Below are 288,358 nucleotides of genomic sequence, written 5' to 3'. Positions count from 1 at the left end.
TGGTCATTCAATTAGTTAACCTTTTCCTTATGATTTCCCAGATGTTTAATGCATTGCTGTGTGACAGCCAACATTGTTGTTATCTTTATTTTTCATTTAAATCTTAAGTTTCAGTTATACAACCTAATTTAGGGGAAGTTTTAAACGTCTTAGTTGATTAGAGAATATACTCCTGCCAAGTATAAAATGATTCCTAAAATTTCAGATTTTCATGGAACCAACAAAGACATTTCACAGAAGAGCCTGTTAATTTATTTGTTGTCAGTTTTGAGAGCAGCAGAATATTGCAAAACACATTGCACAATGGAATTGTCCAAGGCAATGAACATTTGATCTGTAGCCAGTCTTGACGCAGCCAGTGTGACAGCATATATGCGTCAGAGTGACCTTACTTGCACATTCCAGTTCAGAAAAATAGCAAGAAACACAAAGACACTTTGATGCATTTTAGATAAACAAATGCCATCACATTTTCAGCAAAAAATGTATATAATACAGTTGACCCTGACCGTTTCTGAAGTTCAAGGATACCAGGTTTTAATGGTTCCAGGCACACTGCCATCAACCATAAACCTCAGAAATGCCCTCTTTTGTAATACTGAATTCAATTTCTTTTGTACAGTTTCTTTTACCATATTTTTTAACCGAAACCATGTGCTCAACTAGTGAATACAATGCATTTTGTTCTCAAACTTGTATCAGCATCAATAGTTCTTCCTCTCTCTCCCCCCCCCTGCAAAAGTCTGCACTCATAGGCAGTTGGCAATTTTCAAGGCAGTTCTAAATTGTGCTTTTAACTTTAAATAACAAATATTGAGGTAATTTGGCAGTTAAAATATTTACCCTGGATTTGACTGATTCTGCGTTGCATTGCATACTTGCATATTGTTTAAGTTGTAAATTTTCCACATATGCTGAGTTGAACCACCTGAGCCAGAGTTTCTATGTCATCCTCTCCACTGTTCACCCCCAACGTAACATATTTGTGCAGACTCCATGGGCCACCACAACCGCAATCCAGCTCATTCTACTCCTGTATAAAACTGGCATGAGATCGGAGATGAGCATGCTAAGCTGTGTGTCCTTGTCACTGTCTCCATCACCCTCCATGAGTTGGAGAGTGAACTTTTGAAGTGGGGGCACCTCCACAAGAACAGGAGATTCCCTGCTTCAGAGAGGGTTGGTAACCAGTTTGTGGAGGACTATGGGAGTCATGTGCTCATTCTTACTCTCTCCACTGATGTGTTGGTTTTGCATGCAAGTAGGATACAGTGACTTTAGTATGAGGTATGTGTTTTGGCATGGATGTAGCATTGCTCCTCATTTATTAAAGAGTATTTGAAGTAGTTCATAGCATCTCTAGTGAGCTAGAGACCACAATATAGAAAACAGAATGGATATCATTAGAATTGTGGCAAAACTCTGGTTTCTTCTCCTGTCAGAAATGTCAACCGTGAAACTGTTTAAAAAAGAGAATAATCCTGCTGATGAGGCGCTCAACACCAAAGCTCTATTTGTTTGCAGAATAAAGGGCATCTTTGAATTGTTTCTTCACATGCATTTCTAACTTTCCATCCATTCTTAGAATAACACCAGATCAATATGCATCCAGTGCCCTTGATTGTGCCTCAAAAGGCACAAGCTAATGATGCCGACAGCTATTGAAAAGCTTTCCATTTGGCCCAATGTTGGATAAATTATCCTGAAGAAAATTGTACAACCTTTTCCAGTAATGCTATTAATGCAAGGCATGCCATCAGCAATATATCTCAGTACTTAATAATACATTATAGGATTTGTTTAAAAAAAGGGGGGGATAATGGAGGAGCAATCTTTTTAACTACTGAAAAAAGTATTCCTGATATTTGTTTTGTACTTTCTTCAATTTTTCCTCTCAAAGAAAAGTTAAATTGTTTTTTTTGGGGGGGGGAGAGAAAGACTGTCTTTTCTGTGTAGCATTTTAAGAAAAGAGATAGATGCAGAATATCATTTTACTCTTTTTGGAATGTTAAATAACAACTGATCCTTCTGAAATAGTTATGCTAAAGTAGCCTAAGAAACAGTGCTTTGGATGAGATGGGATGGGAGACACGAAGTATAATAGAAATAATACATTCCGGCTGCAGTCCTATACAGCAACTGTACCTGGTAGTAATTCTATTGAACTCAGTGGGGCTTGTCATTAACTTAAGCAAAAAAGGCAAATTTCCAATTATATGTAGGCATCTCATCAGCCTTTCCTTGTGTCTTGTTTGACTATTGTCAATAAACCCTGAATAAGATACAGTGGTCTGGTCTAGCAGAAATTTTAAGTTCTCTGAAGCAAGTGACTTCTGCTATGCTGATAACTTTTGTTGACAATCTACACTTTTTCTTGGGTTGCTGTATAATTTCTCTATCATTTTTACTAAAAGTTAACCAGCAGACTTTATAGGATAATTATTAGTTGGCAGGTTGCTAAAGTACATATGAGATCCTAGCACACTGACTCCAGCAACAAATAATAAAACTAATGTTATTTTAACAACGGCAGTAAGTGCAGCGCTATGCCGTTTTGACACCATATCCTCAGGGCATCAGCTTATCTAGCAAAACCATCAGATAACACTTTGTTTTATCAAGGAAGGTGCAGGCTTAAAGCGAGGTGTAGGCAAATGAATGGTCCGTCTCTTACAACAACACTTAGAGGAAAGCAGTCATTATTATTATTTTATCAACCAGTTTGAATTAATATATTAAACTACTTTTCTTCTTGGTCTTGAGGTGGTGAAAACACTGTTTAGAAAGTATACCATTTCAACCATTTGTATGAGTCATTCACTTCAGGGCTTATTCACACAAAAGGCGAACCGGAGAGCTGGTAAACACAAGAAACTCAATGTGGAAATGCCCCTATGAAATAACTTCCTGGTGGTGGGTGGGCCCATTGGGCCATCTTTTTAAAAATATATATCACACTTACTAAGTAATTGCTATAATCAACAGCCAGTACTGATCATACTCACTAGATTGATTTCAATTCCAAATATGGGATAAATAAGTGAATGTAATGAACGTCTGTTTTCATCTTTGGTGTTTTTCTCCAATATCTCTAGTGGGAAAGGGCAGGTTATCCAGGACCAAGGGCAACAACTACCTAACAATACTCCTGTTGGTGGCACCTGGTGAGGGACTATGAATAAGAGTATAAGAAGCTCTGTTGGATCAGGCCATCTCGTCCAGCATCCTGTTCTCACAGTGGCAAACCAGCTACCTATGGGATATAATACTTTCTGTGTGAAGTATTATGCTAAGCCAAGGACAGGGAACCTGTGGCCCTCCGGATATCCATGGACACAATGTTTCTACATAGAATTCTACAATTCTATGATTCTATGCGACATTTTCAAGGCACAAGCAATGCATACATTGGCCTTGAAGTGATCCCTGGGTTTCATGGCTTTGGATCATTCATACATTGCAGTTTTAGTGGATACATATTACAAATTTTGCATCTACCCACAATGTAATATGGCATGTTGATTTAATACGGTATACACCACAAAACATGCTGTAGGGAAAGGGACACATTCACTTGCCAAGAATTGTCTGTAATCTGAAGGAATCTTAGTGCCAATATTACATTTCAGCAGTTTCTCTCCTCTCCCCCTCCACATCTTCCTTCCCCCTCCTGTAAACTCATTTTAATATTTTCTAGACTATTATAGCTACATCATGGCATTGTTCTTTGAATAGCACTTGCACTTAACTATGTGTGTATATTGTGAATTTGTAATGTCTCCCTAATTTGACAGTCATTAATATCCTTTTATTTGAACAGTCATTAGTTTGCCTCTGCTTTTGTGAGCTGAGCACACAATAAGCTAGCGTTTGGATTTATATGCTCTTTTACTTCTCCCCATCTCTGAACAGCTTGCTCATACACACACACAAATCACAGCAGGGCAGGGTTGTGAGTCAGTAGGAAGGGTGAAAATATTGGACAATGCAGTGGTCCACGCCTATGGGAGCTGTTGCAGTGAGGAGATAATAAGGGCGGAAATGGGTCAAGGAGCATGGGATGGTCATGACTTCTGTCCTGGAAGAGGAAGGAAGAAACAAGGGAGAGTGCAGTTTGACAGAGGAGGGGGAATGAGAACTGGGCAAGCCACATGTGACCAGTCCCCAGTCCTCCTAACCTGAGAAAGACAATGAAATTGCTTCAAAAGTGCCTGGGGCCTGGGAAAATGTAGAAAAGAAAAGAGAAACAAATAAGAGGGGGACTCAGTACAGAAAAAGGGAAGAAAATGAGACTACAGCACAGTGAAGGGAATCCTCTGGATAATGAATAATTTACTCATTATTTGTTCAAAAAGAGAATTATCCAGTTCTTCAGTAAAAAAAAAAAGGCGCCCAGCCCACAAATCATTTAAAAAAGGAAGAGACACTCCCTGCTCTCAGGATTACAATATAAAAATACATGACACCAAAGGAGAATGGATTGGGAGGGAGGAGGAAATAAGCAAACTCCGGTCCAAGTTCTTAAGTGCAAATCATTCTAATGACCAACCAAGTTGAACAATAAAAAGGCGCTCACATTGCTGATCTCACAGGTGTGCTGAGAGAGTGGCCCTTCATCCCTTTTATCCTGTGCTACAGCCTGATACAGTGACTGATCCCATGTGAAAGTTGATGGAGGGAGGAGTTTGGCTTCGATCAAAGCTACTGGTGCCACCACATCCCTCCCTCCCTCCCTCCCTCCCTCCCTCCCTTCCTTCTGATACAGCCTGCTGTAATTGCAGGACTTTTTTCAGCCAAAACTCACCAGAACTCAGTTCTGGCACCTCTCAGGTGGGCTCCATTGCCATTATAAGAGAACAAGGGAGGTGTTCATGGTGAGTTCCGGCACCTCTTTTTCTAGAAAGAATAGCACTGTGTAATTGGATAAATAAGATTGCTTTGGATCCATTAAAAACAATCCAGGTGGTATGTCTCCCTCAGAGGCCACTTGCAAAATATATCCCTCTGCCTCTCACCCACTTCCTCCTGCCGCCCCCTTTGCCCAATAAAGAGCAGCGATTGGAAACTATTACAATACTAGCATTTCAAGCTAGTAACACTTATGGATAGCTAAGTCAGCACGGACAAAAGCCTGTGAATATGTTAGAGTTGCAGTGTTGCAAAAATGGTGTTATTCATCTTGGGTTGTTTTCTTCTGCAACATACTCCCTAATTTGTAGTACAGAAGGAAACAGAAAGCTAAGGAGTCTGTATTCAGAGTTTGTCTCAGACACTGGAAGAGTGAGTCATACGCAACTAAGTCTTGCAGGAAAAGTCTTGACACATCAGACTGGGATTGGAAAATAAATATTTGATTACAAACCCCTGCAATATTATTATTTTTTTGAAAGAAAAACCTGAGTAATGTTAAAGGTCAGAAGTTAATGTTTGTTTTTTTCCGGGTAAAAATTTAGTTACGGAAACGTTGAGACATGTTCTGTGAATAACAGAGCTTTAGATTGCATCAAATTATAGTTTCAATGCACTACGGAGATTTATGAAAAGTTTTGCAAAGTGTCACTAGCCTGAGTTTGAAGAGAAAGGCAGACAGAGTGAAGGCCGCACTAAATAACATACAATTATATTAGATAGGTAACTCGCCCTTGAGTGCTGCCTCTTGTCTTCTGCTGTCTTGCCTACATCAAACAGCTAGTTACCTCTAGAAACTCATAAACAAGGTATAATGAACACAATTCCTTTTTGTGACTGCATGCCCAGGCACATGAGGCCCTCAGCACAGTGAGGGGTCAACCATAGAAATAAAATGTGGGACATTTTGAATTGGGTTGAAAATCCGCCACAGCTTTATTGATTACAGGTGTAAGTAAGACGGTTTTGGCAAAGGCATTGGGTATGTATCCATCATAAAGCAGCCCGATTGCCGGTTGATAAGCAAGTGGAGGTTGACCCAGGGTTTGGGGGTCCTCCCTGACATTCCCCAGGTGATACAATCCCACTGGAGCCACCATTGGGAAGGGTGCTATGGCCCATCAGCTCCCACATGGACTACCGGACAGACATCCCTTCCTGGAATCCTTTAACAGAATGTCAGCTAAGGCTCCAACCTAATGCCTTATCTGCCAAAGTTGGGACTTTTTTTTTCATGAAAGCAGTGTTATGTGTAAAGATGTATTTGTCTCTGCCTTGTACGCTTAAATTCAAGTCATTCCGGTTACTAAACATGTTTGTGAAGTATGCTAACTTCGCTAGCCAATCTGTGTGAGCTAAATAATTTGCAACTCAAGCTTTTAGTTCAAAAGAAATGCATGTAATCCTTCTCTTAACTCAAATAGTCTCTGCAGCACATGGCCCCAGAGGCAACGATTATTTGTGTGAGGTGGAGGTTGTCACAGTCGATTTCTGAACATAAGATATCAAACACTAATTGGAATATATAAAAAAATAAAAAAAATTGTCCAGCAGCACCTTAGAGACCAGCTAAGTTTGTTCTTGGTATAAGCTGTCATGTGCATGCACACTTCTTCAGGTATTTGAAGAAGTGTGCATGCACACGAAAGCTTATACCAATAATTTTTTTGAAAAAATTATATATTTTGACTGCATCAGACCAACACGGCTACCTACCTGAATCTAAAACACTAATTGGCTTTGAGAATCATAAAAGAGCTATCATTTTGTCCATCCCTTTTGCTGTATTAGATAAGCACTTCGTGGAATACTTCAGCTAGCTCTAGCCAAAGGCAGCACCTGTGTATCAGGTGAGCTGTAATAGTCACTCAAAACAAATCCCTGTATGAGCATCTTGTGGTGAACTATTGCCGTATCTTCCGCTAGCCACCAGAGAGTAGTGTGGTTACAAATGTCAACACTGGATTATACTTGTTGTTGACACCCATCTATCTCATAAGACAATGGAGCACGCTTCTGGGGGCTGAAGTTGAACTGCAGCATTAGGAGCACTGAAGTGACCTCCCCGGGGCTGCCCAGACAAGACCCTTCTCTCGGCCACACTGATGTGGTCCATAGAAAAGCGAGAGCAATACGTGTGGCACCAGCTTGGCTGCAGGAGTTGCCGGAAGGAGGCGTACGAGGCTGGCAAAAGAAAGAAGTTGTCAGAGGTATTCATCGTGCCAGTTAAGGATTACATGCAATAATTATTTGGAGTTTACTTATAAACCTAGCAACCCACTTGCACAGGCTTCATAACCTGCTTCTGGATCACGAGCCACTGGCTGGGAAATACTGATTCAGTGGACAAACCTTTGTAGCCTCCTGTATTGTGGAGGCTAACTGTCTAATTCAGACCCCTGGAAGTACACCTTTGAGAATTTTGTTGATGGTGATGAGTGCAGTGGAAGACACTTGTCCCCATTCTAACTGCTCACATATTTGTTTTAAAGACAAGTAGAATACCCAAGTAGGATACCCAAGGAGGGACTCTCTCTCTACTTCAGAGGTGGCGGACTTATGTGGCTCCACTGGCCAGATCCTTATCTGGATCAGCCTCAAGGACCAAATTTCAAAGGTGGATGGGACCATCCTCCTGTCAATCATCTAACAACACAATGACATCGGGTGAGTGGTGCTTGGAATCCACAAAATCATGGTTTGGGGGAAATGGCCACCACTCCTCTATACTCATTTCTATAGTCAAAGACTCCTAAAAGTTTGGTGACATAATACTGTCCTTTGTAAAAACTAGCATGGCCTGCCCATCTATGTGTTTAATAATTCTGTGTTGAATTATGAATGTTACATGGCCCAGGCAAAAATTGGGACAGAAATAAGGCTTATGAACACCCAGATAGAGCAAAATGTGGCTAGCAGACAGGAGTTTCATATATTAAGTGGTTTGGGTACAATATTCAATGTATTGAATGTCTGTGAAACAACCCATCCTATCATAGCCTACAACAGCTTGTCAAAGCCCAATTTGTTCTGTAGATGCCTTGTTGCTACACAGCTTGGACTCTTTTGCATGTCTAAACACTGCCGTCCTGGCAAGCTGAGATCTGAACTTGTCTCTGTTAAACATCTGTGCTTGAATTACCAGTGTTGTGTTCCTTTGACCTGGTTCATTTGAACTGCACTGGAAGTAAGCATTGCAACCACTAAATCTAACTTCAGGGTGTGAACTGTTGCTGGGTGATGATAGCAAATTGGATAATGAGCTCTCCAAGGGGCCATGAGAGCACCGGAGATCCCATGTTCTCAAAGGAAAAAGCAAAACCCAAACTCTTCAAATCAGATTGGAAGGGAAAACAGAGAGCAGGGTGTACATTGTGTTTTCGGGCAGCTCTTTTTGTTTTTTTGTTTTTAATGACTCAGTGTGTATCTAATGACCAGTTCAGAACTGTCAGGATAGTTCCCCAGTTCCCGGTTCAAAGGTACTACTCTGTCCACATGTAATGGGAGAAGGAGTGAGGCAGAATAGCCTTCCTTCTGGGATGGGAGCCATGCTGTTTTCATCTCTTCCCCCTTGCTTTCATCAGCTGTCCTAACCACTTGCTATCTATCTTTAGCTGTGTACATATGTGGCCTTTGAAGCACACAGAGGTCACTTTTTCACAGTGCTCTTCTGTACATAGTGGCTCGCAGTTTGCACACCTTTGTGCAATAACCTCATCTAAAGCAGCAGCTACTACCCATGTTGTCTGTGGGCATTTTTCAAGCCAATGTTTTTGCCATAGACTCACTCACTCACTCACTCACTCACTCACTCACTCACTCTACCTATCTACCTATCTACCTATCTACCTATCTACCTATCTACCTATCTACCTATCTACCTATCATCTACACACACACACATCACAGTGTTTTGAAAGAGAAGGGCTGGAAATTGGTGTGTTTATGTATTGATGTAAAAAGCTATATACTGGTATACAGAGGGGGCTGAGTTAGTGCTTCCTGTCTTGCCTATTTCATTCATAGACAAGTTAAACATGGCAAGGCAGAGTGGCAGCATCTGTAGATCTGCCCCCACAGGAGATGAGCTGAGAGAGCCCTCTCTGTGTACACATGTATTCAGCAAGTGCACGAGAAGTGCATTTTGGGACCTAATCAGATTATAACCGTTCCAGCAGAATGCACTTTAGAAAGACAAATAGTGTAAGACAGAGATGACATCATGTATACAGCACCTCCAAAAGGTGCCAGCATCCAGCACTGAATGCACATTATCATGCAGCGTGTACGCGCCCTAGGTCTTTTCCCTTGCTGGTCTCACTGTTCCGCCCCCCCTCCTTTCTCTATTCTCTGTCCAAGGGAGTTCTTCTCAACAGACACTCCCCACCTGTTCCTCCACCCACCATTCCATCATGCTCCCCTGATGCTATTCATCCTCCCATTCATTCTTTCTTTTATGTTGAGGTTATCATTATTTCCTGTTTGATGCCATTCCTAATGGATTGCTCTATGGGGAGAAGGATAGAGGAGGAGGAGAAGGTGGATCTTATTTTCATAATGAACGCATGCTAATAAGACTTAAGATGTAGGGGAGAAGGGTCACTCTGGGATTTATTCAACAGCATTTGTAACCCTGGCATTGATCCCAGAGCACCAGCAGCAAACTGAATAAAATAAACATCGGATTGCTGAATGGGGCTTTCTGAGGAAATTCACATGTGTTTCTCTGTTCCATAGTAAATATTTATGGATCTGTTCTTAGTTAATATTATTGACTCAGACTTAGGAGGAAAAAAGAGACTCAACCCGCACAAAAATTCAGAAGCTTTCCTAAACTATTAGATTATCCCATCTAATGCTCAATAATATCACTTCCCTGTGTATATATTTCTGGAGAAACACCAAGGAGTGTTTGATGTGCTTTCATTAATCCTTGTACATATAATATTACTCATATAAGAAGGGAATACAATTTAACTAACGCCATATTGTAGTCAAACGTCAGAGTTAAAAAAGCAAACAAATGGACCCAACCCTGTAGGGCCTTGGCCAATCATCTTTTGCTGGAGACTTGCAACAAAGGATTGGCTGCTGAAGCCGTATATTAATTTCCCACACACGCACAGACACCCTTGATCTTTGTCCCATTTTCTGTCTACTTATCAGGAGTCCATTGGACAAGCCACCCTCGCAGGATGCTAACTGTGTGAAGGGGAGAAGTGGGGTGGCAGTCACCGGCCTCGCCACCCACAGATTGGAGGTGGTGGTGGGGTCTGAAACAGGGAGCCTGCTCTATGTAGGATCCCCACATAGTTAAGAAACCTGCATGATCCAGTGTAGAACATTGTAGAACAGCTTCTCTGCATCAGGATTTCCCCCCCTACTATGTGACTACGTAGGGTGTGGTGATGCGGGAGGGCAGACCCAGTCCCAGCAGACCCAGAACCCACATGTGATTCTAGTTGCATCTGAAGGGAGCACTGTGTAGGGAAGTTTTAAATGTTTGATTGTGTTTTTAATATTTTGTTGTGATCTGGCCACAGTGGCTGGGGCTACCCCATATAAATATATATAAATAATGAAAGTATAAATAATAAATATAAATAATAAAAGTATTATTAGTATTAGCTTTATAAGCTGCCTATTTTGTTTCCAGGCTTGGTTTAAATGTGCTGGTATTGGCCTTCAAAGTTGCAAATCAGGGGTGGGAAACCTGTGTCCCTCCAGATGTTGCTTGACTACAGCTTCCATCATACCTGACCATTGGACAAAGTGGCTGAGGCTGATGGGAGTTGTAGGCCCCCGTGTCGGAAGGGCTGCAGGTTCCCCAGTATTGCTTTAAGTGGCTTTGGTGCTCAGAGGTCTGCACTGGTGGCCAATCTGCTACTGGTTCAATGTTTGTTTGCTATTAGTATGTAAAGCCCTTAACAAATTGGGAGCAGTTTACCTATGAGATTGCCTTACCCAGTACTTTTCTTCTAGAAAAACAGGGGCCGGTACTACATGCCCTTGAGTACCCCCAGAAGAAAATAAGCACTGGCCTTACCCCATATGTGCCCATTCGACTGCTTTAATTGGTGGAATGGGCACATAATACCCAAACCGCATCTGTAAGAGCTCAACCATTTAGTGTGGCAGCACCAACACTCCTTGCCTATTGATATCAGGCAAGGACATTCTTAATTAGACAAGCCTACTCAGATGTTTAGAAAGTTTGTATGAGTTTTAATCTATTTTAGTCTAATCTATTGCAGTTTCAATCTTACGCATGCTTTAAATTAAGGCTGTAATTATTTTAGTGATATTTTTATTATTTTAGCTTTTTTTGTAAACTGTTTTGAAGTCCCCCTACCTCCGTGCAATTTTATGAAATAAAATCAATCAATCAATCTGGAGGAGACATGTGAGGATCTTGGCTTTCACATGGAAGGGTGCATATGGATTGAAATCTTCTTTTAGTTACTTGGAACATTGAAGAGAAGGAGAGACAGCTGTGTCTTCCTCCATGTCAGGGACTGGCTAGATGAGGAGGAATGGTGGGAGGCTACAGCGGGGAAACTGCCCCCCCCCCGGCCCAGGGAAGCATCAGAGTGGGAAACCCCAGAGCCAGGAGAGTGATGGTGGGATGCTGGAGAAAGGTCAGAGGATGAAGGGGGTGCAGATGGGTTAGAGGCTGAGCAAGCAACAAGATTAAGTGAAACTGAGGCAGCTGAGGAGGAGGAGGAGACTGAGGCTGTGAGATTCCCAGCCACCTGCCAGTTCCACTGTTTCCTTATCCCTTCCTCCTCTGTCCCCAAGAATGAGGAGGGTGTTACCTGTAGCAGAACAAAAGGCACAAGGAGCCCCTCCTCAAAGGAGTTTGAGAGGGTTGAGAAGACGGCTACCTGGGGAAGAGCCTTGGGAGGAAGTGGGAGGTTCAGATCCTCAGTTCTGGCAACTGCCACACCAGGCTCCACATGCCCGTGGAGTTCTCTGTTGTGTTTTGTCTCTCTGAATAAAGAATCGACCTTCCTGCTCATCTCTGAGTTCATGGGCTAAACTGCAGCTGAACTAGCCCTGCCACTCCAACATTCAGAATAGTTTGTAAGGCAGGACAGAGAATGACATCACGGTTTGCCTTGTCCTGTGGTCTTAAGAAGAAGAAGAAGCCTAAGTGATGTCCCCAACCACACACCAAGTCAACCTTCTTAAGGGAAGTATCTCGAAAGCATTAGTTTTTTGTTTGATCCAGCAGCACCTTCCTTTGCTAGGGGTTAGCTAGGTAGCCAGGTGAAAAAGAGGATGTGGCTCATGCATCTTCCTGCAGAAGAGCTACAGCTTGTCAGTCTCTCCCCTCCCCCCAAAACCCCACCATTCTAAATTACCTCTAATGAGGTTTCAGCCTGCATTGGCTCTCCTATTTCCGGGGGAGCTGTTTGAGAATTCCCCAGTCATTTGTATTCAATGCCAAGACACCAGTTGTTAAGTTGTGGGCGAACATAGCAGACAACACAGCGATTTCTCCAGAGCAGCTCTTTACTTGTAAGCTGGACAGAACTGAACAGCAAACAGCTCAGCCGGCCTGCTTTTATAGGCAGCCGGCTGTCAACATTGTAGCAACAACAACCCAGGGTTTCCCGCCTAAAATAACTGACGTGGACCTGAGTGAAAACTATCTACAGTATCCCCCTGCTGGCCCAGGGTGAGAACTTCAGTACATAACACCCCTCCCCACCGAGATAAGGCGTTAGTTACAATCGTAATGGTTTCCTTATATACAGCACTACACGTAATGGTTCAATTAGGCACAAAAGCATATCGGTTACATTTCCCATACTTAGACCAACAGTGATACATGTCCAACAACATAGTCCTTTAAATAAGTTGGTGCATAGTGGTTGCGGAGCTTCTCTTGGATCGTGTCCCACGGTGTTGCCTGGACTGCTTCAGGCACAACCAATGCTCGGGCCGTCTCAAACACCTCAGGCCCATAGAGGCTGAGGAATAGGCCCCGCTTACGCTCCTGTGATACTTGCGTCAGCTCGTTGGCTTGGAGGTAGCAGTCGAACCGAGCGAGGTAGGAGTCCCATGATTCAGAGGCTGGCGCAAACGGCGGTAGAGGCACAAGTGAAGCCATGATTCCGATGCTGGCGTGAAGGGTGATGGATGGAACACCGTGCTCTAGCCAGAACAGTCAGCTCTGAATTGGTTCTGTTCAGTGATTTCGCTCAGTGATTCAGCTCAGTGATTAAGCTCTGCTCAGAGGTGGCTGCATCTGGCTGTGCTCTGATGTCCATCGATCCCATCCTCGTTGCCAGTGTTAAGTTGTGGGCGAACATAGCAGACGACACAGCGATTTCTCCAGAGCAGCTCTTTACTTGTAAGCTGGACAGAACTGAACAACAAACAGCTCAGCCGGCCTGCTTTTATAGGCAGCCTGCTGTCAACATTGTAGCAACAACAACCCAGGGTTTCCCGCCTAAAATAACTGACGTGGACCTGAGTGAAAACTATCTACAGTATCCCCCTGCTGGCCCAGGGTGAGAACTTCAGTACATAACACCAGTGGAAAGGCAACTCTGCCTCCAGACATGGAGCTTTTATAATAGTAAATTTGGGGAAAGGTGGGAAGCCCACTGCTGTCAGTACTGCTTCTCCTAGACCCAAATGTGTGTGTGTGTTTGCGGGGGGAGCTCAGAAAATCTAACTCATTGAGACAAGTCTGACCAACTGTGCAATCTCCCAGATGTAATGAGTCATCACGCAGAAGTTAAAGCCTAAATTGTTCTAAAAATCTGCAAATCCTTATGTGACAGAAATAGCCCCTGCCTTCTGGGAGTTCCACTCTCCCTGCATGCAATGACAGGCCTCAGACATCCACTACTGGGAGAGGGGAAGGGTCAGCGATGAATGGTAACTGACGGTAGCTGAATAAGGTGAAGAGGGAAGCACACTTCCTCATTTTGACAAGCATAGAAATCATGATCTCATAAATGGCCAAGCTTTGCCTTTCCCAAGTCATTTTTTCACATTATTGCTCTCCCCAATTGTACTATTAAACTGTTTTCCTGATTATAATGCTAGTGCTTCTATCCCTGATTCTAATGTTCCTTTAGCACTGTATATTACATGTTGCATCATGGATCTGTGGCTTTTTAAATTGAAAAATGTCACATTAACTTTTAAATGATGTGAAAGAACTATATGCTAGAAGACCACCACAAATTTTATCATGGAAATTGCATCAGAAAACTGATGCAACCATTATTTTCTGGTTTAAAAAGGTTGCAAAAGAATGGGGTTTTTTTTGAAAACAATTAGCCTGGAAATTAGTGCTAAACATCCACTACATTCCATTAGTTTTATGCTGTGTGAAAGATCACATGAAATGTGGAAATTAACAAGTAAGGAAATGTTGGGTAAACAAAATAAAGTATTTTCTGAATGCAGCCATATACAAAAAGGCACTGCATCTAAGAAGCTTCTTTCTAGGGCCTGCCAGCTGTACAGTGGGAACTTGATCTTTATGAAATTGTATATTTGTTAAAGTGTAAACCACTTAGAGGGATTTTACAATCCTGAGGTATATAAATGTTGACAAGTAAATTATATATTGAGAACTACATTCTCTCCAGGCAGATACATTAAAATGTGAACATTTTGGTCTTTTTACAGTCTATGTAAAGATCCAAGTTATGCATTGTGTTTTCATTTGGTATTTTAATGTTGTGAAAAGCCCGGTGATCTTCAGAAGAAGGGTGGTATACAAATAAATAATAAATAATAAACTGTTTGCATACCAAGAAGGCATTGGCGGGTGTGGGTTTATGTACACACATGTGTGTGTGTGTGTATAATGCATGCAAACACAATAACCTTTCCAGAAGGGATATATCTTTGTAACATCAGTGACTATTTTGCATAGGGATTCCATTCCTGACCCCTGAGTACATCGGTGGAGTGTGCATAAGCCCACCCAATTCTGCTCCTGCCCCTTTTCAGACACCTTACATGCACCAATCGGACACATGTAAAATGTTCGCTGTGGTGAGCATCTCTCATGTGATTTATGTGTGTCTAAGTAATATCACTCTTTTATGGCAAACAATTAATGAAATCAAGCAAGCAAGCAAAGAAACAAACAAACAAATAAAATGAGTACTAGCACCCATGATTTTATATCTTCTCCCTTCCCCCTTTTGAAATTTAAACTTTGCTTTCCACAAATAAGAAATCCCACTGTGATTTTTACAGGAGTTAAACTGAAAAGTAGGAGAGTTTGGTCTAGCCGCCCTTGCATTGTAGTCAGTTCACTCCTCTCAATCCCCATCTGAAAGCAATTGAATAATTGCATAATGGGTTTAGGCTTTCAGCCGCTGAAATAATGCCATTATGAGTAACAGACGGAATGTCCAGGACGAGAGGACAACTTCTAACCCTACTGAAACATCCACATTTGACTGTTATTTTCAGTTGAAAATCCAAGTATATGTACATGTTGAAAGAAGATCAAGTAAGGTAGAAAAAAATGTCATGAATGAGAGAGACTGTTGCAAAATATTAGCAATCCTTTATGTCATTTTGAAATTCTCTTTGTCTTATCTCACAATCAGTGCACTTTGAACACTCTAAGCAAAGTTTAGGAAAGTACTGTTTTCTCGAAAATACTACATGTTAGGGCCACTGCTTCTCAGTGCTATTTTTCTCAGAAAAGAGGTGTGAGAACTCAGCATTAACACCTCCCTTGTTCTTACAATGGCAATGCCACCCACCTGAGAGGTGCCAGAACTGAGTTCCGGTGAATTCCAGCCGAAGAAAAGCCCTGCTACTTCTATTTTTTTCTACCAATACCCTTCAGTCACTATATATGGTCATATATATGTCATATTTCAGTGAACAAAGGGCTGCTGTAACAACCATGTGTGACATAGCTACAGATTTTATAAAAGCGGCAGATCAGGTACAATGCTTCAGAAACTCGCATAACATCTGAGTAGACAGTTGGGGCACAGAGGAGCAAAGGATAATGTCTCTGTTCCTGGATCCTTGAAACATCAAGAACAATGTCAAGCCGAAGAGGTAGTACATATGCCAGCAGGAGGATCACTCGTAGAGGTTCTACCAGAGGGAGGAGCAGAAGATGCAAGTCAGGTGCAGAAATGCCAATTAAAAAAAGGAAAGGTAAATTTCAACTTTGACACGCAATTACAATCCATTAGGTGGGGATCTTAAACTTGCCAATCTTTTGAATTTTGAACACCAATTTAATTTGATTGAGTGTTGTGCAGTATATTTCAAAGAACCATACTTTAATGCTTAATCATTGGATTTTGTTTTTATGTTGCAGGGTATGTCCGCGTCTGTGCAGTATACTATTACTGGAAAGGAAGAAAATGATTTCCAGTGATTCCCTTTCCATTGCTTAGAACTTCCATCTTCTGCATTGGTGAATCACAGTGACATCTCCCATAACATGGAAACCCATCAGATAAGTCATCAATGAGCCAAGGAACGACCGCAGGATTCAGGAGTGCTCCTATTACAGTGCTAGGCCTGTCAGTAAACTCATTAACAAAAACCGTTGTCTTTGGTGTCATCCTAAATATTCCATCACTTTGATCTCTGATGTTTCATTCCACTTTTTTGTTTTTGTTTTAATGGATCTATTAAAAACGATGGTGAGATTTGCTGAAAAGGAAAAGCAGAGTAATCAAATTATGCAAGCCGTCTAAGCAAGCAAGATTAGACGACCACAAATTTACATTCCCCATATGCATCACTTTGGAGGCAAAACGGGAGGTGAAACACATGCAATTATTTCCTGACCTCATAAGAAAGAGTACAGTCTAAAGACCTGCACACGTTTTGCTTGATGCTCATATAAAATCACATTGGATGTGATTCAAGGGATAAACACCGGTGTGATGGACAGAAAGGGGGTGGAATGGAAGCCCTTCCATGTAGGACAACTATGTCAAACAAAAGAAAGTTGGAGGTCCAACAGCTCACCCATCTGGATGCCCAGATTTTTTTTTATCAAAACATCACCAAGTTTGAGGAGAAGTAACCAGAACTAGGATCAGTGCTTATCTTTTAAAAATATTGCCTGCAGTCCAAGTCAAATGTGCCCCCCAACTATGTGTTGCCTCTCAAAATCTATTCCCCAGAGCCACTGCTGCTCCCCTGTCTCAACCCTGCCCTACACAAGCCTCTAAAATCCAAAAGTGTAGTTTGAATACTGACTGTTGTGATGTGGACCCTGCAGATCCTATTTCCATGCCTTGTCCTGATATTTATTAACTTATTCAAGTTATTTATTGGTTTCTTTGAGGACACATTTATTGATGCGCACATTTCTGCAAGTGTTTCACCCTAATATGATGCATTTTTATATATATATATATATATATATATATATATATATATATAGATATATAGATATATATATATAGATATTTATTGGAATTTTCAAAAAATAAAGAAAAAACATAAAAAACCAATTAAAAACACATAAAATTTACATTTCTTACTGTCAATAACCAATTTCCTTGACTTCCCCACACCTCCCCTTCTTGTATTCCAGTTCCAATTTTTAGCTCAGCAAGTTCTTGTCCCCAAACTTTACCTTATTTTCTCTAATTCATTTTAGTTAACCAATTTTAACTTATAAATCTCAATCTTTATGCACCAATACTTATTCTTAAAAATCTTTTTCTAAGGTCAGCCCCATCATTTTAGTTAACCAATTTTAACTTATAAACCTCAATCTTTATACGTCAATACTTATTCTTAAAGGTCTTTTTCTAAGGTCGGCCCCAATTCCCTTCCCCGAAATCCCCATTTTTATGTTAGTGGCAAAACCAAATTAAATGAAACAGAATATAGTTATACACCCTTTGGATTCCCAAAGCCCCACCACCCCCTTTCCCGGTTTTGAACCCCAACAAAAGTCCATCAGTCCATCTGCAGTCAGCCTGGCGACCTCACGTCCGAGGCTCTCAATTCTCTCTCAATTCCTCTCTGCCGGTTTTTCTGATAGTCCTTTATATTAAACTCCAAATCTCGAAGGAGCTCTGTCCCAGTAAGGTCCATGTTTCTTCCAGCCAGGCCTCCATATTTAAAAATGGAGCCAAAATCTTGTTTCTTACTTCTCTTAAGTCCAAATGTCCCAAAAGCTCCAGTTTCCACTTTAGTCAGGTTTGTATTCCATAGGTCTTCAGATCTCCACATAGAGAGATCTCTCCATTCTCCCTTCTTCAATTCAAACCAAATTTTCATCATCCTGATCTTATTTTCCTTTATATCCATCTTAACCGGCCTCTGGCTCTCCTCAATCATCTGTGGCATTATAGCTCCTCCTCCTTTTTCCTTCAAATCATCATGTTCCTCTTTCATCACATTCTCAGATTTCTCAAATTTCTTTTCTTGTTCAGCTGCAAAAAATTTTAAGTTCAGCTGCAAAAACTTGAGTCAAATCCCTCCCAGGCTCAGCAACTTTATTTACTGTTCCATTCAGTATTGTAACATTTGTAGCCAAAACATCACTCTGTTCCTGCAACTTTCCCAAGAGAAAAAAAGTCCTCTCCTGTTCAGCCAGTGTTTTTCCACTTACAGCCATTTTTGTAATGTCCTAAACCCCTTCTAGAGGGATTCTAGTTTCTTAGTATCTTCCAGTTCCAACCCAAAAGTCAAGTTAGCCTTTTCTTCTTTATTTTTAACAATTTGTTACCAAATTGTAACGAATATAGCCAGCAAAGACAGCAGAAACAAAGTTCTCCTTTTTTCCCAACTTTGACAGCTAGTTTGACAGCTGTCAAAGTCTTTATGTCTTTATGTCTCTTCCGCAGGCTCTCTCACCGATCGCTCCCGGGTCTTGGGGGAGGGGTGAATTCCGTTCTCAATGTTAGCTCTTATCCTCCAGCACAATCACTTAAATTGCCAAAACGTGGAGTTAATTGCTTTTATCCACAAAGAAGAAAGGTATTCTCACAACCTTAGTTGTAAAATCCTTGCTTTACGATGTTTACAAGGCGGGTAGGCGGACTTCCTCTTTACACCTTACCCGGTCGTGCCTAATTCCCAAAGAAAAGTTCCCTTTTAAGTCCAATTTCCGTATTACTCACGGGTTGTTGCTTTTAATCCAAATGTTCAGAGAAAGAAGTCAGCGCTCTCCGTCCATGGCATGCGGCTTCACTCAGCAGGGGAAGCAGTCGACTCACAGCACCACGCCGCTCTCCGTCCCCCGTTCCGGAGCCTTTAAAAAGGCTCCTTCGCGGGTCGGGGGGGCGCAAATGGTGCCCGCCGAGTCACCAGGTCCACAGGCTTCAGCGCCTGTGGTTTCTGAGGGTCCCCGCGTCGCCGCCGCGGCAGGACCCGACCCCTGCTGAGCCGATTCCCTCCGGAGCTCGGAGGGAATCCGCCATTAGGCGATGGCGCTAACCCTAATTGTTACTTTCCCTAATTGTAATGCACACACTACTCCTGCATGCAAATTTAGGTAGACATTTTTTGGTTGAGAAATTGCATCTAGAGAAGCACAAATGCTTAAGAAGAGCTGCTTTTTGGTTAATGTATCATTTTGGGAAGTGCAAAGTAATGAGGCTTGCATTAAATTTTCTCTCCCATCCATATTACCAAATAAAGTACAGTATTTGAGGGATGGGAAATAAACATCACCCCCTAAAACTGGTGTCCATAAACATGTTTTTTTAAAAAAAATAAAATGGGTGAGGGTACAATATTTTAGATTTGTCATTAAAGATTGTTTTCATTTCTCTGTTTTCAAACCTTTCACCCAAACATGCATCTGGGGACACATTTATTTACCTTTTACTATATATTTGCATGGTGGTAGTGCTCCTGTTGTGACCCCCCCCCAACCGCCCTGAGGTTCATCTGTTACTCCGTTTTATGCAACAAGTTATAAGACCTTTTGATTTGCCCGGGCCTATTTAAAGTTTTTAGCCAACTTCCCCCCCGCCCCCCGTTCCTCAGTTATTTTTTTACTGTCGGTGCCATTATTATTTCTGTCTGGTTTTATTTCATTTCTTACATTATTTGGGAAATGGCTTTAAATTGGAGCACATATTTGAAACCCATGCGTATGTAAATGTTTGAGGTGCAACCCTGCTTGCCTGCCTGCCCTTTCTTTTGCCCTCCCTTGAGATGAGCATACTGTTACACGGCAGTAAGGGTCACACACTGCGTTTCATCACAAAGGAGGGCATGACATCACAAGCCTTTGTGAGGTGCTGCGCTTGGTTTAATAAATGGACAGAGACGCCCCCAGCAAATCACCAGCTCTGAAAGGCCCATCAAGGACAGGTGGTGCTCCAGCTGCCAAGAGCTCGGGAGGACAAGATCACCATCAGAATGGCCAGATTCAGACGCAGCCGGAGCCGGAGCCTAACTCGCCGAAGGAGGCGAAAGGCCAGCCAAGCGAGTGGATCTGGAAGGAGGCGGGGAAGGCGACGTGGGAGGAGGAGAGGTAAGAAAAAATCCCAAAACCCTACATACCCATTTAGGACATTTAACATTATCACTATATACCACAGGTCTAATGGGTTACATTAAATAACTGGTGCTTGTTATGTTTATTTCCAGGAAGGGGGAAAGGTCGTCGCAGAAGAGGGAGAGGAAGAAGACATTAAATGACTCCCTTTGCTGTGTCCTCTGCCCTTGATTCCGGGTCATTCACCTCAGCAAAGCCACCAGTGAAAAACAAAGTCAAACGAAACCACCCCTTGAAACAAAAACCAAAAAAAGGAAGAATGTCCAAGAACCAGGGAGCCTGAAACAATTTGAAACTTGCCACCTGTCAATAAATGCTGACATTTCATTTTTTTGTGTCCGTACTTTTTGTGGGGAAAGTTGTACGCAGCAAAGCAAAGTTATAGATGTTGATGGCAAGACAGCTGTGGGCAACTCAGGTTTTTCCATCCTGGGTGATCTGAAAGCTGTCAGCTTGGCTCCCAGTACACATTTCAAATTCCAGTGGTATAAATCAGAAAGAGGGTGGGAGGTTTATCTTGTCGTTTTCTTATTTACAAATATAAAAGCACTTGGAAATAACTCAAAAGCGTTATCAACATCAGTTACTTACCCCCTCAGGGCACACATTCAAGGTATAAGGTGTACAGAAAACTGAAGCAACAACAAGCCAAGCCCAAAGATGATGGGCATTGTGAATAATTTTGGCAAACAAAGTGATCGGTGCCAGATTCTGCACAACAGAAGGGAGTTGCGAAGTCATTTATTTTGATTTCAATAAATTCTCAAATTTATTAATAGATAGGACCCTTACAAACCTTTCAAAGTTTGCATGAGTTTTAGTGGTATGAATTAATGTTCTTAGCTCTATTCATTTAGAGAACATGTGCTACTCAGATGACAAAGGCTCATAATAGAACCAATTTTACAAAAGATAATGAGCTAAGGATCCTTGGTAGTGCCTAACCGAAAAGACGCTGGGAACAAATGGAACAAGCTGAGGTTTTGGATGGGTTAGCGTGGTATGATGGGGCAAATTGACCCAAGATAATACCACAACAGCTTGTGATTATTACCTTTAAAATATTAGATAAATGGAGGCATAGTCTCATTCCTGGTTTTTCATTATTAAGCTTAACCAAATATTACCTAGCATTCAGAACCAATCCATGGGCTTAAAAATGGAGAGGGTGTGTTAATTAGTGCAGCTTCACTAATTCATGTATAGTTAAGACAATTTTTTAAAAAACAACATCCCAAACATAAATAATCTTGGAAGCAATCCCAAACAGTCAAACAATTCCACACATTCATCTACTTTGAGAAATCAGCTTTGACTAATAAAAATGGCCAAACATGGTTTGACACCCCACATTCTTTTCATATGTGGCTGTTATGTAAGTGATAACACATTTCAAGTTATCTCCGATACATACTCATGGTGCCAGTAGGATTTCCTTTGCTGATGGAAAATGTACCTCAAGTGAAGCTTAAAAATGTTTGAACCTCCAGGCTAGAACATAAGTCTTGTGAATATTCTGGGACTCAAATCTCAAGCTTCAGTATTACAATGCCATGGATTATTATGTTTGCTGAAAAGGAAAGAATAGAGTTTGAGATTACCTATTTCAGTAAAAGTGAAAACTGATGCTCTTAGCCACTATCCTACAGCAGACTGCATGATACAGATATCTTAGCAAGTAAAGCATTAAAGCAAGGATGAGGAACATGTGGACCTCCATACATATATTTTTGGACCACAACTCCCATCTCTGACCACTCGTCACGTTAGCTGGAGCAGCTGGGAGTTAGAGCCGAATAGCATCTCTACATTAAATAAACACCTCTCCAAGGCTCCAGACAGGGTTGTTCCCAGTCCTACCTTGAGATTCTAGGAATTAGATAATCTACAATTGAGCTGAGGTCCTTCCCCCAAGAGATTGCCTTGGCTCATTTTTTAATCCTCCAAAGCATGGATTGGAGGGTTGCCTTAACTACCCATAAGAAGACACCCTAGAATATATATGAATAAAAACATTTCTGAGCTACAAGTCTGTTCCATGTTAGTCCTAAGGTACTCACATGTAAAACTGTATTATATTAGAGCAATAAAGATGGAATTTGTAAGATTACAAAATGTAACAGGTATGGTAACGTTTAAACTGAGTTCCACAAGTAAAGTTTATGAACATTTATTTTTTGTGTTGCGATTCGAGGACCCGATCCCCGCTTGGGGAATAAAGACACGTGGACACAGAATGTAAGGTTAATGGGTAAGATAAAGGAAACAACTTTATTGATTACAGCATGTGAGAAGGTATTGGCTTAGGCATTGGACCACGGAACATTAGACTCCACCCACTCGTAGAGAGGTGAGTCTGAGGAGGGGTTAACCACCAGTAGGGGAAGCCTGTTGATGCTAATCCAACTATAGGCTCTCTTTCTGATGTCACCGAGGGTCGTGCCATGGCTCCCCGCCACACGGGCATCGGACAGGATCCACGACCGCCGGATTCCTTTAGCGGAATACCCAAAATTGCCGGGGAAGGCGATGGCCACACCTTGCCCCCCGAAACACCAACAACACATTCCAATGCCTAACCGCCAAATACCACAAAAGTTGTGGCGGTTGCTACGAGTTAGGCGAAAAAAACCAAGAGGCCGGGCCAATTTAGCCAATTGGAAAAAACTCCTACCAGGCTCCCTGGTTAAACAGGGCGACCAACCAGAGGTCCATAGCAAAGTCTCAGGAACAGCTAATCTAAAGGGAGTGGAGGGTGGGTGACTCGGAGAAAATGTGTGTGCAATGGTGGGGATGGCTGGCGGGGCTGCGTTTGAGCAGCAAGCCACACCACTGCCGAGCTTCCCTATTGGGTGCCCAACCGGGGAGGGGCGTGGCACGCCAGCCCTGGAGTTGAAGCAGGGGGCGGAGCGCCCTCTGCATGATGCAGAAATCGTCTCCCGATCACAACCCCTTCCCTTCCTGGGAGGAGGAAAGGCTTTGGCAAAGTTTTCTTCCTACACAAATGGTCAGATCAGAGAGAAGTCTTCTGCTCGCAACATCTATTCATCAATCACTGCATGGTTTTTGATGATTGGTCAAGGCATCTCATACTTTTAAATTAAAACATTTTGTTCCCTAATCAGTGAATATAATTTGGGTGTATGCAGAGGTTTTAGTGGGCAACTGTAGAAAATAAGGATGAATTAATCTGTCAGTGTTGGTTCCTCTCCATTTCTTATTTTTCCAGTTCTAAGTTCAATTCTCCACATGTCTGCATCAGTTTGTGATTTTTTTCTTAAACTGCTCTCATAAAAATTCACCAGCATTTTAGAGAAAATGTCTCCTAATATACACACATGTATATGCACTTTTCTTTAATGGACACTTTTTTGCAATGTCCCTTAGTATAATTCAGTTTTACATGTTATTTTCAATTAGTATATGGATTTCTGTATGGAGTTTTTTGGCTGAAGAACTGCACTGCAAAATTTGGAGAAGTGATCATTTCAAAATATGCTTGTGCTTTGGTTCACACATTGTGAAGTGTGTGTTTGATAAGTCCACTTTCAAATGAGAACAGCACTGAATTTCTCTATCATCCCTAGAAAGTAGCATGTAATAAGGCATGCAGATCCTTTTGGGGATCAAGGAATGGGATCAAGGACAGGTGAGTGAATGCTGAAACTGCCTTGCTGGATAAATTGGCCATATATACAAACCTGGTTATTGGCTGGCTGCATGCAAAGGTCACCCATTGTATTACATCACAGTTGGGTAACGTGTCATTGGCCATTGTCTTCTGGCTATAAAAAAGCCAGCGATGGCCAGCTCAAGCCTTAAGCTCTCAAAGGCCCATCAAGAGCAGGTGGTGCTCCAGCTGCAAAGAGCTTGAAAGACAAAAGACACCATCTGAAATGGCAAGATTCAGACGCAGCCGGAGCAGAAGCCTCAGTCGCCGTCGCCGTCGGCGGCGACATGGTGGCAAAGGTGGAAAGAAACGTGGACGGCGACGTGGCAGGAAAGGGAAAGGTAGGGAGCTGTTAAGTACCCGTTTGGGAAAAAAATGTAATAATGGCTGTGTGATAATGGCTGCTTTGTACCATAACTGAGGCATAGGAAGTGACAGTGTTTTTATTTTCTGTCTCTGTCTAGGTAAAAAGGGAGGTCACAGGAGGAGGAGAAGACGACACAAGAAGGACTAAATAAAAGTCCCTCTTCATCGTCTCTGGCATCCCCTGATTCCCCACACTGCTTGCCTCTGGAGCACCTGCGAAACAGAACAAAAAAGACACAAACCTTCTCAGAAACACCCAGGATGACTTCCCCACCATCAAGGAGGCTGAAACAATTTGAACAAACCACCTGTCAATAAAACATTGGACATTTTATTTGCCTCTTTGTTTCATTCATTAGGGCATACTGTGGGAAGGAATAGGGAAGGTAACAAAAATAAGATGTTGCTCTATTTTAAGAGAGATGTTGCTCTATTTTAAAACGTGATCTTCAGCACAGAGGTCCAGTGGCGCAGTAGGTCTGCAATGCTCCCGAATACTGAATAAACAAGGTTGTATCCTAAGGCCACAATTCTACACCTACTTGGCAGTAAGCTCCCATTGAACACTCTGGAATGTGACTACTGATTGGACACACATAGGATAAGGTCAGGTTCTTTAATACTTTTATACCTCAAGGTATGGGCAAACTCACAACTGTCAAAACTTTGCTACACTCCCCCCCATTTTTTTTTATCAGTAATATAATGCAGGTAATACTTTTAAACTTTAGCACTGCCAATATCCTATGGAGCACAGGAGAGGTCACCACAGCAGTTGAGATTGATGTGGGTGGAATCTACACACATATAAAAGAACACTGTAAAAATGCCTTTTTAAAAAAGCTTAAAAAAATAACATTGAATTTGCCATAGCTTACTGTCACAATCTAGTGTCACATTTGTATATTGTATTTTACAACACACTTAAAGCGTTTCATTTGCAGCTGTATAGCTGAGTCTGTGGACTGTTGACTGGTAGGGATGAGCTATGGCATAGAGAGGTTCCATTTGTATCCTGCATTCTGAAATGGAGTGATTTCAAGTTATTGAAGGAAGAGGCAGAAAGATAGAAAAATGAAATCACAATCTTGGAGAAAGGACACATTGCTAATGAACAGCCAGAACATGGAAATCTCACCGAAAAAGAAAGTTCAGTTTTATTTTCATCATTGTCTTTGGATTTTGTCACTGGTGTATTTTAAGGTGGTGGTGATGGTGGGAAATATAAGCACAAAACCTGGGTGGCACTAGAACAAACGTGCACATATTATTTGGGGGACCAGGACATTTAGAATATGCATCTTGTCCATCAGTCGCTTTAGACATCTTGAAAAGACATGTTTTTACCCAAGCTTTCCCTGACCCATAAGATCAGACAGTCTTCATTTCTCCAAATTCCCCTAAATTCTTGCTTTTATATGCTTCTAGGCCACTGTTTTACTGGTTTTTGTGTTGTAATTTTGTTTTAATGACCTTCTTTTAATGCTGTAGACATTTTTATTTTTTATTTTTAAAAATGTGGTTTGTAAATGCTTTTAAATATGGGAGACAATTCACATAGTAAGTAAGCCCCCTTAGATAAAGAAATTCACTTTGCTGAGGTTTCTGGAGTTTTGGTACAATAGGAATTAAAATTGGTAAATATATCTGGTGTCTGGCTACACTGTTTTCATAAAACTGTAACTCCAATTTCTTACTATGTTAAAACATTTTTATCCTGCTTTCTATACAAGATACCCCGAGCATAATATTTTAGCTGAACCCCCACTGCATTGGGATAATACCAGGACAATGTATTAACATATGACTTTTTCTGCTGTTGTGTGTAGCAAAAGCCATTACAAAGCAAGACACACATAAAACAAAATACAATTTAAACTGGGTATTGGGTGAAATAAATATTTGCTCCTCTGAAGAAATTAACTTGTCATTCCCACAAACCTTTCTCTAGGTGCAACTCTAAAGGCAAAACATCAGGAAAGGAGGGGTTGGAAGTCAAGAAGAAATTTTGGGAAAGAAATTGTAAAGGACGATAAATGTTTTGGAACATTTTTGGAGATTTAATAACAAATGACACAAGGGCAAAACAAGCTACCTTTTCAGAAATGTTAAGGTAACCTGTCCCATAATAAAAAATTATTCAGGTACCCCATTGATCTGTCACCTGAGAGATTTAAATATTTGGACAAGGCTGTTCATAAGTCCTCATAAATTGGGCAAACAAGTAAATAGTTGGGTAAATCTTCAGGCACATATGCCCGCATGGGCAGACTCTCTCTTCAGGTGGAATCTGGCAATCAATGGATCCCCCTTTTTCTAATACTGGCACATAAAAGACAGATAAATTTTACTCCATGGCTTTGCACATAGTTTTTATATAAAATTCGTGCTGTATTCTGTCACCCATGGGATGGCATTTTAAACAAAATCTCAACATTATTTTTACATCACCACCTTACTGTACAATTCACATAAATTCACCACCTATAAATAGGTTTTCCCACCTATAAATGTTTCAGGGATGCCATACTTGAGAGTCTCAATTACCTTTTGTATTAATATCCTTTCAAAACTCCAAAATACAGGTGGAAATTTCCCTATTTTATGTCAGCTATTAAAATAAGTTATTTGTCCTTTCTATGATTTTCCTGGTGGTAGACAAAAACATATGGAAGGGGCAATATGAGGATTTCAAACCTTTGTGGGTTTTAATAAAACATTTAGGATTTTTCCTAGAGGTTTTTGCGAAATCTACTGAGTTAATGACTCTTAAGTCAATGATAGTGCTACTGTAATTTCCCTTATATGGTCAATCATGTGGGCAGAATACAGATCTCCATATAAGGGTTCACCCATTGTATTTCATCACAACTGAGTTGACCTGATACATCATCAGCCTTTGTTAGACTTGGTCACTAGTTTCCAGGGGTGGGGCGTGGAAAGCCAAGTGGTGCCACTACAGTTCACAACCTCTGAAAGGCCCATCAAGGCGGGTGGTGCTCCAGTTGCTAAGAGCTCAAAGGGGAAGCACAGTAACAGACATGGCAAAATTCAGACCAATCAGGAGCATGACCCGTTGCCACCGCAGAAAGCCACAAAAGAGACGTCATGGAGGTGGATCTGGAGGAAAAAGGAGACAGCCTGGGAAAACAAAGAGAGGTGAAGACTTTTGTGCATCACTTAAACTAGAGGGGTGCTACAGCTTTGTAACACATCTGGCAGTTGGCAGCCTCCACTCATAAAAATGTGATTTATTTCTGAAGGAGCATTCAGGTTATTAAGCGTACTAAGTATTGATGGTGTTTTCTGTCTCTTTTCCAGGTCACAGGTCCCATGGTCTCAAGAGGCAGAGGAAGAGGAGACACGACTAAATTCCCTCTTCATGGTCTTCTCTGTTCTTGATCTGAAAATCTGACCTTTCTAAAACTTCCACCAAACATGAAATTGAAGCAAATTTTCCATCAAGAGACCCAGGATGTCTTCCCAGGAATCAAGGAACAGAAAAACATTTGAGCAAGGCCACCTGTCAATAAATGCTAGCATTTAATTCCTGTTTCATGTCTCATTCAACTGTAGGAGGGTGATGGCTTGATGGAAAGATATTTACACAACTTTACACAACTGTTGGTTTTTGACATTCACACTAATAGGTCAACATTCAGTTATCACTTCACGCCCAATAAAAATGCTCATGTTCTCTTGTATGTTCTGCTCATGTAGAAATATATCTACCATATGACAGTATATTGCAACTGAAGCATTAGTGACCAGGATGCACCATATATTTTACACTGCAACTTATCTGGGGACTATCTGGACAATAAATAAATAAGTGAATGTGACAAGTATCAGAGGATTTTGGGATGAACTTTCTTTCCTTTTCAGTATTGACTGTTCACTATCTATAAAACAGCAGCTTTTCTCCTTTGCTTGATTCCCCTAACAGTCTCTAAGGAATATGAACATTCTTTTTGGGTGAATCTCAGAACACTGAGACGTTACTAGGATAACCAACTGCCACTGGCTATTTCCCAACAAAAGGAGAGAGAAACCTTACACTGCAATTCCCATCTCAAAGCCACATTTCTGATCCTTCAAATATATCTTGTTTGTTGGGAGAGGAGGGACTTGGGGACAATGTGGGCGGGACAGGTGTATGCCCCTGCCTCCACAGCCACTTTGAGCCCCCAGATATTCTTTTGAAGGTATTTTCTATCTACCCTCCTGTTCTCCAGTATTTTCTTTTGGAGCCAATTTGAAATCAGCACAAGCGTATTTTCTTACAAGGGGGATTTTCTCATATTAGCCTCTTTATTTTCTTCTCAAGTTCATCTCTTTCCTGCCCATTTGTTTCTGACTAATATTCCTGCCTTCCTGCCTTATTCTGTGCAGCTCTTCATGCATGGAGTAACTCTCTCCACCCATATATATATATATATATATATATATATATATATACACACACACACACACACACACACACACACACACATCAAAATATGCACAAATAATACTTTGCACAAATAAATGTCTTTCGGGTCTTACCTTTCAAAAATTTGCATTACAATAATTCGCAAATGCCCACCTCCCAACAAATTATAAAACATACCATTCCTCTTGTAAATCAAACCAGCCAATTGGTCCATTTCTGTTAATTGAAGACATTTCCATAGCCTTTCTCATCCAGCTGGAACCAGAGACTCTTTCCACTTCTTGAGCCCAAACTACTCTGGCTGCGATCAGCAAGATCTTAACCAAAGACTCTTGTTCTTCAGATACTTCTGCCTTGATTCAGTTGAAAATAATCAACATAGTAACTCTCACTTTAATTGTGCGTGAGTACTTTTATTCCTTCTATAAATTTGTAGTACAGTGTCAGTTCAGGCCATCTGAATTAAATTACAGGCACTAATTTGGTTACATACTTTAAAACTTTTGCAACTGTCTTCTCCAACTGTTAACAAAGCAAGTTATATTCTGTGACACCATTTTAATTACTGAAATGAAGTGCAGATGGCCTGGGCTTCAGTAGTGGCTGGTAGGTGGTGTACAAATCTGGAAGAACCAGAAGCTCCAGTCACCACCAGCCCACCAGCTCCATCATCGATTATTAGTGGTTACAATTAGGGTTGGAGGAGAAATTTGATTTGTATCACATGTAAAGGTGAATTTACCCAAATCACAGTTTCTCGAACAATCTGAGAACAGAAACACAGCCATCCTTCCAAAATGACACTCCTCTGAATTTATCAATGCACTTCTCAAACGATGCATACAGATAAACATTTGATGGAGTAAAGTGAGCATAAAAATGGATTGGTGAAAATTACGTGCAAAATTACATTATATTAGGGGAAACTGTATACAAAAATGTATATATTAGGAGCAGCTCACACTAAAATGCTGATCGAGTCCAGACTCCAGAAACAACGGAGGAAAGCTTTCATGTATCCAACAGAGGAGAAAAAGAACTCTATTGAGATATATACAGTCTAGAGACTATTGAGATACATACAGTCTATGGACTTGGTTACATCAACATGGACAATAGTAGAGCAAATGTGCAAATGACTAACTGGGCATTCTAATTAAAAAGTGATGCTAAAAGGATCAGATTAGGTAAGGAAACCAAGTGACATTCATTGAGTGTCACAAACAACAAGGAAAATTAAGAATGCCCACTAGCATACATGTATGTAAATCCAGGTTGAGAGGTATCTGTGGCCCTTCAGATGTGAACATGAACTCCCATAAGGCCCAGTCAGCATAGCCAGTGGTTGGTGCTGATGGGAGGTGGAGTCCAACTACGTCTGGAGAACCAGAAGTTCCCCATGCCTAATGTAAAGAAATGATCAAGCTGCAGATTTGTATATGTCAAAAAGGAACATCTGCGCTCATTTCTGAAGTCAGGATTTGTTTCTGCTCTAAAATTATCTGGGTACATTTTATTTACACAAGTCTATGGCAAGTTTTGAACTCGGAGTGCTTTGTGCTTTTCAAAAGCTCTGGGTTATTTTCAAACAGACAGTTTGTACAGATTAAAATGAATTTATCAGCCCAATAAATTATGAATAAATCACCGCTCCCTCGCAATAACCAACAATACCAGCTTGTCATCTCTTGGTATAAATGAAAAAAATCCAGAATATTGAAGGCAGAGGGAGAAAAGGAACGTTGTGTTTTTTAAAAATGCTTAACAATAAAAAGTAGAAAACTGTGTCCTGTTTTTGAAAGGATATCCCTTGTGCTGACAGTCTTCCATGGCTTGATCTTGCTGGTGTCAAGTCAAGAGAGAGGCAGACAGGCCAAAGAAAACTCTGCCGAGATTGTATTTTAAGCAGGTCACCAAGTTTTTTGATTAAAAGAAAAGCTGTGAAACTTATCCAGATGAGATACCGAATCTTTGTTTATGTTCCACAAAGATAAAACTAAAATCTAACTCTCAGCAATAAGAAAAAGCCAGGAAGGTAAAAACTTCTTTATATTTTTTTTAAAAAGTTTCTTGTGACAGCTCCCCCCTTTTTTTTCTTTTTGACAGTTGCCTGTGGAAAGCTGACGGAAGTGATCCTAACCTTGAGGTAAACTCCCTGGGCAGGGTAGGATTGCTTTTAAAGCCTCTTGTCCTGTTGGGGCACCATGCTGCCAGTGAGGTAATAACCATGCGCCCATGGGAGGTCTGGACTCTGCTTGCCTAAGGAGGAACATGAAATGGTACTGGAGGGCCTGGGGGGAAGGTTAAGCCAGAATTCTGGGCTCTCTCAGGGTTCTGCCCGACACCTGATAGTGGTGGAACATTTTGCTACTAAAATAAGTGGTATTAGTAAAAACTGAGTTCAAAGGAAGTCCCAGACAACTGCTGTGCCCTTCCCATAGGAGACACAGCCCCTAGGGGCCGTGGAGGCTTCGGCCCCCATAATAAAATATTTGAGGGGGTCAGGCCCATACAAAGTTGATGGGCATTCCCATTCAAATGGTGTGTGTGTGCATTGTGTCATGTGATCGATTATGCAGGGCTGGTCTTACCTGGACCCTCTTGAAATATTTTATTCAATATTGCACCTGTGCTCCTTACTCTCTATTCCCACTGGTGAAATAAATAATCACATCCTGACCAGCTCTGCAGCCAGTTATAACACACCTTGAAAGGTATATAATGGCATCTTCCCTATTGACTTTGGGGCATCTCTTAAAGACTTTTATGCCCCTAGGCCTATGCAGCTGCTTTAAGTTAATGCTTAGCCAATCATTTTAGTGATTATTATGTATTGTTCTTACAATGTTGCATGTCTTACATTATATCTTGCTGTGTACTGCCTTACTGTTTTATATGAATTAGTGGTATAGACACATTTTTAAAAAACAAGCAAGCAAGCAAGCAAGCAAGCAAATTCCTTGGCCCAGGAAGTGTGCAGGGTTAGCTGTTGACATTTTCTGAGGCAAAGGACAAGATGGTGTCCCCTCCCCTCCCATGTACAGAAGTCAGTTCAACAGGTAGTTGACTCTTAGGGCTTGTCCGCACCAGAACAAAATGTGGACCCCCCTCCCCAGTCCAATGATGTCTAGGACCTTTCCCAGTTTATATGTGTGGTTTTCCAAATTTGAAATTTCCAACCATGGGGGGGGCACATTTAAATGGGAGTAAGTCCAGGGTAATGCTCAGATGGGAAGGGGCCTCATGTGGACCTGACTACGTGAATGGGGAAACAGTCCACAATCACACATTTGTGCCAAGCCATGGTTTGTCTTAGTGTGATGTATAAGCCAGGCCAAAGTTTCTGTAACATGAGTGGCGGTCCCCAAAAACTGCTTTACATTTTCTTAGATTTCTAATGATCATTGCAGGACCAAATTCACCGATCGGTTTAGAGATAATGCCAAACACAGCTGGAAAGAATTCTCTGCACAATTGGCTTCAGATGAACTCCAAACAGGAGGACTGCAAACAAGCAGTCTTGTGGGTAACACTCTGTCTACCAGGAAACTATAATTTTATGAGAGGAAGCAGTTTCCTTTTGGCTTAGCGTCAAATGACTTGTTCCATTCAAGATGCTAATGATGCCGCTTCCAAGGAAGAGTGTCGCCCGCCTGCCCTCCACCACAACACACCCATTCCTAAAAATTCCAGTACTCCGGACACTTCAATTGATCTAAGATACATAAGCCACACATACGGCACACAAAGGGCAAATCTGAGACTTCTGTGGGGCCTAGTGCAAGCAAGAAGGAGGAACTTCCCAGTGTAGACATCTAGGCTCCTAGAAACCTGTGGCACCTATCACCTGGAAGGCTGGGCAGGCTCTCGCCTCCTTTGGTTTGGAGTTATGTGAGGGTGGTGTGTGTGTGTGTGTACAGAGGCTAATATGGTGGTGTGGCTGGTTGTTTGCTGCCTGGCAAGTTGCCAGTGGGAAGTGATATCTGTGTCTGTGGGTGGTCCGCCTGAGCAGAGCATTCAGCTTGGGGAAGAGCTGCGAAAGGTACAAAGGAGCTTATGGGAGCTCCCCTGGATCCTCACTTGTCATTGCAATTGACAAGATGAGAGATAAGGAGACTGTGAGCCCAGTAGGAGCATACTTAAGGAGCGTATCTCCCTAAAAGCACCTCTGAATAAACATCTCTGCAAGTCTCCCTCTGCTTTATGTTAAATGATATGCTGATTGCTTCTGTATACTTGCCAACCGTGATGGAAAAATATTTGGCAGGGCACCTGAGATTGGAATTATGTGTAAGATTTTCTAGCATTCACATTGGCCTAGTTCTCTGGTAAGGTCAGGCGGCATGCTTGGAGTTCAGGTGACTGCACACCACACACACAGTCACACTGTACATAGCAAACGTGTGAGGGGGCAATGAGAACAACCCTAATTCAGACAGCACCACTTGTTTTTCTCTTCAACCTCCATAGATTGGAGGGTGATTGAAGGTGTGTTCACACATTACTCTGAACACAAGCACAAGCTGTCTCTTCACAGGTAGAAGTGTTTGTGTGGAAAAGTGTACACTTGTTGCTTTGTACAGCTCAGCTACTACCTACAGAGACTGTACCCTGATTGAATGCTACATGTGAGTTACTGTATGAGTGTACAGATCTACAACTTGTTTACACAGACGCCTTGATTGTACTCTCATGGAATGTAACATGTGAACACCCTTTATGTGAAGCACGGAGCCTCCTGTAGGCACCTTTTTGAATCTTTTTCAAGAGAGATTTTACCTGGGAATGGCCACTTTCCGCCACTCTTATTTTATAGCCCTGTTCAAGCATGAAACCCCCTTGCAGTTTCAATTGTGTGCAGGAGAGACTGAGAGTGCATTCTCTGGCCCCTCCCTTTCTGTTGGATCCACCTGGTCCCACCTTTCACCTCCTTAGATCTCTATACAATTTAGATTGTGCTGGATACTGAAATGGCTTTTACTCTTGGGTGAATAAACTTTAGGGATTTCGAAGCCATTGTGTACTGATTCGTTTCCACAGCCTTGCCTGCCAAGTTAAAAAAAAATAAAAATGAACAGAACTACGAGGAAAGGGTGTTGTTGAATTGCAATTATTAGGTCATGGTGGTTCGGGCTGGTTAGCACCTTCATAAAAAGAAGCTATGGGCAATTAAACAATTGCAAGACACAGCTGCAACACACGACTTTTAAAAAGGAGAGAGCGCTGCCTCAGATTCAGGAAGTCAGGCAGGCAGCTCAGAGAACTAAAGCCTAAATAGTAAAACATATATTGCCTATACAGATTATGTACAAAAACATTACAGAGATATCCATGATGTACAAACTCTGATAAGAAAATCAGCCTAGAAAAAGGTTGCACAAAACGAAAATGAAAATGCATGGAGAAGATTTATTGCTCTTTTGCAAATGGGTAGCTGATCACTTTCCCCATTTCTTTTGTAGGATTTCATTAAATGCCAAATGTCCTGTGCAACCTCAGCAATTGACATCAAATGCCATATGAAGCCTGGGGATCTATCTATGAAACTGCATGCGCCAATGTGCATCAGTGTTCACCCTGCTCTTTCCTGGTACAGTACAGAACAAGTACTTCTTGCTCAGGAAGAATTTGTGTAGCACATTCTCTCTTGAACAAGATTATGATGCTATTACCCTGTTTATAAGCAGAGTTGATAGCTAGCAAATTAAGATACTTGAATCATCAGTAGGAAAGCTACAGTATTGGGCAGCTATGTACTCAAATGCGCATATTCACTGTGATCCAACTGAGGCCATATGGATAGCTATAAGGATTCACTGTGTGCAGAATTCCTGATTCCAGAAAGGTTTCTCCAGCAACCACAGCCTGGGTATGCACAACAGGCAGATTACTGGCAATAACACAAACCATATATTCAGAGGTAGGAGGGTAGAATGTGGGGAGAGAAGATTGGATTAAAGTTATTTTCCTCCACCCAAACAATGGATTTATGTTTCCAATAACTTGCCTTGCACTGCTAGACATCACTGCTGCTCAGGCATATGGTTGTAGTAGGACCATTATCCATCTTTCTGTTAAATAAAGTAGGCCCAAATTCCAGTAACTTCAAGTAATAAATGGCTACAGTCATTCTACATGTCTTATCTGGCCAGCTAAGCGGTGAACAGATGATCATGAGACAGTAAGACTAGAAATTATGACTTTTTAGTTCAATCAATAAAATATTCACTTTGACAGAGACCTATTTTGATTTAATAAATGATTGCTGTGAGGCTATATAAACTAGATATTTTGATGATGATGATGGTACAGGGGGAATGTGACATAGTGTGAGGAGAACACTAGATTGGAATGCTCCATACACAGTTCGGCAAGGCTTTCAAAAGAGATTTATTTAAATTCAAATTAAATTCTGTTGGCATGCCTTCAGATATTAGACAACATTTGAATGTACTTGGCTTCCATGTCAGTGCACTATACTAGGCGGTCTTATTCTGCATATTCTATTCTGCACATTAAAACCAAGACAGATATTGTTAAAAAGTATTTCAGTAGTTGTTCTTAATAGAAGTTCTTCCAGTCATTTTAGAAAGCAGCACACAGAAAGAGAAAGTTGTCATTCTTATTTTTCCTATTATTATTATTATTATTATTATTATTATTATTATTATTACTAAAACCATTATCTTTGCAATCCATGAGTGAAGATTAAGCAGCGAGAGGACTGACCCTGATCTTCACTGTATGTTCATTGCTTAAAGGACATTGGCAGGAAATGGTCAGCCTGAGGACACAATGAAAGGAAACAAACGCAGCAGAAAAAGTTTCACTGATAACATGTGATCGGAGCTGGTGAGCAGCTTCAGCCGGTCATCCAGCTATTCAGGCCAAAGTCTCAAAAGCACAGTGCTGACTCCAACAAGAATGTGTCAGAAAAGCATGTGCAGGGCTGGTGAATGACACCTGACACACGGCAGGTGGGCGGGGAGGGAGGGAAAATGCTTTTTGCAAATTACCATATTGTGCAATGCACTTCTTGTTTAATCAGTCAACGTCCATTTGAGAATGCTTCTTTTGGAATGAATTGAAAGGTGGCCGTGTGTCAACAGTAATAATATATGCTCTGTGAAAGATGGAATCATAGATATAGTGGGTGCTCAGCAAAAACAACCATTCATTCCATCTTTTTGTATCTTAGCAGTTGAAAATACACTATGCTAGGAATCAGCTGCTTGCTTGAAGATATCCATACAGACTTTTCACCCTGTATAGGGTGTCCAGTTCTTGTAAGGCTTGCTGAGCCAATCGGAAGAGGTATTAGAATAGAACAAGCAATATTCTCTGTAGCATGCTCAACCTGAGTCCTTTTCAACAGTAGAGGCTTCACAAAGAGAGCGGGGAGGGGGAGAGAGAGAAAGGAAGAGAGTGCACGATTGTATAGGGACCTCCAGACTAAGCATGAGGAAACTAAGTGGCTTTCTGGATGTTCTTTGACTTCCATCAGGCCCAGCCATCAGCCAATGGTCAGAGATGATGGGTTCAAAAACATCGGAAAGGCCACACCCCTGATGTCCGACTTGTGGTTCAACAGACAGAATTGCACCACCACCTATGACCTACTCGTAAGTCCCATATTTCTACTGGTGGTATTTTCTTAGCATAAGCAGAAGAGGCCAACATTAGTTTAAAGTATTTATACCCCTCTCTTTAGCTGAAGAGACTCCTACAAACATCAGTCATGGTCTAAGAGTGCATAAAAGACTCACACTAGATCCCAGGGAAAGCACTGAAAAGCATTCGTGACTTGTATAATTACTATACAGTCATTCCTCGGGTTGCGAACGTGATCCGTGCAGGAGACAGCCTGAAGCAGCCTGAAGCGCTGCGTCTGCACACACGCATGATGCGATTCGGTGCTTCTGCGCATGCACATTATGTCATTTTGTGTTTCTGCGCATGTGCAAGCGCCGAAACCCGGAAGTGACCTGTTCCAGTACTTCCGGGTTCGGCGCAGTCTGCAACCTGAAAACGTGCAACCCGTAGCGTTCGTAACCCGAGGTATGACTGTATAAAGAGCCATGTCAGGATATATGTACACAAATCAGGGAGCCAAAATATAAAGACTTTAAACAATGGGAACCAAAGAAGCATGAATCTTCAAATTTTTCATAACAGACAGGGCCTATAAGGGGTATGGAAAGGGACCTGTGTTACAATTTTTACCTGGCACAGATAAATGATGCTTTGCTAATGGGTATCTGGTTCGCCACTGAGACTAATAAGATGCTCAATGAAATGGATCCGACATCTGATCCAGCTTCCTATTCTTAGGCATGTTCATACATTACATTCAACTGGGTTAGGGGAGAAATTCAATTCACATTTAAAGGTGAACTTACTAATTTGCATTTTACAAAACAACACAGAAACTGAAAGATGCGAAAAATTGTGCTGCTCTGAAGTTTGCAATGCACTTCTCCAGCCAAGTATTATTTACCAAAAAAAATCATACAGTGTGGCTGTAGATTCATATATTAGTGAAAATAACACACAAACTCCCATTGTATTATGGGGAAATGCTTTTCAAAAATGTATATATCAGGATAAATTCCATACGAGAATGTGTAAGGAGATTTGCACTAAAATGCTGATGAACAAAGCTTTAAAAAATGGATTGCAAATTAATGTGGAGAACCTCAGATTGGAAAAATGAGAAACTGTGAGAAGGCAAAATTGACTCCAACATATTCACTCAATCCTACATTCAAAGAATGTACAACACAGTAGATGAGCTATACAAATTAACAAGTGTAATAATAATAATAATAATAATTATACCCCGCCCAGCCACTCTGGGCAGTTTACAGCTTACACATAAAAACATAGTAAAATGTCAAACTTTAAAAACTTCCCAATACACCACTGCCTTCAGATGCCTTCTAAAAGTTGCACAGTTCTTTATCTCCTTGATATCTAATGGGAGGGCGTTCTACAGGGAGGGTGCAACATCCTGTTTGGCTTTCCAGCCACCTGGAGCTCGCTTCTGCATTGCTCCTTTTTCGTAACAGGTGCCACTACTGAGAAGGCCCTCTGCCTAGTGTAAACTCTTTCAAACACCTTCACATGTGCAAAGACACTCTGTGTTCAGAGTAATGTGTGAAGAAGCAATTTAAGAGACATTACATGAGTGAAAAGCACCTTTTACATGTGGAAGAGCACTTTGGGGTCCAACAAATAGTTTTTTTTTCTCTCATTGAGAGCGAGGGCGTCCAGTATTGATGTGAAATCACTACATATTATTCTTTTGAAGAGCTCTAACTTTTTCTGTTGTTTTTTCCCCACCTTTCAAAATGCTGCCAGGGATAACATGCTTTCTAGTTAATACGTAATAAAAAGTACAATGCCTTTCATATAATCATCCAGGAAAAACAGGATTTGGGTCAGTTAATTTCAAACAGGCTTCAGTGGCCTTTCCAGCTGGCAATGGCACCAGTATCAAAATGCCTGGCAGAGCTATCAGTCTTCAGATGTGATGGTACGATCAAATTATGAAGGAATGAGAGACAATACAGAGGAGAAGTCAATACTTTATTGCATCCTTGTCATGGTTTGAAAGCTGGATTCGCACCAAAATGATTTCCGTATCTTGATCACAGTTCTGGCACTGCTCTTTTTGACTGCCAAACACTCAGGACTCCTCTGTCCTAAAATGTTGGAATCATGGAAGGCTGAGCTTTCAAATATAAACTTGATGGGGCTTAGCCATCATCCTACATTGGGGGTACTAAAAAGCAGTGGGCAGTAGCTAGGATCCTCCCAAATTGAAGTAATGAATCTGGTCACTGCATTAGTGGATCTAAAATCTACCTTTCCCTATGTGGTTGTGGCTGGTGTGTGTGTGTTTATTTGAAAGAACCCTGCATTTGCAAAACGCCACCTAAATATATTATGAGTAAAGTGTTTTGCAAAATTTTGGCAAGGTCTGAAGCGTTAAAAGGGAAATCTGGCTTTGGAATTGTGTAGCACAGGGATAGATAATGTGATGCCCTGCAGAGGCTGTTTGGCTCCAACTCCCATCAGCCCCAGTCAGCATGGCCAGCAGCTAGGAATGCTGGGAGCTGGAGTCTACCAACACCTGCAGCACAGCTACCTTTGGCTTAGCAAAAGAAAAAGAAGGAAACAACACAAAAAGCAACGGAAATACTTCATTTTGGCTGTCAGACTTCGCAAGGAGGAGCGGATTTCCAAAACTGAGTCGACATTGGCGTTATAAAATTGGAGATGAAGCTCAAAGTTTATGTTCTAAGTGCGATAACTCTCAACATATCGAATGCCAGTTGCTTCTGCTTGGAGGCCAGCATGGGAGACTATAGCCGTATAAGGGCACCTCACATCTCCTGGCAACCACGTTGTTAAGGACAGATTACTTTTGTACAGTATGAAATTATGAAAGGAGAAAGAGTGAGAAAGCATATTTTTAAAAGGCAATTATAAATAAACTAACAAGGACACCATGGGCGTAGCTAGGATTTTTGTTATGGGGGGCAGGCCTTTTGTTGGAGGGGCAGAACCTCAGTTAGCTATGTATTTTTATTGATTTTTATTGATTTAGGGGGGCAGCTGCCCCTCTCTGCCCCCCTCGCGGCTATGCCCAAGAAGGACACTGCATCGACCCACTTGTGGATGGGCTCTAGCTCAGTGGCAGAGCATTGATTTGCATGCTAGAAGGTCCTAGGGAAGAGAGGGTGCCCTGCACCACCTTTATATTTTAAAGAAGAACCATAGTTCAGTGGTAGGGTATTGGCTTTGCATGCAGAAGGTCCCAGGAGGTTCGATTCCTACTATATCCAGGTAGGACTGGGAATATCCCCATCCTGAATCCTGAAGATTCGGTGCCAGTCCATGTGGACAATACTGAACTAGATTCACCAGTGGGCCTGACTCAGTTTAATGCAGTTTCCTATGTTCCCATGTTTCCTCTCAAAAGGATTTCTAGGAGACACTCAACTGTGTTGAAAGATGGGCTTAGTCATCTAGGACATGTTTCATAGGCTCTAAACAGTCCATCTGTGTTTATTGAAAGTTTGTTGGGTGGGCAAGCTGCCTCTTCATGTTGAGGCAAACTCCTCTGCTTTCAACCCAGTATTCCCATTTACTCCGAAACCTACAAGTTACAACTGAGTAACTGGCTACTTTTCGATGAAGAATGAAGGGAAAGAGCTTCCAGGCCGAGTGTGACTTTGCCAGCCCAGCTCCCTTCTGGAATATTCATTTTCTGTAAGGAATGAAGTGCCGTGGCACTGAAATTCACTCTTTCTCTCCCCCCTCTGTTGTAATTTTGGCTTTTTAAAAATAATGCAGAAAATAATATACATTTCAAGAGAGTTAACCTTTGGTCCTCACCCTTTTTCTGCCAAGTTGACCAACCATTGGTAGTTTAGTTGGACTGACATGTGGAAAAAGAATGAAAAAGCTTTGAATTCCAAGCTTTGAGACACTCAAACACTGATTTATCAGTACTTCATGTACTGGATGAAGCCATACTGGACAAGGTGAATGAGGAAATAAGTAGTGATGGGTGAACTCCCTTTCTTACAGTATTGACTTTGTCAGTATGAGCTTTTTTAGAACATGTCGTGTGTGTGCACCTTTTCATCTTGCCGTCTTGCCTCTCTTCCCAAAACAACCATATCCAGGAACAAAAACCACATCGAACATTTGTATGAAATAGACAGAAGTGACTCAAATAGAGTAGACATTTGCCAAAGAAAAGGCTTTAGTTGGGTGGTCTGGACATGTCAATAACAGCAATCAGTGAACGTTCCACTGAGAAGAATATTAAAGAAATTCTGCAAGCGCACTTACTGGCATTGTAGTTCATATTTCATTTCACAACAATCAGTGAGATTATCAGTGAGGTTAAGGGGTTTAAACTTTTGCACATATGCCTACAAAGCAGCTGGCTTTGGGTGCCGATTGGCTGTATGCCAACTGCACATGCGCAGAATTGCATCCTGCTTTCTTTGCTGACGAAGAAACCTTGTAATTAAAAACATTCGCAGCATTGTTACAAATGAGTGCTAGAAATAGTTATGAGTATACTTCATTTGCACTGCAATTGAATATACCCACGCACCAGGAATAAGCCCTATTGAATTTAACAGGACTCCTGATTAATATGTAGGATTGCTATGTTAATACTTAAATTAGGTGTTCATCTTATAAGACCCAGAGTCTTATAAGTTTAAGCTACAGGTTTGATGAACAATGGGTTGGATCCAGTGCAGACCTTTTGTAAGTGGATTCCCACGTAAGTGGAAAGGCAGTTTTTGCTGATTTTCCTTCCTGAGATCTCCTCCTTCCCCTCCCATGCTATTCCGCAGAATCCCTGAGCTAGAGCAGAGGGCTGCAGAGAGAAATGGCATCAGAAACTCCCACCTCCACCTGCCCATCCTTCCATGAGTAGATCTTTGGTCCATCAGTAGATCTAGCCCAAGTGCGTTTGATATAAAAACATCTAGTATGATAGACAATCCATGGAGGTCAAAATGCATTGCATTTCTTTCTCTTCTCAAATTGCCTATTTTCTGGTTTTACATCTGAAATTCAGATTTTCCTTTAATTCTTTAAGTTATAGCCACTGTCTCAGATCTTATGGGGTATGAGATCTTACTCAGCCCTCAGTGGAATAGAAGCAGACATTGACTTTATAACTTTTTACAAATGTTTAAAATCCTGTTGTCTTCCATACAATTCCCCCAAAACTAGTCAATTTCAAAGAAAGAGGAAGAGACATCATCTTCCTATGAGCAAAGGTTTGGATCAGAGGACTTCCTTTTAATTTCTGACTATTGTCCTCATATTTCATTCCTTTTTGTCATGAAAACAACATCTTCCTAGATCCTTCTTTAGACAGAAAGGAAACATGTTGGAAACATTATTAATGTGACCTAACATAAACTCCTTATTTAAACAGAAAATCCAAATAAGATTTTACCATAGGGGAGAATTTTCTGATTTAATGTGTTTTTACAAGCACTTGAGAGGAAGAAAAAATAAAAATGATCAAGTAAACAAGATAAAAAGGCTGAGCTTTGGGACATTATCTAAAGGCAGCAAGCAATGTAGAAGAAATGTTTGGAAAAATGATCAGAATTATGTTTTCTTTCTTTACTGGGGGGAGGGGGAATGCAGGGAAAATGAAAATGAAAAAGCACAACCCAGTAAAATGTACAGCCAAAATGAAGAATAGTTTAGGACTTGAAAGGAAAAGAAAATGAGATACAAAAATATATAACTATGTTCCATATGGTAAAATTAGGGTAGCATATGTAGTACCGGGTGGCGCTGTGGGTAAAAGCCTCAGCGCCTAGGGCTTGCCGATCGAAAGGTCGGCGGTTCGAATCCCTGTGGCGGGGTGCGCTCCCGCTGCTCGGTCCCAGCGCCTGCCAACCTAGCAGTTCGAAAGCACCCCTGGGTGCAAGTAGATAAATAGGGACCGCTTACTGGCGGGAAGGTAAACGGCGTTTCCGTGTGCGGCTATGGCTCGCCAGAGCAGCGATGTCACGCTGGCCACGTGACCCGGAAGTGTCTCCGGACAGCGCTGGCCCCCGGCCTCTTGAGTGAGATGGGCGCACAACCCCAGAGTCTGTCAAGACTGGCCCGTACGGGCAGGGGTACCTTTACCTTTACCTTTTATGTAGTACCGTACTACTACAGCCTCCCTTCACTCAAAACGTATGCTATCTCAAGCAGTTTACAGTAAATAGGCCAGTTATAGATTAGGGCTAATTTGAACCAGAATCCCCAAAATTATCTGTATTATGGAGAAGTTAAACAAACGGCATATATATTTGTGTATGTATGTATTAAAAGCCGTGTCTACTGTAGATTCTGCTTAACAGTTTTCCATCACCTCCCAGGATTCTCCTGCCCCATATCTTATTTTTATTGTCAAAGTACAGGTCAGTCAAAATATAGTTAAAGATAATTAAATACAAAAGGGGAGGAGATAATGTATACTGTAAATAGTCATTCTCATGATTTGTGAATCATAGCTAATTCATTCATATATGAATATATATATAAGCACTTGGCTGTTAATGAAACTTGTGGAATAGATTTATTTATATTATAGAATGTGATCCTGTTGAGATGGCCATTCTATAATGTTTATGGATTACTTCTGCAAATATAATCATATACACAAGAAGTGTACTATATGATGGAAGGATTTTTTTTTAGAAGTGCCAATCCCAAAGAGTCCATAGGAGATGTTGTCTCATGCATGTTGGCAAGATGACAAGCCACACATGTGTGGAAATGACTAATTAGCAAAGGGACATGGGAATCTGATATTGCCCCCATGGGTAGAGACATGTCATGGAAAGGCCTGGGTGTTCTTAATTACAGAGGAAATAGTGCCACCCGCCTGACCCAGCGGTCAAGGGTCATGAAAAAATGAAGACAGTTCCTCAGGTACACCTTTATTTCACACATTGGTGGCAGTCCCGACAAAAAGAATTAAAAGACCCAAATCTAGAAGCATCTGTTGTTCAAATTCTCACTTCTAAATAAACCAGTCAGTCCAGAGAGTGCTTGTTCTATTGCTTTACAAGGCAGAGAACTGCTCAGCCGGAATGATTTTTGCTTTTGCATTTTTGTTGCCATGGTGGGAAGGAAGAGGCAGATACCAATAAATGAGATTTAAACAGGCAGCAGTAAATGGGATTCAAACAGGCTTCATTGAAGGGACACAGCATATATCAGGGGTCAGCAAACTTTTTCAGCAGGGGGCCAGTCCACTGTCCCTCAGACCTTGTGGGGGCCTCAACTATATTTTGGGGGGGGGAAATAATGAACGAATTCCTGTGCCCCACAAATAACCCAGAGATGCATTTTAAATAAAATTACACATTCTGCTCATGTAAAAACACACTGATTCCTAGACCGTCCATGGGCCAGATTTAGAAGGCGATTGGGCTGGATCCGGCCCCTGGGCCTTAGTTTGCCTACCCATGGCATATATGCATGGGCGTATGAGCATGAGCATGGGCGTATGAGCATGAGCATGAGCACATTGTTCTCACACTGACACTGATTCACAAAGCTTGACATTAATAAGAACACTGCAGTGAAAACTGCTTATTCAAGTATGTGATCCATGCTATCTCTTCATTGAAGCTGAGTCCAGATTAAGACCCCAGTCCTGTACTTTACTTAGCTGGGAACAGTGCTGTTAAACTAAACAAAATTTGAATGAGATCGCACTGTCAGTCTGTTGAAATGAGTGGGACGAGCTATTCATGCCTCAAGTCCCATTGGTTTCAGTATAAACTGGGTTCCACTAAGAGGCTGCAGGCCTAACCCTATTTACGTGTAACCTAGCCACAATGGCTATGTTCTGCCTCTACTGTCAGAGGCAATAGCAGTTGCTGGGAACCACAGGAAGAGGGAATGCTATTGCAGTCAGCTTCTGCTTGTGATAGCTATGTGAACAGTGTGGGGGGCTAGATGGAACCTATTCTATTTTTTTACCATTCCAATCACTTCTGGAGCAGATCTGGAAATCATTGGGGATTGAGGGTGTGTGTGTGTGCTTGAAGAGAGAAAGCCTTCCGCTCAAAGAGCCACTGCTCTTGTTGTGCTTTCTTTATCCAAGGTCAGACAACCTGCTTGGAAACTTGAGCTTCCCCGCATTTATCTGACTCCTGCACATGTCAGCTTTATTTACATGTGTTATGGTTATAGCTGCCAAGCAGTGTAATTTTAATCATCCTTTACACTTGACAGAGAGCAGAAACATTATTCAAATATTCAGATAGAATATCATTTCATATAAATAAATGGCCTACAGATTCAGAAGGAATATATAGTTAACATATCCTAGAATGTAACAAAACAAAAAAAGCTGTATGTTTATTTTGAATTCTTGATCTTGATCTCTGGCTTTAGCCATTGCTTTTGGGGGAAAACCACCATAATATTACCTATCAAAAGTTTCAGTGCAATGTGATGTTACAGAAAATGCAACTATATTGGCCACCTTCAGGCCACGGGAAAAGTGAAATGCTAATTATTTGACTTTTCCTTTAACAAAACAGAAAGAGTCAAACTATGTGATCAATATAATTCTTTCTCTTCAAGCTTCTCTCTCCTGCAATATTACTTAATAGTGTATTCATTTCACACTTATATTTCCCCCACTAGCGTAAAAATTAGGAGTAAGTCTGAACTACACACCATTTTCAGGGAACATTTTATTCAGAGTTAACAAACTGTTGTTGCTGTTTTAGTTTTTGTTGTGATCGTTTCTTTGTCATCATCGTCTTCATCTCCTTATGCCTCACCCTTCCTCTCACGAGAGACCAGGATGACTAACCATGAAAATGCAGCTTTAAAAATGAAAGTGGAAAATGCCGTCCCCACTTTTTTTGATAATTTTTATTATGGCTGTAGAAACAGACCTGTTCCTTTAAAGGTATACGGGTGTTTCAAGCTCTTTTAAACTATTTCATTTGCTGTTGGTGAACTATCTCACAGTCAGATATGATTGGTTGGCATTGTGATGTCTCCTAGATCGGTCCAAAAGCCTTGAATAGTTCAGACCACCCTTATGACTAATCCAATAAGGATTGTCCTCATTTGCAGTTGTCCATTTGCCCTCAGGGATGTGCCTAAATGGCAGGTGTTGGGGAAACAATGGCACTAAATAGGCTTTAAAAAGTTTGTTATTGAGGCAATAGGGGAAATTGTCAGTTATCTTTTCTCCCTGACATAAAAAGTATCCTAAACAGATTCAGAAGGGTAGAGTACTGACATAAATTCATAATTAAATACCAGAATCTATATTCAGAAAAAACAAAAAATAGAGTTCTGAAGGTAGCATAATCTTAACAACACTTACATAAATATATGTTTAATCTAAACTGCATTACTTTTTTCTTAAGTAGCAGTCTGAAACAGCAGCAGACATTTCAATCCACCTGCCACTGCGAGGTTAACAGTGTATTTCGATTTACTAATAGGAAGAGCAGCTTTTCATTTTCTGGATCAAAACCAAATTTTGCGTTTCAGCAAAGAAGATTTTCCCCATGAGAAATGAACTAATACCATATATATTACAATCACTTTCAAGGATACCTATCCTCAATTACAGTGCTGCAGAGAAGTAAGTCTCTCAGAATAAAACAGGAATAGAAATCCATCACATTGCTCTTTATAATCTCACAGAAATGAACATCCCTGCTTGCTTCTACAATAAGTAAAGCACACAAGATTACTGAGATGCATCACAGCGTAAAGGGTGATATATTTTATTTCAAGGGGTTGGAGTTGTGCCTGCCCAAATGTCTGCCGTGGGGCTTCAATAGGCAGCTCTATGTGTGGAACTGTGAGCCAACAATATGTGTAGAATTACACAAAGCGGAGCTTGAATTGAGCTTTGAATTTAGAGTCCTCCAGCCCCATTTTCCTCCCCAACCCGATCATCATGTTGGCACGTAATCTACCATGAATCAGGACAGTACAATCTGAGTCTATTCAGATAGGGCATAAGAACCAGGATAGAGCAGGAACCAACAAAGTTAGTAGGAATTGATTGGACCAACAAAACATATAACACAGATTCAACTCTTTATGCTCCCCCCCCCTTTCTCACACACACACTCATGAAACACACAATATAGTCAACCACAGAAGCATAAAATAACATTCTAGCTAATAACTTTCCCTATAGCAGATTTAAACAGGAGTGTCTACAAAAACTTGCAGAAGTATTTCTCAGCAAAATTATTTTATTCCAAGGCTAGGCACAAATTCAGGAAGAAAGTAAGAGGCACTTCTGTTCATAGAAAATAATATTCAGCAAACACCCAGCTGAAAACATCCAGCCAGTTGAAACTATTCCTTATGAAAATGTGATTTTTTTACCCAGTGATGTCATAATCCTATGTGAGTGGACCTCTGCATCATAGAAACAACTAATACACGAGGGGGAGGCCTACAGCAAATGGGTGAATGTGTGCAAAATCAGGGTAATTTTGGTAAAGAAATGAAAGAATGCTTTTATAACGTTGGAAGACTAAGTAATGATGGGGAAGGGGAGCTTCATATGAGATTTGCCCAGGCTCACTCTGGGAAAAGTCTTGTCTCTTTTTAATAAGAACTTGATCCCTTTTTCAAAAAAAGAAAGAAAGCAGCGGGTGGCAGAATAATTTCTTTGCCTGAAACAAGTCTTGCCCCCAAGGTTCTTACGAATTTCTTCACCCCACTGAAGATTGTGTTTCTCGCCACTTCTCACAATCACACACCCAGCTCTGATGAATATGCTGGGAAAGTTTTTATGGAACATACGACATAGCACAACCTCCAGACCTTGAGCATGTTGGTGGTTTGTGCACCCATTCCAGCTCCACAATATTGTTGAAATGCAGCAGCCAGAAATGTGCATAATATTTTAAATGTGGTTTCTCACCATAGATTTGTATACAGGCATTTCAATAATGGCAATTTCATTTGTGATCCCTTTCCTAGCGATCCTTAGCTTTTCCACAGCTGCTGCTGCACACTGAGACTGCATTTCATTGATTTCACCGCCCTGACCTCAATATCTCTTTCCTAGTAAGTCACCGCTAGCTTAGTAGTTTGTTTCCCTTGATGTGCATCACTTTACACTGAAATATGGATGAAATTTTGTGAAAATCTCTGTATTGAGTCCATCCACGTATATTTTCTTGTTCCCATCTTGTTCCATGATCATGAGAAAGTTTTTCCTAACAAGTTTTGCTAAGAGGATTATTAATTCTTGCATATCATGGGCATTATAATACTACAACATAATATTATACACATGTACACTCCATATTTCTTATGGTAACCAGCACATAAACAAATAGATACTACAACAATGGATATAATTGTATAAAAATACTTATGTATCGATGCTGATAGAATTATGCTGCACAAATATAGTACAGTATGGGGCTTGACTCTTTTCCATGCATTGTCTATATAATGTTGTAACCCGCCCTGGGACCTTGGGATGAAGGGTAGGTAAATAATAACTATTATTATTATTATTATTCTACCCGTTTTTGCATCTTAAGTGGTCAGACCAGCAAAAATAGCAATGCACAATTAGCTTGGACATACTGTAAGTGAAAGTTCAACACAAGAGACTTTCTGATGCGAGCAAAGCTTGATCGGGTCAGAAGCATCAAATTCTGTCTCTAAATCACTTTAAAATTGATTCCTCCTCTTTCCTTTTTGGTTTCCATTCCCTACCACATCTTCTATTTTGTTGCCTTATCACCCATTTGGGAGAGAACCTTTCAAAGTTATTTGCAGTTGATTTTCATTGCCTTGAATAATTTGGAATCATCTGAAAGCTTGGCCACCTCACTGCTCTGCTCTTATAATCTACTAGTGTTGGTACACAAAGCTAGGTAGGGAAGTACTAGATATGATCAGTCAAGAGAGGAGTAGATGTTGGATGGCCATCTGTCATGGATGCTTTAGCTGAGATTCCTGCATTGCAGGGGGTTGGACTAGATGAACCTTGGGTCCCTTCCAACTTCCAACCATTCTATGAGTAAGCAGTATGAGGCCTGAGCTACGTACTATTTCTAGGAGACAATTGCAAAAACAAGCTAGAGAAAACTTGCTGCCGTTGTATTTTTTAAGACAACTGTTTGATGTGAGGCAGGCAGCCAGGGACTTGGTCCTCTGGTGTAGAGAGGAACCCAGTGGTTAGAGTCCTGCTTGCTTAATGGGAAAGAGGAGGCAGGTTGAAGTTGAACTGTGGGTCTGATCCCAGGCAGCAGAGACCTTTGCCCATCCTGCGGGGATGACCAAGCTTCATGTGGTCCAAAGTTGTCCAAAATGAAAACAAAGGGTTGAAGGAAAACAAGGTGGAAAAGAGGACCCCACAACAGAAAACAGTTCACTGGAAAGAGAGGGACTACTTAAGGACTTTCATCATATTGAGGCTGGCAGGCCCGTCTCCTGGATATTCCTTGAGCTTTGCTTTCGCCAGCTTTGCTATTCCTTCCTGGCCCAGACTTGCAACATTTTCTATGGGAAGGGTAGAGAGAAGCGCCTTCCCCTTGGCCATGGCTTGAGCCTTCCGGACTCTCATCCACTCAACTCTTCCTTCTTCTGCTCCTGTTCCTGCTCCTCCCTCTGCAGTGATTTCTGGTGTTTCCCCTTCTGCTCCAGTAGCTGATTCTGGTGTCTTGCTAATTCTTCTCCTGTCAGGGGAAAGGGAAGATCTATCAAAGAAAGAGATACTCACCATTGCGGACGTCACATCCACACCACATATTGAAAGCACATTCACCACACATTTGAAGCACATAGCTTCACCCTTGCCCAATAACTCTGTAATATCCCCTCACAGAGCTTTAATTCCAAGCTCCCTTACCAAATTATGGCTCTCGGGATTCTTTGGTAGACGCTGAGTGCTTTAAATGTGTGGTGAATTTTGCTTTCAGCGTATTGTGTGGGTGAATACTAAACTCTCACAAGAAGACACAACTTACGCAAGCTTCAGACAGCAGTTGCTCAGTAATCTCATGAGCAGCTTTATGAAAAAAATCTTCAATCTCAAACACATCCTTTCTGCTGTCGGAAAGCAGCTCTCCTCAAAATACCAAAAGCAGAGGGAAAATAATGCCTCCCCACCCCTCAGCTCGTCAGGTCAGGCAGCCATTTTCCAGGCAGATCCTCCTCATAAGTGTCCTAGGCAGGGGAAGTGGGTGGACAGAGCAGGTGGACAAGCTCTTGCCCCCTCCTCTGGTTCTTTCCAAAGGCAGTCTCTCCCCTTGCCTCTCCCCTGCAGCATCTCCTTATAAGGGTCTCAGACAGTGGGGTGGATTGGGAAGAGAAGGGGTCAAAACTCAGCCCTGAGGGTTTCAAAACATAGGCTCTCCTTTGGAACCTTGGCTTTGGCATGAGCATGGAGAGCAGGGCTTTGCCAAGATGCCCCTGCTCTTTAGGAGAACAGGGAGCTTATCTACGCTTGTATCAGATCCTGGATTTAGCACTGATGTGCTGATTCATTAGCTCAGCACTCACTAACAATGCTGCTGCCTGAGCAGAAATCTCTCTCTCTCTCTCTGGAGGTTGAACCACATGAGATGTGGCCAGTTCCTTAGTTTTTGAGGGCCATCTTACATATGTACAGGGCTTTTTTACAGCTGGAACTCACCAGAACTCAGTTCCGGCACCTCTCAGCTGGGTGCCAATGCCATTCTAAGAGAACAAGGGAGTTCATGGTGTGCACCTCTTTCTCTAGAAAAATAGCACTCCATATCTAGTGAGTAGAACGTACACACTGTTACTTCTAGAGTGCAGCATGAGTGTTCTGAATTTTCTGTGAATAGATAGGCTGGGAGGATGCGGCTGCTGAGGTACCTTAATCCACAGCACCGTAAAACATACACATACATGCACCAACTTTCCCCACTGTTTCTCTAAAATATATTTAAAAATCCTTTTTATTATTGTATATAAAAAAGAAAAGGATCTTTCAATTTAAATGAGTAATCTAGTCTATTTATATCTGGTAACCTTATAATACTGGAAAGCCTTTTGCTGAGTCACCAACAATGTACAGACACAAGGCTTCCTCAATTAATAATTTAATAAGCAACTTAATTAGTGTTTTTTTTAAATCCAAATTGTTTTTAAAAATTCCAGAGAAGGATAATTTAATCATTTAACAACTGCTCCCATGAACCTATTTCTTTACTCTTGTTCTTCCTACATTAACAGCAAATAACGATTTTAGGGCACAATCCCATACACATTTTCGTGAGAGTCAGCCCCATTGAACTCAGCAGAACTTATTTCTGAATAGACACGTATAGGATGGTGTTGTTAGAATCCTAAGTGTTATTGTACACAGTGTTCAAACCATAATATCATCTTATTACCTAGGATGCAAAGCATTGTCTTTGCTTGATTTGGCTTTGTGACATCATTATGTAAGTCAAATCTGATTGGCCACAGGGTGGTGGTATCATAATGCCTGTGTGACCCAGTTGACTGGGATTGCTTCAGAAAGAAGTGCATGTTTATTTGGTTATGCTTACTTACATGAGTGTAAATGCAATCCTATGCATGCTTATCAGTTGCTTTTTACTTCTGAGTGGGTTCTTAGGTGCATCCTTACTTGAGAGTAAGCCCCACTGGACTCAGTGGGAATTTCATCTGAATAAACATGTATTGGATTGGGCTGCATGACTGCAATCCTACATATGCTGATCCTGGAATCAGCCCCATTGAATTCAGTGAGACTTATTTTACCATAAACATGCATAGCCGCAAGATGAGATATCTACATTTCTGCAGGAAATGTTAAATATTCCACTCAGTGGATTATATAATGTATTATGCAGCAAGAGGAAAATCAAGGATCAATAATATAATTTCCCACAGATTTATAAGGATTTAAAAGTAATAGCTCTTTTAGAGCTGAACTGGACAAACAGCTCAAAGGGAAAGGTTACCAGTTATTAGAAACCTCATATTGATTCTGCGCAAGTTTTGATATGTGCTGTTATGAATAATGTATATGTTACTATAGCTGAGAGCCACATCTTCTCATAAGTGAAAATAAATACACTTGTGAAATATGTTTAAAACATGGACATACTCAAGTCTAAGTGAACCCTCAGTGGCATGAAATGCCAAAGGCATCCAACAAAACATTTTGTTGCAGGCAACAGCACAGAATCATAGAAGAGTTGGAAGGGACCTCAAGGATCATCAAGTCCAACCCCCTTCAAATGCCGGAATCTTTCGCCCAACGTAGGACTCAAACCCACAGCCCTGAGATTAAGAGTCTCATGCTCTACTGACCGAGCAATCTGAGCTAAACTGGACAGAAAGTTTAGCTGTACAAACCCGAGGGATGAATAGAAAATGGGAGGAAAAAAGCATGGAAAGGTTCTTGTGCAAAGAGTGTGTGTGGAGTCAACAAGAAGGCAAGTCCAGCTTTGCTAAATGGCCACATCATTTATAATACCACACTCTAACCAACTGAGCTAACCATATAACCAAATACTCCCCAATGTTCATGTATTAAATCCTGAAGTATTGGATAGTGCTTTTTGAAATTTAATTCTAATGTGATATGAATTTGGATTCTATTATTTTAACCCCTCCCTCAAACTTCTGGTTTTTAAACTAGGTCTTAGTACTATGTGGAGTGTTTTTGCATTCACCGTGGAATTATTGCTGGCTTGAGACATACTTATTAGGGGAATTTACACAGTTTCATTGGTTGCGACGTCACTTCTTTTAAAAATTTGTAAAAGGTATGAGCAGAATTTCTAAATAGATCTTCTGGCATGAAAATAATAAAAAAAACCTTATTTGTAAACTGTGAAATAAATTGTGAAATGTACTTAAAAGGCTTTCTGTTTCAATCCTGTATATACACAGTGTGCATAATGGAAAATCAAGATTAAAGACAATCCGTTATGTCATTAAATGTTATCCAATTTTAAATACCCTCAAGCACCTTGTGTGAGTAGTCTCAGTTCAGAAAAACATTTTAAGACCAATGTATAAACCCCTCACAAATACTTTGCAATGGAAACTCTGAGAGATTGCCATGTCCTCACCAATGAACTTTTCTCTGTGTACCACATACTAGTTACGCCCATTGGCTGGAGCCATTACTGGCTTATTGCTGAAATTTCAGGCTGATTGAAGAAGGTGCCAATCATAACAGAATGGAGTGAAGGGGGAACACAGGAGGAAGGACTGCGTTTGTAACAATGGCCCATGTGTATATGAAACATTCAGAGAACAACACGAGAGCTTAAATCTCTTTGAAATCAATGGAAATGAAATCTATCCTGCGTACATAGTCAACACTTATTTCAGTTAAACCTATCATACATTTCAAAGGCAGGCACACTCGTCTTTGACTTCCTTTACACATAACCATGCATCTGCAGATGGATTCATATATTCCTTACGTGAACTCCTCTTTGCACAGTGTGATGTTTTACAAAATGCTCGATGTTATCAGGAATGAATGACAAATCCAAAATATTTTGCCTTCAACCATTTTGCAAATGCTCCTATACTGCCTATACTTGGCAGTGGCTGGCATTTCCTATATCTCAGATATGGTACTACAAAATTGTTTTTATATGTCCTTTAGGTTAGTGCTTTTAGCTCACTTCGTTTGCCTGCTTATCTTCACCACAGCTCAGCAAATTAGGGGTCACTTGACTGTGAGAAGACAGTGCAAAAGATGACAGAGGTGAAGTTTGAACAAAACTGCATATCCAACATTGTATATACTGGAAGACATGTTGGAAAACCAGAGCGTTGCCAGAATCCATGGTGAAGTGAGATGCAAATCCTCATTTTCACATGATGCATTAGGGAAATGTGAATGTGTGTTTCTTGTAGCCTTCCTTGCTTACATGGCTGGCACACTTTTATTCCTCTACTTTTCCGTTTAAGCACATTTCATAATAATGTTTAATGGAGCCATTAAACCAAACATATAGAACGATACATCAGAGATCAAAGAGAGTGAAACCGAAGTGAACTGCATGTTCATGAGTTTACTGACAAACAGGCAGGTCTAGCATTGCTGCTGTAATAGGCCGGCTCCTGAATCTTGAAGTCTTCCCTGAGCTCATTGGTGGCTCCTTTGAAGGACTTCCTTATCATGGAAGATGTCTGGTGGTTGAGTCACTGGTACCAAACATGGGTTTTCTGAACAGGACAGTTGGGGAAGCACTAGAAATTACTTTTTCCCTCCTTTCCAGTAGTAGTATGTGGCACAGACCCGTACGTAACCTGTCCAAAATAAAACAAAAACCCATTACTCTTGTTTTTTAAAGCTTTTTATTGAGTTTTACAATTTAACAATCAAGCCAACAACATAATGTGACAATTATCATATAAAGGGGGGGGACCCTCCCCATGACTCCCCTCAGTTTCCCCTTCTGGTTCTTTAAATATTTACTACTTCTGCTTAAATTATTATCTTTTGTGATCTTATGCCTAAATGCTCTTTTCAAAAAACAACCCATTACTCTTGTAAAGCCTAGTTCTTTCCAGTGGCGTAGCGTGGGTTGTCAGCACCCGGGGCAAGGCAAGTAATTTGTGCCCCCTAACCCGTGGATTTGCACCCCCTAACCCGTGGATTTGTGCCCCCAACCCGTGGATTTGCACCCCCTAACCCTAACCCCCAGATGTTGCGCCCGGTGCGGCCGGCCCCCCCTTCACCCCCCACGCTACGCCACTGGTTCTTTCATAAGGAGAGAATAACCTACTTTTATCCTCCAACCATGTGGATGATTTGACAAACCTTAGATGCCCAGCCATACTAATATAAAACATAGTAAATGTTATGTTTACCTTTCTTCTTCTTTAGTGGAACATCATAGAGAACCCTGCACCTTTTGTTCCTTCTGCTTGGAGGAACTTTTGGTTGAGCCCCCTTGCAAGAAGAAGATGAGCTTCTGCATCTTGACATCTTAATCGTTCTTTCAAGATTCCAGGAGCACAGGCATTATCTCTTGGCTTGTACAGCCGAGATAATTGCTCTGATGTTTTGTGAGTTTCTGAAGCAATTGTGCCTGAGCTACTCCTTTTATAACATCTGTAACAATATCACATAGTGACCCTTTGTCTGCTGAAATGTAACCATATATAGTAACTGCCAGGTAGTCATGGGGAAACAATTGTAACTAGCTTTATTTTGTAGTTTTTCAATGGAACAGGCCTCCTGTCTCCATAGAGGAGGTGGGGAAACTAATTGCCCAACTGAAAAACAACAAAGCCCCGGGCATAGACCACATTCCAGCAGAGCTCATGAAGAACAATATCAGTTGGTGGGCTCCTATAATGGCATCAATATTTACATACATCGATTCAACAGGCATAATACCTGGTTGCTGGACAGAGGCAGTAATTATTCCAATCTATAAAAAGGGCCCTATGGCAGATCCAGCGAGCTATAGACCCATTAGCCTCCTTACTATCCCCAGCAAACTGTATGCCAAACACCTCCACATCAAACTAATTGACTGGATGGAAACTGAGGCAGTTCTGGCAGAGGAGCAAGCCGGTTTCAGACAGGGCAGAATAACAATAGACCATTGCTTCGTATTAGCACACCTCATTGACAAATACATCAATAAAACACGTGGGATTCTATACGCAGCATTTATTGACCTGAAGGCGGCCTTTGACTCGATCTCACGAGTCAAACTTTGGGCTAAACTCAATGCTACCAACATTGACAAAAGATTACTTTTCTTGATAAAAAGCCTATATAAAGACTCCAAGTTATATGTAAGAACCTCAGTAAATGGGCAACTAATTGGCCCTGTACCAGCCACCAAAGGAGTCAAGCAGGGCTGTATTTTAGCCCCGGCCCTATTCAACTTATATATAAATGACATGGTCAAATACCTAACATCCCCGGAGTTTCATGCCCCCAAATTGGCCGAAAAATCAATTTCAGCGCCCCTCTATGTGGACGACGTGGTTCTCTTATCACGAACTAAAGTAGGCCTCAAAAGGCTACTAAGAGAATTCTCAGCCTACTGCAGGAGAGATCAACTGGTGGTTAATCACCAAAAAACCAAAGTCATGGTCTTCGCTAGGAGACACAGATATCACAGATGGGAGATGGACAATCAGCCAATAGAACAGGTCAAAATTTTCAAATACCTCGGAGTAGTTTTCCAGTCAACAGGAGCCTGGGAGGCCCATCATAAATATGCTAGGGAAAAAGCATCTCAAAGCGCCAAAATACTGTCTCGCTTTTACTTTACGAAGGGGGGCAGACATATCCCAGCAGCTCTGGAGGTCTTTCAAGCAAAACCCTTGGCGCAATTACTCTACGGGGCCCAAATCTGGACGGGAAATCATTGCCGCACACTTGAAACGGTCCAGTCTAAATTTTTAAGACAGATTCTTGCCGTTCCACCATGCGTACCAAATGCGGCCCTACGGCTGGAGACTGGCCTCCTCTCCGTCGAAACCCGGACCTGGCTAAGAACATTCAACTATTGGCTTCGCTTAAACTTAAACCCATCTGGACTACTACCTCTAGTAGCACAAGATGCTCATAGAAGTCGGTGGTCCAAAGTAGTGCATCAAAAACTACTTACATGTGGCCTCCAAGCACAGCATCTCCTGAAAATGGGTCTACCCAAGGCAAAAACCGTTATTGACCAGCGCATGAAGGATATTGAGCAACAGAATAATCTGGCCTATATTAAGAAATTTAGTGCTTGGTACACTTATCTGCCCCCCTCCCACTTTGATTTTTGGGCACCTTATTTGTCTACCTTAACTATTCCAAAACTTAGGCGGGCCTTTACACTGGCCAGACTAAATATGTTACCATCAGCTGTTCTTGAAGGTAGATATCAAAAAATTTCATTCGAGAACCGGCTCTGCCCCTGTGGAGCTGGTTACGTAGAGACCGTGTCACACGTTCTCTTGTCCTGCTCCCTATATAAAGATCTCAGGGACGAGACCATCACGCCGCTACTATCTGCCATCCCGGGCCGCTCTTGTGAAGCCAAATTGTTCTCACTCCTAGCCGACCAGAACAGCTCGACAACAGAGAAGGTTGCCAAATTTATCGAGAGAGCAATGAGACTGAGAGCTGCTATCTGAATGACATCAGTGCCGTCACCTGGATTCCTCGCCTAGGATCTTATTATTATTATCATTACCCCTGCCAAGTTTTAAGTACTGAGATTATTTTATGATAACTATTTCCGTAATGTATTTTTGTTTTTGTCTGTCCTTTGATGCTATGGCCTGTTGGCTATGCAAATAAAGTCTATTCTATTGTTCTATTCTATTCAATGAAACAGCATTTCATCAATTTTTGTTTCAACAGTTCAAAGTCCAGTAATTATTAAATAGGGCAAAGATCAGTATGTGGAATTAGGATGGCAAACTAAAATTTTAAATTTTGACAGATGGTGCTGGAGAGTTTGTATTTAAGAGGCAAATACATTATTTTTCAAGGACAAAGATACTTGTGAGCCTATCAGCATCTGATTTCTTGAATGGTCAATTGAATGGCAAATTCAAAAAGAGTGTTGTGAATATGGTCGTTCTACTAAGGCTTTCGACACTGTAAATCATAATGCCCTGTGGACTGTCTACTTTATTTACTAAAATGTATTCCATATTCCGTTCCATAAATTCCATACAAAACATGCTCATTCATACTGAAAACAGTGGCAGTGCTGTTTATGTTATGTAGTTGCAGAACCTATATCTGTGGCATTGACAGGTAGGCAATAGGCTGCAACAATAAATGACTTCCCTTGTTATGAAAATCCATTCCCCTCCCACCCTTTCTCAGTGATCGAGATTATTTTTGAAATTGGGACTAGAGGTTAAACTACCTAGGATTTCTTTTAGGCTATATGTTAAAAATCTGCTTTGGGAATTCCTGAAATACTGGATATCAGTATGATGATGCTACAACTGAAATACATTTTCATTTTTGAAATACTACTTGATTTTTGAAACATTTCATAATTCTATTATTTCATTAAATTCATTTTAGAAACCCTCAACGTTGTTACAATGTATATACTCTTGCCTGAGAGTAAGCCCCACTGAATTCAGTAGAACTTCTAAGTACACATGTGTAGCATGGCATTTCTGGACTGCAATCTTAGACACATGTAGAGAACTATAGAGTGCAATCCTCCTAAGCATGTTACTTGGAAGTAATTCCCAATGAATTCAGTGTGACTTACCCTCCTGTACGTGGCTTTAGGATTGCAGTCTGTCCCCCAAACTACTGTTTCTTCACATGCACATGTATTCTGTTATACACCCCCCCTCCTTAACTTGGGGATGTGTATTCCCGTCCAAATAGCCTTTCTTCTTCAAAACACTTAAGAGTGATCTCAGATGACTTCCTAATAAAACAAAGGGGGCAACCATTCTCCACCTTCTTCATCCCACTCTTCAGGAATATTAACATTGTTTTGTTAAATTCCAGACTGCGATCAAACTTGGTTAAGGCAAAACTCATATTAAGAAGAATTTAAGAAGTGCTATGCGGAATCAGACCAGAGATCAGTCTAGCATTCTGTCCCCAGTGGGCAGTCAGATGCCTACGGAAAGCTCATGAGCACAATGGCACCATCCCATTCATGTTCCCCAGAAATTGCCATTTAGGAGGACACTGTCTCTGATACTGCAAGGCGTGTATAACCATAATGACTAGAAGCCATTGTTAGCCTTATCCTTCATGACTTGGTCACTAATCTCCTTTCAAAGCCACCCACATTGGTGGTCATCACCATCTTGTAGTAGAAAATTCCATATTTAAACGGTGTGTTGTGCAAAGAAGTGTTTCCTTTTGTCCATCTGGAATTTCCCACCCTTCGGTTTAAGTGAACAACACCCAGTTTATAATCTGAGATGGGGGGGAATCTCTCTGTCCAGTTTCTCCACACACCATGCGTAATTTTATTATCCTGTCTCCCCGTTCCTTGCCCATATTTATAAACTCAGAAACCCCAGAAACAGTAGTCTTTCCTCATGGAAAAAATTGATCCAGCACCCTTTTCTGCAGTGGCGTAGCATGGGGGGTGCAGGGGGGGCCGGCCGCACCGGGTGCAAAATCTGGGGTTAGGGCAAATCCACGGGTTAGGGGGCGCAAATCCATGGGTTAGGGGGTGCAAATCCACGGGTTAGGGGGCGCAAATTACTTGCCTTGCCCCGGGTGCTGACAACCCACGCTACGCCACTGCTTTTCTGCACCTTTCTCAACATCCCTTTGGATAGTCCCACCTGCATCTCACAATAGTATGGTTCATAAGAAGACAAAAAGAAGCCCAAGTGCCATTCAAATGGTTTATTGAGTGCAGCGCATGCTTCCAGCAGCCTGGTGCTTCATCCTGGTTTCTGGCACGGTCTTTTCCTTCGTTTGCAGCAGTTATCTCACTACAGAAAGTGACCCAGGCTAGACTGCAGCTGAGGCTCTCCGGTAATGGGACTGGCGTCTGCCTGTAGACAGAAAGAGGGAAAATAGAAATAAATGTGGGCAAAGGGATCGAACAAAGCTCCAGATTATCTTTATTTCTCCCCATAAAAGACTTGTGCCACCACACCGCCAGTTCATTTGATTTCATAATGATGATATTGTTGCTCCTCAAGTAGTGCCAGCTCAAGAATTGTGGGACTTGCTATGGCTTACAATGTGTGCAATAGAAAACTTCAGCAAATGATATGCTGTGAGTTGAATCACATGACCATTCACCAGCTAATGAAGAAGAGATCTATGTGGGTCTCATATTCTTACATAAGGACTCACCTGTCCTGTCACATGGTGCCAGGTCTGGAACGGAGCACCTCTTGTTTCCTCCTCGGATGATTAATCCTTAGAGGTTTAGCAAGTCGTATAAAATACCTTTGGAACGTTACATTGTGAGCGGTTTTTACGCGGAGGATATTTTAGGGTTCAGTAGAGGCATGATGGGTGCAGGGAGAGAAACTTCATGGCGGTCAAAAGCCTGTTCTTGGCAAAACTTAAGCCCTATTTGGGTATTCAGTCTCCTCACATGTAAGAAGACATATGAGGACAAGTGGTGTGTGTTTGTGTGTGTGTGTTTGTAACCCTCAAAGAAGAGGGAAGCCTCTCTATTCATGGAGCCACCCCACACAATTTAAAACTCTGAGTGTGCAGTAGGGAAGCTTGGATGCTCAAATAGAATTTAATTTGTAAGAAAACTGGCATCCTTTCCAAGTGTTTCTAATGGATACTGTTCATTCATATATACATCAATGACCTGTCATAACTAAAGTAGCTGGTTAATTTCAAAGGAGAGAAATTCAACTAACTTAGCTGAATTTGTTCTTTTTATTATATAGTGTTTTGTGCATAACTTGTAAGAAAAGGGTCTCTAAGGTGAATTTTTTTGGGGGGGATGTCGGCATCAGATGAATAAAACAAATAAGTGACATGCTTCTGAGAAATAATTGTGTTTAATGCAAAGTGGCCTAATTGCTTCCTCACTCTCAATGCTACCTCTGGAGATTTTTAACCCTCAATGTTAATCTTACTGGATGCTTCAGAAACCCCCAGTTTAGTAATGTTTTAAAAACCTGCTCTCATCTGCCTCGGGAGTCTTCGAGCAGCCAGTTTCCTGCTACGCTGTTGTCTCCTAAGGCGAATCATTCTTCGCCTATTTCTGCTCTGCTGTTGCCGCGACATCATGTCTTTTCAGGTTTTCAGCCTCAGGCAGAGCTGCGAATTCAGTTGGTCATCCTCTGTTATGGTGGTTGATGTCACTCTGGCCAAGCAAATGAAATTAATTTCAACAGGCCCTTGGGTGGGTGGTCATTCTGCCTTTACAGTATTACTATAATGAATCACAATATATCGCAATTTGATCATTGACATGTTCCAGGTAAAATACAGGTAATGGAATCAAGAACTCCCAATTAACTGCTGTGCTATAAAGAGTGCCTTATAATTTGATATCAGTGATATCCATCGCAGGATTCAGAACCATTTTCCATTAAGTACAAAAATACAATCCAAACTGCCTGACACAGCAGGAAATGGGGGTTGTTTAATGCTTGCTCACTGCATCGTTGTTCTGATATTCATTTTATTTCTATTTGAAGCATTTATAAACCACTTATTAATAAGAAAAATATCTAAGCAGTGATATAAATTACCTATACAAACTGTTATTTACAGGGGCGGGGGAGGCACATAAGAAGCTGTTTTGCCTGGAAAACAAATGATTACATTCAACTAAAGTCCTACTAAAGTAGACCCACTGAATTTAATAAACCTGTCAGTAATGTCGCTTAACTTCAGTAGGTCTACTCTGAGTAGGACTAGCACTGAATGCCAATCAAACAAAATGGCAGGACAGCTGATCATACCTTTCTCAGTGTCTGTTTTGACCCTCAGATATCTTTCAAAGATATTTGATACTTAAAGCGAGGTGTTATTTGATAGAGCTTACCTGGACACCAGGTACTGCACAAATGATAGTTGTGTGAGCATCCTGGTGACTGGTTATGCCAGGAAACCAGTGACATCACAAAAGATGTACATTGTGACTTCGGTAATCCAGATACAAACCAATTCTCCTAAGAGTGATTTTTTTAAAAATTTTGCATTAACTTTGTTTTTTTGCGTGGGCGAAATGTGCTGTTACAACTGAGTTATTTTAGCATTTCGAGACTGTATCCTCTAGCTCTCTCACAACACCCCAAGGGCAGTTCAGGAAATAAAAAAAGAAATTATGTATGTATGTATGTATGTATGTATGTATGTATGTATTATTTAATTTCTACACCACCCTATACCCAAAGGTCTCAGGGTGGTTCACATAAAATATCAAATACATAAAATTAAAACAAAACCTACAACCCAATAAAAAACCCCAAAAGAGCCAGCATTTTTAAAAAGGGTATAGGATGTAAATCAAGTCCGACAAAGGCCTGGTTGAAAAGGAACATTTTTGCCCGGTGCCAAAGGTGTATAGTGAAGGCGCCAGGCAAACTTCCCTGGGGAGAGCATTCCACAGGTGGGGAGCCACTGCAGAGAAGCCCATTCTTGTGTTTCCACCCTCCTGACCTCTTGCAGAATGTAAACTGCCACAATGAAACAAGGCTTTAACAATTTAGATGACAACTCACAACTGCACATAAAAACCCAACTATGTAAAGATACCCTAAATGACAGCTGTGGAAGGTAAATACCAAAATCCAAACTCCTTCAACCAGCATTGAATGCTTTTCTAATGGCTGTCACAATGGGAGAAAAACAGAGAGATGGAATATGAAGCCAGTGAAACCACTTTCCAGAGCATGGGTATCACAGCAAAAAAGAGATTGTCTTCTCCTCTGTAGCAGGTAGGACTCGGGGCAACATCCCCCCTGCAGATGGAGCAAATGAAATAAAGATATGGAAGAAGGCACCCTTAAAAATCCAGGAGCATAGTGAACCTGTGGCCATTCAGATGTTGTTGGACTCCCCTCATGCTGAACCTTTAGCGGTGTTGCATGGGGCTGTTGGGAGCTGGGGTCCAGCAGCATCAGAAGGGCCAAAGGTTTCCAATCTCTAGCCTATTCTTATAAGTAGCCTGTGTGATTGAGCCAAAAGTACAAATAATATTTTCCCTATAGTGCTCTTTTGCTGGAAGGCAAGCTTCTGAATTGCCTTTGAAGGCTACCCAGTGCTCTTTTTTAAAAGGGGGTACTCAAGGGTACACAGTACCGGCACCTGAGGCCACCCCATATAGTAGTACATATACAAGCTTAGCTAAGCATGAATAACCGAGGCCAATTCCCTACTGGAGAACAACAGGAGCAGTTGACTCACCATCCTAAACGAAGAAGAGGCATCCCTAGCTGCTGCTACCACCTGAGAATTCAGCAGCAAAGCAGGAACCAGGAGAATCCCAGAATGGCATACCTTGTCCCTTATGCAGAGCATAAACCCCACCCAGTACAGGTAATGCCAACAGCTTGCCAGATCTAGACTGGCCTAACATCTTAACCTCCATCTTGTCTAGATTAAACTTCAGCTACTGTGAATTAAACTTCAACCCACAACAAGGCATTCATTCAAGGCATGAAGGACACATCTCACAGCCCTTCAGATTTGTTGAAAATGAAAATAGGACTTGTATCATCAGCGTATTGATGATACCACACTCCAAAGTGATGGCTCGTATTTTCCAGTAGTAGGGTCAAGTGAGTGAGGGAGCAGGAAGGGAAGAGGCTAACATATTGGACAATTTTCTGGTAAACTACTGACAGACGATATAAAAGGAAGGAGGTATGCAAACACAAATAATGAAGGATTCTTGGTGGAAAAAGCCAGCTTTCTGTGGTTGGCTCCCACTCATCTCTCCCCCCCCCCCACTTCCTGTTAACAATTCAGTTCTGGTCTGTATGTCAAAGCTTCTAGTAATGTCACATCCCCAAGGTGCTGATGTAAGAGATCAGGCCTGCTCTTCTTTGCTTCTGACCTTTGCAGTCCAAACAGGTGAGGTGTTTCATCCAAGCCAGGAGGATTATAAAGAATATGTAGTCTACACAGCTGGCTTATATTGTGAAACAGCATATTCTCTCAGGGCAGGGGGTGATTTTGCTGTAAGCACTTCCCATGCTTGAAGTTTTTCCATATAGCAGCAAACCAGGAGTTGAGGAAGTTGTTTTCTAAGCATGATTTAGAACTCCTCCAGATGACCTGTTTTATTAAGAATTTGTCCTGATTTGCTTGCTCAAAGCTAACGCTGTGGCAAGTCTTTGAAACAAAATTCTGATTGGTTTGTGGGGCAGTCATGTGCCCAGACACTGCACCACCAACCACCCCATCACACATATAATAACTAGACAAAACAGGCTTTGACACAATCCACAACTCTCAAACTAAGAGTTCCTAAACTTTTTATTAAGTTCCTTTTACTGAGCTTCTCCCACTCACGATATCCACTTATGGCAACCTAGCAATTCACCCGCCAACTTCATTGAGGAGTTGCCACCTATCCCCAGTTAAGAAATCACATGAGAAACCACAGAAATGAAATTTTAGCATTTTATTGACAGGTGGCATTGTTCAATTTGTTGCAGGCTCCTTGAATCTCAGGAAGTTATCCTGGGTATTTCTCATGAAAGATTGTTGTGTTCATTTTGTTAGACAAAGGTTTTGGTGAGTCAGATGGTTGAAATCAAGGGCACAGAACACCATGAAGATGAAAAGAGTTTAGTGTCTTCTTCTTCGCCCCTTCTTGCGACCACGACCTGTACCGGAAAAGAACAAACACCACCACCAGTTATTAAATGTAACCAAGTTGAGCTGTAGTAAATAGCGATAAAATACATTTACTTCCTACCAAACTCAAGAGCGCAATCTTATGTGAGTATACATAGGAGCCATATGGCATAGAAGTCTTAAATTTAAGCATCTTACCTTTCCTTTTGCCCTGGCGTCTTTTTCGTCTCTTTCCAGAGCCACCCGCATGGCTGGCCTTTTGCCTCATTTGACGGAAGCGGGTCAGGCTCCGGCTCCGGCTGCGTTTGATTCGGGCCATTTGATGTTTCTTTCTTCTCTCAAGCTCTTAGCAGTGGTGGCATAACCTGCACTTGGGAGCCTGAGGTTCAGGGTGGCGGGCTTTGCCTTTTTATAGGCAGCCTCAAAGCCACAACAAATGATGATCCTGCCTAACTCATCTGTGATGAAATACAGTGGGCAGGAGCCTTGCGCGACAAGGCTGCTATGCCTCAGTTTGTTAATTTAAAACAATTTTAACTCAGCTTCCCAAGCTGGAGAAGAACCCCTAAGCCAATACTGTACAATGACAATGATATCCAAGGGTGGAAGGGGAAAACATCCCATAAAATCCGGAGTCAAGCAGCTAACCGCAAAAGTGTCATTGAAAAACACAACAGACCAGAAAGTGATTTTGAATAACTTCAAAATCAAGTAGCAAGAGGGTCACAATTAGAGCCCAAAGAGCTTCCTGAGAAGCAAGGTGCTAACACTCCGATAAAAGACCTCCAGAGAGGGACTAAGGTCAGACACCCTAAGCACAGTCACTGAGAAGGATGCTTCCCTGGTCCAAGGATACATGCTTCAGATATGAGTAGAACAGACAAGAGAGTGTGCACGGATTATCTTAATGAGCCGGTGGACTTAAGTAGGAGGAGGTCCTAAAGCACAGAAGGCTTCAAAGGTCATAACCAGCACTTGAAATTGGGCCCAGAAGCAAAGCATAAGCCAGTGAAGAGGAGTCACATGTTCCCAATGTACAACTCCAGGTAACAATCTGTCCACCTCTTCTGAATCACCTGAAATTTCCCAGTGTTCTTCAAAGACTGAGTGAATCCAAGCATATGATATTCTTGGAGGGAAGGTAATGCCCCACATTATAGCTCAATACTATTTTTCAAATCCGGCAGAAAAAGAGTTTTCACCTTTTATAAATGATGGCTTTGTGAAATATAGAATATGAGTTTGCTTCTCCCCGTGGAATGAATTTTGCTAGGCTTCTCAGCTGGCTTACTAACATAAGTAGCTTTCTTCAGAAAACATTACTTGTCTCACAAACTTTAAGCCTTGTTACGTCAAAAGCTAATGGCTGGCGGTGCTCCTATAAATTAGTGCACATGTAGAGTCTTCCATGATTTGACAAGAGGCTCATCCAATGCCATTATGCAAAGAAGGATATTTGTTGAACTAAAACTGGAGATGAACTTTAAGGGCACAGGGTGATAGGAATTGGTCTAAATTTCCCCCCTCCTAATAGGGTGTGTGCACACAGAGTACACTAGCTTCCCTTCACACACCCACACACCCCATGCATGGCATGATTACCACGATTAATATTCTGTGCAGAAATGTGTGGTGAAATGTTTTTTATCAGTTATGCCGGTGAAGTCTGCAAAGAATGGGCCTGCGCTGTGAATTTTCACTGCTTGTAGTACTCATTTGTATTCAAAGCGAGACACCCTACCTTGAAATACTTGCTTGAGTTGCAATTAAAAATGAGACATATTTTGCCCTGCTGATAAGCATGTTTCCCCATTCTTCAGACTAGGCTGCTGCTGGTGCATACTCAGAACCTGAGTACTTAAACTTCTGTGGTTGCTTTCCTGGTAGCTGAATTTTAGTTTATGGGGGTCCACTAACAGTGATTCCCACAAAGTCCACTGGGCAGTGATATGAGGGATTAGGCGGTCCTTGAGGGATCCTGGACCCCAATTCTCAAGGCCTTGTAAGTTAATATAAGAACCTTGAATCTGGCTGTGTGTGTTGGCATCGCCAGGCAAGTAGAGCAGGTGTAACTCACATTTTCTGGTTATGCCCTAAAATAAAAATATTTTGGAAAAAGGTGGTTATCTTTCAGCCAGAGGGCCAGATCCAGAAGTGGCCAGCCCTCTGTGGATCACACTGGGCAGTCAATTACCTGAGATCATATGATTTCACGCACAGGAAAGGTAAAGCTGCAGCTGTAAAGAAACATTTGCAGAGTGTGCTGTTTGCACTTGGCAGCTTTCTCTGCTGTGCTATTTTCAGGAGGGATCAGATCAAAAGGATCAGGAGCTCCTGTATCTGGTCCCTGCCAAAAGCAGCATGGTGGGTTAAGGTGCCAGATTCAAGAAGTGCCAAAGGTACAGCCGTGGATGCAAATGAACCATCAGGAGTGCTCCTGACTACTCAGGACACAGAAAAAGAACAAGTGGAAGTTTGACAAAAGCAGTGGCCCAAGGTAAGTCGTCAAATTCAAACAGTGCAAAATTCTAGCTGCGGCTGAATTCATCATTATTTGCACATGTAGCTTTATCAGTCTTGCACCTGACATCCTATAGACATCAGGTGTTGGTCAGGTGAGCGTGGCTTGGCCTACCACAGACATCGAAGAAATGAACGGTTAGAGGCTTCCATTGGATTTCTCGGTGATCTTGTTTGGAAGTATGAAAGATAAAACCTTGAGGAACGACCAAGATATTATTGTTTATTATCAGTTGCAACAACCAGTGTTAGTAATAACTGGAAGAAAAAGGGAAACACAAAAATGTTTCAATGGTTACTAAGCACATGGGTTATATTCAGCATAATAAAACACTGGTTTTGTTATGATATGGAAGAACATACTAAATTTTTGAAGAACTGAATTTCTCGTGTTCTGGAAAGTGAAACTTCATGCTAGAATGCCAAGCTTACGAGGTGTTGGGTGCAATTTAAGTACAATAAGATGGGTGTTTGGGATGAGAGAATGAATGCATGAGGTAAGGTGATGAACCAATTAATAATAATAATAATGATAATAATAATAATACATGCTGAAGTTTGTTATTAGATGCTGAATTGTGTTATATGCTAGTTTTAAAGTTAGTTTATTAGCCTGTCCCATATATGGTGATTTCTTAAGACACAGAGGTTGCCATATCAACTATATGAGCTCATAATCACCAGATCCTATAAGTAAAAGTGCAGCAGGTAGCATCATTTCACAAATTCAAGTACCATCTTTGGAGACAGATTGTGCTGGCTTCGCGGAATGACATGCTCCTCTTGATCCTCTACTAGACTTTTAACATCACCAAAACCCCAGAAAATGACGCGATGTGGCTGCAGGCCTCCCTATCGCAGAAGACGTAAAAGAGGGGGGTTGGCAGGTCAGAGAGGAGGAAGAAGGGGAAAGAAAGGGAGACGAGGTAAAGCAATGATCCTCATGGCATTGTTAACAAATGAACCAAAAAAAGCAGCAATTCTTTGTGGTCTAGGGAAACATGCATTAGAATGAGGGCAGAGTGGCCAGTTTTGGGTCCCGCCAATGCCTTGCTTGAGTGCATGATGTAGATGTTTAAAAAGAAGTGTTTGCAGGTGGGGGGGAGAAACTCAAACAATATTTTGCACTTTTGTTTCCGCAGTGTCGGTAGCGCACACAGTGTACTACTACAGGAAAGTCAGATAGAGCTCCGAAGCCCTTCCTTTCTATCATCCAGCATTTCCAGAAATGTCAGGCAACATCACCAAGATTTCTGCCTCATGAATGAACCACAGTTCCAGCAAAGCCAGGCCGACTGATGTTCTGAGATGCTGATGCCCTCCAAAGAGGAGCAATGTGTCATTAAACCTGAAGCTGCAACATCTTTCCTGACTGGCCTGGTTCCTTTGCCCTTCTTGATGAATCTTTTCTTGGTGGGAGGGGGCGGGGGGCGCAGAGGGGAACTGGAAAGAGTGTGAATTTCAAAACGACTAATCCTTGGGGAAAGGGTCTGCTGTGGTTTTTCAAATAGCCTCCCAAAATTCGATGTCAGTGTTTATGGTAGCTGGTTAAAATTTACTCAGAGCAGACCTATTGAAATCAATGGATCTGCTCTGAGTATAACTACCATTGAATGCAACTATGTATTAATGTTTTAATAAGATCTCTATTTTTGTAATGGCAACTGGTATACATGATGGCTTGTCTAAACTATTAAATTTGAGAAGGGTCAGCTCAGTATGAGAAAACAGGAGGAACACATGGCATTTTCTCTTTTACCTGTATATTATTTAATTATGAACAATAGGAATAACTCTTAGTACTGAAAATATGACTGAATGTGACACTGGGCACCTAACAAGCAACTTCCCCACCCCCCGCCATAGCCTCTGAAGTGGCAACTTAAATTTACAAGACCCTGAGGTCCATTGTTGGTGACCAAATGCTTCAAGAAAATGCCCTAGTGCTGTGATTTCATTAAGCTATTGTGTGACACAATGGGAGGTCGTCTGACCTGAGTGAGGGTCAAAATAACCATAATTTTTCTGCTGAAAATAATCACCTTCGGTAGGCAACTTTGGTAGACATTTCCCACAAGAAAATTGCGTGTGGTCGGGCTGGGGGAGGGGGTAGTAAATGGACTACACCATAGATTTGTAGTCCCCTGTGGCTGCTCTTCAAAAACAGATGTGGCTAGTTTTGCACAAAATATTTAAAATGTGATTAAAGTCACATCTTGTTTGATCCTTGGCCCTTTCTTAGTATTGTTTCCATGCTGCTTTATTGTTGTAATACAAATTAATCTATTATCATTGCACTTGGTTTGCAGAGCAATGAAATACTCTCTCAGTCTGTGCTGACAATACTGGTCTACATAGACCAATACGTAAGGTACTGCTGTGGCGGGAAGGTAAACGGTGTTTCCATGCGCTCTGGTTTCTGTCGTGGTGTTCCATTGTGCCAGAAGTGGTTTAGTCATGCTGGCACATGACCCAGAAAGCTGTTTGTGGACAAACACCGGCTCCCTTGGCCTGAAAGAAAGATGAGCGCCACAACCCCAGAGTCGCTTTTGACTGGACTTAACCGTCCAGGGGTCCTTTACCCTTTTCCTTTTTACCCTTTACATAGATCAATGTCTGACTTTGGTTTTAGGCACTTTTCTATGCTTATGGATTCAGGAGGGGGAAATGCACTTCATTGCCTGCCTTTTCAGTGACCAGTTTTATTTTGTATGGGTTTGGCTATAAATATTCACTGGTTTTTTCCCCCCTACAGCCCAAGGGCAAGTCTGCGGTGCAGCCGCAGAGTTCGAGAAAGCTCAGCGTTCTCTTGTACCATTAATAGTCCCGAGTACTTTAGACACAACCTAAAAATAAATCCATACAGATCTCAAAATGTTACAGATACTACATTTGTCGGTGAGAGAGGAGAGGAAGAAAGGTTTTAAAAAAGCACCATCATTTCAGATGAATTCAGATTTCCCCCAAACCAGTCATCATTTCAAGATGTTATTTTGGGGGATATCCACGTGCTCAGCATCACAATCACATCAAAGTCAAGTGTGAATTGAAATAGAGCTCACTTGAATATATTGGTCTACAGCCAGAATCAGTGGATTCTCCCTAGCATTACAACTGCAGAATAAAGGCTAACTCCAATGCAATCTTAGGGGACGCGGGTGGCGCTGTGGGTAAAACCTCAGCGCCTAGGACTTGCCGATCGCATGGTCGGCGGTTCGAATCCCCGCAGCGGGGTGCGCTCCCGTCGTTCGGTCCCAGCGCCTGCCAACCTAGCAGTTCGAAAGCACCTCCGGGTGCAAGTAGATAAATAGGGACCGCTTACTGGCGGGAAGGTAAACGGCGTTCCGTGTGCTGCGCTGGCTCACCAGATGCAGCTTTGTCACACTGGCCACGTGACCCGGAAGTGTCTCCAGACAGCGCTGGCTCCCGGCCTATAGAGTGAGATGAGCGCACAACCCTAGAGTCTGTCAAGACTGGCCCGTACGGGCAGGGGTACCTTTACCTTTACCTTACCAATGCAATCTTAGATCAGCACTGTGACGGATGCTTCAAATGCCTCCCTAGGAGTCTTGCTTCATTCTTTTTACGTACTCTCCTCTGCCACTATGAGATAAAGGCAGGACAGGGTCTATCCTTGTTTCTTTGTAACCTCACAATGACCTTTGTTACATTTGGCTGCTTTTTACAGTGCTACCCAATGACCTTCATGGGATCTGGAGCTTTGTCTCCTAGATCCATACCATTCTGTCCACTGCGTGTCATTGCCTCTCAGTGCGTAGATCTCATTAATGCAGTTGCATCCCCACCACCACCACAAATGCTGCACTGAATAATTCTAGGCATGAATTATGAACCTGCCTTCAAGCTGTTAAGTTCAAATGTGGTCTATTACAAATCTTGCCTGGTGCTACCAGGGACATTTGATGAATAATAATAATAATAATAAAAGTAAAGGACCCCTAGATATTCAGGTCCAGTCAAAGGTGACTATGGGGTGCGGCGTTCATCTCGCTTTCAGGCCAAGGGAGCAGGCATTTGTTCACAGACAGGTTTCTGGGTCATGTGGCCAGCATGACTAAACCGCTTCTGGTGCAATAGAACACCATGATGGAAGCCAGAGTGCACAGAAATGCCGTTTACCTTCCTGCCACAGTGGTACCTATTTATCCCCACATTTATCCCCACATTTCATGTACTATCATGTACTAGCTTGGAAAAGAGGAGACTGAGAGGAGATAAGATAGCCATCTTCAAATATCTAAAGGGCTGCCACATGGAAGATGGAGTAAGCTTGTTTTCTCCTGCTCCAGAGGGTAGGGCTCAATCCAATTCAAGTTACAAGAAAGGAGAATGTGGCCAAACATCCAGGAAGAACTTTCTGATAGTAAGAGCTGTTTGACAGTGGAATGGACTCCTTCAGGTGGTTATGGACTCTCCTTCCTATAGTTTTTTAAGCAGAGGTTGGATGGCCACTTGCCATGGATTCTTTAGTTGAGAATCCCTCATTGCAGGGGGCTGGACTAGATGACCCTCAGGATCCCTTCCAACTCTACTAATTCTATTATTCTATGTTACACAAGGAATTGGATAGCCGTAATGTGCCCTGTATGCAAAGTCTGGCCTCTTCTTTGAATTGAACTACACTGAAATAGAAATACAGCAATATATCTGGCCATATAAACATCCCAACAAAGAGCTTCTCAAGAAAGGTTTATACAACAGGGAGTGTAGGCAGTTACCAGTCACTTAGGGGAGAAATAGCAGGCTTTTGTCTGAAAATCACCACCTATGCAGCTTAGACATAACAGGGAAGGGTCATATTAAACAGGTGGAAGGAGATAATTGTAGGCTTGGTAGGTAAGCTAAGCAGCCATCATCAAGCCTTCCATAGTTCTATAACACAAACAGCTAAGCTGTCAGAAGGCCAAGTCATAAGCACTCGGGTTTCTATTTCATGGAGGGGATGGATGGAGAACAGGCAAGAGTCAAGTTCTATGAAGCAGCCATCAAAGATCAGAATGACCAGCAACCAGTAGTGTAATCCAAGGCAGACAGGAGGTCTGGTTTCAAAGGCAGCAACACAGGAGAAGGGAACAACAATGAGAGTGATTTAGAGCAAAATACGTGTGACAAATCCAACTGAGGACAGGCCAGAGAACATTCTACAACCCAATCCTTAGTGATGATGCTGAGTAGTGACCAGGAAATCTTTCTTCTCCACCATCATTGCATCTGCTGAGTGATGGCCCATGGAGCATTTATGAAGGACGAAGAGCCTTTCACAGCAGGACAACCCTGAAAAGCCTGCTGTGATTAGTTTTCAATGCACTTTGCATTTGCCCCTGTCCAGTTGTGGACAGTGCTGGCTTAAAATATCTTACGTTATCTTTTGCTCCCCCTTATCAGTTTTTTATGGGTGACTTTCAGCTTGTTCAGCCTAAGGATGTGGACAGGATTCTTGGGGTGGCTGTGGCTGATCATGTGCTTGCTTGAGCATTGCTGTTTCTGGCTGATTATGTACCCATCCCACAGAGCTGGTACAAAAGGAGACCACGGTCAATGGTATCAAAAGCCTCCAAGAAATCAAGACCCATTAGCATAGTCACACATTCCCTGTCCTGCTCTCAGTACAGGTCAACCAACAGGGTGACCAAGGCTGATTCATTGCCAAAAATCTACTTGATTTTTGCGAATGTTCTCAAACACCCGTGAACCTTCTTGTGCTAAGCTAACAGGGATTGTGTGTAACATTTTATTTTTGGTGAATAAAGACTGGCTTGCAAGTCTCCTTTTCTTAAGCCTGAATCCTATAAAACAAACCACAACTTGTTTCATACTGTTACTTTCAAAATGACCATTACGTATTTTTATGTACGTATTCCAAATAGTAGCCACATGTATAAAAATAACCAGGGATATGTGTCTTCTAGGCAAGCATCTTTTGACATTGCTTGTTATGAAGGGGATTTTTTTAGTTCTTTCCACTTTTCCCTACTGATTTACTTTCATTCTCAGATTATCCCTATCCCCTCCCTTTCCCTCTCAGTTACTAGAAATGATAATTTTCCTCTCTTTAACATGATGAATTATTTCTATGCATGCCTGAAACCTGAAGTCCTAACTCATGAAAATCAATATGTTAGAACCTCAAAGTATGGCTGTTTCTTCTTAAGATTACTGATGAACACAGCGAAATGATTTTCCGCATATCATCTACTGTGAATATTTCAAAACACCATTCATCCCAATAATTGCAATGCAAAAAACCCCCCTATTAGTAAAAATTAGAGAATGCATATCAGTGACATGCCTTGTTGATGGAAAAGTGAAATCCAATTTATTGTTTTGACCTGGAAAAAATACGCACTGCTTAGCATTTTACTGTGTGTCTAAGAACTCACTGAAAAGTCTACAGGAAGGTCTAAGAAGAGCAAGTCTGAACGGGAAGGGGTGCTGCTGCTTTGCTGGCAATTTCTGTTGCTCACTAGGGGTCGCAGGATGTCAAAAAATCAATCAGCTAGAATGAAGCTGCCAAACCCAATACATGAACCATTTGCGAACTCAAGAACACTTCCTCAATAAAGCACATGCATTGAGACAACAACTCTCATAAATATTACACCCATTCATTCATGTTTTAATGCCAGCATCTTATTATGAAAAGGAAAGACCACACTCCCTAATTTCCTCACACTGAAAGTGAACTATAATTCACTTTCGTTGAGAAAAATCAGATGGTCTTTGATGAACTTCCAAGATAGCATGAGAGATGAAGAGTAGATGTTGATTATGATTCAGAGGTCTGTGCATAAAAGCTTAGGACTGATTCATGACTCACTACTTTCCTATGTTTATGCATCAGATAAAAAAAGCTACATCACTGAAACCAGAGATTTCAAAGAATACTCTTCCATTTACTATTAATTAACTAAAATGCATTCATGGAGTAATTTGCAAAGAAAGTATCGTATTATATTTTTCAGAAACCTTCATCAATTTCACACCATATAATTAAAATCAGGCTTATTTGTAAGTGTATAGCTAGCAAAAGGGAAAATATTGGCATCTGGAAACTAAAAAGCAACCACTGAGAGGTGGTCTTTGTTGACTGTTTGCCTATGTGTTTCACTTTTGCTAATGTACTTATGAGACAATTCAGGCATTCATAAGTGGTTTAAATGACTGTGTGAGGTGAAGAGAGTTTGCATGAGTGCATTAGCACTGTCCCCTGTCCCTGTCACCTTTCATGAGTTGGAGGACAACTGACTGAAACATGGAGCCCTCTGTACTTGTGGAAGCTCCATGTACACTCTAGAAGTCTGATTTCCCTGGTTTCTTTTTCTTTTATTAAATTAAAACATTCAAAAGTTGCAATACAGCTTTGTCCACAGAATGATCACTCCAATCCTCAATCCCAGATCACTGTCATGTTGGCTCACCAAATATCCTCAATAGGAACCAAATCTGGTGGGCTAGACATTTCCCCGGTTTCTAAAGTGCACTGGGAATCTCTCCAAGTGCAGGAGACTCCAAGCAATTGCCGTCCAAGCCAAAGAGGCTGATGAGAACCTGACAAGGGATAGAGCTAGCACACTTGCGCTAAATAAGCACCTGAATAGGGCTAGTGCTACAATGAAATTAAATATTTTAAATGAGCTATGTGACAGAGCTAGGCACTGTTATCTGCAGACACAGGGCAGATCGAGACAAAGGATGAACTATGCAAATAGTGTTTGTTTGTTTTTTGCACCATGTCCGTCCTTCTTCCAACCTTGGAACCAGCCTACCTAAATGTGTGACCACTGAGTTTTCAACACCATGGTCAGAGGTGCCACATTGCCTCCAGGACTGAGGGGGCCTAGCGTGTGGTGCACAGTCTGCTGTCTGGAGGATGTTGTGTTGTCTGGAAGAGGTCGAGCGCTCTGGAAGAGCTGCCCACTGAAGCTGAACTATGTTCAGCTCTGTGCCTGGCCTCCTCTGCCCCCTCAACCTTGAGAAGGTTCAGCCCCCTTCCAACAAATACCGAGGGGCCAAAGACACCTTGGCCCCCTGGAGTTGGTGCACCTGATCATGGTTTTGTGCTCAACCCAGCTTTGCAAGGACTCCGCATTATTCTTTTTGTAAAAAGCAACAATATGATGGAGGCAAAAATCCTCACTTGGTCATTTCCTCAGAGAGCCAACTCTGAGAATGTAGGTTGCTGTTCTGCAAAATATGCAGTCAGAAGATAATTAATTAGCCCACATCTCGTCTGCATTGGAATCAAAGGGAACAGATATACAAAGAATTACACAAAAGTGCAAGGTGGGAAGAAATGGAAATAATAATAAGAACGTAAGAAGAGCCCTGGTGGATTAGACAAAAGGTCCATCTAGTCCAGCATCCTGTTCTCACAGAAACCAACTAGATGCCTATGGGAAACAGGACCTGAGCACAACAGCACTTGCTCCTCTTGTTATTACCAGGAACTGGTATTCAGAACGATATTGCCTCTGAAATGGAGGCAGAGTACAGCCATTGATATCCTTATCCTCCATGAAATCCCATTAAGGGTGACCTTAGTTAGGACTTGTGAGATGTTACTCATGTGAAGATGGTGTGACACAATTACTGGGAGACAGTCTACTCCTGGCCCTGCCCATCCAGCAGACATTGACGCTGGCTCTGCCTATAGACACATCCATTCATTGGATTGGTTGTCTGGAGAGAAGATGCTTTGATCCCTGCTCCCTCATAGAATCATAGATTTGTAAAGTTGGAAGGGACCATGAGGGGCATTAGCCCTGCAATGGAGGAATCTTTCACCCAACATGAGGCTCAAACCCACAACCTTGAGAGTCTCATGCTTTGCCTACAGAGCTATCCCGCGGGTCTCAGAAAACCTAGCTATAAAAATTGGTCTAGTACACCAGACAGAACTGTTGTAAAGCCGAAATCCCCTTGCCAGCTAGTGTTCTGTGAGTCGTTAAAACAAGAACAAAGGCTAGAACTGAAAATAATGTGAAACTCACCTGTGTTTGATGGAGAAGGACTATAGCTCTGCTTTGCAAACAGTCCAGGTAGGGCTGGGAGAAGTCTGGAATCCTAGGTAGTCACTGCTGGTCAGTATAGATGACACAGAGCTAGGTGGATCACTGGTCTGGTTCAGTATAAGACAGCTCCTAACAGTCCCAGTCAGCATGACCAATAGTCAGGGGTGAGGGGAGTTGCAGTTTAGTAACATCTGGTCTCCATCCGTGCAGAATCAAGAGAACTTTCATTTTGGAATTTTTTAAAAAAGCAGCATTGGGAACTAAGAGAAGCAGAGGAAACATATGGGCCCAGAAGCAGGGGACTGCAGAGAGCAGGGAGTGCATGCAAAAATGAAGGGGAAGGAAACACACTCATAGTGCAAGTATGAGTCCTATCCAAGAGAATGCTGCTAAACTAGACCATGAGTGCTGTATTGGCAGATATATTTTACGACTCCTTCCTACAGATCGGTCCAATTATACTCCAATTTATCCATGGTGTTTAGACTGAGAATAAACACATCGCAAGTTGTTGGTCGGGGAGAGAACATATGACACTTTCATGTGCTCACCACAATGACTCACAGCACTTAGAAGCAGCATCCTTAGCACCTCTTTAGACCCAAGAGTAGAATTATTTCTGACATTCTCATCATGATGCATTTAGCTTCTGCCAACTGTGTAGGATTTGGGCTTTCACATTTGATTCTAATCTTCCTTTGGTGATGAGATGATGTCCCTTCCATTTCTGTCTGGTAAAGAGCTGCCAGCAACTCATGCCATTCACCGTGATAAAAACAGTATCCATGGATACATGAGTTGACTTTGAGCTGGATGGATCGGACATGAAGCAAGGTTTTTCCTCCTCTAAACGCTAACAAGTAAAGACAGGAATTTAAAAAATAATGATCTGCTTCCATAAAGAATATATTTTTCTGCCATATGGACAAGATAAATAAAGAACTTTTTTTTTTGTATTGGTAAGACCTCACAAAATGACAAAATCTGCACATTGGAATTATGCCCTTTGGTGCAAATTCTCAGCTGTAAATGCTAAATACGTTGAGAGATGCGTGACTGTGGCACTTATGGTGGTAGTAACAACCAGTAGCTGCTGAAGGAGTGTGTGGGTTGCATTGCTCTCCTGTCTTCCCAACACTTTGCACTGCTGTTGCTTTCTGGAAGAGGAGGGGCAAGGCAGTGGGGAGCTCGACAGTGTCCAGGGTTGGCAGCAGCAGTGTTGGACTGGATCTGCTGAGCTACCTGTTGCCTTCTTCCTGCTCCTGGTCAGCAAGAGCGTTGTGTGGTGTTGGGAAGCCAGGAGAGCAATGCAGCCCCACTCATGGCACCCTGCTGGCCACTACTGGTAACAAACAGCAGAACGGATTCTAACTGGGACCGAAGGTCTGTCTAGTCCACCATGCATTTATAAGATGATTCGGTCAAGTGCCTTTGGAAAACTCATATGCAGACCATGAAGGCAAAAGCCTTCATCTATTATACATTTTGAGAAGTTGTTTGTTCACTGTGCATTTGGAAACCTCTTTTGATATCTTAACCAAATTTTGCATGCTAGTTCCTGATATCAAGGAGCAGAGTCTCTCTCTCTCTCTCTCTCTCTCTCTCTCTCTCTCTCTCTCTCTGTGTGTGTGTGTGTGTCTATGTTTAGACACCATTTTGAATCAAGATGGGAGGCTAAAACTTTCCAAACTGCACTGATTTTTTTGGTTTCTCAAGCAATGCTGAGGACAAGGCTGCTTGCATTCTTCTATTAGAACAGCACACATTTCACACCGATTATTTCCAGAAACATTATAGTCGTCTTGATTCCTGCAAAAGAGTCCTGAATCTCTGTCAGTCCCAGGAGACCTGATGCTGACAGCCCACACCCCCTCTCCAAACTTCGCACCACACGTATTCATAGAAACAGCTTCGGGGAATCCATCCTGTCAATGTTATTCAACATAAATAAGGCTTGAAGAATGTCTCCTAGTAAAGCAATGCAATCTTCTGCTTGCTATAAATCAATGATTCTTAAACTTTTTTGAGTTACAGAAAGGTAGCCGTGTTGGTCTGCCATACTCAAAACAAACAAACAAACAAATTTCTTTCCAGTAGCACCTTAAAGACCAACTAAGTTAGTTCTTGGTATGAGCTTTCGTGTGCATGCACACTTCTTCAGATACACTTGAAACAGAAGTTGCCAGATCCCTTTATATAGTGAGAAGGTGGGGAGGGGTATTACTCAGAAGGGTGGTGGGAATGGGTGATTGGCAGATAGCTGTGATGAGCCTGTTGACGACTCTTAACGACTGCAATAGGTCTTACAGGAAAAAGCAAGGGGTGAGGTGAGAAGGTGAAAAATAGCTTTGTCATTTATAATGAGATAAGAATCCAATGTCTTTGTTCAGACCAGGTCTCTCCATGGTTTTAAGTTTGGTAATGAGTTGCAATTCAGCAGCTTCTCTTTCCAGTCTATTTCTGAAATTCCTTTAGAGTAGAGAACGCTGATCAGATGTTTGAGCAGCTTCTTAGAGAAACTTTTTTGAGTCATGGACTCCTGTGAGACTTTGATGAAAGCTATGGACCCTCCTTCCCCTCGCCTCAATGCACATAAAACACATAACACACAAAATTTTGCCAATAATTTATTGTTATTATTGCATTGGGGAAAATATATGTCCATCCATGGAATTTGTAGGAGTCTGTGGACCACAGGTTAAGAACCCTTGCTATAAATCAATATTTTTTATGACAAATATTGTCTTGAGATCTTTTGATGAAGAGGAGTATAAATATATAACAACAATAACAACAACAACTGTTGTAATCTGTCTGTCTTGAGAGACAATGGAGTGCACCTCCAGGGGAGAAGTCAAAACACTGCATTGCAGCACCTAAGTGACCTCCCTGGGGCACAAGCCTGGGCAGTGTGTAGGGAGGTCCTGGCTGCCAAGATGACAAGACCGCTCCTCTCAGCCTTGCTGATGTGGTCCAAAGGAAAGCAGAGCAACACGCTTGGCACCAGCTTGCCTGCAGAAGTTGCCAGAAAGAGGTATACAAGGCACCATCCAACCGTTTTAGGGATTCCACACACGATTTGTGTAGGGTTTACTCCTCAGCCTTTTCTTCTCCCGAAGATATCCCTCAAGGCAATGGAGGTTTAGGATCGGAGTTTTCCTTCTCTGAGATGGGCTACCTTCCCAGGTTGATGAGCCCCATATGGCCCTCATTTCCCTCTACAACACGTGCAGAAACCAACTTCTTGACCATTGGACCCACTATTGGTTTCATCTACTCAATTCACCACAGCCTGTCTTCTCATGTGGGGGTGGTCCCTAGCTCACTGAGGATTTGGGACCCATCGGCTACCCTCACCTAGTTTAGCCAGCCAGTCGAAGCCATTTCCTGGGGTATGGCTGCTGTCACATGCTGGCAGCTTCTAGGAGTCACGGGGAGAGCTGAGTACTCTCTGCTTCTTATTTCTGAAGCATCTGTTCCCAGCCCATTCATAGAAACTGGTGCTATTTATAATAGCTTAATTATGGCAGTAAAACATAATTCCATGGGCTTCAGGGGGAATAAAAGATCTCAGAGTAGCACTTCAGAATATCGCATTTTGAAACACATTATTTTTTTATTTACATCTTGCCTTTCTGCAAGATGGTACCCAAGGAAGCATTTTATTGATTTGGGTGTGCATGCTAATGCAAGGACTTTTGTGTTACTGCATACATTGACAGGCCAATGGCAAATGTCAGAGCAATGTCACATAGCATGATGCGATGTTGGCATTGCTATGGCATTATGCTAAAGTCACCGGCAGACACATTGGCACAAATATTTCAGATTAGATTGTCAGGGATGAACATATTACCCAGTAATAACTTGTTTGCGAATTGTAGTGACAACCCTCTTTTAAAGTACTACTTAGACTAGGGCTGTAAAAGCAGGCAATGAAAATAACTTCACTGTCACACACTGTCTATGGGAGAAATAGCTGAGATAACCCTGAGTCCACATTCTATCCACCCCAATAGCTGGGGGTGGGGTGGGGGGTTCATGGAAATATTAGTCTTCTGCCCACTGGCATTAATATGGGTGTTGTTGTTTTCTTCTTAAGTATAGTCAATATCTCTAATCCAGGGATCCACTGGGTAATTATGCACTGAAACCATCATGCTTTCAGTTGAACTTCTAAGGCTCCTTCTTCAGAGAGCATCCTCCTTCCATTAGCAGACAAGTTGCTTCCCAAACTCAGGGGAACTTCATGGGTGGTCTTCAATGCAACAAGAAGAGTTGTGGTGTGACAAAAAGAGAAAGAAAAGAAAATGAGAAACCAAAACAGGGAAAGGATGCTTTGAAAGTGCCTCTATGTGCAAGACATCCTTGGGTCCCTAACTATGGAAGGCTGATGACCAGAGCATACCTCACTTTATTTGGAAAGTTCACTTATGATCTCTCCCACTCAATAAATTCTATTAATGGGGACTTAACTTTGGGTTTATTTGTGTTCTTAATGGTAAGAAAAAGCAAAAAATGGAAGGCGTGTTAGTGATCAAGTTACTGTGTTTAAAACTAGCCACTGTTGTTAAACTCTTTTAATCCATTTAGCAAATATTTAGTTTTGAAGATTGGATGCTGTCCTGGTTTCTGGCAATCAGGCTCCTCTTTGTAAGGCAGAAAACACAAATGAAACCAATATCTTTCAACAGAGATCAGGGGTTTATGCACCCTGTTTATTAACTAGAAGATGGCAAAATCTTGGTAGGAAGTAATGTGAATGTATAATTAACAGCATGATCTGACCTCTTTAACTTTGAATGAGGCTTCCCCAATTAAATTTTCCTGGCCCTCATTTTAAATAGCTATTCACAGCTGTGGACATTTGATTTATTCCCTGATGAGAGGCAGGGATGCTGACCAGCACTAGAAAACAACCGTTTTTAATTTAGATGTCTGTGCTAGATTCTAACCATTGCATCTTTTTAATCATACGTTTTAGTGATCATTTTTCTTTGCCTTTGCATTATTAAAAAAGTCTATTAAAGGATTGCGAGAGAGACTATCTGCGCATGGGAACAATATTTCACATTTGTTTATATTGTTTCAGACAAGGCATAAAATTTTCATGGGGACCAGAGGAACTGTTGGGTGCCCAACTCCCATATACCCTCAGCTGGAAGTAGGAAGCCTAAGGGCACATCTGCGTCTTCTGGTTCATCCCAGCAGGGATCAGGAGACAGTGTGGTGCATGAGAAATTGTAGCAGCACCAGCGGGAACGTTAGGAGTGCAGCACACAGGCATTACAGTGGTATCTTGGTTTAAGAACAGCTTAGTTTATGAACAACTTGGATTAAGAATGCTGCAAACCCAGAAGTAGGCGTTTAGGTTTGTGAACTTTGCCTTGGAAGCAGAACATGTTCTGCTTCCTGTTGAGTGTGTTCCAGTTGTAAATTGAGTCCCCCACTGCTATGGGAAAGTACGCCTTGGTTTAAGAACGCTTTGGTTTAAGAACGGACTTCCGGAACAGATTAAGTTCGTAAACCAAGGTACCACTGTATTCCTATACTTCTGCAAGGTTTACAGTGATAATGCATGTACCTCTGTTGCTTTTATCTGCATTGCTAACAAAGTGGCCAATGATGGCACCAATACAGATTTAGGAGCAGACTCGGTAAAGCATGGACTGGTATCGTTACTTGCACTTCTTGTCATTTCTTACCATTTTGCGTCCTTTTAGGAACCAGCCTTTTGCCAAACTGATGACCTCCAGATGTGTTGGACTACAACTCCCATCAACCTCAGCTGGCAGGGCCATGCTGGCTGTGGCTGATGGGAGTTGTAGTCTGTAACATCTGGAAACAACCAGGTTGGTGAAGGAAGGTTGGTCTTTCTTTGTCCCTCGTCACGCAGGAGTGCTTTGTTCTTTGCACATGCTTCGGTTTCAGCTGTTCTATGCATTGAAAGCATGTGGCTTCCCCTGAAGAATCCTGGGAACTGTAGTTTGTTAAGGGTGCCAGGAACTGTAGCTCTGTGAGGTCCCAAGAATTCTTTGAAGTTTATGTAAAGTTTTAAATGTGCTTTAAATGTATGATGTGAGTGTGGTATTTCTCTTTGGAATTAGTAGGGTAGTGGCTGGATCCAGACTTTAGATGTAATATTATACACACCGAATAGACGGTACCTATGAGCTCTTGCTTGATACCTGTTTCTGTTACATGATGAACTAGCCAGAGTTTCTTTCTCCAAAGGGAGGGAGGTCTTGGTGAAACAAGGGACTGGTTAATAAATATAAAATCAGATTCATGTATTTTTTTTATTTGGGGGGGGTTATAAATAAGAATGGGACGCAGGTGGCGCTGTGGGTCAAACCACAGAGCCTAGGGCTTGCTGATCAGAAGGTCGGTGGTTTGAATCCCCACGATGGAGTGAGCTCCCATTGCTCAGTCCCAGCTCCTGCCAACCTCGCAGTTCGAAAGCACGTCAAAGTGCAAGTAGATAAATAGGTACCGCTCTGGCGGGAAGGTAAACGGTGTTTCCGTGCGCTGCTCTGGTTTGCCAGAAGCAGCTTCATCATGCTGGCCACATGACCCGGAAGCTGTACGCCAGCTCCCTCGGCCAATAAAGTGAGATTGGCGCCACAACCCCAGAGTTGGCCATGACTGGACCTAGTGGTCAGGGGTCCCTTTACCTTTACCTATACACAAGAATAATGTTATACAAACAAGTATACCAAGTTTTCTCATGTCATTTGCATATCACAAAAATAGCATAATAAATGTGGAAAAATATCTACAACATATGTTTCATTATTAGTGGTCAATTTTTTAAAAAGGTAGAGGGCTCAGATTTAATAGAAAGCAGGAGGTGACAAAGGCAGAAATGAGAGGGACTGAAAGATGTATATCCATGCAAAGCCATGAAAGGAATATCCCAGGAAGGCTCAAGCTACCACTTTCACACTGAGAAAGCCATAAAAGGAAATGCTAATTGGGACAGGTGAGGTGTGAACTGCTCAAGCTAACCTCTGGTATTTTCTTGGAGAAATCAGGGCAAAATTGGCCTTGTAAACAGAGGACTGAAAGGACTGGGTGTGAATCTGAGCACAAGTGAGGAAGATATTGCACCCTTCCTCCAATTAAGCATTTATAAGAGATCAATTCCTAAAACACCTATGGCTAAGTTCAGTTTTGCCAGGCGAGAGGCAACTGTAACACAAAGTAAGACAATGGATCAAAAAATAAGCTGCTGAACTGGAGGATTCACACACATATTTTTTAAAGTTCCAGGTGGACTTCAGTTTTAAAGGTAGGATTCTTCTGCTTCTTTTATGTCTTAAGAAGGACAATATGGACTGTGTTCCTGCTACCCAGTTGCTCAACCCCCACGAACATCCTCATCAGTGAGAGGGTAGGAGCTGCGCCTGTCTGCATGTTGCACACTCAAAAGGCCAGGAAGACAATGCCTTGTAGCCAAACAGACCACTGATCCATCTGGCTCAGTATTCTCTACATGGACTGGCTGTGTTATTCAGAGTTTCAGCAGGGGGTATTCCCAATCCTGCCTGGAGATACTGGGGACAACCAGAGACCTTATGCATGCCGAGCAGGTATGGGCGTAGCCAAGGAGGGACAGCTGCCCCCCCCAATCAATAAAAATACATAGCTAACTGAGGTTCTGCACACACACACACAACAAAAGTCCCGTCCCACCTAGAAAAATCCTGGCTACTCCCATGAGAGCAGGCGTTCTCCCACCAAGCTATTGGGAGTCTGCCATTTTGGGAGTGGAGTTGGAAAAGGGACAGAGACTGGACTTGCTCCTTGTGAGAATCCAAAGCAATGGCTTTGGTGTCCCCTCCCAGAGCAGCAGGATCTACTGGAGTGGTGAAATGGACTGTTAATAATCCTGTGAGCCTTTCATTTTATGCTCAACCTATAGATCTGTTTTTTTAATCTCTTCAGTGCTGGGGGAAGAAGGCTACAGAGAAAGAAAATGAAATATTTGATTCATACCACAAATTATTTCTTTGATTGCATTGGGGTTTTATTTTTATTCCACCCCCACATATTCAGCAGCAGTGCAAACATTTAGATGACGATGTAAATGTAATGAAGATGAGTTTCCCCCTCTTGTTGCCAGGTTGTTGTTGTTTTTCAAGGGGGGGGGTGTCCTTCCAGTTATGCAGCCCGTCTCACTGTCTTTGTGTCTGTTACTTGGAAATGGCTGTAGGACAGACTTTGGATGTCTGTGCTGACAGATGGGTCCTCAGCATTATATAGAGCAGGTTGGTAGTAGACATTTATGTGTGAAGCAAGAAATCATAATTTAAAAAAACAACCCTCCTTGTCAGTATAGCAGCCTGCACTGAATCATGGGATTGCTCTGCTTTTCATGTAGTATTTACTAAGAAATGGAAACTGGGTGTGCAGATTTCATTTGTTTGTTTAAGGCATAAGAATAATATTATTCTACACTCCTTCTACACGCGATTCTTCCTTGACTTAGTTGGGCAGCCTTTCCATTGTAGGCCAGCGCTGTTGACCTGCTTCTGTATAGCAGCTAGAGCTGTGTCTGAGTCTTTATCTTTGTTAGGGTTCTTCAAGGCCAGCTGTCCTCAAGTCCGCTGCCAGCCAGCACCGCTCTGCTCTGCTGCCACTGGAGAAGCTGAGGTCAGGGGCAGATTGCCGTCTGGAGGCTAAGGGGTGACGTCAGTGAGTAACTTGCTGGGATGGTTAATCTCCTGCTGGAAGGATAGAGTTTAATAATGAACTTACTAGGGAAACCAGCACACACTTGAGACTGCATGCTGCATGCTTTCCTTTGGGGAGCGTGACTGGGACAAGCCAGTGATCAATACCCTCCTTGCCTGCATGTATGATTCCAATATGTGTATTTTATAGATCCAGGACAAGATCTGTTGTACACTTGTGATCTGCAGCAACTGAAAAACCAGCTACTAATTCTGAGGTAGGTATGCTTCTGCGTAGAGCTAATGATGGAAAATGGGATTTTGTGGTCAGGATTGCCTTCATTTCAGAACTAAGCGAGTAACAGGCGAGATATCTCTCCGTGTGTGCCAGATTAATCCCTTCCTTGTTTTCACAAACATCCGAAGGAGTAAGCCTTGGGAGTGCATCTTCATATTTTTATGTTTGATGTTATATTATGTTTTTATGTGTGTTGGAAGCTGCCCAGGGTGGCTGGGGAGACCCAGCTGGATGGGCAGGGCATAAATAATAAAATTATTATAACTATTATTATTAGATAAGGCATTCCAATTGATACGGAAAGTAACACTAGAAGCTCTTGGATAACAGCGGATTCTGATACCTCTCTGATTCTCGTCTGGGAAGTTCTGTAGACATTTGTGAAAATAAAAAAAGCCCACCTCTACTGTGGTGAAACAGTAGAGTGCATGCTTTGTACACAGGTTAAATCTCCCATGTCTCCAAGTAAGGCTGGGAATGTTCCCTTGCTAAACACTGGAGAGCTTCTGTGGTTTAACTTGATACATGTAACACAGCTTCCTTTGCTCCCAACGTATCAAAACTGGCAGCTGAATCACTGTAAGGAAGGTTTCAGCCAATTTTGGGTAAATGCTATCTAAGTGAATACTAGCTATGGGACAAATCACGAGGCTTCTTAGGTTGTGCACCATAAACTGAAGTGCACCAATGTGGTGGACCTTTTCTTTCCTGTTTTTCTGCCTTTAGCCACAGAAGTAATTCCTACGAGGGCAATACAATCTTTAAAAAATATGCATGTTTTGTAGGCAAAAGGCCATTCTGTGAGCAAGCTCAGCTAAGGAGGGCAATGGAAGGGTTTTCCAATAAGGGCAGCATGTGAGTGGCAGGCCTGCATGTTCCACCCTCCTATTTACAAACCAAGGCTGTTCATGCCTACCAGGAAGTTTAATCAACGCTCCGGACAAAGCCCTCTTTCCCTCTCTCTCAACCTTTCCAGGTTTTTGTTCTAATCATCACATCTACCAGGCTCCTATTGTGCCTGGGTATCTTCTTTTCCAAACATCCCACCATCCTTCCAGGGCCCTGTAGTCAGCAGCAATTCTAACTGTAGATGTGATGATGAAGCAGTTTCATTGTAGATGTGATGATGAAGCTCACACATACTTTAACCTCTGGAAGGAAACTCTGTGGCTGGAGATTCCCGGAAGGCCAGCATCCCAAGTCCTGATCCGAGAGGCCTTTGGAGCTGCCTGTTTCTTTTCTTTGCTGCCCTCCTGGGAAGGGAAGCCAGGGTCAGTCTGCATGGCATTTGTTACCATCTTGCCGCTCTGTTTGTTGCTGGTGTTGTTTGTGTGTTTTGGTGGGCCGGAAGCACCCTGTGAGCATGTCCACTTGTAGGGAGATGAGGCCGTTTTCCTCTCCATCTTTCGCCCAGAAGGGGAATAATTCTGAGAAGCTATTAAGATAGAGAGGAGCCTTTGGAGAGCTCTGTTGTATAACAAAGCCAAGAGCAACTTCGCAGCGGCCCTTTCAAATGCCTGTTAAATGTGACACCACAATGTCAGCAGCAGCGAAACCTGCCAGTTAACTTGCGCCTCTTCCCTCCTCTCCGCCTTCGGAGGAGACTTGTAAAAAAAAGAGGCGGGGAAGTGTTGTTGCTGTTTTCTGCCTCCTTTCTACAGTAAAACTCTCACCTTTTGACAGATTTACACAACTCCAATGTGTCGCTTTGGCGATCCACCCCCTCCATCCCAGACTCAACGGTGTCATTTCTATCTGGATGTGTTGCTTAGGGTGGATGTTTGATTCGATATATATATATATATTTATTTATTTTTAACCATTTAGGAGAGCTATGCCTTTTTTTCTCCTAGGCTTGATCTGAAACTTGCCTCGGGGGAAAGAAGAAAAATCCAGCTCTCTCTTGCACCGACTCCGTTTTCCATCTGAACGCCCCGTTTCCAAGGGAAGGAGCTGTGTAGCTGCGACGGAAACTTTGCTGCTGGAAGAAAACAAAAAAAAACCCTCTCTTAACCTTTCGCATCCGCTGGTAAACCAGAGCCGAGCTGTCTGCAAAAATAGATAAATAAATGAATAAATTTCTACCGCGCTGTTGGTGCACAACCTGCTTTTCCTCATTTATTTATTTTTGTTAATTTTGCATCTGCCTTCACGTGTGTGCATACTTTTTTTTTAATGTACAGCTGAAACGGCTTTCCTTGGCTGAACTTTGCTGATCTAAGGTCCTCTTATACCCTTTTATTTAAACAAACTGTGCTGGGAAAAGAGAGAGAGAGAAACTTTCCTTCCTTCCCTCTCGCCTTTGCACGCTGGCAGCGGAAAGTGAGCGGCGGCAGAAGCAGCAGCAGCAGCAGCAGCTCTCCTCCTCGAGCGAGCGCGGAAGGCGCAGCACTTCTCCTTCACCGCCGTTCTTGTCGCCGCCGCCGCCGCGCGCGCTTCCCTTCTGCCCGCGCCCGGATGCCGGCGACCCCTGGACGGAGCATGGCTTCGCTCTGATCGCCGCCGCCGCCCTCCGCCCGCCACGCCAAGCCCTGCTATGCCTTGCTTCTCCGGGCAGACAGCAGCCCTATGGCGAGGGAGGCGCCCCGGGCAGGCGCGCGTGGTGTTTCCCTAAGGCCGTCGAGGGAGCCGAGCAGCAGCAGCCCGGATCCTGACCCGGATTGTATGAATAAGTAAGCAGGATGCTGGCGGCCAGGACGAGAATTAAGAGGAGTGGAGGGGAGGAGTGGGGTAGGGGTGGGGGTGGAGGGAAGCCCAGAGAAGAACAAAAAAAAAAAAAAAAAAAGAAGGGGGGGGGGAGAGAAGCCTTGGCACTTTTCCTGGCTCCCTCCAGTGCAAGCGCTTTGCCATCACTGCAGGGCTACGGTGGTGGGAACAGACTTGTGACCCCCCCCCTTTCTCTCTTCTTCTTCCCTCTTTCTCCTCTCGGCAGCTCGCCGATGTGCAGCCCGACTCCGCCGCCCAGTAGCAGGCGAGCAGGGAGCAGCGACGGGATCCGGAGCGGCGCGAGGCGATCGGCGGACCGGAGGATCCCCCGCGCTTGCCTCCGCCGCTGGACAGCCCAGGCGACCAGAGCCCCCGCGCGCAGCCCCGCGACGCCGCCGCTGCTGCTGTCGCTGCTGTGGCGGGAGAATTTGCAAGAACAGCGGCGGAGGCGGCGGCAGAAGCAGCGCGGAGGAGAAGGGGAACCCGGGAAAGTTTGCTTGGCCTTTGACAGAGGCGAGAAGGGCAGTCAGACGTGGTGAGAGGAGCGGGCGAGCGAGCGCCTCTCCGCCGGGCTCGGCGGAACAGAGAAGCCTTTCCCGCCCCGCGCGCGTTTTCCTTCGCGAGTGGGGAAGCGCCAGGTCCGGATCGGACACCCCCAGAGAGGAGCGCGGACGGCCAAGCGAGCCCAACACACAAACACACACACACCACTCTCTCTCACACAAATACACACGCGCGCGCGCGCTCCCCCCTCTCTTGCTGACACTCGGCGGCGCCTTGGCTCTCTCTCTCCCCGTCTGGGCTGGGGAGGAGCGTGACCATGCTGGCTTGGAGGGTGGCTCTGTGGCTGGCCGGCGTGACCCTGTGCGGCAAGCTCGCCCGCGGCTCCGGGATCGACTACGACGACTACGCGTACGAGCTCGACGGAGGGGACGAGGCGGAAGCGATCGATTATAAGGATCCCTGCAAAGCCGGTGAGTTCAGGGGACCTAGTTGGGCTCGCCGCCCAGACCCCGGTGCTTTCCCGTGCGCTCTTTTCCCAAAGTAGGGGCTGTCTGGTTTCCCTTGCCTGGGGGGTTGTGTCTGTGTGCGTGGAGGGGGAGAGAGGAGAGGAACGGGGGCAGCTCACCTGCTTCCTCCTCCTCCTCCTCCGGATCGGCGCGGGACACTCCAAACAGGCATGGCCAAGAGGAAGCGTGAGAAGCCGGGGCAGGCGCAGTGGGGCTCGCGCTAGTCTTCCTTTTTTGCAATAATGCCGCTGGGGGCAGATTTCGAAGAACCTGCTTTCCTCGGGCTTGCGAGCCTGTGTCCCCAAGAGTGCACACACTTTTCCTTTGCAGCTGTGCCTGGAAGACAAACGTGCTTTCCAGGCTCAGCAACCACAACAGAGAGAAATCTGGAGTTTGTTTCCCGTGCCCCTTGATGACGGCAGGAATCCCAACTTTCTCCGGGACGATTTCATCCTCTCTCTCTGTGTGTGTGTGTGTCTTTCCCCACATCTCCGTCTCTCCACATTGAGGCGCTAGTCAAAACAGGTTTCTTCTGCTTGGGGCTACAGAGGAGAGAGAGGATGGGGGAGGGGGGACCGGCAGGGAGCAGAGCAGTCCTATGGGCCTTTCAAGATTTTTAATTCTGAATTGAGAAGGTCAAGGTTGTCAGGAAATCACTCTTCCACCTTCTGCCCCCACTTCATCTCTTAGCTTTGCAGCACAGCAGCAGTTTAATGGGCAGGGTAAGGTAATCTATGAACACATTTCTATTTGGATTGGATCCTGCCTGAACCATGCTCAGAGCAGACCCTTGAAATCAAAAGGATTTAAGCTAGTCATTATTATTAACACAAGTCTCATTGATTTCAATGGGTTTGCCAACTCAAATCCTCTTGATTTCAGTGGGTCTAAGCATAGCTAAGTCTGGATCCAACCCTTTGTTAGTACAGCTCATGCGCCAAGATTGAGAACTTGCATTGAAATGGGTCCTGGGGAGTCAGACTCAGTGAACCCTGACTCAGATTGACATACAGCCAGGAGGGGGGGGGGAGCTGGACTAGATGACACATGAGGTCCCTTCCAACTATACATGATAGGCATTGGTGGGCTCCTCCTGCCACCAACTGCAGAATGGCCAATGGTCAGGAATGACAGAAGCTGGAGAGCCACACAGGTGCTCCATCCCTCATGCAGAGGCTGCTACTCATGTTGAATCAATACTTGCTTGGCGAGGGATAGAATCAACTCAGTTGATCTGAGAATCAAATCGTTTCCACCACAGTACATAATCCAAGAGCTCCGCAATATGCAACTGCCTTGCCTATGCATCTTTACTCAAAGCAAACTCCTACTGAAGTCCGTAACTTCCAGGCAGAGCTTTAGATAGTTTTCCACATGCACCGCTAAACCTAACAAGTGTCCCACGTTCTCTGTGTGTTAACTTCTTGGTTTTAGAACACAGGAAATGGAGTTGATTGTTCATAATCTTTCCCATGTGGTTTTTGCATTCATACTATATAGACAAAATGTAATCCTAGTGTGAACAAAGATAGATTGCAAACAAGGCTCTGTCCAGAGCTCTCTTTCCTTTATTTACAGCACAAGGCGATCTTTGGATCACCTATGGCAGACACTTCTTCTGAGGGTAGAAAACCCATTCTCTGGCAGGCTTTGCTGAGTCAGTGATTTTCTTAATGGGAATGAGAGGGGGGTGAGTGGGATTGCTGGCCCGTAATCACCCTCTGGAACCGGCAGGTTTATGGCTCCAGCGAAAATGCATGGAGAGAGAGAGAAATGCAGTTCAGTAGCTGGAGTCTTTGTGTGCTTTTCACTTAGGAAGCGGTAGCAACAGTAGCAGCAGCAGCAGCAGCAGCAGCAGATGATTCAGTCTTCAGCTTCCCATTTAGTGTACTGGAGATGGGAGGGTACTGCCCTTGTGGTCAGAGATGGGGGAAAAGTGCCCTTGATGTCAGGGATGGGGAACGTGTGGCTTTCCAGATGCTGCTCCCATCAACCCTGGCCACTGGGCATGCTGGCTGTGGCTGATGGGATATCTTCAGGGTTCCCCATCCCTGCTCTAGGTAAGCCCTTCTTTTGCATTAAGGAAGAATCCCTGCAAACTATGTCCATTCTGCATGGGAAGTGGCTTTCCCATGGCAATATCTTACTTCTCCAGACTTTATCATCTCCAGCTGCAAAACAGATAGGAGCTTTCCAGTGCAGTGGAGTTTGGGATCAAGTCCAAGGTGCCAATTCAGTTATAGCATAATTCCTCCACAGAGGAAAACACTTAAAGAGGCATACATGTGGAAGACATTATAGAGGAAGATAAAATGCAGGTGGATCTTGGGGGAAATACTCAGGAGTAGTAACCAGAAAGACTCAAGTCTCCTGTTCATGTATCATTGCTATGTATTCACTGGATCCCTGCCCCACAACACACACACATTCCACATACAGTGGTACCTTGGTTTACAACCATAATCCGTTCTGGAGGTCCATTTGTAAACCAAAACAGGTTGTAACCCAAGGCGCGCTTTCACCAATGGGGCCTCCAAAAAAAATGGGTTGTAATCCCAAAAAAGTTTGCAAACCAGGACACGCACTTCTGGGTTTGACGTGTTTGTAATCCAGAACGTATGCAAACCAGACTGTTTGTAAACCAAGGTACCACTGTATCACTGTAAGAAAAGTGTTACATCAGAGTTGATCCCACAAAAATATATTTTCACAGCAGAAGCCTGTGGAGGTTTACTCTTAAGTAAATCCTGCTGAATTCAGTTGCGCTTTCCCCAGAGAGAGTGTGCATAGGTTTGCAGCCTGAACCAGACTGTTCACTGAACAGTTACTGAATGGCAGATCTAAAGAGATTAAGGGCACTCTGGATTAGGAAACATGGCAAATTTTGCCTTTCAAATCATGGAACAAGTTTTTTTGAGTCTCCTAAAGTCACTTTGACTGACAGTTAATTTTTGATCCAGGCAAATCAGCAGCAGTGGGTAGGATCAGAACTATGCCACTGGACTTTAGGAAAGCAGTTTTATTTTTTAAATAACCAAAACTGTTTTTAAAAGGATTAAAAAAAAAACCCTGCAAAAAGCAAAAAATAAAATAAAATAAAAAATGTATGCTGTAAAAGTTTCTACCAAGGCTGGTCAATAAATAATCACTGACATAGCAACTTAAGTGTCACTGGTTGGAATAAGAAAGAGGAAAGATCAATTCAGGGCAGATGATTTTACCACCTTTGGACAAGCAAAGTGGATCAGATTCCAACGTATGGGCGGTGGCGATGCTCAATCCTCCAACCAAGCTTTTGAATATTTCTCATTTGGGCTAGAAACCAAATATTCAAATGCTTGGCTGGAGTGCATGGAAGAGCCTTATGCCTCCCACGTGAATTGCTTCCATGCTTAAGGTGAAAACCCTGGATCTATCCAACTGTCTCGCCTTGAGGCAAGGTACTCTAAACTGAATCGCATCTAAGAGAGGCTTGCCTCACATGTTGGATGAACATGTAAGGCCCTGCCCACTAGCCCTGCCCCTGGCTTCTGCTCAATGAACAACGGTAGGGAGGCCAATTTTGCATGCGTGGATTGCAGGCATGAAGGATCCTCCCTTCAGACTTTCCGTCTGTACATGGGGATGCCAGGAGGCAGAGCTAGTTGGTGCTGATGGGACTGGTCAGTGCAGCCCTGCTCAAGTGCAGATCTAGTGTGCGAGAGAGACTTCTGCATAGGGCAATATCAGTCTGTGGTTCTTTCGGAAAGCTTTTAGTAGTAGTAATTGTGTGCTGTATGCTCTAGGTGTAGGTAGGAAATCTTAGCAAAGTTTGCTTCCACCCTGTGAATAGTACTTTATATTATTAATTCTGGTGCTTGGGTTTGTTGTGGTCGACAGTTATGATGAAATTGAATGTGCCTTAGGATAACCTCAAATTCAGTTTTCATTACAGATGAGTTAATATGTCAACGTTCTCAATAAATGGAAGATCTGCTTTTCCAGATTTCCATGAAACATCAGCTTGATCGTGTGACATGCATGTTAGATTTAAAGGCTATTTAAGTGGCTTGAGTGAGTTCATATTGGATCCATTAGATCCCACTCAGTGACTTTCCTGGCATTGGGGTTATGGTTTTTGAGTCATGGCTTTTGAGCTCAAAATGACATATTTTTGTAGTGTGTGTATATACCAAATTCATTTTGAAAGAGTATTATAAACAACATTGGTCCATGTGCTGCAGCTGGAGAATAAAACAAGTGCTTGAGCTTTGTGGTCACTTCTTTTGCATTACTTACTTTGTTCCATGAGACTTAGTTCAGCCAAAGTTAGTGTTCCTTTTGGCCACAATCCTCAATTATTTATTCTTTTCGCAAAGAATGGGATCAAGTGGTTTGAGGTTGGAGGAGTGGTGGGTGCACTCCAGAGTAAGCGATTTGAGTAATGGCTGTGTTACTTGGTTGCTTTTAGTCATAATTATTGAGGAGTATGTGTTGACAGTGCCAGATATGCTCTCTATCGCATGATTCCTTTTCTAATCATAGAAATATGTATCACCTTGGTATAAATTGTTAAACATTCTTTGCTTGTAGATGAGGAATGTACAACAGCAGAAGTCAAATGAATTTGCATCTGCTCAGCTCACACACAAAAATTAGAGACATTTTGAGCACAGCTATTTCAAGCTTCTGAGCTCTCCAGTTTTATCTATGTTTACTTAGAAGTAAACCCTGCTGAATTCAGTGTGGCTTGTTCCCAGCTAGGTATTCCAGCTATTGAACTTTCGGAACCTGCCCCTGACTGGGTTTACTCAGACGTAAGTCCTATTGATGTTGATAGGGCTTACTTCCAAGTTTTGCAGCCAGGTTTGCAGGCTAAGGCTCTGTCAGTTACCTGGCTATGTTCACATACCTGGTAATAAGTCCCATGGAACTCAGCACTTCTGAATCAATTTGTGCGGGATTGCATTGTCAGTGTTAAATGGGAAAAATTAATTTGTGTCATATTTTTGTAAGATTTTGAAATAGTTAGCACAATGAAATGCTTAAAGTTCTGCTGAATCCCAAGGCACATGTTCTAAAATGTTAGTGGCATGGATATTCTGGAGTAAACAAGAAAGGAAAAGAATGAAAACATATTGGTGATGTCAGATGTTATTATATATATATATATATATATATATATATATATATATATATATATCAGATGCTGAGAACGAATACATTTGATTTAATATTTCATGCAGAATAAACAGTTTATATAAACAAATATATATTATTTATGATATTGAGAACTTTAAGCAATGCCCTTGCTTCGAGCTGAGTTGTTTACAGATGCCTTTGGTGGAGACACAGAAAGAAAAACACTCAGCCTGGGAGAGATGTGAATTGTGCACTCTGCAACCATTGATATGATCTTGACTTCCACTGGAGCTGCCTATCTCCTGTATGTGCGAAGATGGATTAACCCATTTCCAGGCTTACATTTCTGGATGCCACAACAAATGGCCTCCCTGCCCTACAGAGAGTGGTTTCAAATCCCTACAACTTTTGGTCTTACCTTATGTCGTGGCTCGCTAGGTTCAGGAAGGCTGATCTGTGCTCAGAGTTCAGTGCTATTTTTTCTAGAAAAAGAGGTGCCAGAACTCCCCATGAACACCTCCCTTGTTCTCTTATAATGGCAATGGAGCCCACCTGAGAGGTGCCAGAACTGAGTTCCAGTGAGTTCCGGCTGAAAAAAAACCCTGCCAGAGTTTTGAGGGAGAGGAGCAACATGTCACGTTTTTAGATTTTTCTAGAAATCAGAATGTTGAAGAATACGAGTGGCAAAGTTTAGCTTTCTTTGAGCTGTGGAGCTATTTTGAGATGAAGCAGAATTTCACATTTTCTGGCTTTCGGGTAGTGGTGCTGACTGGGACTCAGATGACTTGAGGTGGGTGCGTTTGACTAAAGAAACTGGCCTTTCTACAGCATTATAGAGGCCCCATTATAGATCCCCCAAGCGGATGTCTTCAAACTAGGTGTACTGGTGAAATGCAAGAGTTACACAGCTTTAGCTTTCTGGGCAAGGAAGTGACCAAGGACATAGCAAGCCCAACTAGACATAGATGGCTCTTCCTGTCCTATCTGTGTTGCAACTATAGCAACTATCATGCTCTTATTTTTAGCTTTCTTTTATGGTTATACCCCCCATCCTTTGTGAGGAAAGTTAGTCACACTGTCTACATTTACACTTCATTTTGTCTCAACCTCCCATCTGTTCAGTAGTTCTTCAACTGTTGCTCTCAGCAAATTTCCTTGCTGGCTGTGGCAAGCAACCCCATTTGCTTGTCCTTGTCATCTTCTTCTTTGCTTGTGGCATCTGGTTACTTAAGGCTCACCTCCTCACATCTGCCACAGCCTTTCTGTCGGGCTGACCTCTTCCACTGCTTCACCAGCAGCATTTGTGGCACCCGGTGCTTGTCTCCTGTACATGTGCTTCCTCCTATGTTGCAGAATATGAGGAGTGTGGAGAGCTAGTTTGCTCATCCCGTCTCGAGACATAAGGGTTCTCCCAACTCTGCAAAGCTTCTCAGAAATAAGACAGTGGGAGGGGGGAAGAACTGGGTAAGGTGAAATGAAGATGGCTTTGCTAGAGAGACAGAGGGAATAGCGGGCAGGACTTTGGGGCAGTGGTACCAAGTGAGAGAGCAAGCAAAACTGATTTGCTTCAACCAGTGTTTTGATTCACCAGCATCGTGGTCTGTTAGTTGGAAAGATGCCTTTTGCAGCACAGCTGAAGAATATGCTGTGAACCCTGGACCTTGATGAAGTCAGTCTTCAGCAGACTACAATTCCCATCATCCCTGACCACTGGTCCTGTTAAATAGGGATGATGGGAATTGTAGTCCCAAATGTCTGGAGGCCCAGAGTTTGCCTATGCCTAGTCTTTGAAAGCACGTCAAAGTGCAAGTAGATAAATAGGTACTGCTCTGGTGGGAAGGTAAACGGTGTTTCCGTGCGCTACTCTGTTTGCCAGAAGCGGCTTAGTCATGCTGGCCACATGACCCGGAAGCTGTACGCCGGCTCCCTCGGCCAATAAAGCGAGATGAGCACCGCAACCCCAGAGTCATCCAGCGACTGGACCTAATGGTCAGGGGTCCCTTTACCTTTACCCAGGTAATAACTTCATCCATTTATTACAAGTGGGCAATGTGCAGCTTCTAGGTCAGGAGCAGGGCTCCTTTTTCACCCCTAGGGCATTTCCTTCTGCATAACTGTCCAGGGGCCATGTATCAATAGTGAGCAATGCCAGAGGCAAAAGAGGGCAGAGCAATCTATGTAATTTTTACTTTTGTACAGTAAGCCAGTTTCTCTCGCATCCTCACTCTATCCTCCTCCAGCCAGTCAAGTCAGAGGCAATATAAGAGTTCAAGGATATATTCCATACAGGCAAAAACACTTGAGGAGGATTGTGTGAAGCAGAGCTGATGAGAGGTGTGGCTTGGAAGAATCCCAAGGGCCAGAGGGAGAGGCATGGAGGCTAGATTTGGCCACCGGGCTTCAGATTCCCACCCCCAATCTGCAGGGTATATGCAACAATTTTGTTTTTGTTTTAATCCTGAAAACTCTATATATACACATAACAATGTAACCTTTGAGTCATTGTAGTATGAGAGAGTAAACTGAATATGTTGTTGGCATCCGTCTGTCTTGAGAAACAATGGGGTGCGCCTCTGGAGAATCACAGCAGCTGCTGTGGCTGCAGAGACCAGTAACTCCTAACTGCTGCCTCCCACATTGTTTTTGTTGCATTAGTAGCACCAAAGTGACCTCTCCGGGGTGCAAGCCTTGGCAGCATATATGGAGGTCCTGGGCTGCCCAGATGACAAAACTCCTACTCTCGGCCTGCAGAACAATATTTTTGGCACCAGTTTGGTTGCAGGAGTTTCCAGAAGGAGGCATGCAAGCCACCACCCAACCACCTTAGGGTCTCCACTCTGGATTTGTGTAGGGTTTACTCCTTAGCCTTTTCTTTTCCCAAAGATTTTGTGGTTTAAAAAAGCAAGTGGTATAGTTTTCAGTATCTGACAGATTATTGCATGCCTTCATTGCCTCATTTAGCCTCACAAACTTAATTCTGAAGAAGAAAGCCTCTGTTTCTGCTGCTAGACAGATGGCAGTCTGAGGAGGTCCTCTTGACAAAGGCCAAGCGGTGAGTTGGGATATTCAACCCCAAAGGCTCACATTCAGCACTCTGTCCGCTGGGCAGCACTAGCTTCTACGGACATTAGAATGTGAGTCTGTGGTTTTTCCCTTCAATATTTAAAAGTAGAGATTGTAATGATTCAAAGAGGAAGAGATCAATTTTGGTCTAAAATAGCTCCTGGGCTCTTGTTTTATCGAAGTATGTGAAAGATGATGCCTGAGGGGAGGCAGTCTTGGTAATTAGCCACCTGCTCTGAATACTTAGCATTGCTAAGGTGATGTTTGCCTGAGAAGAGGACCAATAAAGGAATAGGTTGACAGATCTTAGGCTGTTTTTATTGGCAAGAACACACATTGTATTTGTTGTGGGATTTCATAGAATCATAAAATTGTAGAGGGCACAACCCCCTGCAATGCAGGAATCTCAACTCTGCTTAAAAACCTCCAAGGAAGGAGAATCCACCACCTTCTGGGGGAATTCGTTCCACTGTCAAACAGCTGCTACCATCAGAAAATGCTTCAGAAGTTTAGTCAGAATATCATTTCATGTAACTTGAAGTACAAGACATCCTTTTCGCATGTACCACTGGCAATCCAGGTGTCCCCATTTTATATTTGTACAGCTGGTTCTTCCTGCCTAAGTGCAGAACCTTACATTTGTCCATACTGAAATTCATTTTGTTAGTTTGGGTCCAGTTCTCCAATCCATTAAGTTCTTCTTGAATCTTGGTTCCTGTCTTCTGCAGCATTGGCTACCCCTCCCAGTTTGGTATCATATGCAAATTTGATGAGCATCCCCTCATTTCCTTCATGCAAGTCATTTTTTAAAGACTTCAGGCAACAACGGGCCCAAGGCAAGAATCGCTTGTTACTTTTTTCCAGGATGATGAGGAACCATTGGTGAGCACTCTTTGGGTTTGGTCAGTCAACCAACCAGATACAAATCCACCTAACAGTTACCTCATCCAGCCAACATTTAACCAGTTTCCCCACAATAATATCATGGGGGACTATGTCAAAAGCTTTACTGAAATCAAGATACCCTACATCCATAGCATACCCCTGATCCACCAAGCTGGTAACTCTATCCAAAAAAGAAAATGAGATTCATCTGGCATGAGTTATATTTGAGAAACTGATGTTGTGTCTTAGTAATTGTAAAATCCTTTTCTAAGTGCTCACAGACTGATTGTTTAATTATCTGTTCTAGCACCTTTCCTGGTATTGAAGTCAAGTTCAGCAGTTGGCAGTTACCTGGGTTTTCTCCCTGCCCCCGCCCCCCATTTTTGAAGATGGGGACATCATTTGCCCACCTCCAGTCCACAGAGACCTCACTTGTTCTCCAAGAATTCTCAAATATTATAGATAGAGTCCCTGAAATTATATCTGCAAGCTACTTTAGTACCCTTGGTTTATTTTGCAGGGCAGCTTTGAGTTGCTCTCTGAAGCAGTTAGCTAGGTAAATAAACTCTTATTTATACTTTGTGTTACAACAGTTGCATAAATGTTAGAAAGCAGTTGCAAAACTCCAGAATGGAAACTTTTTCCACAGCAAAGCCCACACTTATCATGAGCTGGCATATTTACTGGCTAGTCAGAAAGAGGATTTCCATATATTTGAATAAACATGGTGGGATTCTGACATCTAATGGACCAATTGACCTCATTCTGTGAACTCCACATATAATTCTGAAAACAGTGATGTGACAGGCATAATTCCTTGACCTATTTCAGCCTGGCTTCTGGCCTGGATAAAGAACAGAAAGGATTTTAGTTGCCCTGGTGAACAATCTTTGCCTAGAGATAGAGGCCAGAAGCTTTAGGAGCCTGGGAGTTACCTGCTATTGGTGCTGTGCATGTTAACACTGGGAGAGCAGGCATAGCATTGAGGTCTGCTTCTGAACCTGATGCTACTATAGGAGGATCAAGGTCATTAATTAGGTACATCTGATATGCTGACTGCTTCACTTCCCACATCATCAGGACCTTGTAACAGATACCCATGCTTTTGCAGCCTCGGAAGTGCTAACTACTGTAATGTACCCTATGGAGGGATGCCCTGGACAGCAGTCCAGAAACTGAATTCAGTGCACATCACTGCAGCCAACCTTCTGGAAGTCACTGCCACTGGAGCAATCTAGGTCTGAGGGAGGGAGGTCTTTACCTCTGCCATACTTGCCCACTACCACTACTGTATTGCGCTGTCATTGCAACTGGGGAGTGATGGATTGGCAGGGTTTGGGAGAATTGCAGGGAAGTTGAAGGGGAGGTATCTGAACCCAGTCTGAAACATAACACCGGACCATAGAAATCGGCCATTGGTCTACCTGACTCAGTATTGACTATAATGACTTGCGGTGGCTTTCCAGGGTAATCAGATACTGTAAGAGTCTTTTCCAGCTTTTTTCTGGAGGTGCCATAGAATGAATCTGGAAGCTTTTATATTCAAAGCTTGTGTTCCACCATTTCCCTGTGGTCATCAAGACCGTAACAGTTTTCAAATTTGGGATTCAGCTGAGAAAAAGAAGTATATTTTCTAATTTTGAATTGAATGGAGGGGAGCTTGTCTATCTCTATCCTTCACTTTTATTGCAGGAAGTTTGGAGAAAAAAACACCCAAAAGGCTTTCAAAGCTGTCCCATCCAGTGTGATAGATGGGGATTATTGAAATATTCCACACCTTTCAGTTCATGGAGATTGCTGATTTATTATGTACAGCAGTTATAATTAATTTGGGAGAATTCTTTCCTTGTTTTCCCTGTTTGGACCTATTATGAGAACTCAAACGTTCTGCTAATAATACATTACAAGTAGTTCATACAGAAATCTGAGTCATCACATTTTGCACAACAATGCCATGTAGCCAACCTTTTGTTATGACCAGCATCATACCATCAAATAAATGATGAGTGGAATTTTAGATATACCTCTTACATAATATCAGTGTTTATTTCAGCATTTTGCATACACAAGCCAATTTTATTTGGTTTCATGAGAGATAGTTTTAGAACAACTCAGTGGGTGTGAGAACATGATGGTGATGAATATCTGAGGTGAATTGCCCAATTTCACCATCTGGCAAAATTTGCTTTTCTGCATTTATATAAATAAATGGCACGTTCTGTAATTTTATCCCACGTATTGAAAGTGTAATTTCCCCCCTTTCTAATGTTTGAAAAATGTAGCCTATAAGTATTGGAATTAATGAGTAACCAAATATTGCACTATAGATGAATATTTCCTGAGTCAGCAATAAGCTATATAACTATTTTTTTTAAAAAAGACTTTATATTAGAGACCAAGACCTGGTAGAAAGTTAGGCATGTTTAAGTTCACTTAGGTATGCTTGAGGATGCACCTGTGATACTTCCACTGGCTGCTGAATCACATAGCTACTGTTTACCAGCCTTCCCCAACCCGGTGCCCTCCAGGTGTTTTGTATTACAACTCTGATCACCTCATCCAGCATGACCAATGGTAAAGAATGATGGGAGCTCTAGTCTTAGCAAATCTGGAGGATACCTGGTTGGGGAAGACTGTTACATATGGTCCTCAAATGACCTTGGCAGATAAATTGCACTCTTCTCATTTGGCTGTACAAGAATCAACTGACATTGCCACTATTTCATAACCTGTCAGGTCCTGCATCCTCCACTCTCCAACAAATCACTCTCTTGTCAAGTGGTTCTTACCAAAAGAGTTTTGACAGACGTATGGCCAACATTCGCTACCTGAAACTTAACTCTGTGTTTTCAGCCAAATAGTTGCCATGATGACGTAGAATGAGTTTACACCAATGAGTTTTGCCATGCTTTCAAGTACAGAAGGAAAAAGTGAGTGTGTTAAGGGACATCCTTTCAGCTAGTATTCATCTCTGTGATCACATCTTGCCAGAGAAGCATGCCTGTGATCAAAGAGATGACTGCTGTCTTACATGACTGCATGGGAAAATTTGGTAGAGACTAGGCTCCAATTGAAACTTTTGTGTATGGCTCATTTGTATTCCTGTTCCAAAAATATATGTGTGTGTGTGTGACTAAATATTGATGGAAATATCAGCATTCATAGTTCATTGCAAAAAATAATAATGGAAACTTACATATATGGTCTTGTGAATCAGGAGTCACTCCTGCTGGTGGAAATGCAATTCAGTTTCTTGTAGGAGTGTCAACTTTTGTTCCAAAGAAGTCAGAATTTAAATTACTGTAGCTGTGCTTGCATGATTAGCGATCTGTCTTTCCATATATTTTTAATTGTTAAAATCACAGGTGGAAACCATTACGATAGTCCTGCTAGTATTGAGACACATGTTACTTGAAAGTAATACAAAGAAGTAAGTATTAATAAGAATAGCTTAGCTAGAATCAGACCCTTATAATCTATTATTATTAATTAAATTTCTGTACTGCCCTTCATCCGAGGATCACAGATACATACCATAGAAACAAACAAAAACAATAATCCTGCCCCTCACAGTTTAAAAGGCCATAGATTGTTTAATGGACCAAAGACCTGGGAAAAGAGAAATGTTTTTGCCTGGCACCTAAAGGTATGTAATGAAGGCACCAGGCAAGCCTCCCTGAGGAGAGCATTCCATAAGTGGGGAGCCACCACAGAAAAGGCCCATTCTCATGTTGTTGCCCACTGGATGTCTTGTGGAGGAGTCACACAAAGAAGGGCCTCAGATGATGATTGCAGGGTCCAGGTTGGTTCATATGGGGAGAGACAGTCCTTGAGGTATTGCGGGTCTGTGCTGTTTAAGGCTTTATAGTCAACACCAGCCCTTTGAATTTGGCCGGGAAACAAATTGGCAGCCAGTGCAGTCAAGCCAGGATTAGTGTTATATGCTCAAGCTGTCTTGCCTTGGTGAGCAACCTAGCCACTGAATTCTATACCAGCTGAAGTTTCCTAACAGTCCTCAGAGGCAGGCCCAGGTATTATGCGTTGCAGTAGTCTAACCTGCAGTAGGTTACCAGAGCATAGACAACAGACATGTCATTCTCTTATATTCTTTAGTCAAGAATTTTCTGATCAGTGATAAATAGGAATAGGAATCAACTTATTTGTCCTGATTCCCCCCTGAAAAGGTATATGGATTGTCATAGCTTTGTCCTCTTCTTATAGTTTAAATGAGAGAGCTGAAAATGTAAAATCCATGATTTTTTTAGAAGGAAAAACAAAGCTGATAGTAATAATCTAGAACCCTCAGTCAGACTTCATCTTGGAGTAAGGTATTCAGTAGTTCCTCTTGATATCAACCCAGTTGTAGAATCAGTTGTGATTATTGTATTCAGCTTATGATTTATGGAATGTGAGTGATCTGGAGACATTGAAACATCAGATAGTGTGTTGTTCACCCAGTACTAGAAGCCTCCCAGAGGGATGATAAAGACAATGAGTGATCAAAATGTCTTTCTGTGACTCAGACATCTAGAGAAGACAAACTGTCGAAGGATTTGGGTGCAATTTGCCTCATCAGCACTTTAAACTGGACTTCATCAGTGAATCATTCTGCCTGAAATAAAGAGCTCTTGGTCTCCAGAAGGTTTGTGGGTGTTAGAGATTTTGGAAGAACAGCAGGAGTTCAGAGAAAATCTGAGTATCCCAAGGAACACGGCTTTCTTTTTCATTTCTTGTTATTGTTTTTAGGCCACAGTGAATAGTTTCATCTGTTGCATACTCTTAGCAGAGTGTGCCTGTTTGCGCTTGCCTTATTGTATAATGGTGGTGGGTTGTTGTCATGTAAGATTTACAGATACAAACATATTCTCACTCCAGGTGTATCGTTTGCCCTGCCCCTAAGGCTAAGTCATGGCTAAGTTGGGCATGCTGGTTTTTTAGTTCATTTTATTGTATCTATTAGCAAATTGGAAAAGAATGACAAGGACCGTATGTTTTCAAATTATTATTCTAAACAAGTGACTGTGCTCTGTCTCAAATTGTACTTTGGGATAGATGGTACTTCTTCTTACTGCTTATTCATCATGCAATTGCTTGGTGAGCAAATTCATTTCCACTGGGAAATGTTCTTTGTTATGCCTTTTCCCATTTCTTTTTAAGTTTGTTTTTAGTTTTCTAAGTTTGCATGTTCTCTAGGTTTTCCCTCCATCTCTTTTTATTTTGGTGATGTGGTGATTGTTTGCCCCCTAGTTCAGGAAGATTAACTGTATGCATGGTTCTCTCAAATATTTCTTTACAAGAAAGTTGTTTTATTCTAAAAAGGGCTATGTGTGTTTTAAACCTTTGAAGTATTGTACTATGAAAAACGTTGAAACTTGGGTAGTTGAAAAAAGTAGTTAAATCTATTTGAAGCAAGGGTCTCTCTCTGCAAAAGTCTCTCAGTGCAAGCTGCATTAAATTATTCAAATGCTATGTTTGGAGTTCTTTATTCTGCTGGAGCACTGAATGCATTCATAATAACTATAAAATATGTAATAAAAACTTCCTAAATTCACTGTAAAAATACATTAGAATTTTGTGGCAGGTAACCTGTTTATTCAGCCCAGGTTTTATAAGCTATATAATTTGGGAACAGATAAGGGTTTTATTTGCATTAGTGCAAATGTTAACACTGATTCAGCTGCACACAGGAATGTAACTTTGTAGGACTGATAAGATAAGGGGAAGGCTTATAATCCAAAATAGTCAAAACATTGGAAAAGTCCAGAGTTATTTAGTGGGTTTTGCTTATATACAAAAAAGTGGACTTGCATTTGACTTGTTGAGCTTGAGGATCAAGGAAGATTAAAGCAGTGGTAAATCCATGGGGCCTCAGGGTAGATCAGGTCTTCTATTTGGCCAACAGAACAAAGTTAGTGCAAAATGATGCACACGGGGATAACATGTCCCAGCTTGATATGTGAACCAGCAGGGCAATTGCTAGCAACTTTCCCCTGGTGGACATGAATTCATCTCCAACTTGTTTTGACCTTAGCACAGCCCCAATTTGTGGGTGAAATCAGCAGACATGGGGCTCCAAAATGTCTGAGCTCACCCTGGAGGGTTACTGCCCTTCCTCTGTGGGCATACCCAAAGAAAAGATGCAGATTCATCAGCGTGTGTGAGATAGACTGTACAGTGGTACCTTGGGTTACATATGCTTCAGGTTACAAACGCTTCAGATTACACACTCTGTTAACCCAGAAATAGTGCTTCAGGTTAAGAACTTTGCTTCAGGATAAGAACAAAAATCGGCCTCCAGCGGCACGGCAGCAGCAGGAGGCCCCACTAGCTAAAGTGGTGCTTCAGGTTAAGAATAGTTTCAGGTTAAGAACGGACCTCCGGAACGAATTAAGTACTTAACCAGAGGTACCACTGTATTCGTTGATGTCTCATGTGCAGGGAGTGGAGAGAACCATGCCTATATAACTTCTTAGGAAGTATTAACACATACCCTCCAAAATTTCTCCAATGAAAATAGGGACGTCCCATTCCATAATGATAATTTTACTATTTATACCCAAAACATCTTACTGGGTTGCCCTAGCTACTCTGGGCAGCTTCCGACATATATAAAAACATAATAAAACCCTTCCCTATATAGGAGTGCCTTCAGATGGCTAGGGAGTCGGATAACTCCATACCCTCCAACATTTATCCAATGAAAATAGGGACATCCTAAGGAAAAGTGGGACATTCTGGGATCAAATCAGAAACCGGGACGACTTCTCTAAATTAGGGATGTCCCTGGAAAATAGAGACACTTGGAGGGTCTGTTAGCATTTTTTTAATTATTATTTAAAAACGTGTCCTTCACTCATATTGTTGAATAGAGTAACACATTTTATTACAGACAGTGTCTTCGTTCTGTTGTATAAATCCCATTAGAGCTATAATTTTGGTCAGGGGCAGTTTTATAGAGAGACTGTCAGGGCTTGTAGTACAGCACACGGAGATATCAGGACAGTTAATAAATAAATCAAACACATGAAGTGCATTAACGTGACTGTGTTCATTGTGTTGGTTTTTCCGAATCTGGTAGTATAAATGAAAAATGAGTACTTGGTGCCACTATATGCTCTCAGTAAAATCATGCTGACGTGTTCACCAAAAATTTCATTGCTGTGTGAATTTTTTTTTTAAGTTAAATACTTTTTAATAAGTTTCCAAATTGGCCTTGGCAAATGTTATGCCATGCACAGGAAAACATGGAAATACCTCAAGACCCATATTCTGAATATACTATCATGCTACATCAGACATAGATAGCTGTGCCTGCTTTTATCCTCAAGTACTTGCCATGATGTGAACATGACACAAAGAAAGGGTAGGATTTGCTGATTAAAGTAGATGTGATTTTGCATTTTTGATCCTTCGCAATCAAATATGAATAATGAACATGTGCCATCTTAAGTGTACATATATTTAGAAGGTTCAGTAGTAGTGGCATGGGCATAGCCAGGATTTTTGTTACGGGGGGCAGGCCTTTTGTTAGGGGGAGCAGAACCTCAGTTTGCTATGTATTTTTATTAATTTTTCTTGATGGGGGGCAGCTGCCCCCTGTCCCCTCTTGGCTACGCCCATGAATAGTGCCTAGGAAAGGCTAGGGCAATGTGTCTGCGGTTTCACACTAGATAGGGTGTTTTCTGTACTTTGGATATGAGGACTGCTTAAGAAAGATTCAGGGCTTGTCTGACTAAGGTGGGAGCTCTCTAAGGCACACTGAACTGAAGCAGCAAACTCCAAAATGATCCAAGGTGCCCTGGATGTGGAAACCCCCCCACAGACACAGCATTTCTGCCCCAAATGAAACTTTTCTCCCCAGCCTTGCCCTGTATGGAAAGCACCAAGGTAGGAAGAGGGCGGGGGGAGTTCTTTTGTGACTGACAGGTCTAGCTTCTAATCAGGGATTGATTCCACTCTAATCACAGTACTCTGAGAAGGGATGCTGACATATCACCTTGTTCTGTACTTTTTCTAGTTCTGCCAGTGGTGCTTGCTTGGAAGAGGCTGGGAATATCTGCTCACCTGGGGCTTTGGGGGAGTGGCATTTGCTGCACGGCCTGGCCAGTTCTGGGAGAAATCAATTTCCCGAATGGCCAGGGAGGGGATGGCCACTGGGTGCCGCCCTCCCCCGACTGTGCCAGACCCACCATCCAGGGCGAGCTTCACCCGCAAGCCAACTGGGGCAGGGGCACTGGGACTTTGCCCTGCCCACACCTGGCATATTCAGGAGGGCGACCTTGCCACCCACCCAGCCAGACTGCTTAGGGGCCTGCTCAGCAGGGGAGCAGGCAAGTTGGTGTAAGGACCTTGCTATGGTTTATGTGTTCAGGACCAGGGAGGAATTATCTCCATAAAGCATATTGGCTGGCTTCAGGCTTCTGTCTGCATCAAAGCAACTTTGGCGGATAACGCATTGGGCTGTACCCTTAGTCATGCAGGTTCCCCACTAAAGGGGTCCAGGAGGGTGACTCTGTCCAGGAGTCCACACAGGGACCAATGAGCCAATGCATCTCTCCCAGTGGCAGCTGTGAGGGATGTGTGTGTCAGCCAATCCATGTTGGGAGTGACTCCCACTGGGTTCCTATCCAGTAGCAGGTGGGCTTTCTGATGCTGGATTCATGCCCAGTGCCTTAGCCAAGCCTACTCTTACCTGTAATTAATAAAGTTGTGGCCTAATTCAACCCAATATCAATCTCCTGTGTTCATTTCCTTGGTCTTCCCCCACACCGGCCACAGACATCATGCATCTGTGGCAGCAACAGGGATATATGGATGTGCCTCAATCCATCCTGACATTCATTTGCGGTCATGTTCATTTCATATTTCATTTTCTGTTCCTCTGCAATTGGCTTATTTGGCACAACTCTATTTTAAAGGTTTATTTTCCCTCTGCCAGGCTTGTAGCTCTGGTCCTGAATGGAGTTTTGGAATAGTGGGAAATTAAACCAGCATGACTTATCCTGGAGTAAATCACTCAGGTTTCCTTATAGTTTGGATTATTCTGTCCAATGTACATTTTGAGATGTTGGATACGTCTGCCATTTTGTCGAGAGATCCACTGGGGATGGGCGAATCTCTGTATTTCCCCTCTTTGACACTTCCGTATGTTTTAAGTCATAATCCCATTCCATTTCATCTCTACGTTAATGTGTGATTTAATTAAAAACATAAAAAGTAGGAGTTTGAAAATATTGCATTCTTCAGGCATTCCTAGATGTGATGGTTATTTCCCTGTGGTGCAATCCTATAGCAATGAAGAATGTGCATGCAATCATTTCTGTGAGCCAACTCCATGGGTGGTGCTTTCCACCTGATTGGCACTGAGAAGAGAGATGTCAGCTGAGCAGAATTTCTCTGGATATTTAAAAGTACTGTATATACTTGAGTATAAGCCTACCCGAATATAAGCCGAGGCACCTAATTTTACCACAAAAAACTGGGAAAACTTATTAACTCAAGTATAAGGTGGTTCACCACACCACAAACCTCCTGGTGGGCCGGAGTGTGTGTGTGCACACGAACATGCACACAGGGCAGAGGGGGCTTCTCTCTCCCCCCAGTCCCTCCCGCCCCCCTGCCTACCTAGGGTGCTGCCGAGAGGCAGAGACTGGTGGCGGCAGCAGTGGAGGAAGAACAAGCAGCCCAAAAGCTTGTTCCTCCTCCGCCACTGCCGACAGCAGCAAAGCCAGCGGAGGAGGAAGGAGCAGCCCGAAAGGGCTGCTTTCAGACTGCTTGTTCCTCCTCTTCCGCCAACAACAGCCTCCGCCACTCGCAAGGGCAAGCACAGGAGCCGCGCTTGGCAGAGCGGTGGCGGCACGAGCAGCGGCAGCAAACAGTTTGCTCTGATGAGGGGCTGCTGGAAATGTGCTCAGGTGGGACCCTCACTCGAGTATAAGCTGAGGGGGGCTTTTTCAGCATAAAAAATGTCCTGAAAAAATCGGCTTATACACGGTAATAAGAATTTCCTCAAATATTTAGAAGGGAACATCTCTTCAGTAGTTTAACATTTTACGTCATAACCAGTGATTTTATGTAAAACACTTGCAATTGGCAACTATGTTAGCCTGGGATTTCAGGTAGTAGCTGTACAGAAGATATGGAGTTATGGGCATGCCCGTTGACAAAGTTTAGCAAAGAAAAGGAAGCTATTTAACGTGAGGAAATATTACTGATGCTGTTAAGCTGGGAATGTGAAATGTTGTATGTGAATCCATAAAATGAAAATAAACATTCTGCTTGTTTCTGTGAATGCCTACTCAGAAGTAAGTTCTGTTTAATGGGACTTACTCCTAAAACAAGGGTGTTTGGATTGCACCCTTTGTTTTACAAGTAGTTGTTGCAGCACCAGTTGGAATGAACTACTGATTTCAAGCCCTCTGGTGTGCATATATGTTTGGTACTCAGGAACAGAAGGATGTGAAGGGAACATAGAAGACTTGGTGCGAGAGAGCTAACATAAACACTACAGCATCAGGGTACTTCAGTAGTAGGGTTGCCATATTTCAAATGGTGAAGTTTTTGGCAATGTTGTTGAGCTTTTCTTGACCAATTTTTAGGGGGGAAATCACCTGGACACTGCTGCCAGCTGCAGTATTCTGGATATGTCTGGCAAGATCTGGATGTTTGGCAATTCTGTTCAATAGCAATTGCAAGCCTGCAAAGAAAACTTATTGGAGCAGAGAGTCCTGGCTCACACATAATTCTACACCAAACTGTGGCTTCTTAGTATGAATAAGCAAATGTACAGGAAGAGTACAGGTGCTTAGTTTCTCCCTGGTTGTTTTGCTGCTGCACTGAGCTGAACGAAACTGATTTGGCTTAGTGTGTAAGCTGAACCTGACCTCATGGTTTAGCTCACTTCAGAAAAAAAAAATCACAAGCTCTAACCAAGGTGTTTGAGATATTAGAATGCCTAAAACCTGTACAATAATTCAGCCAGCAATGTGAATATGAGGGGGGGGGAATGGTGATTTCCTCTGTGCTGTCCCCTTCCTTTTTCATTGAATGAAGTGAACTTTTTTGGGTGAAGTTATTATGAATCATTTTCCTTTTGAGAATGACAAAATGCTTTTTAAGAATCTGAAAATGTTGTTTTGTCTACTGTTTACTTCCACAAAATGCTTTCTTCTGTGTATGTGTGTAATATATGTGCATGACAACGTCCTGTGTTAGGTGACTACACTTCCTGTACACTGTAAATATGTACAGCTTTCATCTTGCTTGCTTCAGTTTCCTCCATCTTCGGTGGAATAGGCCAGTCAAAAAAACTGATTTATGTCTGGAAATATGCACACCAAATCAGGAATAAAAAAGTTGATAGGCTTGTTTCAATCTGGGGAAACCTTTAGTTCTGTGAAAGTCTGTGGAGGTTTGCAAAAATGACATTTTAGAAGCGGAAGCCATCAGAAGAGTTTTCATAATCTCATTTTTATGAAAGAAGAATGGAAATGGTAGTATTTTCAAGGAAATATGCTTTGGTGATACAGAAAACCTTACAAGATGGAAATCCATGGCAGTAAACATTAGAGCACAATCCTATGCATGTGAATTCAGAAGTGAGTTCAGTGGATACAGAATTGCAGCTTTAAGCAATGAAATAGATGCAAAAGAGCAGTATGACTGGATGATACTATCCCACCTGCTAGCTTCTGAAGATAAAAACAAACAAACCCTTGGGTTGAAAATGTTATACTGTAGGCAACAGATTTCCAGAATAACAGGTGACATTTGAAAAGAAAAGAGCTGCTGTTTGACGTATTAGCATATGATGTGTTCTGCTTGGTTATGTTGTAAATCTGTTCTGAGGTGGATACCATTTTTGGATTTTGTGCTTGACCTTGTTCTGTAGCACAGTAAACAGGAGGTTAGCAGAATATATTTCTCACGCCATTTAGCAACCAACATTCATACTTAATGACACAACAGGGTGATGTCACCCTTCAAATAAATTCTTGGTCATTTGAGGGCAGTTGGTGGGCTTTCTTTGCTGTCAGACTAATTAATCAGTCATCAGGACTCTGGATATGGAAAGCAGAAGAATGTAAAGCCTTTTTTTGCCATAATTGAAATTTCTCATTCCTGCACTGAACATATAATTTTAAAGGGCCATCTTTAACTTCTATTGCATGTACCAAAATCTTAAAGAGGCAGTGGAAGGCAAGAAAAAGTTTCTACTGTAAAAAGCTGAGTCACTGTTAACAAGTTGGTTGGCACTATAAATGGCTTGCCCTTTCTGAATAGCACTTATGGAGCACAATAGGGCAGAGAAAGACATTTATTGTATCCAAAGACATTCGCTTTCTGCTTACAACAACATGCCAATAGGGTTTCTACACTAGAGACCATTTCTAAGAAATAAGGAAGACTTTAAGATGCTGGAAGCAATTTGGAAAGAACTCACTTGCAAAACATAAACATATTTTATTAATAAATTATGCAATGAAAAAGAAACATTTTTAAAATGTTAGTGAAACTTAACATGCAAATAAAAGAGCAACCCATTCAGAGTGAGAATCATATGTGAAGTGTTTATAGTGGTTGCAAGGATTGAGTGAACTCTTTCTTCTAAGGAGACAAGGAAAATACAGCACCATCATTTCCATCCAGAAGCCGGAAGGCACCTGTTAACGAGCCAATGACTGAGACCTAGACTTTAATGAATTGTGTTTTCCCTTCAAAATATTGTAAAAGGAAAAGCCAAGAAACTTTTCTAATTTGTGGGGAAACAGCAATGGAAATGGAGACAGCATTGAACTTAGACTACATACCCAAAGATAACCCTTTATTTATTTTGTTTAAAGAAACATACAAAGAAAAGCCTTGCACTTGAGCTCTCATTTTCAGATTTTGGATTCAGTGGTATAGCCTGGGCGCTGACGTCCAGCACTCGACAGTTTAAGGGGCCCCAAATGACTACTCAGAAAGTTGTAGGCTGCTGCTGGTTACTGTGGCATCTTTTATTTCTATTTGACTGGCCATGCATGTACATAATTGTGGGTGATTTTATTATTTCTACTTCAAAAACATAACCTTTTCTGCAACAAAATGATGATTATTCTCAAGTAAATGTTTTTAGAATCTGGGCAGCAGAAGCAAACTCCATTTTACTCTTATATTTGTGATGGTGCTATGATGTGAAGTTGCACATGCTCAGAGTATTTATTTTTCTTGAGCATATTAGGAATGTAGAGCAGTGGTGATGGTCAGGGAAGGACAGAAATGTTAACTGTGCTTCACAACTAAATGAATGAACATGGCTTTCTAAAGCACCACTCCGGGAAGGTGTCCTGGATGTAAAATTACTTTGGGGGGTTTCTGAAGTTTTGTTTTTATATTTTTAAAAATCTGAACAGAAAACCTCAGCTTCCTAGCTGAGGGATACCTGTCTTTCCATGTATGCTTAGTTTCAAAATCTGTACACAAATCCTGAAAATTCTGTTCATTCTTAACAAATGAGAGATGCACATTTAAAAGATAAAGGTAAAGGACCCCAGACTTTAAGTCCAGTCAAAGGCAACTATGGGGCTGCAGCGCTCATCTTGCTCTCAGGCCAAGGGAGCCAGCGTTTGTTCACAGACAACTTTCCGGGTCATGTGGCCAGCATGACTAAACTGCTTCTGGCGCAACGGAACACCGTCACGAGTGCCAGAGTGCATGGAAACACCGTTTACCTTCCCACCACAGCGGTACCTATTCATCTACTTGCACTGGTGTGCTTTCAAACTGCTAGGTGGGCAGGAGCTGAGACACAGCAACGAGAGCTCACCCCGTCATGGGGATTCAAACCACCAACCTTCCGATCGGCAAGCCCAAAAGGCTCAGTGGTTGAGACCACAGCTGAAAAGCTGATCTACACGTCCCTTTCTCCACATACATCATATGCAGATAACATTCATGATCTGATCTTGTGGAGAGTTCTGCAGCACGGTCGGACGTTCCTGGTGATGGGTACTGTTGTGAAAACTCTCCATGTGGATTGGGAGGATGCTCATAGGAAGCCAAGCAAGCCATTAGAGCAGCAGTGATGCACGAATTCTCCCCGGTTTGATTTGGAAACAAGTTATTTTCAAAAAATTGGTAAATAGGTTGTTGGAGCCCAGTTCTGAAATTTGAAAACCCTGTTATGTGGCTGCTGACACCATTGGGAGCACAATAGAATCTCATTTCCTTTTCCTTTGAAAACCCTCCAAATGGCCCACCTTTGAGCCCTTATGCAATCCCTGCTCCTTCCCCTTCATCCCAGAGTTGGTGGTATTCCTTTCACTTAGATCGCTGCTGAGCACGCTCATTGTCCCTTAAGAGCATCAGTGAGCACGTAAATGTAATATATTATGTGCTTGAACTGGTAAAGCTTTTGACAAGCCTACTCTTTGCCATGATAGACTGAATGCACCAGATACAGTGGGGTTAGCAACCCAATGACATAACAGGAGAGGACAACATTGCAGTGAGACCTGCCAAAAACCAGGGCTGGGCTTTCAGAGACTGAAAGTAGTCCAAGTGCAGAGAAATCTGTGACTTTTTCAGGTACAATAAATCACAGTAGAATTTCAGCATAGTTTTAAGAGTGGAGGGGGGGGAGCAAATAATAGTTTGCTTTCCTTTTAAAAAAAATCAGATTAGGTCCATCTGCAGTAGTTAACAAACACACAATCAATTATGTTAATAAGTGAAAGGCAATTGGAGTGCTTCAACAACAGATTCATAGCTATCTTGAGCAATCCTAGGCAGGTTTACTGAATTCAGTTGGACCTACTTTCTGGTAAGTGCTTAGACTTGCAAGTCTTGGTGCAGAAATGCTGATCACCTCATAGCTGTAGTACATCATATTCAGCATTGTTGAATTTCCCTTACCCACAATTGCTGGAAGTAATATGGTGTATTGAATATGAAGAAAATGTGTATATTAAATAGGTGCCTTAAAGGGGAGCGTGATTGCACCCTTATTACTTCTACTGGAAGTGCCTAATAGCATGGTTGGGTTTTTAATGAGTCCCTGTTGATTTGAATCACATGTAATACATGTCTGATGTGTATTTCCTGCACTATTTACGTCAGAAAATCTTTGAGGAGTCGCACATTCCCTGCGTTGGTTGACTGTCCTTCAAAACATGGGTGGGTGCAATTCGCACACAAGGAATGTTGCAACTGATGACTGGCCAGAGTATGTCATGACCTTGCTATCTCCCTTGTCATCTGCAGCTTTGTCCTCAACTCATGAGGGTTGTGGTTTTAATTATTTTTTCTTGTATATACATTACACAACTGATTACACAACCCCACAAATGGGTTGCGTAATCATATGACGTTCAGTCACCAAGATGGGGTTTAAGAAAGAAAATGAAAAGGATGTTTATTGAGAAGCAGATTTTGGTGTGATGGCTAATGTCCTATTGCAGAATTCCCCCAAAATATTCTTTTTAAAGGGTGGAAGACCTAGGATAACTGCTGAAAGAGAACCACACCTATACATCTCTAGTGGCAATACATGCCAGATTTGCTCCCAGTAAGAGTGCCTGATATGTGATTGAACACACAGTAAGCAAGGCAAACCTACTGCGTTTTCACCAGGATTAGGATAGTTAAGTGCCAGTTCACATTATAGATTGAAGAATGTCATAAAAATTAAAATTCCAATATTATTACAAAGCAAGTTTAAATTTAGACAGTTGGACAGAATGCATTTTGTCTAGCGTAAAAGGGAGCTGTGACAAGGTAAAACAAAGCAGTTCAGTATGTTTATGGATGTGTTATACTACACTGAGATGATTTTTTTGGGCAGCTTGTTCCGTTTATTCACATATACTAAAATGTGTTCCATTTGGCTAGAGATTGATCATTCTTAAATGTTTACTTTTCCTGAGCTGCCTCTTTTTCCTTTCTAATTTGGTGTATGTTTGCACCAAAGATTAACCCACATGAAAAGGCAGAGTGCCCCCCCAGCAAACATTTTACACCTGAAATATTTTTTATTGTTCTTAGAGCTGTTCAATATATTTCCATTGAACTACATACTTTTTTGTTCTTGTTTCTGTCATCTGTCACCGGAAATGTAGTGTAACTATGATCCTACCTGGCATGTTATGATTTGACTAAAACAATTTCCAGTTTTTCTTACTGTAGGTCTCCTTAAGAGAGGGATATTAAAGACATGCTTTCTCATGAAAATGTTTATATTTTATATTTATATATTTTTATTTCAACCATACATCTAGAAATGTGTATGTTGTGTGCATGCTTTAAACTAAAAAGCTGTTAAAAAGTTAAAATACAACAATATATAGTCTTCTTATATTTCTGTATTTCAAATCTTCAGTGTACAATGTTTTATACATTTTAGTTATGGATGAATCAGTCCAGTTCCACCCCATGTCGCACTTGTTCACTCACAAGACTGTTCTGCCCATTTTTTGCTGGAAGGTAACAAACCTACATTTCCCCAATGACAGGAAAATGCACCGGGAAGTTTGCAATACCTTGACTCAGGTTGTAGAACCTCCCCACAAACAAATCAAAATGAATGGCTTCTAAGTAGCTGATGCCTGCGAACTTCACGAAATTTGTGCAAACAAATGAGGGTGAATACTCTCTAAACAGGTCATCTGGAAGCAACCAGTAATATAAACAGGTTCTCATTGTAAAAAAAGGGCAGTGTACTTATAGCAATTAACTCCTTGAAGTGGCCGTTTTATTACAGATTTCAAGCTCTTCATCCTCATAAATAACGTTTCTGATATCCTGTATATGGATGGGCCTGCCATGCCGCCACACTGTTTTTAAAATGTCCACAGCTAGCTGTGACATTTTCTGTTAACTATATACTTTGAGCTGTATGGAACATCCTCTCTCGTGGCCTCCCTTTGATATGTGAGATTAAATCCCACTGACATGGCGAGCTTTGCTCTTGTCAGTTTTCCCTGACAAATGTCTATGACGTGTTTCTCAACTCTGTTCTCTCCCACAGCTGTGGCCTCTGTTTGAAGCACTTGCCTGCTAATTGTCTTGGCAATAGGGGCCCCATTGACAGTTATCTTTACGGGGCTGTTTTATCCTTAATGTATGTGCCTAAGTCCCTGTTGACGTTAATTGGACTTAATCACACATATCAAAGGGATAATAAACCACTTATAAGAGTCTACAGCCACCACTTGGGAAATGCACCTAATTACCATTAGTTCGGCAACAGGATTGCTTCAAAATATGTTTCTTATTGCCCTGCGATGAAACATACTGCCCACTTTGCTAATTCGAAACACTTTGGTTCCACTTTAGTGTGCCTGAGAAAGGGGTTCTGTTTCTTTGATTTGGTTTGAGTTCCTGCAATTAAAGTGCATCTCTTCCTGTTTTAAATCCCTGTCTCTTTGGCTCTGTAGTGCGACGGATCACAGAATGGTTCTTCCGAGTCTTACACTGCAATCCTACGCATGTTTACCCAGAAGTAAATCCTGCTGTGTTCAACTGAGCTTTCTTCCTAGCAAGTGTGTTTAATGAATGATGCCTGAGGCTGAAATCCTATACATACACGCATACTGGGGAGTAAGGGCTATCGAAAACAATAATTACTTTTGAGCAGACATACTTTCAACCCTAGTATATACTTTCTAAAATGAAAGGTTCCGGAAGCTGTCTGAATGTCACAGTCGTCTACCCTCATGCCAGCTCTCTGTTTGCTGTTGCTCAGGCTGCTTCGTAGATGACGTTTTTTACAAGTACTATCTAAACATAATGGGCAGGCGCCAGTTACAATTAAGCAACTTTTAATCCTGATTGCTTTTAACTGGAAAACTAAGAATTTGCTTAAAGCTCTTCCACTGAAATCAGTGGGATTTAAGACTATGTGATTTGGTTGGGTGATATCTGTGTACCCCTAAAATTGAGATTTAGTGTGATGCAGTGGTCCGAATGTTAGACTGGGACCCAGGAGACTTGGATTCAAATTCTCATTCAGCCATGAAGCTCCCTAGATGACCTACCTCAAAAATTTGGGGGGTGGAAGAGAGAGATAATGGCACTCCTTAGAGGCAAAGGTCTGATAAAAATGCAATTGTTAATTATTATTAATAATAATGATTTATAATAATGTGAAAATCTGTGTTTCTAGTTTCATGGATCATTCATGCATTAGGGGTCTTTGTCCTGCATTTGAAGTTGGCTAATAGATGCAGTATCAGTTAGTGTTGAGGGTAAGACAATATTCTTTAGTTACTTTCCACGCCTTAGGATTCGGACTTTGCACTATGAATAGTTTCTGGCATGAGCCCTGGTTCAAATTAAGGCATGCTATGGATTAGTTTTATTTGCAGTTTCTTGTTACTCATTCTTTTTCTGTGTGGTATAAAATTCTGCTAAATTAGTTTTCCCACAATACTGTAAAGGCAGGTGTTGTGGTGGAACATGGCCGTAGTAACATTTACTTAATTAATAATGTTAAACTTCCTTATCTTTCAAGATGGTGCTTAAAGTAGATTTCACTTTTCTCCAGACCAAAAATGAGTCTGTAGTACGGTTACTTCATGTTTTGGCACCTTATTTAGACAAGCCTGACCAGATGTTTGGAAAGTTTGCAGAAGTTTTAATTTGTTTTAACTTTCTGTATGCTTTAAATTGTTCATATTAGATTTTTTTAAATGATAACTGTATTGTTTTATCCTTTTTTCTAAAATCAAGCAGTATATAAATTTTATGAAACAGATTAACAAATAAATGTTTATATAACACTAGAAGTTTTGACTGAAAGGATTAGCTAAGTGCAACCTCATTGTTCTAAATAAAAGATATAATAGGATTAGGTGTTTCAGTTCCTGTTTTTACACCCAATTGAGGCATGTTGTTTTAGAAGTAACATATATTAAATGAAAAATTACTTACCACACACTGAATTACTCTAATTTTTTTATTCCTGGAAAAATTATCAGTAAAATATTGACAAGCTGGAATGTGTGCAGAGGAAGGTGACCAAGATGATCAGTGGTCTGCAAACCAATCCTTATGAAGAATGGTTGAGGGAGCTGGGTATGTTTGGCCTGGAAAAGGGAAGACTGGGAGGAGATATGAAAGTCATCTTCAAATATCTAAAGGGCTGTCACTTGGAAGTATGGAGGAAGCTTGTTTTCTCCTGTTTTGGAATCCAAACCAGTGGATTTAAGTTCCAAGAAAGACGATTCTGACTAAATATCAGGAAGAACTTTCTGACAATAAGAGCTGTTCAACAGTGGAATGGACTCCCTTGGGAGGTTGTGGGCTCTTCTTCCTTGGAGGTTTTTAAGCAGAGGTTGGGTGGCCATCTGTCATGGATGCTTTAATTGAGATTCCTGCAGTACAGAGGGTTGGACCTTCTAACTCTATAATTTTACAACTCTATGATTCTTCCCCCATCTTGTCGTTCTCATCAAGTCCTCAGGGAAGGCCATGACATCTTTCCTCAAGGTAATGCACATGATTACAGCCCTACCAATTTTAGCCTTACAACAACCCTGTGGAATAGACTGAAAAATTGTGACTTCCCCAATGTCACTCAGTGAGCTTCCTGGCTAAGCAGACGTTCAAATCCTGGTCTCCCCAATTTGAGCCCAAGTACTCCACACTGACTCTGCATCTGGATTTGTGGAAGGTGTCTATGGAGTTGTACATCATGCTGCTTTTTCGAAAGCTGAAATAGTTGCCTTTTTATCCTAGAATTCCAGTCAGCGCGACTGGGGGCCTTGAAGAAGTGGCTTGTTGGTTAGGTGCCATGCTTAGGTTGGTTAGGTGGCATGGCAGGATGTAGGCCCCTTGAGATGTGGATGGCTGCAACATGATCAAGCCTCTAACACCTGGTGAAAACATACCTTTTCCCTCAGGTCTTTGTAGGAATCTAAGCTATTCTGTTGTGGCTCTTAGGGCCTCAGTTTGATCTGCTGCTGTTTACTTGAAATGGTCTTATGCTGAACTTTATTTCATGGGAATCGTATGCTTTTTTATTTTATTTTATTTTTAATTTTTATTTTATTTTTATTTTAGTTACTATGTGGAAAACCACCCTGTGGTTACTTAGTGACAAAGGGTGGTTATAAGTTTTGTTAATTCATTGTTAATTAATTAAATAAATAAATGGCCCTCTTGTTTCAAGCTAGACTGACTGTTCCACTGTATTAGCATTTTCCCTCCAAGAGCTGGCAACCCTAACAAAATGCCATAGAACAGATGTCCTCTCTGAACTTATTCCATCTATTTAATAAATTCCCATACTAGAGTGGTTATGTGCTGGCACAGTTAAGGATTGGGCTGTTAGTCAAGTATTTAAATCAATTAGCTGTTAAAGAAACTAAATATACAGTCTGGAAAGACTGGAACTACAAAACCTATTCAGCCAGAAATGATGGTTAAGGCCGGCACATGCATTGATAGGTAGCAGATAGAAGGAATTTTGCAAATGCAGAGCAATTGCTAATCCTCATTGTCAATTCAGATTTTATTACTTTCATGTTCTTTGTCCACTTACGCTAATATAAAGCCTTTTATAAATTTTGAAGAGCCACTTTAGATGAGAGATTTTCAGATCTTGTACAAACAGAAGAATGTTGCAGTGCCAGCTGTTGAGTACTGTGTGGAATTCAGTAAAGAAAGCATGTGAGGAGGACTGGAGTTGTAGTCTGACATGTGTACTTCATGGTATTCAGGACCATATACCATCAGAGTGTCATTGCACCTGCATTTTATCCCACCCCCTTAATTTCAATTTAAAATCTTAATTCAATTTAATTTGTTAAACATTCCCTTGTATTTATTAGCAACATGAAATCTGATACATTTTTGCAAATGTTGTACATCGGAAGACTTTCTGCCTTATGAGTGATAATACCGTGTCCCTGAAAATGCATTTTATGCAATTATGTATTATGCGTTGATAAGAAAAAGGCAGTTTCAGTCTGGTGATGTCTTGCAACACAATTCAGGGATTATGAATGGAATCAGAACTTTGGATCAATGTAACTAATGGTCTGATCTTACCGCTTTCTGGGTATGGAAGATGCATGTGGAAAAGACAAATGATTTAATTCCTTCTCAGGCTAGCATAACCCTTCAGGTTGACTGAACCTAATCCAGGCATAAGCAAACTCCCGCCCTCCAGATGTTTGGGACTACAATTCCCATCATCCCTGACCACGGGTCCTGTTAGCTAGGGATGATGGGCATTGTAGTCCCAAACATCTGGAGGGCCGGAGTTTGCCTATGCCTGACTAATCATCCTGGCCATGTGGTTCTTTCATAACTTACCTAGATTGAAGACTGAATAATGAGGAAGCTTTCACAGTAATGTATGCTGAATTAGGTCTTATTTTGCCAGTGTCACAAGGATTGTCAAGCCAAATTTAGGATACCTGTAGCCTTGAGTCTAGACCCCTGAGAAAATCACATTTGAAGCCACATTGAATAGTATTGGAAACAGCGGATGAGCCATGAAATATATCGTGTTTATCCTCTTTGGTTGACATGGTGACAGGTATATATGGGATGGTATAATTAATCAGCGCTATGGTTAACAAATTTGCACTTTTTAGCTAACAAACACACAAGCTAAAACTAGGCACAACCACAAAAAGCCTCATAGATTTTAACAGAGAAGTGCAGAAAAATACATGCCTCAAAACCTAAAGTCTACTCCAGGTTTAAAAAAAAATCTCACTTTCTTTCCTTTCAACTTTCATCCAAGAAGTGTGGGATTTTCTTACCAGAAGACAATTTTACCCACAACTTTGCCATTTGGAATGCTTTGTCAGTTTTCAGGTGAATAGGAAAAGAAGAATAGATCATGTCCTTAAACACTCAGGCATTGTGTAAGCAACTGTGTTAAATTCATCTGTACAATATGCAGGAAGTTTTTTTGTAAAGGGGAATGCTAGTTTTATAAGTTTGCATAAACTAACAAACAAAAAAGCAATTTTAGTGGACAAATGTTCAAAGTAACGTTTTCTTCCAACCAAAATATTACCATTTTTTATCACTGCTAGGTGTTCCTGTTTATGTTATTGTTAGGAAAGGCATGATGTGAGTATTTGGCTGTTCACTTATCTGATATAATCTGTTCTCTTCAAGAGCAAAATACACATTGCCAACCTTTTGTTATCTAATTTCCCGACTGCAGTACAGTATTGAGTCCTGCCAAACTTGCTTACATATTAGAAGTGCTCACTATTGCCTTAGTTATCTCTTCCTGGTAGCCTGCATCCTGCCACTTAGCTGGAAGTCTCCCTCACAAACAAACACCCCACATACACACACACTCATTTATGCTTCCTACTTACAATTTTTTAAAAACTGGAGTCACGTGCAGAAACAATAAACGAGCACATGCAGGGGGAAATCAGACATATCCTCAATGTTGGGGTCCCCCCTCCAAAATCATATTTCTTAGTGTTAAAAATTTCTAATAAAATAGAAGAATCTGTGAAAATGTGGGGAAAGTGTCAGATTCTTAGTTTCCGGTGTTGTTTTTCTAGAGTCAGGTCTTTAGATATTGGCCATACGAAGAGCTGAAGAAACCTTTTCAGTTTATTAGCATCAGCATCAGTTTGTTTTAGTACCTATAGAAGTAAGTCCCTGGGGTTTAGCTGGTCCTGATGTTGTGGAATGGTTATACTCTGAGTCAGGGGTCAGCAAACTTTTTCAGCAGGGTGCTGGTCCACTGTCCCTCAGACCTTGTGGGGGGCCGGACTATATTTTGAAAAATAAAATAAAATAAAAAAATAAAAAAAGAATTCCTATGTCCCGCAGATAACCCAGAGATGCATTTTAAATAAAAGCACACATTCTACTCATATAAAAACACCAGGCACGTCCCACAAATAACCCAGAGATGCATTTTAAATAAAAGCACACATACTACTCTTGTAAAAGCATGCTGATTTCTGGACTGTCCATGGGCTGGATTTAAAAGGTGACTGGGCCGGCTCTGGCTCCCGGGCCTTAGTTTGCCTACCCATGCTCTGAGTAGTGACTAAGAGTTGAAACAGGTAAGTTGAGCTTTTTTTTGGAGGGAGGGAATCCTAGAAGAGAATAGATGTCCATAATTCAGCATCTCTGTAGTTGGGAAAACACTAATGTGTCCTGAGTAACTTTATGGGCTTGTTCCTTCCACCTCAGCACTAGGAAATTCTTTGCATGCGCCATGGAATCGTGCAGCTGGAATGTTACTGGCCTTTGTAGTGAATGGGTTGGCTGTTGCTTGGCCAAAGTTTCATGTACACAGCAGAGCTCTGTGGACTTTTGGGCCACAGCCAGATTATTTGTTTTGATGAGGTTTTTAAATTTAATAACCTGATAGCTATGTCTGGTTTTTTTTTGGGGGGGGGGTTGCAGCTGAGTTTGTACAACAAAATAAGAAATTGTTGCTTTACTCCTAGCTTGCCTCCAGATGTTTTAGTTCATACTGAATTTGTCTTTATTTGTTGTTTCCTGAGAATTATTGCTGTATATTTAAAAAATCTGAAATCAATACAGTATAGCAAATTATAGAAGTGAAAACATTGTGTATTATCATGAAATGTCTAAATGAAGATGCAGATTAGAATTTTATATGCTTAAGCACACTTAAAACAAAATCTTGGTTTTATGGAGGTTAAATAAAATTGATTTGATCTTTGATTGATCCAGATCACTGCCTGTGTAGTTAAATTAGTTTGGGGTAAATAATGTTGGGATAATATCCCCTTCAGCGCCAGATTGCTACATTTTTTTTGGGGGGGGGGGGAAATGAACCAATTCCTATGCCCCACAAATAACCCAGAGATGCATTTTAAATAAAAGCATATATTCTACTCATGTAAAAACACGCTGATTCCCAGACCGTCTGTGGGCCGGACTGAGAAGGCGATTGGGCCACATTCGGTCCCCCGGCCTTAGGTTGCCTACCCCTGTTCTAGTTGGTTAATTGGTTTGGCAACTTCCATGCATATGACGTGTGATGCTAATTATTGTCCCCAAGAGTTAAATGATAACTAATCAGAGGCAGCTACAGTTGCAAATGGCAACAAAATATCTGTGAAAGGAAGAGGAGCAGGTTTGCTGAAGTGTGTTGCAGGTAGAAATACTGTTTGTAATGAAGTGAGAGCAGTAGTTTACTTGCTCGACTTAACAAATAAGAAAGTTTTGAGAATTTAAATTCTAGATTAAAATTGACTACTTAATTGAGAAGCGGATCGTAACAAAAACACTGGGGTCTAATTTGAATAGTAGAGTGCCTGATACCTGGTGGGCGATCTCATCCTTTATTTCCACACTGTGGCTGCAGACCAAATCACCTGTCAGGAGAGTTATGAGATTCAGGTGAGGGTGAGATGCCTTGTCAATCCCAGCAGGTGTATAAGAGGCCTTCGCCCAGGCCCCGCAATCTACCAGGATCAGCTGGGGATCTGCCGGTAGATAATGATCTACTGGTTGGACATCCCTTTATAGAGTATTGAAATGTGCCATTTTTCATATAAAAATATTACTATACATCATCCATATATCAACAAATGTTGCTGCCATAAGACAGGTAGTGATTCATAATTGTTTAAACAGTTTCCCCATCATATTCCCCTTCATTCCTCTCTGGTGTTATGATAGCGGATTGCATGCAGTATTAACAAAAGGGGCTAAGTATCAGAGAAAAATTGACATAATGCTCCTCTAAAGAATGTCTAGCTCCGAAGGCATTTCTGTAATGTAGGAGTGGTGTGAATCCGACTGCTAAAAGAGCAGAAAGAGGAGATGCTTTTAAAAAGTATGTTTGGGGGAAGATTACGAGGATAAAATAAAGTTGCCTAATGTGCACTTTAATCTTGTATCATTTTACAATATTTAAGGGGTATTGCTGGCATCCATCGGTCTCAAGCGACAATGGAGTGTGCTTCTGGGATTAAAGTCAAAATGCTGTTTTTTGTTACCAAAGTGTGCAAGCCTGAGCAGTGTGTATAAGGGTTCTGGGCTGACTCCATTGCCTATCCACAGCTGGTTTCGCCGTCCAGTTGAAGCTGTTTCCCAGAGCATAGCCACTGTTGGATGCTGACAGCTTCTAGGAGCCACAGGTGAGAGCTGGGTGCGCAGTGGGGACCAATGGTGGACAAACTACACCAGAAGATGTATCGGAGCATCATTATTTATTGCTGCTGTAGCAAGAAAACACTAGACTGATGGCCATTTTATTTATTTTTAAGAAAGAGATGTACCAAGGGCAGTTTGTACAACCTTAGCTTTCATTTAGATAGACTTGTTTAGACATCTTTTAGTAAAAAAAAAAGTTGTGGTGGGTAAAGTTTCAAAACAAAAGCCAAAAGATTAGATTGTACCAGTTAATCATTGGGATCAGCAGTTTCTGAGCTTCAATAAATCGTAGTGATGGAAGGGAGCCAAATAAAGCAATGCGCTGCCTTAAGACGGGATATCCTACAGAAAAGCTTGGCTGACAAAGTCTTGGAAACCTTCAGCAAAGGTGATGCCTCCTCGAATCCTCAAAGCATTATTGCCAGCATACACTTATAACTAGGAAGTTTAAAAGCATTCTGTCACACGGGTTTCAGTGGGTAGAGGGTGAGAGTATTATTATTGTTGTTTATTTTTGCACACCCTGTTTCTCTATCATTTTTCTTTAGAAAAAAGCATTTTCAGTTACCCTATCCTTTCCAGATGATTTATCTCATTCATCGCTGTTATTTGTAGCTCTGGTCTGAATCCTTTGCATCTTCTTAAGCTCTGGTTCCCAGAACTGAATACATTATTCTTAAATTTAGCTTGATGTGCAAACTTACACTGCAGGAGCATTCATTTCAACAGGACTGGCTTCTGAGTAAACATGCTTTGGCACGGATCACAGATGTCTTATCACAACTTCCTTTCTTTTTGAAGGTTTCATAACTTTACCAAAAACCAAGCTGAACCCACCCCCCGTCCCCCACTTCTAACAGGGCAGAGGCAATCAGAGCTGTGTGCTTTCCTTATTCTCTTCCTTTGACGATGCCATAAGGATTTCTCTCTGGCTGCATGCCCCCCCCCCCATTGAGGCAAATCAAGACTTTGGGGAGTTGCATTTTTGTGCAGTGACGCATTAAATATATCGGTGAGCATTGCTGTGTGCTCCTGGTCATCTTAATTGATTATGATAATACCAGATGACCCTAAAAACAGTCTCTGCTAATGCAGACATACCAAAGATGCCATTCTTGAAAAGCTCCATTAACTTTATGGGAAAACTACTTTTGACAGAGCCAGTAGGAAGACTGCTAAAACAGGTGAACAGATTAGATTAGACACGATGTCTTTTCCGAAGGATGAAAACCAGGTAATATTTTTCACCTGATTTTGCTTTGTAAAGAAATTCTTCACAGCTCAGACCTTGTTTAGTATGGTTTTCCTTTTGAGATAGTTATTTATTCAGCATTAGAATTACAGGTGTTGCAGGAAATGCAAAGTTTTCTGTTCACAACTCATTAAAATCATGGAATGGATGTAATAAAGAAACTTATTCTGTAGTTTTTATTATATTTAAAAACATACATGCTGCCTTTCAAAGCATTTTCCCCCCCTAGGCATCTTATGGTCAATGTAATTGAAACTTCTTAGCGCCTCATGCTTTATAAACAGAACAGGATAGTTTCCCACATAGCATATGTAGCATATAATTCATTGGCATAGGGTACAGAGATGACCATTGGTTAATATGGCTTTAAAAGGGGATTACCGTATTTTTTGCTCTATAAGACACACTTTTTCCCTCCTAAAAAGTAAGGGGAAATGTGTGTGCGTCTTATGGAGTGAATGCAGGCTGCGCAGCTATCCCAGAAGCCAGAACAGGAAGAGGGATCGCTGCTTTCACTGCGCAGTGATCCGTCTTGCTGTTCTGGCTTCTGAGATTCAGAATATTTTTTTTCTTGTTTTCCTCCTCCAAAAACTAGGTGCGTCTTGTGGTCTGGTGCGTCTTATAGAGAGAAAAATACGGTATATACATTCCTATAAGGCTCTTAAAAGATACAGGTTCTGGTAACTAAATGTCCTGTAAAAATAATAAAGTTATGTATTTCAAAAGTTTTGCTAATCACTGGCAGGGAGATGGCTATTTGAACCTGCTAATCTATAGCAAAATAAATTTTAATCTGAAAAATTATGGGTATGGGAATCTTGCTGCAACAGACACATTATGTTTCCTGTATCTTCAGGAAGGCAACCTTAGCAAGAAGGTTGAACTTTTCCCTGTGTTGAGTGTGAAGCAAAAGGCTACAGGAAGCTAATTTGTAGACTCACCCCCAGTTTAGCAATGGATTTTGTTTGGTCCTACGTCTTTATTTATTGGATGCAATCTTTTCACCTTAATAAGCATCCTGCTTGGGGGGGGGGAAGCTTTAACGTTTTCTTGCCAGTTTTCTTTCCAGATACCCTGTCTTTGTAAAAGAGTGTTCACATATAGCAGGAGTTTACAAATAGCTCCCCTGAGATCATGGGGAAATTTTTTAAAATGTGAAATAAACCTGCCATGACATTATCGTGCTGATGGAAAACAAACTTGTGGAAATTAACATTCAGGTGTATTCATGGAATAATATTCCTTAGTGTTTGAATTTCCACTTTCCTTTTCCTGTACATGATGGGGTGGCCAGGGGTGAGTGGAAGAATTATTGCCCTGCTCATTTAGCTTGTCTATATCAGCTTCCAGCTCCTCTTCCTTGCCTTAGGCTTTCTTCTACGGTTCTCTTCCAGACTGGAGAAGGGTCACAAATGCTCACAGGAACTTGCACATTTACAGGAAGCTTTCTCTTTTTCCTGAGGAACATTCCCTCCTGCTCTGTGCCACATTGCAAGTTGCTTTTTCCGTTCCGGAGCAGCCTGTGAAATAGTATAAAGGAGCTGTTGAATGGAGGAGCAAGATGAGGGAAGCACACTATTAATGCATGCTTCCCTGGGTCGCAGCCAATATCTCTTGCTCCCTTCCTCTTATTTGCCTTCTTGCATCCTCTACTCCGTGAGCACTCCCAAGACTGTGCTGTTCCCAAAGTTATTCCTCCCAGTTCCATCTTCCTATGTGATGTTCCTTATTAATTTCTTCAGTTTCCACAGCCTTCAAATAATAGCAGTTTTTGTTCCCACACATTTGATCAGAATTTACTGCTACATTTTTTTTACAATATAGCACCATTGTTAAAGACAGTGCAAAGCTCTATGAATCTACATATTCTCCAGGTCAACTCTGTACATCTGACATGCCACTTTAACATTTAGGCACTGCTTAATTTATTCTACATTACTGAAAAAACACCAGGAATCTGGCATCCCAAATCAGTAGAATCCTTTTATTAATTTCTTAGATTTTTACATGCATTTAAACATCATTTGACACACACTTCTTAATATATTATTAGTTTTCTAGGCAGCATAATTCTTAGATCTGCCAGAAATGTGAGCAGTAGCTAGCAATTTGGAAAGCCTTTCAGCCCTTCAATTCTCTTAGAAATGCTGCTTAGTTTATCTCTTAAGTATAATGTTGCCTGATTAGCACTGATAAGTTAAATTCTTGTTACCAAGTTGCCAAGATAGAATTCACTTCCTTTCAACATTTACCCAAGGAGTTTTAGCATTAACTGAATCTGTCTTTCTGTAAATTTGGTTTTCCTCTTCCTGAATTAACACACATGCTGTTTACTGATGGTAACATGACATGAAACACTGCTATCAGTTAAATACCTTCAGCAAACACTTTGGAACAATACACATGGCCTTTTCACAAGGCAGCACTTTTAACTTAATGAATTAAGATGATGCTGTCCATCCACACAAGTACCATCCAGACTAATCTGTTTTTCTTAATTATATTGTTACTGAACCCTTCCCTCGAAATAATGTAAGTGAACATTTTTTAAAAACCCTAAACCTGAAGTAGACAAAAAATTGCAATACATTCATCTAGAACCATAACTGAACACTGTCATCAGTTAAGATAGACCTTCATAGAGTTAATGGTCATATAAAAAGATCTGTATCCACTTGAGAAACACTATTCAAAAGAATTATTGTTTATCAATTATTGTACATTTTTAAAATCAACACTACTCTTGAGCTACTCCTGTTCAGTGTAACTGGCTTGATTGAAAGATTTTTTGGGTGGATTATGTATTCACATTTTTTGTTAATACATTGAACTGCTATGCCATGATAGGAAGATTCCCCCTTTTCCAAGGAACATATCTGTGTACTGAAAAGCAAGTTATATTTTGTTTTATGTGGGAAAAGAAAAAGCAGAGGCAAAGCCAGAATCTCTTCCTCATCACAAACTCCTGTTGACAGAGGTTGTGGCCCACATCTGTTATTCTTGTAAGGTGGTTTAAGTCTACTGCTGGTATGTTTTTTTAAAATGTCTTCTTTTTCACTTCTTCAATAATTTACCAAAAATAAACACTTTCTCCTCACAATAATGCATCATATATTTCACAGTCGTGAAGTCGAAAAGCTGAGAGGAACTTCAGTGAGTGTGTGAAAATTGTGTGGCACAGTGAGCTGTGCAGGCAAGGACAGCTGTTATATAGCATCTATAGTGCAACTTAAGAGGTTGAAAGGAACCTTGAAAAGTGAACATTCTTGGAAGGTAGATGGGAGTAATGAGAGTTCAGACACATGGAGGTATATAGTTGAATACTTAATGTCAGTGCTGTTTATAGAAATTTTATTTTTAGAGAAAATATTTCAGAAATAAATATTTAAATGTAAAGCTCCACCCTTCCCTAGATAAATAAAAAAACAGGATGGAATGAATTTATGGATTACTTCATGTTAACCTATAGCATGGGTAGGCAAACTAAGGCCGGGGGCCAGATCCGCCCAATCACCTTCTAAATCTGGCCCGTGGATGGTCCGGGAATCAGCGTGTTTTTACATGAGTAGCATGTGTCCTTTTATTTAAAATGCATCTCTGGGTTATTTGTGGGGCCTGCCTGGTATTTTTACATGAGTAGAATGTGTGCTTTTATTTAAAATGCATCTCTGGGTTATTTGTGGGGCATAGGAATTCGTTCATTTTCCCCCTTCAGAATATAGTCCGGCCTCCTACAAGGTCTGAGGGACAGTGGACCGGCCCCCTGCTGAAAAAGTTTGCTGACCCCCCCGACCTACAGGGTTGTGTGGATAGTTTCTGGTGGGGTAAAAGACACCATTGTTTAGCAGCTTCTGTGGACCACATTGATGTCCTTGGAAATGTTAATTGCAATCCGTTGTTCTTTGTTTTTCCTGAGTAGCCATGAAGCACATCTTATGATCTTTTTAACACATTGGAAACATAATGTCTCTCCCAAACGTCCCTAGCCCATCTTTTCTCTCTTGCCCAGGGCCAGAACTGAGAGAGTTTTCAACCTGGAGGCTGTCACTGCCAGTAAAAAAAATAGCTCTTTATGAACTAGGTGGTCTGGAAACCTTGTGGGAGGCGAATACACAGCAAATTACTGGCTTCATAAAAGCCCCAGTAACTTTTCATAAAAGCTCCAGTAACTTTCCATACAAATCCAAACAAATAAAGCTCTATATGAGAATTATTTGCCAGTGAGCAATTCATAGAGAAATAAAATACATGAATTTTAGGTTTTGTTTTGTTTTGGGGTGGTTTTTTGTTTACATTTACAGCCAGATTTATTTTAATACATGCATTTTTCTGAATTGCCACTGTCCTCCTTCAGCAGAGCAGGATTTCCCCTTTCCCTTTTTGGAAGTCTTTGAAAGATTTCACATCTATATATACTGTTTCTGATTGTTCTTTTTTTAGAGGTGCAGAAAAGCAGTGCCTCCAATACAAAGATCTTATGTTACATTAGCAAAAGTGTTTTCTGTTATATTATTTATACACTTATAAATTCTTTAGGCACTGCAGCATTCTGTGTGGAATGGGCTGCAGGAAGGAAGACGGGATAAGGTGGCATCATGTTCAGACCATAATAAGGAGGAGGAGAACATGAAAAGCATCTGGTAAAAAGTAGCACAAGGCATCATATGCTAATATTGGGTTGTATAGCAGACCCACTGAACTGAATGGGCATTGAATTCAATGGATGTATCCGGAGTGTAGAATTAGCCAGATACAATCCATTGGAGAACTCTTAATAGCCTCTTAATTTATTAGAATTCTTAATTAATAATTTCAAGGCTACTTCCCTCCCCAACTTCTTAGATCTAGGGATGAAACGCTACTAAATAAGCCCCACTTAAAGACAAGTTCCATTTGAGTTTGGAGCAGGCGATTCTCACAGAGTACATCCATTGTGGAATAATCCCAGCTAAGATACCCCATCCTTGTTTTTGTGTTTTACTGGAGGGTCTCCCTGGTTCGCTGTATCCAAACCTGCAGCAGGATGTTTGGATTTTTGTTGAAAAGTAAGGAATATAAAATATAGGGAATGCGTAACTGAGAATTAAATACGGATGATTGGCAAAGAAGCTGAAGGAAGTCCAAAAAGAAATAATTTGTGAAAATTTGGATAAGAAATTATTGTATATTTGTGTTGAAAATTAATAAAAAATATTATAAAAAAAGAAAAGTAAGGAAGAAATGGCTGAGTTTCTTCCTTGTATAGGACAGCAGTAGGGCTCTGTTTAACGAACTCTCACTAGAGCTATGCAAGCATGGCAGACTTTGTGACAAGTGATCTCAGCAGCATGGAAGATACCAATACCGTCACAGAGGTTTTAATATTTCAATTTTGTTACTGTTCAAACTGATTTTTTTTGGGGGGGGATATTTTATTTTCTTGTAAATTGCTTTGGGGGCACTTGTTAGGGCCAAAAGGTGATATAAAATGCTTTACCATGTAAAATAAAGATATAGAAACTATATTGCTGTAAATTTAAGCACAATCAAAGCACAATTAAGACTTACTTCCTCCTAGTCAGCCTGCATAGGACCATACTGCTTGATTACTGGTAGTAAATTCTCTCTATTCCAGCATGATTCTAACCCTGTGGTGGAATTTGGCAGTTTCCTTGCCATATTTGTGTGTGCTGTTTTTCATGTGTGCTGTTACTAATACATGTAAGTTTTGGCTGCTCTCAACCTCCCGTTTACTGTGCACTGTGTTTCCAAAGCTGGGTTTTTCATCCATGTTCACACAGCAGCATGTTATCTAAAATGCATATGTATCCAGTACTTTGATACTACAGTGGTACCTCGGGTTACATATGCTTCAGGTTACAGACTCTGCTAACCCAGAAATATTACCTTGGGTTAATAACTTTGCTTCAGGATGAGAACAGAAATTGTGCGGCGGCGCGGCAGCAGCAGCGGGAGGCCCCATTAGCTAAAGTGGTGCTTCAGGTTAAGAACAGTTTCAGGTTAAGAACAGACCTCCGGAATGAATTAAGTACGTAACCAGAGGTACCACTGTACTGTTTGATGCGTGTTTCTCAAACCAGCTTCACACCCCCTTGGAGACCTTAAGCTGTTCCTAATTTGTCTCTAGGCAAAATGTGAACATCTTTTCATGGGGTAAATACATCCCCAACCCCATCAATGTCCTTGGTGTGTACACAAACAAAAACTAATCTGCCACTAATGTAGCTGTGCTGATGTGAACAGCTGGGGATGGGGACGCAAAGTTGCGAAACACACTAAAAAAACCCAGCTGTACTGTGTTCTAAGGTGGTAATGTGAACACGCCCTTAGAATTAGGATGTTTGACTGTACATGTGCTGCTTTAGCTAACCTTGTAAGATAGTTGGCCTATAGTGTATATTAAAATTATATGTTTTACAGCAAGGGTGAAAGTGCAAAAGGTGCCTATGGTTGCAACCTGCTCACTAAAAAGGATGTTGCTTAGGACACTTGGTATTTATCACGATTTTGGTTCAGAGGCCTATGCAGCTACTGAGCAAAGATCACCAGTCCATTGTACCTATTGAATGCTTTTTGCAACTTGATGGCAATTTGTACGGCTGGCCATCTCTGTGGTTATCTATGTTAACTGTATTATAGTCTGGGCTACCTGAGAAACTAGAAACAGGTTTGATAAAAATAGGCAACTTAGTTTGGGAGTTTCAGTTATTATGAACAACAATTCATGTTTCATGTTTGTACCTGCTTGGCATTTATAGTTGGGAGTTGTATGAAAGGAAAAATCAATAAGATAATTTTAACAAAGTCCCTGCCCTGTTAATATGATATGTTGTTCTAAAAACACATAAGAGGCGAATGTCAATTTACAAATGGAAAGTGATTCAGTTATCAGGAGAAAATTATATTTTTGTGCTTCTGTGATGGAATTAATAACAATGAGGCAAAGAAAAATCAATAGACTATTCAGTTATGTTTCACAATAAACAGTTACATAATTCTAGGGGGTATTTCTCATGTTTCTGATGTACATCTCATTTTTCCCAGGGCAAGCAGAAAATCAGTACCTCTAGGCTTGTATGAACCTGGTGAACTTCCCCCAAACTTTTTTTAATCAGCTGACATACATGGAGTATTACAAAATATTTTTAAGCTCCCTTCTCTTTTCATAACAGGTAGCAATAGAGAGCATTTTTTTAAAAAAATGATAAAGTTAAAATGAGGTCAAGACAGCCATACAGAAATAGAGAAGTGCTAAGGACTAATTTAAGATCTTCTGTGGGTTTAAAAAAGAAAACCCCTAGGGAAAATGTATATCTACATATGCATCTCCCATATAACTAGCTTGTGTAGATGGCCCAATGGATGGGGCTCAAACAACATCTTCCAACCTGTGGGTCATGAGCCACAAGTGGGTTGTGAAGCCTGTGCAAATTGGTTGTGGGCTTTATAAGCAATCCCAAAGTAATTATTGATTGTAACCCTTAATGAGAGTCCCATGGACTGCAAGAAGATCAAAGCTATCTATTCTTAAGGAAATCAGCCCTGAGTGCTCACTGGAAGGACAGATCCTGAAGCTGAGGCTACAATACTTTGGCCACCTCATGAGAAGAGAAGACTCCCTGGAAAAGACCCTGATGTTGGGAAAGATTGAGGTCTCAAGGAGAAGGGGACGACAGAGGATGAGATGGCTGGACAGTGTTCTTGAAGCTACCAGCATGAGTTTGACCAAACTGCGGGAGGCAGTGGAAGACAGGAGTGCCTGGCGTGCTCTGGTCCATGGGGTCACAAAGAGTCGGATACGACTAAACAACTAAACAACAACAACAACAATCCTTAATGATGAATATCTCTTACACCTTTTTGTTTTGTTTCTTATTATAATGCCATGTTGACATTTGTAACCAAACACCAGGAAGGCTGAATCTTGGGAACTCCTCTCTGGGGCAGATCCAGTGATCGTTCGCCCCAAGCTGCTCATACAGACAGTTGTTTTAGTAACTCAGCTCACCTCCAATGCACAGGATCTGCCTTTGGTTGGGCTAGATGAAGTACTTCATGAAGTATTCACCAATGCCGTGAAAATTGTAAACTTTCTCAACACCAGTTTGCTCAGTGCATGTGTGTCTGAAATCTTATGTTTGGAGATGGATTCTGAACATGTACACTTACAACTTCACACAGATGATTGTTGGCTATCAAGGGGCCTTGTGCTGCAGAGACTCTTTGAGTTACACAAGTACATGTGTTTCTTTTGATCAAGAAGTCCTGACTTGCAAATAATTTAGCCAAGACAATTGGCTAGCAAAGTTAGCATACCACACTGACATGTTTTGTAATCTGAATGACTTGAACTTAAGCCTACAAGGTTGAGACAAAAAGATCTTTGTACACGCCACAACTTTCATGAGAAAAATTGAGTTCTGGGCAGTTTGGGTTTGGCAGAGGACAATGGATTCTTTTACATGCTTGATAGAATTTCTTGTTTCACTTGACGATAAAGAAAGTGAGATTAAAACTAACATTAAGCAAACAATCACGAGCCATTTGAATTTGCCGCATGGAAAATTTATCAGCTGAAGAAACAGGAGTACGTGCAAAGCACACTTGCAACTGATGCTGCAATTTGTCTTTGTGAAAAAAGAACTACGGATTGGAACTGTCTTGTGATAGGGTCTTCACAGATAATATTTCGGAAGTGAGGTTATCTAAATGCTAGATTCATGTTACCATTGAGTATCTTGAGCTTGGTGATGAAGCAGTATCTGTACTGCTGTCATTTGGTAATACCATATTTTCCCGTCTATAGGACGCTCCCGTGTATAAGACCCCTCCCCTATTTTAGGGGACTCAATTTTAGGAAAATGAGGGGAGATGGCCCAGAGTTGTTGAGCCTCTTCCCCTATGCAGCTGGGGGCAGGAAACACTTCCTAGATTGTTTCCCGCACTCAGCGGCATCGGGGGAATTTGCTCTCCCGCCAGCCATTATGCTCCGATGCTACCGCGCGCAGGAAAAAACCCAGGGAGCACCTGCCGTACGCAGTGGCTTCGGGGGGAGTTGCACTCCCACCAATGAGCTGGCTGGTGGTGCACCGCTTCTCCCCCCCCCATACCACTACCCGTGTATTGGACGACCCCAGTTTTTTACGTAAATTTCGAGTCAAAAACCATGTCCCATACACAGAAAAATATGGTATACAGTGGTACCTCAGGTTAAGTACTTAATTCGTTCCGGTTTCGTACTTAACCTGAAACTGTTCTTAACGTGAAGCACCACTTTAGCTTATGGGGCCTCCTGCTGCCGCCGCACCGCTGGAGCACGATTTCTGTTCTCATCCTGAAGCAAAGTACTTAACCTGAAGCACTATTTCTGGGTTAGCAGAGTCTGTAACCTGAAGCGTATGTAACCCGAGGTACCACTGTATATCTTTGCGAGACAGGTTTTTCAGCAGTGGCTGCTATAAAGATGAAATACAGAAGCAGGGTGTGTACCACTAATGATCCGAGACAGTTTGACAACCATCAAACCCCATACTGACCTAAAAAAATGCAGGCCCAGCCATCCTACTTATAGTTGCCAAAATAGACTTCATGGTTAATAAAGTTTTTCTTTCTTTCATTGTTTGTTGTATCTAACACTGCTTTTGTAACCTTACGTTTTAAGGATAATTTTTATAGCTTATGAAGTGGTATCCTGCAGTCAAATGGTTGGTGTACTTACATTCTCATGAACGAAACTGGGAATAGCTTTGTAAGTGCTATAAGTATTTCAATAAATCCCACTGCCCTTCTGCGGATCCCTCTGATATCTCGGGAAGCAAGTGGTGTTCAAGGTTTTTTTCTGGCATATTTCATCTCTGGAACACTCTCACTGTAAGGCTTGCTAAGAGGCAACTGTGTTCTCCTTTCAGTGCGTAAGTGAATACATTTTTAGTGTTTCTGCTAGTTTTTATCTGCTTCTGCTAGTTTTTATCTGCTTCTGTTGCTCATCTTTGCTGCTTTATTTTATACATGTTTATCAACACTTGGTTATTTTATGATCATAAATTTCCCTCTGTGTGGAAATCTCTAGTAAAAGGTGAAAGATTAATGCAAACTGAACAGAAACCAGAGTACAGCTTATTAAATTTTAGGTTACTGCTTTTATTGGTGAAATTCACCTATAACATATAGAAAGAAAATCTGCCTCAATTATCATGGGGTGGGGGTAAGAATAGGAAATGAAGAATCCCCAAGGCTCACAGCTGCAGTCCATTAAATCCCCATTCTGATGTTCTCAAAAAAGGATGTCAAGAATTTAGTATAAAGTACTCTTTTTGTCTCATATATCCTTTAAATCTCAGATTAATGGAGTTAAAGCATCTCACTTCAGACTGAATGTCATGTCCTTGCATAGTATTCTATGTTACAAAGCAGATTAGAAAACCCAGTGCTCAGTGAACAAAGGGCAGCCACCTATGTGACAGTGAGTGAGCTCACTTTAATGGGGAAACATTTGCTTAAAAGGAAAAATATATTAAAATCAGATTTTAACAAATCTTGTTCCCTTAATGAATGTGTAAGTTATCCTCCCATATCAAATTTGATTTGCTCATCTGTGGGCCAGGCTGGTAGTTAATTAATAATTGTACTTCTTGGTACCACATTATTATTTTAATTTTATTCCAGAGCATAAGGAGGGGAGGTTTAACCTTACCCTTCTGTTTCTAGCAACAAGCCTGATGAAAATCTGCCCTCTAATGTACTGAAATTAGCATGTGGGGACAATCTCCCATTGATGTAAAGGGGAGCCCTTTCTTTGCTAATGTTATATAATGCCTTGATGTCAGACAGGGGCTTTATGTACATTTGTAGATTTACAGGTGATACATTAACTATGTTATAGAAACACACATTTAATAACGTAAATGAAAACAGGAAATACTTTTAGACATAGTAGCTATTGGCTTCACAGCCAACTTGGTCGATTTATTCAAGTTAGGGGTTGTTGCTTTTTACGGAAATTGTATAAAATGCCTGCAACGTGAATGAACGCTTAAGTACGAAGCATCTGCTATGTCTGTTTCCTAGTTCTAGCAGCTGTTTCACGTAGGTGGCAACTTAAACACAATGGTTTATTTCTGCTGCGGCTTTTGTTCATTCTTTTGCTCACAGCTTGTTAAAGCCATGAAATGGGTTTTTGTTTTGCTTTGTTTGTTTCTGTGTGCAAGGAGCAATCATAAACCGGTGAAACTTTTCTGACTATATCTTTGCCCAGAGGTCACCTAGTAAGGTTACCAGCTCACTGGTAGCAAGTGTACATGGAATTCTGGTGATTAACAGAATTAGGAACTTCCATTTGGGGAAATGGGTGTTGGATTTTACCCCAAGGTAGCCAAACACTGTTAGATCTTTTCCCGCCCCTTTTACATTGGGTATTGGTTTGATTTTATACCTGCTCTCCCTTCCAAAGGATCCCAGGAAGGAAGGATCTCTCCCTCTTATTGACAAGAAGAGTTATTGGGGGGGGCAGGATCCTATGGTTAAGGCATCTCTTCCCTCACCACTGATTTTTAAAGATTATTGCCTTTCCTAGAGCAATACAGTAGTCAAGGAAGCCACACTGGAATGGCTACTATTGCTCATAGTTTTGGAAAATGTCACAGCGTTAAAGCAGGGAGAGCATAGATTGTGTCTTGGTATGAATGTGGTGCTGAATGGGACAGTGTTTCCAGCTTATATTACCACATCGGTGCTTGATGTGACTTTCGACGGGTTATACCAGGCACAATGTTGTTGTCTTTGACAGATGCAATTTGAGATCACGTGTGCCAGGTCGTCAAGAACTAACTTTGCAACTCTGGGCTACTCCAAAATGATGAGGAAAAATACTTAATGTTTGCCAATCATCTTGTTCAACGAAACCTTCTGCTCCGTTATATCAGGCAGGCAACAGAAAGAGGGTGTTAGTTGAGTCCCCGGCTAGGTTGCATTGGGTTGAGTGGGGCCCTAGTTTGCACACCTGTCTTATTCATGGACATCTGTGTTAGCTTTCCAGGTTCTTGGCAGTTTTAAAATGCTCTTTCAAACAGAAGCATGTCAGTGAACCCTGTTGAAGGTGGTCCTTTAATGCAGCAGTTACCTTTTGGGAGACCTGAGCTTCCTCAGTTGTTGTAGAAGAGGAGTTATGTGTATCTTAAATATTGTATCCACTCATAAACTGCTGAGGTAATATAATATGAGGTAGGTCAAAGTTTTATTTTTTCCACAAATTATGATTTTATCAGCATTTCCTAGACTAAATTGTGAACTTGACATGATCCAACATACACAAAAGGTGTTGGCAATTTCCCATAATTATAAAAATAATAATTAAAAAGGCCATTTATTTTCAGACCAACTTCTGATATGTAACAACTCTGGTGATGTCTGAATGTTTAAGTTAGCAATTGTATGGTGCCAGGCATCTGCGTTTTTCTTTCTTTAAAGGTGAACTGGGTTTGAATAGTATGCATGGCTAAAAGCTAGTATTTGAGAATGGCAGTACTTTGTATCACAAAAATACTGAAGATCTGTGTTAATAGATTTTACCATGAATTGCTCTTTTGAAAGAAAGATTACTTATGAGGTGGTGAATCTTATAATTTTCTGAACTAAAGATAGCATGGATTCAACTTCAGTTTATTATAAGCTGTATTAATAGCCTTTGCCAATATACAGAGCTCAGCTTACTGAACACTGTCCTAGAAGACCTTTATTATGAAATTATAAATTTCCTGGCCTAAGTTAAACTTCCAAGCACTTATCTGTAGTTAGTAGATATGTAAGCATTTACAATTTTGGTGCAAAAGTCCTATAATTATTTTGACTTCTAGGGCACTTCTCATCTCAGTGACTTCTCATCTTAATTATTGTCTGTTTACACTATGCCATTTTCCTATCAGAAAAGACTATTCTACCTTAATAATGGCACAAGATTAGTCTTCCAGCTTCATTTAATGAACTCATACCCTTTAACATTTCTCCATTGAAAATAGAGATGTCTCATTCCATACAGATAACTTTACTATATTTATACCCCACACATCTTACTGGGTTGCCCCAGCCACCCTGGGCAGCTTTTTATTATATATAAAAACATAATAAAACATTAAACATTAAAAAAATCTTCCCTATACAGGATTGCCTTCAGACAGCTCAGGAGCCAAATAACTCCATACCCTCCAACATTTCTCCAATGTAAATAGGGACATCCTAAGGAAAAGTGGAACATTCCAGGATCAAATCAGAAACCGGGACCGCTTCTCTAAATCAGGGATGTCCCTGGAAAACAGGGGCACTTGGAGGGTTTATGAACTCCTTGCTTTACTGTTCACCCTTTAGCATGTTAAACCTGTTATATGACTTCTTATGTTCAAGAAAGGCCTGAAAGACCATTCAGTTATTAATTAGACCTGCTATATAGAGGCTTCCAGTTACGCTATGCTCCTTCCTCCATACTTCTTCTTAAATAGTTTTCATAAATGAGGCCAAATTGCCCTTCAGCCTCTCATTCTGGCAAATGGCATTTCCATTTACAAAACCACAAGCTGCAGCCTGCTCTATAAGAGGGAAGGGCAAAGGGAGACAAGCAAACCTGGCAACCCAGCCCCACTTTCTTCTTAACTCAATCACCACCATCTTGTGAATTTTTCCACTCTCCCCACCGCTGCCCTCATCCCCACCCTCACCCCGGCTGCCTTCCCTAACAGCCCTTTTAGCTGAGGAACTGAATCTGAATTGGAAAAAATAATAATAACGATAGCTTTGTTTTAAGCTAGAATTTGGGCAAAGCCTTCAAGAGTGTGTGTCTGGTAAAGAGGGTTGGTTGTGGAATCACAGTTAGAGGAGGCTCAGTGCACTACAGAGAGGGACAGGGAGTCTGAGGGGGAAATGAGGCGAGGGTGATATTGAACGTTATATTTAAAACAGAATAGCTGTTACCAGTGCTTTATTTCTGGGGGTACACAGGGGTACACATACCCCATAGCATTTGTACTTTTGAATCTTTGTACTTTTGTCCACTTACTGTATTTATTTTCCCCGATTTGAACTATAAAATGGTGATTTTCTTGAGTCAAAATGAGAGAACCCCTAAACATTTTTTTAAGAAAGAAAGCACTGGCTGCTATGGAACTTTAAATAGACAGTTATGTTAGATCAGGAAAGGAGAAAGATAAGATCCCTATACAGTCATGCTTTGGGTTGCGCGGTTTCGGGTTGCACACCGTGCTGAACCTGGAAGTACCGGAAAGGTTACTTCCAAGTTTCGGCGCTTGCGCATGCTCAGAAGTGCTAAATCATGCTTTGCACATGCGCAGAAGTGCCAAATCGCAACCCGCGTGTGTGCAGATGCGCGGGTCATGGGTTGAAACACTGTGGGTTGACAACGTGCCTCCCGCATGGATCACGTTCACAACCTGAGCGTCCACTGTATATAAAGACTACCGGTTGAAGATGCGTTGTCCCTTAATTAAAGATAAGTTTGTGGTTGAACTGTTGGTGTTCTGGGTAGATTCTTCAGTAAATATGGCTCATTCCATGTCTAAAGTGTAGGTGCACTTGATTAATGTTGTACAAAGGGATTCCTGCTGATCTCCATAAGTCAAACAGATGGCGGCACTAGGTGTTTTCAGGAAAGTCTGTGCTCAGTAGAGTACCTTAGTGATCACTTGAACTTAGGCCTCTGTGAGGAACCCTTGGTTCATTAATATGTAACCCTGAAATTTTGAATCCCCTCCAAAATTTTGGGGTTACACGCTAATGAAGCTCCTTGTCTTTAGGTTACGTTTTCTCCTTAACTACCAAACTGAACTTTTAACCTCCTGTGCAGTACGGATAAATGTTCTTATTGAAATATCTACAAGGGGTCACAATGTATGTATGGCATTGACCACATAGCTGGAATGTATGTGTGCATGCAAGAAAGATAAAACTGAGAAAGCTTAAAAGGACTCCCTTCCTAACTGTGAAAACATTAGGAGAAATATGAATTTATTTCTTTATATCTCAGTACCCCTGCAGTGTAGGTATTCTGGCACTTTCCCAAAAGAATAAAGAAAATAAAGAAAAGCAATTCGCTCTCCCTGGGGAGCGGACAAGACTGGGCACGTGCTTGATCTCTTAATTTCAAACGTACTCACTACAAATGAAAATAGTTAAATTACTGTAGATTTGCTTTCACCTCCAAGTCAGTATTATCTGGCTTCTTGCCCTTTCTGTGCTTTTAGCTATTTTAGAATATCAAGTTTTTATACTTCGTGGAATATGTCAATCAAACTGGGATGCCGAACTGTATCTCATTTCAAGAATGTAAGTGAGGCTGGAGACATATTGAGCATGATTTGTTCTTCTTAGTTACCTTCCTCTGTGAAATAAGGGATGATGGGCAAATGTTGCAGACATTCCTAAACAAGAGCAAACATAATTATCAGCAAATGAAAGAAAGTCTAACCCAGTACAGCCAGCTCTTATTATAATTACTTGATGAGAGAGATTGATAAACAGCAAGATTGTAGGTAAATTAAAACTGTAGGCATTCTGCTTTATGTAATATGAATGTCTAAAAGTTTTAATTTGCCTACGGTCCTGCTCTTTATCGATCTTACTCATCAAGTAATAAAAAGTTATATATTCTATTGTTTTCTGCATTTTTATTGCACAATCAGAATTGATTTTGCAATGGGGTAAATAAAGTTTGAGTTTTAGAAAGTTAAAAGCTTTTTCAGTATGCTTGATGAGGACATTAAATTACGAAATGTTTCTTAAAAGTTGGGGTAGTGTTTGGCTGAATCTAGACATGTATAAATAATCCTGTGATAATTCTTTTTTAAAAAAAAACATGTTTACAAATATATATGGAATTTCTCATTAGCTCACCATTGCCATCTAGCGTCACTTTTGTATAACGTACTTAAAACACATTTAAAATGTTATATTTGCAGCTGTATAACTGAGTCTTTGGTCTGTTGCTAAGTTCCCAATGTGGCATCTGTGGCCATCATTGCATCCCCAGACATTTCTCTGATGCTAGTCAAGGCTCCCAGTCCCTCCCATTACTTTTTTTTGTACTGTTGTTTTTGTTGTCTGCTTGAGAGGGTTTCTTCTTTGTGGGGGTATTGCCAGCTTTTTCTGTGCTTTATTTGTTTTTTTGGGTGCAGATGTTTTGCCTGTGGTTGGTTGTTCTAAGCATCACTAGTTTCTATGAAAACTGTATTTCGAGATGTCCACTATAGTTTCTTAGACTTCTAAAGACCTCCCAGGGCCAAAATGTTGTTTGTGGCACCAGTCTATTGAGTTTTTAAGATGTGAGAAAGTTGAGTCTGAAGGGCACACTCTTTGGGAAGTGTACTTGAATTACTTTGCTCAAGAGGTAAAAGGCATTAAACTAGTAGTTACAGTTAGAAAGCAACATTGGGAGTGAAAATAAGAAAGGTTGGACTTTGCAATAAAATTTTCAAAAAGGACGGAGTGATAAGAAAACAGTATAATTGTGTCAGCTATGAAATTTACTGTGTGAGGAAATGTACAGCAATACTTCGCTCAGCTCCAGCCTATTTTGCCCTTCTGGTCGACTCTGAATTTCACCATAGCTTCTCAAAAGTCCTCTGTTAAAGAATTCTCTTCTTCTTACCTCTTTGGTAAGTGGTTATTAGGCATGAGAGGTGAATCAGATACTCTTAATGGGTTTCTTTAAAAAGAAACAGTTTCTCCCTAAGTGGAGAAAACAAGCAAAAACAAAGCATCCAAAATCTTTTTTGACAATGTCAGCTTTGTGATTAAAGTAATTAATTAAAATACTTCCTTTCCCCCTCTGTCACAACCTCTTCAAACTGTTACTTATGTTAAATATTAAAAAGACTTTTCAGTAACACACACAAACACACGTGTGTGTGTGTGTGCATGTAATACTGTTGATATGCCGTATGTATATGTTTCCCAGATATTTATTTACAGGTCATACAATCCAAAACAGAACTAAATTCACATAAGACAATTGATTTAAATGGGCTGCAGTATACTTAATTCTGTGCTGGAATATGGCCATAGTGTTTAGTCAATGTTTGTGCAATTCTGCTCTTAATATATTTAAAGTAAGCTCTCTTTTTGTATTTAAAGCTGTCTTTTGGGGAGATATTGCCTTAGATGATGAAGACTTAAAAATGTTTCATATTGACAGAACAATTGATCTTACGCAACATTCAAATGAAAGACTTGGACATAATACAGGTAAGTTGCTAAATATTTTGGTTTATTAGAATGTAACCAGTGTTCCGTCATGAGCACTTGCAATAGATTTGTTTTCTTATGGAGCAAAAAATCCCATATGAATAAAGATATTTATTCAAAACTTGTACGCCCCACCTTCATGTTGCATATAGTGATTGCCTACAATAAACACAACTATAATCACAGTACAGTATCGTAAAGCACAATTCAAAATGAGAGATTGAGAAAGATTGAAAATGAGAGATTGAGTTTGAGTGATCACTATGATAAAGTCAAACAAGCACATAAGCTTGTTGGTATAAAATACTGTTTACCCATCATGGAAAGTCATCAGGGGTGCGGGAGGTTGATCTCTTGCAGCAGGAACTTGCAGAATCTAAGTGCTGTAGAGAAGGCTATCCTGTTCCATACCTGCTAGCTGAATTTCTGGTAGTGACCTTCCTCCTGTGACTTGAAGATATGGGGAAGCTAATGAAGGTAGGAATGATCTTTTAGGTATTCTGATCCTACCCACTTCCCCAAAAATTCAGTCTTTAAAGAAAATAATCAGCACTTTGACAGTGATGTTGCTGTAACAATTCATTCTGATTAGCTGGCTCCAAGTAACTTTCCATCACAGGAACATTTGATGTAAATGGTTCAACCTTTACCTGACCATCGGCCTCTTTGTTTTGTTAATTCTGTGCTCCCTAGGTGTCCTAGAGATACAAAGACTAGGAGTAAATCAGCAGTTCTCCCAATGCAGTGGTGTAAAAAGCAGAGTTCTCCAAGGTTCAATATCAGGACCTGATCTTTTTAATTTCTTCATAAATGGCTGGAAGTTAGGGGTGAGCAATAAGGTAACCAAGTTTGCTGGACTCACCAAAGTTCATACAAAACATTCTCCTTCTGAGTGTGTTGTCTGGCGATTGAGTGGAGACAAAAATGACCTTATATACCATGCCTACCATGTGCATAAGGACCAGGGAAAACATTATAGATACCTACAGGGCTTTCCATGGGAAGAAATGCTGAGAACAGTTTGTTAATGCATGGTACAGCTGTGTAAATATCCAGCTTATGTTAACAAGCCTGGGAAGTACAGTGTGATGATGAGGAAACTGCAGGCCATCCTTATTAGTGAGTGTCGACTGTAATGGAGAGGATCTGATCTATGCTGCACCCCAGATCTATGCAGAAGGAAGCAGAGAGCAGCTTGGATGAAATTCATATCCTCATTCCACTTTCCCATGACCTGGCGACAAAATCTGTTTGGTGTGTGTGAAACAGAAACCAATTCTATTTGAAGCCAACCCCATACCTGATGGTTGACGAGGATATATGCACTATGCAATCCCTGGCTTTTTGTCCATACTTCAGATATGGGCAGGAGAATATATTTCAGTGTTTCTGCTTTGGAGAAGCTGTTGGGTGCAGCATACCTACTTGAATCAGCCTGACAGCCTTTTAAGCACCAGTAATAACCTCTGCATATGGATAAATTTCCTTGGATAGAAACAGCGAAGGAAAATAATCTCAACTACGGTTCCATTCTACTTAACTGTTTATAACTAAGGCAGAGCCCAAATTTTAAATGTTCAAACAATTGACTTGAATTAAATGAAAGAAATGAAAATGGATGGGCAAAACTGGGAGCTTATTTCTGTGGTGGTGTCCTGCAGATCATAACCTAGAGCAGGGGAGGACCAGAGAAGCTCAACAGATGAGCAGGACCACGGATAGCTCCCTGTGGAGCTGTGTGCTTTCTGGCCAGATATAGCACACCCAAAGCCAGGGCGGCACTCCAGACAGGATTTGGAAGGAAATTGCAGTCTTAAGTAGTCATGCTGCACCTCTTGGTAGTTATTCCTCTGCCCCTATAAAGAATGGCTAGTAAGGAGGCTGCACACCCTATTATTCAGGTGCTGGCTGCAGTGGAGGAGGTGAGCCTCCTGCTGCTCTTAGAGATGGCATGGAGGCCAAAAGGGGTCTTCTTGCACTGTCAAGCATTCTCAGATTGGGAGGAGTAAGACAGAATTACCACCTTTTACAAGCAAAGACTGCTTGCTCTTGGGGCTCTTTTCTGCGGGAACTGTTGGTAAGATGAAATCGTTTGTACACTTTCCGGGGATGATTCTACCCCCAAACTTCCCAGTCCTTGATGTCCTGTGCCCCTCCTTGAATAATGGGCGAGATAAATGGATTGACAAATTGGTAAAAACTGGTAAGAGACTGTGGGTTGTTATTTTTTGGTTAGGTGCTTTTCTCTCTGTCTCTTTCTCTATTTTCCTTTCACATCTGTGTCAGCAGTAGCACTTCTTTCAGATACCACCAGCTGCAAGTTGCTGTCTCCCATCCCCTGAATGTAGTGTTGACCAAAGCATGGATGCCACCATATCCCATGCCTTTGAATGATAGGGACATTCTGGGTGGAAATGTCAGCCAATAAGAGCAGATTTTACTTACTTACTCACTTGCCAGCTTACATGCTATCGCTCCCTTCCTTCAAAGGAGCCCAGGGCAGCAAACACATTAAAACTAAAACAATGCAATTGAAACATTTAAAAACAACCTTCTAAAAGCAATAATCTGCTCTCAAATAATAACATCTGAGTTGCTAGGGACAGGCCTTTCAGCCATCAAATGCTTGGGATTTGGCATTGGGGGTAAGTTTGCTGTTCACCCCCAAAATTTGTCCCATGCCTGAAAAGCAGCGCCGTAATTTCCTATTAAAACCAATTCAGCCTCAAGTTTCTTCCCTCCTTTGCGAGCTTTTTGCTTTACACCGTGGCTGGCTGGACAGTTCTGCATCACAACTGCCGTGTACGCAATGTTCTTCCCTGCCATACAGCCTTGAAACAAGTTACCTTTCATCTCAAGAGAACTGTGTAGGAGCAGTGCAACAAAGCACAGTCTTCGCCTTAAGATCTGAAGGTGTTTTTGTGCAATTCATAATAGATAGAGATTTGTTTCATCAGTTAAGTAATGCCAGAATGAGTTTTTAATAGAAAAAAATGCCCCGAGACAAATTCTTTAGAACTTCCATAATTATATCCCTGATTTATTAACATGAAATCTGCGTACAGCATGCAAACAATTATAAAGCACTAATCTGTGCTAACATGTTTACATTGGAGTCTAATTCAAAGAAAATACATCTGTTTACTTCTCTGGGAAACATTTCCAACTACTGCTGTGATTTCTTTTTATACTAATAACCATGTAACTGTTGACTCAGGGCCGGACTTTGGGTCCCATTTAGAAGTGAGTCCCAAAATGCAGCAGGTCAGCTGCATATTCCTACACTGGAGGGGGTCAGACTAGATTTCCCTCAGGGTCACTTCCAGATCTATAAATCTATTATCTATGATCTGTATTTTGAAGTAAGTGCAGTAGTACATATAATCATATAAAGAGGATGTAAAACTATTCATCATCATCATCATCATCATTATCATCATCATATATTACTTATACCCTGCACATCTGGCTGGGTTTCCCCAGCCACTCTGGGCGGCTTCCAACAGGAGATTAAAAATACATTAAAACATCAATCATTTAAAAACTTCCCTAAACAGGGCTGCCTTCATAGGTCTTCTAAATGTCATATAGTTGTTTATTTCTTTGACATCTGATGGGAGAGCGTTCCACAGGGCGGGCGCCACCACTGAGAAAGCCCTCTGCCTGCTTCCCTGTAACTTTGCTTCTCACACTGAGGGAACTGCCAGAAGGCCCTCGGCGCTGGACCTCAGTGCCCGGGCAGAACGAAGTAAGTGAAGTAGTGCACTTTCATATCTAAAGAGAGCCCACCTCCATCCCCCAATAAGACCAGTTGTAGTATAAGATCACATAACTATTCTGCTTCTCTCAGTTGCGATTCACCTGGAAGATGCTTCTGGTGGGGAGAAAGCACTTCATTTTCTTCTCCTCCGGCCAAATGAATTGCCAAATGACCAGGATTAAATGGCCTGACCTGCTCTTCCTTCTTTATCAGCACCGTGATATTCAGAGATCAGAAAGTTTAGCTTTCTCCAGCATGGGAGAGAAATATTATCACCTCAGAATATCTGCAACCTGCTGTTCAAAGCATAGCTAGAATTGCCAGTTCAATCCCTTTCCCCAGTCCATGGGCATTTTTTTTACAAAAGTAATTTTTAGAGTTCTGCCTTCTGGTCAATTAAAAATAATAATGAATGTACTATTTTTAGTACATTCTACTTTCTCGTCATTTTTTTGCTTATCTTTTCTTAAAATCACCTGTTTGTTCTAAGTAGTAGAATCTTTTGATCTTTTTAAAGATCTGGATTTAAATGTTAATTGATTCAGTTAATTGCACCCACCCTCACCACAACAAGTAGTTTTAATTAGCTTTGAACTGTTTCACAGCCTAATTTTGCTGACAGATAAACACAGCAAGGTGAATCACTTCTCAGACTTGAACATAAGTGATTATTTTGTTTAGCCTGCATTCTTGCTTTGGATTCACAAACATCTGAAAAACCATTATACACACACACACACACCACCTCTTAGATTAATATTCTTCATGTCTTTCTTGGGAAACATGAATGCTCACTGCCAGAAAAAGCAGAATATTATTCTTTAGGCAAAGTTATGTTATTTCAGGAAATGTTACTTTCTATAGCTGCATTGCTATGACACATTGTAAAAAAGTGGAAATATTTAGAATCAGGGAGTTTTTCATTCTAATTCTTGAAGTAGAACTATTATATATTTTTAAATATGAACAATAGTGCAGTTTATCTGTACATTAATCTAACATTTCTTATAGAATCAAAAATTCATTTTTGGAATCTATGGGACTATTAATAAATTTGAACAATGAACAACAAATGAAAATTATTGTTTTTAAGGCAGCAGTACTACTTACTTGGGAGCAAGCCCCATTGAACTCTATGGCACTTACATCTGAGTAGACCTGTATGGAATTCCACTGTTTAACACTTGAAGACAACTGCAGACAGACCGTTCAGAGGCAAAAGAAGTCAAACATAAATGCTATCAGAAGAGATCTGATTTTTGTGGCACGGTGAATATTTAGATAAAGGATCTGGCTGTTCCTGTAATTCGTTTTTAGGACTCTATCCATCAGTTCCTCAGCTATTAGTACTCAAGTTACTGATAACTTAGCATCCTTATATGCCTTCCAGTCTTAGTAAAAACTACATGTATGTCAATAACTTTAAGTGTATCATAGTTTGACGTCACACCTGGAGGTACACACTCTATTGTGAATTGCATCCAATGTGAATTCGACTATCTTGTATTTTTTAAATCGTATGTTTTATATGTCTCCTCAATACTCTTGGATACCCATGCTTTATCCAAGTCTGTAGAATTGTGTATCTCTGAAATAAGAATAAAGTTTGCCATTCATAGTACTGAGACTTGTCAAGGCCCTGGGGGAAATTGGCAAATTGTAATTAGATGATGTAACTGTTGTAAATTGTTGAAATGCCAGAGTTATGCTGGCTGGCATTTTGGAATGCACGCTAAAAAAAACAACAACTTATGACAACAACTTTGTTTTTGTTTCATTCTCAATAGAATGTTAATGGCCAAAAGAATGTTAAAGACACATTTCTTTAGCATCTCCTCACATTCAGAAAAATTGTTTTCCCCCCACCTCAGTTTTTTGTAAACTCATGTGCTCAATGTATGCGTGCAGTTTCTTATTGAATTTTCTTCTTTTAAAAGGTGGTTTTGGAGAGCGTGCAGTGTCAAAAAAAAGCGATGCCCTGTTTCAGCTTATAGACAGCATAAGAAGATTTGGCTCAGGTATTGTACTATTCCAGTGGGTAGATGTCCAGATTTTACAATGCCACTGAGTACTGTAATATTTGTCTCCATCACAATCCACAGAGGTGTGCACACTTTGATTTGCTAGCTCTTGCATGTACCAGCTTCCCTGAGATCAGTGGAGGCACACAGACTGCGTACAGACGGGGTTTCTCTATTGAGATCAATGGACAAGCTCTGGTGGATTAGGGAATTCTATATATGCTGTGAGTAAAAGAGACCCTAAAAAAAATAAAAATGATTGGGCTGAACTGCTTAAGCCTGGTTTATGAGAAATGGGAAACTCTGAAAAGTGACTAAATTTATCCCAAAGTTCAAGTTTGACAGATTCTGTTTTATATTTAATTTCTGGAATCTAAATATGGAAGGCAAATCAAAATTACAATTACCGCTTGGTGCCTCTCAGTATATGACTTACTGTTCATTCATTGGGAAATGCAATAATATAGGTTGGTGATATGGTCACTGATACATTAGTTACAATGGCTGAGATAAATTTGCATCCACTGTTGAGGGAAAAAGTGGTGGTGTGTCAAGGCTCAGAGAATACTATCCCTCCCCAAAGAAAAGTCCTTACCATGTAATTTATTCAGTATTCACAGAGAGAGAGAGGAAGGGGCATAGGCTCTATGCAATGATGCTGTTGCTCCAAGTAAAGCCCCACCCCCATTCGTCTCCCCAATCTACGTTATAATCTGAGCCTTCTGCCACTGAGCTCTCTGTTCTACTACTCTCAACGCCCATCTGGTCCTGGGAGAAGGGGGGGTCAGGAATGCTTTCCAAGGACATTGAGTCTGTCAGCTGTCTCTCCCCTCTTCCTCCTCCTCCTTGCTGTTCCTCTTCCAATATTTCCCAGCTTCTGCTCTCTGCAGCCTCTGAACTATGCCCTTCTGCAAACCACTGATCTAAATCTATACTGTCCTCCTGTTCTCAGGAAGGGTCAGGAGAAGGGGGGAGCGGTGGTCCCCACCATTCCTCCTCAGTCCAGTTTCTGACATTGAGGGAAGTAGCTGCAGAAGGAATGAGGTGTCTACAGGAGAAGAGTTAGGATCCTCTTTCTGCCTACCGCCCACCGCCATCTCTCTTGCAAATTTTCCTTCAACAGGGGCACCCAGGTTTTGGAAAACTGACTTGGCTGTGTAACATCATGCAGCCCTGGTAGTCTTAATTTGCCTGCTTCTTTTTAATGTTTAAGTGCTTTTTATATAACAACGTGTGTGAATCCTTATAAATAAAGATTCAGTTATACAACTGTATCTGACTAACCACTGCATTAAGGCAAAGTTTCATAGGACTGGCAACAGGATCCTGTGTGCCAGTTCAAGGAAGCTGTTCTGCTGTCTCAGGACTTCAACCCAGTTCCAAGTCTGGTACTATGGCACCAGCATGCCTGTTTTCCAGGGATTTTTCAAGCAGGTGCAAACATGGCAACGAAGACATGAGCTGCATGGTTGCATGGATTTGGCATCGGTGCACGATAAATAGCTCCATAGTATTGAGCTGTTAGTTCAATTCATTTTAAGCATTTGTTAATTCATGTTTGTCCATTGCATTGCAAGTCTGGGTATATATAGATGGGGGGAAATCCTTCTATCTTTGAAGAAGATATTTTCATTAATGAAATTTTAAGCATTTTGTTCCATTTTCTATTATAAATATCATTGCAGGTTTTCAGCAAAATAATATAACAAAGGGAAGAGCAGCTCTAACATTCTCAGGGAGCTATGAGAAGAAACGGTTTCCACGAGCAGCTACGTCACGCACAGAACGGATATGGCCTGGGGGTGTCATTCCATATGTTATAGGAGGAAATTTCACTGGTAAGAAAGACAAAAGATACACTTTTATCCTTGAAGGAATTGACCCTTAGAATTAGTAGAATTTTTTAAAAATGAAACAGAGGTCTTGAAATGGATTCTCTCTTTCTTGTTTTCTAGGTGTCTGGCTATATATTACAATAACAAACTCTGAAATAAACGCATATTTTATAGTACAAGTGTCTTTATACAATTGTAGCTCCTTTAAAGCTTTCTATACAAATGCTTTAATTCCTAAAAATTAAATGTAACTTGAAAATGCTGTGAATTAAGTAGCACTCAAGTGACTAAGGTGCAGTGTGTGTAGCAAACTAACTCAACTTTTCCTTTTATCATAATATCTTGAGATTCAGGTCAACTTAAATACACATACAGTTTAGCTTATACGAAAATGTTGCAGTTCCTGTGCTCAACGACTCCAAGATGCTTCTTTTCCACTGAAATAAATTCAATGTAAATTTCACATGGTTGGCTAAAAGAAATAGCGATACATCACAATTAAATATTAGGAGAGCTTTCTAATATATTTAAAAGCATGTGTAACATGATAAAACAACACACAGGTTCTTATCCAGCAAGGGTTATGCTCACAGAAACCTGCATCAACATGCATTTGCCCTCCAGGTGGATAGGAGTATGTGATTGTGGAAGGAGATAGGGAGAGAGAGGAATAAGGGCGATTTTCTTGCCAAAAAAGTATACTGGAAAACAGATATACCGATTATCTATCTCTGCTTCCCAATTAAAATGAATAGTCTTTCTTGGTCAGAAATTTCTAATTTAAATGATACGGAATGGGAGCTAATTGTTTAGAACAAGTGATTGGGACCAGTCTTACTGCAAAATTATTGTATGCCAAAGGCAATGTACATCAGATTTGGCAAAAAAAAAGACTCAGAAAAGGGAGAGAGACTCCTATTAGTTGCCAAGCAAATGAAAAGTCCAGTCACTGTGTCAGCTCATCATTCACTCCTCTCTCATCTACTGCTCATTATCTCCTGGAATATTGTGTTGAAATTTGTCCTGCATGGAATCATGCAGATGTGCTTGGCAAACCTGCATAGATTAGAGAGCTCTGAGCATTGTGTGTTCTGTAGCCCACTCTCCTATCTGTTGGTATAGGTGGTTTTTGATACCAGACTGCCAAAGCAATGATCAGGTCCATGTATGCAAGAAATTCTGTTGCAGCTTGTGTTATGCTTTTGTCGGGTCAGCTGTTTTTTTCACACAAGCTATGCGTGGACACCATTAGGAAGAGAGGTCTGCACATGGCATGCCTATCGCACAAACCAACAGATGAAACAGTTGTGTGAGTCTGCACTCTCTGAAGTTACACTCTGCTCATTCCTGTTTCTGGAATGCACGCACATTTTAGAGGCAGCTGAAGAAATATGAAAACACACGCAGGAGTGACCAGTCAGTAATGTCTCTGCATTCAAAGCATCCTGCAGATATTTCATTCTGCTGCCTATAGCTTAGTTCAGTGCTGTATTTTCACATTGCTTTTAGCCTGTCAGTCTGACATTTCTGTCAATGTAAATTTTTGTCTCTTGCATGCACAAAGAAGACGACACAATGGTAGACTGTTTTTGTATCAGTAGCATCTAATGCAGGAGCTTTTAAACCTCCAGATGTTGCTGGTCTCCACCTCCCGTGAGACTTAACTAACATGGCCTTGGATAATGGGAGTTGTACTTCAGCCACCATCTGGAGGACCCCAAGTTCTCTTCCCCTGACCCAATGGACTAATAGTGAAGTCCCAGTACAACAATAAAGAAACCAAACGGCATGGCTTCTCAACATGCAGCACACCTGCACCAGTTGGAACTCACTAACCTAAGCCATTCCAGGTGTGATGTTCCAACAGTGGCTCAATAAACCTCTTCTGCTGCTTGCCTTGCACTGTAAAATGGGGTGGGGTGGGCAGGGCGCTGCTATTATTTACCACAAATTAAAACACATTACAACAGATTAAAGTAACTTAAAATCACAAAAAATGGGATAGATCATAAAACATACATCAAGAACTCTACCATCAGCATTCTCTAAGAAGTCTGTAGTGAAGGAGCTAGATATTTTGTGGTTTTATATTTTGATTTTGTTCTGTGAACCGCCTTGAGACTTTCAGGTATATGGCAGTATATAAATTCTAATAATAATAATAATGATGATGATAATGATAATGATAATGATAATAATACCTTTGTGGAGAGTGAGTTCCACAACTTAGGGGCTTGCATAGACAATATGTTATCAAACGTTTGACAAGATGTGGGTGATGGACTGTGCCTTTGCATTTCTGGGTCACAGGATGTTCAAACCTGGGGTGAAGAGTTGATCTGACATTTCACCATTTCTTTCTGAACACAGGGTTGTATCTACTGGTGGCTTTGTGCTAAAGGAAGCACTTCCACTCGTGTAACTTAACACACCCATTTTTATCAGTCCCTCCTACCAGTTGTAGCCCTCTATGCCATATCCTCCCTCTATGCCATATCCTCCCTCTATGCCATATCCTGTGCTGTTCTGGAGGATCCCCCAGCTGTCAAGCGTAGCTTTTGAATAGGATAGGATGACAAGAAAATCACTTCTGCTAGCACAAAGCCACTGTTGGATATAACTTAGAAGTAATGAAAAAGTGTAGTGTTATGAATTCAACTTGTAGGATTTGTGTGCATATTGGGGTGCATTTTGGAAAATGTTGCCCTTGCTATGCGAAGTTTATACTATTTGCCCATCACTGTTTTCATTGCTTATTTCCCAAAACCTGCATTCAGTATTACTTTGCACTTGAAGCACTCTTGCTTGTTTCAAGTGCAAGTGTTTTTCAAAACCATCAAATTTACTTGAATGCTGTTGGCGTGAAACAGGATACATTTTCTCTCTCTAAAAATCATTTGTGTATTTCATTGCAAACATTGATTCCAGGCAGTCAACGAGCAATGTTCAAGCAGGCAATGCGGCATTGGGAAAAATATACCTGCGTTACATTCATTGAGCGAAGTGACGAAGAAAGTTACATTGTGTTTACATACAGGCCTTGTGGGTAAGTTGGTGTGAAAGTATGCTTAATGTACTCATGTGGTATGCTTAGAAGCACACAACTGGAACGGATGAGAAGATCGTCCATCCTCTTGCTGCAAGGCACACAGATCTACACTCTCTGCCTTGATCACAGTGCGCCAGTTGAGATGGTACACTGCAGAAAGTTAAGCATAGAGCAAATTGCTTCAGTTGACTCAAGCAAGTGAGATGACTTAGGGGAAAGCCAAGTCCTTTCAAAAAGTATGTGTACGTGCATGTGTGTATTTTAAATTTAAAAGATACTTACAATGATCCCCTCTTTGTGTATTGAATATTCATTTGCAGCATCGCCTTCTTTGCAAATGTGCATCATACATGCATGTGGTACATGAGAAGAGTTTTATTACTATTTATCTGAAGCCAAATATAAAAAATATAATGTAAATTCAAGTCCCGTGTCTGAGGTTTTTCAAGTATGCAAATGCTCCAGATGTTTGTGGAGCTTCCATGTGTAGAATGACTTTACCATTCATTGCAACACTTGAAACAGTTTTCTACATGTATCCTGTTGTATGTACAAAGCTACCTCAGAATTTGAAGAAATTGAAGTTTCTATGTCGTTTGAAAGTTTTATAGACACCAACTGGTAAACACACAAAGCTCTGAATAAGGTTCACAGTAGTCATTTCATGTATGTAATCAGCTTTCCGTAATTAAATATGCCTTTATAGTGGGCGGGGAAATCAGTTAGTGAATCTGAGACACATTTATCAGTATTGTAAGCATACATACACTTTGAAGTCAGTTCTGTTGAAAATGAAACTTTGTCATCCCCCATGTGGTCTACACTTAGCTCTCCTACATATTTTTGTAGGAAATCTTTAAACCTTGTCAAAGTCAGTGTTATTGTTGTATTACACATAAAGGTAAAGGAAGCTGTCTGCGTTTGTCCGCAGACAGCTTCCGGGTCATGTGGCCAGCATGACTAAGCCACTTCTGACGAACCAGAGCAGCACACGGAAACGCCGTTTACCTTCCCACCGGAGCGGTGCCTATTTATCTACTTGCACTTGACGTGCTTTTGAACTGCTAGGTGGGCAGAAGCTGGGACTGAGCAACGGGAGCTCACCCCATCGCGGGGATTCAAGACTGCCATCCTTCCAATTGGCAAGCCCTAGGCTCTGTGGTTTAGACCACAGCTCCACCCACGTCCCCTTGTATTACACATATTGCAGCATATAATGCTGGTTACAAAAGAATGGATGTGTGATGGCACCCTGTGTTGTAATGAGAATTTGTGTCAAAACTAGTTCAAGACTGTGGTACTCATAGTTGTTATTAGGGCAACTACCCTGCAATGTATACCACATGTGAATTAGATATCCTGCTCACTGCAAGGGTATAAAGAGCTAGTCCCTTGCAACCCTATCTGGTGGGCATACCCAGTGGGATTTTAGTTTTTCTCTCCCATTTGAATGGCAAACCTTGTGTCATATCACAATGGCTTTGAACCCTTCCTTGCTTTCAGGAGGTTTGCCATGTAACATGCAGGGCTGGCTGTTTGAAAAAGCTCTTTGCTTTGCAGAACTAGTTGCATAGTTCTTAGTATCCAGATCCCTTGTTCAGTGGAATCTAAGATATGGTGCACTCTCCGAGTCCTCTCCTAGGTAAATAGGAATTCTAGTGCCACCTTTGAATAATTTTGATTTAGAAGTTGAAACCATGGGGTGTGTTTCATTAATAGTCTCCGCCTACCGATGATAATTACTTAGAGTAACCTCTTTGACAGAGGAACAGGGGAACTGTGATCCTGTTGTTTCTTCTCAATCTCTCATTGACTTTCAGTATCATGGACCACAGTATCATCTGGACTATCTTTTTGTATTGGGAGGGGGACACTGTTTTATAGTGGCTCTACTGCTACTTGTGGGGCCAGGTTCAGTGAGTTGCACTGGGTGACTATGAATCGTAGCCGGTTTAGTTTTACTCAGAGTAGACCCAATGAAATTCATTGACCTAAATTAGTCATGTCATTAATTTCAATAAGTCTCCTCTGGCTGTGACAAATATTAGATATAACCCTATGTGCCTGCCCCCTGGCAATTATGTTGTGTGATGCCTCAGGGCACTATTTTGTCTCCAGTGCTTTTCAACATCTATATGGAACTCTTGAGAGCCTTTATTAGGAGATTTGGGTTGCAGTGTCATCAGTTAATACTTACAAACCCTCCAAAGGTCAGATTCATGTGCTTTCCCATACAGTAACAAGAAAACACAGGCAGCAAAACTTAGTTTCAAAAAGTGGTAAAATGTTTCTAAATTATTTATATAGAAACACAAAGATGACTTGCTAAAGCCACACGGTCTGGGCTTAGAGCGATTATCTCAGACGTCCTTTCTGGTTGGATTCACATGGTGGAAGAGAGAGGAAACAAGGTTTTTGGTAAACTTTCATCCCAAGGTGAGGGGGTGTGACTTAGTTAAGTCTGACAGAACTGTGTACTCTATGGCCTTAACCCCTTCATCCATTAAGTAGAGCTAAGCATGCTGGTTATACGAGACTATTTATCCCACATATTTGTCACTAGAGGCTCAAATCACCTTGATGGAGGGAGTTCCTATAACCAACTTCAGGTGATGTTTTTATCAGGACAAGGATACCCTAGCCACTGTGGTTCATGTGTTGGTGACCTCACATCTGGATTATTGTAATGTGTTTGGGATTAGTTCGGAAGCTGTAGCTAGTACAGAATCTGGCAGCAATGCTTGCTCTTGCACATACTGTATCTATTTTAAAAGTGGTGCACTATCTGCCTGTTAGGTACAGAGCCATTTTCAAAGTTTTGTTGGTGGCATAGAATGCCCTAAATAACTCAGGACCACGATACCTGAATGGTCACCTCCCCCTGCTGAGAGCCTGGGGGCCCTGCTCCTGCCTCAATCCACCTGGCCCAGGGCAGGGCCTGGCAAGTTTTATAAGGACTGATGCTGCTGCTCAGCAGAGTGGGCTTCTTCTTTTAAATTGTTTTTTATATTCTTTAAAATTCCTTTTTTTAGTGTAAGGGCATTTTGTGGGATGTGCCTGGGAGGAAAGGAGTGGGGGAGAGCAGTGGGAGGCCCAGTTACAGTGGTTCTGGGTAGAAGGAGGTATGGTGTGGGAAGAGGGGGAGGCCAGGTAGGGGGCAGCTGGCACAGGCTGTTAGTGACTGTGCCATGTGCCATGTGCCAGCCCCTCCAGTCTGCAACTGCTGCTGTTGAAGGCCAGGTCGGCCCACAATAAAATCTCCCTCATCTACGATCTGATTATACAGTGATTTTGACGGCAAAGTCTGTATTTCACAAACAATTTTAAGACTTACTTATTCAAAACAAAGTTAGTTCTGAATTTTCATATGCAGAGTAATAGTTCTGCTTTCTGGCTTAAAGGCAAACTGCAAACTGTCATTAACGACATGACTAGCTAGATGATCTCATAAACTGACTTTTGCATTGTGAATAGTCTTGCAACTAGAGACGGAAGGGTTTTCGAGTCATCATGCTCATGCCAGGGGGTTTCAGTTCATATAATGTTAGCCTTCTGCTGTCATTGTATAAGATGCTTTAGACTATCACACCTTTTACAGTCCAGCTGCCTAAATAAACACTAAGCACTTGACCTGGTTCTGTTTCCAAATTCCTCTAATCAGCTTAAAGCCCATCTTTAGGCTTTTAACTCTCAGGAGCATGAAAAAAAATATATTACTCAAACAGCAAGTTTAATGTCATCTTTAGAATGTTTTGCGCTCTCTCAGACTGTCAGTTATTGCACTTTACTTGCCATTATTGATCAGCTAGAATGATTAAATGGAATTAGAGATTCATAAATAGTTAGTGCCTTTAACTACTGTCTGGTGCAATAAAGATTAAAGAAATCAAGATCTGGAAAGTCAGGCTTTTGGCATGGTTTGCAGAGGATTCCTGGGCTGTGTGCCAAGCACACCTAGCAGAAGCGGCCACAATAGTGATACAGACCACAGTGTTCTTTTCGAGCATCACTCTTTTGTATTCCTAACCCTTTGACTCAGTACTGTTGCCTTAGTGGTAGTCTAGGCACTTAATTGGATGAATCAGATATGTTCTTGGCAGGCCGCTTCAAGCAGTGAGTCCCAATGACCCTGTTGTAGTCTATAGTAAGGCAGTTATTTTAAGACTCTGTTGCTGATGATGGCTGCTTTCTTTTGAAGTACAACTAATTATCGGCATGAAACACCTAAAATGCCCTAAGTGTGATGAGCATTAAGAAACTGCTGATTTTGAAAATACGGTGGTACCTTGGGTTACAGACGCTTCAGGTTACAGACTCCGCTAACCCAGAAATAGTACTTTGGGTTAAGAACTTTACCTCAGGATGAGAACAGAAATTGTGTGGCAGCGACACGGCGGTAGTGGGAGGCCCCATTAGCTAAAGTGGTACCTCAGGTTAAAAACAGTTTCAGGTTAAGAACGGACCGAATTAAGTTCTTAACCTGAGGTACCACTGTATTCTAATATTTAGTTCTTTTTCAGTAATGTAACTGCATATGTACATAGCAAGCTGCCTTATACTGAGTTAGACCATTGATCTAGCCAGCTCAGCGTTGGCTACACTAGCTAGAAGCGGCTCTCTGTGGTTTCAGGCAATGAGTCTTTCCCAGCCCTGGCCTTACTTGTTTTCTCCTGCCTGGACAGCTCAGTTGGTTAGAGCGTGGTGCTAATAACGCCAAGGTTGCAGGTTAACTAGCTTTTTATGAATTAGGATCTACAGGGCTATTAGAAGGTAACAAATGTATTCATTGGTGATCTACAGAGAGCAGTAAGACACTTGTGGGGGAGCAGGTGGGGATATTGGGGCTGAACAGATGGGAAGAAGAGATTATATGTAGCACAGACTTAGAATGATTAACTTTTGTTTTTCAAAAAGGAAAAAAAGGAAAAAGGAAAAATAATTTTCCTCAGATGTGGTGCTTATCACTAAAATACTTTACACCCCCCCCCACTCCAACATGACGTACATGACCTTAAAAAGCAGTGGATTGCTGAAATGGGTCAGAAGCTGATCATAAGTTACTATCTTCAGAGGATTTAAATCCCCTGTCTTAAACAGAGAGCTCTATTTCACTAACCCATTAGCTTTAAAAGAGTATTGTTTTGCGAAGTGGGTTTTCATAAAGCTTGTTTTTATGCAGACCTATGCCTACTCTGGGCTAAAAATATTCAGTTTATACATAAAGGATCCTGCTTGCATAATAAATTATATAAACACATAATATATGTATTTAATTCATTCAATTTAAGCTGTGAGTCAAACTCTATTTTTTTAAAACGGTCCATTGACACCAAGAGGACTTTAAATTGACTGAATCATCGTATTTTAGACAAAATTATATTCTATAGCAGTTTGTAGTGTGGTGGAGGTGAGCTCAGGCAAGGGCATTTCCTAGGCATCTTTCAAAAATCATGTGAACTAGTAGCCTCTTTCAGAACATTTTATCCAAAATGTGATTCTAATGGAATCTTTTTGCCACATAATCCGGCTATCACATTTTTGCTCATGTTCCAAGTTTTATTTCTGTGATGTTTAGGATTAGTTTGCTCTAAGCCAATACAGAAGGTTGTCATTCATCATTTCTGTGAGCATTGCCACATCAATATGATTCCCAGTCAGGAGAACCCTTGAGGGAAGAATTTAAGGGAACGCACGTGTGTAGATACTTAAGCATTGTGATTTTATTGCGGAGGAGTTCAGAAGCAAAGAAAACTGGGGAGTGTGAACTAGGAGGCTACAGACCAGCAGCTCAACCACTGTAAGATTGTCCTGTACACTGCAGAGTTCAGAGAATGTGTTATGGGCATTGACTTCCTGGGGCCCAAAGTTATTCCATGGGACTGCTATTCTTTTTAACTGAGTCCTCCAAACTTGAGCAAGCCCTGTGCTTGCAGTGGCCACAACAGATGATGTGGGCCCTTCTTCTTCTTCTTCTTCTTCTTCTTCTTCTTCTTCTTCGGATGAGGGTTCTGAATTGTGTCACTCTCAGCATGAGGGATCAGTTTTGGATCTGGTAGATCCATGGGCAGCTTTGCTCTGCCTTCCACCAGTTCAAGGCCCTATGGTTTATGCCACTGGTGGGAACACAATGGTCTGTAGTTTCATAATGGCAACACTTTCCCTGGGGGCCTCCGGAGCACCCACAACCAGCAGATGTTGGCAGATGACCACCTCTGCCATATCCTAAACCCCTCCAGCAGCAAAGATCAGGGGATTAGGACTTCCTACCCTTCAACCTCAACATGTATTTGGGGACACATTTCTTAATTTTGTAATATTTATTTGTAGTGTTGCTGTTGTAGCCCATCACCCATTAGTGTCTCCCAAATTGCCAGATGAAGTCCATTGCTTTAAAAGTTGTATTCTGCTGCATCACATTCGTAGCAGATCCACTGAAATCAATGAACGAGTGAGTCATAAGTCACAAGTCCATTGGATTCAGTGGGTTTACTCTGAGTTGGACTTAATTGGATACAACCCTTCTTATAGCCTCTGTGGCAAATAATTGTTTCAGTCTCATTAGTCATGTCTCTGTGCTCCTAAATTGCTTAGAGATTTTATCAAGGGGTATAAAAAATATAAGTAAAGGGGAAAAAAATGGCTAAATCTACTACCATCCAGAATTCCCAGGGCCTTTATGCTTTAAAAAAAGATATTTGGCAAAAGGTGCATATAAACATCATAGATGATACCTGGAAATTGAAGAGGAATTCTAGTTGGTGAACTGGCACAGGAATAAATGATTAGCCCCTCTCCCAGAGAGCCACAGAGACAAAAAAATCATTCAGGCTACCATCAATGGTAGCTACTATTAAAGCTTTTAAGTGACACCAGAATCTCCTGTCATCATGTCTGGTTTGTGTTAGAACTGACTAGAAAAAATAATAATTAATGGCTTTCTTTTTATAAATATGTTTTATATCACAGTTTGGAATACTCCACAACTTGAAAGCATATTTAATGACTTTCAAATCACTAGGTGTTAAAAATATTTAAATGTATCTGCAGCCCCACATTAAACAAAGAATTTGAGGGGGAAGTGACGCTACACCGTTTTTTCCTCAGAAAGGCTTTCCTTTGTCAGTCTTTTACTTTTGCTGGTGATGGAATTAATTTTGGCTGACCTCCTCAAGGACCATATGATTTTAAGCGTTCTTGCTGTAAAAACAAATGCTTCTTATACCTCCCCCCTATCTCCAAGAAGAAAATTGTACAATTAAACGTTTACTTTTTTATATATAAAAAAAGAGAGAGAGCCAAAGTTTAATCTTCTTGACAAACCACAGAAAAACTAATGATTTTCAGAAGATTAAAATGCAAATTGCAGCACCTTTTTGGCAACGAGCAATATTCACGTAAGTTTTCATCCGTGTTCTTCTTCTAAATTACAGGTGCTGTTCTTATGTAGGCCGAAGGGGTAATGGCCCTCAGGCAATTTCTATTGGCAAGAACTGTGATAAATTTGGAATTGTTGTTCATGAGCTGGGACATGTGATAGGATTTTGGCATGAACACACAAGACCAGACAGAGATGATCATGTAACCATCATCAGAGAAAACATCCAGCCAGGTGAGACCATTTTAGTGTGCTTTCTTATATTTTAGTGTTGTGTTTTATATTTTAAAATGCTGCCCCATTTTATTCGCTTGCGGCTCTTGAGGTTCTTGCACATTGGTTTAACTGGATAGTGCTAAAACAGCAAAATTCAGCTGTGCTGTTCAGAGTGGGTGTTTATATGAGACATTCGCATTATGCAAGGTAAAGGTAAAGGACCCCTGACAGTTAAGTCCAGTCGCAAACAACTCTGGGGTTGCAGCGCTCATCTCGCTTTACTGGCCGAGGGAGCCGACATTTGTCTGCAGACAGTTTTTTCAGGTCATGTGGCCAGCATGACTAAGCCGCTTCTGGCGAAACCAGAGCAGTGCACGGAAACGCCGTTTACCTTCCTGCCAGAGTGGTACCTATTTATCTACTTGCACTTTGATGTGCTTTTGAACTGCTAGGTTGGCAGGAGCAGGGACCGAGCAACAGGAGCTCACCCTGTTGCGGGGATTCGAACCGCCGACCTTCTGATCGGCAAGCCCTAGGCTCTGTGGTTTAGACCACAGCACCACCCACATCCCAACAGCGCCACCTGCGTCCCTATTATGCAAGGTACTTTGTGTTAATACGGTGAATACTTAGTAAAAGCAATTGATAGCTTATGCAGTCTCCATAGCCTCAAGCTGCCTCCTTGGCAGTTTACCCTTGTTTGAAGAAGCTGTTGTTGTTGTTAATTGGTTATATTGAAGGTATGTGCCCCTAGGCATCTTTGCAGATGATTTATTTCTCTCTAACACTTGAGTGAGTGAACCACATCTTTAAACCCTCTAAGAAACCATTTGAATGTCCTGGGTGCATAGAGGGAAATGTCTCTATATTTGGAAATAGGAGCAGCCAGTAGAATATGGAAAAGGGTTGGTTGTGAGCAGAAACTATGTGATGGTTGAAATTATGTTCATACATGGTCGTACAAGGCTCCAATGAAGATGCTAAAGCCCTTTGAAAATTAAAAATATGCTGTAGATAATAAATAATAATGAGTGTAGGAATGGGTTACAAAATCAGTTCCACATTATGTTAACAGCATCAAAAAACCTTGATTTTTATGTTCCCACAGCAACAGTCAGAGTAGCAAACATGACATTAAGAATATATAATGAATGAGTCAGATAAGGACAGAAAGTAGTCCCAGAATATTTGTCTCCATTTGGCTTTCTTCCTATTCAGCATAGCACGTAGCACAGTAAGATGGGGTTTCATAGGACTGTTAAAAGAATAATTTGATTCATGAGGAAAAATTGATATTTAAGAATGATTGCATTAAGAATGAATCAAAAAGCTGTTGATAGTTGTGCAGAAACGTTTGGCTTCATCAGTATTGATTTTCTCTGACTGAATGAGGAATGGCTAAGGCGAACTTGCCAGGTTATGAACAGGTGATACCTGAGAGTCTGACATATAAATGTAATATTTGTTCCTGAGGGGCATAGCATCAAAACCTTAAAAAACACTATACCACCAGTACTCTGCAATAGTTGTAAGATGTGAAAACTCACCGTTGGATCCCAATGTTGTGGCAGGAGTTGGTCAAGGTTGCCCAGAAACACCATTGAGTGCTCCAAACAAATGGATAGAGGAAAAGTTAGAATAGAGGGTAAAACTCCTCTCCTGCCTCCCCTTCGCTCTGCCTAATGTGTCCAGTTATAGAGAGGCTAGATGTGCTTGCAGAAGATACTAAAATGCATTGTATTGGGCCAGAAAAATAAAACATCCTACAAAAGTCCTGAGGTGGTTCCAAAGTCTCAAGATCAGCCCATTCCATCTCAGACCACTTTGGGTTGTCTCAAATTCTGAGGAGGTCTAAATATCTCCAAAGTGGATATATTCACTCATGCATTGTCAGAGGTGAATGCGCAGCAGTACTGTATGTAAGTAGAAGGGCTGGGACTTCTGTTTTCTTCTGTTTTTCTCTTTCTTTTTAGGAAAGGCTTACATGAGATCTTGCTTATGAATTATAGGTCAGGAGTACAACTTTTTGAAGATGGAGCCTGGAGAAGTGAATTCTCTGGGGGAGCCATATGATTTTGATAGCATTATGCACTATGCCAGGAACACCTTCTCAAGGTTGGAGTCTCAGGTTATACCTTTTGACTTTTAATTCCATTCTTCTTTGTGTATATATTTTATAGATGTAGTTTTGATTCAGGCAATTGACCAAAGAGGTTTATCATGTTGTAGCTCCTCAAGCTAATAGTTGTGAAAATGGTTCTCTTAGATATGTCTGATTATTTTATAAGTATGTTCTCATAATGATCATTGATAGACTTTTCTTACACTTGTCTTACAGTAATCCCCACTTTAAAAGAAAAAGAAAAAAAGAAAACTGCTCCCTTGCTCTCAGAGTTTTCTTGTTCATAGTAGACAATGGGGAACTTCCTGTGCTAGGTTGCTAGATCATAGCCATTACCTTCAATGGGAACAAGTCCTATTTTGTCACTAGGAGGGAGCAAAATAGAATAAGGCTTCTCAGAACACAAGGGGTAAAGGTGCCAAGGTGAAAAAAGGTTATTCCAGGCTACTATCTAAAACATTTTGCCAGTAACAGGAACAATGTGGAATGTTCCCAGCCATTATATATTAGAAATTCTGTTACTCGTGGAGATTAGATCTTTTCTTAATTGTGAGTGACACTAATTTGATCATTTTTAGATTACTGTGATGGAAAATGAAACCTTCAGAAAGCACTCATGGTGCTTGGTAACAGGATGAATCAATCTGACTTTGTTCTTTTATGCATGTCTTTTGAATGTGGTCCCCCCCCCCACATAGACAGGCAGGCTTTTTATGTATTGAGTTCCCCCCATAATAAATTCCACCAGAGTTCAAAAGATTGCATCTACCGTTGACTATGATTATAAAAGTAAGAGTTTTCTGATAGACCTATGACCCTTTTCAAAGATTGCATTGACAAATAAATGCTTAGAATAAAGTATGCTAGCATGGTGAACAGCACCTGATCGAAGCAGTCTATAAGCATAATCTACCTTGCATATATTCAAGCAGTTGTGGAAATGATTGGGAACAAGAAAATGATTATGGTTCCTCAAAAGCAAAAGCAGCATTTGAAGGAGATTTCATTGTACTAATTATATGAAAACTAACAGTTTAGTGTGGTATATGTTGCTCTTCATATTAATTTAATTTCATTGCACAATATCAATTGATGTTCGGAATTGTTGACAGTTTGCTAAGGAACAGGGACTTGAGCAGAACAGTTTCCCAAACTGTTGTTGCATGGTTGTCAACAACAAACCAATTTAATCAAACAAGCCACTCTCGAGTTTTCCATTATGCCTGCTATTTATTTATTATATTTTTTTAGATCTAATTTGGCTAAGAACATTGCAATATACATAAGCAAAAGTTAGATTTTGATAGCTTAGTTTGATATGAAACCTGATTGGGTTTCTTGTTTTTTTAATTTTTTTTTAGGGGCATGTTTCTGGACACCATCCTTCCTTCCCGTGATGATAATGGAATCCGACCAGCCATTGGTCAACGCACGAGATTAAGTAAAGGAGATATTGCACAAGCAAGAAAGCTGTATAGATGTCCAGGTACCGCACCATAAAACATATGCCCAATAAAGCATGCTTTCCTGCAGAATTCATGAGCGCTAACAGATAGTTTTGAATAATCTGTTTCTAATCGGTTTTCATTCAGGCAGTTAACGCATATTTGAAAGCTGAGATCGTAAGCATTTTAAAGTGTGGTAGCTCTGGGACATTAGGCACTAAGGTATGAATGGCCTGAATCTGAATTTACTGACTCATATGGCATTTCTGTGCTTGCCTACTGTAGCTGTTCACTTGCTGGATAAGGAAGTGGGAAAAAACATGATTCATTCTCTCAGTTCTTATTTAAGATATTGTACTTTAAGCCTGGAGCTATGTTTAGATGAATGATGGGTTTGTTTAACATATCTCAGCAGCGGAATCCAGATGCCCTGCAAAACAATTGCACCGAACAGCTCTTTGTGCAGGAATTCTTTATACAATAACCATCATGCTTGGTCTGGACCTCTTGCTGCAGAGAGTCTTGATAGTACCTCGGTCACTTGGTCTGAAACGTTATTTCTTTGGCCACTCCCCCTCTCTTGCAGATCAGTTAACTAGCTCCTAGGCCAGGCATAGGCAAACTCGGCCCTCCAGATGTTTTGGGACTACAACTCCCATCATCCCTGACCACTGGTCCTGTTAGCTAGGGATGATGGGAGTTGTAGTCCCAAAACATCTGGAGGGCTGAGTTTGCCTATGCCTGTCCTAGATCCATGAAGCCTGAACAGCATCTTCTCACGATCTCCCCTCCTAAAAATGTGATTGGTCACCATTCACCCTTGTCCATGTGTGACTTCTCTTTCCTGCCCACAGCCCTTGCCTCTGCAACACAGAGCATGTGTGATGCTAATCTCTCACACCTGCTAGTTCTTGTCTGTTTCAGAGGAACCAATTAGAGAGGGAAGAAAGAAGGTAGGCACCCCCCAGCTTCAGCTATGTATTTTTTCCCTTCAGGAGCATTTTTTTTTTTGCACCACTCAGTAGTTCTGATAATTATTATAAACAATTCACAAGGCATATGTGTGATATAAGCATGCCAAAGAAACAACTCATGGTAGAAGAACTGGCATCTAACCAGGCGATACAGGCAATATAAAGCTGTGTTAAACTTCATAAAATTTCTTAATCTCTGTCTCTCTGTGTATGTCTGTGTCTTTATGTAAGTAGTTAAGTAATAAGGTTTTTGTGGCATGAAAAATGCTGGTTAGCTGGAATTGTGAATAAGGCACTGTAACCCCCTTCACTATATTTAAAAAGAAATGTAAATTAAAAAATAGCAAAGGGGCTACAGTGCCTTATTCACGTTTTCTAAGGACTAACTTCAGCATAATGAAACCCATTATTAACAGGTTGTAACATATAATTAAAGTTTGTTAACAGCAAGCCATTTTATAAGCTTACAAATAATGTGTACGTTGCAAATTTTGGCAGTACCAAATGAACTGAAATCCTTCGAATTCTCATGTGTTGGAATTTTAACTAATAACATTAGGAACTACAGACCCACTGTAATGAATTTCACCTTTCAACCAGGACAACCAAAGTGTTGCCTAACCAAAAGCAGAATATGAAATTTGTCAAGGGTAGCATTTAATTTGTGACAAATGGCATCATGGTCTTTTCTGAGCAGGCTATGTTTTAGATCATTTAGCTACAAATGACAGGGCTTGTGGGGTGGTGCAGGTCTTCTTGAATTAATCCAATTAATGCTAAGAGGACATTTGCACTGAACACTTGGAATAACTAGGGTGAATGACCTTTTTTTTTACATGGCTTTAATCTAAAGAAATGAAGGAAATGTAGGCAAAAGGATAGCTAGTAAAGCCTATAAGAAAAATATTTCCATATGTTAATGGACGCCTGGGTTGGGAAGCTTCCCAGTGCTTTGACATAAAATCTCAGGCCCTGAAACTTTTCTTTCCCTTCCTGTGCTCCATCAGCTCTGAGGGGCTGGGAGAACCCCAGATCTGTCCCCTGTGGGGGCAGAGGAGAGAGATTGTTCCCTTTGGCAAGCATAAGTGCTTTTGCTGATGGAACAATCTTAACAGTGCTACATGGTATTCCTCCCCCAATATATTAATCTCTACAGTTTAGTGGAATTACCAACAATTGTGGTGTTAAAAATAAACTGGTGTGGTCATTTGATGTGGTACTGAATACATTACTTAATATGTAGCTATACTTTGATTAGATGTCATGTGATGTGTGCTTTGTGGAGAGACAGAGAGGAAAAGGTTTTAGGCTAAGCCAGGGCTTGTCTTTATTCCTCAACATATACTTTAAGTCCCGTGTTTTCATGTACTGCCTCATTCAACCTTAAATAAGATTTAGCATTATTGAACATTATTGTCTGTCTTTATACAAAATCTTGTGGGTTTCCCCCCTCCCATATGTTTAAAGATTCTGCAAATCATTTATATTTAATTTGACTTTTGATTACACTTGTAATCTTGCCAGCTGGCAGCTCTTACACTGTCACTTACTGTTGATCTGATGTTCAGACAGACAGATTTCTGTTTGTAGCCAATGGCGATTACAACATAACTCACAAAAACAAATGAGGCAATCCAAGAGTAAGTTAAACATCAGATATGCAAGTTGTCAAAATTTGAAATAGTTAAGTTCCCCAAATCATTTAGATTTTTTTAAAAATCCCCTTGACAGTCAACTATGCTTTGGGTCAAAAAAGTAGCTTGTAACTTTTTTGCTCTTTAGTGCATATAAAGCTATAGGAATGGCGTTGTCTACATTAGCCAGCAACCATCTAATTTTGAAATCATCTGACTGACCTTATAGAACATTCTTAAATGAACAGAGGTATCTAAAGTCCTCATAAACAAAGCCAACCATTTTTTTTGCCTGCTAAAATAGTTTACCAGTCAGATATACTGCGAGCATAGTTCAAAAAACGAGGCTGAGCAAATACGTATCTTACCAGGAGGTGGGGTGAGGAGGTTTATTCACACAGATACCCAGCCCTTTGTGGTCAGATTTAATTTTAATATACCAGACAGAGGTCTTAGAATTTTTCATAACTTCAAAGTCCATTTTGGCATCTTCAGCAAACATTACATCTTGGGTCTTATGGTCAGAATTGTCCTGAGGTGACATTACAGGGGAAATTGAATAACTTTACACCAAACCGTAGCAATTTTGTACCCAGCTTTCTCTGGTCTGCAGGTCTAAACTCACAGTTTTGTTAAGTGTTCTTGCATTAGTCAGAGATTTTTCCAGTGCAGAACCCTGAATTTATGAATGTGTGCTTTTAAGGAAGGGAGATCTAAAAAACTGGGGTCGTCTTATACATGGGTAGTTCTGAGTGGGGACGGGTGATTGGTTGCAGACTTGAGTAGGAGATCGTCATCTGTGTTTTTTTGGGTGATTGGTGGCTGCAGCGAGGGCTGTGGTTGACTGGCTGTTGTTGCGGCAATTGGGCAGACGACTTTCGGCTTCTGCTACATGTGATACTGGCAGTGTTAGCCAGACGTGTGAGTGATTTCCCCCCCTCCAAAAAAGCTCAACAACTCTGGGCAATCGGCAGGCAGGCAGGCATCGCAAAGCATGGGTACCAGTGGCGTAGCATGGGAGGTGCAGGGGGGGCCGGCCGCACCGGGCGCAACATCTGGGGGTTAGGGTTAGGGGGCGCAAATTACTTGCCTTGCCCCGGGTGCTGACAACCCACGCTACGCCACTGATGGGTACCTCCCACAAAAAAATTTAATTTGGAAAACATTTGGACTTATGATGTGTATTGATATAATTTGGACTAATTGGTATGATATGTTTAATTTGGTAAATGGAAACTTAATAAAAATTATTTTAAAAAACAACAACTCTGGGCAATCTCCCCCTATTTTCTTAATTTCGAGTCCCCCAAAATAGTGGGCATCTTATACACGGGGGCGTGTTATACACGGAAAAATACAGTAAGTTCTAAGCAGTGTACCAGATGTACAATGTGGGACACTAGGTAGTGCACAAATGTTGTTGTTGTTGTTGTTGTTACCACCACCAATTCAGCCATCACAGATTGCTGCATCATGTAACAAAATGTGGATAAATGATGATGCTTGTAATCCTCAATGAGTAGCAGGTGGCATTTTAATGTCCTCAAAATGGATGTGACAGAGTATTTTAGCAAAATCTGATCTTACTCTTACTAATGGCAAGGTAACGAGCTTCAAAGAGCTGTCCTTCAGCCCATGCTACCAAATCAACAGGAGAAACATGTTGTTGATTTAAAGTTATAAGGATAAATGGCAGATAAGCTGGAGTGAAAAGTGAATGAACTTTAATGGCAGATAAATACTTCAGTTTCTACTGAAATTCACTGGGTAGGGAAAAATTAGTCAGAACCCCATTCTGCCCTGAAACAGTATGATAGACAGCTAAGTAGGAAATAGAGTAAAAGAATAAGGTATAGCAATAAAATAAATGTCATTGGTTGTTATATTTGCTATGCTTTATTATCCGTATTGTTACAAGAAATTTATGCACATCTTTTAAAAATAATTTCTAGTTTAATATGAATATATCCTCATCTAACATATAAAATACATGAACAATTCTGGTTAGTGTTTAGCATCATGACAATTGTTCCACTTATTTTTCTGTTGTGTGGAAACATAAGGATGTTTTTACTATTTACTTGCCTGATGGTCAGCAGTGACATTTAAAGGCATGCTGTAATTTTTTATTTTGATTTAAAGTAAGGGAAAGGACATGGAAATAATATTTTGGACAGGACAAAATGTCCTTGTCAGATTGTTTCAGAAACGTTGCTTTGTATAAAGCATCTCCCACCTCTGCTGTTAATTATTCACAGTAAAGAAGAAACACAATTTCTTTGCACTTTGTCAGGCAACCCTCAGCTGCTATAATATTTAATTTCTTTCAGCGTGTGGAGAAACACTGCAAGAGTCTACAGGCAACTTCTCCTCTCCCGGGTTTCCAAATGGCTACCCTTCGTATACACACTGCATATGGAGAATTTCAGTGACGCCTGGAGAGAAGGTACTTTGCAATTATTCCCAAGGGTTGGCGCTTTGTTCAAACCAAATATTTTGCTGTTGTTTGTTCATGTGTCTCCTGATCTTCTGGGGTTTTTATATTCTTATTTATTTATTTTAAATAATTTTTTTATTAGATTTTCCACAATGATAACACAAACCACAAAGCAAAATGATACACAAAAACAGAAAAAGAAAAAGAAAAAGGAAGAAAAAAAGGGAACAATAAACAGATAAGCAATAACAACAAACTTAATTCTTCACAAATCCAACCTTTTAAACATCTTGGTTGACTTCCTCAAATCCCTCCCTTCTGAGTTTCCTTGTAATTAAAAGTAACAGCTTTCCAATATCATTATTAAACTAAAACAATTTCCAATTATAGACTATCTTATTCACTTTTCTTAACATTCTAAATCCCGTTTATTTAATTATAACTTAGTTTAATCCTAGGCCTATTTGTTTCTTTCAAGTAATTTCTAATTTTTTATATTACAATATTTATTCAAATAGTCCTTAAATTTCCTCCAGTCCTCTTGAAACTCCTCTTCTTTCTGGTCGTGGATTCTTCCAGTCAGGTCAGCTAGCTCCGAAAAGCCTATCATCTTTATCTGCCAATTTTCCACTGTTGGTAGTTCTTGTGTTTTCCAATTTTTAGCAAGTAATATTCAGGCGGCCGTTGTGGCATACAAAAATAATTTAACATCTTTCTTGGGCAATTCTAAACCTGTTATTCCAAGAAGAAAGAGTGTTTTAAGAGTGGTTAATGAGACAAAGCCTTTGAACTGTACATTAGTCAGTTTATTCAACTTTGGCTTTAGTTAGCAGTCCAGACCCATTTTTGTCTGAAGCCCCATCTGAGTGCCTGGTCCTTATCTTCTGGGCTTTCATACTGGGAAAGCCCATCCAAATTGGTTCCTGGGGTGGCGGTTTTAACATCTCATGGGATGAGAGATAACCATGAGCATATTCTGGGTGTTCCTTCTATTCAGTCTAACAGGGGCAGGGAATCTTTTTCGGAATTGAGAGCTGCACTCCCTCACAGTTATCCTGTGGTGGTGGAGGAGAGGGTGCTTGATGGCAGTGGGTGGGGCTAGACAGGGGCAGAGGAAGGGGGCCGGTGGAGCTGGTTCACCCCGGATGTCACCACTGAGGGGGTGACAAAATGCCAGGCAGCACTCACTGTAGTAGGGCCTACAGCACGCCCGAGTCACGCGTCTCTCCTGGGTGTGACGTGGTGGCTTTGGCACCTGCAGGCTCCGCACTCCCCAAACGGTCCACCCACTGCCTCCCCCTCAGCTGTAGGGCGGCTGAGTGGGAGGAGACAGGCAGACTCCTCAGAGGTCCCACAGAGTGTCCTGCCCCTGCACACCCCGCCCCCGGGCACAGGGACCCATGCTGCCCCAGGCACCCAATCGGCTTGTTCCGCCACTGGGGCTAGAGGCAAAAGAGCAATGGATGCAGTTCTTACCTTTGTATAGTAGGCTACATTTTACCAGGGAAAGCCAGAGGTTTCCTTCACGTGTGCACTCTGTCCAGGCAAGCGCAAGGATTTATTTCTGTTCAAGGACACATTCCAAGTAAAAAAAGTACTTGAGGGCATGGAGCAGGGTCATAAGGCAATCCTGCAAGTAAACTAGTCCCAAGGCCTGAGAAGAAATCAGCAGCCAGTGCAGATCTTTGAGCTGAAGTGTATGCTGGCAAGGTAGTTTGTCTGTCATCAACTATGCTGCAGCATCCTGCACTAAGTGCAGCTTCGCAAGTGCAACGGAAGCCCCACATAGAGTTGCATTGCAGCAACCCACTCTTGAAGTCATCAATATACAGTATATTCTGTAATTTGTTAAACAGAATAAAATAGCCTGCCTGCATATGGTATGTTTGCTTTTAGGATATTTCTTATTAATCACAAAACTCTTTTATTTTTTTAAAAATGCGTTGTTGGTCCTAAAGATGCAAAACAGCCAACAAAATGCCCAGCAGCCTTTGAAAAGCATGACTGTATGACATGCTTAACACTACTAAACCATAAAACAAATATTTTGCGTTCTGCACAATCCACAGCTTTCAAATATTGAGATCCGAGCTCTCATGGAGATGCAAAATACTGCGAGTTAATTTTTCGAAGGTTTTGTTCTTCTCTTTGAAAATATAGTAATTGCAAAATGGCATAGCTGTTTTCACTGTCATTTTTATATAAATAATTTGCTTTACTTTAAATTTTCTCAGTTATTCTAAGTACGGTTTTGTTAAAATGGTTCTGAATATATATTATGTTTCATTTTCCCTTTCCATAATGTATTGTGGGCTTTCCTTTTCCAGCAGTGAAAATGTGTGATTCATTATTCTGCATGAGACAGCAGTGCTACTACTGAATTTGCTTACGTTACCATTAATTTCTCAGTTGTGCTGACAAATGTTCATTGATTGTTTATCTCTGGAGACTTGCAGCCATCCTGTCCTCTTGAACTGTTGATCTGCCTTGTCTCCAGTTCTTCTTCTGTGTCTGCTGAGTTGCAAAATTGAAGTTAAATGTTTTTTCGTAGACCACAATTAATGTAATGTTGCCATAAGAAAAATAGAACATTTGTAACTGAAGATTTCAGTATATTGTGCCCATTATACTACATCTTCATTTATTTCTCACTTTGGAGTGACCACATTACTTTGCCAGCTTGCCTTATGTCATAAATGTCACAAATAGTGTTTCAGTGAACTTGTCTGACTTTTACAATCTCAGAGTACAATAATCCTGCAACTTCCACGCATTTAACTTGTACGCATTCAGCTTTACATGCTTCACATTTTTTTAAAAAGGGGGGGATGGAAAGGGGTGTCCAGGAAATAAGACTATCCTACTCACCATTGCACCCAGTGTGTTTTAACAGTACTGTACGCAATTTTGACTTTAGGTGTGATCCCTGGACTGTAAGCCTTGCATTAGTTGCGGGCTTGCTGTAGTTTGAAATAAGTCTTGAACTATAACAAATATGGAAGCTATAATGTGTTTCCTTCAGTTGAAGTAATTTAGGCTACTATGTATTGGTGCTTACATTTAAAGGAAGCGAAGTCAGTATTGCTGATTTAGGAACACCAGAATATAGGTTCTGAAATAATTAGTTCTACACTCAAAGACTGAAGCCTGGCACATAAGCCATCATTGCATATTTCCTGCTTACAATAAAAATAACTATGACTCAGAATTTCTATGGCTTTATGTTCACGAGAGGATTAAACTAACATTTTCCAAGTATATCAGTTTTTAGTGAAAGTGTCATGTCAGCAGCCCAACAAAATGCTCAGCATGCTAAAATCTATTGATTCCAATGGGCCTGAACATGCTTAACGCGCTGTTGGATTGTGGCAGAAGCTGACAATCCTGCTCACAGCCGACTACTTAAATCCTACTTATTTCAGCTTAATAAACGGGCTGAACTGGATCGCAGCCCACTTACCGGTATTTCCTTCAACATTTGGATTCTAGGCCTAGAGAAAAGGTCTTGGGAGTAAAGCACATGAATACCAATGGTCTACTCATGAACAAAATTGGGGGGGGGGAGATTAGGAAAAGATGCCCACTGACACAGTTGTAGCCGCAGGCACCTAAACTGTTGGGCTTGAGGAACACATTGCTAAAAACATGACCAACAGAAACCTCCCTGTAGCAGGAAACTTGTCTTGTCATCCCTTGGATGACAAAGGAGTCAAGGGAATGTTAAAAGGAGGATAAGGATATTGCAGAGAAGCTAAATGAAGCAGGGAACTTGATTCCCTCAAACTCCCTCAGCAAGAGAGCAATAATGTAGTAACTGGCTCTCAGTGTAACTTTTCTTCCCTACAGTTTTGTTTAGGTAACTGTTGCAAACCCATGATGCATATTTTGTGACCATTTTGAATGTATATATGGTAAGCTCATTTCCATTGTTGCAAGGGTTTCCAGTACAAAATCAAAATGTTTGCAAAAGTTCAATACAATGCTACTTAATTGAGTTCTGTGTGTATATCTGAAGTGCAGTAAGAAACCAGTTAATGATATTTTAGGCTCCTTGTCCACATAGCAGTGTTATATTTCCCCGTTACAACTTGAGGAAAGGATAGATTCTCACACAGATACAGAAAACACGTACAGCTGGCAAAGTAGCTGCCGAAGGAGAGGGTACAGTTGCAGTATGAAATTGGATTTACTGCACAGTAGCAAATGGTTCTTTTACAGCAAATGTTCAAAATCTGATCTGTCCAGTGTTAAAGCAAAACTGCTCTACCCAAACTACTGGCAAAGCTTATTTGACTGTGCTGTTTTAGGCTGTGGTCAGTTGAAGCAGCAATTCCTGAATCATTTGTTCGGTTAATGTCATGTGTTTTCAGAAGTGTTTGCTATTTAAAATTCTCCTCTAATTTGTAATGGGAAGCTTCTATTGCTTCCTAATGTTTCAAGCCTCCCCCACCCACTTGAAATGATTCAGATTAGATTCATTACATTCAGTTCATCTGGCATTACAAAACATATTTGCCAATCATTGACATATTATTTATCAAAATTTGAACATATGCAAAATAGCTGCTTCTTCTTTTTACCGCACAAGGCATTTCAAAGGTTGTCTTCTGTGCTGATTGCTGTGTAATTCTTACACCAGATGCTCAATGTAAATTCATTTTTTTTCATTGGTTAAAGGTGGTAAGTAAGTAGCAGCTGCTGTTACGTCTGCCTATTGAAGTGGCCCGGCATATGCTATCAGGACATAGTAGGGATGTACCTCTATAAATGAGTACATAGTATGTGAATTCTGTGGTAAAAGTGAAATGTTCTTGTGCCAACTGCTATTTTAGCAGTTCTGGTGTCACTGTCTAAAAATATGTGTTATTAATGGATGCAATCTGTTATGTTCATCATGACTAACAAAATGAAAGATCCAGCTTCTCATTACTGCGTGGGGGAGGGGGTCTTAGTCAAGAAATTAACAGTTCCTTCCTCTGCAGAGATGTCACTGTAGGGACAGTGCAGGATAAGGCTGTCTCGCAGATTGCTATATCCTGCATTTTAGATCACATACTCCATCTGACCCTATTTCTTCCATAACAAAGGCTTCTCCTCTAATTTCATAAAGTTTAAGTTTAAGCCCATGGGTCAGATTGTAACTAATGAGATGGTATATTCTGCACCTCTCTAGCCGCTAAAATTGAAGGTGGAATAGATCCACATGATATCTATAGTTCCCTGCTCTCCACCTTCACAGATCTGGTACAGTCATGCTTAAAGCTTGTATTCCAATGTTTAGCAAAAGTTTTGAAATTCAGGATCCCCATTATAAATTTACTGTCATCGTGTCGGCTCCTTCAATACATTAATTGTAGGTTGCACAGGTGAGCTTATAGAGATTCTTGAGCACAGTAAGTGGAACAATAAGGAAATTTTAGACTAGGGCTCACCAACCTTTTTGAACCCGTGGGCAGATTTACAAACTGGAGAAACTGTCTCCACACCATGATCTGGTCTATGCTTCTTTCAAATCTAATTTCAGTGGGAGGAGGGGCAGGGGGACCACCAGGTTGCTAGCAAAGGTCTCTGTGGCCACGTTTGTGCCCACAAGCAACCTCTGTTGTAGGCCCTGGACTCAATGAACTTACAGGAGAAGGGGATTTCAGATAGCCACGTACTATAATTTCAGTTGTGGACACACAATTAGCTTTTCTTTTGAGTCCCACACCCCTGCCTGCTACCACCATTCCCATGCTTTTACAAATGTGTCTACATTATTGATATGCTATGGCAAATGAACACACACAAAAACTGTTCACTCTAGGCGTAGACAGTTTCACATTTAAAGCTCATTTAAATCATATTGCCATCATGATTACAGGAATAAAAGCGACTGTTTCTGTAGTCCTGATGCTAAACGCATTTACAGGGGGATAAGCACAGTTTCATTGCTGAAAAGGATAATTTATATTTCCATGTCAATAATAATAATAATAATAATAATAATAATAATAATAATAATAATTTATTTATACCCCACCCGTCTGGGTGGCTTCCAACAAAGTATTAAAATACAGTGGTCTGTTAAACATTAAAAGCTTCCCTAAAGAGGGCTGCCTTCAGATGTCTTCTAAAAGCCTGATAGTTGTTCTTAAACAATAAAACAAGCACCTGAAATCATGCACATGGCTGTCTGGTTGCCCCCTGACTATAAAATGTTTTTAAAATATGAAGAAAGATTGCTACGGTGACCAGGAAGAGCCTCAATTGGCCCAGATGCCCCATCACTAACTTCCTTCCTCTCCCTGATCATTTGGGGAGGCTTTGGGCTGGGTAGCGGCTGGATTTGAACCCTGAACCCCAACCCTATCTGCACCATTGAGCACAGTTTCATTTAGCATGCTGGTGCAGGCAAGGATTTGTTGATTCAGGCACCAATCCAACACTGACATTATGAGAGGACTGCTCTGGCTATTGTCACCCCAATAAATCATTTACACAGGGAACCCTCGGAAATTAATGTGGATCACTAAATATTCTCTGTTAGGGGATAGTGAGCTCTTGCTTGATGGGGCAAGGAAGGCACTCCCTTTCTAAATATTTGTGTTTGCTATTCCAAGTCAGGATAGAGTGTCCTCCCCACAGTTTCAGAATCTGGGCCCTAAGGAGCTAAGCCCTTAAATGCTTATTAGATAGAGGGTTATCTTAGTTACATAGAAAATCAGAGGAAATATTGACACAATTCAGATGTTAACATTTCTGATATTTATGGTCAGCATAGGAATATCTTTATTCTGGTTCAGAGCAGAAACCAAACCACGTGTGTGACATACTGTACTTCTCTCTTTTGCACTTTTCAGATTGTTTTAAACTTCACTACAATGGACCTCTATAAGAGCAGCCTCTGCTGGTATGACTATATTGAAGTAAGAGATGGCTACTGGAAAAAATCACCTCTGCTTGGTATGAAACCTCTGTTGTGATCAATTCTGAATAACTGGGACATAGAAACAGTAGCTAAATAAAAAAAATGATCTGGAATTAGCTTATTAGTTGGGAGATATTTGTAGCACAAGCCATGAGAGAGCTATGTGCCTTTCGTCGTTGCAAAGTGTGAGAGAAACATAACTTCCCCCTCAATTATTACCTGCTCTAGGGAGCCCCGTATAACTGGTTCCATCGGCTTGTCATGTGTATACTCTTTCATAAATTTTTATTAAGTTTTTCTTTTACAAATAATTCGTACCACCACAATTACATGTTTGCTGTTTTTTTGAACTTCCATCGGCACCTCCCTCAATCATCCATTTTTCTTATTTTCCCGCATTTTCTTTATAATATTGCCAATTTAACATTAACCTTCCATATCTATTTCTTTTTTACAATATACCTTGTTTTTTTCACAAAGCTTCCTTAAAAGCCACTAGCGTTATCTGTTCATCACATATAGTTTTCAGATATTCCGTAAACTTTCCCCAGTCCTCGATGAATTTGTGATCTTTCTGATATCTAATTTTCCCAGTCATTTTATCCAGTTCTGCATAGTCCATAAGTTTCATTCTCCACTCATTCAATGTCGGTAGCTCCTCTTGTTTCCATTTTTGGGCCATCAATATTCTTGCCGCTGTTACTGCATACTGAAAAAGTTTATAATCGCTTCTATTTATCTCTCTTCCTGTTATTCCTAGTAAAAAGGCTTCTGGTTTTTTAACAAATGTATATTTAAACATCTTTTTCAATTCATTGTAAATCATTTCCCAGAAACCCTTTACCTTCTTACATTCCCACCACATATGAAAAAAAGACCCTTCTTTTTCTTTGCATTTCCAACACTTATTACATGTCTTATACATTTTTGCTAACTTTACAGGTGTAATGTACCATCTATATACCATTTTCATAACATTCTCCTTTAACGTCGTAGATGCAGTAAATTTCATATTTTCATTCCATACCTTTTCCCAGTCATCCAATTGTATATTATAACCAAAATCTCTGGCCCAATGTATCATAACCGACTTGATCTCCTCATCCTTTGTTTGCCATTCCAAAAGTATTTTATACATTTTTGACATTATCTTAACATCATTATCAATTATTTCTGTTTGAAATTTCGATTCTTTCTCTGTATATCCCCTCTCTTTAAGGTCCTTTTTGAACCTTTCATTTACTTGCAGGTAATGTAACCAATCGTAAACATGCTCTTTAACTTGCTCATATGGTTTCATTTTCCATTTCCCCCCTTCTTTAGTTACTAATTCACCATAAGTTATCCAGTTCTTTCTCATATTGATTTTCTTTACACTCATTACCTCTAGTGGTGACAACCAGTGCGGAACTTTGGGTTCTAATATATTTCTATACCTCTCCCATATTTCCATTATGGAGCTCCTAAAGATATGATTATCAAAACCTTTATGGCTTTTCTTCTTCTCCAACCATAAATAAGCGTGCCAACCAAATCTATTATCAAAACCTTCTAGATCTAATAATTTGTTATTTTTTAATTTTATCCACTCCCTTAACCAACAGAGACAAGACGCTTCAAAGTATAGTTTCAGGTCTGGCAGGGCAAAACCGCCTCTTTCCTTGGCATCTGTTAATAGCTTAAATTGTATTCTTGGCTTTTTGCCCTGCCAGATATATCTTGAAATCATTCTTTGCCACTCTTTGAACACGCTTGTTCCCCTGATTATGGGAATCATTTGAAACAAAAATAACATCTTTGGTAGCACACACATTTTGATCGTTGATATTCTGCCCCAGAAAGAAAGTTTCAATCTGCTCCACGTTTCTAAATCTTTCTTGATTCCGTTCCACACCGGTGTGTAGTTGTTCTGATATAAATCAATATTTTTGGGGGTCAACCAAATTCCCAAGTATTTTACCTTTTTGGCTACTTCAATCCCTGAGTCTCTTTGCGTTTCTTCTATCAGTCTCTGATCCATATTCTTAACCATTATTTTGGTTTTTCTCTTATTTAACAAAAATCCAGCCAGTCTGCTAAATTGGTCAATCTCATTTAATACCTCGTTTAGACTATTTTTTGGGTCTTCCATCGTTATTACTAGATCATCGGCAAAGGCTTTAACTTTATATTCATTTTGACCGACTGTCACTCCCTTTATTCTTTCGTTATTTCTAATTGAACACAAAAGGACCTCCAGGACCGTTATAAATAACAGTGGTGATAGAGGACATCCCTGTCTGGTACCTTTTCGTATCTTAACTTCTTCTGTCAATATATTGTTTACAATCAATTTAGCTCTTTGTTCTGAATAAATCGCCCTTATTCCGTTGTAAAAGTCATTTCCCACTTCCATCATTTCCAAATTTTTTAACATAAATTCCCACGATATGTTATCAAAAGCCTTCTCTGCATCCACAAACATCAATATAGCTTGTTTCTCATTCTTGGCAGACAGGTATTCCAGTATATTTATTATATTCCTAACATTGTCTTTCATCTGTCTGCCAGGAAGGAAACCTGCTTGATCAGCATGAATAAATTCCTGCAAGATCTTTTTTAATCTTTTTGCTAGTATTCCAGAGAATATCTTGTAATCTGTATTCAGCAGAGAAATCGGCCTATAATTCTTCACTTGTGTCAAGTCCGAATCTTGCTTGGGAATGAGTGTGATAAAGGCTTCTTTCCATGTTTCAGGGATGTCTTGTTGTTTTAGAATATTATTCATCACTTCCTTCAATGGTACCGTCAAGGTGTGCCTCAATTCTTTATAATAACTAGATGTAAAACCATCCGGTCCTGGTGCCTTCCCTTTTTTCAAATCTTTTATAGTCTCGAATATTTCCTCATTTTCGATCGGAGCATTCAGTCTGTCTTTCTTTTCTGTCGGGATCTTTTGCACCTTTTTCTCTCTTAAAAATCTCTCAATTTTCTTCATGTTATTTTTTTCTCTATTGTTGTATAAATGATTATAAAAGTCCAAGAATCCTTTCCTAATGCCTTTTGGATTTTCCACTTCTTCTCCATCCACACTAATTTTGTTAATTGTACTTTGTTCCTTTCTTTTCTTGATTTGCCATGCGAGCCATCTGCCTGACTTATTAGCAAACTCAAAATTTCTTTGTCTCAGCCTTTTGATATTCCATTCCACCTCTTTGTTTATAATCATTGCAAATTGCGTCTGCAGGGCTTTGATATTCTGCTTTATTTTCAGGTTATTCGGTTTGTTAATTAACTTTTGTTCATTGTCCATTATTTGTCTTAAAATTTCCTTCCTTCCTTTCTCTCTGTTCTTGTTTTTAATCGCATTTTGTTGGATGAAGAACCCTCTCATTACCGCTTTGCTTGCATCCCAGACTGTACTCATTTTTGTACCTTTGTTCATGTTATCCAAAAAGTATTCAGTCAACTTTTTCTTTGCCTCTTGAATGACTTTTTGGTCATCCAAGAGATAATCGTTGAGTCTCCATCTAAATGATCTTTCTTCATATCCTTTGACTTCCATTTTTATTGGATTGTGGTCTGAGATTGTTCTTGGTTGAATTTCAATTTGTCGGATTCTTGGAGTTAGTTCATTTGAGACCCAAATTTGATCGATTCTTGACATTGACTGATTTGGTTCCGAATAAAACGTGAACTGTTTCTCCAATGGGTGTCTGAGTCTCCAAATGTCAATTAGATTGCAGTTTTTTGTCATAGAGAAAAAAGTCTTAGGTAATTTTCCGTCCCTGCTTACCTCTTTTTCTCTTAGTCTGTCCATTTCAAGTGAAACTACTCCATTCATATCACCCATAAGTATCATTTTTTGATCCATGTAGTCAAACGACTTTTCTTCCAAATTTTTATAGAAATCAGTCTTATTTCCATTAGGTGCATAGATCCCGACAATTATTAATTTTTCGCCCTGCCATTTGATCTGTATTGCGATTATTCTTCCTTCTTCATCTTTAAAGATTTGTTGAGCTTCAATATTTTTCTTTACATATAGTACGACCCCTCTCTTTTTTCCTTTGTCAGAAGATATAAATTCGTTTCCCAGTCTATTATTAATCAAAATTTTTCTATGTTTCTTTGCCACATGTGTTTCTTGGAGACAAATGATATCCAAATTTTTCTTCTTCAAATATTGTTCAATTTTATTTCGTTTTTTCCTATCGTTCATTCCATTAATGTTCCAATTCCAAAGTTTAAGCGCCATCTTTCCTTCTGATTAAAAATTTGATTGATTTTTTTATTTATTATAATCTATCCTCTTCTTGTTCTATTCCTTCTGATTCTTCATCCGTCTCTCCAGTCTTCTTCTCCTTTTCTTCCGAAAGCCTTCTCCTCAGCGGATCAACTCCTCCTACCGCTCCTCTTTCTTCTTCTTCCTCTGTCTCTTCCATTAGTTCCTTATAGCGCCTCTGAAATTTACTTGTTTCCTCCGGACTAGTAAGTCTGTGTTTCTTGCTCTTGTAGACAAAGGAGATCCCCTGAGGGAACTCCCATTTGAATTCAATCTTATTCTTCTTGAGAATTTGGACCAAAGGTTTATATGGGTCTCTTCGTTTCAACAATCTAACTGGAATATCTTTAAAAATAATTATGTAATTTCCTTCAATATTCAATCTTGTTTCTCTATTTTTTTGAAGAATTAAGTTTCTCATATCTTTGTCTTTAAAGGTAATCAGGCAATCTCCCGGCATTTTCTTTGTTCTGGTTGTTCTTACTCTCATTCTGAATGCATTCTGCACTGTACTTTCAACTTCTTCTTTTTGTAATTCCAACCATTGTGCTATCCCTGTTATCAGTTTCTCTCTGATATTTTCTCCTTGAGTTTCTGGGACTGCTCTCAGCCTAAGATTCACCTCCCGTTGTCTCAATTCGTTCATAGCAATTGCATCCCATATCTCCTCCTGCGACTTATTAACTTCTGAAAGTCCCACTTTTATTTTCTCTTCTTCCCGCTTCACCTCCTTCATTTCTGCTCTTGTTTTCTTCATACCTTCTTCCAGAGACTGTGTCCTCTTAGAAACTTCTTTGATTTGACCTTTCAATTCTTTTACAGTTTCATCAATTTTTTGGTCCATTTTCCCAATTCTCGTATCTACCTGCTCTATTCTTGTATCCACATGCTCCAATTTGTCCTCCATATTCTTCTCACTTTGTCTGATCTCCGCAAACATTTTCAAAATTTCTGCCTTAAAATCTGCTTCTGGTTTTGACCCTCTTCTATCTCCTGGTGTTCCTCCCTCCCCACCCTTCTTAGGTATGTGAGACATTCTCCCAAGATATCCTTCAGAACTTGAAAATAATCCCAAGCCCCAATCACTCCAGTCCTATGTGGGCTCAACCCCAATACAATTATAACATTTAAAATCAAATTCTATAGTTCATAAAGTCCCTCTTTATATTGCCTTCTTTTGATACTTTTAATAATTTCTCCAATTTGTGAGGTTTGCTGCCCAGTCAAAATTTGCAGGAGAATACTTAATTAAATCAACAAATCCTTGAAGGGGGTTCTTCTTGCCACCAATTAGGCTAATCCTTTTAGAAAGCGTGATATTCCATTTGTAACCCAAAATTCCTCTTAATTAATTATAATCCAATTATATCCGGGGGAAAAACGGAGAAAAGAGAAAGCAAAAAAAGAAAAAAGAAAAAAAAGAAAAAAGTACAAAAAAGTCTCCTTTCTTCTGCCACCAATTAGGCTAATCCTTATGCATTCAAAAGGACCCAAAAGAGCATGCGGAACAAGTGAAAAAAAAACACAAGCAAGAAAAACAAGTTGTAGTTATCCTTCTGACCACCAGGGGCCAAAGCCTCCGAAAGTTAGGAGAACAAAACAAAATAAATAAAAGTATATTTCCAAGTAATAGACTGTTCACCAAATTCCATGCAGACTGTTGAATATTATGAAAAATCCAAATAGTCTATCCACGATCGTCCCACAACAAAAAACAGAGAAGAAAATCACTTTCCAAAAAACCAGAGGCAAACAAAGGAACCGACGTCAGAAATTAATGGAGTCGAAGCTTCTTCTATTACGCAGTTTTTTTTAAAGAAGCAAATTTACAATCCCTCTTAACTTTCCCCTTCACAGTTTCAAAGAGGACCTTTGTTAACAGATTTTAGCACTCTGTCTCCCCTTTTAGCTTAAATTCTTCTTTAAGTACCTTGTAACTTCACACTGTTAGTTTGTAGCAAGTCTGAAAGGGGAGAAGAAACAATAGCCGCGAGCGGTGAACTCACTTTCACTTTTGACCGCTCTGCTTTCCAAATGCGTGCCAACTGATTGCAGATAGTAGCCGATCTCGTACTTAGTTATTTCTCATCCGGTACCTTTCCTTGTAATTCAAATGTATCTTTTACGAATAATTTAGGTCCGAATTCCTTGTTATCGAGAGCTAAGCGCTCCCCCTGCAAGCTCGGGGCTTCGTTTTCCGGAGCTAGCTATGGCTTCCCTTCAGCCCGCTTCCCCTCCCCGCCGCTCTCTTCGCTCCTTTTGGGAGTTACCTGGCGGCCGGGTGGTCTGCGTTCCGGCTCTCCGCGGGAACCTGAGTGTCTGGACACCCTCCAGACACTGCTTCTGGGGGTCACGGCGCCCTGTGACACCCCTAATTCCTCCGAAAAACCCGGGATTCTCCGCAGAGGAAAATCCCCGCTTGCGATGGGGTCGCTCTCAACCGGAAGTCTCTCGGCTTGTCATGTGTATATGCTGGTGAGTTTGAGGTAGAAGAAAGGGATGTATCTCTCTTGCACATTACAGGGTCTACTTTGGGTACACCCAGTAAACATGCACTACAGCAGGCAGTTTTGTAAAATGTGAAACAGTGAACAGTGAAAAATCCAGAGTGCAAGAGCACTGTCTAAGCATGCGTGGTGGTGAACAACCAGCTTTTGAAACTCCTTCATCATCAGGCAACACAGGTGCCCCTGCTGTGTTTTGATTGTTCGCTTCTTGCAGCCAGACGTCACTTATAAATAGTTGCAAGTTTTAATTTCCTAGTGGAAAGCTTTAAGTTTAAGCAGATCTGGGTGATAATACAGTGGTACCTCAGATTACATACGCTTCAGGTTACATACGCTTCAGGTTACAGACTCTGCTAACCTAGAAATAGTGCTTCAGGTTAAGAACTTTGCTTCAGGATGAGAACAGAAATTGGGCTCCGGCAGTGCGGCGGCAGCAGGAGGCCCCATTAGCTAAAGTGGTGCTTCAGGTTAAGAACAGTTTCAGGTTAAGTACGGACCTCCGGAATGAATTAAGTACTTAACCTGAGGTACCACTGTATATGTAATAGGTGCTTCTCTCCCACCTGCTTATTCACCTGCATTATTTCTACTTCACAAATATGTTATGTCAATAGTTTCAGATGTCTCTTCTGGACATTCTGCTTTGCCCTGATTTTGTTCTTACTGTTTTGATTGATATGTGTAAACTGCTTCAAGGTCATTTGTGACAGTAAGTGGTGTACAAAAGATTTAAATACAGAAATTTTAGAATTCCCATAGGACATTTAAGAAATCAGTTATTGCCTTAGGATATCTGACACCTCATGACCCATGGTAACACACGCACGCTCGACATTATTCAGGAGTTTCCATGTCCATAGTAGGGTGTGATCTGTGTGCCCATATAATAAGGAGTTTTCTCTGCTGTCAATACAAAAATTAAAAAGAGGAGTAAGATGAGTAGAAGCTGGAGGAGGGACTAAAGTATCAGGAAAGGAAGAAGGAAGAAGCAGAATATTTTTAAAAAGGAAGGAAAAGGTGACTAACATAGTAGACTTAAACAAAACAAAAAAATCCTAGTAAGGAAAGAGCTTCTGTACCAAACCCAAATAACAATTGCATTCTCAAAGCACGTTGTAGACTGGAATAAATGTTTGTTATTGCTACTGTTTTCTAGCTAGTGTTCCAGTTTACAGAAGACTTTCAAAAATAAGGGTAACTTTTTGTTAATACTTAATGGGCATAATATATATGTCTATTATTTAGACTGTAAATCCTATCTGTGCATCAAAGCACAACCGTTACTGAAACCAGGAAGCCAAACTATACATGACGCATGTGCACACCCACCCACCCACCCCGTGTTTGTTTATTTATTTAATTAAATAATTTTACCCTGCTCATCAGCCACAAAAGCTGAGCTGGTTTAGCAATGGGCATTATGTGTATTTTAATGAACTGAACAGAATGAAAGATTATGAGTCTTTGGGGCATTGAAAATGTGTGTGAGAGCTTAACAGTGCTTAGTTTATTTTCTTTAGTTGCTATTTTGTACATGCTGTTAATATTGTTTTACGGATTATAAATGCCGTATTGATTTGTTAATCATATAGTATGACTTTTGCTGTAATTGTGAGGTTTTTTTATTTTTCAGTTGCTGTTTCATTGGCAGAGTTTTGTAGTTGTTTTATTTGTGATCTGTTTATTATTTTAGGTGATTTATGCTGTATTTGCGGTGTTCTATTAACGTTTTATTATATTATTGTTAGTAAGCAGCTTTAAGATCATTTGATTGAAAACCGGCATAGAAATACAATTAATCAAATAGAATCAATCATTGGTAGTATTCCACCTTCTGTGCTGTGACTTCTTCCCCAAGCGCACGGCTCCTCTGCCCCCCACTCCCTTTCCCCACATTTGGGCTATGGTACTAGAAACAAACTGGGGTGAAACAGGTGGGGAGAGGTTGTGGGGAGGAGGGGAAGCAGCAGTCAGGGTTTAAAATTGTACCCCAATTCCAACTGTACTTTACATATAATTGGGGCAGAAGGTCTGTCCAAGGAATCTGCCTCCATCGAGTGTAGTTTGGCCCTGACATTAATTACGTTAAATTGCAGGATTTGGCCTGGAGAGGGAGACCTTAAAATGTGTTTTCTTATTGTTCTTTTAGGCAGATTCTGCGGTGACAAACTTCCAGATGTCCTCACCTCCAGTGACAGCAGAATGTGGATAGAGTTCCGTGGTAGCAGTACCTGGGTAGGAAAAGGTTTTTCAGCCACTTACGAAGGTAAATCGTTCTTGTAATCAAATTGACTAAAGTTTTATTCCTTTGAAACTATACGAGCTTCAAAGTGTTGTAATAATTTAAACTTGATCAAATGAGTGGTTAAATTGGCTGCATATATCTTCCTGCAACAGGTATTTAAATCATCATCATCATCATTACTTTTTTACCAAAAGCTACTTTGAGAAGCTGTGAGTTTGAGCAGAGGAATGACAGTGGGTAGGTTCTGCTGAATCCTTGCCCTTCTTAACTGCTTTTCTGCTCTAATTGTCCTTTTGGAATTTTGGGATATTGGCTAGGAACCTAAGATATTTGGGGCAGCAGCCTGCATAGAAACTGCATATGTTTATTTCTATGTATAGTTGCAAATGGAATTTATAGGTCACAGAAGGCAACTAATTTCCAAATTTACATGCCACCCCAGATCACCCCTCAAATTAGTTCCTCTTCTATTAATTTACTCCTAATTTCTAAACATACTTTTCTCCAAAGAAATTCAATTTCCCTTCATTAATACTCATTCAATACTCTGAAATCAATTCTACGTAAAGTCATATTAAACGATTTGTTAATTTGCTTACCCAAAATAATATTCTATCCAGTCACCCAGTTCCATTTCTCCCGGAATCATCACCCAAAAACATTTATGACTCTCACAAAAAGATCTGGGACTTGTAACCTAGCAACACCCCTGCTGCAACCGTTTTTCTACCTCCAGGAGAGAAAAGTGCAGGAGAGTTAAGCATGCTTTTGTGCAGCATACAATGAATGATGAATGCTTAAGATCTACTCAATCATTTCATATTGGTGTAGTTCTCTAATGTACATAGTCTTTAAGGAAAGGCGAGAACCTCAATATTCTTTTTCTTTAGCTATAGCGGTCTAGGATTCCCAAATTCTGATCCTGAAGTACTGTCAGGTGCTTCTTATCCAGTTGGATAATATGATTGTTCTCTTCCAAAACTCTAATTTATTTTAATGTTCTTTATGTGCCCAAATCTCTCAGAAGGCTGGGCTTCTTCTCATATTACAATGCCAACCAAATATGCCATATAATCCCATATATACTAGAAGATGAGACAAAACAATGGGTACACCTAGAGAGGGACACAATTGAAAACACCTGCACCACAACATACCCACTCCTCCCAAACAAACTAAAGAAAATTCCCACAACACTTAACAGGTACACACAGACCATGCTCAAAGCATGGAAAACACAAATAGGCAAACTATCCCCAACCCCATCCCCACTAATCCCCCTGGCGTACCACCCATTATTCCACCATGCAGCACAAAACCTCCAGATAAAAACCTGGCGAACCAAAGGCTTATATCGCCTAATAGACTTTTATAAAAATAACAAACCCTTGTCAACACAAGAAATACAAGACAAACTAGAAGACACCCAAATGACCTGGTTAACACAACACCAACTACATGCCCTCTTAAACAACCCAACAGTAAAATCAGCAGCAACTAGGCCCCTGACAACCTTCGAAAACCTCCTCCTAACAACAAAGGGAAACGGTAAAGGGACGGTATCCGCAATATACGAAATACTACTCCAAAACCCCGCAAATCCCCTAGACGCAATCAAAAAACAATGGGAGAATGACATAGGCTATGAGATTAACCCCACTCAATGGACCAGAATGTGGTCTAAACCCCCCTTTAAATCCATATCAACGAAAAGAAAAGAACTCACACTGAAACTCACCTACAGGTGGTACCTAACACCAAGGAAACTAGCGCTAATACACCCAGGAACCTCCACAGGCACATACCTCCACATGTGGTGGGAGTGTCCCAAAATTCAACTATTCTGGACAACAGCCATACAAGAAATATGTAAAATAACTAAGCAAGTAATAGACATCACCCCAGAATTGGCCCTACTAAACATCTTCCAAGACAACAATGCCCATTTACACCACAAAGAACTCATAACCCACCTGCTCTCAGCAGCCAGAAACACCATAACCAGACACTGGAGAGACCTGTCAGGAGTAAGCATGGACCAATGGTACCAAATAGTATGGGAAACAGCCCTACTAGAAAAATTAACTAATAAACTGAAACTGACACGGGGACAAACAGAAGAAGACGCCTTCACCCCAGTATGGCTCCCCTTTATCACATACACAACCCAACAGGACAATGACAATAATCCACCAACAGCATACAAATCAATATGGCTAACCTGATCCAAAACACACACCCACCTCACTCACACACAAAAACAAAGATCACCACAGCCAATCACAAGCAAACAATCACACCCTAGGCCAACCCCAACCTCTCTCACCACCAAAGGAACACAAGTGAACAACACAAGCAACGCTGACACCAAACTCTACATACATTAAACATAATAGAAACATCGCCACCCGACCCCACCCCCATCCATCTTCCCTCTCTCCACCCCCCTTTCTTTTTTCTTTCTTTTTTCTTCTGCCCCTAATGCCTCAACAAATGAAACGGATTTGTAAAAATGTTACATGGAAGAAGAAGAAAAAATACGAGGCACTACACTTCTGTAACACAAGAAAATCCTTAATAAAAATATTTTTAAAAAAACACACACCTTTTAACTGGAAAAAAAAAAAGGCTGGGCTTCTTCTGAACAGTAGTAATGACATTTTTCAATTCTTAATCAACATATAAACTGTGGCAGCTGACCAAGTTCTGCATGCTAAGAGACTTCCTTTCCTCTGAGAAGGGAATGTTCCATGCAAAGCACAGATATTTCCCATTGTGGGTGCCAAGCATTTCCCTCTCATAGATGACAAAGGGAAGTCCCGGCATCAGTGGGGTTTTGGTTCAGACACTGAAGCTGCTGGGTCATGTCCTATGGCTGCAATCCAACCTGAAGTTTATACACACTGTGTGTAACAACGGCAAAATTACAATACAAAGTAAAACAGCAGAGACAGATCAGGGTGGACATAAAAGAAATACAACAAATTTGTACCTGAAGGAGCGTCTCCACTCCATCATTCAGTCCAGATGCTGTGGTCCAGCTCCAAGGGCCTTCTAGTGGTTCCCTCACTGCGAGGCTACAGGGAACCAGGCAGAGGGCCTTCTCAGTAGTCGCACCCACTCTGTGGAACACCCTCCCATCAGATGTCAATGAGAAAAATAACTATGCAACTTTTAGAAGACATTAGCCAAGGCTGCACAGGCCCTGGATGGGCTGGATAAAGGCCAATAATTTAATGCTGAATTCTTACAAGGCAGAGTTTCTGTAGGTTGGTGGTTCCTGGGTCTGGGAATTGATTGTCCTGGATGGAGTTGCAATCCCTTTGAAATAACAGGTTTGAGGCTAGGTTGCTCACTGATCCAACACTGTTGTGGGAGGCCCAAGTAGACTCAGTGGCAAAGAGTGTCTTTTACAGCTTTGGTTGGTTTGCTGGCTGTGGCTGTTCCTGAATAAGGAATAGTTATATGGTCTGTCTGAGACTACCCTTGAAGCTGGTTTGGAAGCTGCAGCTAGTGCAGAATGTAGCAGCAAGAATGCTGAGTAGTTCAGCTCCCTGGTATCATATTACACCAATTCCTAAAGAATTGCATTGGCTGCCAATCTGTTACTGAGCCAAATTCAAGGTGGTAGTAGTGATTTACAAAATAACTTGGGATCTATATATTTGAAGGAGTGCCTCTTCCCATACCATTCCACCTGTGAGCTAAGAACAGCAGCTGAAGCTCTCCTAACTGTTCTGTATCCAAAGGAAATATGTTATGTGGCTGTTAGGAAAAGGGCATATTCTGTAGTGATGTCCCAATTATAAATGCTCTCCTTCTTGAAATTTGATGAGTTTCCGGTACTAATTAATGGGTGCTTTTAGAAGTCTTGTTGTTGTTGTTTAGTTGTTTAGTCATGTCCAAGTATTCGTGACCCCATGGACCAGAGCACGCTAGGCACTCCTGTCTTCCACTGCCTTCTGCAGTTTGGTCAAACTCATGTTGGTAGCTTCGAGAACACTGTCCAGCTATCTCGTCCTCTGTTGTCCCCTTCTCCTTGTGCCCTCCATCTTTCCCAACATCAGGGTCTTTTCCAGGGAGTCTTCTCTTCTCATGAGGTGGCCAAAGTATTGGAGCCTCAGCTTCAGGATCTGTCCTTCCAGTGAGCACTCAGGGCTGATTTCCTTAAGAATGGATAGGTTTGATCTTCTTGCAGTCCCTGGGACTCTCAAGAGTCTCCTCCAGCACCATAATTCAAAAGCATCAATTCTTTGGCGATCAGCCTTCTTTATGGTCCAGCTCTCACTTCCATACATCACTACTGGGAAAACCATAGCTTTAACTATATGGACCTTGTCGGCAAGGTGATGTCTCTGCTTTTTAAGATGCTGTCTAGGTTTGTCATTGCTTTTCTCCCAAGAAGCAGGCGTCTTTTAATTTCGTGGCTGCTGTCACCATCTGCAGTGATCATGGAACCCAAGAAAGTAAAATCTCTCACTGCCTCCATTTCTTCCCCTTCTATTTGCCAGAAGGTGATGGGACCAGTGACCATTATCTTAGTTTTTTTGATGTTGAGCTTCAGACCATATTTTGTGCTCTCCTCTTTCACCCTCATTAAAATGTTCTTTAATTCCTCCTCACTTTCTGCCATCAAGGTTGTGTCATCTGCATATCTGAGGTTGTTGATATTTCTTCTGGCAATCTTAATTCCGGTTTGGGATTCATCCAGGCCAGACTTTTGCATGATGCATTCTGCATATAAGTTAAATAAGCAGGGAGACAATATACAGCCTTGTCGTACTCCTTCCCCAATTTTGAACCAATCGGTTCTTCCATATCCAGTTTTAACTGTAGCTTTCTGTCCCACATAGAGATTTCTCAGGAGACAGATGAGGTGATCAGGCACTCCCATTTCTTTAAGAACTTGCCATAGTTTGCTGTGGTCGACACAGTCAAATGCTTTTGCATAGTCAATGAAGCAGAAATAGATTTTTTCTGGAACGCTCTAGCTTTCTCTATAATTCAGCGCATGTTTGCAATTTGGTCTCTGGTTCCTCTGCCCTTTCGAAATCCAGCTTCCACTTCTGGGAGTTCTCGGTCCACATACTGCTTAAGCCTGCCTTGTAGAATTTTAAGCATAACCTTGCTAGCATGTGAAATGAGTGCAATTGTGCGGTAGTTGGAGCATTCTTTGGCACTGCCCTTCTTTGGGTTTGGGATGTAGACTGATCTTCTCCAATCGTCTGGCCACTGTTGCGTTTTCCAAACTTGCTGGCATATTGAGTGTAGCACCTTAACAGCATCATCTTTTAAAATTTCAAATAGTTCAGCTGGAATATTATCACTTCCACTGGCCTTGTTATTAGCAGTGCTTTCTAAGGCCCATTTGACTTCACTCTCCAGGATGTCTGGCTCAAGGTCAGCAACCACACTACCTGGGGTGTACGAGACATCCATATCTTTCTGGTATAATTCGTCTGTGTATTCTTGCCACCTCTTCTTGATGTCTTCTGCTTCTGTTAGGTCCTTACCACTTTTGTCCTTTATTATGGTAATCTTTGTACGAAATGTTCCTTTCATATCTCCAATTTTCTTGAACAGATCACTGGTTTTTCCCATTCTGTTGTTTTCCTCTATTTCTTTGCATTGCTCGTTTAAGAAGGCCCTCTTGTTTCTCCTTGCTATTTTTTGGAAATCTGCATTCAATTTCCTGTATCTTTCACTATCTCCCTTGCATTTTGCTTGCCTTCTCTCCCCCACTATTTGTAAGGTCTTAATAGGAGGTTACAGTGGTGCCCCACAAGACGAATGCCTCGCAAGACGGAAAACTCGCTAGACGAAAGGGTTTTCCGTTTTTTGAGCTGCTTCGCAAGATGAATTTCCCTATGGGCTTGCTTCGCAAGACGAAAACGTCTTGCAAGTTTGTTTCCTTTTTCTTAACACCGTTAATACAGTTGCGACTTGACTTTGAGGAGCAACTCATAGAACGCAGTGTACATAGTAGCCTTTTTTGAGGTTTTTAAAGACTTTGGTGATTTTTGAAGCTTTTCCAAAACTTCTTTTGCAGCCATTTGGTAAGTTAAGCTTTTAAAACTTTTTTGGGGGGTTTTGGATTTTGGGTTGGGGTGTTTGGAATTCAAGAACTTGGTGTTGGGGAGGGGTTTGCAAGAATCTGGAAGCTTGTGGTTTTTTTTCTGCATTTTTATGATTTTCTGTGACCATTGGGCCACTCTGCTGTTTTTTTAAAAAAATTCTGGGTTTGAATTTTGAAATGCTCTTTACAGTATGTGTGACTTTAAAGAGCACTTAATAAACTCTTGTTGTATCAAATTTGGCTTTGTTTGGACTTTTTTTGACCATAGGAACGCATTAATTTATTTTCAATGCATTCCTATGGGATTTCGTGCTTCGCAAGATGAAAAATTCGCTAGACGAAAAAATTCGCGGAACGAATTAATTTCGTCTTGCGAGGCACCACTGTAATTGGCTTGAACAGACTTTAATACTGTTACTGCTATGGACATTGCTGTGTGTGTATGTGAGTGTTTTTTAATTACAAAATGTGTTCTCCATCACGGAGAGCACGTGTTGCGGTTGGGGATTCCAAGACACCTTGTTGTTTCTGGGCAGATGGTTTCGCCAACTCGTAAGCAGGGGCGGGCTATTACTGGGAAAAATTAGATGTTGCCATTTAGTGATTGACAGCCCTATTTGTTAAATACAAGGCACACAGCAACGGACGTCCTCTTTCGCTGCGTGCTTTGGATCACCCGCCCTCCCTTCCCTATTGTTAGGCTGTTTGCTTGACCTTGCTATTGCCTGTCATGGGGTCGTCTGCTTTGGGGCAGGGGCCCGGTAGGAATTTTGCCATTTGGCTGATTAGTGTGTGCCACTTGGTTTTCGCCTACCGCGTAGCAAATCGTCACAACTTGTAAGGTTTGCGGTTAGGCATTGGTCTGGAATTGGTTGCTGGAGGGGTATGGATTCAGCTGTGCCTGCCCCCCAAAATGCTGCTGGTGGAGGGGTATGGATTCGGCTGTGCCTGCCCCTCCAAAATGCTGCTGCTGCTGCTGAAGGGTTTTACCGTTAAAGGAACCCAGGGGCTCCCCCATGCTTTTGTCCGAAACCCCATGGCAAGGGGCTAGGGCCTCGCAAGCCCCTGGGAGCATGCTGGGCAGAGGGGAGGCATGGTTCCCAGTCCCGTCTCTCTCCCCAGGTGACTTACCCTTCCTGACTTTGCGGGGTGTGTGAATGTCAGAGCTGTCCCCGTGCGGGGGCAGTTAGTGCTACCAATGCCTAAGCAACCACTCACATTGCTGTATTTGAATAAAGTTGTGGCCAAAATTATGCCAAAAAATTTAAACAAAAATTAAGTGTCAATTGTGTTTTCCTTTGGGGTGTATTGGGGACCTCGACACGCAACAGCTTACTTATTTACCCCCCAAAATCAGTTTTTGCTGTGGTATTATCTCTTCTTGTTATCGGTTTATTTGCTTAGACTCTTTTGGTTTTAATTTATATTATTGTACCTCTCCCAGGCATTGCTAAGCAATGAAGTGTGGGTTAGTTTTTTCAGTATTAATAAAAAAATTGAAAATGTGCTCAGCCTGATTCTTATATATTCTTCAGCAATTTGTGGAGGTGAAATACACAAGAATGAAGGCCAGATCCAGTCTCCTAATTATCCTGATGACTACAGACCAATGAAGGAATGTGTGTGGAAAATAACAGTGTCAGAGAACTACAATGTCGGATTAACCTTTCAGGCATTTGAGGTAAAGCCTTTTAACTGATCTGAGCAAACCATCTGTGGATAAGTGACAGTGACATTTAAGGGAATCCTCATTAAGCCAATGAAGAAACAAAGCATTCTCTATATATTTTGACCCCTATAGTTAATATTTCCTTTCACTGAGACTTTTCCCATTGCATAAATTTCAAGAAGATTAAAGGGATTTTATGTTATCTGTGGTATTTAAATTGGATTTTTTTTAAAAAAACTGACAATAGTTTCTTTTGACAAATGACTAATCCTGTTCCACAAGGCTGCATTAGGAATCTATTAAATAATAGGCCTATTATTTCTTTCCTAAATGTATATCTTTTCTTTTTTTAATTAAACAAATGAATGTTACTATTATTCAGAGATAAATATTAGTGTTCCTACCACCAAATTGTTACAAATTATCCTAGAGCTGTTAATTTTATTTATGACACCTCTACAGAATACCTCTCTGTGTTATTTGCTGCTATAAGCTATGTACTGCTAAATAAGCCTGTGATTCTAGTTGTGAACTATATATCATGTTTTGGGTCAGGAAAATATTTTTTTATAGAATGATTTGAATACTCTCCTAGGGTTCAATAATAATACACACACACACACACAGAGAGAGAGAGAGAGAGAGAGAGAGAGAGAGAGAGAGAGAGAAACATAAATGTAATGTATTCAAACGGGATTTCATAAGGCTAGTCATTAATACTTTATGCAGGGGTTGAGATTTACAGCTGGTGTATGTGATATTTGCATTCCAGTTTGGAATAACCTTTTTGCATTTTTCTATTATATAAGCTTGATCCGTTAACCTCACAGCAGATGTTTAAAACAATGGGAGCTTAGAGAATGGAAATCTCAAGGGATCAGAGAATAGGCAGCCAACTTCATGACAATAATCTGGCCTGAAAGCTGAGGCCAAAGTTATAACTTTTTCACTGAGCTACCGGAACCCTCCGTGCATAGTTCAGCGGTAGGGTGCCGACTTTACAAGTTTACTGGCATGAGTTGAGCTCCCAACATCTTCAGATAAAGGATCTCAGGCAGGTTGGTTGAGTAAGTCTCTTGCTTGATAGGCTAAAAAGCTACTGCCTATCAAGTAGGACAAAGCTGGCATGATGGACCAATGACCGGTATCATATGTTCATTGTTTCCTTTTCCATCACTAGGTCAAAGATCTATGCTGTCTTTGATATATGGATATGTGTACTGCTAGGTAGCCAGTGTTGCTTCAGATCGTTATTCAACCCACCAGAGTATTTGAGATAACCAGAAGCAACCGTAGTATATTCAAATGAGTGAAACCCTTCCTTAATCGCTGGACCCCCAATACTCATATCTTTTCCTTCACCTGACTTAGCTGTGCATCTGCTTCAAGTTCATACCATGCCTCTGACTCTTATACCAGTTTAACTCTTGATTTGAACACGTCCTTCATTTCATTTTACAAATTAGCTTCATTTGTAAAATGTGTATTGCTGCAAAACCTCATGTGCTTTTGCATTGGCCAATGCTATACCACAATCCCTTGGAATTGAAAATGCAATACAATACCCTACATAATTATCAGGTTTACAGTGAAACTCAATGATATGCTGAACCCCCAAAGTAAGGTTTTTAAAAATGTGTTTTACATTGAGTAGCAGGAAAAGGACCAGCTATAATATCGGTCATGTATTGCTTTGTATTTGCAGATTGAGAGACATGACAACTGTGCCTATGATTACTTAGAAGTCCGAGATGGAACCAGTGAAAGCAGTCCTTTGATTGGCCATTTTTGTGGCTATGATAAACCTGAAGACATCAGATCTACCTCTAATACCCTGTGGATGAAGTTTGTTTCTGATGGAACAGTCAACAAAGCAGGGTTTGCTGCTAACTTTTTTAAAGGTACCAGTTTTGGAAAGTGAGAATCTAGTTGCACTTGGCGGTGCAATTCAGAAAAAAATGCCAATTTTCAGTGTGTTAAAATTTAACTATCTTGTTTTACCCACAGGAAACATACAACACTTGTTTTATATGAACTTCACTGTTTGTGTGCTAAATTCAAGGCACTAGTACTTATTTTTTGGTCTGGAATATCCAAAGCAGTAGCACTTTTGTCTGTATTTAGCTTCCCATTCTTTCATTGTTTGGTGGTCTTAGCATCTGTAAGACCGAGAGCCACTGCTGAGTGCCAATGAGCCTTTATAGTGGTGGCTTTTGAACTTGCTTCCCAGTGCTGTGCAGCGGATCTGAGAACTTGTCACTTTTCGAAGTATAGGCTTTTACAGAGGCTTTTAATGCTTCATCTTGTTTAATGCCGGCTTTTAATTTTATCCAGTCACTCTGCAGCTTTGTTGTATCTTTATTTTATTTGTGATGATGCATTAAGAACCTTTTGATGAGAAGGGGCTAAGTTTTATTCCCGAAAATAAAAAAGAACATCTCTACAGACCTTGATAATCAGAATTTTATCTTGCTTAATGTGTGCCCTCTCATATAGCCATCCATTCTCTCTACATATATAAACATTATCAAACCACAGAGGTATACATTTTACACATTTATTCAATATCAACTGTTTTTTCTTTCTTTTATGAATATAATGCAACACATAAAGCATAAGACATACCATGATTCTGTATCAAATGCTTAACTATTGAGTCACAAAATCAAACAGAGACAGGAGATCAGCTGTCTTTCGTATTTGCTACTCTATAAGTATTACCAATGTCTCAGGTGTATGCTTTTATTACCTATTTTAAATGGATGATTCGGAACCCACTGTTACCGAAATCAAGAGAACTAGTGATGAAAGAAGTGATGACTAAAATGTTCATAAGTATGTCATGCTGCTTGTAGAGATAATACTGTATTCTATGTTTCCCTCTTTCTCTCTGTTGCATCTTGCTTCCTTTAATATCAGTAGAATAAAAATGTGGGATTTGAGGATTCAGTTAATCTGGGTTTGAGTATAAAATTCAAGATAATGTATAAATTTGTTCTGTTGGAGATAAAGTGCCCTTTGAGTGACCCTGCTGGATTTTCAGCCTTTTCTCTTAGTATTTTACACAACCTTTAAATTCCTGTGGCCTAAATTATTGCATATCAGCAACACAATTCTTAGGGCATGAACCTTCTACACACAGGTGTAGAGTACAATACCTGTGTGCAAAATGATGCCCCACCTCAGGCCCCACAACAAGCTGTACAGAGATGGGATGCCAACGCATGCTTCTCATCAAAAGAGTGTGGGAATGTTGTGGATAGTAGGAGAGGATATATTGATAAAATATTACCTTCCTGACTCAAGCTAGTGAGTCAGTAGCAGAGTGCATCCCCCAGTATATAGCAGTTGGTAGATTTGTTTGAATCTCTTTACTTAAGCAATCCAATGTGGCTTGTCCAGATTGGGTTTGATCCTAGCAAATCCCCTTTGTTACCTCTTAAAAAGAATAAAGACACAGCAGTCTTCTTTAAAAGCAATGATAAGAAGTTTACTTACATTCAGTTCACAGTAGGTTCCCTGAAGGCAGGCTTCAGGTTGTAGTTACAGAAAAGAGTGTGGGTTCATTCCATGTAGGGAAATGAGCCCATGTGCTAGCACACAGCAAAAGTATCAGGTTGGAATAAAACGAAGGAGGAGGAAGGAAGATGGCAGCGTGACCAGCTCTTTTATGGGGTCTCAGAGGGTCACGCCCATCTACCTGGTCACACGCAGGGGGAGGATGCTTCAGACCAGGTGTGACAGGAAGTCCTCCTGGCTGGAGTAACATACCCCTGTGTGTCCACTCTGGGCAGACAGGAAGTGTTAACTGCTTATGTTACATCTCACAAAGAGATGCAGGTCGCCATCTATATTTAGTCAAGGGATGAAAGCTGAGTACTTGTGCCCCTGGACCAAAAGGAGAGGAGAAGTTTAGACAGGGATTTGGGAGACAAACACAGACCTCTTATTTCCCAAAGCAGCCTGGAATGCTGAGTGCCTGCATCTCCACTCCGAAGGGAGAAGCAGCCTTCTGGAGAGCCCTCCATAAACAGCTACAGTGTCTGTGCAAGGAAGGATCACACACTTATAATAAATCTAAAGCTAGAAGCTTAATACAATCTGAATTATAGGGAAATAATCCGATGGGCTGTCATTGTGTTTTCCCTATAGTCAAGAGACAAAGAAGTCAATGGTTTTATTTTAACGCTGATTTGAATTTGAATCTGTTTTAGTATTTTAATTTCCTGTATGTTTTGCTGTAATGCAATTGCTTTCCTGATTTTACAGTTTTATCTTTTTGCAAACCGCTCTGAGGTTTTTCTGACAATCAAGCGGTGTATAAATTTTATGAAATGGATAAGTAAATGCAATTCTGTCTTTCCATTTCTTCACAGAGGAAGATGAATGTGCCAAACCTGACAATGGTGGATGTGAGCAACGGTGTGTGAATACACTGGGCAGCTATCAGTGTGCTTGTGATCCAGGTTATGAGCTTGGGCCTGACAAGAAGAGTTGTGAAGGTGAGGCTGCTCAGTGTCTCAAAGAGTCTGTAGTTTTATTTCATGATAGGCTTACTCAAGCCCAGATTTAGGAACTTGGATATGCCCAAACTCACTCGTGCACCAAGAGTCTATGTCAAGACTGATTTTTGTGCATGTGTCTTTATAAACCACATAACAGATGTGTCAAAACAGTGACCAATGATAGGTAGTATGGTGGCTTTACATATGTGCCATAACTGCATGTGGTGATCATTTAGCAGCTCAACATATTCTATGTGAACTCAAATTCAGGTATGTTATTTCAGACAGGAAAGCCTTTTTAACTACAATAAGCCTGCAACTTATGTGCGTAACTTTAATTTACTCACATTCAGCCTTACGCACTTAGCAAACAAATTAAAAGTAAATAAAAAGGGGTCGGAATGGGGGTGGGCTTCTGGGAAAAAAATACTTTGGCAATCCCACCCACCATTGAACCCAATGTGTTTTGACTATGCATTCATACCTTGAATCTCAAATGCCTTGGCTCCCAAACAAATTGGCTCCCAAATGATCTAAACCCAGAAGTGAGTGTTCGGTTTTCAAATGTTCTTTTGGAAGCTGAACATCTGGTGCGGCTTCCGATTGGCTGCAGGAGCTTCTATGTCTATGTCTGCAAATATGCGTTTGAAATATGTGGAATCTCTAGGTTTAATGTTCATACACTAAAATGGAAGTTCAAGAACAGAAAGTCATGAGACAGACATAACTCTGCTGGTATACAATATGAACTGTGCATGGAAATTTAATGGAAATTTAATATGTTATTACTGTGCACGTTATATGTACTGATGGCTCTCAACTTCAGTTGAAGAACATTCCAATAAAAGCTTGCTTCTTTTCTCTGTGGACTGATTTTCACAGTACCCCGATATTTCAAATGGTAAAGCATGGGAAGTCAGCTTCTTCTTCAAAATGCATAAAATAGGCATTGGTTCACACAAAATGCATTCATGCACATGTGATTTATTAGTATGCAAGTATGCCTTGCTACAAAATCAGTCTATTTTTAAAAATAGGAGGAGGCTGGCTCATGATGACAGAGCAGATTCGCATACATATTTCACACAGGATGTGCTGTGTGTTGTGCAGAACAAACATGTACGAGAGCCCAAGCTTGCTTCCACATTTTGCCACATGCAGTAAATAGATGCCAGGTGGCAGTAAGAACTGGCTTTGAATTGTGAGGGTCTCAGGTTTGGTCTGTCTGATCCATATTACCATATGAGCAATCAGTCCATCTCCCAAAATGTGGTTTCTTGGGTCTATAAATAAGTAATAGGATTTCTTTCTCTTTTGTTTCAGCGGCTTGTGGAGGACTTTTGACAAAGTTGAATGGGACTATAACAACACCAGGATGGCCCAAAGAATATCCTCCTAATAAAAACTGTGTGTGGCAGGTGGTTGCTCCCACCCAGTATAGAATCTCAGTGAAGTTTGAGTTTTTTGAATTGGAAGGAAATGAAGTAAGTTAACTGAAGACAGATACTAATGCCTAATTACATAATCAATAGTGGTAGAATTGTCAAGTTCTAAGCATACATACGTCGTACAAATATGGTACCGTATTGCATGGAGTGAACAATGGCCATTGTAATCCTTTTTTTCATTGCCTGGGAATATTCCTGGACTGCTTAAAAAGTCATGCAAAAAAAAACTCTTAACTAGACTAGGATCCTGGGTTTGTAGTTAGTTAAAGGAAATATCAAATATTATCATAATATGATACAATGTTAACTCTGGTCTCTTCACCCCAGAGGCCTCCAGTAAAACTATTCATGGTGGGTAAAATGCAATGTTGTGTGAGCATAATTCAGAAAAAAAGCAGCAAATTGTTGTAAAGTCAGTCTATTTTTATCTATATCTGAGGTTATAGATAAAATATAAATGCAAAATATGGGTTATTATTTGACTAATACTGGATCTTTCATTTCTCAGGTGTGTAAATATGATTATGTAGAAATCCGTAGTGGCCTTTCTTCTGATTCCAAACTGCATGGCAAATTTTGTGGTACAGAAGTGCCTGAAGTTATCACATCACAATATAACAACATGAGAATCGAGTTCAGGTCGGATAACACAGTCTCAAAAAAGGGTTTCAAGGCTCACTTCTTTTCAGGTATTAAAACAAACACCCTGGCTGCAGTCTCTATGAATTGTGTGTTGTTTATGGTGTCCGTAATTTAGGGAAAGTTTTTGCTTGCAATTTTTGCTCATTGATGCTGATGAATGAACATTCTCTTAACATGGTTTAGTTTCAATTTTCTACTCAATAAAACAAATATAATATTAATTGTAAGATTTAGACAGCCATAATGATCATGAAGAGGAAGATCATGAAGGGGAACATACCTGACCAGATTCTGAATATCTCATTTATGGTCCTAGTAATTCTAGCTTTCTTTTAGAAAGAATATGAATGGTATCTATTTGAATCTGCCTCCAAACAGAATGGACGTCAGAGCAGCTTTAAGGGGGCGAGTAGGGGTCTTCAGGAAAGGAGAGGAAGGGAGTGTCATTGCTTGAATAGATTTCCTCTTGGGTAACATTGGGTGTCACATTATAAATGGATCTTTGATTTAGTATCACTTTGGTGCTCGTATTAAATACCCTTTTCTGTTTTCTAAAGTTTCTCCACCTAGGAAAGGTAGAGAAGCATGACATAGAAGGGGCACTTACCCAAACAGATACCTTTTTAACATGAAATTTCAGAGAAAGAGAAAATCTTCCTTCCTTACCTGTGCTTTCTGCTCTAATAATTTTAGCTATGGGAAATCTTTATGGCTAAGTTTACATTTCCAAATACTTTCTTCTGCTTGCACATTCTGGAAGAGGTTAATGTGGCTCATGCATATGATACCACAAGTCAAATTTCATAAAGAGTCTGAGCTCTACTAAGGGCTAAGTGGAAGTTGAAGAGGCAAGCAAAAGAGTTTGATGATGTTAATATTTGTGGCACCTAGGAAACAGGAAAGATTCCCCCTTTATTAAGACAGAAGCCTTATGACCCCTGACATGAACAAACTTGTGTATTTGGGCCAAACTAAAACAAACTTGTGCATTTGGGCCAAAGTCATTTCTTTTCCGTTTTAAGTAAATAAACCATCTTTAATACAACAACCCTGAAACAAGTAGATTCCTAAAACTGCAATCCGAATCCCTGGCTGGCCATGGCGAGGCTTAGCAGAGTGCCATAGCCCCAGCTACATCCATTGACTCACCCCAGCCAGGCTGGAGGAGGAAGAATGCCTGTTTGCTACATTGGCTCCCAGTCTGGTGCAGCAAAGAGGTGTTGCCATCATAACCCAGTCCAACTCCTTCCTTTCCTGCACCCAACACCCTTCATTACAGGGGTTTCTGCTGACAGGCAGTGGATACCACCAACAGGTTGTGTCTGCCATTTGGGCAGCTGCCTTGTGGCCCTTCTTATCAGTAGAGCTCCTTTGCCAACAGCCAGGCAAGGCTGAATGGAGGACCACTTCTACCTCATCCAAAACCCCTCTATCCTAGTGGATTGGAATAGTGGTGGTGTATTGTTCTGTAAATGACAATATAAGAGTCAAGGCCTTCAGTCATAGAATGTAGTTCAGCTTTTCCATTTTAGCTAGCTTTTGGAACAGCCTGCAGGAGTGTGCTCCAACCAAAGTTAAGTTGCTTGAAATCCAATTGATTTCAGTATGGGCTTAAATCACGCACACCGAAGGCATAGAGATTAAAATCACTTTGGTTGAATAACACCCCATTGCAATAATCAGGATGTCTGGGCTAGATTGCACACTGTATCCATGATTATGGTTCGAGTCCTATATCTTAAAGTCATGCACTTTCAGTTGATGGACAGTAATCTTGCTGTGTCTTTCGTTTTAAATTTTAAAACGTTTCTGCTCAAAATGATTGCCTGTTCCAAAGTGATGTTTGTATGTTACCCTAAAGGCTTTGACCACAGATTACAGCGGAGATCCACTGTTGAAACTTTTTTGCGGGGCTCTTAAGCAGATCCCATATATATCATTGGAACTTGAGCAGGGGAATATCTCAATGGATTGTGCTCCTTAAGAATGCAATATTTAATTAACTGCAACAGTTTCCCCCTTGTAGTTTTGATAAAATGTTATCTAGCGTAAGTGCAGGTAAAGGTGTTTCCACTCTGGTCGGCTTCGCTAATAGCTGGATGATTTACTATAGCCTGTGTGTTGTTACTTAGAAATTCAAGAAAGCAGATAAGTAATCTGACAGAAGTTATAATTTGTAAAGACAAGAAGGTTAAAGGACTGCAGACCTGAAGGGCGGGTTTCTTAAAATAATTATGATTGTTTAGAAAAGTTAGCAGACTAGGAAAGAAAATCTCAGACTCAGATTAATATGTGCTTTGGTTCATGGAGACTTATAAAGAACTTTATTTACTTACAGTTAAATGTTTATGTTCAGTGTTATTCTGATTTATTGTGTAGTGTAGGTGGTCAAAAGGGATATTACATTTCTGTAGCTTGCCATTTTGGATTGCCACCATCGAGCCATTAAAGCAAAGCAGAGTTTAATAACTATACATCTAAGCCAGGCATTGCTAAATTCCCTAGAACATTCAAGAATCCACCAGATTCTATCAGTCTCTGGGAGCAGATCAGCCTGTACACCTGCCCCTGCAGGGAGGGTTAGTCACTACCAGTTCAAACTTCACTGGGGTCCATCCACGTTAACGTGATGACAAACAACCCCTGCCCTAACCACTATATCCCTTGCAATTCTCTATGATGTGTTTCTGACACAATGAATTGAGACAGCCTCAAGGTTGTCATGGTGGCCATGAAGTCCTGAGCTGGCCCAGGCAAAACAGAATTGGCATGGATATCGAAGTCCTCCAAGATTAATATTCTGGGGTACTCCAAAACCACCTCTGCCAGCTCAGTGAGGGAGGTGGTTGGCAATGCAGTAGGTGGTACACTAACAAGATCTCCTTTTCCTACAACCCAGCATCAAATGCAAATCCTCACATCCAGCTACTACATTTGGATTGGTTTCCTGGTGAAATTTACAGTTTTTTCTATGGATTACTGCCACACATCCCTTCCCTCCAACCTCATCTGGTGCTTCGCAAAAGAAGAAAACTCAAGCAGGGAAAGCTGAGTTAGGACAGGGTCTCCTAGCAAACTTTGTCCATGATCAGAGTTCTTTTACAGTGGTTGGATATGGCCTTAAATAATGGCACCGCCAGATGAGAGGACAGGTCAACATAGCTACTCAAATCTCTGTTGAGAGTTGGCTGAGCAGGAGCAAGACATCAAGTGTCTCTTACCCCTTCCTGTGATGATAATATTGCTTACCCACCATTCCATACTTCCCCTTCCCCTAAACTCATCTTAGAAAGCTCACAATTAAATGAGAGATTCATAGATGAACTAAAACGATGGTTCTGTATTTCCTAGCTATACACAGAAATGTCTGTACAGTTGTACCTTGGTTGTCCTGAACACTGCAAAACCGGAAGTAAGTGTTCTGGTTTGCGAATGTTTTCTGGAAGCCGAACGTCCAGCACGGCTTCTGCTTGACTGCAGGAGGCTCCTGCAGCCAATCGGAAGCCGCACCTTGGTTGTCAAATGGTTTCGGGAGTCAAACGGACTCCCGGAACAGATTAAGTTCGACAACCAAGGTACCACTGTATATGTATTTTCTGCAAAACACAGAAGACTGGCCCATCTGATGAAATTAGCTTCTTCTTTTACTACAACAAATTGTTTGGATTCTTTTATGATGGCTTTATACACCAAATGCTCACAGTGAGTTAAATTTTGAATGTCCTTTCAGAAAATACTTGCTCATTTCTGAAGTTTAAACAATATTCAACATGGCAGGCTGAAATCCTAAAGTTATGGGAAGTAAGCCCCATTGGGACTGTCAACCCCTCCATGTATCCATGGTGTCCTGGTACTCTAGATCCCCTGCAAAGCAATTCCAAAGCATGTAGTAGTCAGGGCAGGGAGGTGGTGTTTGTGTTTGGGGTGGGGGCTTGGCATTTCTCACACCCCAGAGTAACCAGTAGTCCTGGGCGCTGCGGGGCTGTTTGGAAGGTTGGGCTGACCACTGCAGAGGATGGCTATTACTGGCCATCCACATAAGGAACTGGGGTGTTGTTGAGGCATCTCCTGGGGATCCCCCTCCTAGTCTGATGTTGTTTTCTGTCTCCATGGCTGCAACTCCTTATGACTCCTTCCTGACTCTCTAGACCAGGGGTCAGCAACCTTTTTCAGCCATGGGCTGGTCCACCATCCCTCAGACCATGTGGTGGGTTGGACTATATTTTGAAAGAAAAAAAAAATAACGAATTCCTATGCCCCACAAATAACCCAGAGATGCATTTTAAATAATAGGACACATTCTGCTCATGAAAAAACATGCTGATTCCCGGACCGTCCGCAGGCTGGATTGAGAAGGCGATTGGGCTGCATCCGGCCCCTGGGTCTTAGGTTGCCTACCCCTGCTCTAGACTGCAGCTGCCCCATTACTCCTGGGGAAAGAAGCTTGGAAGAGACATGTTAGCATAAACACATTGTTTCCATTCCTGGGGTGTTTGGTCTCTGTTAGACAATTGCTCAAAGTGTCTGGTTTTTGTGGAGCAGATTCCCCAAGCACAAAGTGCCTGAGCCCCTCTCCTGAGTGGGCTACACCTTATTGCAGGAAGACTGAAGTAAAGTGAAGTGAGGCTGGGAGATGTGCAGCTTATATCCTGCTGTTCTGGCTGTGCAATTGGCCGGGAGTTATAACAAATCCTGAGTTGTCTATCATGGCAGTGTGGCCAGGGCTGCCAGCTGAGCCTGCTCCTGAGGATCAGGCCCCTCCACTGACATCCATTGTGTGTTTTGAGTTACACCACCCTTTTGGGTAGCTTAGTTTAGACTGGGTTGCCAGGTCATGTGACCAAGCTAAACAGACTTGGGATCCATTGTAAGTCTGCTCCCTCCAGTCCCACCCACCCCCAGTTTACCTCCAGGATTGGGGAACCCCCTGAGGTAGAGATCTGCTGTATGCTAAGCTGCTCAGTTCAGCGTATCTGATCACTCCCTAAGGATTGCCCCCTAAGCCAAGAGCTTCAGGGGAAAACTGATTTTTTGGAGGGAGGAATTTTCTAGAAAAGACTGTGGGTAGGCATTCTGGAATTTCCAGGCATAGAGACAAAAATGAGATAATGGGTGGAGCCATTGAAGAGCGTAGGAGACGATTATGCAGCTGAGGGCAGTGGGACTGTTCAAGTGATTACTGAATCTCACCAACAATTTAACATAAATAATTAGTAGCGTTGATAGCATAATCTAATCCTGTACACCAGACGCTGTTGGAAATAGCATTTCCTGGACATCAATGCTGAATGGAGAGCTGAATAACTGCTACTATAGTATGAATATAGCTAAACATTCCCACTGAAATAACACCATTGGCAATCTTTTCTTGGCTACATTCAGCACCTTCTAGGCCAAAAACACGCTATGAGAAATATACAGATGGCATATTCAGGATACTAATTTAAAGCACTGACATCTTTTGAAAAATATCTAACAGTGTATACAAAGATGACTTTATGCTTACAAGAGGCAGTGTAAGTTCATATGTTAGAAGTTATTTGTTAGAAGTCAGGATGCTTATCAGGCCACTGAAGTCAGGTTCTGAAGGACTATTATTGTGACTATTGTAGTGTATGTGCTGATAGTGATGAAATAAAGATCCTATGAATCATAAAGAATAAAAAAAAATTTTAATTTGGAAAGGTGAATTATATGAAAACATGTCCATCTGGTTGGATTTCTACAGCTCAGTTAGGAAACAGAATCATGGGATCAATAGAATTTTTTGATTAGAACAAAGAAGATGGCAGAATTGGCCTGGGACTATAGCACTAGGGGTGGGGATTTAACCCTTTTCAACCTTCATTTTCTACCATAAGCTATTATTCGCTCATATGGGGAAAAAGGTTCCCTCCGTATTTTTCCTTTCAGTGTGAATAGCAGCTCTGGGTGTATTTATACAGAGCAAATAGCTGAGATAGAAGGGTTGAATCCCTCTACCCAACTAACATGGCGTCAATAAAATCCTCCCAAGACCTTCAAACTTCAGAATAACCCACAGAAAATCCTAATAATAAATCCCCTGCATTGCAGTCCAGTTTGACACTGAGTGACAGCTTCAAAGTCCAGAGTCTGCGAAAGTTTTAATAGGAAAAAATATACTAGGAAACCAAATCTAGAGGATCATTGGATACATAAGAAGAAATATTAACACATGATAGACTGCAGTGGGTTCAGAGCAGAGTAAATACAGAATTCTACTTCACCCCCCAAAAAAGAAACTTTTATAAATAAATGAAGTATTAGAAGTTTAATTCTTTAAAACAGCAACAACAGAAACATCTTATTAATTAGTTTGTTTAATTCCAAGCTGAAAGACATTGTTTAACCGCTAAAGTTCCAGTGTTCCAGTGACGTTTGTTCTTTGTATGATCAGTTTTCTATAATTGGTTTTGTTCCATTCTGAAAATGAATTCATTTTATTGTCCTATATGACTGTATATTGGCAGAGGAGGTGGGATTGTAGAATAGCGATGATCATGTTACTATAAACAGATGAAAAGTTATAATGAAACTGCCCTTGAGCAGATTGATGTTTGAAGACTCACTCAGTCACTCATTTTTGGTGCCATCCTGGTACATTTTTTCCTACAGACAAGAGAGCTGCCTGCAAGGAGAAAATTTTTGTTTTTGAATCATGCAAGGACTTGATAGAGGTTGCCCCTTCAGGCCAAGTACGTATAATTCACAGACTGGCCTCTGAGGGTCTCAGAGGTATGACCTTATGTCTTGTGAATGGTTAAAATCTAACATATTGCTGAGAATGGATCTTTCCCTTTTATAATTACTGACAGAGAGAAATACACAAAGGATCCATTCAAAACTGGGAGACAGAGTTCCATCTCTTGAGCACAACAAATGGTTTGCATTTAGTCAGCAAAACATTTGTTTCTCTAACTAATCACTAATTTTTCCCCCTTCTAAGATTTTCAATTTGGAATGCACATGATGGAAAATCTACACTGGCTTATGTAAAATGTAGATAAGACTTTTGCTGCACCATTCACTAACCGTGCCAAACTATTGTATTCTGCTGAAGTTTCACTTTCTGTCCTGTGATCATTATACAGCACCACTAGAGAGGGAACAAAAGATTTGTTTCAATAAAGCAGATATACCTTGAGCAAAACAGCTTTTGACGGAATATACACAAACATGACTTTTCCATTTCAGGTATTTTGATTGAGCAGAGAGGGCTTTGATAGCCTCTGAGAAATTAGAGCTCTTTATTCATGGACCTGCTATTTGTAATAAGTACTTTTGAGCTCACTTTCTATACATTTGACTGGTTTGTTAGACAACTGCTTGTTAAGGAGAAGAAATGCTAGGCAGGTCACCATTCCCTGGTCAGTTCTCTGTTTGCCTTTCACATTACCTTTTGCAGGAGAGAGTTTGTCACAGGTTTGCTTTCTAAAGAGATAAAAAGCAAGCTTTCTCACACTAAATAGGTATATCTGTATTGTTGCTCTAGGGTTCAGGATGAACTTCAACAGTCTAAGTTGGAATCTTTCCACCAATTAATGCTCATTTGTTTTGGCTGGAGTCCAAAGTCTGCATGTAGTGTTTCTTTGCATGCATCACAGCCTTCTAGGCTTCCTTGGGTATACACAGGGGCTCTTCGGATGCTGGCTTTCCTGATCCTTGCACGATCACAAATGTAAATGGCACATTTCTATTTAATTAAATTGCAGTCTAGCATTTAGATTAGTTAACATTTTCAGAACCCCACAAGTCAGTAACCTGCTGGCAGACCACATTTCTATTGGGCCAGCAGAAACTTTGCATAGAACGTGGTCCCTTTTCTTTGTTTTGTTGTAGGGTGACACAAAGCTAGTGTTGTTAGCTTATAGAAGGGACTCTCGCCAGGAAGTGAGAATCCTGTGTAGTTTTTACAAAGGCTTCCCCACGTGGTGAAACAGAGAGAGAGAGAAAATACCTGCAGGAAAAGGAGTACTAGAGAGAGTTATTTCCAATAACTGATGATGTGTGAAACCCCTCCAAGCTTCTTGAAGAGGAGTCTGTGTGGGTCATACATTTCAGCATGTAGGATGTTGGAGTGCTGGACAATACAGCTATTTTGTTCCTTTGGATTACTGTACACAAGTTTCAGTTAAAGAAGAGGGACAAAGAACACAGGGCAAATAAAAAGCTGTTGCCAGAAACTGATGGTAAAAGGCAGCTTGTGCATGTGCAGTGATTTTGGCTGTACCAACTATGACGTAAAATAACTGCATGCTGGTCTTGTTCAGACAATAACACTTCCTTTACTGTGTCCTAATGGAGGGGAGGGCTTTGCCTCCCTAAATCTGCATTTCTGTAACAGCATTGTAGTGCTATATCCAGCCCCTATTAGCCATACTACCCCAGGGAGAGTCCTAAAATGCAATTAATGCATTGCACCTAAACACACACACACACTTTTCAATACGTAGCTTAATACCCAGTCACAGTCACTGCAATCCTATGCATAGTGTCCTTAGGAGTAAGCTTAGTTGAACGCAGTGGGGCTCACTTCACACTGTATAGGTTGAATTTCAGAAGTGACTCAGCCAGTGGCATTCAGTTGCAAAGCTACCTTCTTGGCAGGTATGTTGCTGCCACTTGTTGGAATGGAGAGGGGGTGAAGTGTCAGGGAGTCAGGGCTGTGTGGGCACACACTGGCAGCAGTGCCAGAATGGCTTTGCCAGTGTGACCGCACAGTCCTGAGCTCTCTGCCACCTCTCCCTCTTGGCACGTAGCTGTGATGACGCTGCCCAGAAGTTATCATTGCGGCTCTGCCCCACCAGCTGAGCTGCTTTTGTTCCATCTGTAAAACACATCGAACTTTAACAAAACACCTTTGGCCAGCTGAAATGCAGCCCTTTCACTTTCAACCAGAAATACCAGCCATCTCACAAATAAGTGTCACAATTTACACGGCTGGCATGAAGTAGGAGCCTCATCCAAGTAAAAAGAAAGAGGTACCCCCCCCCCCCCAGCTTGATGAGCTTCTTCATTCTCTGTGTGAATCTGTTCCTCTATACTAATCTGCAGCTAATGAACTTGAAAGCCTTGTTATCGCCGCATGGCAAGGAAGGCCTGCTGGTCACTTTAGCACTCCAGTAGAAGACATTGTCATTCCTGCTCTGAGAAAAGTCCTGGAGCTCTGCTTCTTTTCATTCTGCCTCCACTGTGCCACTGTCCTCCAGTCTCTGATATAACCATCAACAACTCTGATTATTTTAGCTTTGCTGAAAAGAGAGGGCCTTACAAACATCTAGTGTGGTGTGTCATTTTGAATATGTTTCAGAAATAAGTCTTGCCAGTTTTGATTTAATGGATCAGCCCCACCTAAAATAATAACAGCTGAATGGGGGCAGCAGATGCCTCTGTCTTGCTGGAATGACTGCCTGTTAATCTAGTTTGGCTTTTCTCCTTGCAAATGAATTTTTATGCTGTTTAGTTCAGCTCACATTACCCCCACCCCCACCCTGCTTAACGCCTAACACACTAAAAGCTTTTTTAGAGGATTACTACTCAGCAAACAGGGTACTACTGCCTGCCATGTTGCAGATTTTCCTGCAATACATAACATCTATTTCTTTCATGTACTGTTTAAATATGTTTTGCTTTTTAAGGTGTTATGCCATGTCCAGATTCATTGCGATCAAAGCGCCTTTGTCACTGTCTCGAGAGGGAAAAACTGTAATAAATCACAATGTATTATTAAGAAGTACCAGCATGTGCTGAGCTCGGAATCTTGTTCAGCCTAATTTTATTTCGTCTCACTTTTGGTACTGCTGCCAAAATGCCACTGGTATAAATCCAATACTTTTGTTTTTGTTTTGTTTTGTTGCGTGCATCTAAATAGTACTGATTAGAACTGCACGAGTCGTGACCCATGAAGCCAAATGCAGCCCTTCAGAGGTTTAATCAGCAATGTTTTTGCTTCCTATTTGGGACTGTAAAGCAAGGGGAGGTTTTGTCGAACACCCAACATAAACTCAGATGCTGCCACACCTGCTGGTGAAACGTTGGAAAAAAGAAAATTAGTAATAATTTAAAATTATAGACATGGGCCCATTTTCCCCTCAGAGAGTCTTTTCTCTTCTGTGCCCCCCCCCAAAAATGGGTGTGTTCAGGATGAAATGAGAGAAATAAAATAGAGCATGGGGATCAGGAATAAGAAATTCTAGATGCTCACAGAGCAGGGTGTTTACTGAGATGGCACCATCTTCTCTCAAATGCCTCACTTGGATGTACAGTGGTACCTCAGTTTACAAACTTAATCCGTTCTGGAAGTCTGTTCTTAAACCAAAACCATTCTTAAACCGAGGCGTGCTTTCCCTAATGAGGCCTCCCGCCTCCGGTACCCTTCCACCTTTTGGATTCCGTTCTTAGACCGAGGTAAAGTTCGCAAACCAAGACACTACTTCCGGTTTTGCGGAGTTCGTAAACTGAATCGTTCTTAAACAGGACTGTTCTTATACCAAGGTACCACTGTAGTGTCATTCAAAAGCATTGTGGTGGAAATTATGGTGACCTTCATTGACCCTTCTCTTTTTGGTAAAGCCATAGTCCCTTGTTTATTTCTAGAATTTATTTTGCTTCCCCTCAGGATGAGGGGAATTTCACAATGCCTCTCCAGTTTTGTGGCCTGAAGGTGGAGCTGTAAGAGTGGGGAGGCATTTTGGGCTTTGCACTAAAAATTAAATATGGGCAGCGGTTTGTTGGCCTGGGTGTTAATGATTTGCTTAAGAATGGCCATTGCACTAGGTTGCAGGTTGAGCAATGAATGGGCATACAAAGGAGGATAAAACGAGTGCCTTGGTTTTTCCCTTTTCTGGACTTAAACGTAACTAAACCGTTGTATACCTTATTCTGGAAACTGGAGGAAGATATTCCACTCACAACAAATGTCCTGTGTATCTTGTAGATAAGGATGAATGTTCTAAAGACAATGGTGGCTGCCAGCATGAATGCATCAACACTGTAGGAAGCTATGTATGTCAATGTCGCAATGGATTTGTGCTACATGAAAACAAACACGACTGCAAGGAAGGTAAGAAGCAGTAGTATGAAAGAGCTGCTTACTTTGAAAGCTTTGCCAGATGTAGCCTGCATTCAGACATGGGGTTTATTGTGTTACTTTTACTAGTAATAATACTCATGCTTCCTGTCTCAATTAATAAGGACCTTTTTATAGTGCATTATGCAATTGTGGCTTTTTGATAGATATACTGCCACATTGCGCTAAATTTTAACATGGCAAAAAAGAACTGTATACTGGGATTACCACCCCAAATTTTGCCACGTGAGATTACAGCACAAACCTCCCATGGTTTTTGGGGTGTTGCAAAGAAGTCCCCCCCCCAGAAAAACATAACACAGAAATATGCTCTAAATTTCCAATAGTTTCCACCAGATTTCCAGAAGCTGCTTTTACACGCTGTGAAAGATCACATAAAATGTGGCTGATATCTCTTAAGGAAACATCAGGAAAACAAGTTCTGCCTGAATGCTGCCCAAGCCATTTGGGCATTTGTACGTGTTGCAAGGTGCATTATAGAAAAGTTCTGTATAATTTGTAGTGGACACTGCCATAAACACAAAGCCAAATGCTAAACTACAACTATTGTTAGACTAAATAATTAGTTTGTAAGTGGTGATGGTGGTGACCATGAAATTAGGAGGATTACTAGCCCTGGATTAACTTCCAGACAATTTTGCCATTGCCATGAAGTGATGCTTTTCTGTTTACATGGTATACATGTTCATTCAGACTCACTCAGTCTTTCTGTCAATTATTGATGCAGCCGAGTGTGAACAAAAGATCCATAGTCCCAATGGAATTATCACGAGCCCTAACTGGCCTGACAAATATCCGAGCAGGAAGGAATGCACATGGGAAATCAGCGCTACTCCTGGTCACAGAATCAAAATAGTAAGTAGCTTCCATATTATGAGCAAAAGCCCTTTGCAGTTCACCTGTAGATGATCGCAATGTTGTTTTAAGATTAAGATGAGTCATGGTTGAAGGCAGATGGTTAAATATACACGTCCAGGTTGTAAAGTTTCCTTCACACCATGATGGGGAACCTGTGGGCCTTGGGATCTTGCTGGGATCCAACTTCTGTCAATCACAGACAACACACTACCACAGCTGGTTGTTGACTCTGAGCCTGCTAGCTCTGGAGTCTGTACTCTGAATAGTGGCAACAGGGACCTAGATGGGGCAGGGCTTGTCAGTCCAACCCCTGCACAGTCTCATCAGGGCTGGCCTTAGGGCAATTGGATCAATTGGGCCAAATTGGGCCCCGCGGGCCTCTCCTAAGGGGCCCCACACACCAGGGCAATCTAGATGGATTTTATTTATATCTGTAAGATTCTGCAGACTTTGGCTGTGAACTGGGGCCCCACAAAACATTTCAAGTTGGGCCCCAGAGTTTCAAATTGGACCCCACTGGCTGGCCCTGAGTCTTATAGTTGCTGGGCCTGAGTTGTCCTGCCCTCGCATGAAGTCTTGGGTTTGCAATTTTGGGAGAGAGGAGACTGCCTGCTGGGGGGCAGGTGGGCTGGCGAGGCCCCTTAGATTTAGAGGCCCTAGTCTTCAGCCTACTTAGCCTATACATAAATCCGGCACTGACTACCAATACTTTAGAATGATGAGAGTTATGATTGTGAAAGATCCCCATTATGGCCTCCTTTAGAAAGAGTGTGAAAGTTTTGTTATACCAAGGTCACGGATATGATTCCTATATGGGCCACCTGGATGTTTCTGCATTGCAGGGGGTTGGACTAGATTGCCCTCAGAGTCCCTTCCAACTCTGATTCTATGAAACTTTTTTTTAGGGATTATTTTCTACAAGTACTATTCTCATGTACTGCATGTGTAATTTAGACAAGAGAAGATTGTCTTCTCATTACCATTCAGATGAGCGAATCCTTAAGCACAGTGCAATACAGCACCTTTTAGATTAAAACGCAACCTAGCTCTCAGTTTGGATGGAATGAGTCCTGTTTTTAACCAGCTTCTTGTGGAGCTTTTCTGTATCCACGAGAGGCCAAATAGCACAATACTTGGTCATATGAGAATAGTCTGGTTGAACAAAATTTATGAGTAGCAACTGGGATAGTTGTACAGCTGTTTTATGGTGCATCTGCAGTTTCCTTCTATTACAGATGCCTAATCTTCCTAAAAAATAAAAGCCAGGAAAGTATCGGTGTTTCAGTTTGCAGAGCTCTGTGATTATTCTGACTGTTTTCTCTCCACTGCCAAAACATCGGCACTTGAGCTACATGAAGTTCCTCAAGGCCAGCTGTTAACATAAACTGGCATCACATTGTACTTTGGATGGCTTCCACTGGGGATTCAGTAGATTAGAGCTGCTTTATTGTCCTAGACACAACTCGACAGCAGTTCTGTTTGCTCTCCACTTGACTTTTGTTTGGTTTCGTCACTTTTAAATATTGCCTCTGAATATATTGCCTTGCTGTACTGGAAAGTTCCTCAGATGCTCCTGCTCTCTGCCTGATGGGACTGGGGCAGGAGAGAGGAAAGCGAGGAAAAAGATGCGGGAAAGCCCATGCCAGGCATGCGTCAGAAGAAGCATGAAAGGGAACCTTCTTTCTTTTTAAAACTGATGTGAAATGGCCTTTTCATAGATAGTTTTCAGGTTGCAACCCTAAACACTCTTAGAGTAAGCCCCATTGGCCACAGTGGGGCTTACATCTAAGTAAACATGTACAGGATTGTCCTGAATAAGTCTCTTCTTTAACATTTAATTTAGTACACAAGGTTGTTGTTGTTGTTGTTTTTAAAAAACAGACTAACTTCTGCTGTGATGGCTCAATTGCATTCAATGAGAACCTTCTGACAACGGAAGACTTTTGATCTGGTGGAGGAATCCCTTTGGCAATCCAGGAAAGGAAACATTTTTTGTAGATTCCGTACTGGGTTTTCAGTTCCCTGTACCCCCACCCATCTGCTCCAGATGGTTGAGGGACTCCCTGGAAGGAGACATGGGCAGAAATGGCTCCTTCCTATCCTTTTAGGAAAGGCTACCACTATCACGGAAGAGTCTGGATCCAACCCACTTTCTTTGCTAGTTCATTATTACACTACTTATAAAAGTTGCATGCCATTAAAAATCCTAAATGCCCAGAGTAGCAAAACTATAGCATGGACCTGACCTCAGGTTCACATTCAGAACACACCTGATGTAATGGATCAATATTTTGTTAAACTTTTCAGGTTTTTAATGAGTTTGAAATTGAGCAACATCAAGAATGTGCCTACGACCATTTGGAAATTTTTGATGGGGAAACGGAGAAGTCACCAATTCTTGGACGTTTGTGTGGAAGTAAGATACCAGATCCCCTTGTCGCTACTGGAAATAAGATGTTCCTTAGGTTTGTCTCTGATGCATCAGTACAGAGAAAAGGCTTCCAAGCTACTCACACTACAGGTATGAAAATAATTGCCACTACTTTTGTTTCTAAATGTTTAAAACTGTTTGTGGCCAAATTTTAATCTGGGCTGCGTTTCCATTAAGCAAAAAGGGGAGCAAATATTAGTTATATGTTCCTAATACAACATTATTGCCTGTGCTTCTAATGTCCTCCGTCTTTTTATTATCGGTGGAACAAAAACTGGTAGTATTGACCATCTTGTTGAAGCCAATGTGCTTTTTAATGAAGATGAAATATGGGGCTTCAACACTGGAAGCACATTGCATCCTTCAGACACTCAAAATTCTGTTAGAAAAAGCAGCTGCCAACATACTAATGTCTGTTATTTTTTCCAGGTCAAATATTATTTCTAGTTCCTTGTTATTTCAATTCCTTGGTTTATACTGGCCCCTAGCGGTGGTTCTAATATCATTCTTACCACCATCATGATTCAGAAACACAGGGTGGGAAATTATGTGTGGTTCCTTTTAAAACAAGATCAGAAGAAGTGTTTATTTGTTTTTTTCTTCCTTACTTTGCACAGAGTGTGGTGGTCGTCTGAAAGCTGAGAGCAAAGCAAGAGATCTCTACTCTCATGCTCAGTTTGGTGACAACAACTATCCAGTTCAAGCGGATTGTGAATGGCTAATAGTATCAGACCGTGGTTACCGAATAGAGTTAACTTTTCAGACTTTTGAGGTGGAGGAAGAAGCAGACTGTGGTTATGACTACCTAGAGCTCTTTGACGGTCATGATACAACTTCTCTGAGGCTTGGTCGGTTTTGTGGATCAGGGGTATGTAATCTTGAAGTTATTCCAATGATTAAGACTCTTCCAAATATGAATAAATAAAATGACTGTCTATGGATGTGAAATATAGACATTAATGCCCAAACAACTTTTTGTTGTCTTTCTCTATACAGAAGATAGAAACACACCCCTATACACCTTATCACAACCTGCTTTTAAAAAAAACTCCTCTGAGTTTAAAAGCAGGTTGTGGTGCAGTGATAGAGTTCCCTATCTGAGAAAAAAAGAAGTATCAAAGCCCCACTGCTTCTGCTTAGCGAAGTGTATGTAAAGGGACATATTGTACTTCTGCCAGTGTTTTGGCCTTTATAACCTACATGTTCATTGAAGTTAACAAAATTAAGTAATACCTGTTTTGACAAGGCTGCTTTTATTCTTCACGGTGAGAAAAGTCAAACAGTAAGCAAAGGAGCTATAAGGTACCCCTGCCCGTACGGGCCAGTCTTGACAGACTCTAGGGTTGTGCGCCCATCTCACTCAAGAGGCTGGGGGCCAGCGCTGTCCGCAGACACTTCCGGGTCACACGGCCAGCGTGACGAAGCTGCTCTGGCGAGCCAGAGCCGCACACGGAAACGCCGTTTACCTTCCCGCTAGTAAGCGGTCCCTATTTATCTACTTGCACCCGGGAGTGCTTTCAAACTGCTAGGTTGGCAGGCGCTGGGACCGAACGACGGGAGCGCACCCCGCCGCAGGGATTCGAACCGCCAACCTTTCGATCGGCAAGCCCTAGGCACTGAGGCTTTTGCCCACAGCGCCACCCGCGTCCCTATGTATGTATAGGAGCTATACATACATAGAAAACCCAGAATTTTAGAAATTCATTCTGCTTTCATCACTGAATGCTAAAAGCAAGACATGATATAAAATCCAATTTTGTGTTTCTTTCGTGAAAGCCATCTAGTTCATTTAATATTTAATCAATACTAAATTCATTATATTTCCCTGAACTTGCTTTTAAAGAACTTTTTCTGAGAGATGAAAATCAACAGTTTCAGAAGGATCTGTGCATGGGTTTTCCACATTAAGAGAAACTTAGGAGGAACTTTTCAATGTGAGCTAGTTTATTTCAAGTAGAGAACTCTTCCAAGGGGGAACTAAACTCTTCAAATAAAGTTTTAGTTGGGTGTAATGGAAGGGAAAGTGTAGTATGTGCCTTATTGGTAGCACAACATAGTGGTGGGCACCTGAAGTTTGAAACTATAGTTATGTCTCAGCATGGTCCTCAGTCAAGATGGCACAAGTATCAGTATCAGAGTTTGGAGTGCACAGTATACAGACACTGATGTAAGCGGGTGGGGAATTGCTGAAGCAAGTGATGACAGTAATTGGGGCCATCCACAAACATTATTTCATAGGATACTTAAAAGCTGAGGACTGCAAATCTTTGGAGAAAGATCATGATATATTAAAGGGAGGGAATTAAATTTAAAGGTAGTACATTGAATGAAAATCTGCTAAAGGGAAGGATTTTCTGTACTGCATCAATAGCTAGAAAGACAGATTTTGTCATGAGGACAAAAAAATAGACACAAACTACATAGATTTCCACGATTTTTTGTTCACTTTTTTTTAGCTCAAAGCTGTCTTTCAGACGAAGTATGCTAAGCAGAGAGTGTCTGCCTAATTCTTTCCCTCTTTCCCCCTTTCAGCTCAAAGTTGCCTTCCCAAGTTCCTTTTACCACAAAGAGGAGAGCAATTCTGAACTGAAAAATAGGTGTAAGGGTACAGCAACGACACACCCATTACTGTCCCAATCATATGTAGCCTGGTTCCAGGCTGCTTTAGTTTTAAGCAGCAGCAACAACAACACAGAATTCTAAAGCTCTGCTTGGTGTGTAGTTTGAGCCTCAGAAGCAAGCATGCTCTCAAAGCACTACTCCATTCAGTGTTGATAGCAGAACAAACATCAGCAGACTGTGGCCTCATCTAGAGAAAGGAAGACCACACTGTTAATTGTTGCAACATGCTTAACTGTGTTCATGGTAACCTTGGCAACCCCTTTTTTTCCCTTTCCCTGCAGCCGCAAGAAGAGATTTATTCGGCAGGTGATTCTATTTTACTTCATTTTCACACGGATGATACAATCAACAAGAAAGGATTCCATATACGATACAAAAGCATAAAACATCAGGACAGTGTTCACACCAAAAAATAACAGAAGATCCCTTAGGCCACAAAATGAGACAGAAAGAGTGACTGTTGCGGAGAGAGGGGGGAATGGGTTTTGTTTTGTGTTTTTTTTTTAATAAAAAGACTGACATTCTTAGTAAACAAACATTTTTACACCATGCGTCCAAACTGAAGAAAACATCTCACTGCTAAATATATTCCTATTCTAGAGGAATAGACATTATAGCGATGACGTGTGGTCTCAGGCGTGGCTGTCTCTGCAAAGCCAGCGGAGGGGCGCTGCATGCTTCCAGGGAGACTATAAGAGCTTTTTGCTCACAGCTTGACAAATGTCATAGTTGCCTGCATACTCAACCAGTTAAGATCCAGGGAAAGGGACCCTGCAGACTCTTGACAAGTGACTGCTGTCCAGGAGGGGGGATGGGAAATGCCTACCTTCTGCAGGTCATGCACTCAAAAAAACAAACGCTGTCCTTATATTTTTCTTATTTTAATTGCTTTGGTGATATATCCAAGATACAGTGAATGCAAAGAAAAGTCAGGAAAAAAAGGGGAGGGGGATCTTCTGAGATTATTATGCACTCGTAATTCATCTGTCCCACCAAAGCATTAATGTCATGAAAACTGGAAAACTACATCTGCGAAATCGTTGAAACTTTAGAGAGTTGATCATAGCAACATATTGGGATGTCTGAAGTGTTATACATTCATCATCATTATGGGAACATCCAGACTTTGGACGTTGTCATTTACTGAGAACATTGAGTTTATTATTGCTGAAGGATTCCATACCTGCTGACCTCTTAAATTTTACACTAAGTACTCATGAGAACGAGTCTTTTACAAGCCTGCTGTGGACCTTTATTCAATAAACAACAGAAGTAACCAGGGCCAGGATAATCTGAAACACCAGTTAATGGATTTTGTTTCAGTCATAATGAGCTGCTGCTCAGCATTTCCTTGAAAATGTTTGTGAATGGTTTCATTTTATTTTTTAATTTTAAACCAGTCAAAAATGAATATTAAAAAGTTGGTTTCCAAAAATGTATTTCTCAGCAATTGGGGACAAAGGGGGTGGGTGGGTGTTTTCTGGAAATAAGACTTTTGTGATGGCAAAGATAATTTCTATGGTGCTATTCCATGAACATATTATTAAAAAAAAAATAACCACAACGCAAGATGTTTTAGATCTTTTGAGCCAACAATCTGCAGATCATGAATGTCTCACTATGCCTGGCTGCATCTTAAGAAGAACAGACTTTCTAAGCATGTGAAAAAGATAATTGCAATGGCAGCACTAGCCCTGTGGAACAACTACTATTATTGCCTTAGAATTCTTGCACATGATCATACAGATCTTTCTGTAGATACATCCGATTTGATAAAGAACTTGACAATTTGAACATTTCACGTGTGTGTTCACAAAAGTGATCCACGAGCAAATTCCCATCTGCAGAGCAAGATCATCAGTTGTAAATACAGTGGACTTCCTATTGATGTAGAAATAAGTACTTTTAGGAGAAACTATTGTATGTGCTTTAGGCCATACATGGCTTTAGTCACAATGTATATGCATCATGTAAGTATGTATGAATGAGTGCTTTAAAAAGTGAGGTGTGTTGTGTACGGATGGACAGGTAAATTGTATTTCATGTGCCAAGTTCTACCAGAATTCGGATTGACTGTAGCAACTTCCTTTAAAGGTTTCATAAGCAGGACTTCAATAAAGAATCCAAGAGCTAATGAAATGTTACGTTTCATTTAAAAGAACTATTTTGGTATTATTTGATGCTGGTTGCTACACCACTTAGTTTTTGTTTCCTTACCACAATCATACACTGGCATTAATAAATGTGTTGTTGTTGTTTTTTTAAAAAAAATAATATTAAAATAAAACTAAGCATGTGCAGGTCTCATTGTTTGTATGTTGTTTCTGTATCACTCCTTTCCTCCTCCAAATAACAGAAATGTCAAGCGTGCCTCCTAGCCAAAGGAATGCACACAGCAGAGAGTTTATCATCAAAGATAACACTTACAGTCACTTCTACAGCTCTGGATATCTATGCACACCAGTCTAGCATCTAGGCAGCTGTTCCCAGGTCTGTGTGCTATAGAGCCATTGCAGCAAGAGAAGACCACTCCCTCCCCCCCCCCCCCATTTACGAACCTTTCCCCGACGGGCTGTGCACCTTTGTAGAGGGTTCTTCTACTCATCCCTTTTCAATCCCCTCCTGGTTCTGGGAGACAGTGGTGCAGGTTGTCTGGTTGGAAAAGACCTGTGGCAGGGCCTTCTTGGTGGTGGTTCCCTGATTGTGGAGTTAGGTGCCTTAGTTTCCCTATTAACCTTTAGGAGAAATTTAATTAACATTCTTCTTTACCTAGGCATTTGATGGGCATATGTCCTCTGGAAACTCTGAGAGTATATTACTGTTTTTAGGAGCTTTTAACTGTTTTTAGAAAGTTCCTTTAATTAGTACGTGCAGTTCCTTTTCTCTTTATTCATATGAATGGAATGCATCAGTAGCTATCATGTATAAGGGTAGTTGAAATTATCATCAAAAATGTTCTTTGCAGGCTGTGAACAGGCTTTTTACCATGTCAATTATGTCAAGAGTCTACAAATTACCCTTCGCTCCATCTCGACCCGGGTTGTGTTTTGTCATGATCCACTTAAGTAAAATTTAACACGAAACCTATTTCTCGTTTTTGATGACACTCCCCATTAGAAATAACTTTGAGTAATATGACACCTTCTCTGCAGTTGCACTTAATCCTCCAAAGGGCAGTGATGGCTGGAGGCAAAGGGATTTACTACAAAAAAGACGTTCAACTGCAGCACATTACCGACAAGTTATATTGGGCTTTGCTGCTTCTCTTGTACTTAGAATTTTTAAATTTATTCTTAGTTGTTTTTGTTGTTTGAACAATGCCCCTGCCTTTGTCTCCAGTGGGAGGGAAGTGAATTATTCCCATTCCAGGGCTGGCAGATGTATTCCCCTATTTTGGGGGGGTTGGCATGTCAAGGGATTGAGGAAACTATGGCTCCTTCAGGTCCATGCCTTCCCCTGCTCTGCCCTTGTCAACCTTTAGTGATGTCAGAAGTCCAAAGTTGGTGAGACAAGAGCTGCAGGGTTGGGGGGTGTTTCATTGAGGATCCAAAGACTGACCACTCCACCCTTGTGTTAGATTCAAATTCATGACCTAGAATATGAACATACAGTCGCTGAACTACATTTTGTTAAAACCTATGCTTAATTCTCATCCTCAAAAATGTTTATTATTTTGCTTATTAAATGTTGGTTATATTGTAAGCTCTGTAATGCATTAAAAGAGATAGTGCGGTGGTGGTGATAAGAAACTCATGTTAACATTCCGTAAGGTGACTGGTTTAATTAATCAACCAGCATATTTTGGATAAACACTGAGAAATCTAAAAGTACTTCATGTATTTTGTTCTCGTTAGGCCATGATCAGACCATCAGTTAAGGAATTCAGTAGCACTGCCATAAAGAGGGGCTGATAGTGGATGGTACTCAGAATTCAGGCAACACCTAAAGGCACCTCATCTTAACCAGCAATGCAGTCTACTTCATCATTTGGTGTCTGTTGCCTAAGACTTGGCTGCAGTTGTGCACCAGTAGAAAAATGGCCCATGATCTTCAGGCTGGTTTTGAATTATAGAAAGGAAATATAATTTTGAGGTCATGCTTAATCTTAAATATTTCTTCATCGGTGCTTTAACAAATATTCACCACTATTTGAAACAGCATGCTGGGGAGGGGGAAATGAAAGAACTCTCCACATGTGATGGTCCAGCCTAAAATAGGAGATAAAGTTTTCTTTAGGAATCCAGTCTTGAGTGTCTTTTTGAAAGAGATTAAAATATCACAAACCCGACATAAAAGTTTACATTTATTATTAGTTTTAGAACAATAAATTATAGGCACTTCTGAACAAGAAAGTTCTCATTGTCTAGCAAAATGGTTTACAAGGATCTGGAGAGTATTAAAAGTGGGGGGAAATGTAAGGATGTTAAGAAATATCTACTCGGAATGGCTGACATCTCCAAAGTATGGAGCAAAATCAGACATGGTCAAATCATGCCAAAATGGACAAATAAATCTGTTTCTTCAATTTGTGGCTGTAGACCACAGAGCATTCTCCCTCGCTCTCCCCCCCTTTCCAGATGTAAGACTCTTTTGAAATACTGCATCTGTGGTTTTTGGGTTGTTGTTGTTGTTTTTAACCCAGACCTTTTTTGAGCACTGATATTCCACAGTCATTACCTGTGTTATAAAAGTTTGATTATGTATTTTCAAGACTATATAAAGGTTTTTGGGACGCTTCATAACATACATACAGCATCTTTCATTTAAACTGATATGGTACAGCTGACTTCGACGGAGCAAAGGTGTAACACTAACCATACTGACTTAAAAATAATTTATGTTGGAAATGACTTATAGTCATGCTTACAGGTTCTGGTACTAATCTGCTCAACTGCAGCTGTTCTGAGTCAAGTGATTTTTTTTTTTTAAGCTGGGCAAGTGCCAGGATTCAAACCCTTTACATGTGCTGAACATGGGGTTTGTGTGACGTAAAGGGCAAATTCAGGCATGCTATGAGGGAACTGCAGGGGAATCAATGAGGTCAGCAAAAAAAAAAAGGGGGGGGAGCTTTTAATAGTGAAAGGTCAGTGTTTTGTGTGATACTGCTTGATTCCTGTAAAAGTTTCCAGGTAAGACCTGCTGCTCCCTGTGACAGATTGATGTTGCCTCTGTCTTTACCATTTTCTTCCTCACAGCTTGATAGGAAGCAAAGAATAACACAAGGCAATTGACAACATTTTATTTAAATCCCTAAAGGAGTTTAAGTTCTCACTATCCCGTGCCACAACTAAGTGCAGATTTATGAAGTGCTTCCAGACAGGCTGCTTATTTGCCCGAAATGTGGTTGCTATCACACACTTTCTGTAGAGTGCAATTATCCCATTACGTTTCTAACCACACAAAAAACAGATATAGGAAAGCGATGGGAAAATAGCAGTGGATAGTGCAGAATAACACCCACTAGTTGCATAAGCACTACATGTGCATACCAGGTTGAATGCTGAATAAACAGCTGGAGTTGTATAACCTCTGCACATTTTGGGGGAAAATATTGACGTGAGTGCTGAATAAACAGCTGTTCTGGAAAGTCCCCATGACATTTAGGGCACTTCTTGACTCTATTTTGGGGTGGGATTCAGTCACATACCAGTAAATACAGGTTGTGCAATTGAAGCCAGTTTGGAGCTCTTGCAAAACAAACCCCCTTCCCCAAATCTGAATTTTTGTGATAAGGGGAAATGCTTTCAAAAGTGTCGAATAATGCTTGCTTGGCACAGCACCATACAACCTCCCCACAAATTTTATACAAACCAAATAAACTGAATGCTCAATAAACAGGCTATCTGAAGCAAATTTAAGCACCATGATTTCATTGAGTTTCATTTAAACACGTTTTAAACACTTGCTGGATTCTGACCCAGGAATTTGCTATTTGCATTTTCAGAAGACAATTGTTTTCTTTTTCTTTTTTTTTAAAAAAATATTTAATAAACTGTCTGCCCCAAAGGTAAATGTGACCTGCTTTTTTTCTTTCTTTAGGAAATCTCATTTGCAAGAAGTATAAATGCTCTTGTCCAAATGTTAACTGTTCCTTGTGAAGGATATCATTTTCTTGCTTCCTTCGGATGTGCTTTCTTATTGAAATGCCAGAGATAAACTTGTTGGAGAATTTCCCCCAGAAGGCTGCTTTTCTCTTTCTCTTACTGCTGTTTTCTATTTCCCCATGGAGGGGAGGAAATCAGTTTTCATAGGGCCAAACAATAGGCTGTACTTGGATTGTGTGTGCCTGAAGCCTGACAGGGTCTTTTCTTTTAAAATTCACATTGGGGCAGCAGGATTGACAGGATGGTAGCAGCACTAAGAACGGGCTGGGGGAAAGGAGGTGGTGTTTAGCTCTTCGCCCACATAACACCCATTCTAAATCGCTCCCCCCCTCAAGCAGTTTCCCCTTCAAAGATTTCAAATATATATTTTTGAAACACTAATATGGAGGTAAGTCATTGGGTGGGGGGAACTGGGGTTGGGAAAGCCTTAAATCCCTCCTGCTGTTTCTCCAATATCAATAGTACCTTCCCAGGTAGCACTTAAAATCAGGAGAGTCATCAGCCTTAAATTATACTCTTTTAACAGCCAAGGAGTGAGAGCAAAAACGGACCTCTATACCTTGTCGCCTTATCCCAGATCTTTGACACTGAAGATTCATGCTAGGTTACTGTCTTTATATATAATTTTTAATTAAATTTTCTGTTTTACAATTTAGAATATTCATTTAAACAAACATAAAATATCAAAAAATTCCCTTCTTCTCTTTCGATGGTTCATTTTGCATAATGTAAATCCCTGCATATTTTATATAAACAAAACCATTCGATATTCCATTATTACATCCATCAAAACTTTTTAAAAGTCATTTTTATTTGATTTTACAAATATAAATTTATAACAAAACCAAATACATTTCCATATAAAGAGATTTCTCTGAATCTCTAGACCTCCCCTTATCCCCTCCATGGGCCCCAGTGTCAACATTTTTGACTGCATGTTATATCATAATCTATTTTTTATAGCTATCCATATTATCCATAGTATTTGTTACATTACAAGTGAGATTAAAATCCTGCTAACGTTTTCATCTGCTTACAGTGGTCTCCTAAATAAATTATAATTTCCCTCCATTCTTTCTTAAAGTTTTTGTCCTCTTGGTTCCTGACCTGTCTGGTCTGTTTTGCCATTTCGGCATAGTCCAACAGCTTGGTTTGCCATTCCTCGCAGGTAGGGACTCTTTCTTCTTTCCATCTCTAGGCTAATAATATCCATGTGGCTGTTGTCACATACATAAAAAGTCTTTTCTGCTCCTTTGGGATGTCAGTACCTACATCCATCAAAACTTATTTACACTGATGAATTTATCTTAATGACGCCAACATTTTCAATATGCTAGGTTATTGTCTATATCAGTGATAGCCAAACTTGGCCCTCCAGTTGTTCTGGGACTACAATTCCCATCATCCCTGACCACTGGTCCTGTTAGCTAGGGATGATGGGAGTTGTAGTCCAAAAACAGCTGGACGGCCAAGTTTGGCCATCACTGGTCTATATGCTTTGAAATAAGTAGCAAGTGAAGAGATATGTTCACGTTTCATCTACTATGTTAGATGAAACATACTATGTGCCTAAAAACAGGTTTGCCTAAAATTGATGCTAATCACTGATTTTATCTGTAATTCTAAGATAGAGTTTATATTTTATGTAAACCATTCACAGGTTTTGATTATAAGCAGTATATAAATCCTGCTAAATATTTTTTTTTAAGCAAAACACACCTGACATTTAAAGGAAGACCTGCATTATTATTTGGTTTAGGTAATGGCACGATGAAAAGGATTTCTCTTCAGAAAATTTCTATTGATTACAATTTTTTAAACAAGATTTAATCCTAATCATCAAAAGCTTTAAGTGGTTTACTTAAAATATACTTTAAAATTAGCAATAAAATCAGCAGATAAAACCAAGTTAGCTTAAAATCAGTACGAAGTACTTTATAAGAGGCACAGATTAATGTAGCAGATGCAATGTGAATTTATCTCTTCACTTGTTACTTACTTCAAAGCACATACAGGAATTTTCCATGGGTCTTGGACATTAAAGATATACTATATGCCTTCAGATTCCAAAGCTACGATCCTATGCACACTTACGTGACATACTTACGTGTCCACTTAACATAATAGGATTTGGTTCTGAGTAGACATAGATAGGCCTGGACTGCATGCGAACATAGTGCTCTGTTAGTAGGCTTTTGTTTCTCCCAACATATCCAACAAATGGTCAAGGGGGAAAAAACTAATATTCCTCAAATTAGGAAAGAATCAAAATGTTCTTGTAGTAATTGTTATTATAAAATGAAATAGGCTCCAGTTATTATGAATTGGAGCTAAGGCTTCACCTTTAGATTGTTCTTGTGGTTACTTTTGTTTTTCTATGTAGTTTTGCGTCAGCCTCTTGCTCTGAGCTTACATAGTGAGTAGCCTTGCCCGATATATTTATCAGTCCTGATAGCACTTCATAGTCTGGTTCATACAGCTTTTGAAGTAGTTCAGAACTTTCCTTGTTGAGATAGGCTGCCTTTAATTTTGAAGAGCTCTGTCCTTAGCCTGTGTGCTTGAAAAGCTTTTAGGAAGCCATAAAATGTATGTCTGTAATCCTATAGCAGATTTGTAATTAACAGAGAGTACTTCAGCAACAGATCAGAGGAGATGTGTCTGTGCTGCCAAAACAAAACTACTCACTACTTTCAGACTGATTCCAAGAAGATTGCTTTACTTGAACACATAGTTCTAACCATTATTTTTCATACTAGCCATCTGCTGCTTCATCACTATGAATTAATGGGGGCAAAATGCCTACAATATCCACATTTGACCCCCAACATTGTTGGATGAGTGCCAGTAAACTGAGTTTGAATCCTGTGAAGATGGAGGTTCTGTGGGTAGGCAGTTCCCATTTCCAGAAGATAAGTCACTTGTCTGTTCTGGATGGCGTTGCACTCCCTCTAAAGGAGCAGGTACATAACTTGGAGGTACACCTGGATACATCTTTGTCACTGGAAGCCCAAGGGACCACTGTGGCCTTTTACCAGCTTTTACCAAAGGCTGTACCTGGACTGGGGTAAATAGGTCAATGTAGTGCAAGCACTGGTAACCTCCCAACTGGATTACTGTAATACGCTCTGTGTGGGGCTGTCCATATGCTCCAGCTAGTGCAGAATGCAGCAGCTGGACTGTTGATGGGGGCAGATGACCAACAGCATGTGGCACCTCAGCTTAAACATTTATACTGCCTGTCCATATGCTACCAGGTTCTAGGCAATAATCTTGCTTGCATCACCAAGTGGGGTGTTGTGAAGTGAATTGAGAAGAGCAACTGCTATGTCGTTCATGGTCACAAAGCTGTTCAAACAAGCACATGGAATATTCAGGGTTTTTGTTTTGTTTTGTTTGTTTAGTCGTTTAGTCGTGTTCAACTCTTTGTGACCCCATGGACTAGAGCACACCAGGCACTCCTGTCTTCCACTGCCTCCTGCAGTTTGGTCAAACTCATGCTGGTAGCTTCGAGAACACTGTCCAACCATCTCGTCCTCTGTTGTCCCCTTCTCCTTCTGCCCTCAATCTTTCCCAACATCAGGGTCTTTTCCAGGGAGTCTTCTCTTCTCATGAGGTGGCCAAAGTATTGGAGCCTCAGCTTCAGGATCTGTCCTTCCAGCACTCAGGGCTGATTTCCTTCAGAACGGATAGGTTTGATCTTCTTGCACTCCATGGGACTCTCAAGAGTCTCCTCCAGCACCATAATTCAAAAGCATCAATTCTTCAGCGATCAGCCTTCTTTATGGTCCAGCTCCCACTTCCATACATCACTACTGGGAAAACCATGGCTTTAACTATACGGACCTTTGTTGGCAAGGTGATGTCTCTGGTAAATCTCAGACCTACTTCTGAGTCTCCCACCTCAAATCCAAAGTGAAGAGGCCAGGGTTAATGGGTGGTGGTGATCTCATCTTGCTTTTAAAAATCCCCATGGTGAGGCTACATCTCCAAGGAGAGTCCAAAACAACTGGAAGGCACTAGATTAGTGAAGGCTGTATTAAAGTGTTTTCATACTGCCTTTATGGCAACAGACAACTATCAAGGCTGGTTACAACAATAATTGAACTATTGCAATTTAAAAACAAACCACGATAAAAATAATAAATTAACAATGAATAAAACATCAATTGTAAACCTACTGCTGCTCATTTTTATCAAGTGATCCAGAATTCTGGTATTATGAAGGATTGAAGGAAATCTCTACTATCCACTTTCCCCCTATCATACATAGTGTTCTAACCTTGTCATGTCTCTCTTCAGTTATTTCCTCCTCAGTTGAACAAAGCCCTAAACACTTTAGCCTTTCCAAGATGCTTAACACCCACCCACCCACACCTGACAATTTCAGTTGTTCTTCTTGGTACATTTCCCAGTACTATCATATCCTTTATGAGATGGTGCATCTGCTGTATTCCAGGCGTCACTTGCAACCAGGTCTGGTGAAGAAAGATGGTCCTCCTCCATTCTATGTAGAAGAGCCAACCATACTGACAGCTGAATATTTCTTCAATCCTTGTGATAGGTTACAGGGTCCTCTACTGCACCCCAAGGCAGAAGCTTATTCTACGGGGCACAGGGCAGGCCACGGGGCTCAAACAGCAGCATCCACTCTCTCATTCCTCAGCATCTGCTGCCTAATGGTGGGGACAACCCTAGAGGCACCGTAGTGTCATGGGCCAGGAGTCAGCTTCACCTGCTGAACAGCAGCCTGAAGGGGGAGAAGGCAGAGTGACTTCACCTACAGCTGATGAGCCTTCAGGGACACAGTGGAGAAGGCACTGATGAGAATCATCTGGCTTCAGCCTTCTTAAGCAGAGCTTCCAGCAGCAGTCAGATGCTGGTAACAATACTTGTAGTTTCTGGTTCTACCTTGATGCTTCCTGCTTGTCTTGACCCCATGACCATCGGATTCCCTGACCCCTGGATTGTCTGACAACATGGATTGCTGTTCATCTGACCCTAGGACTGGGCCTGACTTTGGATGCTGCCTCTGCCTCAGAGACTCTTCTGGTTATCTGGCCTCCCCATTCCACAAAGCTTTGCATGTTGCTGCTCAGCAATGAGATTACGACACATACGGTAGATTTCGGTAAAGACATAGCGATACCAGTAATTGCATTTTCAATCCCTAAGAATTTCCAATGTTCAGTTTGCCTTTTCCCCACTATTGCTGTCCACTGAGTTGACTTTTCCAGTGGATGCTCCACCACGACTCCAAGGTCATCCACCTATTTAGCCTTCCTTAATGTATATTTTCAGGTGCGATTCCCCTCCCTGCCTCTCCATCCATCACTTCACATACAGTATTCTGTCTCTTTTGTCATTTAGCTGTCCACTCCTTCAGAATAGCAATTTTCTCAGATTCTTCATCTGTTTTGGAGTTCACCATTCCTGAATAGCATGGTTCTAGATTAGGGTAGCCGACACAATGTCCTTTCTATATAATTGGACTCTAACTTCCATCCGCTAACATGGCTAGTGGCTAGGCATTGGCTCATCCATTCTAGATATTTTAATAAATAATACATAAATAAATAAATAAATAAATAAATAGTACTGATCCCTGCAGCCTAAGTGCTTATGACATGGCTGTTTTGATTATCCTAACAGGCAGCACTGGATGATTTCCCAGTGGCCTGGTTGGCTTGATGTTTATGTACTTTTCTGTAGTGACTGGTGGAGTATGAAATGTTTGCTAAATCACTCCATAGATTCAGCAGTAGGTATGCTTGAAAGCAGTTTGAGGTGGGGTAGGGGGAACACCAGACAAATTAATGCATCTTGGAGTGGCATACTGAGAATAAAAGTAGTGAGCATTGCATCCAAACTAAGTTAATCGAACTTATTCCCATAAGTTTAATGCAAGCTGTTAAAATGACTTCAGCTGAGGTTTCTAAACAACTGAGGCCACTCCCTGGTGAACACGAGCACTGAGCATCCTTAATAATGTGTTCCAAATTTCACGACAAAACAAGGCCTGGTTCACATCTGAGGTGTTAAATATCCTGATAAGTCATCCACTTAAGAATTTTTGTGTGTTTCCTATGGCAATTTTTTGAAAGCATACTGTGAGTGTCACAACACAGCCCAACAGTCCCTCATCCCAACAGTAGGGAATAAGGAATTCTGCTTATGCAAATTTGGAAGCACAAGAGTGAGAGAGGCATCCTACTTATTAGTTAGGTTAAGGTTAATTATTTTTAATTCACAAACAATATCAAAACCATGGTTTGGCATTTCATGAGCAACCCTCAGACCTACATACTCTCCCCTCCCCTTGTGTGCTTCCTTTGGCCTGATTCAGCTGGGCTCTTTTATGCACTTACAGTATAGGAGCCTTCCAGGTTGTGACCATAGAATTCTATCCTGTACACCTCCTGCCCGTCCCTGATTCATTTAGTGAAGCTCATGCACGATCAGCAATGGATGGATTATGCCTGAAAACTAATAATACAAGTCTTTTAATTATTATTCTTTTGTGGGGAGGCACTATTACCGTAATTTGCTGTGAGGAGCATTTGAGCAGAGCCCATGGTACATTCTAAAAGAGCAACAGGCAACAAAAGGGGGTGTATTTTGGAAAATGTGCTTGAAGCGCCGTGGTACGGTTGCATTTTTCATCTCGGCACTGACCTTCCTGACATAATTTAAAAATAAATGGAGCAAAGCAAATTACCAGGGAAGCCAGGCGTGTTCTTGGTTTGGCAACCCTGAAGCACTTGTTTATTCTACGGTGCTTTAGGGAAGGAAGCCCCCAAGGCTTTGTAATACCCATAACATCTGGAACAGGTAGGAACGGCTGACCTTCCTATGTAGCAGTTCCTCTAATGTTGTGGCAAACATGAGATTTTCCAGGGTTACTGAAGCAGATAATGATTTATGTATTCCTTTAAAGCACATTTCAGTGAGTTCTGAATAGAGTTCCATAGACTTTCAAGAGTGATTATGGTTATTTTATTTGTGAAGATGGCCAGCTGTGAGGAGGAAGCGGTGGTGGAGCCAGTGTGATGAACTGTACAACCATATGCATGTGTACAATAGCATATATATTTTTCAGCTGCTCCATTCATGCAAACCACCTCTGGGAAGCATCAACTTGCAAAATGGTCATGCCAATATAGTCTATGCATTACTTTTTCCACAGGGTTGGTCTGAATGGATGGCTCTGAAGCATGCAAACTGCCTCATTCTTAGTGGCTTGTCTACAATTGTGCTCCTTGTCCTGGTTTGAAGACATTTCCAAATTAAAAACAAACAAACCAACTGCAGGCCCTAGTGCTTTGGGAAGCGAGAGAGTTCTACTGAGGGAGCTCATGGAGTGTACAGGCATCAGCATATTGTCCCTTGAGTTTCTCAGGAAACGTTGGAAGGCATTGTATTCTGTGGGTGTCACTTTTGTTAGCTCTTCCCCTGAATAGCTTAGGCTCGAAAGACACCAAGCACATTTGCAGTGAAACCCGCAGGAATTTGTTTTCACTTCACTTATAAAGAGCAACGTACATAGCCACAGAAAAGGATGGTGGAATCCATGACCACTCCCTTTATCAGCTTTGGACTTGTAGAGAGAACTTTTGGCCAACAGCTGAGCCCCGAGGAAGCCATTTTACATAGGCCTTATCACCCTTGACTGCCTCTTAGGAATGGCCCTAAGACATTTGGGGGGTAGGCACCCCAGGCAGCTGATTTCAGGTATCATGAAAGGGCAGTGCCTTGTAAACTTTCTGTATTTATTATTGCTGTAGTTTTATTGCCAGGGAGGGTGAGAGAGAGACACTTGTTGGATTTTCTACCTTTGGTTCCAAAATAACTTGACTGACCTTTGCAGGGGCAGCACATCCTATTTCACCTCTTGAGGTGAAACCGGAAGTGCCACCCTGCCCTGCTGCTTTCACTGCCATCTACGCCACCTACCCTACTGCTGGCAGAGAACTGGTGCCAGCTTCAGCACCAATTTATTTCAACGTCTTGCCGATTTCCAGCAAGAACTCTTGTGCTCCACAAAATTTCACTGGAAATCAGCACTGATGCCGACACCACTTCTCCACCAGCGGCGGGGGCAGGCAGGGCACCTGAGGGAGCAGTGCTTCAGGGACTTCCGCCACCTGAGGCTTTACCCTGACTGGGCCAATCCTGGACCTCTGGTGCTATGTACCTTGGATGGGAGGGGGTGTCATTTGCTGCCCTGCCTGAGGCGGAAAAATGTCTTGGCCTGCCCTGCTGCTTGGCTGTGCTTGTTGCTTGGCCAATGAAAAAACTGGCTGCCTGCATACATATGTGTGGACCCATGGAGACTCCACACAGACTCCCTCTGCCTACTCAGGAGAGGAATGTGTGACTTCCATTTTGTTTTTTCTCATGCCTGCTCCTTCCTTGCCTCTTATTGTTCTCATGAGCGTGTCTTTTAAACTCTAGGTTGTGCCTCATGAATTTACTCTGCTGTCCTTTCTTCGGATAAACCTCCTTGGCAGGTGGCAGTTTTCACCTGAAGGTGGCAAGATGATTAGTTGTGGTAATAAAATCACAGCAATACAGATCTATGTTGCAGTAGAACAGATCTGGCAAGACAAATTTGGACTGAATATGTTTCATGAGGTGTTCAAGTAGACCAGGACATATTTCTTACATCTTTCGCCGGCTCTTACCACCATAACTACAGCTGTTGCTGTTGCCAGGGAACAGAAATCTAGATCAGGGATGAGGAACCTGTACCTTTGCCCCAGATCTTGAAGGACTCCCATCGGCCTCTGCCAGGAAAACCAAATAGTGAGGGAAGATGGGAATTGTAATCCATCAACATTGGGATGGGGTCACAGATTCTCCTCCCCTTAACTAGGTTCTACCTGTTGTAGTTAATACTGCAGAATTAGCACAGTGGTTGAAAACTAGGGACCAGTGAACTGGATAACCTGCACATCTGTCTCTCTCTGTCCTGCATTGGTCTACTACCGCTCCTGTGTTATTATAATTCTTCCCCTTGGGAAAAAAAGAGATTTTGTTCTCGTTCTCCATGGACAGCCTATAATTTCTTCAGCAAATTTGTTTTGAACAAGCTAAACTAGATTACTTCATGATCCCATATTCTTGCTCTCAACAACAACTTTTTATTTTTGGCACATGCATTATTGGGGTGCATTTGTGTAAATTTCAGAATTATCGCTGGAGGGGGAGAAGGAAATAGACGCCTGAAGCTACCATTCTAGGCTGTGATTCAAATGAAACTGTTATCTATTTTTAAATGGATATTTTGCACACCATTAGCCCAGACCATTAGCCTAGAAGGTGTAATAATGCTGAATTGATCCAAGTTGGATCATGTACAAATGCAGTTTACTCTGCATGACCACCAGTTTAATTTTGATTAATCTCTTACTAAAGCGTTTCTGCATACACTGTTCCATTTGCTTCACACAGGCTGCCTGCATACCAAATGCATGTGGGTAGCCTGACAACTTGGCTCAGACAACAGAGAGTCATATGGTTAAACTTTCTTTTGGTAAATCCACAAATAAGTTTACAGGTAGTGGAACTTAACATAATTTCATAAAACGGTTTGGAGCTGGGAGACAGAGCATCTTGCCTAAAGCAACTGCTATAATCAACATTGCTTAGGTAAAGATTGAACCAAAGACCCCTCACAATACTACAATTCGGGGTTATCCAATGAATCTGAATGTTGGAAAATTCAGGGCAGACAAAAGGAAGTAAAGTGGAATCTTGGTTCTCAAATGGCTTAGTTGACGAACAAATCTGCTCCCAAACACTGAAAACCCGGAAGTAAGTGTTCCAGTTTTTGAACGTTTTTCAGAAGCTGAATGTCTGATGCGGCTGTCAGCTATGGTTTCCAGCATGCCTGTGCCAATCAGAAGCTGTGCCTTGGTTTTCAAACATTTCAGAAGTTGAATGGACTTCTGGAACGGATTTCGTTTGAGAACCAAGGTACCACTGTACTTCTTTGCACAGAGCAAAGTATGAAATTTGCACCCACAAGGTGTAGTGATGGACATCAACTGGGATGTCTTTAAAAGAGGGTTAGATAAATTCATGGAGGACAAGGCTGCTAGCCTCCATCTACACTGTATGCCTCTGAATGCCAGTTACTGGGAATCACAAACTGGGAGAAGGCTGTTTTGCTCAGGTCCTAGGCATCTACTTGGCCACTATGAGGAGGATGCTGAAGCAGAAGGGCTGTTGGTCTGATCCTGCATTGCTTTTCTTATGTCTTAAAATTCATGTTTCCAGACAGATCACAGGATGTAGGACTGTCCTTGACACCTCTTTCCATAACGATTGTGCAAAAAACATTTTTTTCCGTATTTTGCTGAATTCCTTAGATGCATGAAGCAAAACTCAAGTGCTAAACAGAAACAACACAGGGGTTGTTAGGCCTTTTTCCTCGGCATGAATGCTTATGAACTAGAAAGAATTGTCAAGGCATGGCTGTAATAAGCCTTTGAAATCTATTTGTTACACAATAATAGAAGGACTGAGTTCAGGAGCTTTCATGCTTCTTAATCAAAGAAAAAGAACCAGGAAGGGGATGATGGGAAAATAGAAGGGACAGCATCGTTAAGCATGAGCCTACCACCAGTAGGATTTTTCTTTGCTCGGAAGAATCCTTATCTATCAGTGAAACCCTTGTAGCGGCATACAATTGCAATCCTGTTACCTCACACATAGAGTAGGCATATTAAAATAAATGGACTGAAATTAGTCATGATTAGAGATGAGCAAATCTATTTGATTGGGTCCTCCCCTCCCCCAGTTTCTCTTTTTGTTGCAGTCTTAAATTCAGTTCTTCACATTTCCACATCAGTTTTTCTTTTAAAAAAATCCTAATGAAACATACAGGTTTTCAAGTAAGTGTTATCATTTAAAGCACTGCCATGAAATAGCAACACCAATCAAAGCAAAGGAAACGAGTACTTTGCATGAGTATTTTGCTAATTCTCTCACTTCATCTAGGCTAATCTGTCACAATCTTGAAAGTCTCTTCGTCACCTAATTCATTTTGTCCAGATCACGGACAGTATGCCAATTTCAGTGGTGCTCTGGCTGATGATGTTGTCACTCCTACCCACAAAAAACAGTCCTGGAACAGTGCTTCCCTATATTACCACTGATAAAAGGGGAACTTTTCTTTGTATTATGATAACTAAAGCTTCATCTTTACCTGCTGATTTTTACCTGTCATACAGCTTTTAATAGCTCTCTCTGTTCATGAAAAGGTGTTCCCCTTTAGATGAGCAGGATTGTGCTGTCCAAAACTGTGTGCAGGATCACAGCCATTGCAATTCCTGAATATATTCCTGTTCATAACATTTGCAAGTTTTCTGATCTAGGATTTATTGTGGGAGTCCAAAGCAATCAACATTTCCTAAGCAGTCGTTCCACACTAGATGTCACTGTTGTTCTTTTAAAGGAAAGCAGCCTGAGGAATGCTGTTGCATGTTTTGCATGCTGAAAAATCGCTTCACAACAAGATACTTGGGGGAGCGTTTCATTGTAATGATTTTTCTTTATTTAAAATGTTTATTGTGCTTGGATGAAAAATAAAAGCTTTGGACAAGGTAGCTCTATCAATAGTTTCTTCTCTAGCCCTTGAATCTGTGAGCGTTTGGAAAGCTAATGCGTTAATAAATTCAGAATACAGTAGTGTATAGAAGAAACCTTTGCAGCAGTGAACAAATCTGCTAATGGAAGGAACTAGGAACATTGGGTCAAACTATGTACTTTGTAGAAGCATAAAAAGTGCTATGTTGAAAAGAAGTCAACACTCACGTTATTAATGTACCTATTCAAAATCTTGAAAAATAGCACCAGAACTTCCCTCTGTCTTAAAAGTCTGTGCATGGTGTGTGCATGCGTTTTATTTTAAGAGGACAGTCATCTAGTTGAAGAAGTCCTCCATTTGCAGTTGTTCAGTCCATGGCTGGCTTAAAGATCTGGAACCATAACAAGGGAGGGCAGAGGCACTTGAAATTAACACATGGACAGGTGCAAACATCATCTGGACAGTCCTTCCCACTATGGTGATATGTGTTGCATTTCTGTTTAAATTAGAGTAATCACTGATAAATTTGAATCTATACATCTAAATTACCACAGCAATTTTTATCCAAATCAGTAGCCTTTGTCACATCAGGCTAATGTTCGTAGACCAGAGCTGAACCCACGAAGAACAAACATAACAACACTGAGTGTTGCTTTTCATGTTTACAATGAGCACCTGATTATCTTGACTTTTCCCCCCATTTTAAAACATAGATGGAAAACTGCATTCCTGGAGAGAGAAGTGGTGAGCTCCCTGACATTTGGTTCCCAAGTATTATTCTGCTATAGCAATTATCCTGAACAATAACCAGCTGCAGTGAATTACCGTATTTTTTGCACCATAACACTCACTTTTTTCCTCCTAGAAAGTAAGGGGAAATGTCTGTGGATGTTATGGAGGGAATGCCTACGGGTGGCGTGCCTACGGATTTTCCTCCTCTAAAAACTACGTGCGTGTTATGGTCGGGTGCGTGTTATAGAGCGAAAAATACGGTAATTGCAACTTTCTTCAAGTACAACTGTGAATAGCAGATCATTGCACTTAAGGCAGGCATTTTGCCTATTACTCTTAGCTGAGTGTTTGAGCTAAAGCTGGGGGAGGGGGATACTTTTAACCAGACACCCTATTTGCTTCTTGCATGAATGTTTGCTTCAGCAGAATTAAGGAGGATTCCAAATTAATGCTACAGCAGCACCTAATTTTTTATTTTTATTTTTAAAATGCAGATTCAGGCACAATAAGAAGATAGATGCATTTAAAAAAAAAAATCTCTCCCCCCCCCTTAGTTTTTTCTAGTCTATTTCAATGAAAAAAGTCTTAGTAGTAGATTCCAAACTCAACAGTTGTGCAATATCTTTATTAGGACCAACCAAGATGTCACCAAATAGTGAGTACGTTTGTCAGCCACTAGAACCCTTGATAAGGTCTAGAGGTCGCAAGGAATTCAAAAGCTTGGTGACTATTTTGTGATGAATTTGTTATTTGATTAGTCCTAATAAAGGAACCACTCAACTGTGGTTAGACGGACTTAACCGCCATGGAGTTTTTATAAAGCTTTTACCAAGGAAATGAAGAGGAAATTAGCAAACTGCTTGGAAGGCGGGCCACTGAGATATGTCAAACTAGACAATGAGGGGAGAAGTGTGTTATTTTGGCTAGTTTACACTTTATAGGCTTCTGAATCGATTTCAAGTGTGTGAAGCTGTTTCTGAATCATGCCAAATACAATTTAGTTTTGTGCGCAAGAGAGCAATCCTATTGGTATGAAAAGTGGGCCTTAAAAAAAATGCAGCCAACTTTCCAACCTTCCCGCTCGGTCATGACCTGCTTATTAACTTTATGGTCTTTTTGCAATATGTCTTAGACACCTAGAGATGTGAGGTAGGGTGTGTCTAGTGTGGTTCTGAAGCAGCGCAGTTCCCTCTACCATCTTGAGATTCCAGCACCTTGTTCTTCTCTATGCAGAGAGCAGGCTTAACTCATGCAACCAATTCTCTTACCAGCATTGGTTGAGCAGGTGGGTATGAGTATAATCTCTTCCAAAGAGGATCTTCCCTAATACAAGAGAGTGAAACAGAGAAGTCAGCCTGAAAGCACAGGAGATGGTTCAATGGATGGGATATATACATGTGAACCGCATATAAGATGCTGCCAGCTCCATGGAGGAAGAAAAGAGACAGAGACATAGCTGACTACTTCATATTATATAAGCTGGGGAGGAACATGAATAATAAACTCATACTGATATGAATTTGTGGGTGTCAGACTCCTCTTAATCCCTGGATCAAGTTAGTGTTAGAATTTAACCAAGGCTTGGGGTGCTAAACTGGTGTGCCACACTGTGTGCCTGTCTCTGGACTCAAAAGCTAGTTAAACCTGTGATGACGTGATCACCTGAAATGATGGGCTATTAAGAGAACAAAGGATCAAAGGGGCTTGGTGTGAGTTGGCAAATGGGTGCCTGCCCCCCCTCCAAAACAGATAAAGCCAGAGTTTAGAGTAGAGGGGAGAGGTGGGAGTTATGTGACTAAGGAACAAGTCAGAAAGCTGGAAAGCCAGAGAGGCAGAGAAAGCGTGTTCTCCATCACGGAGAGCACGTGTTGCGGTTGGGGATTCCAAGACACCTTGCTGTTTCTGGGCAGATGGTTTGGCCAACTCGTAAGCAGGGGCGGGCTGTTACTGGGGAAATTTAGATGTTGCCATTTAGTGATTGACAGCCCTATTTGTTAAATACAAGGCACGCAGCAACAGATGTCCTCTTTCGCTGCGTGCTTCGGATCACCCGCCCTCCCTTCCCTAATGTTAGGCTGTTTGCTTGACCTTGCTATTGCCTGTCATGGGGTCGTCTGCTTTGGAGCAGGGGCCCGGTAGGAATTTTGCCATTTGGCTGATTAGTGTGTGCCACTTGGTTTTTGCCTACCGCGTAGCAAATCGTCACAACTTGTAAGGTTTGCGGTTAGGCATTGGTCTGGAATTGGTTGCTGGAGGGTTATGGATTTGGCTGTGCCTGCCCCCCAAAATGCTGCTGCTGCTGCTGCTGAAGGATTTTACCATTAAAGGAACCCAGGGGCTCCCCCATGCTTTTGTCCGAAACCCCCTGGCAAGGGGCTAGGGCCACGCAAGCCCCTGGGAGCATGCTGAGGAGAGGTGAGGCATGGTTCCCAGTCCCGTCTCTTTCCCCAGGTGACTTACCCTTCCTGACCTCACGGGGGGTGCGAATGTCAGAGCTGTCCCCGTGCGGGGGCAGTTAGTGCTACCAATGCCTAAGCAACCACTCACATTGCTGCATTTGAATAAAGTTGTGGCCAAAATTATGCCAAAAAAATTAAACAAAAATTAAGTGTCAATTGTGTTTTCCTTTGGGGTGTATTCGGGACCTCGACACGCAAAATGGTTGAGCTCTGTTTGAATCCAAGACTGTGGCTATGTGAGAAGCAAAACCCTGTTGGGGTGTTGATGCTGTGAACGCCTCCATCATAGGCTCAGGTTGTATATAGGTGTAAATGAACCATATATCATAAAGACACCACAGTCTCTGCTGTGCCTTCTTCCAAAAGGAAACACGGAGCCTGGGTAACACCTAGAACCCCTGGAATCTCTTAGGTTTGGAGGTTGGAGTGGCATGCAACAACATACAGTGGTACCTCGGGTTAAGTACTTAATTCGTTCCAGAGGTTCGTTCTTAACCTGAAACTGTTCTTAACCTGAAGCACCACTTTAGCTAATGGGGCCTCCTGCTGCTGCTGCGCCACCGGAGCACAATTTCTGTTCTCATTCTGAAGCAAAGTTCTTAACCTGAAGCACTATTTCTGGGTTAGCGGAGTCTGTAACCTGAAGCGTATGTAACCTGAAGGGTATGTAACCTGAGGTACCACTGCATTAGTAGCTAGAGGAGGTAAATATAGATCATTCTCTTTCTCTTATCTGAATAAACTAGCCTGTATGGCTAATAAATCCCTTATACGATTCTTTAAAATTCATAAAAACAAGTATCTGGCTTGAAAATGCTGCAATCTATTTTTATATGCACTCTCATGCTGATAATTTCTCTGGCTTTCAATTTATTGTGTTTTTATAACTGCCTGTCTCCATTATTTAACATCATTTAAAGTTGTTGTCATGAAATTCTGACACAACCAGATACATTGCTTCAGTCAAACACTTGAATTTTTTACGATTTCTTTTCATTAAAGAAACAGGAAGAACTCTAATCTCATTTACAAGTTAAGGAGCACCGAGATTCAAAATTGTTGTTTTTAACAGATTAAGTGTCCCTTATTTTTATACTTTTTCTGTGTATCCTCCTACCCAAAGGGTATAATATAGACATAAAACCTCCACTTATCACACCTTTTACAACGTGTATTTTCCTACGATAACAGGGTCCATTATTCTGTGATGCTTGAATATCTCTTCCAGGTGCATTTATTAACACATTTTGAATTTCACTAAAAGGGTATAGTTTAAAGAAATACTATATATTAATAAGACATTAAATAAGATCCACAAGACTGGACTCTGTTACTATTTTTCTGTTGTTAATGTTTAGTTATGATATTGTTTCACTGTTTTATGTTTGTTCCCAAAATGCTCTGAAATAAAATAAATAGTAAATGATAATAAATGATACTTCATTCCACTAAAACTGCTTTATGTTCAGTGTGTGGTTAGGATAATTAGGTGAGAAGCACATATATTTACAGCACATCCCTCCCTCCAATGAATCCCAGGAGCTATATTTTATCCCTCCCAAAACTACATTTCCCAGCACCCTTAACAAACTACAGTTCCCAGGATCAATGGGGTGTGTGTGCTTTAAATGTATGGTGTGTACGCATCACATGGAATCCTGTCATGTGACATATCTTCTCCATGTTATTTGAATGATCACTGGTCAACAACAAATTTGTTGTCTGCGTTTTTTCAGCTGATTTAGGACGAATCTGATGCGCTGAATGCAAAAAGCACATTGGTTTTGCTCAATCAGGTCAAGTTTTTGAGTGACGAAGAAGCCTCCAGTGTTGAAGGACATGAAGAAGAAGAAGTGGTTCTTGAAGATGATGCTCCACATCCATTTTCCCAAAAGGAGTTGAATGATCTAGTTCGTGACCTCAGCTTGTCAAAGGACTCTGCCGAACTGTTGGCATCCAGATTGAAGGAAAAAACCCTCCTCTCTGACAGTGCTTGCATCAGCTTCTTCCGCAACAGGCATCAAGAGTACCTCCATTTTTTCTCGGAAGAGAAGGACTTGGTGTACTGTGCAGATATTGCGCAGCTTCTGCTCAAGCTTGGAATGCCACAGTACGAACCCAAAGATTGGAGACTGTTCATTGACAGCAGCAAGCGATCACTGAAATGTGTTCTGCTACACAACAGCAACCAGTTTGCCTCTATACCCCTGGCTCATTCGACTACACTGAAGGAGAACTATGAAGCGGTGAAGTATGTGCTGGAGGAAATTGGTTATGATCAGCATAAGTGGTTTATTTGTGTTGACCTGAAGATGGTGAACTTTTTGTTGAGACAACAGTCTGGCTTCACCAAGTACCCATGTTTTCTGTGCATGTGGGATAGTAGGGACCGTGCTCAGCATTACACGAAGAAGAACTGGCCTGTGCGGGAGGAATTGGTGCCTTGCAGAAAAAGGAACGTCATCAACGACCCTCTGGTGGACAGAGACAGAATACTCTTCCCACCGCTGCACATCAAGCTCGGCTTAATCAAGCAGTTCACCAAGGCTCTGGACAAGGATGGTGACTGCTTTACTTACTTGTGCCAGGCTTTTCCAGGATTGACCATGGAGAAGTTGAAAGCTGGCATCTTTGACGGTCCTCAGATCCGTCAGCTCATCAGAGATCCAGAGTTCGGAAAGTCAATGAACGAAGTGGAACTGGAAGCATGGAAGGCATTTGTTCTGGTAGTGAAGAACTTTCTTGGCAACAATAAGGCCAGAAACTATGCAGAACTTGTCAACAACATGCTGACTGCTTTCAGAAACCTGGGCTGCAATATGAGTGTCAAGATGCACTACCTATTTTCACATATGGACCGGTTTCCAGAGAACTTGGGTTCAATGAGTGACGAGCAGGGGGAGAGATTCCATCAGAACATGAAAGAGATGGAGACCAGGTATCAGGGTCACTGGGACACAGTCATGATGGCTGACTACTGTTGGACTCTGAAGAGAGACCTCCCTGCCACTGAGCATTCCAGGAGTTCCAAGAAACGCCCTGAAGTTTGAAAAATGGTGAAGCAACATGCAATTTACGTGTACTTACCTTTATCAATGCCCACCATTCAGTTTACAGTAATCAATGTTTCTATCAGGTAATCAATATATGTTATTGGAAAAACATTTTTTTCTCTTAAAAACGTATTTAGGATGATATGTGTTGAAGAAAATCAGCTGATAATGCCACAAAAATGTAATCGAATTTGTCACACAATCAGATTTTTTTCAAATCAACATAACACAAAAACCTGACCTGATGGAGAGAAACGGATGCCATTTCCTGATTCAGCAGTGCAAAAATACCCTAAATCAGTTGTAGAAATCTAGACAACATTCAAAAAGTAAACAATTGTTGCCCAGTGAACCATATTTTCAGATTTATGAATCAGCTCCTCAATATTACCCATATGGGTTCTGTGAAGGGAATGAAACTCAATTTGCTAAGTGCATCCATCTACTTCTTCTGCCACCAGTAAGGGGCAATGCAGGTGTAACTGTGTTGCTCTCCTGACAGTCTCCTAATGCAAGATGGGGAGCCTGTGGCCATCCAAGTGTTGTTGATTTTGCTGTTTCAATCCTCCTTCTCAACCTATAAATACTGTACTGTGTAAAGTGATGGAATCTGTATTGTACAGCAGTGAATGGCATATTGACAGTAAATATTTCAGGAGAAAAATAAATTATCCCACCTTGCCTTCCCACACAACTATATGACATGTAAATCTCTAACAAGCCAAGTCAAGAAACAACTTATACCGCAACTGAAAGAACTTCATTGGCTCCAAGTATGTTTCTGGGCACAATTCAAAGTGTTGGTGCTGACCTTTAAAGCCCCAAACAGCCTTGGCCATGTATACCTGAAGGAGCATCTCCACCCCCATCATTTAACCTGAGGTCCTCCTCCGTGGGTCTTCTGGTGGTTCCCTCACTGCAAGAAGTGAAGTTACAGGGAACCAGGCAGAGGGCCTTCTTGGCAGTGGCACCCGCCCTGTGGAACACCCTCTCATCAGATGTCAAGGAAATAAACAACTATCTGACTTTTAGAAGACATCTGAAGGCAGCCCTGTTTAGGGAAGTTTACTTTAATGTTCAATGTTTTATTATGTTTTTATATACGGTATGTTGGAAGCTGCCCAGAGTGGCTAGGGCAACCCAGTCAGATGGGTGGGATACCAAATAATAATATTAGTACCAGGTATAATTGGTTCCAAGATAACAGCTTTCATCTGGAAAACTGATTAAAACATTTTAGACATAGTTCACTTCATAGGTGACAAGGTGTGCCAAAGAGTGCATGACCACCATTTTGGAGACTCTCGTCTAGGGGTGGCTGAATCTGTCCATTTTGCTTTCTCTCGGTTTCTTACTTTTCTGCTTTTCTGTTCATCCTATTTCCATATCCCTTTGCCATTCTTTTTTTTACTTTAAAAACAAAATCCTCATTAACGTTTGACAGTATTTTAGTGTGCATTTTTCCAAATATGCACATTTTTTGTATGTTAGTTTCTGAATGTATGCACAATTGTGCACAATTTACTCTAATAGAGACGTTTTTGTAAACATGCTGTGGGGTTGGAGAACTGCATTGGAAAATTCAGAGCAGCACACATTTTTTTTAAAATAAATGTTTATTAGGGTTTTACAAAACATAGAAATCATAAAATCACATAAATCAAACAATCACATATAACAAAACAAAGAACATAAAACAAAAAATACACACTTAGCAAAGAAAAAAAAGAAAAAAAGAAAAATCCACTTTTAAGTTTCAAAATTCCATATCGCTCTGTCCTGACTTCCTCACATCTCCCTTTTTTGTGTTCCTCTTTATTCCGTCAAATTCAGCAAATTCTAACCCTCTTTCAGACCTCATTTATAATTATATATTTCCACTTATTATGTCTCTAATTTCCCTTATCTTGGTCCTTTACTCCACCTTGTATACTTTGACATAATATTATTCTAGTCATACCCCCCTTCTCCTTTTTAAGATTCTTCTTTTCATAGCTCTTTTAACCATATCCCAAATGCCGTGTTACCTTCACATCCCACATCATATTAACACTCAAACATTTTACAATATTTTTGTAAATAATCCTTGAACTTTTTCCAATCCTCTTCCTCGGCTGTTTTACGATTTGCAGTAGTGTCTTCCAATAGTTTCCCAATGGTTTGCGCATTTAAATTGACTTGCTGAGTCAGATTGTTGATGCTAGCAGTATTTTGATCTATTTTAGCTGACTGGTCGGTCACTTGCTTGCTTAGACCCTCCAATTTTTCAAAAATTTTATTTAACACTGAGGTAAAGTCCCCTCCTGAGGCCATTCCTTCAGGCCTAGTTTGGTCTAAATCTTCCTCTTGTGTCACAGAAATCGCGGGAACAGATGATCTGCGAAGCTGTGAAGTTATGGTAGTCTGCAGTGTTTTGGCTTTAGCTGATCTTGTCTTCCCACTCATCCCACTTCTTGTCTATGCATCAAGGGCAGTCCCACAGTCTGCTTTTCTCTTGGAAATCCCCAAATCCACAGATGGAAAATTCCCCCAGTGTGTTGTCAAACTTCAATGCACCACTAGAGGGACACTATGTTTAAAAATGTCGCAGTTAATAAAATTTTCCCCAAAGTCACAAAGTACCCCCAACAAGTTAGCAGTAGCCAGTTACCAAAGAACCTTCAGAATCCTTTAAAATCCTTTGAGTTTTCACAAAGTTGCTCATAAAGAGTTACAATGTCCCAAAAGAAACGTGCGAGATACAATATAACAGTTCCAAACAGCCTTCTAGTTCCAAAGTTGACAGCCCGATAACCGGGAGTTCAGTTATTTTATAAATCCAGAAACGAAGAGGAAAGAGCCAATTTTCACTTTCTCCACCCCAGATAAATTGAGGTGGGGTCTTCTGCTTGATGTGCAAGTTTAATTCTTTTAAGCTCCCAAATCCAGAGCATAGGTTGGTTGTTTAAACGTCGTTGCTTTAGTCTTTAAACAAAGCCGAGAGACGGACTTCCTGGTTGCGTCTCCCGCTTGTATGCCAAATTGATTTATTTGTAATCCCGATTCAATCACCTACTCACGGGTAGTAGTTTTCTTTTCAGCCAAATGGTCCCAGGAAAAGGGTCAGCGCTCACCGACAGCAGCTTTGCGGCTTCACCCCACAGAAAGAGCGATCGACTCACAGCACCGCGCCAACCCCGTCACGCTCCAGAGCCTGCCGAGTCCCACGACCACAGGCTATCACTGCCTGTGGGTTTCCGACGAGGGTCTCCGCTTCGCCGTAGCGGACGACCCGTTTCTGCGGAGCTTCCCCTTCACAAGTGAAAGGGGACCGCCATTGCCGTTCGCGCCGCCCCCGGAAGTCCCAGAGCAGCGCACATTTTGAACGATGCCTGTCTTTCAGTTCACGTATTGTTTTGGGAAATGTGAATTAGGTATGTTCATGACTGCAAACAGGTTACTTTTACATTCCTCCTCATCTTCTACTTCTCATAATTTTGAGCACTTACGGTGCTATTTCTTTTCATTCTTTAGTGGTAGCCTTTGGGTAGCAATGCCCTTTATGGTACATAGTTTCCCCTCCTTCAATCATAGCTTTCTCTCTAAAAAATAAAATAAAATAAAATGACACTGCCATTACTGTGTTCTGACATATTTTCACAAGATCTGTGGATCTGGTTTTTATTAATGCATTCCTTTTCCATCCGCTCCAAACATTGGCTGTTGATTCTGTTAGCTACAGTCATTCTGAAGGGCCTGTTGGCACTGCCAAGAGAAAGCCCCTGACAAAGGTAGTAACATTTAACTGTTCTCAGATGGGATTGGTCATTTATGCTCCATTTTACCTTAGGCTTTCTCACCTTTTTTTATTTGCGAGAGAAAAGAGGTTCTACATTAAATGCATGTTTATTCAGCCTTTTCTCAAATGAGGAAATGGAAGGTCACTAAAAATGGCTTGTTATGCTAAGAATTAAATGTTGAGCTCTTATTCCAACATAGTTGAACTGTATTGTAAGCTTATTTTATATACCTGTGGGTATGTTGAAGGGAAAGGGCACAAGAATTGTTAGACTAGCCAGGGTGCAAGATACCATACAAATATATTCTTCTACCCCACTCATGCTCCCCTTTCCTTGTTCTTTTGAGAATTACTCCTCCTCCTGACCAAAACAGTACTGTCCGCAGTCAGCCTAGATTAGATGGAATTCCTCCCTTTAATACCACAAAGCATTTAACATTTATGTAACATCAACCATCTGCTAAGTATTAGACAGAACATTGAAAGTGGTCCTTTTTCTGCCAAGCAGGCTTACAATATTACTGAGGTGGGCAAATGAGGAAGGATAATTTCAGCCCTTGTCAAAAATACCTTCAACTCTACACTACTAAGTAGCACAGGTTTTTTTTTAAAGAGACTTGAAAAATGCATACAAAGCTTTCACCTCTCACTGAGAAGAAGGAAGCCATATTTCTGGGCAAATCAATAACATATGCTGGCACATGCTGTAACTGGCATGTAATCTTGTAGTAGAAATGTTTAGCTGGGATAAGGAAATGTTCCTGTTTTCTTTGCAGTTACAGAAACAACACACAGCAGGGAGATAGATTTTTCTCAAGCAGAAACTTTCTGTTCAGTAACAAAGAATGAAGTCCAAATGAAAAGCATGCCTGTCCTGGAGTCTAGCATTTTAGCACTAAGAAACAAGTGCCTTCTCTGTTGGATGACAACAGATTTTTCTTCAAACAGGTAAACAGATTTCCTTGTGTGGGCCTGGTGGCTCTCACCCCTTTCTCTATAAGCTGGTATATGAGGGAGGGAGAAAATGTGATGCCTCAGAAATTTGTAGTATGTAAGTGCACGTGTGTAAAAAAGAAAGAGCAGAGGTTCAGTTCCACACACAAAGAGCTAAACGGGAAAGTATAAAATAATCTAACTTCCCAATGCCTCCTCCTGCTCTATATACTTTCCCAAGAAACTTACCCTCACCACTTCATGGCAGAGGGGGCAGTGAGGAGGAGGAGGAGGCAGGCCTCAGAGGAAGACATGTGGGGCAGTATTGCATGCACGGGTACCACATCATTGACCAGATATATACTAATAGTGACCGCAGGTGTTAAATTATGATGACTGTAGCCAAAAGAGGGGTACTGAGAAACAAGAGGGATATGTCAGCACCCTTGGCGGGAACCTCAAGGTCTGCAGCAGGAGAAACAAAAATTAGGAAAATACACAACCATCTCAGTGAGGACTGAGCATAATCAGTGGCCATAGAATGCAGTGTGTCTGTTGGGATGGGATGAAACAAAATTCCAGGGTTTGGGGAGGAATAGGATGGAATATCCTAGAGGCCATGTGTGTCTGTCTGCAACACTGAAGAGGAGCTCTCAATTGTTATGGGTCCCACTTGAGTTTTACAAATGCAGACAGGCAATTCCAGCCATTGGGGCAGAGAGATACAAATGATGGGCATCTTTGGCACTCAAATACTTTACCTCTGGGCTTCCTAGGTGCTGGCTTGTCAGCTTTCTTTGTGAGGAAATTTGTAGCCCTGTAGTCATAATCCCTGTCTGGTAAACTTTGACTTCAGATCCTCACATATTGTTTCCTTCGAGGACCTTGTATAACAAACCGTATCAGGTCGATTCTCAGCCTCATAATTTCAGGTAACTAGGATGTGAGTCAGAGGTGCCAAGGCATTCAGAAGAACCTGCTCTCTTGCTTTGGCAAAACGCTTGTGCAAATCTCTTCTTCTCTGCCCTGCCTGGTCATGCAGTGCTTGTACCAGCCTCTGGGCAGATGGATGCTCTGGATTTGATCCACAGCAAGCCCTGACCCATCTCAGCATCTGCTTGCCAGATGGTTTCCCCCCGGTAAGCTTTGTTCTCTTTATTTGGGCTTTTGCTGGTGGTTAGCTTTGAGGACTGGTCTGCAAAGCTGAATTGCAGTCTGCCCTTATCAATCTGCTTTGCTGTCATTTTGACTTTGATGACAAATTCAGCTGAACGAACAGGTTGTTCCAAGGTGAGTGCAGTGGACTCTTTAACTTCCTACAAGCTCTTATCAATGGAAACATATTGGTGGCAAAGAATTACTGCAAGGCTTAGTAGGCATGACGGTCAAAATGCAATGCAAGTATAAGTGTTATGTAGCTACACTCAGATGTTTGTTGCATCTTCTTTCTTAATCTGCAAGGGGCTATTTTATTAAATTCAAAGAATATCCAAGTTACACTTTTGAAAATGAACACTTGTACACATCGTTTCCAGAAATCATAACTTTAAAAAAGACATGCAATAAAAACAAATGGGCAGGAGACCATCATTACAATCTTAAGAAGGTACATGCTATTGAAATATGTATGGACCTATGTTCTGAAATGTAATGTAAAACTGACGCTCATTGTCTTAGACATTTCTTGAAATCATGTTTATTTAACACATTTAGATAACTCACTTTTCTTCTGTCATGGAAATCGAGGTGGCAGAAAAATGGCTCCCTGCTTATCTCCCATTCAGGTGTTGAACAGACTCATGCTTGCAGAGTTGCTGCAAATGTGTTTTCAGGCCATGTGCTGGTCTGAAATGGGTGCATTGTACAAACACCTGGTTAATGCAGTGCTGCAGGTCCATACACCTCTGTGTGCAATCTGTGTTCAGGGGCATGTGTAATGAAGTAGATGCCTTTGATCTTGAAGAATCAACCTTATTTTCAAGTATTTGAAAGTTCTCTAAATGGAAAGAAGTTAATTGGAGTGGTTTATTTGCAGAGGCTGGGAGTGCAAAGCAAACAAAAAATCAGAATTAAATAAATAATGAACCCCCATTACAATTTGGAATTAAATCATATGACAATATAATGAATAATGGAGGCTAAATTAGAATAAATGTGGAAAGTGCTGTCTCCCAGTCCCCCCCCCCCCATGTATGAACTACATTGCAAGATGATTTGCAATTAACTCTTTGATGAGTTGTAATCTGGTGCATAGTAATAATGATCATTTCGCTATGGATTCAGTGCTTACCCCTCACTCTGCAAGTGGTGTCATGACCTGGCAAAAGAATTGCATAGCAATCAGTTTATCCTGACAAGATGGGGTGGGGGTGGGGGGATGATAAGTGAAGGATGTTGAAGAAACTTCCAGAAACTAAGTTTGCAAGATGCGAAGAGGACTTTGGAAATTGTTAGGCTGCTGGGATCATTCTACTGGTTGGTGAAGAGTCTGAGAGAATGGAGGGAAGATGGGCAAAAACTGCTAAGCTGGAGATGGAATTCAGCTACTCCTGAGAGAACCAGAATAAGGCAGGGAGAATTCAGTGCCCTTGGCCCCTGGTGTCCTAATTTGTAGGTGGCAGAAGCAAAGAGAAAGGACTGGGACAAGTCCCCCTGGGACTAACAGGCTATCCTACAGAATTGGTGCAGGAATGGAGAACCTCCCTAAAGTTAAGGTGGTCACATCCCAGTCCAGGCACTCTTGATGGAGTTAGATGTTGGAGAGGGAAGTAAGCATGCTTTCCTGGTGGTGTTATGCGTCAAAGGAATGTTCCCCTCCACCCCAATGGCAGTCACAGCAATAACATATGAAGTGGGCCGAATTTAGTGTTGCCAGTGGTCCAGAGTCCATATGTTATGGTGATAAAGTACCATTCTCCATAAGTTACAGTGATAATGCATTCATGATGAATCCCAAACGGAGGGGTATTTATTGTGTTTCATTCCTATCTTTCTGATGGATCATTTCTTCAGCTGCCAGAAGAACAATGTGGCAGGTCTAAGTGGATACTGCAGAATGCAGCAGAGGCCATGTAATGAATACCTCCAAGCTAGGCTTCCATCAGATTGCATTTAATTAAAGGAAGGGACACAATTTCAGAGTAAACCAATTAAGAGCATTTTAATTAAATGCACGAACACTGCAACAGCCGCTAGTATTCAGATAGCTCTTGCTGCTTAATTTACCAACAGCTTGGAGGGATGAAGTGAGAGGGAGCAACTGTGAAGTATTGCTGTTTATAACAGAGGAAAGGAAATAATAGTTTCTGCTTCCAAGAGCAAGCTGATACTCATACCTGTCAAGGTTTGAAACTGGAGTAGAAGCACAGGCAGCTTCTTTCCCTGACCTTGAACACTCTTCCTCTGTCCTGCTCACTAAACCCTGATCTGAAAGTGTCACCCCTTGACTCCTGCTAACAATTGAACTCATTAGGAAATTTTGACATGTGCATTTATGTAAGCCATACTTCAATGATATCCAGCATTGTATGTAATAAAACTGAGCTTGGAAAATAGGTTACTAGGAGATGTGGTCTGAGACCATAGTTCAGCAGCTAATCACACGCTTTGCATACTGAAGTTCCAGGTTCAATCCGTGACATCTCTTCTTAAAAGATTAGATGGTTGGCTTCTGCCAGAGACCCTAGAAAGCCAGAGGCAGTCAGAGTAGATAATACTGGGCTGTATGGTCAAATGGCATGGCGGGGCATACTGTAGATTCCTATGTTGGGACAGGGAAAGCAGGAAGGATATATGCCTATGCTTAGGCCAGGTGTGGAGCACCTTTGGCTCTCCAGATGTTGCTGAACTACAACTCCCATCCTCCCTGGCCACTGACTATGCTTGCTGGGGGAGATGGGAGTTGTAGTTCAGCAACATCTGGAGAGCCAAAGGTTCTCTACACCTTTCCTAGATTTTCAGGGGTGTACAGTATTTTGGGTTATATATGAACACCTTTTACCCTGGGGGCATCGTTCTTAAGACTCTCCTGATGCAGTTTGAGACAAGGCAGTTGCCAGGCAGCCATAGTTAATAGTATCCCATCTATCCCTCCATCTATCCACCACTACATATATATATATACACACAAAAATAACTTTTTTTTCACTTGCTGTTCTGCATATTAAGAGATCTGTTTGACACAGCAGGTGAAGAAGGCAGATGACAGGATAGGGAAGCAAATAGTCAAGAGCTTCCTTCATGACTCCCTTACCTTCTGCTCATTCAGAGAGAGGTCTGAAGCAGGAAGTATAAAAAACTGTGTAAAGTGATATAAAAGGTTCAGCTCTGCACACCTGGGATTTTGTGTGTCCAGGGGTCCTGATCATATGACCTGACTATGCCCATTCAGCTAAACAGTGATAGGTGCTTCTTTGCAGACATCTATGCTCATTGTATAGATATGGATGGTGGTGCTTCAGGACATGATTATGGGGTGGGGCCAAGAGGCATAAGCTGCCCTATGTCTAGAGCATTATTTCTGATGCACCTAGATTGCAAAATTCTTCACAGAAGGCTGATCATAGGTATAGAGAACTTGGGCTCATCACTTGGATATGATATGGCAAGCTAAAGGTCATTGCTAGGTATTGCTTATTATTTATTGCAGAACTTTCCAAACTTTTCATGTTGTTGACACACTTTTTAGACATGCATCATTTTGCGACATAGTAATTCAGTTTTACTAGCAAACCGGAGGTTAAACTGACCCCTTTCCAGCCCCAGGAGGAGCATGGGGAGCGTTCACGTGACACACCTACCCACTGCAGCCGACACACTAACATGTCATGACACACAGCTTGGAACATTCTGATTTATTGCATAATAAACCATGCAATTACATGAGCCAGTAGCCTATGGATAGTTTTAAAAGTAATGTCGTATGCATACTTTGGGATTTTAGATTTTGTGTTATATGTAATATTGAATAATTAACTTCACATATGCAACCGTGTGAAGAATGATGTTAATGAGATTACCTGAATAAGAATGATTTCAAATTCCAAATGGAGGTGAGAATCTACTGTTGAAATAATTCTAAGCATGTGTAGGTGTTGAGCTTAGTGCAAAATGTATTATTTGCTTCACTTGCCAACAACATCTTTTTTATTGTTAGCCTGCACCAGCCTTCCCCAAGATAGTGCCATCCAGATGCTTAGGACTACAATGCCCATCAGCCCCAGTCAGCAGGATCAATGGTGAGGGATGATGGGAGTTGTGGCCCAAAACATCTGGAGGGCACCAGATTGGGGAAGGTTGTCCTGCACCTACTTGCAGAATTTCCTCTACCTTTCCTTTAAATCGGAACCAGTGAAGACAGTGAATGCCCTGTATGAGTGTCTGGAGGCGCTTGGAGGATAGATGGCAGCTAACAGATTGAGGTTGAATCCTGACAAGGCAGAAGTACTGTTCCTGGGACACAGGGGGCGGGTTTGTGTGTGTGGGAGACTCCCTGGTCCTGAATGGGGTAACTGTCTCCCTGAAGGGTCCCACCCTGCAAGTCATTTTGGACTCACAGCTGTCCATGGAGGCGTAGGTCAATTCTGTGTCCAGGGCAGCTGTCTACCAGCGCTACCTTGTACGCAGGCTGAGACCCTACCTGTCTCGCCAGAGTGGTGCATGCTCTAGTTATCTCCCGCTTGGACTACTGCAATGTACTCTACATACGGCTACCTTTGAGGGTGACCTGGAAACTACAATTAATCCAGAATGCAGCAGCTAGACTGGTGACTGGGAGTGGCAGCCGAGACCATATAACACTGGTCCTAAAGTCTCTTCATTGGCTCCCAGTACATTTCTCAGCACAATTCAAAGTGTTGATACTGACCTTTAAAGCCCTGTGGAATGCCCTCCAATCAGCTGTCAGGGAGATAAAGTTTTTAATGTCTGACATTTTATTATTTTTTAATATTTTGCTGGAAGCTGCCCAGAGTGGCTGGGGAAACACAACCATATGGGTGGAGTATAAACATTAAAATTATTATTATTATTATTATTATTATTATTATTATTATTATTATTATTTATTATTATTCCCTGTAAGCAGTACAGTTGAAAGTGGCTACAAAACATTCATGGCAGGAAGCAGTTTCTGCTTTTTGTTTTGTTTTTGTGTTGTAAGGTTGTAAGTCTTAGAAGCTTCTGAAGCATAACTATCACAATAAATAATACCCAGTAGTCAAATAGATCTAAAGGCATTAAATAAAGGGTTTCATTTCTTGAAAAATGCTTTTGCAAGCATTCATTTGAGAAAAAGAATAAGGCGCTTAAATTTGACACACTGTGTGACATAGAAATTACCATACACTGGAGTTTCTTTAAACAAAGCAACATTTTAGAATCAAACCAATTAATGAGAATGTCAAAGTAATTGTTCTCTTATCTCTGAGCAACCAAGCACCAATTCATGTGCAAAAGTCATGGCTGTCAATCAGGGTGAATAAAACACTAACAAATAATCATGAATAATCTGTAGACTTCACCACTAGCTTAAATGCCTGGGCACAAATTGATGGTTTGCTGGGCGGTGTGCTTTCAAATCACAATTGATGTTTTAATTCCTCAATCATACTGAGTGTAAAACAAAATTAATCTCCCCAGTTCCATACCCTGCCCAAGGCTGCTGCAGATCCCAGGAATGGAAGGCGAACAGAGGATGCAGAAAACAGGAAGAAGAGTTTCATATTTTCAAAATGTATAAAAATGTGCCGAGAGGAAGTTGGATATTGGTGGTGCAAAAGTGTCTAACCAGAGATTAATCAAAGGTGGCATTTTGGGGTTACAAACTCTGGCTTATCTTTTCTCCACCAAAACAAAATAAATGAAAGTTGAAAGAAACAGCTGCACATAACACCTTATTTAATATTGATGGTAACTGAAATATGGGTTTGAATGTTACTTCATCCAGGTTTGTGCGTTCTGTCATTGCCACAATGTAGAATAAATATGATTTTATTCAGAGGAGAAATGAAACAAAACTAAAATGAATGAAGACAAGCCTCTTCAAAAACCCTTACTGGAGTGCAAAATTTTATATATGAAATCTCTCTCTCTCTCTTTTACACACACACACACACACATGGCAGAAGCAGAAACATTTTGCTTTGAGACTTAATTATCTCTGTTTTGTTAATCACTGCCATAAATGTTTCATTTTAGAGATTAACGGTGTCCTTCTGGAATCCAGAATGAACTTGTCTGAAGTGCTTTTTGATGGTTTATTAGAACTGCCATCTGATTATTACACTGAAGAAAACCTGCTTGATTAAATGCCAGAGTTTTGTTCAGTTATTCGGTTAACCACATTTGCATATTTTCATTATCTTAAAAAAGTATAAATGCAACTTGGCATCCAACTAAGACATACTCAGAGTAGACCCCCCAATATCAATGGACTTATGTTGTCATTCTGAGGAAGTAGTTGGAGACCACCCATTATCGTGAGTGAAATAACATTTTTGCATTTTATCTCATTCTCCAGCAGGAAAAAAATGTAAGCTAATTCTTAAATTCCCAAGATTTGATTGTGTTTGGGATGCTCCACCAATTATGGATGAGACTTTTGTCAATCCAGTGACTTGTGGAAGATGTGGAACCACCCATAGTTTTTAGATGGGGGGGCTGAAACCTTTGCAGAGGCTGGTTGATGAGCTGAAAGTAAGACACTTTGGATACACTTTAAGACACTCTGAAGCATCCTCGTTCTTCACTACAAGTTGCAGTGCCCACTATTAAACCTAGGTCATTTCTGCAAACGATGCTTGCTCATGTCTTTGCCTTCGGTCACAGCTCTGGCTATGTTCTTGGGCACCTCCAATTGTGGCTGCCTCCCCCAATTGCATTATGTGCTGGAGAGAGTAGAGTAGGAACATAAGAAGAACCCCACTGGACCAGACAAAAGTCCCATCTAATCCAGCACTCTCTTCTCACAGTGGCCAATTAAATGTCCATGGGAAGCCCAGAAGCAGAACCTGAGTGCCACAACACTTCCCCTACCCACGATTCCCAGCAACTGGTATTCAGAGGCACACTGCCTCCAACAGTGAAATCCTCCATGAGTTTGCTGGGATGCAGGTGGCGCTGCGGTCTAAACCACTGAGCCTCTTGGCCTTGCCGACCAGAAGGTCAGTGGTTTGAATCCCCATGACGGGTGAGCTCCCGTTGCTCTATCCCAGCTCCTGCCAACCTATCAGCTCGAAAGCACACCAGTGCAAGTAGATAAATAGGTACCGCTGTAGTGGGGAGGTAAAGAGCATTTCCATGCACTCTGGTTTCCATCACGGTGTTCCGTTGCACCAGAAGCAGTTTAGTCATGCTGGCCACATGACCCAGAAAGCTCTCTGTGGACAAACGCCGGCTCCCTCAGCCTTAAAGCGAGATGAGCGCCGCAACCCCATAGTCGCCTTTGTCTGGACTTAACCATCCAGGGGTCCTTTACCTTTTTTTTTTTACCTTTTTTACCATGAGTTTGCATTGTCTCTTCTCTGCCTGGTAACCTTCTCAACAGGAAATGGGAGGTCACCCCAGAGGCTCTATGATATTTTTATTTTTCATTTTCTCATTTTACAAATGTTTTAACCAAAACCAAAACAATAATCAATCTGCATTTCTTTCTGCAGTTACTTATTTTATATCTTTTTGTTACTGCAATTCAAGCCTGTTTATTATTTCCCCTTTATAGTCCCTTTTCATTATTTCTTACTGCATGTGTTTATGTCAATTCTGCTAATGTCTATGATAACTTCTAAAAGCCCATTGGTTTTTGGCAAGGCTAAAAGGAGGGTATGCCTTCTTCTTTGCTGTGCTAGTTATAACTTGCAAAGATTTTTTTTTTGGGGGGGGGGTTGTTACATAGTAAAGTATTCAAAAATGTGATCTTTCTCCTAGAATCAAAAGTGGCACCACCTCGTGGGCCTACTGCCTCATTGTGCTGCATGTAGAGACCAGGCCTCAGGGTGCTGACGAAATGATCAGATTGATTTGCGCTGCCCTGTTCTCGGAGGCGTTTAGAAGTAAAGTGTTCCTGAATGGAAAGCTTTTAGCCGACCTCTCCCTAATTCAGATTCTGAGGAGTCGGCACAATCCTCTGAAAAGCTGGATTTGAATGATTAGTATGGTGATGTGGAGTATCAGCTATCAGCAGTAACTGTTCAGGGGTTCCTGTTCTAAAAGCTTCTCTGCATCCCCCTTCCTTTGTTGTAATCAAGGAGCTACTTTAGAACCAGCACTCACATTTAATTCCATATGTACTCCAATATGATACACAGGGCTGATCAAATCAGCTGTAATCCGCCCCCCCCCAACCTGGTCATCTCTCTCCGAAGTTCTGCATATGCTCAAGACATAAACAGGTCTATACTGGGTTGCAATTATTTATATCCCAGTTTTAACAGTACAAATTCTTCTCAGCCAGCTTTGAAGTATCAATTATGCACATTTTAAAAGCGACAACAACACAATAAGCAAATAGCAGGTTGTCATGCTGTAGCTCACAGGTTAGCTGGAAGTGCCTGGGGCTGCCGGATTCAACAGAGGTTCCCCATCCCTGGGCTAGGCAATTGTTGCCCTGATTATATATTATTGCTGTATTCTCAGCTTCATTCTTGACTGCTCATATCCAAGGTAATCAATGCTCCTTACCTTCCAAATTTGAATGCTTGTTCTGGCAATGGTTTCTCACTGTTATAAGATTTGGTGTGTGTGTGTGTGTGTGTGTGTGTGTGTGTGTGTGTGTGTTTAATACTGCAAGTCACATGAGAGCGGCTTGGTCTGAGGCAAGTGGTATCTAGGCCCCCTTTTGATTATATAGAAGCTACTGGTTGGTTGATACTGGGGTGAATTATGGGGAATGTAAGAAACAGTCCTTCTGGATCAGGCCAATGCCCTATCAAGTCCAGCATCCTGTTCTCACAGTGTCTAAACAGATGCCGAAGGAAAGCCCAAATGCAGGGCCTGAGCGCAACAGCTATCTCTCCACCTGTGATCACCAGCAACTAGCATTCAGAGGCATAGCAACTCTAACAGTGGAGATAAAACAATGGCCATCAGGGCTAGAAACCCTTGATAGCTTTACCCTCCATGAATTTGTCTAATTTGCCTAATCTTCTTTTAAAGCCATTGAAGTTGGCCATCACTGCTTGTGGGAGCATGTTTTATAGTTTAACCACGTCCTGTGTAATGAAATATTTTTTTTGTCTGTCCCAAATGTTCCAACATTCAGCTTCCCTGGGTGCCCCTGAGTTCTAGTGCAGAGAGAGAGAGAGAGAGAGAGAGGGAGAGAGAGGTGTGAAAGCTATTCTATGTCCATTTTCTCCACACCGGGCTTAATTTTCTACATCTTCCCCTGTTGTTGTTGTTGTTGTTTAGTCATTTAGTCATGTCCGACTCTTCGTGACCCCATGGACCAGAGCACGCCAGGCACTCCTGTCTTCTACTGCCTCCCACAGTTTGGTCAAACTCATGCTGGTAGCTTCGAGAACACTGTCCAACCATCTTGTCCTCTGCCGTCCCCTTCTCCTTGTGCCCTCCATCTTTCCCAACATCAGGGTCTTTTCCAGGGAGTCTTCTCTTCTCATGAGGTGGCCAAAGTATTGGAGCCTCAGCTTCAGGATCTGTCCTTCCAGCGAGCACTCAGGGCTGATTTCCTTAAGAATGGATAGGTTTGATCTTCTTGCAGTCCATGGGACTCTCAAGAGTCTCCTCCAGCACCATAATTCAAAAGCATCAATTCTTCAGCAATCCGCCTTCTTTACAGTCCAGCTCTCACTTCCATACATCACTACTGGGAAAACCATGGCTTTAACTATACAGACCTTTGTTGGCAAGGTGATGTCTCTGCTTTTTAAGATGCTGTCTAGTCATTTTATTTCTAGACTAAGAAGCCACCAATGTTGTAAATTTTCCATCCCTTTGATCATTTTGGTTGGGAACAGTTGTAGCTCGGTGGTAGAACATCTGATATGCATGCAGAGGTGCCACGTTCAATCTCTGGTAGCTTTAGGTAGGGCTGGGAACATCCCCTGTCAGAAACCATGGAGACTCACTGCCCATCAGTGAGCTAGATAGACCCATGGTCTGTATATTCTTCCTATGAATACTCTTCCTACGAACAGGTGTAAGTAGAGGGAGAAGAATTTATGAATACAGCATTGCTGTGGTTTTCTCATCTGTAATTTCTGCAGGGAAGAAGCATTTGCAAGGTCAAAAGCAGATCAGACCAAGACATTGATCCTGCTTTCCCAGTGCTCCCAAACAATTCCTCTCACTTCCACGATAGTAAAATGTTCAGCTGGAAAAGCGGAAAGATTGAAAGCTTAGAAATGTGGAACATTAATTGGAAAGATTCTGTAATAATCATGGTACCTGGGAGGAACTTTAATGCTGATTTATGGCATATCTTGATAAGAACTCCTGTACTCCTTGATTAGCATCATAGTATACAAGCAGAACTGGGGGAAATGGTTTTGGGATAGGGTTTGGCACAGTTTCGTGTAGAATGGCACAAGCAATGATGATTTTAATCCCAGGATATTTTGGCACACATTGTTAAATCAATATCATTATCTTAATTTTGTTAAGATCCACCTCCTCTGGTGAACTTTGCTGCACTTTCTTCATTCTCTAATTTTGAAATTAATGTTTTTTCCTTTGTAATGATTGCAAATCGTTTCCTTCCGCAACATGATGGCAAGCATTTCAGCACAGTAATTTAATATACCCATTAAAAATGAGTTAAGATGTGTTTCTTTATGGCTAGGTCTGAGCTCCAGGGTAAAACTACCTAAATTAAAACTAGATGGATTTCTAGGACTATTGGACGAAACAGCTGGGAAGGGGTGAGCAAAGCATTCTTTAAAACAACAACAAAAGTTTGTGAGCCAACATCTACAATCGCAAACACACATTTGGGGGTTTGAAGACTTTAGTATGAGAGCCAGTGTGGTGTAGTGGTTAAGAGCAGTGGACTCATAATCTGGTGAACTGGGTTGGCTTCCCTGCTCCTCCACATGCAGCTGCTGGGTAACCTTGGGCTAGTCACATTTCTCTGATGTCTCTCAGTCTCACCTCACAGAGTGTTTGTTGTGGGGGAAGGGAAAGGAGATTGTTAGCTGCTTTGAGACTCCTTAAAAGGAGTGAAAGGTGGGATATCAAGTCCAAACTCTTCTTCTACTACTCACTATTATATTATTCTTTAGCAGACATGCATAGGATTGGGTGGTAATGCTCACTTTAGAATTTAGAATGTGTTGCTCTCAGATTCTTCCCACCATTTCATACATTGTGCAAAGCAGCAGTAAGACTTCCCCAACATGTCACCATCCAGATATTTTTGACTGCAACACCCATCATGCCTGACAACAGTTTTTTACATCCATGGTGGAGGGTCACATTGCAGAAGAGCTTCGTATCATCAGGAGGTAGTATGATGTCATCGATATTTCTCTCAGGTCTGTTCTGGTCCGGATTTTGCTTGCTATTTGTAACCCATGCTTGTAGGAATTAATATGAGTCTGTATATTCAGCATTTATTCAGTAGAAAATAGAAAACTGTCAGTAAAGTATGAGAAACAATACACTGAGGCTGAAACTAGCTGACTAGTTATTTTTCATAGATAAGCCAAGAGCTTGGCTCGCACTGTTGCTGCTAGTTCAAAGCCAAGGGAATATTTAAAGTAAAACCCTCTTTCCTCATGAATTTTGCATGCAGTTAGAACTGCATCAGGAGCACTTTTATCAAATACTACAAATACTACCCTCCAACATTCCTCAGATGAAAATAGGGTCATCTTCATCTGAGGAATGTTGGAGGGCATGTCTCCTTAAGAACCTTCCTTAAAGTGAGTGGGGAATAATTTGAGTATTATTACTGAACAAAATGTGGACTACAGAGCCAAATCAGTATTTTTTTCAGGCAGGCAGGCAAATTTTAAGCTAAAGTCAGTGTAAACAACATACATGAAAATGCCTGAGTCCCTGAGTGCAGGGTTGTTGCTGTCGCTGTGCACTCCCTTTCCCCTTCCACTGGGTATAACCAGAGATTTTTTTTCTACAAAAATAGGTGCTGGTACTGCTTACGCTTGTGTACCCCCTGAAAAAAAGCACCATGTACAACTCCATTGTGTGTGATGTTAAGCAGATTGGTGTACCTGTACCATCTAAATGTCCTTTCTCTCTTTATTTCCCATTTGTTGCAAGATATAATCTGGATGAAGGCTACTCTGATACTGATGTCTGAATGCAGAAGATCCAGTCTCAGGGTAGAAATTTGGACTAGATTATCTTTAAGCACTTTCCAACACTACACATCTATTTAAACTAGCAACCCTATTTTGTAAACAGAGTTCTGCCTCTCCGCCTAATTGGAGAAAGAGGAGTTGCTTCAGACGTTATGAGTATTAATATAAGTTTGCGTTAACTGATCTCTTTATGTTTATTGCTCCCAATCTTTGTTTGTATTTATTATTTTAATAGCGTTAATACTTGGAGCTTCTGTTTTATTGATCATGGTGCTAAATAAACATCAAACAAGCTGTCTAACCCCCAGAGACATTTAAAGGCTTGCTCTAATTCTTTTTAAAAAATCAATTCTTCGGCTTTTGTTCACTTCACTGCGAGCTAGATCTATCTTTTAGAGAAAATGTGCAATAGATGGATGCAGAAAGCAATGATGTGGCATTGGGGGAGTTTAGATAAAGGGTACACAATGAAAGGTGCATGCAGCAATGTTAGAACTATAGCAGAGTTGGGCAAATACGCATGGATTAGTTTATTGGTAATATAATATTTGAACTTATACCTCATTCGTACAACCAGGGCCCTTGCAGCTGTATTTTGCAGCATGTTCTTGACTCAGTAATAATGGTGGATTTATTCTGCTTTATTTAGTTGTTGATGCTTCCCCAGTGCTATCACATTATTGTGGTTTGGAGCTGCTGTAGCGCAACCAAATGTATTTTATATTTTATTGTATACATATTGTTGATATTCTATCAGAGGGAATTACATACAGCATAGCTGTCAACTTACAGATTTGAAAATAAGGGACCAGCAGCCTTGAAAATAAGGGATCAGCAGCCAAAATAAGGGATCTGCAGCCTCACCTGTTCCAGGCACTCCAGTCTTCCTGTCCTCCTGCAGTCTGGTCAAACTCATGCTGGTAGCTTCGAGAACACTGTCCAACCAACTTTGTAACCAGAGGTTCAACTGAATAGAATCTGAATCACATGCACCACAAGGCCTATGCAGCCTCAACTTAAGATGGCTCCACGGCCTGGCTTTGCACTGCAAAGTTTGCAGCAACACGTGCAACAAAATGGCGTCCAGCATTCAAAAAACCCCTCAGCTTGCATTAACTAGCCACACACACACAGCCTCCCTCCCTCGCCAAGAGATCACCAGTCACCCACCATTTTAGTCAACCAGCTCCTTTCTTGTCAATCGAAGGAGCCTCCAAAACAAATTCAAAAGCCCCCCCTCCCACGAGATCTCCTTTCCTTTCCCCCCACCATGTGCCCCCGCTCCAGACAGATCTTTTCGCCAGCAAGGGTGAGTGGGCCGTCGATGACGCATCCATCCGATTCTGATCTGAGCACTCAGCACAGGTATGTTTAACTTCGGAGCCCCTCTGAGCCAAAGGCAGAAAGCCCAGCCAGCAGCCAAATGAAGCCTCAAGGAAAACCACCGTCACCTCTCTGCTGGGAAGCGCTGAGCAAAGGCGAGTCCCCAGGCAACGTAGCTGATTTGATCGGCACAAGGCATGCAAGCTCCACCCCCCAGCCGTTCTGAGACTTCTTATTGGGTGAGCAACACAGCCAAGCAACACAGTTGGAGCCTCCCTCCTCCCTGGCCGGCAAGGAGGGAGGGAGAGGAGCTGCTTCCTTTGAAATTTAAGGGACATCATTTAAGGGACATATAAGGGACATCCATCAATAAGGGACAGCAGTGGGACATGGCGCTGGAATAAGGGACTGTCCCTTCAAATAAGGGACGCTTGACAGCTAAGCATACAGTTGTACCTCGGGTTCCAGATGCTTCAGGTTCCAGATGTTTCAGGTTCCAGACTCCGCTAACCTAGAAATAGTACCTCGGGTTAAGATCTTTGCTTCAGGATGAGAACAGAAATCTCGCACCGGTGGCACGGCAGCAGCGGGAGGCCCCATTACCTAAAGTGGTACCTCAGGTTAAGAACAATTTCAGGTTAAGAACAGACCTCCAGAATGAATTAAGTTCTTAACTTGAGGTACCACTGTAAATACTTTTAGAAATAAACAAACAAATGTGGGACCACCCACGCTGAACATGTGTATCCGATTTTAGCAAGTAGCAAGACATGTACCAATGGGAACTGATTTCGTGCAAGGGCCCCAAAACTTTTGCAGGCTCAGATAAGGGAGGTATTCAATGCACTCATTCCACTGGCAGAAGGATTTATGTTTGTGCAGTGGAACTTACCTTTCCTCTCCCCATGCTTACCCCAAGCTCGCCTTGCTCCAGAGGCTTGGGGGAACCCCCATAACAGATTTAGGGAGGAGAGGGGGTACGGTTTAATTGCACAAGCACACATCCTTGCACTGACCATGAGTTACCTGTGCCTCACTTGCCTGTATTCCTTTCCCTTGTTTATGTTTTACACTCAGTATTGTTGTACACCACTCTGATATTTTATGAGAGGGAAGTGTATACTTTTGGGTATAATTGCTGGGATGGCTTTGATAACCTCTCTGTATTTGTATTTTGTTGGGGAAATAGCAAGCTGGAAGCTGGAAGTTGACCATGCAGCTTTCATTTGAAAAATGAGGAAATGCTTGGCCTTTGTCTGCATCCCTTTAGCTTTGAAAATGAAATCTGTGGTGACTCTGCAGAGTATACCCAAGGTTGTCATCACTTTGCCAGAAGGCCCAAATGCTTGGAAAGCAATAACAAATCATCAGTGTTAATGACGGGATGCTGGGAGGGAAGTCAGAAATCATTTGCCGTAATAGATTGCCCTCTCCTACACCAGCACATCTTTGCATTAAATGAATCCATTTTCCTTGAAAGCATATTTTTAAACGGAGACCTAATGGAGCCACTGAGCTTAATATCATTAAGACGGGTGCTTGCAGAGACCAAATAACACAGCATGCATGACAAACAAATAAGAAGGTCTCCATTTCTTTGGATAATCTAAGATAAGCAATGCTACTTGCAGTTGTTCATGATGCATTCCTCAATTCAGAACTCTGCAGGACAGTTTTATTAAGAGATGGGGTTAGAGGGATATTTTTTATTTCAGAACAAATTTGCATTCATTGGAAATTCTGGCATCACATAAGAAACTAATATTGCATGCTGTTTAAGTGTTTGGTTTCCTCTCTCTGCTCTGTCTTCTGACTACGATGAACAATTGTTTTACAGGGAGGGAGTATATATTAAAATGTTCACCTGCCCCCCCCAAGATGTATTTTAAGGCTGCAGTCCTATGCTTGCTTAAGAACACTCTTCAGATCAGTGAGATTTAACTGGATATAGAGGGGCTGACAATTGTATCCTCAGACCAGAGATACTGTATTTTTTGCTATATAAGACTCACTTTTTGCATCCTAAAAAGCAAGGGGAAATGTGTGTGCGTCTTATGGAGCGAATGCAGGCTGCGCAGCTATCCCAGAAGCCAGAACAGCAAGAGGGATTGCTGCTTTCGCTGTGCAGTGATCCCTCTTGTTGTTCTGGCTTCTGAGATTCAGAATATTTTTTTTCTTCTTTTCCTCCTCCAAAAACTAGGTGCGTCTTATGGTCTGGTGCGTCTTATAGAGCGAAAAATACGGTAGGTGAGATTCTAAAATTCTTAGACTCCACTGGACTTTGCCATGTCCTTCGATAGAGGGAGCCAGTAAAAGCGTGCACCTCTAGTCTCAATGACAATTCTATACATGAGTGCTTGAAAACTGGGGCTGAATATTATAAAAAAAGGTTGTTCTTTGATCACAAATGGGTTGTTTGCAGCAAGTTCTTTCCCCCCTTTTACTTAAGAGTCATTCATATGTTACACTGAACACTCATATGGGTTTTCTATATGCATGCAAGCAAAGTCTGGATTAAATGGGGAAAATATACAGTGCTGACAACATTGTGCAGATGCTGAAAATAAAGCATGTTTGAGGGGCACCCATCCCCTAATGAACACTCATTTGGAAGCAGAGCATGTATACCCAGAATTATATATATATATATATATATATATATATATATATATATATATATATATATATCTCCCTTCATCTGAGAATCACAGGGCGGTTTGCAATATAAAAACCACAAAAATGCACACCATAGTAACAAATGGCCTCTTTCTGGTGCCTTTTAAAGTCATATGACAGGTGATTGGGTGGTGATTAGCGGGTGAGTAACCCCACCTGCCTGTCAAAAGCAGCAGTTTTGGATCTGGCCCTGTAGCTGAAAAGGGTTCTTTAATTTTTGTCTTAATGTCTACACTGTGAATCGAGAGGTAATGAATGCAAGTGGTAGAGCGTGTCAAAGGAACCATTAGCAGGTCAGCTCCTTCACTCAAAGTGTCTTAGTAAAATGTAGCTGGATTTTATAGGCTGTACTTGTTATTCCTAATGGGCCTGATATGGCCTTCCTAGGGCTTACACTGTTTTGTGTACATGGTGAAATCTGTACACACATGTAGCTGATTTGACAAATTGCATGTTGACATAGTGGTTATGTTTTGTTCTGCAGAATTATGATGCAGAGGAACATGAAGTGGTGTGTTTTTTTTAAGCAGGTTGGATAATTTTTATGTGTAGTACCCTGTAGTTATCTTTTTCAAATTCAACATTTTTTTTAAAAAAACCCATTGTGAATGAAACCAGTGAACATAATGTAATTTGTGCAATGATTGTTATTCTTTTTTTAAAAAAATAATTACATGGTTGATCAATATTTATGAAAGAATGTCAGATTCATGTGACATTTAGTTGGATTGAAAATTCATAGCAGATTATGAATTATTTGGCAGAGAGTATGAACATAAGATGCAGAATTTTGGTGGTGCAGCCCCCCCCCCCCACAATGTAGTTTGTAGATGTACTTCCTCATTAATTGACTGCTAATTCAGTAATCTGTTTTTAAAACCGCAAAAGAAAAGTGACCCAGGAAGTCCAGGGTAGGGGAATTGGGCTAATGACATCACCATAGTAACATTAGCCAATTAGCGCTTTGCACAGCCAATCTCTGCTGCAAACACTCAGGATTCGTTTTCCCTGAGCTCAATCCTGCAGGAAAAGAACTGCACATATGTACAAAAAAGAGGCGACTGCTCTTCTAGAGCAGCTTGACTGCTGAAATCATATATTTATCTGGGCATACATAATAGAGTGCAAGGAAAAAATGAACGAAGCAAGTGCTGCAGCTTGTTTCTACACTCCCTTCATTTTAAAGGTTAGAGAATCAACACATTTACAAACATATTTTGAGATGATATTTTTATATATACTATTAAATAGAGAGAGAGAGAGAGAGAGAGAGTGCTCAGTTTGCCACAACAAGTTATCCTATCTTTAATCATTTTGGTTCCCGGTCTGTTCAATGCATCCAAGTAAAGGGTTTTTCTTTAAGTAAGAACCATCCTTTACTGGGATTCTTTTAAAAATAGTGTCATCAAGCACTCTATTATGAGAAAAAAAATTACACCTGCTTTACAGGGCCTTTTACAGTTTGGCCCCAAAGTGGTGACAAAACCAACAGTAGTTCGCTGTGACTTGTTTGCAAAACTTTTTGAAAATAAAATCACTTGCATCCACCGAGACCTTAAATCCATTTTTTCCTTCCAGTAGCACCTTTAAGACCAACTAAGTTAGTTCTTGGTATGAGCTTACACACTTGATCTTAGCCAAAAGGCCGAGAAGCGTGAAGAAGTGTGTATGCACACGAAAGCTCATACCAAGAACTAACTTAGTTGGTCTTTAAGGTGCTACTGGAAGGAATTTTTTTGTTTTGTTTTGACTATGGCAGACCAACACGGCTACCTTTCTGTAACTTAAATCCATTGTTATAGCATATGAATTCTGGGAGGTGTTCAGAGCACTATCTATCCTGTTAAACTGGATGAGTTTCAGTTAGTAAGGCTTGAGGATGTGGACAAGGTTCTTGGATAGGGGAAAGCAACCGCTTGCACTCTGGACCCTTGCTCCTTTTGGCTGATAAAGACTCTCCTCCCTGGAAGAGAGGGGAGTGGTTGTGGGCGGGAGCCTGAGCTCCGCCCCTGGCCGGGGGCCTTAGCCCCCGCCCCTCCTCACCTGGCTGGTGCCCACGCCCACCGGAGGCAGCCAACCAGGTGTCTCCGGGGGGCGTGTTTAGCAGCTTAATGCTGCGGCTCCAGCTCCGCCTCCTCCTCAGTCGTCGTCGTCCTGCAGCGAGTCATCAGCTAGCAGAGAAGAGCCATGAGGTTTGGAGTCGGGGGGGGGGTCTGGTTCCTTGCATGCCTTTTAACTTTAAGAGGCTTGCATGTGCTCATTGCTTTACTGCTTTTAAAAACCCAGGCATCCAGGTTTGCCTTGCTGTGTGCTCTTTTCCGTGTAAAAACCTACATTTAACCTTCTATTTCCCCCCACTCCTGGTGCTTGATTTGTTTGTGCCCAGCACGTGCCCCCAGCGAGGTCTGAGTGTGAGTGTGGCTCCATCTTTCTTTCTCCCTCGTCTCCTCACTTTCCTTCCATTTTGGCCAGGATGCTTGTATGTTTTCCCCTCTATTGCCCTTGCCTGTCCAATTGCATGGCTGGTCTGGGTGACTGAGTGGGTTTGCCTTACATTTAATTTGTTGGCCAGGGTGCTTATGTGTTTTTCCCCTCCATTGTCCTTGAGAGCCTGTATGGGACAGCTAAATATTTCTGCATTGCTTGGGTTGGACTAGATGATCCTCAGGGCTCCTCTCCAATTTTAAGTCGTGTGTGTGTGTTTGCAGCGTGTGTTTGTGCCTGCCGTTTATTGATTATTACTCTTCTAGCGTGGGTTTAATTTACCCTGCCATCCCTTCCATTGGTACCACTTAAATAGGGAGCCCACTGTAAAATTTAAAGGCTGCTGGGGCTTGGAATACATTGTGCACTTAAACCTCACCCCTCTTGGTTTCTCTAAGCCACCCCTCTAAGCCATCGCTTGATGTTTGGGGGAAGAAATAAGGCAGGGCTTGGGGTGGACAATTCAGGGTTTATGATCAGAGAACCATTCCTCAGCACTGCATGTTTATACGTTTAGAACCTTTGAAGGTGTGCCTTTGCCTGGTTCTTGTCATTGGCTGCATTTGCCAGTACAGGCTCCCTAAAGAAAACTGCTTTTAAACAACAACAACAAAAAAGGTTTTGGCTTATAGTACCTTACTAAAAAGTCCAGGTTAACTCACGGTTTATATTTCCACTTCAGTTTGGCTCACTGTAAAGGACAGCTATTTTCCTTTTCTTCAAACTTTTTCCTTCATTTTACTCCCTCCACCCCTCCTCCCTCCAAACTCCCCCCCCACGCTTTCCTTCTCCTCCCTCCACCCCTCCTCCCTCCCTACACCCCCCACCCTTTCAGGAAAGATACATCACATTCACCTTAATAAATAAATAAATAAATAAATAAATAAATAAATAAATAATAAGGCATCTTTGGATTTCCCTTTGCTTCTTGCCTGAGTCATCACAGTTACCAGACAGGTTTTTTCAAATGCTGGGCAGGCTTGATTGTTCTTTGAGTGACCGGCAGATTGTGAGGCATTGTCTTTAAGCACCGGGCAGTTCAGCAGCTCTAGTTGCATTGTCAGTTTAACTAACCAGCAGTTTGACCAATTACAGTCTTTTGTCTATTTAAGCACCTTTATTTCCATCAACTGGTCTTGAGCCGACCTTGTGGGCAAAAAATTTACTTTCTTTGTTTGGCAAAGTTTCTTTTGTTTGGTGTAAGTTTCCCCTTAAGAGCAACCTCACCCCTCCTTTTCAGAGGGCCGCTGGTGTGGGCCTGGAATCTTATTGATTTCCTTTTCTCTTAATTTGGCTGCAGCTTCTGAGCATCCCCTTGTAAGCAGTTATTTTCAATTCTGTTTGATTACTTGGCAATGCTTTGCACCTAGATTTGCCTATCATTTAAAAGGGGCAACTTTTTATTGTAGGCAATTATCTTCTAATTCTGTTTGACTGCAGTTGGGGTTGCTTTGTGTATGGGATTGTTCCTTGGAGCCAGGTGCTAATATGTAGCTGAGCGCTGCTGCTTGAACTCTTGCTGGGTTGTGATTTAACAAATATAAATAAATACAAGCGGTGCAGTTAAGTGACGTATAGCTTGTTCATTTTGTCAGCAGTTACGTGGAGCAATTGATAATAGTAATTTCTACTCATAGCTATAAATACATTGGCTATTAATTGAGATACTATCGATTAATAATTAATTCATCAACCGTGCTTTGAACTTTATTGATGCACAATAATTGTATACTGACATTTAATTACAGTCAAGCTATTAATTGATTGGTGATATTAATACTAATTAAAAATAACCACAACAATAATAAAATAAAATAAAATAAATTTGAAAAATAAATAATAATAAATAATAATAATAAGTAATTATAATTATAAAAATAAAAAATTATAATAATTAATATTAAAAATATAAATAAATAAATAAATAAATGAAAATTAAATTTAAAATAAAATAAAATAATTAGTGACGAAATAAATAGTAGGCACATTTTACAAGAGGAAGCGCACGGGTGCAGTACCAGCACACATTGCAGATGGCAACCATCGTAATAATAAACCCAAACCCATTTCGCAGTTCCTCAATGCCTTCAGATCATTCAATTTATTGTATTAAGTAAGCTTCTGAGCACATCTGCCTCAGTGGCAATTTATATACAGTATAAATAAAGGAGGGAGGAAGCAAATACAATTTATTATATTTTAAATAGCTTCAACAGTGCAGTTCACTGACATTCAGCTTAATCATTTGCCTCCAGTGGCGGCGAGCTATTGATAACAGTAATATTAAAACTAAGTTATAGATACAATTTCATTGGGGGTTACTTGAGGAACTAATAACAATTGTTTAATATTGAATTCATCTACCTTGCTGTGGACGCTATTGGTTGTACAGTAATTACATATTAACATTACAATCAAGTGATTAATTGATTGCTGGTAATAATATTGATCATTTTAACGATAGTAATAATAAAATAAATAAATAATAGAACAAATAATAATAACAAAAGTAATAAATAAATATTAATAATGATAAATAACAATAATAAGTAATAAATATTAATGAATAATAATAAAATAAATAATAAAATAACAAAAAAGTAAAATAAATAAATAAATATTAAATAACAACCCAACTCGTTAAATAACAACTACACTTTATCACAGCACAACACAGCTCATGGTGCCCTAAAGAAAGCACGCATCAGAAACAGCACGTAATGCGACGGGAAATCCATCACGGGGGGGCTACGTGGAAGGAATTATAACCAAAAGCCCATTTCCCATTTTCTCAAGGCATTTAGGTCAATTATGGATGATTATGAGCAACGTTTTCCCGATCAAAAGCCCAGCCCACCCCCATCCGCTGATGCCATTCCTGATACAATCCAGAGAGTGGAGCCTATTCTCAGGTTGTTCCAGAGAGCCCTCCTCCTTCTCAGTGGGATGACCTTCCCGGCACCTCGGTTGCACTCTCTGGTGACTCTCAACCAACAAGGGCGGGTGTAAGCACCAGGGCAGAGCCAGTCCGGACTAGGTCCCAGTTACTTTTCGCAGCATCCACTCCTCGGTTTGTTACTTTGCGGCAAGAATTATATAGTGCTTCGGAAACCAAGTGGCTGCTCATACATCTATCATTTCATAGTAGCCAACTGACGTTTCATACAGCTTATTTAAGTTTTCGGGTATATTAGTAAAAGGCGGCGTGCCCCTTTATAGTAACCTCGTGACCTCGTGACCAGTGGGGGGGGGATTGTATATTTGAACTAGGAACCTTGTCTTCGTGAGTTTTCACAGCTTTTCTGTACTTTTTGGCTTTATTGCACTGAAGTTACACTGGTCTGGGTACAGCTGAGCACAGCACAAGTGTTGCTTGGTGCATTATTTCATTGCAATTCAAAGCAATCACTAACCAAAGCTAATCTAATACATTCATTAATTGATGTTGGCACGGTCATTTTAATTAGCTTGTTTTCTACAATTTATTTCCGAAGTTGGGCGTAGTCATTAGGGGCAAGTCTATTGAACCAAATGCAGTTGACTGCACACCAAAAATAAATAAATAAACAAACAAACAAATAATAAATAAATAAATAGAATAGAATAAATTGAATTCATTAATAATAATAATAATAATAATAATAATTTAATTATTTCATTGCAATTTTGTTGCCTTACGCCCAGCACAGTTTACTTGAATACATTAATTCATGGTAAGTGGTTTGGGTTATTTGCTCATAAAGGCCGGTGTTTGTTTAGTATCTTTCACGTCCTTTTTTGGGGCGGAAAGGTAATACAACTCTGTCCATTATTGAGTTGTTATAGATTTGAAGCAGCTGGGTTAACTCAGTTAGTAGAGCATCAGGCTCTTAATCTCACAGTTGTGGGTTCGAGCCCCACATTGGGGAAAAGATTCCTGCCTTGTAGGGGGCTGGACTAGAGGACCCCTTTTAAAACACATAAATAATAAACAATTGATCCCAGTTTCATTTGCCATTAGGGATTAGTGGTTTGAATCTGATTTCTTTCCAAGTGTGGTCGGTTCAATCAATACGGAACTAGGCTGGCTGGGCTAAAGTGTCCTCTGGTAATAAAGGCTTAAGTTAAAAGGGAAAGACACAGGCTGGCGGTTCTAAACAGTGCCTGGCCTGCTTGACCAATTTGCTCAATTGAAGTGATATAGAATCGGCTTTTCGCCTTTTGCCAGTGCACCCCAAGGACTTTTGGCTGCTGGGTTTCAAATTCCAAGAGAAGTATTACATTGACAAGGCTATGCCAATGGGCTGCTCAGTAGCTTGCTCGGCATTTGAATCATTTAGCACCTTCTTGGATTGGGCCCTACGATTCTGAACTAACGCCAATGGGGTCACACACTTCTTTTCGTGTGGAAACCAAACACTGGGGAATGCGCCTCTCTGCTTGGGGCCTTTTCAGGACCAGGGTGTTCCCCTAGCAGCCGGAAAAAAATGGAAGGTCCGACTACGTGCCTCACGTATTTGGGTATTGAGCTGGATACAGTTGCCCAATCATTCCGCTTACCGGAAGAGAAGATTGACACCCTTAAGGAATTAATTCATGCTACCCTCACACTTAGGAAAGATACAATCCCTGTTAGGCCGTTTCAATTTTGCTTGTAGAGGGGTTTCCCCAGGACGCCCTTTCGGTGCCCGCCTAGCCAGGCTCTCGGTGGGTCTCAAGCACCCACACCACAGAGTCCGTCTTTCAAAGACAGTTAAGGCCGACCTGGAGGTTTGGGCGACATTTTTGGGAACACTATAATGGAGTGTCCCTATGGCAGGATGTCCTTAACTTGTCCTCAGATTTTCAGGTCCAATTGGATGCAGCAGGCTCTCTGGGATTTGGCTTGTATTTCAAGGGTCGATGATGCGCCCAACATTGGCCAACGGGGTGGCAGGGCAAGGGCATCACGTGGGATCTCACTTTTCTCGAGTTTTTTCCAATAGTAGTGGCCGTGCATATCTGGACGGAGGAGTTCCAAAATCGCAGAGTGTGCTTCAGAACCAACAACCTGGCAGTGATGTCTCGCTTCCGGTCGCTGGCACCTCGAGCACAGCTGTTGCCCAAACCCTTTCCGGAGCACCTGTGGAACGTTGGAGACGCAAAGTGATTAAGGGAGTATTAGCGTCTGTCGCACCCTCCACCCTCAGGTTTTACAAGAAGGCCTGGCGCGATTTCTTGGGCTTCAGGTCTGGGACATCTGGGCTTTCGCCTAACGTGTCGCCCACCACTGACTACGTTCTGCAATACCTTTCACACCTCGATGACTTAGGACGTGCGCCTAAAACCTCAAAAATACATGTAGCTGCCATTAGCTTCTTCGCTAAGGCCACGTTCTCCTCCGATCCATGCAGTGACTTCCTGATCCGCAGAGCTATCGAAGGCTGGGGCAGGTTACAACCGGCCGAGGGCCGTAAGCCAATTTCTTACGGGTTGCTCTCTCAAATACGCATAAACAAAACAAAACAAAACAAAACAAAACAAAAAAAAAAACCTTAGGTCAATCTGTTGGTCCCGGTTTGAGGCCCGCCTCTTTTCCTCGGCATATGCCATCGCTTTTTGCCGCCCTAAGAGTGGGCGAGGTTGTAGTTGAAGGTGGCGCAAATGGTTTAATGCGTGGCCTCCTTATGGAAGACGTGCAGCTGTCCGAGACGAGCATGATGGTACGGAAATGTCAATCCAAAACTGATCAGGCCGGTAGGGGTGTCCTTCTTAAACTCACAGCGTCTGGGGGAGCAGGGCCCATGCCCGGTAAAGGACACTAGGCGGTATCTTTGCCTCAGACCGCCTGGCCTAGGTCCGCTTTTGATTCACGAAGACGGGTCCCCCTTATTGAGACACCAATTCACAAGAGTACTCCGCAAAGCTATTGATGCTTGCGGTTTAGCTTCCCGGGATTGTGCTGCCCACTCCTTTAGGACGGCGCTGCCTCAACTGCTGCGCGCTTGGGCTCGCCTGCGGACAAGTTTAAAGAAATGGGCCGATGGAAATCCAATGCTTATAAAGGGTATATCCGCTAGTATATCCTCCGCTATGTTGAATCTACTTACCCGTTTTCCCCTTTTCCTTTCGTCCTCAGCTGTTCCCAGGTGAAGTGTGTGGATTTGTGGCCACAGTATAGTCCATTGGGCCCGCGTTCGGGCGGTCAGCTGCGGCCTTACCCATCATTTTGGTTTGCCACCTGGGATGCGAGTTTCCTGGTTTTCGAGACGCGGCATGCGTTGGGAAGAGCTTATACCATTGCGGATTGACAGAGTAGCCACGTTTGGCCCTCCTGACATCCTTATCATTCACTTGTGAGAGAATGACCTTGCTAATAGGAGAAGCGTGGACTTGTTGTGGAATATAAAGAGAGACTTGGAGGCGATCGCGGCCTGGTGCCCCAGAACAATGGTGTTCTGGTCCTCCTTCTTGGCGCGGTGCGCAGAGCTGTATGGCCATTGAAGAAACCAGGAAACTCTTGTACCGGGCGGTAGCCCGTTGTGTACGCTTTATGTATGGCCAAGTCATTTATCATGACCGTATCCGGATCGGCGAACAAGCCATGTACCGGAATGACTGAGTTCATCTAACAGACATTGGGTATGACATCTGGTTAGACAGCGTCATTAGTAGCATTAGGGATTGGTTGCAGCTGTGAGGGTATTGGCGGCGAGCCCCTTTGCGGCTCGGGTGGCGGTTAGGCATTGGATTCATGTGTGTCAAGGGCTAGGTGTGGCCATCGCCTATGCTATCTACCGTGGGTTATTCCGTTAAAGGAATCTGGCGGTCGTGTATTCCGTCCGATGCCTGCTTGGCGGGAGGCCATGGCACGACCCTCGGTGACATCAGGGGGTGAGCCTATAGTTGGATTAGCATCAACAGGCTCCACCTACTGTTGAATAAACCCACCTCCTATAGTCATCCAATGCCTAAGCCAATACCTTTTCACTGCTGTAATCAATAAAGTTGTGGCCTTTTCTTGCCCATTAACCTTATATCACGTGTCCTTGTGTGTTTATTTCACATAGCGGGGGTCGGGCCCTCGATCCACAAATACTTGCAGGGAGGGGACAACTGGCTGGGCCAGGAAGGTGATTAATGCCTCCTTGCAAGATGGGGTGGTCCAGTGGTCCCTGCCTGCTTGAAGAAGGCAGTGGTAAAACCACTCCTTATAAAACTCTCTCTGCATTTGGAAAATCTCAGTAATTACTGGCCAGTTGCCAATCTCCCCTTCTTAGGCAAGCTTCTTGAGTGGGTGGTCATGGACCAGATTCAGGTACTTGTGGAGGAAACTGCCTGGACAGGGAAAGCCTAACTTCTGTTGTCTGAGCTCTGGTAACCTCTAGGTTATATTACTGTGACACATTATATGTGAAGCTGTCTCTGAAAACAGAATTCGGCTGGTGCAGAATTCAGCAGCCAGGTTGCTCACCAGGGCAAGTCAGTTTGAGCACACAATGCCAGTCCTGACCTGACTACACTGGCCCAATTCCGGGCCCAATTCAAAGTGCTGGTTTTGACCTATAAAACCTTAAACAGCTCAGGACCACAATACCTCAAGGACTGCCTCTCTCCTTATGAACCAACCCAGACCCTGTGATCATCATCTGAGGCTCTTCTTTGTGTGCCCCCTGGAGGGTGGCAACACAAAAACGGACCTTTTCTGCAGAAAGGGCTCCCCACTTGTGGAATGTTCTCCCTAGGGAGGCTCACCTGGAAGCCTTTGTTCCATCTCTTTAGGTGACAGGCAAAACCTTCCTCTTCTCCCAGGCCTTTGGCTAATTAAACAATCTATGGCCTTTGAAAGTGTAGGAGGTGAGGTATTGTTTTTGTTTGTTATTATGGCATGTTTTATTGTGTTTGTATAGTGTTGAGCACCCTGTGATCTTCGGATGAAGGGAAGTATAGATATTTAATGAACAACAACAACAACAACAACAACAACAACAACAACAACAACAACAGCAAGGCTTGGCTCCAATAAAGTGTGGACAGAACTCCACTCACCCAGTGGGGATTTCCTTCATCTCCTGCTCACTGCAGCCCCTGAACAGCCACCCCTGAAGGCTGGGACACTTTCCAAAATGCCATGGCATGCAGTGCAGTGTGGGACATATTTGAAGGAGGAGGTTGGTCAGAACTGAGATGTGGGGAAATGTTAAGTGAGTAGAACTGCCTTTCTGCTCGCACTGGAGACGTGATTCCAGGTCACTGCCATCCCTTTGAATAGGCTCCTTATACACGATCACATTATGTACTGATGGAGAAGACTGAATTTGAGGGGCAAAGGCTAACAACCGTAATCCTAGAAAATAAAAAAAATGGGATTTTCTTCCAGTGATATTTAGTAGGGCTGTGCATGGGCTTAACATGGAGTGGCCCTGGTCTGACCTGGGACTGACTCCACTCAGATCTGGGCCCCAAACTGATTTGCCATGGGGGGCGGGGGAGCTTGTACAATGTTTCATTAGGGTTTAAACCCAGATTAAACATGGTCAGGTGGAAGGAAGAAGGAGATGCAAGCGGACTGCCTGCACATTTCTTTCTCCCTGCTCTCCTCACTGCCAGATTGCCCTCCCCTTTTGACATCCCCAGATCACTTTGGGTGGATGGAATGCAGTCCAAGGCAATCTGGGGCTGCCTCAACCTGGCTGATTCCCACGTTGATCCAAATCTGCCTGTATCCGTTCTGGATTCTAGATTCAGCCAAAATTTGTTCAGGATACTGGATTCAACCAGATCTGCTGCACAGTCCTAATATTTAGACATACACACTGTGAACAAGAAAAAATTCAGTGGCAATATTCCTTGCCAATGATTGTCTCACTAGGACCCAAAACATAAGCATTTCACAGATTCTGACTTCAGTACTCCTGTACTAAACCTATTCAGCCCAGGTGACATCACTTTTGGCTGCGAATGAACCACAGTTACAGTCCAGGGTTATTTTGAAAATGATTTATAGACAGAGGAACTGAATGAATCTGAATATAATTTCAGTGAGAAATCATTACTATAATAGTTCTGGACATAATAAGCCAGCTCAACATAATTTAAACCGACAGATCTATGTCAGTTCTTGATTTAAATACTACAAGAGTCATATGCCAGCATGTGAAGTGCAAGGTCAGTATGCCAAAGTCCTTAAATTGTACCAATGAAGGAAGCCCTCTTCCTTTCACTGTGGCTGCACTTCAAACAGCACTTCATGGATGGGCTGAATGATATTGTTCCTTTGAAATATTTCACAGGCTGTAAAAGCAACCTGCCAACTTTCTGATACTGATCATTCGTGTCTGAAGGAGAACTGTGTGAACGGGAAAGGCTTTTGCACCTCAAGCAACAGCGACAAAGCTTGCTACTTCCACTTTCAAGTTTTCTACTTTCACTTTCAAGCTTCTGCTTCCACTTTCAAGATCTACTTTCACTTTTGTGCTTGCTGCTTCCAAATGCAATTCCCTTTTAAAAGGAAAAATACTGTCCCACCGCTTCAGTAAGTGCCCTCCCCCACCATTCTCTGGTCATCGCTGTTACGGAGGGAATTCCCCCATTGTCTCCTAAGAATGGGAGTACAGTCATACCTTGGTTTTCAGACAGCTTAGTTCATGAACAACTTGGAACTCGAACACCGCAAACCCGGAAGTAGGTGTTCCGGTTTGCAAATTTTGCCTTGGAAGCTGAACGTCCGGCGCGGCTTCCACAGCTTCCAAATGGTTGCAGCTAATCGGAAGTCGTGCCTTGGTTTCCGAATGTTTTGGAAGTCGAACGGACTTCCGGAACGCATTCTGTTCGAAAACCAAGTTATGACTGTAGTGATCCAACAACTGGAGGGCACCATGTTGGTTACCCATCTTTAGATACTTGGCAGTCTGTGGAGCAAGGTATAAGTCTGTCTTACCAGCCCTCCTCCTAACCCTCCTCCATCTCACTTTGTAGGATCCTCCAGCCAGCACATAACTTTCACAGCTCATCAGTGAGTCATCCATGAAGATGATCATGTCTGTAGGATAATTATGGACAAATCTGCCAGACAATAAGAACATGATGGATAGTCCACGATCATTCCACTGACTTAAAGACAAATTAATCATGATTAGTCATGGTAGGGCTGAGCTAATGTATGGCATAAATTGTCAGCCTAAGACATTATCCAATGTACTTGACAGGAATGCATATTAAAATCCAGTTTTACTACGACAAGGAGAAATTAACCAACAAACTATAAATTTCCCTCTGCACACTCGTTTCTTCCACCCACTCCGTCATTACCCACGAATTCTCCACAAGCACCCCCTCCCTTTGTCATCTAGCAGTTCAAATGAATAGACAGGCAAATATCACAAAATTGCTTCTTGCAGGGCTCATCATTATTCCGTCTACAGTATCATGAAGCTATTGAATTCTGACACTTGTATAGTTACTTACTGGAACAATGAAAATGAAGTTCCTAATATGGAAAATAAATGGTGACCCTTTATTTCGGTGTTTGTGCCAGACCATTGATTACACCTTACTGTAAAATAGACAAACTATAAAAGCTACTGAGTCATGTAATTATAGCAGAGATAGAATAAAAGAAGAACGGATCCCAGGGTTCTTATAACGCAGCTATCTAGAAGATATTGTCAGCATGCTGGCTGAATTCATTGAGATTCGTGATAATAACATGTATACAAAGTTCTGAGGGCAGGATCCATGGATAGATCTCTGAGGGATCTGCAGTAGATTGTTAAGGATTTCTGCCTGTTGTTGAAGCGCAGCATGAAAAGAAAAAGAAAAAAAGCACATACTCCAGGCAGTCTAAATTATACAACTGAGATTAAAACCAGGAGTGGGTTTTTTGCATTGTATGATGATGAGCTCCATGAAGTTCTGGTACTCAAAACAAGCCCCTGGGCTCATAATTATTCAGTGCTAAGAGCACTTGCTTTTACCAGGCTCCATCAGAAATTCTTGAGATTCTGATTAAAGAACAGCAACAAAGTAGATCCCGCAAGCCTATCCACCCCTGATATATGGCATGTTGCAGTCAGTAGTGAAACTCAAGCAAACAGATATTGTGGTGCTGTGTGTTGATTGTGCAGGACTGCCAACTCTTTAGATGGCCTCTATTGATCACAGTGCAATTTGATCACATCGGTCAAATCCTGGCAGCCCACACAAATGCACTAAACAGGGTTGATAACAGAAAGAGAGAGAAAATGTAAAAGAGGACTTTTGAATCAATTTGCATACAGAGCTCGATGAAAAGCAGACAATTCAAATAGATGCATATGAATTGTTTAGATCAGGCTATTGAAATGCAGGGTATCGTGCCCAGCTTTCTTTTTACAATACTCCTAGATGGGGCCAATTCTTTCTTCACTGTTCTGATAATGATCATGATTTGCAACTGAGTAATCACAACCTTATAGATTAAAGATCAGGACTTTCCGAGTCAGTTGCTTGTCTGGCTTTCAGAAAGGCTCAAGCCCCACCCACCCACTTTACAGAAGAACAATTTCCATTTTCCAAATGTGAGCGTGTTACATTTGATGAAATATTGAATGCATTCCAAAAATTACAGGGGTGTTTTTTTAGGGGTATGGTATAGCCCATTCCTACACAGAGACAAATTCTTCTACTGGAAAAGGCTTTAAAACATTGCAATGTATGTAGGACTTATTGCAGTCAAATACTATAGCCAATGAATGCATGGAGGTGGCAGGATCACACCCAATATCTTCCCACCTGGCCTCCACAAGTTCTCTGGTACTCCTATACAAACACGTTGTTGCAAACACACCTCGTCTCTCTCTTCCGGTTTGGGAACCTTGCTTTCTGAAGGATGTCAGATTCCATGTACAGCTTGCGTGCAAAAAAATTGTGCTGACAGAGCTGATGAACATGAAAAGGTCACGAGCAGGGACACCAGGCATGATCCTATTCCCTTCTGCGTGGATTCCTTCTGTGTGCAATTTAATTGCTGTGAAGAGGTATATGTGAATCTGAACTTATGATACACTCTATGTCTGTAGATCATGGCATGTGAGAAGGCTTTCTTTTTTGCTTAGGTGTTTCTTTCTTTTGTTTTTGAGTGTGTGTGCCATACAAACACACACTCAAAATTTTCCGCTTGGATTTTAGCTTGAATCACTAATACAACAACCTTGGATACATTTCCTCCCCTTGTTACTTGGTTTATGTGGGATTCAGAAGTGGGTAGGTTGGGGTGAACTCATAATATATGACTGTTTCTGACGTTCTCTGTTGAAAAAATAAGTTTGCCCAACTGACTGGAAAGATCCAAAGTTTCTGATGGTCTCCAGATATTGTGTCCTTCAGAACTGTGCCTAGACAACTTGTGGAATCACATTGTCATTTTCTTCCTTAAGCTTCTTTTAATAACTTAAAACAACATGAAAAGAAATAAACCAACGATTCGAGATTAAATTTGTATATTTCCTATGCAAGCATGCCTTCTCATTGATTGCTTTAACAATTAGAACTTATTGCCTTGGATGCAGCTAAACAAAATCTTAAGGTAATATAACTAAAGGCATAATTCCAAGCCTGAGGCTGTGAAGCCACATGCTTTTTGTACTGTATAATTATTTCAGTTATGCACAAGGCATGAGCACATGAAAATCTGCTAAGCAAGATTCCTTAGCTGAAGGTTACTCAAAACTCCATGCTCCCTTCTTTGGAAACAAAGAGATGCTACTTCCTTCAGCACTAAAAACAGATTCAAGGATATTTTGCGTTATATGATTCAATTGCCTGGTTCACATGTCACATTAAACCACAGTTTAAAACAAATAATGGTCTAGTGCAAAATGAGCAGTGTGCTGGCACACGCTGCTCAAAACTGCCTGGCTACTTTCTCTTGCTGCTACTGCATCGGGGACCAAAGGTGCTGTGACTTCATGGTTTGTTTCCCCCATCCCTGGGTTACAGGTAATGGTTTGCAGTGAAACATATTACAAGCTAGCTTTGGGCAGCACAACAAATCTGACCTTAGCTTGTTTTGTCTGTGGTGAGGCAGCAGTAGGAACAATGGAGGAGTGGGAAGTTTTGAGCAGCATGCACCAACACAATGCACATTCACAGGAACCGTAACTGTGGTTTAATGGGACACGTGATCTGGGCAGCGGCGGAGCATATGCCTGCGCTGCCCAGGGTGGGTGCGCTCCCAAGGGGGCGGGGCACAGAGGGTGCCCTCCCACACGCCACAGTTCAGGGTAGGAGAGGGGCGGGGAAGCAGCTGCTCACTCTCCTCCTCCTCTCCACAGCTGGGACAGGCATAATACAATAATAATAATAATTTATTATTTGTACCCTGCCCATCTGGCTGGGTTTCCCCAGCCACTCTGGGCGGCTTCCAACAAAGATTAAAAATACATTAAAACATCAGTCATTAAAAACTTCTCTAAACAGGGCTGCCTTCAGATGTCTTCTAAATGTCAGGTAGTTGTTTATCTCTTTGACATCTGGTGGGAGGGCGCCACAACCGAGAAGGCCCTCTGCCTGCTTCCCTGTAACTTTGCTTCTCGCAGTGAGGGAATTGCCAGAAGGCCCTCGGCGCTGGACCTCAGCGTCTGGGCAGAACGATGGGGGTGGAGACGCTCCCTCAGGTATACTGGGCCGAGGCAACGGAGTTGCTGCAGCAGCCAGGGGCGCCTCACCATGGCTGAGGAGGGTTGCTCTCTGCCGCTTGGTCAGAAGAGCTGCTGTCACTGGGCGCAAGGTGTTCCGCCCACTCGCCTGCCATTTTGTCACCCTCCTCAGTCCTGACACCCGGGGCAGACCACACCCACCGCACCCCCATTACTACGCCTCTGGATGTGGGTGTATACAGCAAAATATACTCCAGCAGAATGACGCCATCTATCTTCCGTATATCTCTTTCTGATATATAAGCCCTGCACACTTCTGAACATGACTCATTATTGCTAATCTGACTTTTGGAACGCTGAGAGACGGAGATAACATCTGACACTTTTAAAGCTCGCTGCAGGAAGCTGTAATTACAGCTTACAGTATTAAGAACAAATGTATCAAACAGATCATTAATTCGTTTAGCGGCAGAACTGAATTTCAGCTAGTCCTGCCTTCCAGTGTCTGGTGGAATTAGCCCATTTTAGACTCTGGACTCTCAAAGGAATCTCCTCTTTAGATGCCAACATGCATTACTTCACTTTCTTCAGAATGGGGCAAGCCAGCCCTGCAGCATTTGGGGATCTTCCCGCATGTACTGATGAGTGGTGCCCTGGACCTCTGGATCTGTGATAGCGCCACTGCTTCCAGGACCATAGAATGTAGGGACCATTGCTTGATAGCATCAGGGGGTGCCACAGTCACACAGCCTATAATTCTATGCCTGTTAATAAAGGGTTAATCTTAGGGTTAAGGCCTTGCCACATTAATCTCAGAGATGATACTAGCTAGTTCCCCTTTTTCTAACTTGTTTGCATTCCCTCCTTCTAATCTGCATGGTAAATTCACATGAAATTCCAGCTAAGCAAGCACAGGATCTGTTTTTCCTTTTTTCCTTTTGTACAGTTACTGCTTAGGCAGTGGAAGAATGCAAATCTGTTCTGTGCTGCTTGCTCTTCCCATAATGTGAAAGCAGATGTCATTGTTACCCTGTCATATTGAGAAGCTGTGCTCAGTGGGGTTCCCACTGCTTCTGTAAGCTAATGAAAGTTGACATGTCTTTATGAGAAATTATTTATTAGAGAAGATCTCCACTGTTCCATCACGACAATGAAACACACCTGCTCTTTTTTACTACCTCCCTTTCCAATATCTATAAAATATAAGTTACATTTTTCAGTGATAAACATTATGTTAGCATAATGGGGGAAGTCTGTCAAGTTATAGCCTCCAGGAGCAGGTGAATACACCACACTCCTGTACACAGATATATGTCTAAGCCCTGTTCATAATTACAGAAGAACTTACACTTGCGTAAAGCATTGGTTGTTAAAGTGTGACCGAGTGATAAATATGCATGCAGGAAGGGGCTCATGAGTCCCTTCATAACTTTGTGTAAAATCACATCCTGAGTATCTCAGCTTAGCTCTGGCAACCACTAAGTTCTAATATTGCTCACTATGGGATATAAAAACATGAAGTGTACAATGCCCAACTCAATAGTAAACTAAACAAAAGGAGATATAGAAATGGTTTAAGCAGCTGGAAGCAGGAATGAATATGGAATGAAGGAGTGCAATAAAATACTATGATGCAGAAAACAACATGTCTTTTTCATTACTTTGGAGCTTTTTCTCTAGCTCTAGCAATCTTTAGCTTGCAAAGGAGCATCACTTTACGAATGGCGAAGACTCAAGTCTTTGCGTATGCATTGCATGAAGGGGAATCAGGTAGAATGGGGCTGTGGGGTTATGCTCTTGCCTTGCCTGATGCCACATGGTGCCACCAGCCCTGCCACCAATGGATGGTTGCAAGGGAAAGCCCATGTGCATAGACCAGTAGGCTTTGCCTGCATGCTGGAATCCTGTATAATCAGGGTTCTAGAAGACTGGGGTCACAGCCACACCATACATTTAAGGTGCTATCATACCACTTTAGCAGCCACAGTGGGTTGTGAGAGCTATAGCTTGTTAAGGATGCTGAAAACTGTAGCACTGTGAGGTCAGCACCCTTAACAAATTACTGTATGGCCTACACACAGGGCTGGATTTAGATGAAGAGAGGCCCCTCCCCATCCCCCCTCATAACTAGAAGAAAATGGAAGAGTGTTATAAACAAAATTGAGTGAAGCCAAGGATGATGACGGGTATTTAAAATTCTGCAATTCACGATTTCTCCTCTAAAAGACATAAGATACTATTGTTAAATACCATGGTGATTTTAAAAAAATGCATAAAATTAACACTGAAAAACTTTTGCAATAACTGAACTTTGTAAACCTTTTGTGGAATAAGCATTATTTTTTAGGGAAATGAAGTTGTAATATTATTCTTAAAAAAACCGCGAAGGCGGCCTGGCTAAGGCAAAGGCCTCATATATACCTGCTGGGATTGACAAGGCATCTCACCCTCACCTGAATCTCATAACTCTCGTGACAGATGATTTGGTCTGCAGCCAAAGTGTGGAAATAAAGGATGAGATTGCCCACTAGATATCAGGCGCTCTACTATTCAAATTAGGCCCCAGTGTTTTTGTTACGATCCCATTCTCAATTAAGTACAGTGGTACCTCAGGTTACATACGCTTCAGGTTACATACGCTTCAGGTTACAGACTCCGCTAACCCAGAAATAGTGCTTCAGGTTAAGAACTTTGCTTCAGGATGAGAACAGAAATCGTGCTCTGGCGGCACGGCGGCAACAGGAGGCCCCATTAGCTAAAGTGGTGCTTCAGGTTAAGAACAGTTTCAGGTTAAGAACGGGCCTCCGGAATGAATTAAGTACTTAACCCGAGGTACCACTGTAATCAATTTTAATCTAGAATTTAAGTTCTCAAAACTTTCTTATTTGTTAATTCGAGCAACTAAACTACTACTCTCACTTCATTACAAACAGTATTTCTACCTGCAACACACTTGAGCAAACCTGCTCCTCTTCCTTTCACAAATATTTGTTGCCATTTGCAACTGTAGCTGCCTCTGATTAGTTATCATTTAACTCTTGGGGACAATCACATGTCATATGCATGGAAGTTGCCGGACCAATTAACCAACTAGAAGGATTACTGTTAATAGCACTAGTTTTCCTATATTGCTGGATAGTTTTGATGAACTGCAAAAGTATTTTTAGTTTGCTTTCTATTGCCACCCTGGAACTTTTCTTTATTAGTGCCACTTTGTTTTCTACGATTCCTTGCAAATGAAGGAAAACAACTTTTCTGCTGTTGATCATATAATTTTGGTTACTGAGAACAAACAAGATTGTACAAAAACAAGATTGGACACAGGCCTGGCCCAATACGAAACACAACCATCTTTCAAAATTCACACTTCTCCAAACATTGCAATACAGTTTGTTAACCAAAAAAGTGTGCAAAATAGCACAATATTAGTGAAAATAATGTATAAAATGCATTGTATTAGGAAAATGTGCTTGAAAACAGGGAAATACTTGTATATGGATTGTATGAATTTTCACTGGGATTTTTTTTTTTTTAAGAAGGTTTGCAGGGGGAAGCAGAGACGGGGCAAACTGAATTGAATACTGAGAAAATGAGAAAACCAAATGGACAGATTTGGCCATTCTTACCCTTGATCACCTAAAATTGAGTAAATAAAAATGGGAAGTGCCTAATTAAAGCTCTGAAAAGAGAACTGTCAGGGAAGATAATTCTAGATTCATCAAAGACATTTCAGTTTAACTTGGAATATGAGTACAATATTCAACAGCTCCCCAGCCACTGGCCAGGATTTGTAATATATATATATGAAATTATAGGCCTTGTCACTTATAAAATGAACTTTGGTTGGAGAGCTGTTTTCAGGGGCTTAGCAATTAGTACTATGGACTTGAGTTATTCCTTTGTTGTGAAATGCATTTGAAATCATTTATTTCAAATCATTTGGGAGGTTAGGTTATTTCTGAAGTTCCAGCAAGTGACACAGTTCTGTTTTCCATCTTGCTCATCTCTTTCAAGTACATTAGCTTCAGATGTGCATCTGCCTGTGGATTATATTCACTTCATTTTCTTTTTGTACAAGCATACACACAATGCAAACCCCTCAAGCTTTAAGTTATTTGCATTCATTTTGTGGCATGCAATGTACATTAGGGACATGAAGAAATTAAAACTGTGTTTCGAAATAAATATTAATCGCACTCTAAGAAATGGATCATTAACAACATATGGCTATAGACTCCATTTTTGAGCGCGCACACAAACACAAACACACACACACACAGAGGATCACACAGCAATGAAAGTGCACTGTAATGCACACTTAAATCCCATTGAAATCACTGGGACCTAATGATGCATAGATCTGTGTTGGTTTGTGTCCCAGGTCTATAATATCAAATTTTGAAATAAGCATTAACCTTAATATGGGTTTGTGCTATCTTTACAGTCTTCTCTCTGGTTCATGAAGGTGTTTTTTTTGCCTAAGCAAAAGATTTGCTTTCTCTACTCCTGTATGAAAACCCCTTTTGTACTTCTTAATGTCATCTTCAATACCATACCATTTTGACTTTTCAACCAACCTGTCTCTGTAACAAGATATCTCATTTCCATCTTTCCCACATTGTTTATTTTTGTCTCAGAAATGCAAGATCAAGGCTGCCTTTTCCTCCCCTCTCCCTGCTTAGTTTGGTCATGCATAAAAGAAATGTCTCATGCGAAAATGGCAGCTTGAAGTCCTGTTATGAATCTGCCTACAACAGGGCACCAATTACAGTGTTTTTATACTGTAACCTGCCCCATGATCCTCAGATGAAGAGCGAGATAAATTTAAGATATAAATAATAATTAAATCAACAAACAAACAAACTGTTAATAGGAGTGGTCTTCCTTTTAATGGTAAATACAAGTCATAAAACATCATGACTGACAACCCCCCCCCCCACAAAAAAACAACAACTTTCCAGTGGGCACCTATAGTTTTAGTACAAACCATGAATGGGCAGATATTGGTCCTTTCATTTTCTCATTTTTCCAAGCTTATATTCAGTTCTCCACATTTCTGCAGCAATTTACATTAAAAAAAATTCTTATGAGATTTTTGTGAGCATTTTAGTGCACATTCCTCCTAATGCACAGTTTTTCAGACACATTTCTACAAGGGATTTCACATAATATAATGCATCATGTTTGTTATTTGTTTAACCTCTATATTCATTTTTATGCACGTTTCCCCACTATATATGCATTTTTATGGACATTGGAGAATTGCACCACAAAATTCAGCTTCTGAAGAATGCCTGTGTTTTGGTTCTCAACTTATTTCAGAAACTGCAAATTACGTAAGGTTGCCTTTAAATAAGCGCCGGGTAGAATATCTTCCCCATCCCTAGTTCAAATGGAAGGATTCAGCATAGAGGATGTTGACAACTACTGTATTGCTTACACTGTCCGGTACAATGAACAATGTTTGTGATGTCATCAGGACTTGGGTTGGCTTTGCTGGTTCATGGAACTGCTGAACAGCTATGCTTTTCAGATTTAAACACGAGGGCCGTTTTGTGAAGAAGAAGAAGAAGAAGAGTAGTAGTAGTAGTAGTAGTAGTAGTAGTAGTAGTTTGGACTTTATATCCCGCCTTCCACTCCCTTTAAGGAGTCTCAAAGCGGCTCACAATCTCCTTTCCCTTCTTCCCCCACAACAAACACTCTATGAGGAGAGTGGGGCTGAGAGACTTCTTAACCACTACACCACACTGGCGTGGTTGCTGTGGTGCACACTGATGTTGTACCAGTATTTTTGGCATAGGAGCCGAACTTCTTTAAAAGTGCATGCACATGGACTTGTGAGCCTAAATGCAACCTATTTAGTGGAGAGCATACCATGTTCTGTCATCACTACAGTAGCAAGGCAAGTGAGCAGGGTTGTTTAACCATACTGGGTCATTAGCTATGTGCCCGCTGGACAGCAGACAGCATATGTTTGTACCCACGGACACATTTTAGATGTACATTTCAGTGGACAGAGGGTTGAACCTGCTACTGCCCACTATTCATGTATTTACTGCATATGGGGAGAAATTCAGAATAATTACAAGCTATACTAGTCATGTGAGGGCCTGCAGGTGTTGCTGAATATTTTTGGGATTTTACATAAGTGAATTCACCTTCATTCCACTCCAGGCATATCTTCACTCAAATTTGTGCTGCATAACAGCTTTGTGAAATGCTGCTGCAGGGCTTTGGTACTGTCTCCATACAGTAATATTTATGTGAATTCAGTGCATAACCGGCAGCCCAGGAAATGTCACATTGCACCAGCATTCTCAGGAAATTCTAAGGAAGCGCTTTCTTTATCCTCTTTCTTTTGTGGCTTCGACGGGGATTCTTCCCCTCCTACTCTTCTGCCATTTTTCTCCTCTTCAGTCTGCGAGTTTTCCAAATGCAGGGGGGAAATGGCTAGTCCAGATCTGATTTGCTTTATACTGTCTATTGAGTCAGACGGTACACCTGGGAATCAACTTTCCCTTTGTATAATTGCTTCACAAGCCAAAGGTAGCACAAACAAAATTGAAAGCTCAACCAAACAAAGAAAAAGTAACCCAAACAATGGCTGTCTGAGTAATGAAGGAGAAATTTGCTGTAACGGGGAAACTTTTGGCTTGCCCATGAAGCAGAAAAATATATAAGAGCTTTTCAAATATATGTGATATTTCATATCTGAAAAGGAAACAATTCTTTTATGCTCTTCTTGTGCCATCACCCTGTGAGATGAGGCAGGCAAGTGGAAACATATCCTTGCATTCTCATCTCCAGACACCCTCCTGTCGCCTCGCAAGAGACTGAACACCCCCTGTGACCACAAAGGATTATCCAGGAAGAAACTAGAGAAAAAAATGCACTTAATACATTTATGGAACAAATAAGAAACCCACAATTTATGTGCGCTGAAAAAGGAAAAGACCACGACTTGTATATTATTAAATTATTACATTTTGGGGAAGTACTCTTCCCTGAAAATTACCCAAGGCATTGCAAGTGTCCAGATGAACAGTGAAGAAACAGTAAGTCTCAGCAATATGAACCATCTCATTTATAAATTGCTGATCAGCTTTCCACATTACTCAAGGTGGTTTACAACTCATAAGAACAATGAAATATATGAAGCTAACATTTTATAATTATGGTGCTGGAGGAGACTCTTGAGAGTCCCATGGACTGCAAGAAGATCAAACCTCTCCATTCCGAAGGAAATCAGCCCTGAGTGCTCACTGGAAGGACAGATTGTGAAGCTGAGGCTCCAGTACTTTGGCCACCTCATGAGAAGAGAAGACTCCCTGGAGAAGACCCTGATGTTGGGAAAGATGGAGGGCACAAGGAGAAGGGGGCGACAGAGAACGAGATGGTTGGATACTGTTTTCGAGGTTACCAGCATGAGTTTGACCAAACTGCGGGAGGCAGTGGAGGACAGAAGTGCCTGGCGTTCTCTGGTCCATGGGGTCATGAAGAGTCGGACACGACTAAACGACTAAACAACAACAACAACAACAACATTGTCACCCTGGAACAATTTCAAAATATACCTGAAAACAGATGGACAACATTCATGAATGCATTTCACATATACCAGTGTGCTATCTCCACTTATGTGTAGCCCTTTCTGGATAAACTCATTATCCTCCTTTGAATAAACTGATATGCAATCTCTATTCATAGGCAGGCTGCCTGTGAAAATGCTTTAAAATAAATGTTAGCAAAACAATTTTAAAATGTGGACCTTCATATGCTGTTTAATATTCTCTTCAAAACACATTGAACCTAGAAAATTGTTACCTTTTTCTATTACCAACTAGTGTGGCTATCAAAAGTAATAAAAATGTAAATAAGCGTATAGTATTATCAACTTTCTCAGTTAAGTGGCTTGTAAACCAGCCTGATCAACAATAGATTGAATTACCAGTCGAAACCTTCAGGTCCATCACTTCAAGGTCTACCATGACAGGAAAACAAAAAGAGCCAAGTAATTCAGTCTGCCCACTCCCCTGTTTTCACTGTGAAATTTAATCTGAATGTTAACCATTTCCATTTTCTTGTCTGATTAATTATTTTCATCTCCCCTTCCAAGAACAGATCGAGAAGTTTCACTAATTTATAAAAAGCCTACATTCTGCTGAGGCGAAGTACATGTGCTTTTTACACTTTAATCGTGTGAAATCATTTGTAATATCCAGCACCTTGTAGTAGGAGAAAACTTTAATTCTGCCCCTTAGTGCCCTTTGGAAGGGGGATGAAAAGTTTAGGGCCATCCCAAGACATTTAGCAGCCTAAGGCAAAGGACAAGATGGTGGCCCACCCATTCTGTGAAAAGAATCTGACCAGGCTAGTACCTGAATCTTACTACAACACTGATGGTGACGCAACATCCTTTAAGATGGCAGCAGCAAACTTAGGGGATACACAATAGGTTGACTGAGTTCAGCTGCCGTCCGAAGCGGCCGCTGCTCTTTTGCCTAACGGTAGAGCTGGCTCTGAATTATTTATTTTTTTAACCACTAAAAGAATATTTGAAGAATATTGGCAGTTTCTATGATACATGAATGCCTTTCTTAAGTAAAAGAACAGGTCATTCCATAAGCTATTTCCTAATATATTCATGAAGACTATTCTTCTATCACACCTTTTCAAATGCTCCAGTGTACAATTTACATAAGCAAATGTAATTTAACAATATTAATAAAGAGTAGAATTGATTTTTTAAAATAATTTAATTTTCTCTCGTTTGCTTTTAATCATTGCTATTGCACATTTGGACAAATTCACATGCACTGTGCATTTCTTAATTTGGTGGCATTTGGAAAGTTGTGTTTGTTTGCCTCATCCATCAAGTATACTCAGCATAAATTCAATAGGAAATGTTCTGCAAAGTGGGAAATCTGAGAGCATCCAACCAACCCCTGTGGGATAGCAAACTGATGTCTGGTTCAGGTTTTCAAAATCCTTACCATGAGGTAGATCCATTGTTGTGGCAGTGTGGAGAAAATATACTCATGCACGAGCTGGGATGACTGGACTTATACCATATATTTAAAGTACACGGCTTCCCCCAAAGAATCCTGGGAAGTGTAGTTTGTTAAGGGTGCTTGGAATTATAGCTCTCTGGGGGTTAACTACAGTTCTCAGAAGTCTCTAGGCGAAGCCATGTGCTTTAAATGCATGATGTAGATGTGGCATTTAAGACCCATTCATGCAATTTCTCTTTTTCAAAAGAGCAGAGAAATCAGGTAAGTGCCCCCTTCAAAAAATTGGAAATTGGCATGGATACACCAGTTCATATGGGGGCTGACATTGTTGGGTATCTGCCCAGAATACCAACCCTGCAGGGAACCACTGATGCCCACCTTGAACCCTCTTTCCCTTCTCTTTATTGTCATTTCCTTGTTTACTTGTCCTCTACAAGCAATGTTGAAAGTAAGGAAATGTGATAGCAACCTCAGCTTGCTTCATGCTCTCCCTCTGGGCATTGCCCAGAGAACCAGAGAACCAGAGGCATTGCCCAGAGAACCAGAGACAGTGAGTAGGCCGGAGTGACAGTGAAGATGATATGGGGGAACAAAGGCCCCCATTGTGGGTACCTTGCCAACTGCCCTCCCTGCACCCAGTCTGGAGCCACCCCTAGTTACACCCAATACATAGCTGCAGTTATGGGAAGGCTTCTCATAGGAGATTCTAAACATATGACCCAAGGCCCTGTATTGTATAAACAGCTGCTTCTAACAGTTGAGAAGCAGAAGAATATAACTAAATTCTAGCCATTTCCCCAACAAGTTTGGAATATGAAACTTTACACATCTGCAGTTTGTATACAAGGTTATAACTCGCCAATTTGCTGCAAGGCAGAATGTGCTTCCTTTGCCCTTGCCCAAGCACATCCCCCCTCCCCACAGGTTTTGGCACAGTGAAGAGGCCTCGCTTTTCAGAGAGTGTTGGCATCATAGTGCTTTAAACGTATGGGATGGATGTGGTTTTAATAATGCTTCTGGTGAGGGCAAAACAAATAAAGAAATAGCTAAGGAAACAAAATAATCAGACGCATCAAAGCAAGACTTTATATTTATCTGTCCCCTTTTGCTAGTTGGTTACATAGAATATATTCCTTCCACATCTGAGCTCACAAATTATTTAAAATGCTGACTCGAAGCTGGTTATCTTCTAGAATGTAAAGCTTGCTCTAAAAAGCTATCTGTTACATTTTGGGTTGTTTGATCATTGCTGCTCATGAATGGTACTGCAAACAAATATGTACACTGGAACACAATCCACTTCCATCTTTTTTTTTTAATGTTGGGATGTTTCTGGAATGTTGTGTGCTTTACCTGTATCCTCTTATTAAAAAAAAATATCCTGGAGGATTTGCTAGTAATCAACTGTTTATTATTTAAAGTCCGGAGGCAAGTTTGAAAATAGGAAACATTTCTATAGTGCAGGAAAGAAATGATATCTCCCTGTGGGTTATTGCTTAGCCATTATTAGGAGCTATTTTCAAAAGTTTATGATGCAGATGTGCAAGCTTGAAAGCACTCACAGCCACTGTAAAATATCTGCCGACATTATAGAATTGCTAGCTTTTGTATGCTCTTTACATCCTACATTTTTGAACAAATGCACAATTTGATATTGGCTATGTGCTGCAGCTATTGGTCTTCTTTAGATCATCTCTCTATCCCCCTTATAAGTGAGTTGGGGATGTTGCATTAAATAGATCAAGGCTGCTTTGTGCTCCTTTTTAAAAATACCATGGTACTTTCTAGGGCAAGGAATCCCTACAATTAAATGCCACAGTTGAAGACATACACTTGTTACCACAAATGTGGTCATGCAAATTAATGTCCATGTCTGGATATGTTTTTCTGACTTTTCAGTGCGGTTCAAATTCAGTGGGATTCAAAAGCAAAATTTGCTCATTATTACTCCATAAAGTATGGGCAGGTACCATTTTGGATACTTCAGATTTTGGTCTTGATTACAGGCACAGCTTTTTGAGCAGCTGAGTTTGAGGGCAAAATATTTACTTATTTACTTATTTACTTACACAATCCCATACACAGTCATTGCAGTGAAAAGTTATTATCACCTGAGTAAGAAGATAAAGGCCTTCCATGAATATGAAACGTCCAAAGTGTGGTGACAATTAAGAATGAATAGATGTATCTGTCACTTGTGGTCCTCTCAGTTTCTCATTTTTCCGTTCTCCACATTTCTGCAGCAATTTGCAATTTCTGAAAGAAAAAAAATATGCATGAAAATTCATCAGTTTTTTAGCGTAAATTTCTCTTAATAAGCATATTTTTGTATGCAATTTTGACTAATGTCCATATTTTTGCAATGGGTCTACCCTAATCTAATGTATTTTGTATGTTATTTTCACCAATATATACATATTATGCACAACGTTCCCCAAAACAATTTTGCAAACTTTGTTGGTAGGAGAACTGCACTGCAAAATTCAAAAAGAAGCAGTAGATGAGGGAAACATTGAGAAAGAATGAGCACAAAATAGGCAATCAACCTCTGTTCAGTTGCTGCCTCATCCACCAGGTTGGAGGTGGGGAAATGAAAGCAGAGACAAGGGTCAACATAGCAAATAACACAGTGTCCTTTAGGACA

At 41.3% G+C, this 288,358-nt stretch overlaps 1 protein-coding gene and 7 long non-coding RNA genes across 11 annotated transcripts; 5 read left to right on the top strand and 3 right to left on the bottom strand.

Moving 5' to 3' along the window:
* The first annotated feature begins 14,765 nt into the window (after positions 1 to 14,765).
* LOC128420876 (uncharacterized) lies at positions 14,766 to 16,379 on the top strand. The gene is made up of 2 exons (XR_008332159.1): positions 14,766 to 16,068; positions 16,235 to 16,379. It is a non-coding gene; the product is annotated as an uncharacterized LOC128420876 (long non-coding RNA).
* Positions 16,380 to 24,039: 7,660 nt separating this feature from the next.
* Positions 24,040 to 24,766, top strand: LOC128420871 (uncharacterized). The gene is made up of 2 exons (XR_008332154.1): positions 24,040 to 24,409; positions 24,533 to 24,766. It is a non-coding gene; the product is annotated as an uncharacterized LOC128420871 (long non-coding RNA).
* A 2,218-nt stretch (positions 24,767 to 26,984) lies between these two features.
* LOC128420875 (uncharacterized) lies at positions 26,985 to 27,981 on the top strand. The gene is made up of 2 exons (XR_008332158.1): positions 26,985 to 27,593; positions 27,756 to 27,981. It is a non-coding gene; the product is annotated as an uncharacterized LOC128420875 (long non-coding RNA).
* A 25,455-nt stretch (positions 27,982 to 53,436) lies between these two features.
* On the bottom strand, positions 53,437 to 54,560 carry LOC128420872 (uncharacterized). Its single transcript, XR_008332155.1, has 2 exons — positions 54,259 to 54,560; positions 53,437 to 53,694 (listed from the first exon to the last, which is right to left on the bottom strand). It is a non-coding gene; the product is annotated as an uncharacterized LOC128420872 (long non-coding RNA).
* A 4,179-nt stretch (positions 54,561 to 58,739) lies between these two features.
* Positions 58,740 to 60,894, bottom strand: LOC128420877 (uncharacterized). Its single transcript, XR_008332160.1, has 3 exons — positions 60,876 to 60,894; positions 60,001 to 60,257; positions 58,740 to 58,902 (listed from the first exon to the last, which is right to left on the bottom strand). It is a non-coding gene; the product is annotated as an uncharacterized LOC128420877 (long non-coding RNA).
* A 2,552-nt stretch (positions 60,895 to 63,446) lies between these two features.
* LOC128420874 (uncharacterized) lies at positions 63,447 to 65,049 on the bottom strand. The gene is made up of 2 exons (XR_008332157.1): positions 63,836 to 65,049; positions 63,447 to 63,666 (listed from the first exon to the last, which is right to left on the bottom strand). It is a non-coding gene; the product is annotated as an uncharacterized LOC128420874 (long non-coding RNA).
* A 252-nt stretch (positions 65,050 to 65,301) lies between these two features.
* Positions 65,302 to 67,521, top strand: LOC128420873 (uncharacterized). The gene is made up of 2 exons (XR_008332156.1): positions 65,302 to 67,083; positions 67,300 to 67,521. It is a non-coding gene; the product is annotated as an uncharacterized LOC128420873 (long non-coding RNA).
* Positions 67,522 to 86,533: 19,012 nt separating this feature from the next.
* Positions 86,534 to 216,998, top strand: TLL1 (tolloid like 1). 4 transcript variants are annotated; one of them, XM_053402897.1, is made up of 23 exons: positions 86,538 to 86,834; positions 87,095 to 87,842; positions 140,437 to 140,547; positions 146,245 to 146,325; positions 148,014 to 148,166; positions 151,092 to 151,209; positions 158,643 to 158,821; positions 160,813 to 160,918; positions 162,287 to 162,411; positions 167,309 to 167,424; positions 174,258 to 174,360; positions 183,246 to 183,362; positions 190,953 to 191,098; positions 192,792 to 192,987; positions 195,463 to 195,588; positions 196,915 to 197,075; positions 197,548 to 197,728; positions 204,318 to 204,437; positions 208,639 to 208,764; positions 209,519 to 209,646; positions 211,957 to 212,170; positions 212,698 to 212,948; positions 214,984 to 216,998. In XM_053402897.1, the coding sequence occupies exons 2-23, from the start codon at positions 87,689 to 87,691 to the stop codon at positions 215,116 to 215,118; spliced, it is 3,147 nt and encodes a 1,048-aa protein (XP_053258872.1). In that variant the 5' UTR covers positions 86,538 to 86,834; positions 87,095 to 87,688; the 3' UTR covers positions 215,119 to 216,998. The 4 variants fall into 4 exon arrangements, 3 of the variants coding, with proteins under 3 accessions (XP_053258872.1, XP_053258874.1, XP_053258873.1); XM_053402899.1 differs by lacking the exon at positions 204,318 to 204,437 and having other exon boundaries at positions 86,541 to 86,834; XM_053402898.1 differs by lacking the exon at positions 86,538 to 86,834 and having other exon boundaries at positions 87,005 to 87,842.
* The last annotated feature ends 71,360 nt before the right edge of the window (positions 216,999 to 288,358 follow it).

This window comes from Podarcis raffonei, chromosome 9 (genome assembly GCF_027172205.1).
Source record: "Podarcis raffonei isolate rPodRaf1 chromosome 9, rPodRaf1.pri, whole genome shotgun sequence".
Taxonomy (NCBI): domain Eukaryota; kingdom Metazoa; phylum Chordata; class Lepidosauria; order Squamata; family Lacertidae; genus Podarcis; species Podarcis raffonei.
The sequence above is the reverse complement of the archived record's forward strand: the minus strand, read 5'-3'. Positions and strand labels throughout refer to the sequence as shown.

Bases quoted from the DNA above. Each gene is read 5' to 3' on its own strand.
- TLL1 (XM_053402897.1), top strand. From the start codon at position 87,689: ATGCTGGCTTGGAGGGTGGCTCTGTGGCTGGCCGGCGTGACCCTGTGC. The intron at 148,167-151,091 runs GTAAGAAAGACA...CATTGATTCCAG, and splicing joins TATAGGAGGAAATTTCACTG to GCAGTCAACGAGCAATGTTC. The intron at 212,171-212,697 runs GTATGAAAATAA...TACTTTGCACAG, and splicing joins CCAAGCTACTCACACTACAG to AGTGTGGTGGTCGTCTGAAA.